This window comes from Moschus berezovskii, chromosome 15 (genome assembly GCF_049115385.1).
Source record: "Moschus berezovskii isolate FMDL1 chromosome 15, NW_MosBer_1.0, whole genome shotgun sequence".
NCBI lineage: Eukaryota > Metazoa > Chordata > Mammalia > Artiodactyla > Moschidae > Moschus > Moschus berezovskii.
The window spans coordinates 16,757,619-17,045,976 of NC_142474.1; the positions used below are offsets into that span (position 1 = coordinate 16,757,619).

The 288,358-nt window shown below is 45.9% G+C and overlaps 2 protein-coding genes and 1 pseudogene across 2 annotated transcripts; 1 reads left to right on the plus strand and 2 right to left on the minus strand.

Annotated features, from left to right (window-relative positions):
* Positions 1-4,931: 4,931 nt before the first annotated feature.
* On the minus strand, positions 4,932-43,491 carry VSTM2L (V-set and transmembrane domain containing 2 like). The gene is made up of 4 exons (XM_055425647.2): positions 43,130-43,491; positions 17,456-17,625; positions 15,557-15,607; positions 4,932-6,317 (listed from the first exon to the last, which is right to left on the minus strand). Exons 1-4 carry the CDS (start codon positions 43,248-43,250, stop codon positions 6,045-6,047), a joined length of 615 nt encoding a protein of 204 aa, XP_055281622.1. The 5' UTR covers positions 43,251-43,491; the 3' UTR covers positions 4,932-6,044.
* A 31,385-nt stretch (positions 43,492-74,876) lies between these two features.
* On the minus strand, positions 74,877-238,354 carry CTNNBL1 (catenin beta like 1). Its single transcript, XM_088843796.1, has 16 exons — positions 238,174-238,354; positions 205,695-205,883; positions 201,533-201,639; positions 190,202-190,343; positions 179,331-179,426; positions 172,705-172,798; positions 169,415-169,506; positions 161,562-161,634; positions 161,266-161,324; positions 159,716-159,864; positions 142,661-142,842; positions 103,753-103,850; positions 102,185-102,265; positions 85,656-85,793; positions 85,347-85,419; positions 74,877-75,057 (listed from the first exon to the last, which is right to left on the minus strand). Exons 1-16 carry the CDS (start codon positions 238,201-238,203, stop codon positions 74,969-74,971), a joined length of 1,692 nt encoding a protein of 563 aa, XP_088699922.1. The 5' UTR covers positions 238,204-238,354; the 3' UTR covers positions 74,877-74,968.
* Positions 86,476-87,496, plus strand: LOC129549569 (large ribosomal subunit protein uL18 pseudogene; annotated as a pseudogene).
* Positions 238,355-288,358: the final 50,004 nt, after the last annotated feature.

Here is a 288,358-nt window from a genome sequence, read left to right on the forward strand (position 1 = left end):
GGGACCACCAGTTTGATCCTTTGATCCCTGGTCCAGGAGGATCCCACATACTGCAGGACAGCTAAGCCCCTGCTCCACAGCTACTGAGCCTGTGCTCTGGAGCCTGTGAACTGCAACTACGGAAGCTTGTGCACCTACAACTTGTGCTCCATAAGAGAAGCCACGGCAGTGAGAAGCCCCTGCACCAGCCCTGGAGAAAGCCTGCACCCACCAATGAAGACCCAGCACAGCCAACAATAAATAACCCCTCCAAAATTCCTGTCGGACATACAGATTCCTGGACTCCACTCTAGAATTACTCACCCCCAATCCTGGATGGTTCACAAGCTCCCGTGACTCAGATGGCCCTGGGTTTAGGTGATGTGTGGGCCCGAAGAGGGCAGGACACCTCGCCCATTCTCCGGGTCCCAACAGGGCTCCTGAGTTCCTTCCTCCTCCCCCTGGACCAGGCCGCCAGCATCCCTGCCCCACGCTGGTTCTTCACTGAACTGCTCAGATGATTCTGCGAGGTCCCTGCCTGTCTGGTTAGCTGATTTCATAGCTAGCACTTACTAGGGACTCAGAGGGCAGTCAGTCCTGCCCTGTGCTGGGAGGGTCCAATCCCTGGCTGAAACTCACTGTGAACACTCTCTAACCTTCTGAAATGGGGCATCCGTGCCTCCCACTCTGAATCCTGGTGTGAAGGACCAAGAACGGGGGTGGGGCGGCAGAGACCTGATACTTTGCTGTCAGTTTCTCCCATTCCCACCCAGCAGGGAACCGAAAGGGAAGTTCTGCAGTAGAGTTGACAAGGGAGCCCTAAGAGTGTTGGCACCTGAGGGCAGCTGGGCAGGCAGGACATGTAGGGATTGGGCCAGAATTCAGGGCCTTGAAGACCAAGGAAGCTGAGCTGGGGCTGGAGTCACCCAGGAACACTGACCATAGAGGTGGGTGCCTGTGGATCAGAAGGCCAAGAGGGGTCTGGAGTTCTGAGTTTACAACAAGCACCTCCCCCGGGTTACTCTTATACGAGGGAGCAACTAACTTTGGGATGCGAGGGGAAGTTTCTGAGCGTTTAGGACAGGGCCTGGGGACTCCCTTTAAGAGCTTCTCTCTCCAGACTTCCCTAGTGGCCCAGTGGTTAAGAATCCGCCTGCCAAAGCAGTCCCTGATGCGGGAAGATTCCACAGGCCACCTCAACTACTGAGTCCGTGTGCCCTGGACTTAGTGTTTTACAAGAGGAGCCACTGCAATGAGCGGCTTCTGCACTGCAACTAGAGAGCAGTCCCCGCTTGCTGCAACTCGTGAGCAGCAACAAAGACCCAGCACAGCCGGGGAAAGAAAACAAAGAAAGAAGGGACTTCCCTCTCTCAGGTCTGCTGTTTCTCTGCTACCTCCCCCCAACTCCCCACCGAATCCCAACCCTGGGCTGCCACTTTCAGCTCTGCTCTGAGGTCAGCACAATTTGGCCATGGCTTCTACATAAAAAATCACAGCAATATTAACAGAAGCCAGAATTTTCCAAGTGCCTCCCAAGTGTCTGTTGTGGGCACGTGGGTGCTTTGCTATTGTTAAGAGGATCCCATTTCCCTCAACAGCTTTATTGAGATATTCACATGCCATACAATTCATCTATGTAAAGTGAAAAGTCACTCAGTCGTATCCGACTCTTTGTGACCCCATAGACTATACAGTCCATGAAATTCTCCAGGCCAGAACACTGGAGTGGGTAGCCGTTCCTTTCTCCAGGGGATCTTCCCAACCCAGGGATCAAACCCAGACCTCCTGAATTACAGGCGGATTCTTTACCAGCTGAGCCACGAAGGGTGATATTAAAATTTCATTGTTTTTTTTTGTTTGTTTGTTTATTTACAGAGTTGTGTGTCCATCACCCCCAAATAATTTTAGAACCTTTCCATCCCCCCAGAAAAGAATCACATACCCAATCAACCCCCACTTTCCTTTCCCCCAGCCCGGGTGACCCCCAGTCTACTTTCTGTTTCTATAGATTTTTCTATTCTAGACATTACATAGAAATGGAATCCTACAATATGTAGTTTTTGTGTCTGACTTCTTTCACTTAGAGTAACGATTTGATTATGACTTAGAATAATCCGTGGTGTAACAGGTTTCAGTACTTTGTTCTTATTGCCAAATCTCAGTAATATTCCACTGTCTGGACATACCACATTCTATTCATCCATTCATCTGGTGATGGGTATTAAGGTTATTTCCACTTTGGGGCTATTATTTATGAATGAATAAATTATATGAGTGAGTATTCATGCACAAGTTTTTGTGTGGATATATGTTTTCAGTTCTCTTGGGTACATACCTGGCGTAGAATCGCTGGGTCATATGGTAACTCTAAGTTCAACATCCTGAGAAACTTCCAGACTGTTTTCCCAAGGAGCTGCATCATTTTATCATCCCACCAGCAGTGTATGAGGGTTCCAATTTCTCCACAGCTTTCCCAACGCTTGTTATTCTGTCTTTTTTTATTAGGTATTTTTATTTTAGCTAATTAATTTTTTGGCTGTGCTGATCTTTTTTGAGGTGTACGGGCCCTTTGTTGCACCATGTGGGCTTTCTCAAACTGCAGCATACAGGCTTCTCTGACTGTGGCTCAGGCTTAGTTGCCTTGCACCATGTGGGATCTTAGTTCCCCCATCAGGGATCAAGCCTGTGTGCCCTGCATTACAAAGCAGATTATCAACCACTAGACCACCAGGGAAGTCCTCCTCTGTGTTTTTGATCCTTGCCATCTTAGCATGTATCAAGTGTTACTTCATTATGATTTTGATATACATTTCCCTGGGAGTGTTCCCATTTTACAGAAAAAGAAACTGAGACTCAGAGAGGTGAAGAACGTTCCCTGGGGTCCTGAAACAATCATGGGCAGAGGCAGGATTCTATCCCAGGCACTATCTCTCCCCTGAGCTGTAATCCCACCGGAGCAAGATAAAGCCCTCCAAGGAGGTGGGGACTCCCCTAAAGAGTGAGAAGACTGTAGATAGGACACAGGCTCTTGGGAAGGTAAAATGAGGTCCCGTGAAGCCTCAGGATTTCCTGAGGAAAAGACCTCCCCTGGTGCAGTATAGGCGCTCAGGGCCTGTAAGAATTGTTACCATGCTAGCACGATCCTGTACCCCCCAGACCTTCCCAGAGGAACCTGGGCTTTTCAGGCCTGCCTTGCACTTGGGAATTTCTGGAAGGGACCATGCTCTTTGAATAAAGGGACCATGTTCACTGACTGTTGGCCTGGCCTGAAAGGACCATCGGTCACAGACCATCCAGACCAGGGCTCCTGCAACCAGTCCGAGCCCTGCTGGCTTCACAGCCTTGTTGATACACGTCCTCATCCGGCCAGCCACCCTCCAGCCTGCTCTTCTCTGAACTTCAGCTTCCTCATCTCAAAACTGAGGATATGTGCCTCTCTTTGGGGCTGCTGTGGCGGTCAGCACAGTGCCTGGGGCCCACTTGGTGCTCAGCCAACGTCAGGCATCATTCCAGCAGCTCCCAGTCCCTGCCCTTGAGGAAGCTCACTCAGTCTGGCTGGCAGGGGAGCTCGGGGACAGGCAGATGCCCCAAGCTCCGTGTGGGTGATGCCAATGGTTTCGGTAGGGGCACAAAGGGGGTGCCATCTGGGCATGCTGGCTTTGAAGGCTTGACTGATACACCCCCAGGCAGAGTCTCAGCAGGACCGAAGTGGGCAGGACTCTTGGCTGGGATGAGCAAAGGGGAGTCCAGAGCCCAGGGCATGATGGCAGCAACAGTCAAGCTTCGCAAAACAGGTTTCAATAGCTTAGCCTCTCTGAGCCCATTTCCTCAACTGTAATATGGGGGTGTTGTTACCTGGGGAGAAAATGAGATCCCTAAAGGGGTGCCTAACCTCCCAACTGACCAGTCCACGTGTTCATATGCAGGGCCATTAATTACAGTGCACCCAGGTGGAACCACAGATTCTTGTCAACAGTATTAATGGATGCATAAATTGATAAGTTGTAGGATAGTCAACGGAGAAGGCAATGGCAAGCCACTCCAGTACTCTTGCCTAGAAAATCCCATGGACAGAGGAGCCTGGTAGGCTGCAATCCATGGGGTCGCTATTAGTCGGACACGACTGAGAGACTTCACTTTCAATTTTCACTTTCATGCATTGGAGAAGGAAATGGCAACCCACTCCAGTGTTCTTGCCTGGAGAATCCCAGGGATGGCGGAGCCTGGTGCGCTGCCGTCTATGGGGTCGCACAGAGTCGGACATGACTGAAGCGACTTAGCAGCAGCAGCAGCAGCAGGATAGTCAAACAGTAATAAAAATGGACACATTATAGACACACGAAACAATCTAGGTGAATCTCACAAACATAGCACTGTATGAAAGAACAGATAGGGTATAATTCCATGCATATAAAGTTCTATAAATGGAGACAAAACTCAACTATATTGTTTAAGATGACATACATATAGGTAGTAACACTGTAAAAAAAAGAACACTGAGAATGGGATTACCTTAAAAATTAGGGTGGTGGTTCCCTCTGGGAGGGAGGAGGGGCTAACCTGGGAGACACACCTGCCGGACAGGGGCTTCTTTTCTGGGGTTGCCTGGTGAGCTGGTAACTCACCCTTACTTCATTTATAAGTTATTTATTCACAAAACAGTGTAAACTTGTTTTTTGTTCGCTTCTGTATGGGTAATGATCTCAAAATCAGAATAATTCAAGCGCCTGGTAATTGGATTGGCGCTGGACGAGGGCTGGTTTTCTTTCTCCTTGAGCTCCCGCTGGAGTTCGTTCTGTGCTTGGGGGGCCGAGAGCAGGAGCGAGAAGGGACTGAGTGAGCCGTGGGTGTGGGCTGGCCTCCCCCTCCCCATCTCCCCCTCCCTGGCGGCACTGTTCCCAGATGTGAATGCCCCAGAAAGACGCTGCCCAGAGGATTTTTTTTTAAACCGCTTTATTCAGGTTGGCTGGTAGTCACGGACTGGATCATGTGTACAGGGTAACCCACACCCCTCCAGGCAAAGCCTAGGCCTCTCCCACACCCCCGGACTCCATCGCTGAGGGGTGGCCAGAGGTTCCAGCCAGTTCTGAGGGGGTGTGGGGCTCAATAGAAATATTTACAAATCACCAAGGGGGTGGGTGCCCACCTGCTCAGGAATCGTGAAGGGATTTGTTATGGGGGGGGGCCCTTGGCTCCCAACAGCCCCAGGCCCCTGGTGGGGGCGGTTCGGCATGGGTCCTGGGAGGGGGCTGGGACGGTAGGAGCTGGCAGAGGGGGCTCCTGCGGAGCCTCGAAGACCCTCCAACGGGTCCCGCTGGTGCAAGACTCTGCCTGGGGCCGAGGGGTCAGAGAGGAAAGGCTCTCCTTCTGACTTACCACGTGAAGGGGCAGATCCGGGGTCCCCCGCCTCCCCGGTGGGTGGGACAAGGGGCTGATTCTTAGTAGGAGGAGGCTGAACATGAAGGACCCACCTGGAGACGGTGGGAGGGTCTCCCTGTCCTCCCAGGGCCCCAGTGAGCCACTCGCCAAGGGGTCAGGGCTCTCCTGGGGGGCTCTGGGCCTCACTCCTTCACCAGAGGCCCTGGTTCTGCTCAGAAGATTCAAGTCCACATTTGGGAGGGGTCACCGTTTCCGCACCCCGGGGTCCAAGCAGGGGATGGGAGGAAGGAGGGAGAGTAAGGCTGGGAGGCCCCGGCTTGGGACGGGATGGGGGACAAGCAAGCAAAGCGAAACACTGGACTCGACTGAAGCTGGTGACGGACGGGGGCGGCTCGGTCCCGGCCTGGTGCCCCAGCCCAGCGTCCCGGGGCGGCTGTCCCCTGGGTGCCCCGGGCCACCTTCTCCGAGCCAGGTCGCGGCGAGGGTCTGAAGGGGGAGGGCGGGGCGGGGCTTACATGCTGAGCCGAGGGGTGGTGCGCGCAGGGCCGAGGAGGGGCCACGGGCCGTCTCGGGGATGCGGAGGAGCTGGACCCGGGCAGCCCCGTCCCCGGCGGTCCAGCGGCTCCTCGTGCACCCGATACAGCCGGAGGGGCGCGGGGCGGGCCGGCGGCGAGCTGGGCATCAGTCTAGAGGCCGCAGGCCTCCTCGTCCACCGAGCGCTTCCGCAGCTCCTTGCCGGGCTTGGGGGGCGGCGGGGCGGGCGCGGCGGGCGGGGCCTCGGGCAGGTGCAGGACGGAGTTCTCCCCCGGCTGCACCCGCAGGTAGGCCTTGACCTTGTGGTGCCGGGCCTTCCCGTCGCTGAAGTCGATGACACGGCACTCGTAGGTGCCTTCGTCCGTGGGCTTCACGCGCGACAGGCGCAGCTTGTGGGAGATGTTGCTGCCCACTACCTTGACCACCTGGGGGCGACACAGAGATGGTGACCTTGGCCACTGGAGTCCTGAGCCCGCTCCGCGGGTGGCGCCCCAGCGACACTCCCATCAGGGCATGCAGAATTCAACAGCAGAAAAGCCAAAGCAACTTAAGTGTCCATCAACAGATCACATAAACAGGCGCTGGTCAGTTCATTCAGTGGAATATTGCACAGCAGTGAAAAAGCAGGAGCTAGAACTAGCCGTATTAGAGCTCAGGGATACATGGGGTGAAAAGATCTCATTGCAAAACTCCTGCCCTGTGATGCCATTTCTGCAAAGAAAGGCATGAAAACACTCTATACTGGTTTTGGTGACTTGTGTGTGGGCAAGTTTGAAAATAGCAAGGAACACAGTGTGGCCTCAAAGCTATGGTTGTTTCTGGAGTGGAGCCCAGGGAAGGGCTGGGGTAGACTGCAAAGTGAATTCTTAGTTTTATTTGTCAAAATAAAATAAAGGCTGATCACAAATATATCAGGATGCTAATAATAGTTCACTCCAGTGGAGGTAGGGAGGGAGCAAGAGTGTGATTATTTGTCTTCATATTTTGGCTTTTTGCTCATTTATTTATTGGATGGGTTTTTACATTTTTACTTAAAATTGAAATATAGTTTATATACAATAAGGCACACACAGCTTAATGAAATTTTACATGTATGCTGGCTGTGACCACCATTCAGAGCAAGGCATGGAACCTTTACAACCCTCCGGAGCACACCCTAGTGGCCCCTCCTTGTCAATTCTCACCCCCTTAGGTTACCTACTACTCTGATTTTTATCACCCTAGACTAGTTTCACCTGTTCTTGAACTTATTTGTATGTGGCTTCTTTCACACGACATACTATCAGTGAGATTCCTTCAGGTTGCCTGGCTCAATTTGTTCCTTTTTATTGCAATGAAGTATTCCATCACATGGATATACCACAATCTGTTTATCCAGCCAGCGCTGATGGACATTTGGATAGTTTTCAGATTAGAGCTCTTCTGAATAAATCTGCCACAACTATAAAGCTGCTGTGAATTTTTTCAATTAAGAGGGAAAAGGCAGTTGGACAGTCATATGAAACACATCACTGGGGAAGCTAGAAGAGGAGAGGGGACTCTGTGATCTCTGTAACTTTCTCTGAGTCTGCAATTCAAAATAAAAAGCTGAAATAAAAGAGAAGTTTGGCCTATAAAGTGGGGGTGTTGCAAAAGGGGGCTTCCATCCTTGTCCCCTTCTTCCTTAGAGCCAAAGAAGCCCCTCCTACAGCCCCCACTCAATCTAGACAGAGCAGCGGAGAACAATCCCTAACAGCCAGCTGCTGACCCCCTGCTCAGTAATGTCATTACCAGCTGGCACTGCAGGCTTGCCAGGGCCAGGATGGAGCTGAGTGAGCTTCAGACTGGTGGCCCCAGTCCTCAGCTCAACTGGTTCTTCTCTCCTGGGGGCATGGTGATGGAGACAGATACCCAGCCGGCCTGTTCTTGCCACACCCCAAATTCTGTAGGAGGTCACCCTTGCTGATCACCTTGCAGTGTGGAGGCCAGGGTGAGAAAGAGGACAGTGTCTGAGGCGGTGTGTTCACCATGCAGCTGGGCCCTCACACAAATGACTTCTGATCATACCATTAATTGGCTCTGGCTTCCCTGGTTCCTTCCTGCTGGATGCCAGGCTCTTTCTGATCTCACAGTCTTTGCTGGTCTCTCTACCAGGATGCTGTCTCCTGTCACCTCCTTGACTCCCATTCATTCTCAAACATCACCTCCTCCAAGAAGCCCTCCATCACATCCTCCTGTCTATTTCTTTCCTAACACTCATCGCAACTGGAGAACCACATATTTGTCTGTTTACTTGATCTTTGTTTTTCTGACTAAACTATAAACTCCACAAGGGCAGGGATGATATCTATCTTTTTCATCTGAGTGACCACTGCAGAGCCTGGTACCCTGTAAATAATAATAATGAAAAAAGAAAACATTTAAGTGTTTAAATGGACTTACTCTAGTTCCTCCTTTCTCCAAATGAAGTGGTACCCAGATATCACGCTTGTTAATTTTGGGTCACATATATATGATCATACCCACTTTACAGATGGTGAAGCTAAGCTTCTGAAAGACATGGCTTTCCCATGAGCATCAAGTCAGTGAACCCAGGTTGCCTTTGCACACTCTAACCCTTCAAAGGTGTGATGGGCCCACAGAGGGTCACCCAGAGCTGGCAGGGCCAAGGGGCACTTCCCAGGCTCTGGAAGGGAAGAGAGCAGTGGGCAGCTGCTAGGAGCCTGGCTCACCTTCTCTTATTCTGACCTACCTGGCTGGTCATCATTCCCCACAAAGCAAGAATACATGGGCTTATGGTGCAGCAGGAGGCAGGAGGTGGGACAGAGGCAGAACTGCCCACCTTCCCTGTAGAGCAAGCAGTGGGAGACTTTTCCAGCCACCCCCCTGGGTGTGGGACACCCCCTCTTCCCTGGTATTGGGGCAGGGCCCAGCTGGAGGCCATCAGCCCTGCTGGTTCCATCACCTCTGACCAAGGGCACAGAGAGGTCCTGGGGCCCTGCCATGCTCTCAGGCGAGTTAGGAGATGCCGTTGCAAATGTGCAGCGGGGAGTGAATTACCTCAACATCTGTTTCCCTCACGGATATTAATTATCCTTCATTTGTCAACCCTACAAGGCGCTAATGGAGTAATAATGTGAAGCGCTGGGAGGAGCGCTAAGGAGGGAGCACCACGCATGGCCCACCCCTCCGCCCACCTTTCCCTTCCCTGGACCGGAAGCCCTGGTCACCGGCTCCCTCCTACCCTGCCACCCCTGCATGTGACCTCCCCCACTCAGGGAGGAGAAGGGAGACAAGGAGAACAGCAAGCAGTGCTGGGGGGCTGGATCTGACCCTGACCCGTCCCCAGCACCCTGGCCTCAGTTTTCTTGGGCTGGATTCATCCTTTCTTTCGACAAGACCGTGAGCGAGGTCCACTCCGAGCCGGGCGCTGGGGATACAGCTGCGAGCCAGCTAGACCCCTGCGACTCCCACATAGGCTCCAGGTCTAAGGGAGAACCCAGACCTCACATCCGTAACCAAGCACCCGGGGGAGCCAGCTTACGCCAGGACGACGGGAGAGAACACACATCAGTCCTGGGGATCTGCATCTGTAAGCACTGCCCAGAGAAGGCAAATAATAAAAACAGTAACAACAGTTAACAGCAGAGCTGGTAGCTAATATTTATGGAGCGCTTGATCCCTGGGAGATGATGTGCTAAAGAGTCTACACCTTATTTAAATCCCATAATAAATAACCCCAAGACGCAGGCATTACTGGGGTACTCATTGTATGGGTCAGGAAACGGAGGCTCAGAGAGGTAAGGTGACTTGCCCAAGGCCACCCAGCTGGTGACAAGAACCAGGTCCTAATCATATCCCTGGGGATTTTCCCAGGACCAGTAAACAAGTCTGTCTTTCCACCCCACCTCCCCCTTCTTTCCCTAGACCTCTAGCCTTCCACGTCTTCGGGGAGCCTGGCCCCTTCCTCAGAAGCATCTCTTACGGGAGGGAGCCATCATCTTACAGGCTCCGTGGGGTGGTAGAGCAGCCTGTTGGATTTCAACGTTCACAGACTGGGCAGAAAAATCCTGCAGCCCAGCCCCCCAGCACGGGGCTGTGAGGCAGAAAGACCCCTACGCGGAGGCCTGGCTGTAAATCATAATCGCCTCTGCACGGGTATCGACAGGCCTTAGCAGTGCAATTAAGCACCTAATTATGCTGAAAGAGACAAGGTGGCCAGTCCACGCCATGACCAAGCTCAGCCTCCTTCTCGCCTGCCCACGGCCCAGGCATCACTGGACACAGCAGGAGCCCACGGACCATCAGGTGGGTGGGCTGGGATCCTTCTCCCGAGCTGTACCAGCAAGAGTGGATGATGGCAAATTAATCTATGGTGCCAGACCTTTCCTCCATGTGTAACCAGCCTAAGAGTGACACGATAATCCTGAGAAGGTGCCGGGTGGGGAGTAGAGGGTCAGGAGGTCCCTGCCCCAGGCCGGGCTCTGACCTCTGCCACTCCCGAGCTTCCATCAGCAATACCCGGCCAATTCACCAGTGCCTAGCTGGTAAAGAATCCGCCTGCAATGCAGGAGACCTGAGTTCAATCCCTGGGTTGGGAAGATCCCCTGGAGAAGGGAATGGCTACTCACTCCAGTATTCTGGCCTGAAGAATTCCATGGACTGTACAGTCCATGGGGTCTCAAAGAGTCGGACATGACTGAGCGACTTTCACTTTCACTTTGGCAAGGCCAGTCGCCAACTCAGAGTCTCCCCATATCTGGGCCCCAGAAGGCCTCACCCATTGCAGCCAGACCCTCCCAAGTCATGACCCCCATTTGTCCCTTCACATGGGCACAATCCATCTCTGAATCCCACTGACCTTCCTGCTAAACATCACTGGCCCTCCCCTTCTCTCCAGAACCCAGATCCCCACGCATTGGCCAGGGCAATATCCCAGCACCCCCCCCAGGGCCTCTCCAAGGTGCTTTGGCCCCTTCCAATCCATCCTCCCAAGACAGTCAGACATATCTTTCCAAAATGGCTCCAACTTAGAACCTTTCCTGTGATGGCTCCCCACAGTGGCTGCTGGGGGAATCCTCTCCTTTCCCTCACCCACCAACCTCCGGCAGTTCCTCCAACACACACACACACACTCAGAGAAGTTCCCTCTACTCCAAGTCAACCCCCCTACACTCCAGTGCTCACTTCAAAGAACACCTCCTCCAGGAAGCCCTCCAGACCCCTCAGACTAGGTCAGGTCCTCTGTGACCGGCTGCACTCCTTATTTTGATAGTCACAATTGTAATTTTACTTTTTATCATGTGTGATGGTTATCATCCATTTGCCACACCGACTGGGAGTACCCTGAGAGTGGGGACTGGATATGTGTGACCATGGCCTTCACAGAGTAATCTTTGGGGCCTCAGCCAAAGGCCGGCTGCTCTGTGCCTATTTCGAGGGTTTCCCAAGATAGATGGAGTGATTTCGACTCCGCATGAATCTTGCCTCCCTTTCAGACTTCAGAATTCCATGCCCTTTGTATACCATGGATCACTGCAGGAATTTTCAGGGAAATATAGAAATGTCTACTACAGAAAATAAAGCCGTAGTACACCATGACCCACTGCTTGGCCTGTTAATCCTTCATGAAGAATGCAGAGCTCGTGCGCTGCTTTTGTTCCCAGCCCCCACTCCCTGCATCAGAAAACATGCAGTGCTCATGTGTGTATCACATGTATGGGGTGGGCAGGGAAGGCAGGCAGGGGCTTGATCTGACAAATACTGCTGCTGCCTTTTAACCATTTATGCAGATTTGGGGGCCCGGGGTTGGGAGGTGCTGTTTGCTTTCCACAGTTTTTAAAAAATCCAATTAGGTCCCAACAGTTAAAAATCAGGAGCTTCCTTTTGCATTACAGGGGACACTAGTTCGATCTCTGGTCCGGGAAGATCCTACATGACTTGGGGGCTGCAGTGGGCTTTCTGAGGCCTCTTTGGTTGCCCTTCGGCTTTTAGGGCTTGGCTGGAAAGGAGGCAGGGCTTAGGATAGCAGGGCTGGAGCACAAGGCCACATGTGTATTGGGACCCAGGCTGCCCATGGCTGTTCTGGACTGAAACAGGTTACATGAATCTACAGCATGAACAACTGCAGTTAGACCAGAGAAGGGACTAACAGCAACAAAGGCAGGCGAGCCTCCTGGGAAAGAGGGTGCGTGTGGAGAATTTCCCCTTATTGCAAGATTCAGCAGTTGGGGGCCATCTCTACTTACAAAATTGTTAGTTAAGGTGAAATTAATTCCAAAACACAGCACTTCAGTGAACTCAAAGCCTTCCAGAACTTGAAAATGGACACAGGCAGAATTTATCTGAGTCCCAGGAATGAGGTCCTGATGAGGGAATTCTCAGCATACACAAGCTCCCAAGGGAGATAATTTTTAAGGCCAGGGGATCCTTCCCCAGGCCCCAAGTTAAATGAGATAAATCACATTGTAAAGTACTCATCATGGTTCCTGACATATGGCAAGCACTCAATAAACGTTAGCTGCCTTGTTATTATTGTTATCAATGCTATTATTACAGGTGCCTGTAATTTAAACAATCTCCTTATGAGATTCTGAGCTCTTTTCATTCCCTCTCCCGTTTTCTGCAAAGCTGGGCCTCCCTTCCCTGCTCCACACCCCTCACCCCCAATTCTTGGAATAGGAATCATGTGATTTGAAAATTCATACTAAGTTTCCACTCTGGTAACCACTGTCATTTACACTGCCGAATCCAGAGGACTTTTCAGTTTCCATAGCGCTTTTCATATACTTGTTAGACAGCAGTTAGCGGGGGAAGAGAGGCCTAGGAAGGGGGCAAACCTGGACCAGGACTCGGGTGGCCCTGGGACATTCAGTGCTGGCCCCACCGTGTCCTCCCTGACCCACCTCTGCACTCAGCGCTGCTATATCTCAACCTCCCCAGGGCCACCATGGTGGACCCAAGGGGTTACAGCCCCTACGATGGACCCTGCCTCCACCAAACCCCCGGAGACTCATTTTACTTCCTACGCTGAACCTGGGGCCCCCAAGGTGCTGACACTGCCCAGCCAGAAGACTGAGCTGTTTGCCTTCCACAGTTTTTCAAAAATCAAATTAGGTCCCAACAGTTAAAAATCAGGGACTTCCCTGGTGGTTCAGCGGTTAAGAATCCACCTTGCAATGCAGGGGACTTGGGTTCAGTCCCTGATCCGAGAAGATCCCACATGTCTCAGAGCAAGTAAGCCCGTGTGCTCACCGCAACTAGAGAAAGCCCGCATGCAGCACCGAAGACCTAGCATGGCCAAAAGTAAGTTTTTTAAAAAACTGGGAGATATTTCCTGGAATTTTTAGGTGACATGGGACTCTGGGGCCAGCACTCCTACACGGCTCATCCGGCTCCTGCAGCCACAAGGCCTTCATTCCCAGGCCCCACCTTCCCACACGACCTCTGTACACATACATGCACAGGCACGATGCGCATGGTGTTGGCATGTCCATGTATCAAAACCTGTGTCTAGCTTTGTGCTGCCATTGGCCTGGGTGTGTGCTTGTGTGTATGGCAGTCACTTGATAAATATTTATTGGCACTGACTACCTGCCAGGCATGGTGCCAGGCTCTGGAAATCAGGCAGGCACAATCCCAGCCCCACTGTCTTCAGGGAAGACAGGCCTGAAACAGAGGCTTACAAGCACAGATCAGTACAGACAAAAATGCAGCCAGCAAGGAGGAGGAAGGGGCGCCGGCTGAGTCCCAGGGTCCAGGGAGGCTTGATGAGCTGAGTTCTGAAGGAAGAGAGAGGAACCATTTTCTAGGCCAAGGGACTGGCCTGTGTAAATGTCAGAAGGTAGGAAGGAATGCGAGGCTGGGAGGCAGCCAGGGTTGGGAGGGACAGGGGAACCAGGTCCAGCAGACGAGATGGCCCGGAGGGTGAGCAGAGCGAGTTGCACAGAATCTCAAAGGCCATGGAGAAATCTGAGCCTTCTCTCGGGCTGCAGGAACCTGGGGTGTGCTGCTGCTCACACATGTCCGCTAACTGAGCGTCCATGTACTTAAGAACTATCACAGGCAAGGTGCTCTCTGCACACGGAAATGGGTCTGTGTTTGTCTGGGAATCTCCTAACCAGAGCCCCAGCTGGTGCAGGAATCGCCAGGGATTGGGGTGGGGGTGGGCATTGCACGATCATGCTGAGTACATTTATTTTATTTAACTAATTAGCATCTTTGCATGCCCCTCACGTGGGGCCCAGCAGCCTTGAATTCTAATCCTCTAAGTCAATTAGATTATTTTCTCCTTTGCCTTAGATGCTTCTTAAACCCCAAACAAAATCATCAGTGAGAGTTGCCATGAACGGGGTATATTAATGTACACAGAGTTCTCCACCTGGCCAGGCTTAACTGATGGGTGTTTGAGCAAGAAACAAGATGTTATGCATGGGCATGCTGTTGGCAGAGGATGAGGGTAAGGGGCCAGGGCTTTAGGGGCGGTGGGCCAGCAGCCGCCCTGAGCCAGAAATGATTTACATTTTCCCAGCTCAGAAAGGCCCGGAGGGTAGATAGCACAAATTGATACTTTGAAGGCCTTTCTTCTGTCATCTGCCCATCTCCTGTCTGAGCCTCCGTGGGAGCCTCCCTCCCAACCTCCTGGCCTCTGTTCTGCCACCTCCAGGGCCTGACATGGCACCTCATGCCTCCTGTTGCCTACTCTTTACACTGTGACTTCTGCTTTGGGGATCCTCTGTGTCTAAGTGGCCTTGGGGCCCCGAGCTCCCCAACAAGTCCTTGATGGGCTTGGGAAGGAGCAGCAGAAAAGAGTGAATCTGGAGGTCACTCCCACTAACACGTGTCCATACCCCTGCGGCACCCGCATCTTCTGGGCATATGTCCAGTTGACTCCTAGCCTCCTGCCAGCTTGACTGCATGCCCCATGCACAAACCCAACCTGGTCCCATGGCCACACGTGTCACCCCTCTCCTCAGCCTCTTCCAGACTCTGCTTGGGGCGCCCTTCTCTATAAAAACTGGCACTCCCTGAGTCCCCTGGGTGCCCTACCTCATGGGGCTCCAGCATAGCCTGGAGACAAAAGCTCGATGCGGCTCAACCAAATCATGACCTCCAGCAAGGCTTTGACCCCTCTAAGCCTCAGTTGCCCCACCTGTAAAATGGGCAAAAGCTTGCCCTTCCCTCGAGAAATGGAGCAATGATAAAAATGAGTCAAATGCATTAGAAGGCCCGGCCAGCCCTGAAACCCTTCAGCCGTAGTTCCTCTGTCCCGCCTCACGGCCGGAGCCAGATGACCCAGGTGACCGTGAGATGCCGCCGCCGTCGTCATTTGCGATGGACCGAAAAAACCGACTCAGCCTCATCAGTTCCTCGTTGGCTCCCCAAATAAAAAATGCTGCCGAGACAGGCATGAAGCATCAGGGAGGCACAGAGCCTTGGCCCCGACAGGAGAGAATGCGTCTTCTCTCCCCCCGTCATTTGTTTGTGCCTGTCATTCAATGAACTTGAAAAATCTCTGGCTTTTAAAAAACAGAGCTGGGCCAATTTTTCCCCCTTCTTTTTTTTTTTTTCCTTCTCCTCCATCTTCTTGCCAAAGCTCCCTGCTGAACTAGACCAATTTTTTTTTTTTAAATTACAGCTGTGTCCTCCATTAGAGCCCTTGTATGAAGTCATTATCAAAACTCACACTTATTTTGGTGGCGTCCTTCCCTGCGTCTTCCTGCTGAGATGCTTTTAGCTGTTGGGAACGGGAGGGAGGGTAGAAAAAGCAGAGACAAGGCGTTAGCATCACAGGGTGGGGGTATGGGCCACAGCGAAGATTCTCGGGACAGCAGGTGATGCTCTGGGGACCATGGGTCTGGAGGCGGGGCTGTGGGGGGTAGTCCTTCAGCTCTGCGTCCACTCAGGGATGGAGGTGAGTCAGAGCAAAGAAAGATAAAGGAGGTGTCTAAAAACTGACGGCACACACGCTATGCATTCTGATGTGCAGGGTACTTGGAGATACAGGGAGGATAGGTGTGAACAAGCAAAAATGTAATTCGGGTTTGGTGTGTCTGTAGGATTGTCTGTCTGCACACTTGCATCTCTCTCCATCTGTGGATCCATCCTGTTTTCAGGTTTGTTTGCACAGATGCTGCCAGAACCCTGCCCACATACTATCCCCTGCAAACTGACCCCAGAGGCTTCCAACCGCAGAGCCTGCAACTCTGTGCCTGAGAGCTTTCTCTGACCACTGGAGTCCTCTAAGCCAGTGTTCTGGGGAGTGGACACATCCGGGAGCTAGATGATTTAATATGTATTTGTGAATATGTTAGAAGCCATTTCATGAAACATGCAAGAATGTGCGAGCATGCCTGTGTGTGCATATGAGGGTGTGTATATATGTGTTCATACGTGAACAGGTGAGCAGAAACATATGTGTTTGCATAATACTTATATACACACAAGCGTAAGTTGAGAGTGTCTTAGTTTGCTCCCCCAGAAGCAGACCTTGAGACAAAGATTCAAGTGCAAATGATTTATTTGGGAGGTGATGCCAGGAAACACCAGGAGACGAGTGAGTGAGCAAGTGATACCAAAGAGCGAAGGAAGTTAAGATTGGGGATGTCCTCAAGCCAGTTACCGCCGTGAGCAACTGAAACTTTCTCCCTCTGAGCACTTGGGGATGCTCTTCAGTTACCCCAACTGAAGGGCAAGGGAGCTGGGGTATTTACCCTCCAACTGCTGTCAGCCAATGGTGGAGCCCTTTTCCAGCCTGCCTTCCCTGCTGGCAGGCTCTGTGGTCCAGAGAAAACCTTCAGGCAGTGTTGCAGGGATTGGCAGTGGGGCTGGTGGTAGGTGATAGCGCTGGCCAGGCAGGTGGGCAGGGATACCAGTAGCATCTGCCTCCACAGTGTGTGTGTGCGTGAGTGTGCACGTGTGCCGTGACTGGGCTGCCTCATGTGTCTGCAGGTATGTGGAAGGGCATGCATGCACGTGTGTGTGTGTGTATGTGTGTGTGTGTGACCGAACTGGGCAGGCTGCCCTGTGTTTAGAGGGCCTGCAAGAATCCGCCTGCAATGCGGGAGACCTGGGTTTGATCCCTGGGTTGGGAAGAACCCCTGGAGAAGGGAAAGGCTACCCACTCTAGTATTCTGACCTGGAGAATTCCATGGACCCCATGGTCCATGGGGTTGCAAAGAGTTGGACACAACTGAGCGACTTTCACTTTCACTGCAAAGCAAGTGCCCCTAGGGCTTGGAGAAGGTGAGTCAGGAGACCCGCCTTGCCCAGTAACCTGGAGCCAGCTTCAGTCCCTCTGGCCTCAGTTCCCCCACCCGTACCTGAAGGGCGGGACTCTGCTCCCTGTAGGGCCCAACCAGCTGCGCGCATCCCAAGTACACAGCCTGGCTCCGCTCCCTACTCCGACCCCCAACAAGCTTCCATTCCAGGAAGAAGGGAGGGAGACCGCTGGGGGCTGCAGAGGACGAGCACAGCTGGAGCCCGTACCCCTCAGAGGCGATGAGGGGCAGAGATACACCCGCTCCCCGGGAGTGGAGGGGCCGGGATCCTCCCAGCCCCTCTCGGAAGTCTCTCCCGGCGGTACCTGGTTCGAGGCCCACGCCTGCTTGTCCGTCCAGTCCCTGTGGCTCCGCACGTACCACCACTGGATCTCCAGCGAGTAGGAGGGGGAGCCGCTGCCGCGGAAGGAGCAGGCCATCTCCACGTCCTCGCCCGTCCGCGCCGTCATGTCGTGGGGCGTCTCTGTGAACAGGGCTGTGCGGAGACACCGGGGGAAGGGTGGCCAAGGGCTCAGGAAACCTCGGGGCCGGCGGCGGGGGGGAGGGGGTGAGGGGAGGGGCGGGGGGAGGGGGTGAGGGGAAGGGCGGGGTGGGGCGGGGTGGTCTGGCTGCAGGGGGGCACTTGGACCAGCTCAGCGAGGCTGGGTGAGAGGGCTGGGCAGTGGCGGCAGCTGGCAAGACTTGGGGATGAAGGAGGAGGTCGGGGGGTGCGGGCCCGAATGCCCCACACGGGCCAGCCCTCGACCCCCGAGACCGCGGGCACCAGATTCTCTGGAGAGGGTAGTGACGGATCCGAGGAGGGCTTGGTTGGAAGGTGTGAGCAAGCAGGCCAGGAGGCCAGGGAGGAAGCGGCTGCTTTCATCAATTCTTCCCAATTTCTCTGCCCGCCCCGCCCTGGGGGGTTCTTCTCAATCCCAGGGCACAGCATTCAGCACTGTCTTTGAGAAACCAGACCAGACCTGAGCCTCCATTTCAATCAAGGAATCCTTGCCAGGGGTCCCCTCTGCCCAGGTTGGGGGGCAGGCCACTCCCACCTCCCCCTGGTCTCCATTCTGTCCTGTGAACAGGCCTCCCTTTTCCCGCCTCACTTGGTCTCCGCTGTTCCCTTGGTCCCTCTTTGGCCAGGCAGGTCACTCAAAGCTCAGCTGAAACCTGGCCCCTCAGAAAGTCCTGCCCTGACCCACTGGGTCGGTTCCCAACACCACGGTCATGGTCACGGTCACGCACACCCGCTGGCTGCGGGCACTGCCTGTTGCAGCTCACTACACATTTCCTGGCACCTACGAGATGCCCCGAACAGGTGGTACAGTCTCCATCCTCTCAAGGCCCCCAGGGGGCAGTGGGAGACCCAGGTGCCTCCCGTTACCCGGCACCCCCCCAGCCGGGTCCAGCTCCCCACCAAAGACAGAGCAGCGGTTCCCCAGACCCAGCAGGACCCCCACCCACGGCCACCCCCACCACACTGGCAGGTAAATGGGAAAACCCGTCCCCACTCGGTGCAGTTCAGCACTGCTCCGACCATATGTTCTGTCTCTCATCTTTCCAAACAAAGACTGTCCTGAGACATAATTAGAATTCTTTCCTCTTCTCAGGACAGATTATCTCTCCCTGGAAAGATGCCTGGCAGCGGGCAGGTCACCCAGGGAATGTTGCCTCCACCAGTCCCCACCACCCCATGTCTGTTTTGCTGCTGCCAGGTGCCCCCACCCAGCGGGCAGACAGGCCCACCTTGCAGCCCCCGTGGTCCCTCCTGGCACTGTTCGCCTCGGAGCTGGAGGAAGACAGAGCCTGACTGGAAGCAGGGGTCCTGCTCTGGGGTCACCTGTCGCCACCCCGTTCCCATGATCCCAAACACTTTGGGAGGGTCAGGATTGATAAAAATCCTGCTGTTTCTGCTGTACACACAGGGTTTCCAAACAGAGCTTGACTCCAGCAATGAGCCTGTGGGCTAAGAGAACGTCTGTGACATCCTTGACCTCCAAGGTCATGGGTTCAGGCTGCCCATGTTCTCTGAGGTTTGCGAGGGACTCACTGCCGTTGCGTAACAAAGCCAGTTTAATAAGAATGGATGTTGTTTGAGTTACTGAACACGTGTCAAGGGTGGTGTGTCAGCAACTGAGAGCTGGGACTGTCCCTGATTCCAATGGGCAGGAAACACAATGGGCTCCTGGAGGAAGGTACCTGCCCACCCACCTTTGACCTCCAAGTGCCCCGGGCCCCCAAAAACTGTAGGGTCTCCCTTGCCTCCTTTGTTCTTTCTCTTATGCCCCCATTTGGTCTCTGGGGCGTTCCATGGGTTCTGTCTCCAGAACATCTCCTGAATCAAGCCCCTTCTCCCTGCTTTCACTGCCCCAGGCTGGGCCAGCCATCACAACCTCTCATCCATGACAGCAGGGGAGCCACTGGCCTCCCTGATGCCACCCACCCTCCTCATTTATTTATTTTCAACACAGTAGCCAGAGGAAATTTGGCAAAACACCAATCAGTCCCTCTGTCTCTCAAATCTCCCATGACACCCTCATCCTAAGATGAAAAACCAAAGTCTTTACAGTGGCTGACAAGGCCCTCCATGTTCAGGCCAGTCCCCTGTGGAGGAAAAGCTACTTTTCTCCTTGCTCATTCCACTCCTGACACAATGGCCTCGGTGCTGTTCCTTGGATGTTCAGCTGAGATCCTACCTCTGGACCTTTGCACTTGCTGTTCCCACTACTTAGCACTCTCTTCACCCAGATGATCACCGGGTTCCTTCCTTCCCCTGCATCAGGGCTCTGTTCAAATGTCACCTCTTCAGTGAGGCCTGAGGGCTTCCCAGGTGGTGCAAGTGGTAAAGAACCTGCCTGCCAGTGCAGAAGACCTAAGAGATGAGGGTTCAATCCCTGGGTCAGGAAGATCCCCTGGAGAAGGCAATGGTAACCCACACCAGTATTCTTGCCTGGAGAATCCCATGGAGAGCGGAGCCTGGAGGGCTACAGTCCATGGGGTCGCGTGGAGTCGGACACGACTGAAGTGACTTAGCGTGGCATGCACGTGCAGCGAGGTCTACCCTGACCACTTCACTTAACGCTGCATCCCTGGGAATTCCCTGGTCCAGTGGTTAGGACTCAGTGCTTCCAGTGCCAGGGCCTGGGTTCGATCCCTGTTCAGGGAAATGATATTCCACAAGCTGTGCAGTCAAAACAATTAATTAAAAATTTAAAAAAAGAAGAGAAATTGCAATATACAATTTGCATTGAAAAAAAAAAAAAGAAAACTGCATCTCTTGCCCCAACCCAGAGCTTTGAAACCCTCTTCCCTTCCAACATACATTGAGTGCTGCCCACTAGAACTTCCTGTGATGAGGAAAATAGTCTGCATCTGAGCTAATACAGTGGCCACCAGCCACACGTGTCTGTTGAGCACCTGAGATACGACTAGTGTGAACAAGGAACTGAATTTTAAGTTTTACTTCATTTAAATTAATTTAACCTTAAATGTAACCTTAAATGTAAGGACTTCTGTGGTGGTCCAGGAGAATCGGCCTGCCAATACAGAGGACATGGGCTTGATCCTTGGCCAGGGAACTAAGATTTCACATGCCAAGGGGCAACTAAGCCCATGTGCCACAACCACTGAAGCCCATGTGCCCTTGCAACAAGAGAAGCCACTGCAATGAGAAGCCTGTGCACCACAATCAGATAATAGACCCCGCTTGACTAGAGAAAGTCCGTGCAAAGCACCAAAGACCCAGCACAGCCAAAAATAAATATTTTTAAAAAACTTAAATGCAGATGGCCACTTGTAGGGGGTTGTTGTCATCCAGTCACGAAGTCATGTCCGACTCTTTGCAACCCTATGGACTGCAGCACACCAGGCTTCCCCATCCTTCACCATCTCCTGTAGTTTGCTCAAACTCATGTCCATTAAATTGTAGATAACAGCTACTGTATTGGACAGCACAGCTAATACACTTATTTTATCTATGTTTATGGTCTGCTTTTTCTTCCAGGAGGCAGGGGTGGTGCCTGTCTTGTCTACTGATATATCCCCAGCTCCGAGAACAGTGCTTGGCACATAGTAGGGGCTCGCTAAATACTGATGCCAACTCGCCAACTCGCCAACTCGAGCAGGACTGAAGGGGGCCACCGAGGACCTGAGCCACCAGGAGGGCTGGGAGGTGATCTGGCCCTTGGCCCTGGGGACAGCCGGATTCTGCTTTGATCCACGCCCCTACCTGCCCAGCACCTTTGCAAATGGGGGAAGGAGGAGAGCGATGAGGCCCCCAGTTGGATCCAAGGTAACTAGCAGTGTGACCTTCCTGGCCAAGGGAGAGTGGGAGTGACACTGCTGTTGTAACCCCCTCCAGGTGTCCCTGCCTGAGCCATGGGAATCAGAAAGTAACCACCATCTTCCCTCCTGCCTGTGGAGAAAGGGGATCCAGAGTTACTGTGTGGAGAGGGGCTTGCTCCCCTGACCAGGGCCCCCACCCACCCCCAGGATCACAGAGCTAGGAAGGGCAGAGCCAGCCCTGGAACCAGGGCTGTGTGACTCAGCCATGGCACTTCTTCTCCCAGGGCTGGGTGAGTCCGTCCCACAGGAGGGTGGGAAATGGTACGTGAGGGTCTCATAGGTGGAAGGATCAGGGTGACCTGGGGAGGGGCTGACCTCCATCTGCCTTTACTCAGCCTCCCCCTGCCCACAGGCCCCACAACCGACTGAAAACCCTGACCGTGGTCCACCAGCTCTTCTTATTGATGCAGAAATCTGGCCCAGGGCTACTCAGCAGCCAGGGGTGGGCAAGGTCAGGCCCTCTCACCCCTAGCACAACAGCCCCTCTCCCCCAACGCGGATCCCAGTAATCTCCTCTAGAGGGTGCTGTCCAACAGACACAGAACGCAAGCCCCTCACCAAGACACAGGGAATTTTCAATTACCTGTCGCCATGTTTTCAAAGTAACCAAAAAAAAAAAGATTTTTTTTAAGAGGTGAAATTAATTTTAATCATTTATTTTATTTAACCCAAGATATCAAAAAATTATTTCAACATGTATAAAATTATTCATGAGAAATTTTACATTCTTTTTTGTGCTAAGTCTTGGAAATCCAGCATGTATTTTACATGATTACAGCACATCTCAATTTAGGCCAGGCACCTTCCCAGCGGTCAGTTGTCATGTACAGCGGGCGTCCTGGCAGGTGGTGACTCTGCCAGCCTTAGCTCCCCACTGCTCAGAGGCGGCCCAGGCCCAGTGTAGGGTAGTAACCCTTCCAAGGTCACACAGTGGAGCCTGGATTTGAACCCAGGCCAGGCTTCCCAGATGATGTGAGTGGTTAAGGAACCCACCTGCCAATGCAGGAGATGCAGGACATGGGTTCAATCCCTGGGTCAGGAAGATTCCCTGGAGGAGGGCGTGGCAACCCACTCGAGTATTCTTGCCTGAAGAATCCCATGGATAGAAGAGCCTGGTGGGCTACCATCCATGGGGTTGCATGGAGTCGGACAAGCCTGAAAAGACTTAGCACACATGCACACGCGCACTGTCTGACTCCCAAGGCCGTGCTCTTTACCACAGAACTCAAACTCTTTTGGGTGGTAGGACTCGTTCTTAAAAAGGAGCAGTCCCCAGTGGCCAACCTTGTTCTGGAAAGTCCTGAGGAAGAGCCTTCCTGTGGGGCCAGGTGGAGAGTCTGTTTTATTCTGAGTGTAAAGGCCTAGGCTGGCATCGAGGAGGCGTTTCACCCAGTCTGAGGCAATCAAGGGAGGCTTCCCAGAGGCGGTGCTGCTCCCCACCACCCCCACCAGCCCCAGGTGGGCCAGGCAGTCCTGAGCCAAAGTGGGGAGGGGCCCTGGCTGGGAGGTTGGAGGGAGAATCTGCTCTGAGAACTCCTGGGAGCCAGGAGAGTTGGCTGTAGGTGCGGATGCCAGCTCTTCCCCTCCACAGGGGGCTCTCTTTCTCTCTGATCCCCTCAGACCCTGCCAGGAGGCACATGGATGGGTGGGTTGAAGGAGGCCCCCCTAGGATCCCATTGGCTCCATCCTCCGTGATGAAGGGGGCAATGCGTTCTCAGGACAAGTGGGGAAGCCTAGGCTCTAGACATTTGAAGACATGTCTGAGTCTCCATATTCCAGAGGCAGCAACATGGGCGTTTGTTTGGGCCCCACCCCAGAGAACCCCCTCCCTGAAGGGAGAGCCCACATGCAGGTGAGTGCCAGGACCTGGAGCCGGGGAGGAGGGACTGAGCCTGCTTCTCCCGTCAGGCTTGCTGTGTGACCTTGGGAAAACTTCCCCCCTCTCTGAGCCTCGGTTTGCTCCGCTACACAATAGGGTTAGTCCTCACAGCCTGAGACCCCCCACCAGCTCAGACAAACCCAAGGGAGCCAGGCCCTGGGCACTGGGAAGGGGAGGGGTCCCTTCCACTTGGGGGAGGAGGGGACTCTGGGGGAAGAGGAGGTGACCTGGCCCTTCATCCGCACCCTGAAGGAGGGGTGAAAACGAATAAGCAGAGGTGGAGAAGGATAGTGTAAACCAAGGAGGGAGGGGAAACCCAGGGAGCTTTGTTTAAAAAATAATGGTAATCGTCACACCTTTTAAGGAGCCTCCACGAGCATGATGCTGACACAGTCTCGAACAGTTTCTAATCCACTCACTCCCATTTGACAGATGAGGAAAGTGAGGCTCAGAAAGGTGACATCATTTGTCCAAGATACACACAGAGCTGCATTGTGAGCTTTGGGTCTGGCCAGCAGGCAAGACCCTGGCGGTCCATCAGCTCCCATCAGAATTTGGTCAGAATTATCAGGTCAAGTTCAGCCACCAGATTCCACATTTCTGTGTCCCATTTACACACCTCCAGAGACAGGGACAGCTCCTCCTCCCTCCACTGAAGGTGGCCAGTTCTAGTTGTCAAGAGGTTCTTGCTCCCTCTGCTAATTCTGTGATGAGGACTCAGCATCAGCACCAGAGACCAGAAGGTGATCCAGCTTAATTCTGATGATGATGATGATCTCTGACAAATATGGAGTGCTTGTTAATATTCCATATTTGGTAGAGATCATCGTCTCTAACAAGGCCCTCTGCCAAGCTCTTTACACACCTTTTTTCATGCTCCCATCAGGACGCTATGGGGGAAGTGTGATCATTGTCATCCCCATTTTTCAGATGGGGAAACTGAGGCTCAGAAGGGTTAAGTGACTTGCCCAAGGCCCCAGAGTCAGTTATGTATGTAGTTATGTATGAACCCAGCTCTAGAGGACTCAGGAGTGGCAGCCCATAACTTCTAGACCATGCTCCTACAACCCTCTCCCCAGTCCCCTCACCCCACCACCTCCTTCCCTCTAGCCTCTCAGACCCCTCCCCCACCTCCACGTTAGCACCCTTGCTGAGTTTGGGGCATTCAAATGCTCTTTCCTCTTTGACTTCCTCTCACCCCTCCCTGTTCAGGTAACTCCTCCCAGCCAGGGAGGCTGGTATAATTATAGATGTTTGAGAAGGATATGATTGTCCTCTCCAGCCCCAGGGCCCTGAGCAGGGCTGGGCTCACTGGGAAGACAATTAAAACCGCTGTCCACAAATTAGGATTCTGCAGGAGAAGGAGAAAGGGGCTTGATTGAATGCAACATCTCCTTCCTTTCTGCTTTTAATTGGGGGAGCGATGTATTAATTAACCCCAGGCCTGGTTATCAGGCATCATCTGCAGGAAATAGCTTGTGGCTACAGCCGGAGTCACTGAGTTTGGCTTCTGGAAAAGGCAGGAGATGATTTGCAAGATCTCACCCGCCCTTGAAGAGTGGGACCCTGACCTCCTTCCTAACCTTTCATGCCCTGGTTCAGTACAGACATCTAGTGCTTGGCCTCTGGCATGGATCTGAATCCTGTTTCCTTGAGTCCCTAGCTGTGTGACCTGGACAAGCCCCTTTACCCCTCTGAGCTTCAGTTTCTTTAGCTGAAAAAAGGGAAGAATGAGAGGAAAAAGAGAGGGTTGCACAAGGGAACATACGCCTCATGCCTGGCACACAGTAGGTGCTCAAGAAAAAGCACTCCCTTCTCAGTTTCTGGCTCAGAATCCTACCATCTCCAGGAAGATATTTAAAGATGCTTCCTTGTAGCTTCATCAGATTATGCAGTGGAGGCAACATCTGTATTTCACTCACACCTGGACCATGACGTCCCTCATCCATCAGTACTCTCTTTCCAACATCTATCCCTGCCGAGCCAGGGGGATTCATGCAGGTCCCAAGGAGGCGTGTTGACCCAGGCAACCCTAGCCCAGTCCCCACGTCCCTCCATCTCTGAGCTCAGGTTCCTCATCCCAGATACTCTGGTCCAGCCCCAGGTCTCCCTCTGCACAACCCTCTCTGCCTTTCCAGTTTTCAGGTTTCTGGACTAAGACTGCCTCTTCCAGGAAGCCTGCAGGGACTGGCCCCCAGCCCACCCATCAATCTTTGCTGGAGCTAGTATTCCCCCGGCAGACTGGTGGTAGGGGCAGCTCCTCATCAGGGGAACCAAGGCAGAGCTGGAGCTAAAGAGAGATGAAGAGGGCAGAGCAGAGAAAACCAGTGCGGCCCCTGGGGTCTCGAGGTCATCTCTGTCCCAGATCCAATCTCTTGCTGGGAAATACCGAGTCACTGCTTGCTTAAAACCTCCAGTAATGAATGGATAAGCAGGATGTGGTCCCTCCATACAATGGAATATTATAATCTTAAAAAAGGAGATTCTGACATCTGCTCCAACATGGAAGAACCCTGAGGACATTAGGCTAAGTGAAATAAGTCAGTCACAAGAGGATAAATACTGTATGATTCCACTTGTATGAGATTTCCAGAGTAGTCAGACTCAGAGACAGAAAGCAGAATGTGGCTGTTGGAGCTGGGGGAGGCAGGCTGAGGCATCACTGTTTAATGGCTATAGAGTTTCCCTTTGGGATGATGAAACATTTACATAAGTGGATAGTGGTGATGGTCACAGTAATCTGAATATATTTGATGCCACTAAACTGTACACTTAGAAATAGTTGAAATGGTAAATTTTACATTATGACTATTTTACAATTGTTTAAAAAAAAGCCCTACCACCTCCTGTGGCTTCCCAGCTCTGCCACGATGGTTTTCATCAACAAAAATTTCCCTGCACTTGTGCCTAGAAGACTCCCCCTGCCCCCATATCCATGGAGGCCTCTCACTTCTTTCGTCTTTGCTCAAATGTCACCTCTTGTATCATCCCTGTCCTCTTCTCCCTCATATTTTTCCTTACTGCTTACTAATACATTATATTCTCACTTAAGGTCTCCTATGTACTGTCCCTCTTCCTCCCAGGGTGTAAGCCCCTCAAAGGCAGGAGATTTTGGTCTGTTTTGTTTACTGTTTCACCCTGCCAACTAGAACGATGCCAGACATATAGTAGGTGTTCAATGAACACTCTGCTGTCACACAAAACATACCAGCAGCTCTGGTGAAAGACGGAGAAAGGCTCCCATCCTCCCTGCTCTGGAGGATGAGCAGGGAGCTCCCAAAGGTACTCATGCTTGGGATGCCCCATTGAGAAACTGCCAGCTTTCAGAGTCAAAGTCAGACTCCCAGGTTGAGCATCCGAAGCCTCTAGCTCTGGCCCCGGCCAGAACCCAGTTCAGCCCCTCCTGCCTTGGGGCCACGTGTGTGTATCTCCCTCGGGGCCCAACCTTGCATGGTTCCTGGAATCCCTGCTCATAAGTGGCCCTCTGCCTGGAGACACCCTCTCTCCCTGGGCTAGGGCAGAAGCCCTCCGTGATGCTCCTGATGGTCTCTGAGTTCTCCATTTGCTGCCCCACTGGCCTGTGTTATATGGCAGGTATTAATCAGGGTGTCTGTGTCTCCCCAGAACTGGAAGCTCCCCCAGGGCAGGCGTCCGTATTGCCCAGGATAGAGGAGGCACACAGGCGGTACTGCTGGGCATGTGCTGAATGAAGTGAGAAAGGAAGGTTAGACAAAAGCTTAAGAGACTTAAGTCAGAAACTTGAAAGAAGAAACGAGACGTAGACATCATCCATGCATGCATTCATCCCGTCATTCCCCCACCCAACATTTACTGGACACCTACTATGTGCCAGATTAGTGTTTTGGGGGGACAGCACCCACGAGCGCAGATGTATGCACACAGGCGACCAGGGAGGTCCTGAGTCGGGCCCCACCCCAGACCCACCCTGCCTCCCACTGGCCCTCACGACCACCAGTGCCCAAGCCCAGACTGGCTCACTGGGTCCAGCCAAGGAGCTTCCCAGAAAATTGACAGGCAAGCTGGAGGGTCCCCGTGATGACGCATCAAGCTGTCATGTGAAATGGGACTAAGAGTGGACAGGGCAATAAAGAAAGGCCGAAGCTCTAAGAAGGGCCCTCAGCTCGCCTGCCCTTGAGGCCCAAGGACCAGCGCCATTGACCTTGTGGGGTGACCTTCTGACTGGAGGCCCACGAGGAGCCAGAAAGTTGAGATGCATGTTCCCAATAATCCTCACAGCAACCTGCTGGGCAGGGGTCACTGTCTCTTTATTACAAGTGGGGAAACTGAGGCTCAGATAACCTGGGGGCCACTGGGGACAGTCCCCTGTCCCGGTGTTGAAGGGAACCCCTCTATGTGGCAGACACTCTAAACAGGACCCCACTTCATCCTCCCAGTAGAAAAAGGAAAGAAAGATAGCACTAAGTCATGTCCGACTCTTGCAATCCCATGAACTATATAGCCTGTCAGGCTCCTCTGTCCATGGGATTCTCCAGGCAAGAATACTGGAGTGGGTTGCCACTTCTTTCTCCAGGGGAACTTCCCGACCCAGGAATTGAACCCAGGTCTCCCACATTGCAGGCAGATACTTTACCGACTGAGCACTTGATGCTATTTATTACCAGCCCCCGTTCACACAGGGAGCTACCCAGGCTCCACACCTAAGGATGCAAAGTCAGATTTCAGTCCCAAGGCTGACTGTGGAATTTTCCAACCCAAATCTGAGTCCTCTCTCACCCGTTCTCCTCTTGCAGCTCTAGAAAGTGAGAGTCACTGGGGGCCATTTCTAGAAAGCCTGCTCAGTGACCAGCTCAGCAGAGTTCTGGGGCCGAAAGGGTGTGTGACATGGGGTCAGAAAAGCCCAGAGCCCCCTGAACTCCCCACTGGGAGGCAGAACAGGGAAAAGGACTGCGGAGGGAGTGTTGTTTGGGAAGCTCCATCTCACATGAGACTCACAGAGCTCCTGAAATCAAGGGATGTAAAATGTCCATAAGAGGGAAACCTAAAGAAGTGGGATGAAAAAGCCTCCAGGGAATAAGAAGCCTGGCAGGGATGGGTGCGGGGTGTCTGCTCTGGGATGGGCCTGGGGTGGGGGGGCACCCAATGGTTCCCTGTTTCCTCCTGGGCAGCCAGCCCCCACCGCGGGCAGGTGACCCGAGCGAGAGGACTCAAGGTCACAGAGGCTGTTCCATCTTGGAGTGGACAGGTGTTCTTTTCTCAAGACGTGAAGAGGAGGGTCCTTCCCTGTGGTCCAGTGGCTAAGAGTTCATGCTCCCAATGCAGGGGGCCCGGGTTCAATTCTTGCTCAGGGACTAGATCTCACATGCATCAGCGAAAAGATCCTTACTGCTGCAACTAAGACCCAGCGCAACCAAAGGAATTAATAGTATTAATTAAAAGAGGTGACAAGGAGTGCATTTTGTACAAAAGTTTGAGGAACTGAATGTGCCTTCTTGGGATGATGGGGGCCTGGGCATGTGGTAGGGACTCAAGTCCTCCCTGCAGAAGAAATGAGAGATCAGCTTTCATGAATGCCTACCCCTGGCCAGTCCCTGTGCTGAGGTTCCTCAGATGCTCAGGCCAGGCCCTGATCCTCAAGAGGCACACATTCTGCAGGAGCTACGAACACACAGACCAGTAACTATTGTTTGGACTGGAGGACTAGGGCTGGGACTGAGCCTGGATCGGCCCATGCGCTTGTTCAGGGTGTGCACCATTCACAAAGCCAGGAATCCTAGTGCCCTGCGGAGATGCGTGCCACACAGGTGTATGCAGAAGCTCAGGATGGAGGTGCACGTCCTCGGAGAGGAAAGGCTTCTGGGAAGAGGGGACAGGATTGGACTTGAACACTGATGGGATTTGCACAGCCAGGGTGCTCAGGGGCCAGAAAGGGCATAGGAAACAGAGTTCTGCAAGTCCAACCTTTTAGGGTCCACTTTACCATTTCTGCAGGATCCCTGTACCACCTGCACTATTATTTACTTAATATTTATTTTCAAAGCATCTTTCTCTTTTTTACTTAAATAAATTCTACTTAAAAGGAGATTTTTATTACTGTCATAAATGGAAAATCAGCATCACTTGCCATAAAGAGAGGGTAACAGTAAAAATAAACACTATGAAAACCAAACAGCGTTCGTAAATTCTAGCCAGAGAAGGTTGCCTGCTGAAGGCTACGCGCCTCCGTCCCCATTTCCTCTCATTAACAGGGGAGACGGGTGAGAGATGGGTGTTAAATTCAGAGCGGTATCGGGAAGAGACTTCCTTCTCGATCAGAAGGGCTTGGGATGTGGGTCCAGCTGACGTGTGCCCATCAGTGGGCAGCCACCTCCACCACTGTCACCGGCTCTGGCTGTCTTGGCCACTGGCCCGGTCCCACGATTCATCTTTAGTTGGCACCTCCAAGACCTTGCTCGCTCTGGCCCATAGACCTGAAAGCTTTCCCACTCACCTATACGGTGCAACATCCTGTCTGATTTGCCAGAAGGTTCCCTGTGTCTTGCATGTGGGGAGGACTAACATCAATTTCAGGAACGAGGAGGCCTGAATGCATGCTCGTAGAATGAATGACCAAAGAAATGAATGGAGGGCTCCCTTCTGGCTGTACTGAGGCTTTGGAAGTGACTTTCTGAGGCATCAGTTTCCTTCCCATCCCTCCGCTGCCCCCACAAATGGGAAAAGAACATTACTTTTGTATTAAAACAAACATGAATATATTATGGCATGGAATACAGAACTCATGCATTTTGGATGAAACGGGAGACATCAAAGAAATGTTGCCCTTGGTGGGGAGCTGTTTACTCTCCGGCACGAGGCAAACCCCTTGTCAAGGACCTCCATCCCATCCAATCGGAGGCTGCCTTCATCTCTGCAGCCTCAGGCTCTTCAGACCACGCTCTGCGCACTGGAGGGCTGATGTGTTGGCAAAAGGGGCAGAGGACCCAGATGAAAAAGAAGGACTGGGGGCAGGTGAAGTCCAGGATTTACACATGTCGATGCCTTTTCATCCGTACAACAGAGCCCTTTTCATGAGTTCAAGCCCAGTGCAGGGCATGATCCATAATCCTCACAACAATCTTATCACAGATAAAAAATCTAACACTTGGGGACAGAGGACTGTGTATCCCAGGGCACAGATCCAGTAAAGGATAGGGAGCGGATGTGAACCCAAGTTCCAGGAAACTCCAGAGCCTGTTATTGCCACACAAGCCCCCCTCCCTAAGATGTGGCTCCACTCTTTCTTGCTGTGTGACACTGTGTAGGTCGCTTCACTTCTCTGGGCTTCAGTTCCCACGTGTGTCATTGGTTAAAGGCTTATTTTGAGGATTACATGAACTGTGCAGGTGAAGAGCCTGTTTTGGTGTTCCGGACACAGTAGGGCCTCAACATCCACTCACTGCTGAGTTTTAGGGACACACAAGCACACTGACCTAGGTGGGGTCCCTGCCCAGCCCCAACTGATTGCCCACCCAATAACAATTCAAACCGCTAACACTTAATGTGCCTCGGTTTCCCCATCTGTAAAATGGGGATAATAACAACCACTTCAGAGGCTGATGTAAGGTTTTTTTTTTTTAATTAATTTTTCTTGTAGTTGCTAATGTGGTTAGTTTCTGCTAAACAGCAAAGGGAATCAGCTATTGTTTACATCTATGCCCTTGTTGTAAGGATTAAATCCATTAGCATTTTTATAAAGTGAGTGTCTGACTCCAAGTACGTGCTTATAAAAATGTTTCCTTTTTATTTATTTATTTAGTGGTAATTGAAGTGAAATTCACATAACATAAAATTAACCATTTTAAAGTCAAGGGCATTGAGTACAGTCACCAAGTTGTGCGACCACCATGTCTATTTAGTCCCACACATTTTCATCCTCCCACTAAGCAGTCACTCCCCCATCCCCCAGGCCCTGGCAACCACCAATCTGCCTTCTGTCTCTATGGATTTGCCTATTCTGGATATTTCACATAAATGGAATAATAGAATATGTGGTCTTTGGGGACATGCTTTTTTCACTCAGCATAATGTTTTTGAGGTTCGTCCATATTGTAGCATATTATCAGATTTCATTCCTTTTTATAGAGTTGTTTCTTTAATGAAACATCTCACAGAATCCCTAGCACAACCTGGGAAGCAGCCACTGTCACCCTCCTCTTCTTCAGATGAAGAAACTGAGGCACGGACCGGGTGGGACTTGCCCAGGCCCCCTGCCAGGCAACCCACCATGCAGCAGGGCTGGCAGGCTGGGGGCGGGGTGCCTCCCAAGGCCACCAGCGCATATTGAAGGAGACAGCCGTGGAATTACAAATCTGGGGAGATTTAAGGAGAGTGGAAATGTTCTGGCACTTGCAGGATTGTGGAAGTTGAGCAGGTTTCCCCAGTGGAATTCCCGCCTCCTCTTCCCACACATCTAGGCCACAGGGGATGAAAGGGCTTGGGAGTGAGAAGCCAAGTGTGGGGACGTGCAGGGAGCCAGGGATGGGATGAAGGCTGATGGCTGTGCAGGCACCATTTCTTTTCATGCTCACCTGCACATCCTGCAAAGCTGGTGGGGTGAGCCACCCACTGCACTGATGGCTAGTGAGGCTCAGAGAGGTTGGCGGGGGAGGAGGGGCCAGGATTTGAGCCCGAGTGTCTGAGCTCACAGTCCAGTCCCTTCATGCTTGTCACAGATTGCAGGGGGTGTGGATGGAGGAAGCACAGGAAAGTTGCATCAGCCACAGAAGGAGAGGTTACCCCCAGAGAGAAGCTTCCCCAGATCCACCAAGAAGGGGAAAAAAGTCTGGAAGTGCCCAGAGTGGAGAGAGGGAGGCTAGGACCAGGCAGGGCAGAGCAAGAGAGTGGCAGAGATGGGGGCACACGGAAGCCAGGTGCAGAGATCAACAGGAGGGAAACTGAGGCAGCACGCCCAGGGACGCCTCGGAGCAGAGCTGCTGGGGATGCCCAGAAGGCAGGGGCAGAGAGCAGAGTGGCTATGCTGCCCCCTCCTCCACCCTCTCTCCGCCAGGGCTGGCCCAGTCAAACCCAGCTCCCCTTGGGACCCAGTTCCTGCCCCCACCCCAGTCCCTGCTACTCCTGCCCAACTGTGTCTGAGAAATCCAAGACTGCAGCAGTAAACACATGGGCTCTGCAGTCAAGCTGATCTGGATTTGAAACCCAACTGTACTTCCCAGAGGTCAGCCAAACTCTGAACCCCAGTTTCCTCATCTGTAAAATGGATATTGTGGGGACTCGAGGGGAATCACACATACCTGTAAATGTCTGGCACACGGTAGGCTCCACAGAGCATTATCCTGGCGGCTGCTATTCATGCTGACTCTCTGGGGGGCGGGGGTCTTGCTGCAGCCCCTCCTCCCAAAGGCTCCCACCTCCTTTTCCCTCACCTAGAAGACTGGCCTTTAGGGAAGGCTTTTAAGCCCAATGACTATTCTAGAAGCAAATACGCCCTAGCTGAAAGGCTTCTGCCCTGCCCCAGGGCCTTTGCACTTACTGTTCTCACTGCCTGGGAGGGGATTTAATAGAAAGCAGCAGAGCTGGGATGGGGTTGGAAGCACCCAGTGCCTACGTGGAGTTCAGTGACCACTGCTGCGGTCTCTGGGGGACATGAAGAGAGCTGATGAGTCTCAGGGCCCCTGTCCCCAGAGCCCCGCCATCAGCCAGCCTGCCCACCGCCTCCCTCTCGTCTGCCTGCCTGAGACCATTAGCATGCCTTTGTTTTGAGCACTGTTTCCACGACCATGTGCTCTGGCCGCCAGGCCTCCATTAGGGACCCTTTCCTGGGGCCGATGACAGGCTGCAAACAGCTCCCCAGCGAGCCAGCTGTAATTGCTGCCGCCTCTAAGGTCGGAAATGGTTTTTTTAAAACCTCACAAAGCAAAACAGACACCCTGCCGCCTGCTTTCTCCCTCCCCACCCTCAGCCGGGAACCAAGCCTGAGGTTTCTGAGAAAGGGGGGAGCAGTTAAGATTCCCCTCAGCCCAAGAGACACCCTTAACATGCCAGGCTGGGGGAAAACAAAGTCTGGGGCTCCGATCCCTCACTCTGAACTCGGAGTGAGGCCCCGGACATCTCTCTAAGCTCCCCACCCCTGTTTCCTCCTGGGCAAGACGAGCGTGTTGATGGGATCTGGGGTGCCTGCTGGGGTGACCGTGATGGAGCTCTGACAGGAGGTCATGGGCCTCTCCATGAAGCAGAGAGAACCGCAAGGCAGGAGGGGAAGGAAGAGAGCCTGCCAAGGGGAGAAAATCACTCAGGAAAAGGTTCTGAGGAGGAAGGAGCGCGTGTGTTCAAGAAAGGAAGCCAGCATACTTCTACACACGCGCGTGCGCACGCGCACACACACACACACACACACACACACACCCCAGACACCCGTCTCTCGTCTCCCTTCGAGCCCATGTTCCCATCAATCCCTCGGCACTTAAAAACCAGCCCCCGCAGCCTGTGAGCCCAGAAACTCAGCCCCTCTCCCCACAAACAGCCTCTCCTCCTCCTTTAGGCCCTCCAGCCTCCAAGGCCTATTTAAGGCCCCTACTTCAACCCGCAGGGCCAGCCACGCCCTGCACCTTCACCACTCAGAGATCCTCCAGGCCTGCCCCTGCCCGGGGGATCAAAACCAACCCTCCCCAGCCTAGTCTCAGCCTGCTTTTCTGGGTATGCCCGCAGGCCCCTCCAAATGAAGCCCCTGCCAGACCCAGACAGTTGGGCAGGGCTCCCTGTCGACAACCAGAGCCTCCTCTCAGCCCCAGCGGTCCCTGGACGCAGGCAGAGAAGGCGCCCACCGCCCCCAGGAGGTCTTCCCTGACTGCACCAGGACACAGCAACCACTCTCTCTGGGAACCCCCTACACCGAGACCTCCCTCCTCTGTGGCTCACCTGCCCTGTTTCTGGGGCTCTCACCTCTGGTTGAATGTCCTCCATTGTATCTCCCTAAACTCACCCCCGCGGACACTCACCAAGGACCTGCCAGGGAAAGGGAATGAAGCTTCTTCCGAGGCCACCTCAGGTCACAACACAGAACAGTCCCCGGGGGTAGGGGAAGGACTCCAGAGCCTGGCTCTGCTTCACGCCAGCCCTGTGTGCTGGGGCCAGCCTGGAACCTCAGTTACCCCCCACCCCCTCCCGGTGGCAGGAAGGCTGCTTCCCCCAAGGACCACAAGTGGGCTTTGGGGGCCCTCAACAAGACCCCAAACACTGGACCAAATCATGTGGTATTTTTCTGAGGAAACAACCCAGTTTTCATCAAGCAGTCCAAGTCTCAAGAGGATCGTGACCTCCAAAAAATTAGGAACCATTAGTCCAGACCAGGTCCACTCCCCTCACAGCTTCTCCGTGTGCTCATTCACTCGTTCATTCAACCGGCATTTCCTGGGTGCCTGCTCTGTGTGGGTGTCACTGTGATACACAGAATCCGTGCACGCGTAAGCCTGAAGAGAGGTGTGTGTGTGTGTGTGTGTGTGTGTGTGTGCAGAGAGACTGAGGGAAAGGGCAGACCGGTGGGAGAAATGAGAAGAGGGAGGAAGGAGATGGAGCGGACACAGGGAAAGGGACAAAGAAAGATGGAGAGAGATCAAAAGACGGAGACAGAGATGGACAGAGACAAACCCATAGAAAGAGATTCAGAGGAAGAGAAGCAGGGGAGCATGTGGCACCGATGGGCACTGCCAGCCCCTAATTGATAGCTCTGAGCAAGGCCCCCCTCCTGGCTCCAGCTCTAACCTTCCAGATGCTCCCAGAGCCTCCACACCTCACGTCCCAAGGGCACCTGCCTCGAGGGGGCTGGGGAGGCCGGACCTGATGCAAAGGCAGAGGGCACCTGCCTGGCCCCCTTAGGCCAGTCTGATAAAGGACCACCCAGGCCCCTTCCTCCCCACTGCCGCAGCTCCTCCAGTCACACGTGAGCAAATACCCGAGCATTCACTCCAGACTCAGGCTCAGACAAAAACAGCAGCCCCCCGTAGAATCCAGGCAGGTATGACCCTACTCCCACCGCTCCCCACTGATGATGCCAGACTTGGATCCAGGACCCTAGACTCTCAGCCCTGGGTTCTTTCAGCCAGACTGGGCCTTCTCAGCCTTTTGGCATCACAGACCTTCAGAGAATCCCATGAATCCAGGGCGTGCTGCGGAACCAAACACCGGCCCACAAGCCCAGCTGGTTTGGCAACCAGCAGAGGACGGATGAGCGGGTTAAGAGCTGCAAGCTGGGCTCGGGCCTGGCTCAGCCACCCAACATCTGCGTGTCCTCAGGCAAGTCGCATCGCCGCCCACCCCCGCAAGCCTCAGTGTCCTCGTCTGTAAAATGGGAGTGCCCTCCGCACAGAACAGGCGAGGATGGGATGAGAGGGGGTGGGGAAGCGGCAGGCACAGAGAAAATCCCCTGTGAGCCCTGGCTGGTGTTTCGGTTCAGAGGTAGAAGGCCGCTGAGAGCTAAGCGCCAGGTGCCAGATGGAATAGCAGGCCACCATCGGCTCCATCCTCACCTGTTGACTGGAGGACAAAGGACAGCACTTAGGAGGATACAGATGGAGGTGTTCCAGATGCTTAGAGCTTAGGCGAACTCGGCGCTGTTCAGGTGGGAAAATGAGGCCCAGAGAGGGGCCAGGACCTGCCAAGCCACCCAGAAGCTGGAGGCAGGGGGAGGGTGGATGAAAACCCAGGTTTGACTCTCTACCCCAATTCTGGCATTTTAAGTGGGAGCGGAAATGATAAAGGAATCTCTACCCCAACCCCTTAACACTGGGAGCAGCGAAGGCCCCCACCCCCACTGTGTCCGTAGCATGGGACCAGGCCTCCTCAGTGTTGGGAGCCCTGCCCAACTCAGCCCTTGTCCCAGCCCCAACACTAAACTGCTGGGTGACACATCTCATTAACACCCACTGTCTTCTGGCTTCTGCCCACCTCACCGGTCTTTGCTCATTTGGGAAAGAAGGCAGGCTTCTCCTCTGTGATACCCCCAGCTAATAACTAGTCCAGCTTGCATACCTCCTGTGATGGGGAGCTCACTCTTGGTACCTTCACTGCTCCAGGAGGGAGTGCCCTTCTCCAGGCTGAACGTCATTCCTGCTCCTTAACTCATCACAATTTACACTCACATATATTTTACAAGTTTAGTTGTCTGAGCAAGAGCCCTATCTATCTTCCTCACTGGTATGTAAAAGAGCCTGCTCCACAGTAGGTTCTCAACTATTGAGATATTTGTTGAATGAAGGAAGGAATGAATAAATTATCTTGCAGCCCCTGTTAGGCCAGCAGTTCCCAGTGTGAGGAATAGGAGTATGAGGTGGGAGGGGGTGGGCTGCAGGCCAGCACCCCCCAAGTATGGTGATCCACACACACGAATGTGTCTGTGTACCACCCGTACTATTACGTCCATCTCGCTTTTCTATAAACGAACTCACTATGTTTTAATATCCCTGTTAGGCTCATTCTAAGCAATCATATCTGTGAAATCGCAGTTTTGATGTGCTGGTTATATTTTTCCAATCCACATTAAAATAAATGCATAACTATTAAAATGTAAGAGGTCTGTCTGTGTTCTGCCTAAAACCATCTCTCAGGTAGGACCCAATCTTGCTGAGAGGGGTCTTCTTGAAGAAGGGGATGGTGGAGCTGAGTCCTCTGCTGGCTTCAAGGAAGGGGAGGGGACACAGCAGTGAACAGGGGGACCTGGAGCAGCAGCAGCCCCTCTGCCCACCCCCCGCCCCACCTCCCTTCTCCACAGCAGCAGGTACCAGAGCGATCCTGGGGTCACCAGCTGGTAAAGGAGTGGATTTATCCCCCTAGCGAGACTATGGCCCTTTTTTCCACTGGAAGAATCCCACTGGGGGCTGGGAGAAGAGGTTACATCCTGGGACCCTGTTACCCTCAGGGCTGAAGCAACTCATATGCACCCCAAGGGGCTGGGCCTAGGGGTCTACCCACTGCAAGAGGGGATCAGCCTTACTCACCCCAGATGCCCATGTCGTGATCAGTAAGGATGAGGAGGGGGTTCAGGTTTTGTGATTTTTCTACTAATAACATGGATTTCTTATGAATTTAAAATTATGTGAATGTTTAAAATGACACTGACTTGGCATGAACAGAAGTTTAAATTCAGACCTTAGACTTCTACCGTGCCACCCACTCCGTCACTCCTTGCCGTCTCCCTGGGCTGGGCATTGTGGTGGGTACCAGGACACGAGGGACTCTGACCCGCTCCCACCGTGGTGCCCCGGTCATTACAGTGGGGGTGGTGAGAGTGCCCAGATGCCAGTCCCCATGTGCCCAGCTGGCCCCAAACTCCCTTGGGGCTGAGACACCCTTCCCATAATGCCCTCAACAGCTGGTTCAGTCCCTGAAGTCCAAGGTCAGGGCCGAGCACCAGGAGGTGGGCTTGCTTCACGTCCCCTTTCCCTTCTTTCTGACACCCACCTCTTCCAAGGGCACCGATGTCACTGTTCACACCACGTATCCAGTCTCCTTACCCATCTGATTTTCTCAACCTATGACAGAAGCTAGGAAGTCACCACGGCAGGTTCTGGTCTGGGGGTGGCCAGGTCCACTGCTCGGGTGTGGAATGTAGAGGTCGTCTTCACAGGGCCAAGGGCCTCTCCCTCCTCTCTGGGACATAACAGCATTGGGAATGTGGGCCCCATCTGGGCTCCTATACTTGCTAGGTGCATGACCTTGGGCAAGCCCTTTTAACCTCCTGGAATCTCAGGTTCCTCATGAATACGGTCGGGCCAGGGGAAGTCCCCTCCCCTTAGGATTCTTATGAGGATCAAATGAGACAATGCCATTTAAAACCCTGACATGACAATATACATTTGCTTCCAAATAATTCTCACTCTCTCTTTTTTAAAAATATTTATTTATTTGGCTATGCCAGGTCTGAGTTGTGGCACGCGAACCCTTGGTTGCAGCATGTGGGATCTAGTTCCCTGACTGAGGACTGAACTCAGGCCCTCTGCATTGGGAGCTCAGAATCTTAACCACTGGACCACCAAGGAAGTCCCCCTACTCTCTTTTCGTGCAGAGGTGGGTCTGGTGATCCTGAAAGCCAAGCACTAACCTCCCAGGCCACCTGGGCGCATGATCTCTTGCCCGAGGCCTTGGTTTTCCCCTTTGTGAAATGGGTAGGAGATGGTTCCAAAGGCCCTGCTGGCTTGGCCTGAGCCCCAAGTGATTCATTTATTCCACACGCTCCATCTCCTGCCCTGGTGGGTGGCGAGGACCACTCTCCCCGCACCCCAGACCCTGCCCACGTACTTGTCACCAAGAGACTTCCCCCAACACACCTGCTGTCATGGTGGCAGCTACTTGAATTCCCAGTCCTGCTGGCCGCCTGCGGCTCCCCTTGCTTGGGGAAAAGGCTGAGGGAACCGCTGATAGGCAAGGTGTCAAAAGCAATTGGTGTGAAGGACTTGGGGAAAACTGCTTGCGAGGGCCAATTCCCCACAGGAGGCTGGGAAACCCTCAGCCCAGGGCGGAGTGTTTACGGGCGTAATTGATAGAATAATCACCAACACCCGAGACAACGGGTGAACACATTTTTAACATCATAACCTTCGGAAGACAGCACTCAATTTTCTCCATCTCCCAACCACCAAACTAGCCAGCTTATTGATGGGGAGATACCAATAGTTCAGGAAGGAACGCAAGAAAGCCAGGGTCATTTTTCAGTGCACGGGCTGTTTGCCAAATGGCCTGGTGGCCCCCACCCCCTCCCCCAGCATCCCGCTGCACTCTCCTGGCAACAGAGAAAACCTCAGGACAGGGAATCACTCAATGGATAAAGGCCCGGCCAAGCCAGGATCCTTGTCTGCATTGGGGTGTATTAATAATTGAAGGTGCTGGCCTAGGGGTGTGTGTGTATGTGTGTGTGTGCGTGTGTGTGTGTGTGTGGCAGGGCAAGGGCGGGAGGATGGATGTTTGCTGCAGTGAAGGGCTTCCTGGGGCTCCTCTGAGGGTCCATATACCCTTTCCAGTCGGGACCTCTTCCTTGCTGGCAATCCAGCAGTCCTCAGCACCAGGCAATTTCCCATCCATACATGTCTCTTCAGGTTGGGTGAATACTTAATACAGTGACTCCGAGACTCTGGGCCTGGGGAGCGTATTAAAATGCAGATTCCAGGGTCCTCTCAACAATCATTTTGGCCAATGGATCTGCATTTTAACAAACTCCCTGGGTGCCGGCAACGCAGGAGATCCACAAAGATCCTCGTTAAAGATCCTGCCTCCTGGGGACTTCTCTGGTGGTCCAGTGGTTAGGACTCTGTGCTTTCCCTGTAGGGGACATGGGTTCGATCTCTGGTCAGAGAACTAAGACCCTGTGTGTGGTGCGGCCAAAAAAAAAAAAAAAAATCCTGCCTTCCAGACCCCTACTGTGAAAAGATCTAGGAAGAGTCCTGGAGAAGAAGTCTAATCCAGCTTCCTGCTTCTAACTTGCACATGGCCTCAGCAAGATCTCATCACCTTTCACCTTTCTGAGCTGCTGGTTCCTCTTTGTGGAACCCACTGCTTTCCCAGTTGTCCGGGGAGCTGGAAGGGAGTCCCTGGGGTAGGGACGGGCAGGGGAAGGAGTTCCATCACAAGACTGGCCAAGCCTGCCTCACAGCTGTACTGGAGGAGGCAGGTCTGGAACTGCCAGACACACTTTCATTGTAGGCTTGCCTTCCCAGCTCTCTGCACAGACTCAGTGACCTTGAGCAAGTCACTGGCCCTCTCTAACCTTTGTTTCCTCCTACGTTGGATGTCAGCCTTAGTGAGTAAACACTGGTCAGGGGTTTGGAAGCACCTATCACACAGTAGGAAATTCATAAATGTAAGCTCCCTGTTCTCCCACCTGAGCTGTGCTCAGGGCAATGATCTAACCCTATCTGATCAGAAAAAATTAAATTAGCTGCCATTCATTGAATACCTACCGACTATCACCATCCTTACCTCCTGCTTCCGGATGTCTCCCTAAGAGACAGGTACCACTCCCTCCCCATCACTCCTCATGCTTTTAAGAACCCCTCTGCGAAGTGGACTGAGTGGAGGCAGCCGGGAGGTGGGAAGTGCAACCGATGTCCTTGTGGACCCATCCGACCATGGGCTTTCCCTGGGACAAACCCCGGGGCGAGCAGGTGGAAGGCGTTAGCCTGGTGGATGGGCTGGGCTGGGCTGGACTGAAACTGAGCTGGGGAGCAGCCACCAATCGGCTGGGGTCAGTGGACTCCTCCCCGGGAGCGGCCCCCTTCCAGTCTCCCACCCCCACCCAAGGCACAGAGACACCTCCCTAAGCCAGCCACATTTCCTGAATCAGCTGAGGACACGCAGAGCCCAGGAATAATGGAACGATCGGGCTCCAATCTGCTAAACAGCAATTTCTGGGCTTTTTCAGCACACACAGCTTTTATCAAATTGGTATTCTCCTCCTGAACACAAACGGCTTATTAGACATGACCCACTTATCCGCCGCGTCTCACTATCATTAATAACAGTTTCTTTTTGTGATTAAGTGAGTGGCTCCGAGCCCTTCCTGTGGTGTTAGGCGTCTGGCCCGGCAGAGGGGCAGCGGTGGGGGCTCCTTGGCATCAACTACTTGGTGACTTTGAACCTGGTAGTATTGGGAGCCGGCAGTCTGGACCCTGCAGAGCGGTCCAGCCTCCTCGCTTCTTGAGGGACAGAAAGAGCCCTAGAGGGGTGACTCACTTGCCCAGAACTGCACGGTGGGTCAGCAAGAGAAGCCAGGCTCCCCTGCAGCCAGTGCTGTGTCCTTCCCATGCAACCCCTCCTCTGGGCCCTTGCTGGACCTCCCCAGGGTGCAGTGGGGGCAATACAGCCAGCGGGGCAGAGCTGTGCCCTAAGCACGCCTGGCACCAGGGGGCAGGCAGAGACTGCCACACAGGGGCAAACCCTGTTTCCTGATGAGGGGGCCACCTCGGGGCCTCAGGAATGACAGAGTGGCACCCACAGCCTGGGGGTCTGTGTCTGCACCCACAGCTCCAGGAATGGGATGATGGTAAACCTCAGAGCCCCACTCCTTGTATCTCTTGGGACCGAAAATTCAGGAAAGCCCTTCCTTGGAACACACTCCTAGTGTGAGTTCCAACTGTGCCAAGGATCTGAGCGGAGCCAGGAGGGGAGCGGGAGGAGGAATCCCTAGTTTCCCTTGAATGGGAGGGAACCTGACAGGGAGATGAATGTCCTGGAAAAAGTGCTGTCTTTCAGACTCTGGGGCCAGTGTCGGTTCAACCACTCACTCACTGTGTGACCCTGGGCGAGTCCCTTTACCTCTGAGCCTTGGTTTTCCCATCTGTATACCAAAGATCAAAATAGCTCTTCCCCTCTTTTAGCACTGCTCCAGCCAGGTCGGTAGAAATTAGATAAGGGATAAGAAAGGTGTGCAAATGGTGCACAGAGTGGTTACTATTTAACCTGGTCAGGAAGAAGGGTGTAGGGAGTCATCGTTCCTCAAAGGCAGAGACCCCGAGAAGGGCTAACTCTCCCAAGCAATTCCAACTCGCCCCAGTAAAGCCTTCTCTGATCTCCTACCAACAAACCCTTACTCTTTTCCATCAGAATAAATTACCCAGTTCTCTGCCCTTTGTGCAAACCTGTCCCCAGTCCTGGGCATACACTGCCCAGCATGGGTGCTGCAGCCTCCCCTACCAGCTTGGAAACCCTTGTAGGGAAGAGATGGATGGATGAAGCGTTTCCATTTTCATCTATGCCCTGGTCCTCATACAGGAAGGAGTCCACCTCATGGAGGCAGGGGGAGCCCCTGCAGCTGCCGGCCTCAGACAATCCAACTCTACCGCCAACTTGGGCTCCTCTGGGGCTGGAAGGAGCTTTTGACACTCTGGCAGCCAGTGCTGGGAATGCTCACTTGCTCCCCAGCTCCCACGGTGGCTGAGTTGAGAGGTCCCACCTTTCAGTCCTCCGGGGTCAAAGATGAGGATGAGAGGCGACCCTACAGAAGGATTCCAGTGGGCTTCCTGCCCACCCCTAGAAGCAGACAAAAGCTCCAGACTTCCCTCTTCCCCTTTCACGCCTCCGACTGGAAGCAGCAATGCCAACTATTCCAGCGTCTTCGAGGGGCTCCCACCAAGCCAAGATGCCACCCACCTGATGGGGTGGCTGCAGCCCAGGCTACCAGTTCTCAAGAAGCGGGCTCGTCTGTCCCCCAGGACCTTTCCCAGTGGGGCAGGTGTGGAGAGGGAAGGGACAAGGACAGCTACAGGGTTAAACCCACAAAGGGGAAAGGCAGATGGGCAGAGAGGGGTGGGTGAGCAAAGTGTGTTCACAAGTGTGTGTATTTTGCCAGTGTGTCTGCAGGAAGGCAGGCAGGCAGGCAAGAGTTGTGCTCTGGGGTGCCAGCTGGCAGGGTGTGAATCCTCCGGCCGCGCCTGCTGTGTGTGTAGCGGGCACAGAAGTGAGGGCGATCCGAGAAGGTGTCTGGAGATGTGTGAGGGTAGGAGTTGTGTGAGAAAGCAGCGAGTGTGGTTGTGTGTCTGTGACTGGTCGTGGAGGTGTATGTATCCGCGCGAGTGTAGAGGGTGGGAAAGGAGCCCTCCGCGAGAGTGGCATGGGGGTGGCACCCGGGGTGCACCCTCGTCCGCAGGAGTGGCCAGGGAGCCAGGGCCGGTCCGCAGACCCGGCAGGGGGCGCCCCCACCTCGGACTCCCGCCACCGGCGCCGCGGGTTCGAATCCGGGGACAGCCAAGTCGGAGCCGCGCTGCCCAGGGTGGGGTTTGGTGGGGAAGTCCGCGGGGGCGGCGACCCAACTCACCGTGGCCGGAGATGTGATTGTCCCAGGGCGCGTGGCCGGCGGGCCGCGTGGCGCCGCCGAGTTGCAGGAAAAGTGCCAGGTAGTGGAGGGCGCCCAGCGCCACGGCGAGCGGGGCCCCCATGGTGCGCGCTCGGGCCGGAGGGGGCGCCGCCGCCTCACATCGGGGCTCAGAAGACCGCAGACCTCGCGCCCTCCGGCCCCTGCCCGGTGCGGCCTGGCTGCCCGGCTGCGGCTGCTGCCCCTTCGCCCGCGGAACCCGCTCGGGCCCCGGTTCCGGCCCCCACCCGGCTCCGGCCCAGCCCCGGCTGCGGGAAGAGAGCGCACGCCCAGCCGGCCGCCTCCGACTGCGGGACTCTTCCCTTCCGCGGAAGGCCACTCCGCTCGGTGCCGCTGCGCCGCACCCCCTCCCTCCCGCTTCCCCCGCCCGCCCAGAGGCGGCGGCGGCGGCGGCGGAGGGATCTGCCGCTTGATTTATCATCAAAGTTTTGCCCAGGCTGGGATTTTTAAAGCGGTACCCTCAACTTCTCCCCGCCCGAGAGCTCAAGTCCTGGCGAGATGGGGCTGAGGAAGCCACCCCAGGGACCCGGTTCCTGCCAAGCGTAACACTACTGGTTTCAGGAACTGAAATGCTCTCCAGTGGGATAAAGAGGAAAACCAATTGACCAGACCCAGCGCGCTCAAGAGAGACTCCTCAACTTTGCTAGCTGGGCGGTGCCGAGGTCAGAGAGGCAGGTGGGGGTGGGTGGGTGGATGGAGGTGAGAGGGAGGTGGGAAGAAAACCTGGGCTGAGGCACTGGAGACCTGGTTAGACCTGCCTGCTGCAGGATCGTGTCCGAGTGTCTACCCCAGGCTGAGTTTCAAGGTCTTCATCTGAGAAGTGGGAATAAATAGCTGCCTTCAGGGATCCTGGTGAGGATTACAAAATCGTGTGTGTAAAGCGCTAAGCATAAATGCCGCCCTCGTGGTAGAAGCTCAGTAGTTATTACTGATGTTGCCCCCCTCTCTGGGACTCAATTTTCATGTCCGTGTAGTGGGTGTAAGTTAAGCAGGCCAGTTGCTGGGTTTCCTTCTAGCTTAGAGAGGCTGGGCCTTGTGCAGTGGATTGGATCGCCCCCTTCTGGATTGTAGGGCTCCCTCCCTTGGACAGAGGGGCCTAGAGGTTGTGGTGAACGAAGCCACTTTCGTTTCCAGGAGCAGGAATCCTAGGAGATCCTCCGATTCCTCCTCTGACTGTTTTACTGGGGCTGTTGAGACAGACCTCCAGAACAGACATAAGGCGGACCTGTGGCTTCATTTAAAAGAAGACTAAGCACGTTAAATCAGAGACGGAGCTTCTCCGAGGACCTCAGCGAGTCTGGGGCCACGTTCCTGCCTCCCGGGCAGGATCTCTCCTACTCTGATCCCTTGTGATTCATCAGGCATCGTTCCGGGCACAGCCCTACCCGCCGCGGTTTCAGCACCTCGGAGGAGGACAGCGTCCACCCCGGCACCCATCTTTTCAACCTCACCCACCGCACCTCTTCGGACTCTTAGATGGGAGGGTTCAGCACCATGGACAGACCTTCTGATCGCCTCCCTCGCCCCCGCCGAATGGGAATCAGAGCTAGAGAAGGCCCACAGCCCTCTCCAGACCACACACAGGTGGATCCAGCATTGTGGACATCACCCCAACTTTGAGAATAAGGTTAGAGCCCGAGGGACAGCTTTCCTCCTCGCCCCCGTCTTTAATTTGTTCTCTCATACCCCTTTCCAATAATATGGCGGACAACACACCCGTTGGGGCCTGTGTTCTCCAGCAACAATACAGTTTATTCGAAACCATGGACAGCACCCTGAAGGGTCGCTCACTTACGAATCCTGCTTCTACACAACTGACAGCACTAACAGGACCGGTGGCGCGGCGCTGCCTTCAGCACCGCGGACAAACCCCGTCCTCATCCAGCTCCTTCCCGTCCATATTCTCTGGAGTAAGGGCCTTTTTTTTTTTTTTTGGCCTGATTAACTTACTTATCATCTCCCTCCCACGCAGAGGTAGTATTTATTTAGGCTATCCTGGAATGGCCCGGCGTTTTGGACCCTATGAAAGCGTTTCCTAGTTCATTAATTCACTTCACCCTCCCTCCCAGTGAAATGATTTCCATTACCCCCGTTATAAAGATGGAGAATCTTTTATTGTTTGGCTGCACTGGGTCTTAGCTGTGGCAGACGGGACTTTTGATCTTCATTGCAGTTGTGGCATGTGGAATCTTTAGTTGCTGGCATGTAGGTCTAGTTCACTGACCAGAGATCAAACCGTTGCCCCCCTGCATTTGGAGTGTGAAGTCTTAGCCACTGGACCACCAGGGAAGTCCTGAAGCTGAGAATCTTCAAGATCACATAGCAGCTGGTGCTATGACTGAAACCCAGGACTCTTTCAATCCCAGCCTGAAGCCTCTCCAGAGAATAGAATGCCAGAAATGGGGCCCAAACCTAGGGGTTTCTCCTCTTAAATCTCAAATTGGAAGGTAGCAGGCAGAGGCAAGGGCACAGGGAGAGAGAGGAGAGAAGAAAGGAGAGAAAGCAAGAGACTCTACTTTCAGACTGCAGAGGAACGAGGTCAGAGTGGGACAGCAGCCCTGCCCTCACCCACTGACTGACCTGCAGGCACCCTTTCTTCTCATAGTCTGTGCTTAGTCACTTAGTCATGTCCGACTCTTCACAACTCCATGGACAGGCCCCTCTGTCTATGGAGAGTCTCTGGGACGGGGTTAGATCTCGTAACCCTGGAAGTTCCTTCAAGGATAGATTTCCAGGGATTAAATGAGTTTGAAGAGGCTGTTGCTGTAATGGTCCTGCTCAAAAGCCTCCAATAGCCTTGTCTGTTAGAGAAATCTGACATCTCTGGTTTGCATTCGAGGTCCCAGCCTACCTCCTGATCCAGGCACCATCCCCCCTCCATGTTCTCTCCCTGAACCCACACTAGCTTCATCGGGTCCTTACCATTCCCTGTGTTTTCCCTCTACATGCATGCCTTCCCCTCTCTCTAGCTGAGTCTTCCATTGGCCAAGGTCCCATCTGAATCCCTCACAGGAAGACATGCCTGCTGCCTTCTCCCAGTCGCTGAGCCTCTGTTGGTCCATTACTATTTACCCAGTGTTGTGCCACAAGTTTACTTATCCGACTTAATTCTCTGAACTACCAAGACATATAGGGTAGAATAGTGTGATTTTAAGTGTGGAATCTAGTTTTGAATCCTGCCACCCACCCACTAGCTGTGTGACCTTAGATAAGTTACTTAGCCTTTCTGTGCCTGAGCTTCCTTATCTGTAAAATAAAGATAAGAATGCCTCCATCACCAGGTTATCATAAGGATTAAATGACTTGCTCCATGGAAAGCACTTAGAACGCTGCCTGAAGAAAGTGGACGTGGAAGTAAAAGTGTGAGTTGCTCAGTCACGCCAGACTCTATTCAACCCATGGACTGTAGCCCTCCAGGTTCTTCATGGGGTTTTCCAGGTAAGAATACTGGAATGGATTGCCACTCCTTTCTGCAGGGGATCTTCCTGACCCAGGAATCAAACTTGAGTATCCTACATTGCAGACAGATTACAGTCTGAGCCACCAGGGAAGCCCAGAACACTGCCTGTTATTGTTCAGTTGCTCAGTCGTGTCCAACTCTTTGTCACTCCATGGACTGTAGCCCACCAGGCTTCTCCATCCATGGGACTCTCCAGGCAAGAACACCGGAGTGGGTTGCCATTTCCTTCTCCAATGTATGAAAGTGAAAAGCGAAAGGGAAGTCGCTCAGTCGTGTCTGACTCTTTGCGACCCCATGGACTACAGCCTACCAGGCTCCTCTGTTCATGAGATTTTTCCAGGCAAGAGTACTGGAGTGGGTTGCCATTGCCTTCTCTGACATAGCCATATACATGCTGGCTATTATTATTATTTATACGTAAGTAAACAGGTGTTCAGAGAGGTTAAATATCTTCTCCAATGTCTCACAAGACAATTGCAGAGTGTGGTGTTTTGATTCCAGAACTGATGCTCCTGGCATAATACCTAAGCACATCTAGCTCAATCCATCCAGCTTAAGAAACTAAGACCCAGAGATGATGAATGAATTCCTCAGAGTCACACAGCCAACCATGGCAGAACTAGATCCAGGACTTCTGTCTGTCAGCTCAGGGCTCTCCCACAATGCCATACTGTCCTGTCTGCATTTTCTGCAGCACCTAAACTGTACTTTCAGTTTATAAATCATGTTTACACCCATGCTCTCATATAATTTATGCCACAACCCCTGAGGCCACTATTATTACCTTCCTTCTCATTAAAAAATATTTATCTATTCATTTGGCTGTGTTAGGTCTTCGTTGCAGCACATGGAATCTTTGTCGCATCATGTAGGATTTTTTTTTTTTTTTCAGCGCATGCACTCTCTAGTTGTGGCACTCAGGCTCGAGAGTACAGGCTCAATAGTTGTGGTGTGTGGGCTTAGTTGCACCATGTAGGATCTTAGTTCCCCCACCAGAGATTGAACCCAAATTCCCTGCACTCCTAGGTGGATTCTTAACCACTGGACCACCAGGGAAATCCCTTCCTTCTTTTACAGATAAGGAAACTGAAGCTCAGAGAGATGAAGTAAACCTGTTCAACGTTGCACAGGGAGGTGGGCCAAAGGCTGAACGTGAAAGGACGAATCTTCAGCCCCTTATTCCTCCTCTGAGAAATTGAGCCTCTTTTTGCTTTGTGATCCAAGTGCAGACTGCAGACAGTGTGGAAGCTAAAAGCCTACAGGAGGCACAAGGTAAACGAAACCGTTCCAGGAAACAGTCTCTAGGAATTCACTAGGGCAGGTGGCTGTTGTCACTCATCTCACTCTGGGAATGCTCCAGGAGACAGTAAGCTTCCCATCCCTGGAGACAATTAAACAAGCATCTAATGGTCACGTGGATGCCAGGAGGCAAATATCACAGCTATTTTCACCACCCAAATGAGGCTCAGAAGGTGAATATCATGTTAGGTATTTCAGCCAGGAAAGGCAATCTTTTTAAAGTTCGCCCCAAGCAGTGGAACTTGCATGGTCCCCTACCTCTGATGCAAGCCCGCTAGAGAGTCCCCAGCCTCCCCTTAACTCAAGGAGGCCACCCTCCCCTTCCTCCTTGAGAGGTGTCACTTGAGCACCACGGCTCTGTCAGTGGTAACAGCCGTAAGATTTGTCCTTTTAATCCAGAATCAATAACAAATTTCATTTAAAAATAAATTAAACCAGGCATTGGAAATCATTCACTGTGTGGGCCAGGGCCCTCTATAGTGCTGTCTAAATGGCTTCCTTCTGCTCATCTATCAATGCCAAGAGGGGGGAAATACCTAAGCTGCCTGATTCATGGAGAAACTACTTGAATGTATCAGCTCCTAACAATGAGCAATTGAGCCCTGAGTTGCACCTTTTAACACACCAATAACATGTGGATCACGCCTTCATGAGAGCTTATCAGAGACCCCACGGTCGCTGGTTTGGAGGGAGCCCATTTATAAGGGGGAACAATGGCTTCAGTATGTAGCCGCCTAATTTCCAGAATGCATTACTGAGCTCAGAGGAGCAATGGAATTCTATTAAACTCTTATCTGCCATGGGAGGGTATGAAACCGGCGGGGAAATCCAGACTCGGCAGAGACATGGCCAGAAAGGACTGGGACTGACCCTAGGAGGTGGGTGAGCAAACCCAGAGGGGAAGCGGGGCAGGCAGGGCCCCGGATGGGTAAAAATATGTGCATTAATAGAGCTCTGGTTTCCAGCGATTACGTTTACATCAGCGAATAAAACTTGGCAATAAAACATCGGAGCTGCGTCTCAGACAGCATTTCCTTTTACAGTCTGGTGTATTTCATTCATTATAACAGGAGGCAAGGAGCTTGAGGTGTCCCCATTTCTCCCCCTTTAATTAAAATTTTAAATTACTGCCCAAGATTTGGATAAAGGAAAAGACTTACAGCTTTGCGAATCACCATCCCATCAGATCGCAGCTCCCATCCCATCAGAATGGTGGCCCCAACTGTACCAGGATCCAATATTATTAAATGAAATACTGTGGGCACTGCCTGCCTGGGCTCTGGTCTGTAAAAGGAGATGCAAATTTGGGAGAGAAATTGGCTCAGGCTCAGAAAAGAGACCTTGGTTCTGAGACTGCTTTTGCCATCACCTCGCTGTGTGACCTTGGGCAAGTTAATTCCCCTCTCTGAGCTTGACAAGTTCCCTTTTCCCTGACACATCCATCTGGAGGCTTTTAGAATTGATTAGGGGCTGGGGGTATTCCCCCCCCCCCCCAGTGCACACTGGGATGTCTTAGGGAGCTTTAAAAAAATAATAATATTCAGTGCATACGTGCTAAGTCTCTTCAGTCATGTCCAACTCTTTGCGACCCTATGGAGCCCTGCCAGGCTCCTCTGTCCATGGGATTCTCCAGGCAATACTCGAGTGGGTTGTCATTTCCTTCTCCAGGGGATCTTCCCAACCTAGGGATCAAACCCATGTCTTTTAAGTCTCCTGCATTGGTAGGTGCGTTCTTTACCACTGGCACCACCTGGGAAGCCATAATAATGTTTACATCACACCCCAGAAATTCTGACCCAACTGGTTTGGATGAGGCTAGTCCTGGGTATCCGGTTTTTTAGAAATTCCCCAAGTGATCTCAGTGCACAGCTGGGGTTGAGCACCACTGGCCTAGACACAAAATGATGTAATTTTAATGGACTTTAGACTCTCTGGGGAGACTGGTTGTGCCTGCACTGGCCCAGGCCCCACTCCTGGGGCAACCCTCCTAGTCTGGCTGGGGGAGATTTCTAGGGATCTGCCGGCTCACCAAGCCCCAAATGTACCTTGTGCAGGGATCCAGTGAGCCACAGAAAGGACCCCAACAGGATGGGAGGATCAGGGCTCCTCCTCCTTCGGTCTTTGAATTGGGCCCAGTCAGCCTCTTGGGGTGAGAGGGCTCCCTGCCCCAGCTCTTATCCGCAGGGTAGTGCTGGGCGCTGAGTTTTGACCTCCTCCCCCCACATCTGGGACACTCCTCTCCTCTGATGACCGATTTCTTTATCTGTTCCCCAACAAGCTGGCCTCTCCAGTCAGGCCATGTCCCACTCACATGAGCCTCCAGGTTCTGAAACTTCTCAAAGATGCTAGCCATCTTTGAGGCAGACCCAGGTCCTCCTATCAGCATAACTTCTGAGGCTTCATCTTCGTTCTGCCTCCTTCAGAACTCGTGGGCCACGTAGGAAGCCCCTAGCTAGGGATGAGACCAGGGGCAAGGGGAGGTCAGCTGGCCTGGCCCCTGTCCTTTCTAGGCTGAGTAAGCTCATGGAGACCCTTGGGAGCACTCTGAGGTTTTCCTTCTAGATGGTAGCCTGGGTGGACCATATAGAGGGAAGATATGATCTGACACTCAGAATTTAAAATAGCTCCATTTTTTAACAGAAAAGGGTCATTAAGGGTCAGGAGGGAGGTTCAAGAGGGAGGGGACATATGCATTCCTATGGCTGATTCATGTTGATGTATGGCAGAAACCAGCACAGCACTGTAAAGCAATTATTCTCCAATTAAAAGGAAATAACATTTTCAAAAAGAATCAACCACCATTGCTGCATTGTATAGATGGGGAAGCTGAGACCCAGAGAGGGGTGAAGATAAGCCTAAGACCTCACAGGGAGGAAATGGCAGAGCCAGACCAAGGACTCAAGGCTCCAGGCTCCAACCAGGGTCTTTCCTCCCCGTGTTGTGAGGGGAGGAACCTCTGCAACCAGGCAGCTCCTCCAGAGGTGTTGTCCTCTGTGGGGGTTCCCAAAGGGGGCACCTCTCTGAGGCCCAGAGAACCCTCTGCTTAGGCCTTGGCCCTCTGATCTGAACCCAAGCCTATAAACTGTGCTCTACCAAGGCCGGTAGATGCGTATCTGTGTTGTCCCAGCAAGGAGCCTGATGATAATCCCCATCAAAGGCAATTAATTGCATCAGAAAGACGGGGTTCCTAGGGCCCTTCACCCTGTGAACCGGGTGCTTATTAAACACGACAGGACAGCAGGGTCTCTGCCAATTTTGAGACTCTGCTTGTGGGAGTGTTTTAAAAATCCTGAAATGACTTTAATGGTGTGGTTAATGCCAGTCTAAATATGCCATGGCTGTGAGTAATTAGCTAGACCAACGTTGTCCAATAGAAATCAAATACAAGCTGCATATGAAATTTCAATTTGGGGGGACTCCCTTGGTGGTCTAGTGGCTAAGACTCCGCACTTTCAGTGCTGAGAACTCAGGTTCAATCCATTGTTGGGGAACTAAGATCCCACAAGCTTCATGGTGTGACCAAAAAAAAAAAAAGCTGGTAAAGAAGCTGTCTGCAAAGCAAGAGACACAGGAGATGCAGGTTTGATCCTTGGGTTGGGAAGATCCCCTGGAGAATGAAATGGCAATCCACTCCAGTATCCTTGCCTGGGAAATCCCATGGACAGAGGAGCCTGGTGGGCTATAGTCCAGTGGATTGAAAAGAGTGGAACACGACTGAGCACACACACATATATACATGCATGTGTGTGTGCCTGCATGCTCAGTCGTGTTTGACTCTTTGCAACCCCATGGACTCTAACCTGCCAGACTCCTCTGTCCATGAAATTTTCCCAGCAGGAATAGTAGAATGGTTGCCGTTTCCTACTCCAAGGGATCTTCCCAACCCAGGGATCGAACCTGTGTCTCCTGCCCTGGCAGGCAGATTCTTCACCACTGCATCACCTGGGAAGCCACATACATATATGACAATAAATAAATAAATAAAAACTTCTAGTATCCACAATACAGCAAAGTAAAAACAAACATTGCTCAGCGGTAAGGAATCCACCTGCAATGCAGGAGACTTGCAAGAAATGCGGGTTCAGTCCCTGGGTCAGGACGATCCCCTGGAGAAGGAAATGGCAAACCACTCTAGTATTCTTGCCTGGGAAATCCCATGCGCAGAGGAGCTTGGTGGCTGCAGTCCATGGCATTGCAAAAAGTCGGACACGACTGAGCGACTAAACAACAAAAAGAAACAGGTGAAATTAATTTAATAATATATTTCATGTAATACCCAAGTATTATTTCAATGGGTAATCAATATAAAGCATTATTCATGAGCTGATTTACATTCCCTTTACGTGTAAGCCATTAGGATCTGGTGTGTCTCTCACACTGACGGCACACGTCTGTTTGGACTGTCCCCGTTTCCAGTGTTCAATAGCCACTTGCAGTTCTAGACTCTCCTAGCGGACAATGGAGAGCTGGACCCCTCCAAGGGGAGGCCTAGGACTTACATCTCCACAGATCCCACACAGGGGAAGGGAACAGGCCTCTACTGAGCACTTACTGTATGCCAGGCACCAGGAGCGATGTCACTAAACCCTCACAATGTATCTGGAAGGCAGGTGGTATTCACCCTATCTTATGACAGGGACAGCTGAGGCTCAGAGAGGTAAAATGACTGGGCTGAAGTCAGACAGCAGCTGGGGCCAAGGTCCACTGCCCCACGCTTCTGCTGAGGCTCTGTGCGGTGGCCTCACATGAGCCCCGAACCCTCAGGAGTTATTTCCCTCTCGTCTCCCCTCTGGGTCACAGTGTCTTTTTAAGATCTCTGGCTGCAGAGCAAAGGGAGCCTGTGGAAGGGGTTTGCCCAGCCGTGTCCTGAGCTTTGGACAGATGCAGGTACTAGGCCTCCCCTCGGAGGGGTCCAGCTCTCCGTTGTCTGCTAGGGGAGTCTAGAACTGCACGTGGCTACCGCACACTGGAAATGGGGACAGTCCAAAGAGACGTCTGCCGTCAGTGCCAGGGTGGCAGCAACAGAAGAACCCTTATCACAATTTTAATTAAATAGTTGTGCAATGAGCTGCCTAGTGTCTGTCTCCCCTCCTAGACTGTGAGCTCTTATAAGGGAAAACAATGTCCATCTTATTTTCCGCTGTATCCTCAAGACCAAACAGCGCTTGCCCCAGCCAACTGCATCTGCGGGTCTGGGTTCGCTTCTTCTGGAACTTCCTCCACCCCACAGAGCCTGATAGCTCCAGGGGAGGCCCCTTCCATCTCTGACAGGCGCGATTTGATTGAAAAGGCAGCCCCACGCCTGGACTCGAGTTCCTGCTTTCCCATTTATTTACATGTAGTTTGGAACAAGTCACTTAAGCCTGCTAACACTCAATTTCCTCAACTCTAAAATGAGAATAAAAGAGTCCATCTCGGGAGTTTCCTGATGGCCCAGTGGTTAAGAGTCCTCCTGCCATACAGGGGACACGGGTTCAATCCCGGGTCTGGGAACTAAGATCTCACATGCTACAGGGCAACTAAGCCCCTGTGCCACAACTACTGAGCCCACAAGCTGCAGCTCCTGAAGCCCTCACACCTAGAGCCCATGCCCTGCAATGACAGACGCCACTGCAATGAGAAGCCCTTTCACTGCAACTAGAGAGTAGCCCTTGCAAGGAAGACCCAGCGCAGCCAAAAAATAAATAAATAAGTGAACAAATAAAATATTGGAAAAAAAAAGAGTGGTCCATTAAAAAAAGAAAAAAAAAGCCCATCTCCTGGGGTTGTTTGAGGACCAGAGGGAAAGACCCATGGGGAGCCCTTTGTTCTCTGCTGTATCTGTGTTAATTACTGCCGATGACTTTATTGATACAGGCAGGGCCTCAGCGGACCCTCTGGGCCAGAGCAGGGGACTCCGTGCCTCTCGGAGATTTGAAGACAGGGACCAGGCCCCCATGTCCTCTTCTTTGTGCCCCAGGTGTCCCCAGCCCCCTCCACCGCCTGACTGTCTTTGTTTGCTTTCTTTCCTTCCAAGTGTGTCTGGAGTGCCTGCACCAGAGCAAGTCCCGAGGCCAGGGACAAGTTGGTGACTCTTCACAGCGCTCGTCTCCTCACTCAGGCTGAGACCAGGCTGCTCACCAGTCCTCACAGGACACATCAAGGCCTGGGCTGGTCACACATCACCTCTCTGCCCGTATCCTCCTTGCCGTTCCCTTACCTCCCCGGCTCCAGCCACACTGACCTCCTCGCTGTTCCTCAAACATTCTGGGAACACTCCTGCCTCAGGGCCTTTGCATTTGATGTTTGTGCCCTCCCAGAACACAGTTATTTCAGACCTTCCAGTCTTGATCAAATGTCTCCTCAATCATTTAATATAAAACTGCAGCCCCCACCCCTCTGAGTTCAGCTCAGTTCAGTTCAGTCACTCAGTCGTGTCCGACTCTTTGCAACCCCATGAATTGCAGCATGCCAGGCCTCCCTGTCCATCACCAACTCCCGGAGTTCACTCAAACTCATGTCCATCGAGTCAGTGATGCCATCCAGCCATCTCATTCTCTGTCGTTCCCTTCTCCTCCCACCCCCAATCCCTCCCAGCATCAGAGTCTTTTCCAATGAGTCAGCTCTTCGCATGAGGTGGCCAAAGTATTGCAGTTTCAGCTTTAGCATCAGTCCTTCCAATGAACACCCAGGACTGATCTCCTTTAGGATGGACTAGTTGGATCTCCTTGCAGTCCAAGACTCTCAAGAGTCTTCTCCAGCACCACAGATCAAAAGCATCAATTCTTCAGCGATCAGCTTTCTTCACAGTCCAACTCTCACATCCATACATGACCATGGGAAAAACCATAGCCTTGACTAGACGAACCTTTGTTGGCAAAATAATGTCTCTGCTTTTTAATATGCGATCTAGGTTGGTCATAACTTTCCTTCAAAGGAGTAAGCGTCTTTTAATTTCATGACTGCAATCTCCATCTGCAGTTATTTTGGAGCCCCCCCAAAATAAAGTCAGCCACTGCTTCCACTGTTTTTCCATCTATTTCCCATGAAGTGATGGGACCAGATGCCATGATCTTAGTTTTCTGAATGTTGAGCTTTAAGCCAACTTTTTCACTCTCTTCCTTCACTTTCATCAAGAGGCTCTTTAGTTCTTCTTCATTTTCTGCCATAAGGGTGTGTCATCTGCATATCTGAAGTTATTGATATTTCTCCCAGCAATCTTGATTCCCGCTTGTGCTTCCTCCAGCCCAGCATTTCTCATGATGTACTCTGCATGTAAGTTAAATAAGCAGGGTGACAATATACAGCCTTGACATACTCCTTTTCCTATTTGGAACCAGTCTGTTGTTCCACGTCCAGTTCTAACTGTTGCTTCTTGACCTGCATATAGGTTTCTCAAGAGGTAGGTCAGGTGGTCTGGAATTCCCATCTCTTTCAGAATTTTCCACAGTTTATTGTGATCCACACAGTCAAAGGCTTTGGCATAGTCAAAGCAGAAATAGATGTTTTTCTGGAACTCTCTTGCTTTTTCGATGATCCAGCGGATGTTAGCAATTTGATCTCTGGTTCCTCTGCCTTTTCAAAAACCTGCTTGAACATCTGGAAGTTCACGGTTCACGTACTGCTGAAGCCTGGCTTGGAGAATTTTGAGCATTACTTTACTAGCGTGTGAGCTGAGTGCAATTGTGCGGTAGTTTGAGCATTCTTTGGCACTGCCTTTCTTTGGAATTGGAATGCAAACTGACCTTTTCCAGTCCCGTGGCCACTGCTGAGTTTTCCAAATTTGCTGGCATACTGACTGTAGCACTTTCACAGCATCATCTTTCAGGATTTGAAATAGCTCACCTGTAATTCCATCACCTCCACTAGCTTTGTTCGTAGTGATGCTTTCTAAGGCCCACTTGACTTCATATTCCAGGTTGTCTGGCTCTAGATAATCACCATCGTGATTATGTGGGTCGTGAAGATCTTTTTTGTACAGTTCTTCTGTGTATTCTTGCCACCTTTTCTTAATATCTTCTGCTTCTGTTAGGTCCATACCATTTCTGTCCTTTATTGAGCCCATCTTTGCATTAAATGTTCCCTTAATATCTCTAGTTTTGTTGAAGAGATCTCTAGTCTTTCCATTCTGTTGTTTTCCTCTATTTCTTTGCATTGATCGCTGAGGAAGGTTTTCTTATCTCTCCTTGCTATTCTTTGGAACTTTGCATTCAGATGCTTATATCTTTCCTTTTCTCCTTTGCTTTTCGCTTCTCTTCTTTTCACAGCTATTTGTAAGGTGTCCTCAGACAGCCATTTTGCTTTTTTGCATTTCTTTTCCATGGGAAGCCCCTGACTTTTCTGTCTCTCTGAACATGCCCATTGTCTGTCACGTTACATGTCTGTTTCTTGACTCTTTGCGGCCCTCACTACAATGAAAACCCTGTGAGAACAAGGGCAGTGGATGTCTTGCTCTCCAGCCTGGGTCCAGTGCAGAGTGGGTGCTCAAGAACTAACTGCTGAATGAATACACAAATGTGCTTTTTGAAACTTGTTCATGCTGGTCTCCCCCACGGACTGGGATGTTCCTGAGGGAGGGGTCAAGCTGCTTTTGCTCATGACTTTGCTCCTGCAGGGCCAAGCACACAGTGGGCCCTCAGCCGCTATTGGCTGAATGGACCTGTACACACCACACCCCGGGAAGGGGTATAACCTCTGTGCTATCATGACCCGCAGCTGTTGTTTGCCGAGGGTCTAGAAGGTGCCAGTTCATAGGTCAAGTGCTTACCTTCCATTAAATCCTTCTAATGCTGAAAGATACATATTTCATACCCATTTTGCAGATGAGGAAACTCAGTGCTTGAGAGGTGCCCTGGGCCTTCTAGCTGACAAGTGCAGATCTGGGATCCCTCTCAGCTCTTCCTGACCTCCAATTAGGACCGGGGCGCAGGTCCTGATGGGCATGGAGCTGCGTGCCACGGTCACTGTCTTTCTCGCAGTCACAGAGACCCTGGGAGGTCCCACCACAGACATCTCTGCTTTTATTTATTTATTTTTCGCTGTGCTAGGTCTTCGTTGCTGCTCGGGCTTTTCTCTAGTTGCAGTGAGCGGGGTCCACTCTTCATTGCGGTCCAGGGGCTTCTCATTGTGGTGGCTTCTCTTGTTGCGGAGTACAGGCTGTAGATGCGCGCCAGCTTCAGTAGTTGTGGCACACTGGCTGAGGTGCTCCGCGGCCTGTGCAGTCTTCCTGGACCAAGAATCGAACCTGTGTCCTTTGCACTGGCAGATGGAGTTTTATCTACGGGACCACCAGGAAGTCCTGACATCCCTGCTTAAAGATGAGCAGCCTGAGACTTACAGCGATCAGACTGTACTGAGATGTCATGGCTGGTGGCCACCGAGTGACCTGTCTGTAGGGCCTGAGCTCTTAATAGCCAAAGTTCCTTCAGTTTCAAGAGTATCATTTGGGGCCAAAATCTCTGTTAACTGGAGGGGAGGGGATCAGCCTGGCCCATACCTGCTGATCTTCGGATTGGGTCCCTTCCGTCAGGTGGACCTGGGAGTTGGGCACGCCTGGCCCTAGCCAGGCCCTCTTCCCCTGCATTCTAAGTCACCCCTGGCAGCCATCCTCCTCTCTGCACCACTGTCCTTCCCATCTCGAGAGCAGGAGGATATAATTCGATCTTTACTACACAGCCCATCCAGATCAACACTCTAGAAGGAAATGAGGACTTGTGACTTGACCAAAGCGTACATTTCCAGTGTAGATTACTTTGGATACCTGGGCTGTTTTTCTCCACACTGAAGAAAATGCCCTTTAAAGCCAGAACTCTTGTGTTAAACCAAAGGAGTGGCATTCTAATGGTGAAATTTCAGGCAAGGATGGAGGTAGGGACAAGTTTTGGCGAACCTGACCCAGGCTCCTGGGTCTGGGATGGGGCAGAGGGGCTTACTCAGGGGTCCCTGCCAAAGTGGAAGCATCACCAGGCATCCTGCGTCTCTCATATCAATGATCTATTGGGAGAACCCAGTGGAGGTGCCGGGTAATTCTATTTAAACGGCTGCAACCTGCTCCAGGGTTTCACGGCACTCGCCAAGGCCTGTAAATCATGCCACAGCAGCTCAGGGAGGGGATAAATTCCCTTCTAATTCAGGAATATCTTTAGCTGTGATCTTGAATGCAGCATAGCATTTGGGGGAGGGGGTGCTTTCAGTGCCTGGTAGATGCCGGCTCAGGCTTAGGCAAGGTGGCAGCAAGGCCCGACTTCCCTCGTGGCTGGTCTGGTTTGGTGGACGTTCTCCAGGTGGGCTCAGCTCAGGTGTGGAGGAGCTGAGCGGTGAAGGAAGCTGACGGTCAGGCCTCAAGGCCCTCAGGAGGCTTCCAGCTCCATTGACACCAGAGGTCAGTGGACTAGGCCACGTGGCCACTAGTAGGGCTGTCAGGAAGGTACAGCCTAGACCAAGGAAGGGGCCGGGCTGCCCTGGTCTGTCCAGCCCCGGTCTCCCCAGCCCTGCCCTGACTCTCTGCGCCTTTAAGGAGGGACACTGACTCACTGGTAGGGAAGAGAATGTCAAGGGCGGGGCCTGCAGACCACACGTCTTCTCCTGGGTGAGTTTGTCAACCTCTGGGGGACACAAGTCTGGCTCTGTCAGCCCTGTCCCAAGCATTTCCCTGCCTAGAGCCTGCATCCTCCTGAATGGCTCCCAAACCTAGCACGTCCCACCTTCACCAGAATCCCTATCTTCCCCTCAAGTCTGGCTCTCCTCTAAACTTCCCGTCTCAGGAGCAGTCCCCAGCCATCCCACTATCCTGCCTCTGAGATGGGATTGCTCTCCCCGGGAGATGGGATCCATCCTAGCCCTCCCAGATGGGATCCATCCCCCCAGAGATGGGATCCTTCTCCCCAAGGTGGGATCCATCCCCTTAGAGGGGGAATCCTTCCCCAAGCCCTGCACCCCGAGTGAACATCTTCTGAACCCCTTCCCCTACTTAAAACTCTAAATGCTTCCCACGCTTAGAATAAAACCCAAACAGCTTTCTTCTGTGACCTCACCACCCGTGGGCTCCCCTCCCTCCTAGCCGCTTGGCCTTCTGGAGGTTTCTGTAATGCACCTACTCCCTCCTACCACACTTCCCTCTGCCAGGGACACTGCCACACCTCTCCCAGAGTCTGGCATGAGTGCTGCTTCCTGGAGGGGCCCATGGGTTCTCTTGAGGCCTCTCCTTAGCCCCTCACCCCTCTCCTTTGCAGCCCTGCCACCCCAAACTGGGCTTGAGCACCCAAGGCTGTGGACTGATTCTCCTCACTCGTATTCTCTGAGCCTAGCACTTGGTGAATCTAATTGACCGAATAAGTTAGGGAGATAATGGTTACCTAAATGAAGAGCTGACTCTTCAGCTTGGGGAGCCAAACATGAGGCGGGGGGCGGGCCTGATCGCTGCAGGGGAGCCTGGACTTTGCACTGACACCAGCTCACTGTGTCTCTGGGGGTATTGGTTCCTCTCTGTGCCTCAGTTTCCCCAGAAGAATGAGGGAGTTGGGTGAGGTGACCTCTAAGGTTCCTCCTCACCCTGAGTTGGGGAGGGGGGTCTGTGTTCTACAATATAGAAGGAAGTAGACAAGTGACCAAACCAGGGCCTAGAGGTGGGGCTGGAGGGAGTTAGATCAGGTCCACTTAAGGACAAATGTTCCCACAGTCAGAGCTGTCCTACTGCCAGATGAGTGGCCTCAGGAGGAAGTGAGCTCGCCATTGCTGGAGGTGTGTAAGCATGGGGTGCTGTGGGGAAGACCCCCATACCGCCTGGGCAGTTGGACACATGACCAGGCGCACAGCCTGGAACTGGGAGAGACGCAGACTCTAGAGGTCAGTCTCAGCTCCATTCTTATTAGCTGTGTGACCTTGGGTGAGTTGGTTAGGTCTCTGAATCTCCCAGAGCACTTAATCTATAAACAGATATAGCCTTGACCTTGCACGGTTTTGAGAAGCTACATAGAGCCTGGAGCTGTGTAAGTGTTTGGTAAGTGTCAGCATCTTCTCCAGCCCAGCCCACACATTGAGGATTTAACTTCTGTCTGAACACAGGACAAGCTAGCTGCTTCTTCCTGAGTCCAGCAAGGCCTGGCCCCCAGTTCCAGGGTCTCATGGAGTGCTCATTTGGGCCCTCATGCCGGGGGGCCTTGGTCTTGACCCTGGAGCCTAGGAGAAGGGCAGCTTAGACTGGGCCGCTCACCACTCTGGGTGCCCCCTCCAGATTCACCAGCCAGTGGATTTTTCCCTCTGCCCCCCTCCTCCGTCCCCTCCCTGCAGGGAGCCCCATCCTTTCCACGCCTCCCAATCACGGCAAACTGCCTCATCAATCATGTTCTCTCTAATTAACTTCTAATTTACCTCTTTAGTCAAATCTATTTACAATCAGAGACAAGAAAACACGCAGCAGCTCAAGGTGCGGACATGGGACCAGCTCTGGGGACCATGGAGTATCCATCAGCCCTAGACCAGTATGAAAGCCCAGTGAGGGCTGAGGGCTCTGAGGGGCAGGGGTGGGGGTACCACTCGGCCCAGTGTCCGGCCCGCAACAGCCTGGCATCCAGCCCCTGGCATCACCTTGCATCTCCCAGAGGCCTTTCCTGCTGGGTGCTCCCAGCCACAAATCACCAGCCGCGCCTGCCCTCCCCACTCTTGTGTTCCCCTCTCTTTGGTTTCTCTGCCCCACTGGATGGGAGCTTCCCGTGACAGGCATCCGGCCCCTCACTGGCTGCGTGGTCTCAGCAAACAACTGGACAACTCTGAGCTTCTGTCTCCAGGTTTGCACAGTGAGGGGCAAAACCACATCACCCACCTTGCTGGTGGCAGCCTGGCCAGCCATGCCTGGGCCCTGAGCCCAGGGTGATGGACCACAGACCTTGGTTGCTTGGTTTTTGTCTCTGTATTTTGGATGTTTTCAATTTTTAAAATTTTTAACAAATCTCCAACTTCCAGAAAGTGGAAGTGTTACTTGCTCAGTTGTGTCTGACTCTTTGCAACCCCGTGGATTGTAGCCCACCATGGCTCGTCTGTCCATGGGATTTCCCAGGCAAGAACCCTGGAATGGGTTGCTATTTCCTTCTCCAGGGGTCCTTCCCCACCCAGGTCAAACCCCGGTCTCCTTCCTGCATGGCAGGCAGATTATTTACCATCGGAACCATCAGAGAAGCCCTTGCAGAAAAGTTGCGGGCATGGCATACTCCATTACCTCCAAATTTCAGTGTGTGTTTTCTAAAGACATATTCTTACATAACCACAATATAACCAGAGGAATTGAGAGATTTGTGTGGAAATATCACTGTTATCTAAGCTCAGCCAGGGCCTGAATTTTAAGCCCACTGTGTCACTCACTGGCTGTGTGACTCTGGCCAAGTCACAGGGCCCCTCTGAGGCCCATTTCTGCATCTGTAAGCGGGTGGTCATGGTAACAATCTCATCTCTATCTTGCAGGGCTGCTGTGGGTGTGAACTCAATGAGCCGCTGGGTGCTGGGTGGAAAATAGCACGGTAGAGAAGGTGGGGGTACTGCCCCATCTCTGTGTTCCAGGCAGAAAGGAAAGCTAGGGGGGACCAGTTGCATCGCAGGTCACAAAGCATGAAAACTGAAGTCACAGCCCAGGAAGATCCTGGCCTGGAAGAATCAGAACCCTGGGATGGAGAACCCGAGACTCAGAAAGCCCAGTGACTTAGGCCCTATGCTAAGGTGGAAAATGGTGCATTCCCTGATGGTCCAGTGGTTAGGCGGGCTTCCCAGGTGGTGCTGGTGGTAAAGAATTCCCTTGCCAGTGCAGGAGAAGCAGCTTTGATCCTTGGATCAGAAAGATCCCTATGGAGTAGGAAATGGCAACCCACTCCGGTATTCTTGCCTGCAAAATTGCATGGACAGAGGAACCTGGCGGGCTACAGTCCATGGGGTCGCAAAGAGTCAGACACAACTGAGCGCGCCAGTGGTTAGGATTCAGCACTATCACTGCCTGGGCTTGCCTTCAGTCTCTGGTTAGGGCACTAAGATGCCGCCAGCCGAGCAGCCTGGCCAAAAACAAATAATCAAAGGTGGAAAGTGGAGAGCGGAGGGGCAGGTGAGGGGTAATGATTATTAATGGTGCACCAATAATACTAACAGTAACCAATGAGCAAGTCACCTTGGAGAGGCCTCTCCTGGGGCCTGCAGGAGATGGGGATGGAGGGAGGCTGCCCCTACAGGGGGCACCAGGCTGGTTCCTGGGACTCTTGGAGGGGCCTGTGAATCATATGGGGGGGACACCTACGTGACCCTGGCTCCCTGCCTGTTTTCTCACAGAAGACCCCGTCCTCCTCATTCACGTGTACATCATTCTGTTCATGCTCCATGTTGCCTCCGCCTGGAACATTCTTCCAGCTCCACACTTGGCTGCCCCTGCCCACCTCTGAGGTCTCTGCTGGAGTATCACCTCCTCGGAGGGGCCCTCCGGAACCATCTTATTTCCAGTATAACCCCATCCCCCTACCAAAACACTGTCTAATTGGTTCTTTATCTCATTACTGTATTTTGTTCATCTCACCTATTTCTATCTGAAATTGTATCATTTCATTGTCTTCTTTTGGTTACTTTGCGCCTGTCTCTTTCCACTCAGGAGTTCCTTAAAAGCAAAGACATTTGGAATTCCCCGGTGGTCCAGTGGTTAAGAACCCATGCTCCCACTGCAGGAGGCACTGGTTCCATCCCTGGTCGGGGAACTAAGATCCCACAAGCTCCAGGTGTGGCCAAAAAAAACAAAAGAGCAGAGATCTTTGTTTTGTTCCTTCCCATCACTCAGCGCCCAGCCGGGACACAAGGAGGTGCTGGCTAAATACGGCAGAATGAACTTAGAATTCACCCGTTCATTAGTGCCTGCCCTGGTGCCTGTCGGGGGGCATGCAGAAATGGAATCAGACTGGGGTTCCGCCCTCACCTGCTCATAACCTGCCCAATGTGTGGTTGGGCAGCAAAGCCCAGCCTCCTGCACCTGACACTGCTGATGGGGACAAAATCTCCCGGAACAGCCCTCCTGGGGGACTGGTCAAAGGCCGAGCAGGGCTCGATCCTATCCAGCATGGAGCTTTAGGGCCAGGCGAGTGTGGTGTCCAGCCCAAGCTCTGCCCCGATGACCCCAGCTGGGGAACCGAAATGACACCAGTTTTCTACGGGGCTCTGAAGGAGGCTCAGAGAGGGGACAGTGCTCCAGCCCAGTGTGCCCAGGCTCCAGTTTGTCTCTTTGAGGGGTGGTGGTGTATAAACCCCAGCCGGGGAGCCCCTTCCTGGGGAGCAGGGATCTTATTCAAGGACTGGGAGAGGCCTGGGGTCTGGAGACCTCAGGGGGATGGGGTGGTGGGGAGGTGGCCCTGCTGTCTCCCTGCCCTGTCGTTCGCCTCTCTGTTTCCCTGCCCATGCTCCTCATTCCGGCCTGTGTAATTAGGTGTCCAGGGGTGTCTCCGACTCTGTTTCAGTAGAATTTGCCTTGTTTAATCGGCAGGAGGATGGCTGCCTCTGACAGCTGTTTTTCCTAGGGGAAAAAAAAAGGCTACTGGGGATGAGGTGAGTCAGGAAGCAGCGGAAATCGGGCTTCTTGGCTTAAATTCACCTTTGTCACAGACTTGCGGGTGACCCCAGTGCCTGTCCCTTCTTCTCCCTGGACCTCAGTTTGCCCGTCTGTAAAACAAGGGGAGTCAGACACTGTGAGCCCCTCAGCTGGGACCCTGAGATATGGGGGCTGGAGGAGGAGCCATAGGCGGGGGAGGGTGGGCCGAGCTCGCATCACTCGCGGGGAAGCCAGCAGAGAAGAGGCATTTAAATCCAAGGTGGCGTTTTTATCTCTGTGTTCTTAATTGTAATTGCCATTTAATTAGATTAATGATAATTAATAACACGAATAATGTACTGTCCTTTGTCTGGGACAATGACAGTGCCGATCCACCGTCCCGAAGCAGAGCTGGACTGCACTGAGCCCTCCCTTCTCCTCTCCCTACCGTCTCCCGGACCCCTCCTCCCAACTTTGTCTCCCTTTTCACACGTGCTTGGCACACTGGCTTGTGACCACCTCTGGGCACATTGGTCTCTCCGTTAAGACTGTGAAGTGCTCCAGGGGGCTAGGGAGTGCTCCAGGGCACAGCACGGAGGGACCCGTCCAGAGAGGGGACTGACACCTGCTGGATGGAAGGGAGGGTAAGCGAGGGGTTGGGTGGATGGTGGATGGATGGAGAGGGATAAATGCATTAATGGATGGTTTCAGCCCCCAGCCAGGGAGGGGATGGAACTACCCGACCCCCTAGGGGACCCACCTCTGCTCTCAGTCCTCCTTCTCTCTGACCAAGCCCAGCCCACTCTCACTCCACCACACCTTTCAGATATGTCTCCTCTTCTTCATCCTCAAGGTCGCCACCCCCGCCTGAAGCCACCAGCACACTGGCCTAGACAACAGTACCAGCAGGTCCCCTGCCCTCACAGTCTCCTGACTTACCCCTTCTCCACCCATCGTGCCCAAAACCAGAAAGTCTTTCAGACTCACGGATGTATATGACCTGCCTGTCTCTGGTTGAGAACCTTTCCAGAGCCCCTCTCAGACTTGCAAAAAGAGGACAAGTGCTTGACCTTGGCACTGGAGCATTCCTTGTTTTTCTTTTTTAACGTATTTATTTATTCTCCGGGCTGCACTGGACCTTAGTGGCGGTATGTGGGATCTTCGATCCTCATTGCCATGTGGGATCTAGTTCCCTGACCAGTGGGCCAGAGGACGGGAGGGGGCCCTGGGCTGGGCACTGCAGAGCAGAAATGGGTGAAATGCAGCTTCCACCCTCAAGCAGCTCACAGGGCAGGTGGGGAGATGGGGGCTCGAGGGAGGTTCCCTGGGGGAAGGCAGAGAGGGGGTGGAAGAGGAGCCAGGGGGCCCTCAGGGGTGAGGGCAGAGTATGGTTCTCAATCCCACTGCTTACCAGGCTCTGGCTGATGGGGGTTGCATCTGCCTCTGTCTCTCCCGTGAGTCCAGGAGCCCCTGAGGGCGGGGCTTGTACTCTTGCCTGCAGAGAGGGAGCTAGTCTGGAGGCTCCACAGGGATTTGGGGACGTGGGAACCGGGGCAGGTCGTAGAGAAGGAAGGCTGTGGATTAGGGCCTGGGATAGGTGAGCATCAGTGCGGGCTGTAGGCAGTGGCTGGACAGCGGCTCAGGCCCATTGACAGCACTTCAGTCCACTTCGCCAACCCTTCAAAGAGCTCTTGTTGTATACCGCATACTATTCCACCTTTGCTCCTAAAGGATCTCAGCTGAAGGCTTCCCTGGTGGTCCAGAGGTTAAGAGGCCACCTTGCAATGCAGGAGACACAGGTTTGATCCCTGGCCTGGGAAGATCCCTCATGCCTCGCAGCAGCTAAGCCATGCACCGCAACTACTGAAGCCTGTGTGCGGTAGGGTCCTTGCTCTGCAACGAGAGAAGCCACCACAATGCAAAGCCCCCACTCACCACAACTAGAGAAAGCCCACACGCACCAACAAACCAGCACAGCCAAAACTAACTAACTAAAATTATTAAAAAAAACAAAGAATCTTGCCTTGGATGTTTGGTGATGATGGATTGATGCCCTCATGGGTTTGCTCCTTCATTCTAGAAGGTAGAAGCAAAGATGACTCAGCTGCCAGTCCAGTGGGGAAGGTGAGCAAGAATGCCCAATAAGATACGGATATAGGGAAGAATGATATGACCACTGACCAGCACATTACAGCACTTCCTGTGTATCAGTTTGTTGCCGGTCTAGACAGTGAGTTGTATTGTATAGCACAATCACCCCATTTTACAGGGGAGGATACTGAGGCTCTGGGAGGTGAAGTGACCCATCCAGGGTCACAAAGCTGGGGAGAAGCAGGGCTAGATTTGAATTCAGTTAGCCTGTCTCCACTAAATAGCTAAGCAATGCAGTAGGCATTAATCGGGCTTCCCTGGTGGCTCAGTGGTAAAGAATCTGCCTGCCAATGCAGGAGGTGCAGGTTCGATCCCTGGGTCAGGAAGATCCCCTAGAGAAGGGAATGGCTACCCACTCCAGTATTCTTGCCTGGAGAATCCCATGGACAGAGGAACCTGGTGGGCTATAGTTCAAAGGGTCACAAGAGTTGGACATGACTTAGCAACTAAACAGCAAAAGCCTGTCTCTAGCATCCTTGCCCAGTGTGGGTTCAAAGGGCCAGCCTGGTGAAATTTATTTGTACATCTTTACATTTACCCCAGTTATAGAGAGACTTTTGCTTGTAGCTGCTAAAAGCAAGAACCTGTCCTCAGGCCTTGCTCCCAAGAGGGCCAGAGTAATGTGGGGATCAGGGGAGAGAAGACAGCCAGCCCAGGTCATGTCCTGCCATGGCTACTTAATGAGCTTAACTGATAACCATGGGTCCAGGCAGGCTGCCAGCTGGGTCTGTGCATTTGGCCAGGCTTCCTGGCCTTACAGCCACTGGCTGGGGGAGGGTGGCGGGGGGCCAAGGGAGGGGCCTGAGGAGCTCCAGTTGTGTGAACGCTGGCAGCCAAGGCCAGCATCAGTGACCTTGGGCAAATTCCTTGAGCTCTCTGAACTTCCTTCCCTTATTTGTAAGATGGAGGTGAGCATGGCCCCTTGGAGGATGCTACGGGGATGAAGCAAGTTGCAGCCTCCCAGTCCTACCACATTTGAATAAAGCAGAAAAAGGTTGCAGTGAGAGACTGGAGACCTGGACTCTCCTCTGACGGTCACTAACTGAGGGGGTGAGCCGGATCCTAGCTCTCTCTGGGCCTCAGTGTTTCATCTGCAAAATGGTACAGTCTATTTCACACGGATGTGGGGAGGCATTTACTCAGTTCCATCATGCTGACACCAGGGTAGTTTTGGAGGGCTGGGACTGCAGATCCCATTAGATCCTAGGATATTCACCTACTTTCTGGGGGCCTCTGTTTTCTCATTTGTGAAATATCTGACCCCAAAGTCTGCTCTCCCCCAGCTCCGTTGTTCCAGGAGTTCAGCAGTGGATTTTTTGTTTGTTTAATATTTATTTATTTGTCTGTACCAAGTCTTCCTAAGTGGCTCACTGGTAAAGAATCCACCTGCAATGTAGAAGACAGGTTCAATCCCTGGGTCGGGAAGATCCCATGGAGAATGAAATGGCAACACGCTCTAGTATTCTTGCCTGGAGAATTCCATGGACAGAGGAGTCTGACGGGCTACAGTCCATAGGAGTCGCAAAAGAGTCGGACGTGACTTGGTGACTAAACAACAACAACCAGGTCTTGGTAGGTGGGATGTGGTTCCCTGACCAGGGATGGAACCCAGGCCCCCTGCATTGGGAGGGCAGAGTCTTAGCTGCTGGACCACCAGGGAAGTCCCAGCAGTGTTGGCTTCTGCTTCCTCTGAAACCCATCTCATCTGCATCAGATGTGGATGGAGTAAAATCCTTGGGTCCAGGGGCGAGAGCTTAAAGATGGGGGCAGGAATTTTGTGCCCATTTTCCAGGTAAGGAGAGTGAGGCCCCTGGATTTTAATGGCAGGCCACATGTGCCTGTCCACTGCTGTCTCATGCCTGTTCAAGTCATGGGGCTGGGCGGGGAAGGACCAGACTCCCCTGGGCCCCAGGAAGGCCTGAGGAGGAGGACCTGGGTCTGGACTCTCCAGGGAGTGGGGCTGTATCTGCTCGGAGTGGAGGCAGGGCCTGGGGGTTGTGGGGGGCAGATTTATTGCAGCCATTCCTCTCCCCCTGCAGTGCCTGCTTCTAATGAAATTTTACGGCAGGTGGAAATGATACGACTCTGCCAGCCCTAAAAGCACTTCTATTTATTCATTAAAGATATTTATATACTGAGAAGCTCTCGGCCGGCCCCACCTGACTCCTGCTGGGCCGGTGAACTTTCTCCCAATCCTCAGTTCTGGGGGAAGGTTCTACCGGGTGGGGCCCCTCCCTGCAGAGTGACCGGCTGGCTCTGCTTCAGCCACACCCCCAGCCCTTGTCTCTAATCTGCTCCCTCCTCTTGGTCCAAAGCACCAGAATCTCCTCTTCTTGGATCTCCTGCCTCCACGCTGGGCTCCACAGTGTGTGCTCCATCAAACCTTCAAAGGGATCTTTTCGAAACCAGATCATGTCCCTTGCAAGCTCAAAGTCCCTTCATGGCCCTCCAAGAGCAACTGTCCCCTCTTTGGCCTTTTCCCCCACCAGCCTCTGCCTCACACATGGTCCACTGTGACTTCTTTTGGCTGTTTTCTGAAGCACGATGGTGTTCTCTCTGCCCCAGGACCTTTGCACCTATGCTTTTGCTTAGACCCCTCTTCCCTCAGCTCTTGGACTCCCCCACTCCTTGGCTTCATTCAGAGCTCAGCTCAAAGGCACCTCATCAAAGAGAACTTCCCAGGACACCCGTCCTCAGGATAGCCCGTTATCTAGTCTCCATCACCTTACACCGAGTTTGCCTCTTGATAATGCTCGGTAATCACTCTGCGTCTTTGTTTACTTGTTTATGGTCTGTCCCATGAGTACGTGAGCTCCTGGTGGGCAGGGACAATGTCTGTTTTGTTTCCAGCTATGGTGAGTGTCCAGTAAGTGATGGGGGGATGGTGGTAGCTGATGAACACCCAGGTACTGAGAGCTGGTCACAGATGGGGACTTCCCCAGGCTGGCACCTCAGTCCCCAAACGAGGGAGAGCCAAGATCCTGAGAGGGAAAGGGACATTCTCAGGTCTCACAGAGGCTGGGCTGGGGGTCCTGGTCCCTGTCCCCTGTCTTCTGGGTGTTTCCTGGATGGCCGGGATTCCTGAGGCCCCTGGAGCTGGAGCCTGGCTGGCTGGAACCTTCCTCAGCTGTGACCAGACCATGGCACTGGTTTCTGTGGACCCACATCTGGTGGCTCTTCCCCAGCTGCTCCCTAGGGCTTCAAGAGCAAAACCTCTTCCCAGGGGCTGTGGGCCTCCCACAGCCTTCCCACTGCCCTAGGGGTGGTGGCCTCTTACCTGGGTCCTGGGCGCTTTCTGGATGACCCTGTGAAGTCAGATCTTGCTTGAGGGGTCAGAATGGAGGCTTCATCCCCACCCAGCGGAATCTGTTTCCCCATCACTCGGGAACTGCAGAGACTTGAACTGGAACAAGCTGTGACTCTGGACAAACGTGACCTCTGATCTCCCAGCAAGTCACCCTGCACATGGTTCTGCCACAGTGAGGAGCTCATTCACCTGCTGGGGCAGCCAATGAGGTAACCGTGAAACCCCCACGTCCCCAAGGGCCCCATCCCATGCAGTTCCCTTGGCTTTGAGTGATGTCCTGCCTCTCGGGCATTGAGACTCACGGCCCTTCTAGGCTCCCGTGAAAGTCACTCAAGACACAGTGATGGTGCCGGTCCCATCTCTCCCCATCTGTCCTGCCAGGTTTGGGGGGCCCCTCACCTCTGCTGAAGCCCATCACTGCTCTCTTATGACACCCTGATTGGCCACCATGGGGGTGTTCAAACTGCCTTTCAAACTGGAGTGCATGGTCCCAGAGCCCAGCATGGGGCCTGGCACAGAGCAGGTGCTCAGCAAATCGTCTCCCAGGAGATGACTGGAAGGAGCCAACGTGGGATGAGGAGCGCGGAGCGGGGAGGTGCTGGGTGAGGGGTGGGAGCTGGTGGGCGGGCAGAGGCAAGATGGTGGGGAAGGCGGGCTAGAAGCCTCACCCAAGGGTGCCTGAAAGTGGCTCCTCCTCCCTGCTGTGGTGGGAAAGCCTGACCTTCCAGATGTTCCTCGATGTCCCTCTTTCTGGGAAGGGCAGCCAGGGAGCCTGGCCCTGGGGCTCCGCATGCAGGTGGGTGTTGCAGCCACCGCTCAGACGGCGTGTGAGAGACGCAGGGAGAGAGCAGGGACCCTGCAGGGCTGCTGAGGGCTTCAGTCATGGGGCTGTTTCTCTGGTGCTTCTGCTTCCAGTGGTGCGATAAGGCGGGGCCCCGTCTCTGCCACGCGGTTGGGGGACAGTGTGGCTCTGGGGTTGAAGAGTGTAGGCTTTGGAAGCACTTTGCTTATGTTCCCCTCCCAGCTCTGTCTCTTTGTAAGCCACTGATCCTCTCAATCTGCTTTCCGCATCTGTGAAATGGGTTGATTGATAAAAAGTACCTACGCCGCAGGAATGAGGGTTCCATGTGCTCATCTGAGTAAAGCACTTAGCTCATACATAGCAAGGGCTCCATGAGCACGGCTCACACAGCACTCAGTACATCCATCCTTGTGAAACACTGAATGGCTGACTTCACTCCTAAGAGAAACGCAAATTAAGACAACAAACTCCGTTCCCTGTTCAGACAGGCAGAGATGAAAACGGCTAACAGGGGCACGGAGACTGCGGGGTTGGGGGTGGGGTGGCCCTCATGTACACCACTGATGGAAGGGGGGCAACGTGACAACCTATATCACAGTGAAAAACGCACATCCTCTCTGACTTAGCAGTTCTGCTTGGGACTTTAAACTCACACATGTGTGAAATGATGTTCTATACAAGGATGTTCACTGCAGCATTGTAATAGCCAAAGATCGAAGACAACCTAAATGTCCATTAACAGGATTAACTAAATTATCGTACAGCTCTGTCATGGAGCTTGGCTATTAAAGGAGTGGGTGGGTGGGGGGGCTACTCTGTGCATCGGGTGAATGAAGAGCGAAAAGCGAGGTGCAGAACAGAGAACAGGAGATGCCACCCTTTGTGTGAGCTATATTGTTATTCACCTGCAAACACCTAAGACGGCCTCTGAAGGGCTACTCCAGCTCATTAGCGCTGGCTGCTTGTGGGGAGAGGCTGGGGTGGCCCGGAGACGCAGCTGGTAGGGAGATTTATGTTCTGAATCCCCTTCTGTACCTTCTGAAGTTTATGCCAAGGGCGTGTGTTAGCTAATCAAGGGAAAGGTGACTGGAGGAGAGCTTGCCATTTTCCTGGTGCAGATAACGAAGGCCCACCGCTGCGATACCAGCCACTTTCCATGTGTACCAGGGAGCAGGACAGATTGAAAAATGTGGCTCCGCTTTTACCTCTACTGTGGAGTAAGAAAATCTAATCAAGAAGTTTTTGCCTTCAGGAAAGCAAGTCTCGTTTCCCTGTTGACACTCAATCGACACTCTCGGTAATGGCAAGAGATGCCACCTGGGCACTGGTGCTGCTGTGGGGGTGACTGAGGATGCCTACCAGCCTCCCTGACAATGCCTTTCCCCCCAGATAAAGGAGGAACGCAGACTGCATGCAAATCTCTCTAAATTAGACACAGCCCATCTTGCCGCCGCTGAATTCAGGCAGACCACCACAAACAGAGCAGCAAGCTGCGAAGGAAGAGGAAAATGAAATCGTCATTCCCTTCATGAAGATATTCTGGCTAATAGTGAATAAAGAAAGTGAAAAAAAAAGTGTTAGTCATGCAGTCGTGTCCAACTCTTTGCGATCCCGTGGACTGTAGCCCACCAGGCTCCTCTGTCCATGGGATTCTCCAGGCAAGAATACTGGAGAGGTTTGCTATTTCCTACTCCAGGGGATCTTCCCCACCCAGGCAAGGATCAAACCCGGGCCTCATGCTTTGCAGGCAGATTCTTTACCATCTGAGTCACTATTTTATTGCCAAGTTTAGATGGGAAAAGGAATACTGCCCACTAGGGTGCAATGTCCTGCACGCAGCTATGAACACAAGATGGACATGAAGGGGCGTTGTTTGAAGCGGGGAGCTTGGGAAGCCCAAGAGTGGTGGAAACAAGAATCAAGTTCAGAACCACAGGGCAAATGGGGCCTTTATTTGAGCCCAAGAAGTCCTCCTGGAGGGGCGAGGCTGCTCGGTGAGGCAGAGTCTCAGCCGTGAGCAGGCTCAAGAAGTAGAAGCAGGCCCCGGGAGCCTAAGGGTGAGTAAAATCAGTAATGAGGGGCTTTCCCTTGCTTCTAAATCTTAGCCTGAAGTGGCAGGTTGCTAAAAATAGCCAAGTTTAAAGGTTTCTCCTCATCCCGTCTCCTTGTTCCCTCAGCTTCTAGAACTGTACACTCTTTCTGATCTTTTTTATTTTTTCACTCTTTCTGATCTTAAGGGATGATAAATCACATTTCCCCCCACCACACACACAACTGCTGGAGAAGGGGATGTCTTCCTCATTTGAAAGTGACGGTGTGGGTTCAAACTTGCTTTTCGTACATGGACTTGTTGGACAAACGAAATCCCGGGAGGCAGGCCAACACAGGAAGCAGGAGGACTGCAGAGGAGGGAGTGCCCGGAGCCCTACCCATCTTCTCTTCTCTTAAAATGTTTATTTGGCTGCACCATGTGGGGCTTGTTCACGGCACATGAGATCTTCGATCTTTGCGGTGGCATGCACAATCTTTAGTAGTGGCATGCACGATCTTTTAGTTACAGCATGCAGGATCTAGTTGCCTGACCAGGGACCAAACCTGGGCCCCTGGCATTAGGAGCATGGAGTCTTAGCCACGGGACCACCAGGGAAGTCCCCGCCTTCTGTTCTATGTTGGCTTCTGATGCACTTGTGGCAAGCCTGTGACTCAGGGTAGAATGCAGCAGAAAGCGGCTAGACAGAACCTCTCTGGAAGCATAATCAGGTGACCCCGCTTGCGTCCAGGGATAGGGAGGCCCAGGGCGGGGGGATGGGAGGGGAGACTTCTCATGGCGAACGTATTGTTAAAATCTGAACTTCTGTACCGTGTACAAGCATTTGCTTGTGCTTGTACATACTCTGTCATGTCTGACTCTTTGTGACCCCACAGGCTGTAGCCTGCTAGGCTCCTCTGTCCAAGGGATTTTTCAAGCAAGAATACTGGGAGTGGGTTGCCATTTTCTCCTCCAGGGGATCTTCCCAGGATCAAACCCGCATCTCCTGTGTCTCCTACATTGCAGGTGTATCCTATACCAATGAGCCATCGGGAAGTGCCTTGCACAAGCATTACCTGGGTAAAAAGAAAATTTCAAAAGAAAAGCCAAAGGACTAATGATATAAATGAAAATCTTAGTTCAAAAAGTTTAAGATTCTGAACTTATTTACAAAACAGAAACAGACTCGATACAGAGAACAGACTGACTGCCGGCGGGGAGGAGGAGGGAAGGATGGACTGGGAGCTGCGGATTAGCAGATGCAAACTACTACAGAAAGGATGGGTAAACAACCAGGTCTGCCGGTATAGTACAGGGGGCTACATTCAGCATCCTGGACCATAACGGAGGGGCTTCCCCGTGGTCCAGGGGTTAAGACCTCCCCTTCCAATGCAGTGAGTGTGGGTTCAGTTCCTGGTTGGGGAGCTAAGATTCCCCATGCCTTTCACCCAAAAAACAAAAACACAGAACAAAAGCAAAATTGTTACAAATTCAATAAAGACTTTAAAAATGGTCCAATCAAAAAAAGGAGAAAAGAATATGAAAAAGAATACACACACACACACACACACACACACACACCCTGGTGACTCGGATGGTAAAGAACCTGCCTGCAATGTAGGAGACCTGGGTTTGATCCTTGGGTTGGGAAGATCCCCTGGAGAAGGGAATGGCCACCCACTCCAGTATTCTTGCCTGGAGAATCCTATGGACAGAGGAGCCTGGCGGGCAACAGTCCATGGGGTCACGAGTCAGACACGACTGAGCGATAAACACTTCACTTGCATAACTGAATCACTTTGCTGTACACCAGAAACGAACATAACATTGTAAACTTATTTCAGTAAAAATAAATTGTAAAAAGTGTACGATTCCACAGGTTACATTCTGTGTGAATTCATTAAATCCCTTGGACAGTAGAACCGATTGAAGTGGACTGCTTCAGCCAGTGACCTGTGACGATCTCTCGATGGAGGCTGCTCGGGGGAGAGCAGAGCCTGGGCTGTGCAGTTGGACAGACTTCACTTTGAAGGTGGGCTCTGTGTGTACTGGCCCCAGGGCCTCGCACAAGTTATTTACCCTCTGGGACCTCAGTCTCGGCTTCAGTAAACCCGGAATGATGCTGCCAGCAGTGCTGCCGCACAGGTTAGAAAGCACGGAGGTAGAGGGCATGTCAGCTCTGGCCAGAGGCAGCGGCCACCAGGAGCCCCGTCCCTGGGGCCTCACTGGGCAGCCAGAGCGGCTCTGACTGAATGGTGGCCTCGCGCACTGCGCGGAGCGGGCGGCGTCCCCTGCAGTCTACCAGCTGACCCTGGGCTAACACTTCATTCTAGGTCGGCTGTCCTACTCCTCACAGTGAGGAGTCCTCATAGTGAGGACTCTATGCTCTGGGACAGACTGAAACCATGCTAAAGGGCTGCTGACTTCCCTAAAGGAGGAGACCAACCTTCTCATAGCCTCTGAGAAAGGGGTGAGAATGCAGTTCTGAAGCCACAGACATGGGAGGGAAGGACAAAAGAAATCCCCACGCGGGGATTATTACCCCCACTTCGCAGATGAAGGAAGTGAGATGCAAGAGGGTAAAGTCACTTATCCAGACAGCCCGAGCTGGTGAACAATGAAGCTGGGCTCTAACGCAGTGGCTCTCGGAACCGCCTGGGGGCTTAGAACAGCGCCAGCGCCTGGGCCAAACCACAGATTCTGACTTCGTCCTTCTGGGGTGGGGCCAACATGGATGCATACTTCTAGGTCCCCTCTCCAACCAGAGTGACTCTAATGTGTGGTTGAGTTCAGACTGCTGCTCTGAGGACAGCATGCTCTGTGGCCAGCCTTCGCAGAGACATGGAAGCCCTTCTACACGAGCCATGTGCCCCCTGTTACAGGCTCAGCTCCAGAGAGATCTCCAGTCCACGCCTTCACCTTTCCAGCTGCAGACGGGCAGTCTCCCCGCGACCCCCAGGGCAGCAGAGTGGCCGCCTCATCACTGATCTGCTCTCAGAGCCTCTGGTTTCTCACTGGAAGAGTGAGGCCCACCACCAAGCTTCCTTGGACGTGTCCTATGAGCGCTGTGGGGAGAGGTGTCGGCTAAAGGTCAGACGGTACAAAGAACACCAGCCCGGGGATACCAAAACTAGCTTTAATTTGTCCAAAAGTCACATCGAGCTCCCCAAGAGTTTCCGGGGGAGCCCCAGGGAGGCCCCGCTGCTGAACCAGCCTAGAAGTTCTCCAGCAAGGCCAGGATGCGTTTCTGTTCGCTCTCCCTGAACTCCGGGCTCCGGCCGTCTCCGATGTTCTCTGCGTACTCTGGGGAGACAAAGGCAGCGTCAGGGGGAGGCTGGGGAGTGGGCCCATCGTGGCTGGGTTACGTCACACCTCTCCCTGAACCCCAGCGCCCGGGGACGCGTGCCTCCAGCGGCACCCACCGTGGTGGCTGTGCCCAAACTCCTTCCTTGGGTCCTGCCCTCGAGGTCCGTGGTGGACCAACTCCCAGGCCCTGCTCGCATTCCTCTCCTGGCCGAGCCTTCTTCCACTTAACACACACAGTGGATGCTACTACGGGCAGGCACTGCCCTGGAGCCGGTGGTTCTCAGAGTGTGACCCCAACCACCGGCAGCAACATCAGGTAGGAACTTGTTAGAAATGCAGATGTCGGGAGTTCCCCGGTGGTCCAGTGGTGAGGACTCGGCACTTTCATTGCTGAAGCAGATGTGCAGGGGAGTATCTGGGAGTGGGTGGCAGGGGGCAAGCAGAGCTGGGGCTTGAAGGGGAGCAGACCTGGTCCCGCTGAGAGGGGAGCAGGGGGAGTGGGCATGGGGCAGGCGGGCCCCTGTCGGCACTTCCCTGGAGATGAGAAGTTATGAGAGAGCTGTAAGCAGAGGAATGACATGATCTGTCTGTTCTCCAGTGCTCACTCTAGCTGCCACAAGGAAGATACTGTGAAGGGGCCAAGGGCAGAACGAAGATGTGATTTGATGGTGGTCTGGCCCAAGGTCATGGTAGAGATGTCTTCAGATTTTAGATGTATCCTGACAGTGGCTCCAGCAGGATGGAGTGGGAGAGGAATAGACGTGGATACTAAAGTCACCAAGAAATACGACAGGAGAGGTGGTGACAGTGGAGAGGGTGACAGTGAGCTTGAACTCCTCCAAGGATGAGGGGAACAGATGTCCACGCCACAAGGACAGGGCTGGGGTACAGTCCACTGATGGTGAGATTCAAACCAATGGATGTTTCTGGGAAAAAGGGAGGAGGAATGGTCTAGAGGCGCCCAGGAACATGGAAGACCCCTCTCCCGTCTTCACTGGCAGACAGCCTGTGAGAGAAAGCAGGTACCACTTGAGTGGGCCCATCCCGGGGAGACACAGTTTTAGTCAGAGCAGGAAGATACAGGAAATAATGTCCAGAGAGAACGGGAATGAGGGACATGATGCTGATGACATGACATCATCAGAGTTGTAAGGTGGGTAAACGTATCCAGTTTACCTGTTACCCCAGCACAACACGTAATACTCCTCCATTTTATTCTCAAAAGTGTCCCAGCCCCCAGGTTATGTAGGCAGCTGGTTTTAGGGGGTGGGAGGCGGGTGGGATATAGCGCAGACATGATGTGCGGAGCTCCGGGATGAGAGGGCAGGGCTGGGTGGTGAGTGGGGCCCTGGGCTTCCTGGGGTGACTCCCACGAGCAGGGGCACAGAGCCCAGTGGACGGCGGTCCTGTTCCTCTGAGCGCTGACTGTGCCCTGCCCCTGCCCTCGGGAGACACTGTGACATCGTGTTTGAGTCCTGACCCTGACTCAAAGTCCCAGGGGGCCTTGCATGGTCTCCCCTCTGAAAATGCATGTAAAGAGCTTAGTGATAACACATGTTCCAGAAACACCGGCTCCCTCCTCCAGCCTGCTTTGCTTGGGCCAGTAACGTCTCTCACTGCAATCCCACCCAAGTCCCACCAAGTCACCTCTGACTCCCGCTCCCCTCCTCGGGCCTCTGTCTCCGTTGCAGGCCTGACTTCTGGATGATCCTCTACTTGTCCCTCTCTCCGTCCAGACTGGCAAGCTTCATGAAGGCAGGGGCTTTTGCCTCACTTTCAGCTAAATTCCCAGCAGAGCCGGGCTGACAGCCAACTCCTGGCTGTTTTGTGAATAAACTCCCAGAGCAGTGAATCAGTACCTGCCTGTCTGCCCCCAGCCCCCTGCCAGGGTGGCCAGAGATGGAACAATAGACAACTCTCTGGCAAGAGGCGTCTGCATAATAAAACATCTGCAGATCCAAATCAGACAAAGACTTGAGGAAAGGAGGAAAGCCTGCAAACCTCCCCCACCTCCCTTCCCCCACCGTGCTGGGGCAATCCTCCTGCTCCTGCCACTTCTGCACGTCTCCGTCCTCTTTATGACTTTGGACATGTGCCGGAAGAGGCGATATGGGATTCAAACATGTGCCAGCTGTGTGTCTCCCCCCTGGAAATCATCCTCTCCTGTGAGGCCCATCCATCACCTCCAACAGCAAATGGCTGTGATCCCTTCCATGAAGGCTCCTTAAAGGGAGGGCTGGGTAATGGAGAATAGGAAGTGGGTGGTGGGAGAAGGCTCTGGGCTGGTATGTAAGTGGTATCTTTTTACTCACATGTGAATGGTCTAGTCGCTGCCCCAGGAGAGAGAGAAATGACCATTCTAGCATTTAATACCCTCAGAGGCCTGGCCTGAAAGCAAGAATCTTAATGGACTGAACTAACACTTTGTTCTCCTAATGGATTCTCAGACCCAGGAGAGAAGGAAGTGAGACACAGTCTGATCCTTTGGGGCAGTGTTTTTCCAAGTAAAGCCAGCTTCCCTGGAGGGGCCTTGTCACTTTCCAGGGATGCGCAGAGCAGAGCACCAATGTCTGTATTAGTCCCCTTGCTGAATCGCCGCTACCAAGGCTGTAAAAAAAACGCCCGCCACCACGGTATACAGAGCACCCATCGACGGACAAGGCTCCTCGAACGCGCCACATGAGGAGAAGGAGGAAACAGTCAGATCACCTGCTCTCTGGAAACAGGCTGTGAAGGAAGGGGGTAAAATGAGGAAGAGGGCTGTCCTGCACAGAGTGGAATGGGGCCTCACACGTGGGACACTGTTTATGTGCCAGCCATTCATATATGTTGTATCACTGAATCTTTGCAGCAATCCTACAAGGCGAAGAGCACCTTCTCTGTTTACAGATGTGGAAACTGAGGCTTATTAGAGAGCTGAAGCAACCTGCCCAGGTGCAGCGTGGCAGAGGGGCTGAGATTCAAACCAAGAACATTTGTGAGAAGTGAAGAGGGCACTCCCAAAGCCACTGGGAGGTGGGGGAGCTGGTCCCGAAAGTGGCATCCTTTTCTCTAGGCAGTACCCTACCCTGCCTGTTCCCCATCCTTTGCGGAAAAAGTCTCCACGGCAGTCCAGCTCTGGCAGGGCATCTGGCGTCAATATCCTCGTAACAGGTAAGGCTCTGGAGGGGATGTCCCGGGGTCAAGGGGCCTCAGCAATCAGAACAGACGTGGAGTGCTGGCTGGGGCCATGCTCCCTCATGCCTGGTCACGGAATGTCAGGGCTGGCAGGGCTCTCAGAAATGTACGGCAACCCGGAGGGACAGGTGAGCGGCCAGAGGCCCACAGCGAGCCGGCCCCAGAAGCAGACCTGACGAGCCCTGAGTGCTCTCCCATTGGCCCTGGCAGCTGGTACCAGCTGTGCACCTCATGTCTCACCCTCCACCCTGACCCCGACTCATTCTTTGTTTCCAGAGTGGAATCCTATTTGGAGCAAACCGTGGTGGTGCCGGCTACCTCCAGTTATTATAGCTGCTGCAGCAGTTTATAAATATTGAACAGATCCCTCCCAGAGGTCTTGGGAAAGAGTTCTCTTTGCTGTGTGTGTGTAAGAAAGGGAGAGAATGGAGGGGAAAAAAGAGATGCTAGATGAAGGGAGAACTCCGGGGTTGGGGAGAGGGAGGGGGAGAGAGTGAGAAAGATGGGGCGGATACATCCACTCCCTTCTCTCCTTCCCCAGCATTTTCAAATGCTCTTATAATAAAGGCTTTGATGGAGCTCAGAAACAGGCAGCAGCGTTGAACACATAAATATTAAAGCAAACTTTGGACAGCAGGTTTACTCTTCAGACATGGCATATGAGCTGTTCTGTTTATGTTGAGAGGGAGAGGGAGGGGCACTGGGACTGGCAGGTGGGGAAGACTGTTGTCCAGGACACAGATTGGGACCGGCACTCACAAGCCCAGTTCAGATCCCTGGACCTTTAGCCTTAAATGCTCACCCCTGAAAAAGTGTAGGAGGAAGGGTGAGTGGGGAGAAGAGGAATGTCAGCATTTTTACACTGAAAACCCTTGAAGCCATAGAAATAATAACAAAATAGAAACTAGGAGAGTAAGGCCCTTGAGGTCTAACAGATTCCTCAGCAACAAGGATGGATGCGGGACTAATGTGACTTCTCTGGAGGAGAATGTTGTGCTGGGGCTGCAAGTGGGGTGTAAGTTTCATCAGGGACATCATGACAATGAAACTCACTTAAGGAGAAACAGAAGGAAGCTTATTCTCTGTTTACAATGCTAACAGGGTCACATCCCCATGGACTGTTTTCTAACAGACATTTCAGCTGCCTGGAAAAGCACCACCACCCCGCCTGCCCCACCAGGCCTTGAAGAGTGAGGTCTGGGTTGGGCTTTCCTGACTGCCTCTGAGTCCAGGCTGCTGCCAGCACCAGTGAAAGAATGAGGCCAGGGAAGGGAAGGAAGGAACCTGCTTTTATGGAGCAAGTATTCTGTCCTGGGTCCCCAGCTGCATCTCTATCTTAGCCATTCTTGGGGGCAATCCTCACTTTCGGTTTGCTTTTTCCAGAGGAGGAAACTCACACATGTTATCTACTAACTTACCCAAAGTTACAGAGAGCCAGAATCCTGCTGGACTGTGCATCTCAGTTCTGCCTCTTCCCACGTGAGCTGGGACTCAAGTCACACCGGTAAAGGTAGCTAATGTCATCAGGCACTTATCATGTGCCAACATGGAAGCACTTTACTGCAGAACCTCATCTAATTCTCACAGCAAACTTTTGAGGCAGGTTATCCATCTCCATCTTACAGATGCAGGAACTGCTTAGGGGGAGGGCACATAGCTGCCCGAGGTTAAAGAAGCCCCTTTTCAGGATCCTTTCCTGCCTCCCTAAATCCTAGAGGCTACAGCAGCCAAGGCCTGGTTGAAGTCACACACACACGAACATGTCATCAAAGAGAAATCCCAGCAGCTTTTGTAGCTTGCAAATCATAGAGGCCAAGCTCAGGTTACCAAGTGCTCCAAATCAATATGGGAACACATGTTTAGGAGCTTCTGAGAGAGGACTTCAAGCCATAAGGAACACAAGCAAATCAAAGGGCCAGGAGCCAATCTCTGAAAGCATTCTGAAGTCTTTGGCTCAGTCTTTTCGCCACCAGTGAGAGTTTTTTGAGTCAGTAATCCTCTAAGGTTTCCTCTGCCAAACAGCCTACCACCACATGGTCTTCTAACAAACTTTCACCAGTGACTGGAGATTCACTGGAGGCTTCCACGATAAGCCCTGGCACAAGTATTTATACTGAGAAGTATTCCCAGGTCACAGGTCCTACTCCACATCCAACCTGCATCTGCCTGTGGAGGTGTAACATGTTTCGAGAAGCCACGTTCTTATTTAGTCATCAACTTCATGGGGACAGAACGTGCAAGGGTGTTGGCCAGAGGCTAGGGGAGGAGGGAATGGGGAGTGAAGGGTTTAATGGGTACAGCCTTTCAATTCTGCTGAAATGAAAGTAAGTTCTATGGACAGGTGGTGTGATGGCTGCAATGGTTAAGACGGTAACTCCTGTGCATGTTTTACCACAATTAAAAAACAGAAACAAGCACCTCTTCTTGCAGCCTCTCTGGATCTTCAGGCTCTGTCCACCTACAGCAGAATTAACTATGCTTTCTTGATTCCCACTCCATCTCTTAGCACCGACTTTAATCTGCTTTGTGTAGCAGTTATTTACTCCCCATGCGATGGGACTGAATCCCCCTGAGGACAGGGACTCCTCAGTGTGTCTAGGGAGCCCATCGAGTGCCCTGTGATGCTGCTGGGTGCTCTGAAAAGATGGTTGCCCTGAATTTTCTTTCTTGAAATGCTTGAGGAGTTTATCAGCCAACTGGCCCAGTTAGAGCTTTCCTTTCCGCCAGATGGAAAGATCGACTGAGTCTGGATCCAGTTTTCCTGCATTAAGAGCGACTCCTGGCTTCCTTGTGGGCACAATGGAGATTATAATCCTGCTTTTAGGGCTCTTGTGAGAACTGGAGAACATACGTTAAAAGTCTGGCACAGAGGATGTGCTTGGGAGTGACCACTCTACCTACTGTGACCCTAATTTCAGGAGCAACACAAAGAAGCCTGAAGTGCATCCCCAGTAAGCATTAGCTGAGCCCCTTCTCTGTGGCATGCGCGGCCTAGGCACCAGAAGATAAAAAGCAGGACGACCGTCACTGCCTGTGTGGAGCATGCGGTCCTTCTCTAGTATGGAGACCGCTGCCCACCAGGTGGGTGCCTCAGGCCTCGGGCCGGAGCAGCTACTGGTTCAGGGAAGGCTGGACTTCAGGAATACTGAGTACGCAGCCTGCACACCGAGGGACTTTAATGAGCCATCAATTATTTCTAGCTCTCTTGGCACCCCCAGTACAAAAGGAGGGAGGGAAACTGTGAGAAAGGGGACAGAAATAAAATGGGAAGAGTCCCCTGCTGGGCCTGCCTCATCAGCGTTTTCCTGAGACCCCAAGGGATCCATCAGCTGTCATCCTGCCAGCAAAACTTGGGAAATATGTAGGCCATAAAATCAAAGAAAAAAGCTTGCATCTAATTAGTATGATAAAAAAAAAAAAAGGGAAGCAACCCAAACTGAAAAACAAAATTAAAATCAAAGAGGACAGACTGATGAGCTGGTTTTCTTTATGAGGCTTTGTTTTTTCGTGCATTTTGATGGAATGAAGGCTGGGGGAGGGAGTGAAGGCTTTTAAGAGGTGGGCCTGAAGCAGAAGCCCAGCCGTCGCCCCCCACCCAGTCCCGTGGTAGCCTCACCATTTTCAACCTCAGCACTGTCTGGTGGGTGCTTGCTGGACCGCATTCACGGGCTGAGGAAAGGTGGACCGTGGTACCGCTCTGCCACCCAACACCACAGACAGACGGGCTTCCTGGGGCCAGTGCGAGCCCTTTATTATAACCTTAGCCTTCCATCTGGAGAGAATGCTTTTTTGTTTGTCTGTTTTTTGTGGTCAGCATCGTGTGAGGACATCTTTGACCTGGGCAGTGGCATCTGATTCCCTGGCTTTAAATGTCACCTCCCTCATAAAGACTTCCAGCTGTCCAAGCTAGCACCTCTCCCGCCCAAATGAGAATGTCTGCTCTCCGCTGGCCAACAAAGGGGTGCAGGCACTGCCTGTCCCCCCAAACTCACCGTGTACCCAACAGAACTCTCCAGAAACACTCCCAACCTCACCTGACGCTCCAGCCTCCCGCATCCCTGCGAGACCTCCCGTGATGGGGGAGACTCTGTATGAAGGCCACTGACACCCTGTTCTGCCTCAGGCCTCTGCTCCCTCTGCCTGGGATGTGCTTCCCCCACTGGACACCCTTCCCAGCCCTGAGAGCATCCTCTCTCTCTTCCCTGGGATTCCCGAGTGTAGCCTGTGCCTCCATTACTGCCTCCTTATCACTCCTTTAACACTCTGTTCACAACTTCAACCCAGCACTTATCACGTTATAATTAGTTTCCAGTCTCTCTCCCCCTAGACCATGAACCCTTAGGACAGGGATCTTGCTGATTCTTCCCTGTCTCTCTAGTCCTGGATACAGAGCCTGGCACCCAGCAACTCTGGCTGAATAGTTGTTGAAATGTGTATTTTGTTTGGCTCAGTGGTAAAGAATCTGCCTACCAAACAGGAGACGTGGGTTCTATCCCTGGGTCGGGAAGACCCCCTAGAGAAGGAAACAGCAACCCACTCCAGCATTCTTGCCCAGATAATCTCATGGACAGAGAAACCTGGCGGGCTAGGCTGCCAGAGAGAGTCAGATAGGACTTAGCGACTAAACCATGTCCCCCCAAAAGACTAAAAGCTCTATGAGGGCAGGAGCTGTGTGACACCTTAGTAGTACAGTATTAGCACTGTGCTGAGCCCTGAGGAGTCTCAGTAAATAGTTGCCAATTAAGATTCACACAAGGGTAGGGTTTAATTCAACAACTTTTAAAATATTCCCTGGGTGTCTACTATGAGCCTGGCATTGCTCTAAGTGCTGAGGAGACACGGGGATCAAGCCAATGTCCCTGCATCACGGAGCTTACATTTTCATGCAAGAGACACACAGAACAAGTAAACAGAGACATAAATAAAAATAATTACAGACTGTGATAAGGGCTAGGAAAGAAATAAACAGGGTGCTATGATGGGAAATAACAGATGGAGAGAAGTGAATTGATTCAGGATTGAGGCTGGAGGCAGGAGTGGCAGATTTACTAAGGGACTGGCTGTGAAGGGGGCTGGAGAGAGATCTGAAGGGCTGGACCTGGGTCTGGAAGGAGCGACCTGAGAGTCTGGACAGTGGGGGAAGAAAGCGACTCGGGGGAGGAACAAGAGTGGTGGGAATAAACGCAGCATTTCTGCAGGCTGCTCACCTGCTCACCCGGCCAGACAATCAACAAATGTGTACTCAGCACCTAGTACGCGCCCAGCAATTTAACAGGCACTTGGGGAATAAACTGGGCTCTGAGGGGTACTGAGGCTGGCTCGCAACAACTGAAAATCCTGAATAAAGTAGGTACACATGTTAAGATGTCAGGAAGAAAAGCATCCCCGTACTAGGTGTTAAAAACACTCTTCCTTTCTCAGAAGATCACTGTTTCGATCATGGGGATGGAGGTGCAGGGAGAAGCTCAAATGCAAGATAGCGGAGCTGAGAGTCACAGAAAGTTCTAACTGAACGTGTGGGCATTGGAAATGAATGTCTTTTAGGGGCTGGGCTTGCACATCACCGCAGCTGCACCTGAGGGAGGAGGCAGCGTGACACCTGGAGCAGTAACTACGTGACTGTGACACTGAGGGGGAGAAGGGAGCACCCAGGATGCCACCACGGGAGACGCTAGGTGGGGCTCGTGGACGGGTTCCCCCTTTCCTTTTTCTCAGGGGGAAGACAATATATTCCAGTGCCTCATAGGCTCCATCTGCAAAACGGGCACAAGATTTACCATCCCCACCCGCCGGGGAGGGCAGTGATGATCATGTGGCTTCTAGTCCTAGGTTTTCAGCCACACGGTTCCTTTGTTTTGGAATGTCTAAGACCCAGCTCAATGTTCCTGCTCCCACACAGCTTCCCATCGGATATTAGCCGTGCCTCGCTTGTTATCATCACATTTCATAACACTCACAATAGTATTTACCAAGCAAATAGCAAATACTCAGCTAGCATTTACCAAGAACTTGTGAACTGGAGATACTTTCCATATATCATCTCATTTAATCCTTTTACCTATTCTAGGAGCTCTCTGAGCAATTGGATATCTTGCCCGAGGTAGCACTGCAAACAACAGGGTCAGGATTCACTTCCAGGAGCCAGATCCCAGAACCCAGGGCTCTTAACGTCTCCTCATTCTATTATATATGTCATTTATCTCCACCTTTCATCTCCCACCTGTAATGGGAGTTATAAGCCACTTACCCGCACACCCTTGAAATAAATCTAGCCTAATTCCTCACCTAAGAAGTGGGCAGAACGAGGGTCAGAGAGAGATACAATGTGCCTGCAGTACCGTCCACCATGACTCTGAACTCTGGTGTTGTCAGTAAAGTCCAGCGCGGGCCTCCCGCTGCCACATGTGCTGGTCTGTGCTGAGTGGTCCGAGGGTGAGCGCTGCCTCACAAAGCTGACTGACAGCGCGCTCACCGACCGAAGGCTCCTGGGAGCCACTCCAGCCGAGCCAGGTCCAGCCAAAGAGGCAACAGAGTTTGAGGGATCTGCTGGGGAAGGTGAAGGAAATTCACCCGAGCACTTTCTGTGTGCTGGCCACTAGGCTGGATGCTGTCATGAACTTTTCCAAATTTCATCTAGATCTTGCTCACACAGCTGGGGGGAGACAGAGCTAGCACTGGAAAGCAGGCATGTTTTTTCTCCTACACTACCCTGCCTCAAACTCACTTCTTTCTGCCCTAATTCCAGGTAGTTCTTATTAGTTCCTTTGGTTTTTTTTTTTCCCCTAAGAAAGCAATTTCCTTTTACTACATGCAGTTTGGACCTGGATTTTTTTGTTTGTTTCTTGTGTGTGTGTTTTTAAATTCCCAATCCCTAGTGCTTCTTGTGTTTTTAAAATTCTGGAAGTGAAGAATCAGAGGCAGAGATTAACTAGGTTAGTCTTTGGTATTCTGACAGGGTGATCTGGACACAGAGCGACCTGGACAACACACTTAAGCCTGCAGTGCAGAGAATGCTACGCACCAAATTCCAGGCATATAGACAGAGATGGAAAGAAAGCATCATCTAATTAATTCCCTGGAGCCCCAGACACAAGCAACAACCAACTCACCCTTGATGATGTGCCTGACGATTTTGATGGAGCTTCCACGCATATTCAGGATCTGGTGAACCCTCTGGCGAATCTAATAAGGAAAAGAAAGAGTGGACAAAGAAAGAGCATCATTTGTCCTGGTAGACATCAGAATACACCACGTTGGAAGCATTCACTTCACCCCCGTCCCTGAGAAAGAGGGCCCACGCAGAGTGAAGAAATTCAAGGAGTGTGTGATTCACTTCCTTCTTTGACAGACTCTCCCCTAAGCCGGTGGCAGGCAAGGAGGCAGGGATGGATGGGCCCACCCAGGGCAGCCCCTCCTACCTGGGGCACGTTGGCATTGCAGATCTCCGCCATGATGTAGCAGATGTGCTGGAGGACAAACAGCCCGGCGTCCAAGCGCCGGAGGTAGAACTCATCCTCAATGTCATTGTCGATGATCTCTCCACGCCGGACCATGTCCTAGAAAGGAATAAACGTTGGGGAACAAAAGTCAGACGGTGAGGGGAGGAGGAAAGAATGGGTTTCTAGTCCTCTCATGAGTCACAAAAGAATAGTAACGACAACTGCAACAGCAACAAAAAACCACTCTGCCTTCATTTGCCTCCTGCTTGTCTCATTATTCTAAAGTATCTTATGTTCTCATTGTTAACCGACTAGAGGCTCACGGAGTCAAGACCAAAGTCCATTATTTTCTCTATACAATGACTCAAGGCCAAAATGATCTCATGCACACATTCAACCTGAAAAAATAAGCTGCTGCTGCTGCTCTACCCATTCTTTACTCTTCGGTTCCCGCCTCCGTCAGTAACCTCTCTACAAGATATACTTAACTCTCTTTTTCTTCCAAATTAAATTAACCTAGGGAGGAGAGGTCCACTTTCTCTACAATTCTGCTTTGGTGCCCTCGTGATGGCGCAGGTACTATGTGTCCCTTTTAGCTTATATTTTGTTAGATACAAAACACCAACCTTTCCGTTTCATCCCACGAGTTCAATACTTCCTCAAGGTCAAAGAGCTAATCTCTTTCCTCTTTAGGGAGTCTCTTTCCTAAAGTTTTGTAACCCCAGACCTATCAGACTTGTTCTCCCCACATATGTTCCTGTATAGTGGATTCTTTAAAAAACAAACCTAGCTTTTTTTCCCCCCCGGAGCCGTGCTGGTTCTGCAGCTCTGTGGCAAGCCGCGGAGTCGGGGTTTTGTTCCGCAGGATGGGGTTTGTTAAAGTTGTCAAGAACAAGGCCTACTTCAAGAGATACCAAGTGAAATTCAGAAGACGGCGAGAGGGCAAAACTGACTACTATGCTTGGAAACGATTGGTAATCCAAGATAAAAATAAGTACAACACACCTAAATACAGAATGATTGTTCGTGTAACGAACAGAGATATCATTTGTCAGATTGCTTATGCCCGTATAGAAGGAGATATGATAGTTTGTGCAGCTTATGCTCATGAACTCCCAAAATATGGTGTGAAGGTTGGCCTGACAAATTATGCTGCAGCGTATTGTACTGGCCTGCTGCTGGCCCGCAGGCTTCTTAATAGGTTTGGTATGGACAAAATTTATGAAGGCCAAGTTGAGGTGACTGGAGATGAATACAATGTGGAAAGCATTGATGGTCAACCTGGTACCTTCACCTGTTACTTGGATGCAGGACTTGCCAGAACTACCACCGGGAATAAAGTTTTTGGGGCCCTAAAGGGAGCTGTCGATGGAGGCTTGTCTATCCCTCACAGTACCAAACGGTTCCCTGCTTATGATTCAGAAAGCAAAGAATTCAGTGCTGAGGTACACCGAAAGCACATCATGGGGCAAAACGTTGCAGATTACATGCGCTACCTGATTGAAGAAGATGAAGATGCGTACAAGACACAGTTCTCTCAGTACATAAAGAACAACGTAACTCCAGACATGATGGAGGAGATGTATAAGAAAGCTCATGCTGCAATACGAGAGAATCCAGTGTATGAGAAGAAGCCTAAGAAAGAAGTTAAAAAGAAGAGGTGGAACCGTCCCAAAATGTCACTTGCCCAGAAGAAAGATTGGGTAGCTCAGAAGAAGGCAAGCTTCCTTAGAGCTCAGGAACGAACTGCCGAGAGTTAAACCAAACCACAATTTTCTATCAAGATTTTTCAGATAAGACAATAATAAACTTATTGAACAAGCAAAAAAAATAAATAAAAAAAATAAAAAATAAAAAACAAACCTAGCTTTATCCAGATACAATTGATGTACCATAGTATTCAATCATTTAAAGTAACAGTTTTGTGTGTAGTCAGAGTTATGCAACCACCATCACAGTCATTGCAGCATATTTTCATTCCACTCCACCCCAAAACCCCTCACCCAGAGGATTATCACCACCTCCGCCAAGACAGCTCTTCTTCCCGTCTCAGGGCCTTTACTGCCTTGCTTCCTAAGGGTTCTGGGATATCTCTCATGCCAACACTATAAAGCAACCTCTCCTACAGAGCCTTCCTTGATCATTTAAGGATAACAAAACTCCTTTCCAAAATTCCTGACAGTACCCTCACAGGCCACTCCATGGCACACCGTCTTCTGGCCCATCATATCCACGCTGATTTCAGTTACTATCAGCTCCCTGTTTCTATAACTCCCTCTATTTCATGAGGGTGGGCTGTGAGCTCTGTGAAAGTGGGGACTGAATTCTATCTTTACATCCCTGGCTCAGTAAACATCCACGCGGTGAATGAGAGGAAAGAGACATAACTGCTTCAGGCTGTCAGAGTAGGAACTGGGTGAGGGACTCGTTCTGCAAGACTAGCAGATTGGTCTAAGAAGACAGGTGCTTGAATACATGCTTCTGATGACAACAATCCATTTCTTAATTCTGTCAGTGGTTTTATGGCCATGGTTCCCTCTGACAATTCAGGCTCCTGTCACTGATGGAAGCCCTGGGGACCCTGCTTTCCACTCTCCCAAACTCGAAGGACTTACCACCGTGGTCATCAATCTCCAACCAGCATCCTTCAGAGACTATTTAGACGCAGATAACGCGCTTCTTTATTTGCCCAGGGGGCCTGCCTGTAGCTACTTTTCATCTTGTTCCTAAAGGCCTCTGTCTGTGAGGCAAAAGAAGGCTCTAGGTTTGTTAGGCCTGGCGCTGCCTGGTAAAGCACCACCACTAATTCAGAGCTTTGTGTAGTAGCAAATTCCTTGGTAATCTGGTGGTAGTGTTAATGGTCACGAGGTAGTCACGGAGCACCGGACTGATGTCCAAGGAGTTTAAAAATAGAAGGGCCTCTTTAGTTTCTCATTTGTTCATAATCATAACTTCCTGCTCCAGAACTCCTAAGTGTTCAACAGCTGGGGGCACAGGAAGGAAAATTACTCTTTCACTTCCACTCATGCAAAAAGCATTTGCGGCTAATACTTCACATTTTTATAATGTGGTGGAGTTTAAAGTGTTATTATATATATGGTCCTTATTACCAAATTTAAAGCGAGCAAGGAAAGGATATTAATCCCACTGTACAAATTAGAATCGGAGGCACACAGAGGTTAAGTAAGTTGTTCATAATTACATAATTACCAGTTACTCGAATATGGACTCCCCAGGGACAGGAATCCTGTCGGATTCATCTCTGAGGTGGAAATGAATAACATGAAGCAAAATGCTCAGATCCGGACCCTGCTTAACTGCCATGTGGCAAGAACACCGTCCCAAGCACTGAGTTACGGCAGAAAAGGAGTAAGAAGGAAGCTAAGGGGATGCGCTGGTCTTAGTCACCAAGGAGCTGCCGGTCTGACTGGGAAGATCACAGCAACACGGAAAATGAGCAAAAAGTAAAGGGATGCAGTGCGTCCACAAGTTTAAAATAATTACAAGTGGTGGGTGCTAATCAGGGTTGGTTATAAGACACTGGGAAGAAGTGACTTTTGGATAAGGCTTCAAGGCTTCTGATCGGCAGACGCAGAGGATGAATGACTTAAGAATGAAGGCAGGGACTCCCCTGGTGGTCCAGTGGCTACGACTCTGTACTCCCAAGAGACGGGGCCCAGATTTGATCCCTGGTCAGGGAACTAGATCCACACATGGCAACTAAGAGTTTGCATGCCGCAACTAAGACCCGGTGCAGCCAGAGAAATAAATATTAAAAAAAAAAGTGAAGGAACTTCTGTGGCCTGAAGCCTTATGCAAAATGCATTATGCTGTTCATACTTACTGCTCGTTGGTCTTCCCCCCCACAACACACACAGCATAAACGGGCCTGACCTCCCTTTTCTGGCCCCCTCATGTTTGCTTGTAATGTTAGTTCTCTCCCCACATCCCAACCTCTATCATAATATATTTAAAGTCTAAAATGTGATATTCCTTATAAAATTTTTCCTGAGATATTTAAAAACTTGTACCTTACAAAGCACCTTGCATATTACTTTCTGCAAAGCAGACTCTTGAAAAGCATTTGTGAATCTGTCGGCCAGAGAAGTGAGACAGGATGAGCTGCAGACTATGCTGTGCAGGAGAGTGAATGAGGATGTGTGAACACCTGTCTGACGGACACGTCGGCTTCAAGTGTTGAGAGGCAGGCAAAGTGTACAGCTTGGAGGTTGTACAGTGTCAGCCTATATGAGAAGTAGATTAGATGGAGAAGAGAAGAGGGGTGAGAAGAGAGACCAATCCCTCAGTGCAAACCTGGGAACTTGGAGAGAAATATATTCATTCATCCACTGGTAAAGAACACTAGTTCAGTGTTCCTGAACACTAACTATGAACTAGCTATTATATGATGTGCTGGGGGCAGCAAAGATAAATAAGACAGTCTACAAAATCAAGGAGATTAAAGTCTAATGAGGTTAACAGATATGAACAAACTTCTTTTTTACTGATGCTGAAGCCGAAGCTCCAATACTTTGGCTACCTCACGCGATGAGTTGACTCACTGGAAAAGACTCTGATGCTGGGAAGGATTGGGGGTGAGAGGAAAAGGGGACAGAGAATGAGATGGCTGGATGGCATCAGCAACTCGATGGACATGAGTTTGAGTGAACTCCGGGAGTTGGTGATGGACAGGGAGGCCTGGCGTGCTGTGATTCATGGGGTCGCAAAGAGTCGGACACGACTGAGCGACTGAACTGAACTGAACTGAACTGAACTGAATGGCCATTATGAAGGTAAACTGCACTGAGTGCCAGAAGGAGAGGCTACGTTTGTTTTGTTTGGGTTATCAGGAGAGTTCTGGGGCAATATAACATTTGAGCTGGATTCTGAAGAAGTATGACAAGCTGGAAAGCACATTCTAAGCAGAGGGAACACAATAGCATGGGTCAGCTTGGCTAGGGTGGAACAGAACAGTGGGATGCCACTGTCACTAACACAGAAAGACAGGAGTGTTTCTTTGCTTATTAGATCCTAGCTACCGGCACATCATAGTTTCCGATTGATTACTAAACACCAGGCATTGTGTGAGGCAGTCTGAATAGTAACCGTTGCCATCACCATCTACCCGCCTTGCAGGAGCAGCTTGTGTTTGCTAAGGGCTTAGTATAGTGCCAAGTGCTTTACCTACACTGACTCCATTACTTCCCACAAATACTGTGAATGAGATGCTTAGATAGCATCACTAACTCAATGGACATGACTCTGAGCAAACTCTGGGAGATAGAGGAGCCTGGCACGCTGCAGTCCATCAGGACGCAAAGAGTCAAAAATGACTTAGTGGCTGAACAATGATAACAATAGGGATCATCGCCCCCATTTCCAATGAGGAAACTGACTCAGGCTGAACAACCTCCCTAAGGATAGTGGGAAGGAGAATGGGGGACTCAAATCCAAGTCTGTGCTCTCTCTTCACGCTACCATGTCTGTGGAGGCTTGACAGATTTTAGAGCTGTTTGGAGAACAAAGGAAGGTACTAAATTAGAGTGGTAGGATGGCTTAAGAACAGAGTTTAGCAAAATTAGCAAAATTAAATTTCTCCAATTACGTCAGAAGTGCCCCTGGTAGTTTTTCCTTTTTCACACTCTTCCCCACAAGCTGATCCTCTTTTAACCAGACGTACTGTACCTTCCAGTTTCTCCAAATGCTGTCATGTGGAAAGGATGGACCCAAGAGAGCACTGCCAAACCCTATTTTTTCCTCCTTCCCCAGAACTTCAAGACTCTGACAACGTTCACTTCGACATTCTACTTTTAGACAGGAGGCTGCGTGATTTGAAAGTGAAATTTTCAAACGCAGATCTGAGACAGGATTGCAGCTCATCTCCAGGAGAGGCAGCTCCATAACTGCAATGAACACACACAAAGGTGAAACAGAGATTGGCTTCGAAGATGGAGTTTCTGCCCCGACAGTTTTAGAAGCACCAGAGAAACCAGCATGGAGAGGTGACTGCTGTCAGGACAGCACCTAATCTGGCCTGTTACAACTCTGTGGCATGGAGTATTTACTGCTGAGTGGATTCAGAGAAGGGGAGCACAAGTGTGTACTCCACGTTTAAAGGGAAATTAAAGAAAAAGCAAGGTGATTATGTATTATTCTGATGGAAAATAAGGAAGTTTGGGTAACAGTTGTTTAAGGCACATTTTCTTAAGTTCTGGTCTTTTTAAAAAAGAAGTAGGATGGTATGTCACCTTTATTATCCACGCCCGTCTTACTATGTGTGAACAGAGCCAACTTTTTATTAATGGATTAATGAATTTCTGGCTCCTTTTCTTGGTTTCTAAGATACTAGATAACAATTTGATCTTGTGATTAAGGAAGAAGCACAAGCTGGAATCAAGATTGCTGGGAGAAATATCAATAACCTCAGATATGCAGATGACACCATCCTTATGGCAGAAAGTGAAGAGGAACTAAAAAGCCTCTTGATGAAAGTGAAAGAGGAGAATGAAAAGGCTGGCTTGAAGCTCAACATTCAGAAAACAAAGATCATGGCATCTGGTCCCATCACTTCATGGGAAATAGATGGAAAAACAGTGAAACAGTGTCAGACTTTATTTTTTTGGGCTCCAAAATCACTGCAGATGCTGATTGCAGCCATGAAATTAAAAGACGCTTACTCCTTGGAAGGAAAGTTATGACCAACCTAGATAGCATATTAAAAAGCAGAGACATTACTTTGCCAACCAAGGTCCGTCTAGTCAAGGCTATGGTTTTTCCAGTGGTCATGTATGGATGTGAGAGTTGGACTGTGAAGAAAGTTGATCGCCAAAGAATTGATGCTTTTGAACTGTGGTGTTGGAGAAGACTCTTGAGAGTCCCTTGGACTGCAAGGAGATCCAACCAGTCCATTCTAAAGGAGATCAATACTGGGTGTTCATTGGAAGGACTGATGCTAAAGCTGAATCTGCAATATTCTGGCTACCTCATGCGACGAGTTGACTCACTGGAAAAGACTCTGATGCTGGGAAAGGTTGGGGGCGGGAGGAGAAGGGGACGACAGAGAATGAGATGGCTGGATGGCATCACTGACTCTGTGGACATGAGTTTGAGTGAACTCCGGGAGTTGGTGATGGACAGGGAGGCCTGGTGTGCTGTGATTCATAGGGTCGCAAAGAGTTGGACACGACTGAGCGACTGAACTGACTGACAGTTCTTTGGATTTCTGAGTGTGAGGAAAAAGAGCTAGACATCTGAAAGAACTAAGCAAATGGGATCAGATCTCAACTCAAACTTACTAGGGTCTGTAGGCAAGTTATTTAAATTTTTTTTGGCTTTAGCTTCTTTGCTTGGAAACTAGAAGCCTGAACTGGATCTGGGAAGGGAAATAGGGTTCCTGAGCGCCAACTCTAATCCACTAGAATAGCTACAGAGAACCATTTTGGCAAAGTGAAGACAAGTTGGAGCTTAGTGAGGGAAGAACACTGAAATCTATTAGCACTGTAAACACCAGTCTCAGGTTGGGGAGTGTACAGGGCTGACTTTTGTCTTCCCTGATTTGATCTTCTTGAAGGTGCCTTTTAGCTTTGATAACCTGTGGCAAATCTAGGACTGAAGCACCTTAATAGCCAGAAACAATGGGTTTTTGCCCACATATTGGTAAATTGATAGACTAGAGCTGTTGACAGATAGTGCTCCGAGATAGTCAGAAGAGCCACTGGGAGACATGCCTCCAGTAGTCGTCACCTCAACAGCAAGTGGTGAGCACTGCCAATTGGCTCATCCTGTCATCAATAAGGTAACTTCCCTGTAAGAAAGAGACAACTCTTGGATTTGCTGGTACATTAGAGGGACTATTTTAAAACAATATGAGTGTATAAATTGAATGCTTTTAAAATGGGAACATGATTAATAGAGATTAAAGAGGAATTCCCTCAAAGCAGTAGCCTCCTTAAGTATGGTAAAGATACTGTACTTTACAAAATTTCCAAGTGAAAATCTATATACATGTTGAACTATATTTGAAATAGGGCAGGAAAGTTAAGATTTAAAGGATGTCTTCCACAAGCTAATGCATTCAACTCTCACCTTTGAGAAGGGGGGAGGTGACCGTCTTCTCTGTGAAGCAATGACAACATCCATGTATGGCATTTTTTACTTTTCAGAGCAGAGGACCTGCATTAACCTCACTTGCTGTATATGCCCAGTGTTGAGTGTGCACAGGAAATGCCATTTTCAGATTTCACAGAGGGAAAACCTGAGATAGACATCAAACGACTGTCACCGAGATTTGCTTAGAGACTTCAGTGGGACATGGCTTCCGAGCCTAAGACCTTTTCCTGTTAGTCTTTTCACTCTGAAAAAGGATGGGCGGGGGACTTTTCCGATGGTCCAGTGGTGAAGAATCCGTCTTGCAATGCAAGGGACGTGAGCTCAATCCCCGGTCAGGGAACTAAGATCCTACATTTTACAGAGGAAATAAGCCCACGTCACAGCTAGAGAGTCTGTGCACCACAGCCAAAGATTCTGAACGATGCAACAAAGATCCCACATACTGCAACTAAGACCTGACACAAACAAATAAATAAATATGGGGGGTGGGGAGGATGGGTGGGAAAAATGGAATAATAAACAGCAAAATTTCCTGGGTCCTCACTGTGTATCAGGCACTGTGCTAAGCAAATTTCTCACTTTTCCTTAAACCCCAAGAGGTAACAAGAATTATAACTATTTCCACTTTCAAATAAGAAATTGAGGTTTAAAGAGGGGAGAATTATTCAAAGGTCACAAAGCTCAGAGCTGAGTAAGTGTCGGAGACAGAATAAAAACCCACGAGTCTGGCTCCAAGCCTGTGATCGCTTCCCTAGTTCAAAATGTCTTTGTTTTATAGACTTTTTCCCGTATTAGCCTATGAGCAAATAGATGGGGTTTTTCTTCATGCTGTATCTGGGAACCACTGCAAATGACCAGCATTAAATGTAAGGTCATCTAGCTCTTTTGCCTTTTTCTTATAAATTGAAGAAATTAAAAAAAAAAAAACAAAACGAGGAAGAATCTCCAGCTAGATTAGCAAATTCCATGTGTAATTCAGGAGAGTTAAAAAAACAAAAAAAAGACAATCTGCAAGGTTTTATTTTGTTCATTCCATAAGAGAGGGCTGAATAAAAACTTAGATGGTTATTCAGTGAATAGCGCATTAAGTAGAACAGACTGCAATTCAGGGCAGCATAAGCCTGTTTGGGGGCTGCTAAAATAAACAGATTCATCTCCAAAGACACACACAAGGAGGTGGTACGTGTGGCATCAAGGTGCCATTTCTGCAGGGCTGTGTGTGCGTTCCCCCTCTCCCGGCCGCACCCTCGCTTTAAATGTTAATCTGTCTTCAGAGTGCTACCAAATCCCTACCTTGCCAGGTGCCTCTATCTCTCTCCCCAGGCAAGTCGCAAGCCTCCAAATGAGTCTGTGGATGCCACTTCTAATCTGCCCTGACAGGCAGCCGGCCAGCTGCCCCTCGCTGATGGAAGGAGACAGTCATAAAAGAAGCTGCTATGAAGCCAACAGGAATCCCTCTTTCCTTAATAAACGGGGACATGGCTCGGAACCCCAGCGGGGGTCACTGCTACTATCTGTAGTCATGGGCAGGAACTGCCCCACCACTGAGAAAAGGCCAATTTCCCTTTTTCTTCCAGAGTAAAGGGAGAGACAGGTAAGTGGAGAAGGAGGAGACACAAACAACAGGCAAACAAAATCTTCTTCCAAGAGCTTCTGAAACAGGGCAGACTGTGAGAGAAGGAGACGAGGGACAGAAAGTCATTTTCAGCAGGGGAAACAGGCTGGAGAATTAGTGAAAGGGATTTTTTTTTCTCTGAGAATTTACAGCTAACTGATAGCAGCTCTGATAAGAATCCAAGGATATCAGGCCAGAGTTTGCAAAGAGAAAAGAGACTATGTGTTAGGCCAGCCTTAACACATGGGCATGTGCCACTCTAATAAAGCTACCATGAAAACTAAAACACACACATATACATAAGGCATTTCCCAGAAGAATGGAATTTGTGTGTGGCAGAGCTGGGATTTAAACCTGGGCTATATGAGGCCAGGGTTCATCCTTCTATGGCAGCGTGACGCCCCATCACAGGTGGCGTCACATCAACCATCTAAATGTACTAAAAACAAAAAAGCAGACTGCTAGACTACTCATTCACTGGATTTTGACAACATATAAGACAGCCTTGTGGCTCCATGGTGAAAAATCTGCCTGCCAATGCAGGAGATAAAGAGGTGCAGCTTTGATCCCTGAGTTGGGAAGATCCCCTGGAATAGGAAGTGGCAACCTGCTCCAGTATTCTTGCCTGGAAAATCCCATGGACAGAGGAGCCTGTGGGCTACAGTCCACATGGTTGCAAAGAGCTGGACACGACTGAGCACACACACACTCTCCCAAGCCAGCCTCGAGAAAAAAAGGGCTTCTGTGAAGTGCTGTGGGAGAGACTGTGAGCCCACTGAGAGAGGAAGACAGAGAGGATGAGAAAAGCAAAACAGAGTGCTCAGGGCCAGGGACTTCCCTGGCGGTCCTGTGGTTAAGACTTTACTTTCCAATGCAGGGGGTACGGGTTCGATCCCTGGTTAGGGAGCTAGGATCCCACAGGCCTCGTGGCCAAAAAAACCCAATACATAAAACAGAAACAAAACTGTAACAAATTCAATAAAGACTTCAAAAATGGTCCACATTAAAAAAAAAATCTTAAAAGAGTGCTCAAGGCCACACTGCAAGGGAAGAGGCAGAGGAGTTGGGCCAGGACTCAAGTCCCCCAGCTTCTCCTCTAACGGTAGAAAGGATGATTGTGATTGGGAAGGGGTCAAACAGGGAGGGAGGAGAGAGCGGGGAGTGGGCATTTGGCGAAATCTGCCTCTAGGAAAGAGGGAAGCAGGAGGGAGGGGAAAGTACTACCCCATCCCCTCCCCCACCAGCTCTGGCTTCTACTGCATGCTGTCAGCTGTGGTCTGCTAAATTCATAGACTGAGAAGTTTGGGAACCACTGTTCAAGGAACAGCTGAGAGGAGCTCTCAGCAGGATTCCCTTTTTTTTCTGGCTTGCCCAGGAGCTTCCAGCACAGTTAGCAGAAGGCCTGACTGCAGTCTCATACTACCACTGTCTACACAGCTTGGTAGGTGTGCTTTATGATCACGGACCCACTCATCTGCTCCTGCGCTTTACCTCCTTTGCACAAATCTACAAATGAGCGTCAAATGCTAAGGAAATCATCAAAGTCTGTCTCGGCCATCAAGTCCTGTGGATACTGTTTCATTACAAGAAGTCTGTCTTTCTCTTTCCAGGATAAAGCCTGGGATGATTTAACTGTGGCAAAATTAGCATGCAATTTGTAAGTCATTACGGTGCAAAGTATGTGGCGAGAAGGCTTTATTGAATAAACCTGCTGAGAATAATTTTCCCAGGAACTAAAAAAAGGAACACCTCTCCCCAAGGCTCTTTCCTCCCTCTTTTAAAATCCCTGCCAGTACCTAAATAATTATCTCTTATTTCTGACGTGCAGAAGCCTGGCATCCCTGTACATTGAACCAGCAGAAGCCAGAAGGAACCTACCAGAAGTCAGGACATCTGCCCAACAACAGGGACCTTGATATTTTCTGGGCTTCTTGTTGCTTGGGGAGTCAGGTGAAATCTGCTGAGACAAGCACCCTGGGTATTTACAGACCACAGAGAACTGCTGCTCACTCCAAGAGTCTCAAGAATTACATGCCCTTTAAAATTTCAGGTCAGATCTTGTTAACCAGGAAGCCCCAGGGTATGTTCAGACACTTTGTGGCCCTGGAGTCTCACGGACACTGAATATAACATGAGAAAGCAGTGGACAACTGCCCAAGACGTGCAAGTCTTTGCCAGTTAACAGATTCTTGCAGTAATGCGACTAGAAGCGAGTCTGTATATAACACAATTATCAGTCTGTCCTGCAGACGCTTCTAAATAAGAGGTTTTTAATATAGCTACAGGTATGCCACCGAATGTACACAGTTGTAGAAAATATTTTTTCGATGATGGGGTTATTCAGAGAAAATACAAATCAGGGTTAACAATGAGAGCTTAGATATTATGCAGGAAACTCGGGACTCTCTATCTTTCTGATACCCACGGACAAATATTAACTCATGAGCAGTTGTTCTTCATTTACCCCATGTTAATCACTAAGTAGGTCCTAAGAACATGATGAACAAGAGGGATGAGAGTCGCAGAGAGAGTAAACAAAGGTATAAAGTAATCACAGGTCAGGAAGAAGCACTGGCAGTTTGGGGGCGCTGCTTCACACGTGGGGGGTCACTGAAGTGCTCGCTGAGGGGCTGACATTTAGGCTGAGACCTGAAGGTGGAAGGAGGCACCAGCTTGAGAAGAGGCAGGACAGAGGGAGAAGCAAAGACTATGAGACAGGAAGCTAAGGCACAGCAGAGGAGAGGAGGAGGAGAAGGGGAGTGGGGGGTGCGGTCTGAGACCCTGCAAAACCACGCAGCACAAGGGAAGGAAGAAAATATGTGCATGCAGAGGGCCGGTGGTAGAAACAGTCCTCACAGAGAAAAAAGGAAAGGTTCTCTCGCAACTCTCCAGGCCAGGACCTATGAAAGCAGCTTTCACGTGTGTGATATCTATGTCACCGAATTCTGAAATGTGTAATTCCTCATATACCCACAGGTTGAGATGTGCACCTCAAAAAACAGAACATCAGAAAGGAAGAAAAGAAAGCTGGAGAAGTGAGGCTGTTTGTCCGCAGTCGGAAAACCTGAAGCAGCCTGGCTCTAAAGTCCACGCTCCCCCATCACGCCTTCTGTTCCTGGAATATAATTTAACAGTTGCCCCCAAACTTAACTTGGCCTCCCACTGCCCCTGCTTTGCTCCTATTCCTGGAAATGCCCTGTATGTCCCCTTTTAAGGTTCAGCTTGGCTTCTGCCTCATCCGCAAAACTGTTCAGGGTGACTCGAGGTGCACACGGCTCCCCCCGTGCCCTGGACTCGTCCAGCCCTCGGCAGCAGTAAGTGCTCCCTGGGCCCCTTCCTCTCTCAACACTTGAACCTGTGCTCACCCCAAGCCGGTGTCGAGCTTACAGTGCCTGCACAGGGCAGGTGCCTGAGAAACACGTGCCACAGGACGGGATTCTTTTCGGTGAATCTTGGTCAACTGTAAACCCGTGGACGTCTGCACGGTGCCCATGGCAGTCTGAAGTCTGCAGGGACAGTGGTGGCTCCGAGACACTCAGACTGTCAATACCTGATCCCCCTTCTCTTGGTCAATTTATTTACGGTGTTTTTGTTGCAGGCCTGGCACAATATATGAGATATTTATTCCTTACAGATCTGATAGTCAACGTTATCAAGAGAAACAAGGATTCAATTCAGGTCAACAAATATTTGCTGAATTCCCAGTAGGTGTAGAACATTCAAGTTTAAAGGGAGTAGGGTGGAGTGAGGCAACAGACAGTTTGTATATTACGGGAGAAGACTGCATGAAGGAGAGACAGGAGACAGGTTGTTCGTTCCAAGTCCCTTTGTACCTGGGAGGCAGCTTCATCTGGCAGGAGGAGCCTGAGTGCTGGCAGAGCGCGCTGCTCACAAACGCACCCCTCACCCCCAGCCCGCTCTGACTCTCTGAGCAATACCAAGGCTGCTGAGCACTAATAGCCTTGGAATGTTTGCCAGTGCCCGGCTGCACGGCCTTGGCATCAAGGAGACAGATGTTTGTCAGGGAATGGCAGGGCCCCGCGCCTATGGCACACAGAAGCACTGGGAATGCTGGGGAGAATGGCTGCAGCCATTACTCTCCGTCAGTGCTAGTCAATTTCATACCCTCTTCAACGCTGATAATAGATAATCTTGTGGGAAGCAGGCCAAGTTTCCTAACAGCTCCATGCAAACTGCTCCCTGATGCCCAACAGCTTACTCTGGTCTCTCGCAGAAAACAAAACAATACCCCCTCAAAAAGAAAAGAAAAGAAAAAACAACAAGCAAAAACCAAAGCTTATTCCAGCTTCGCCTCAGACAAAGCACCTGGTGGTGCCAATGCTCTGATCTTCTAGGACAGCTCCTTCTGGGTTATTTGGGAAGGAGGATGCTCTTAGGAACAGGGCGGCCTGGCTTACTTAACAGTTACACAGGAATTTCAAAGGGAGCTAGGAAAATCTAGTAACAGCAGCAGCTAAGTACTGAGTAAGGTACTGACATACTTTATGCTTGGGCTTCATAATAGCACTGAAAGGGAGGTGTTACGTCCATTTTACAGATGAGAACATGAAAGCTCAGAGAGGGGACTTCTCTGTAAGTCCAGTGGTTAAGAAGCTGCCTGCCAACACAGGGGACATGGGTTTGAACCCTGGTTCAGGGAGATCACACATGCCACAGAGCAACAAAGCCTCTTGAGTCCTCGCTCTGCAACAAGAGAAGCCACTATGATGAGAAGCCCTCACACTGCAACGGAAAGTAACCCCAGCTCACTTCAACTGGCCTGTGTGCAGCAATAAAGATGCAGAGCAGCCAAAAAAAAAAAAAAAAGGTTGGGGGAGGTCAACTCATTTGTCCAAAGTCTCAGAGCTAGGAAGCAGCAGAGCTCAAGTTCAAATCCTGGCTTATCTGGCTCCCTACGCTTCATGTTTACCTTACCACTAGACTGCTGCTCTTCTATACAGAAGACAGCAGCCAATCAACCTCTTACTGTGCTTTTCATTTATTCCATTTTCAAAAAATGGCAGAGTTACCAGAGTATGTTCACCTGAACCTGAGGGAAAACATTAAGTTGGAGGGGACTTGAGAGACCCCTTTGCTGAAGCCACGTTATAGCTAAGAACCCGGGCTACATGAGGCGTGGTGACAAGGCAAGGCAAGTGGTGATTCTGAGGTAGGTGCCTGCACTCAAATCCTAGTCCTCGGGCTCCCAGGCGTTCCTGCTACCAGCCCTGAAAACCTCCTACAGCAGATAACTTGGGCGACGCCATCACAGCTGGAGTTCTAGTTGTCCTGGGGCTGTCTCCCTACAAAAGTCTAAGGAAAGTTCAATCTGTTTCTAATTACCGTCAGTCTAAGAAAAAGAATACACCACTTTGGCATTTTAACAATCACTAAGTATCGACCATGTACACACTGCTGTAAAGGGAAGAAAACATGGAAAAGGAAAGTTTAAGCAAAGAATAAAATAGGGGGGGTGATGTGTGTGGAATGAAAGGACTGTGTGTAGAATATGCTGGTATCTGAAGTCCAGACTCAGAACTTAAGAGTCTCTGCCACTTGTCTTGTAGTAGTCTCATCATATAAAAGAAGACAGTCCCAGTCAATCAATCCAATCAATCAACAAACATCTGAGGACTCACCAGGTTTAGATAGCACAAGGAAACCACAAGAATGACACAGTTACTATCTCCTGCTGTTTATAAGTGAAGGTATATTTTGTGAAAGGGAATGGGTAGCTAAGAAGGACACAGACAGCAAGGTCACTGTCTTCCCTGAGCTCTAGTCTCTCACCTTGGCCTGAGGCACAGCTTGAGGGAAGATGCTTGTGTGATTCCCAATGCACACAGCTCTGCCTCACGGCTGGCTTGCCCCGACAACACAGAAGTGGGGGCTGCGGAGGCACGCGCTCCCACCAGTGAGGCTCCAAAGCCTCAAGTGTGTCTTTAAGGCAGAGTGAAAAAAGAGAGTGACACAGCAAACCAAGATCACAAAGAAAACGACTCTGAAAAAAGCAAGAAAAGGATCATTTGTAACCTGACCGAAGACTGAGGAGTGTCTTGTAGGGAAGACAATACAAATCGGACATTAACCAACAGATATGAAAACCTGTCCTGATTACAGAGACAGATGAGAAAGCTACCGAGGCCAGAGATGGCAGAGAACAAAATAGAAGGAGGTGAAAATACAGGAGGTAGGGTAACGTCCGTGTTAAGTCCGGCCCTTCAAGAAAGACAGCAAGCAGGTTTCACCTCTCCCAGCGACCATCGCATCAGACAGTGTGGCTCAGTCACTGCGACCCGGTGTGCGGGCCAGGCCGCGGAGCTCTGAGCTCCCTTCTCTAGGTCTCCAGGTTCCATCTGCAAATGCAGGAACTGGATTCAGTGACCTCCCAGTTTCCTTCCAGTGCCTCCCTATGACTACTGAAGCCAGCAAGTGTGTGTGCCAAGACACACTCTGCCAGTGTGGTACCAAGTCACAGCACTGTGCCATGGTCAGGTTTTCAAGGAGGAGCTCTTGTCAGGGGTACCTGTGCTACCACCCAGACTCCCAGGTCAGCCCTGGATCAACCGTACACATCCGCCCTCTTTAGGGACTTCAATCCTGTTAGAAGAGCAGTTATAATCGCTGGCAGACCATCCCCTGCTCAGGATGACATGATAACTAGCACATGAGGGCAGATGGCATCTTTGTCCTGGCCTGTCCAGTGGGGAGATACGAGGTGCGCAGGGACCCAAATGGAGTGCAAGTCAAGAAGAGCTGGCAAGAGACAGGCACGGATACATACGTGCTTTTCCCCTTCAATCTTCTTGTCGGCCACCTGCACTGCATCCAGATACTTAAAATGCAACTCCATCAGCCTGTCAACCTGAAAGAGAGGTGTTTCACAGGCATGAGTGAGAAGGGAAGAGAATACCAGGGCAAGAGAACAGCAGAGCTCCTATTCATCTCACTGTCGCTCCACACAAAGGGAGAGCCCCTCTACCACTTCTCACTGCGGATCTGAGCTTTGCCTTGGAACACATCAGGAACGGATCAAACAGCTGGGGCAGAACAAAGCAAATGCTTAGCATAGATACTGAACACAGGTCCATTCCCAAAGGACACCATGTGTTCCCAGCCCTCCTTGGACTCCCCTGAAATTCAAGCTGTTAAAAACAAATAAATCAATAAAAATTCAAGTCCTTTCTTGCAAAGAAGAGGAGCTTGAAGTTACATACTTGACATTCACTCAGAACTTTACCGAAACTTCTTTTTTTCAAACTGAAACCTTTCATGTTCGGATTCTGCCCCAGAGCTGATCTTTTTTTAAAAAGGTCTGAGTAAAATCTCTTTAGTTGCTTTTGAGTGAGAACAGAGTGCAAGAAAAACTCCTTCAGCAACTTAAAAAAAGCCCTGACTTTTGCTTAGCAGTAACCTAAAAACCAGTTTCAAACTTAGCAAAAGTCGCTTCAAATATGGCCCATGGAACACTCACTAGGTTTGAAAAAGTTTGTTATTTTCCCCCCTTAGACTTCACCCCATAGACTGTAGCCCACCGGGCTCCTCTGTTCATGGGATTCTCCCAGCAAGAGTACTGGAGTGGGTTGCCATTTCCTCCTCCAGGGGATCTTCCTGCCCAGGGACTGAAACAGCATCTCTTGTGTCTCCTGTATTGGCAGGAGGATTCTTTTATCACTGAGCCACCTGGGAAGCCTGTTTACCCATGGGCTGGTATTAATAATAGTTGTTGCTTCAACATGGCATCAGACAGGAAGACTGTGCCCACACCTTCCCTGGTTAACAAGGAAGACCCTGAAATCATACAGGTTTCAGTTTACAAAGTATTCTCATATCCACTATTTCCTTAAACATTAGAAAAACCTGATAAGGTAGGCAGGGAAGACAGAGAGCAATCCTCATTTTAAAGATGAGGAAACTAACACATAGACATTAGATGACGTCACCAGGGTGACATGACTGCTAAGATGTTCTCTATCCTAACCTGATGGCCTTTTTTTTTTTTCAGACAACAGTTGCATTTATTTCTATTACTTATATGGGAGCAAATGGTTTCACTGCATGTTAAGAATTTTTAAAGCACTGACTTCATCTTTTCCTCCTCATCTTAATGACCCATAATGGTACATTAGTGTGAATGGTTTCAAAATATTTGGGGTTGGGGAAATTGCATTTGGAAATGAGAGGCAGGACAACCAGAAAACCCTCTGAGACCCAGAGCCATGGGGCCCAGACGTTGCAGAAGACATCCTAGGGCAGGATCACTCTCCCCAGCACGCCTCAGATCGCACTGGGGAGATGGCCCTTTTCTACCCTTGGGTCCTGGCCCCATCTTACAGTCCACCGAGCGCCTACCTTCTCACTGTCATTTTCAGTGAATTTATTTAGAAGCCGGGTCCGCTGCTGCCCTCTCAGGTTCCGCAGGAGGGAGGCGAGGATCGAACAGACATGCTCTGGGTTGGGAAGGAGAAAAGAGAACACGCTGTGATCAGAGCAGTAATTATTACCTCTCTTCAAGCCTGATCTGGTTCTATTGAAGGAGGAATAAGCAGGCCTTCCCTGACTGCGGCTATTGATTAATAAGACAAGAACCTAAACTGTGTCAATGGAAAACTAAACTGATTTTCACAGACAGCGCAAGAAATATATTCAAAGGGGATTACATCCCCAAGGACAACTTGAGCAACTGAATCAAAACTAAGTTAGAATTTCTGTTCTGCCTGGAATTAATTGAGTTCTATTGTCCACAACAGAACCTCAAACTAATCCCCCCATTTACAGAAAAAACCTGTGAACAGTGTATGAATACTAACCGTGAGGGGAGCATGCGATGAACAAATAAGACATGTTCCATAATATTCTCAAATTATCTTAAAACTTTCCCAAGCAAATATCCCAGAATTAAATAAAAAATATGATGGGGTCCCAGAGCGATCACTTACATTCTGGTGCAGCTATAATCCTTACCTTTTTAAAGACAGCTGGATAGTAAGTACTTCAAAATGATAACTGTTTTTTCTCAGTTCACATAACCTATGGGCTTCTATTATGAGATACTATTATTCTAGCCAGGGCAGAAGAGGGTAATTGAAAGGTATATTATATAGGCTTCAGCTGTTAAGAGGTTCTTTTCTTTAAAAAGAATTTTTAAAATCAAGAATAATGAACTTGAAAAGGAGATGGCAGAGAAACGTTTATTTTGAAATAAAATGCCCACAGTGTGGGCAACAAATATTTTGTTTAGAAAACTGAGCAAAGAACACCTTCATATGCCAAAGTTACCGTGAGCTCTCAAAAAGTCATCTGATTATTAAAGTCACAAGGAAGAATTCTTACGGTAGCACAGATACAATTTGGTATTTGTTTTTTTCCTCACTTATATCAGAAGTATTCCTCACTACTTCATTTCCCCAGTCTCCTAATGTGAGAGTTATTCACCTTATTCCAGCTACCTTCACCTCCCTGGGGATCTCATCTAGTCCCACAGCTTTAAAGACCAGTTGCACGCGTGTGTGCGCAGTTGTGTTCGACTTTTTGCGACCCCACGAACTGTAGCCTGCCAGGCTCCTCTATCCATGGAATTTTCCTAGGCAATAATACTGGAGTGGGTTGCCACTTCCTACTCCAGGGGATCTTCCTGACTCCGGGATTGAACCTGTCTCTCTTGTGTCTCCTGCGTTGGCAGGTGGATTCTTTACCACTGCACCACTTACATGCTGACTACTCCCAAACTCTACAGGTCAGTTCTGTTCTCTGAACACAGGTTCATGCATTCATCCGTCTACCTGCTCTCTCCACTTGGTTGTCTAACAGGTCCTTTAAACTGAACATGTCCAAAAACAAGTTCCTGACCTTTCTCCTTAGACCTGTGACCACAGTCTTATCCACTGAGTTATTGGCAACCATGCTCTCCAGATTCTCAAGTCAAACGCAGTGGCGATACCCTTGATTCTCCTCTTTCTCACACATCCCACAGAAACCTTGTCAGCTGTACCTTAAATTACATCCAGAATTCCTTCTCTTCTTACTGCTGCACCACCACCCCCAATGCCATTCATAATTCTGGTGCACAGCACCATCATCTCTTGCTGGGAATACTCAACAACAGCCTGCTTGTGGGACTCCGCGTCCACCCTTGCCCCCTTCGCCTTGGTCTCCATAGCGTGGTCAGTTAAAACCTAAGTCACACCCTGTCCTTGTTCTGTGTAAAACCCAACTCACTCAGACTAAATGCTGTTTTCTAATGTCAGACACGCTCCTGTCCTGGGGCCTCTGTGCTTACTGTTTTCCCTGCCTGAGATACTCCTCACCAGAGTATCTGCGCGGCTCAATCCTCAGATCCAGTCTTACTCAACTGTCCTCTTCTCAGTGAGGCTTTTCTTTGACCACCCCATCTGAAAACAAAAAGCCCCAATGCTGCCTATTTCCAAGTCTCATCTGCTTTATTTTTCCCTTCAGCATGCATTATCTTCTAATGCGCTGTGTAAGTTATTTGTTTTGTTTACTGCTGCCCTTCAATTAGAATATAAGCTCCTTGAAGGAAGGGATTTTAGTCTGCTTTGCTCATTGATATATCCCTGGCCTCACAACAATGTCTGGCACATAGTAGGTGTTTCAGAAACACTTGCTGAATGTATGGGAAGAAAGCAGGTTTTCAGTGCAAGTTTCTGGTGGTAGTGGTGGGAGGTGGGGAGAACCAGACAAACAAACCACTCTTGAATTCTGGGTATTTTTCAAATGCCTCTGGATAATAGCTTTCACCTTTTGTACACCGTGCCTATCCCAAGTTCAGAGTAAGAGCACCTCTGCATTGGTAATATACTCACCAGTTACAAAATGGTCCTTAAAGATATTTTGCATTTGGGAATGAGTGGATGACTTTTTCCTAGGGAGCCATGATTTGAATAAAAGAACTCTAATCAGTAGATTCACTTTTTTAAGTATAAAGTTTTTAATAAAATACACTGTTCAGTTCAGTTCAGTTCAGTCGCTCAGTCGTGTCCGACTCTCCATGACCCCATGAATCACAGCATGCCAGGCCTCCCTGTCCATCACCAACTCCCGGAGTTCACTCAAACTGAGAGAGGTATTAAACAGCTTCTCAAGGTGACTCCAGGGTCACCCCAATATCTTTCTGCTAACTTTTGTTGTGAAGCTGGGATTGAGGTGCTTTAATCTCTATCCTGAACACAAAGGAAGGGGAAGGGAACAGGAGTGGGGCGAGATGAGAAAAAACATCCTGAACCTGAGGTAAGGACAGTGAACCAAGACGGCTCAGCTCAGGGTAACAAAATAGAACAAGAAACGATGTCTTTGGAGGCTCATGGCAGGCAAAAAAAAAAAAAACACACACAAACAACTTCTGTGTATGTCAAGGGGAAAAGATTACAGGAAGGAAGACAGGGGGATATAATCAGTTCTGTAATCTTGGGCCAAACAACTGGATGTGACTCTGATCTCTTCAGCTGGTGAACAGATGTGGGACAGGTCATAATAAAAGCTGTGAATTTTAACAAGCTTAGTTCTGAAACTTTGAAACTACTCAGCGTGACAACTGGTAACAACCTCCATGTATGTGTATATATATATGTATGACAATCTGACAACCATAGAGGAAGGAAAAAAAAAAGATCAGCCCGGAGATCTCACAGATTATCTGGGCCAAATCTCTTATTGTACAGATAGAAAAATCGAGGTCCGGAGAGAAGCGACTTGTCCACACAGCTAACTGGTGAAAGAGGCAGAACTCAAACTTCAGACGACTCCCTCATTCACTGACCACTTATCTCTGTTCTTGACAAGCACTTGGTGATCAGAGCTTCCAAACAACACATATCCCTAACCTTAAGGAGGTGCTTATTTCATGGGGAAAACAAAACAAGAACTACAGTGCAGGGTGCCAAGTTTCATCATTAAGGTAGGCAGAGGGGATGTGAGGAGCACAGATGAAGCATAGTGGACCTAGAGGGATTCCCACTGGAGGTAAGGAACAACTGAAAATCATAAAAGCAAACAAAACAAAAAAATCATGGCTGACAACTAAGTAGAGAAGATAGAGCACTCCAGGAAGAAGGAGCAATATATGCAAAGGCCAGTTTGGATGGAGTGTTACATACACATGAGGGAGGCGAGGCCAGTCAGGTGGGGAAGAGTCTAGGCGAGGCCAGTCAGGTGGGGAAGAGTCTGGAGAGCAAAGTCACAAAAATCCACAAATGAATTTTAAGCTGGAGACAGACAATACTAGATAAGAGTTTAGCCCAATCCTTGGCTGCTAGATTCCTTTCAGAGATCAACATCAGGAAAATATTTCTCTTTCCTGATGAATTTTTTGTTTACCTGAGTTCCTGCTTTGCCTTGGCTACCAGGAAGCTCAAAGATGAGTCTATGTTCAACCACAGGAATCAATTTTTTTAAATTGCTTTACTACTGATTCGTTCTGTCCTCCACTAATGAATTTTTAAAATCAAAGTGATGGGTGCATAATTAATGGCTATATAGTTACGGTTAAAAACCAAACTATACAAAAAGGTATAAATGGCCCTACACACACACACACAGGTTTTCTCTTCTATATCTTTCTGTATCAACACATTTTTTATTTTAAATGGTTATGCAGAATTTCACTTATTTATCATAATTTAACTAATGTCCCTAATCATGGTTATTTTACATGGTTTCCAGTTTTGGGTTGTTTTGTTTTTGCTGTTATAAATAATGCCACAATGAACATCCATGAACACATATTCTGGTACTTATACCTTTATTTCTGGCATGGATACACTTTTGCATGCACCTAGCACTGGGAGTGGGTGAGTCTAAAGGCACTGACATACCTAATGTTGAAAAACTAAAAGAAAGCACAGATGACTGACCTAGGGCCCATGCTATTACTGCAGGAAGAAATATCACTTCCACATGCACAGGGCTGCGGTGAGGGGTGGGTGGAGGAAGGGGATACTGAAGACAGAAACACACCAGTCTGTTTCTACTGCATATATTGTTTCCTAGGAGCTGGAGATAACTTGGTCTACAAAATAGTTCAAAAAGAAGCCCAAACTTACCAGGCCAATTCAACTGAGGTCTATGGATTTGCCTATAGTTAATAAAGGACAGAGAAACCCAGAAAAGAAAAATATTTTTTTGAAAGACACTGACGGATGGTCTTCCAAGAAGGCTGTACCAACTGACTTTCACTCTCAGTATGTGTATGTATGCATTGTATACGTATAAAAAGCTTTGATGATTACCTTTATTGTGGGGGAAGCATGTAACTTAGTAGGAAAAGCTTACGTTTTGGAGTTGGACAACATGGTTTAAATAGAAGCTCCTACCACTTGCTCAAGAACGTGACCTTAAGTAAGTTAACTAACCAGTGTGTGCATGTAGGTGTGTGCTGTGCAACATGAACATACACATACATCACACAGACACACTGAGAGTGGAAGCATATTGTAAAAGAGTAGCTGTTCTCTCATATCCTCACTCAGATTGGATATTATCCAACTTAGAAATTATGATAACCTGGTAGGTGAAAAATGGAATCTTCTTTTGATTAGCACGTTTTTGTTCTTGTTATGAATGAGGTCAAACTCCTTTGCTGATGTTTACTGACCATTTGTATTGCTCCCTGTGTGAAGTGCCTGGCCTTACATCCTTTGCCAATTTTTATTTCTAGGAGCTCTTTATGAATTAAGAATATTACCCTTTTGTCTTTTATACTGCAAATATTTCCTCCAGTTTGACATCTGTCTTGACAAATTCTTACTCAAAGCCAAGATTTAGCATCGCCACATTGTTTTGCTGTAAATTGCTTCAAAATCCTATCTGAAAATAAAAGTAAAAAGGGTACAATAATAACTGTCACCAGTTGACTGTGTATTATAGCAGTAGGATTGACTCTGTATACAATATTTTCAATGAATCTTCACTAGTAAGCTATGAGAAAGGTACTACTCTTATTTCTGTATTATAATACAGAATCCAAGTATCAGTGTGATTAATCAACTTACTTAAGGTCATGTCCTTCAGAGAGTGTTGTCTGACTCCAAAATGTAAACTTTTCTAATAGGTTACATGCTTCCCACATGTAAAAGGTAATCCAAAGCTGTTAAAAAGGAAAACAAAATATCAGAAACTAAACTGTGCAAAGCCCAAAAATGTGCTTCATGAGGGGCTCACTGAGTCCAAAAGATAGGTACTATGCAAATGTGAATGAAGAAAAAACTCAGCAGTTCCAATGAGAGGAAAATGAAGTGAAAGGCCATCTGGAGGTAAGACATGACTAACAAACCCTCTTTTCTCTTCACTCTTTCCAGAAGTAATTTCTAGTAGAGTCCAAATAAAGAATGGAGCAGTTCTACAAAATACTGAACCAGAACTTCTCAGTAATTCCCTTGTTTCATCTTCCTGATTAAGATGGATGAGGAACTTAAGAAAATGTTCCTCTTTGTGGCTCGGCCAAGTGGCCTGCAGGATCTTAGTTCTCTGACCAGGGATCAAACTCGGGGCCCTGTTAGCAGAATCCTAAGTTCCAAAGAATATCAAGGAGAGATAAGAAAGCCTTCCTCAGCGATCAGCGTAAAGAAATAGAGGAAAATGATAGAATGGGAAAGACTAGAGATCTCTTCAACAAAATTAGAGATACCAAGGAAACATTTCATGCAAAAATGGGCTCGATAAAGGACAGAAATGGTATGGATCTAACAGAAGCAGAAGATATTAAGAAGAGGTGGCAAGAATACACAGAAGAACTGTACAAAAAAGATCTTCAAGACCCAGATAATCACGATGGTGTGATCACTTACCTAGAGCCAGACATCCTGGAATGTGAAGTCAAGTGGGCCTTAGAAAGCATCACTATGAACAAAGCTAGTGGAGGTGATGGAATTCCAGTTGAGCTATTTCAAATCCTAGAAGATGATGCTGTGAAAGTGCTGCATTCAATATGCCAGCAAATTTGGAAAACTCAGCAGTGGCCACAGGACTGGAAAAGGCCAGTTTTCATTCCAATCCCAAAGAAAGGCGATGCCAAAGAATGCTCAAACTACCGCACAATTGCACTCATCTCACACGCTAGCAAAATAATGCTCAAAATTCTCCAAGCTAGGCTTCAACAGTACCGTGAACCGTGAACTTCCATATGTTCAAGCTGGATTTAGAAAAGGCAGAGGAACCAGAGATCAAATTGCCAACATCTGTCAGATCACTGAAAAAGCAAGAGAGTTCCAGAAAAACATTATTTCTGCTTTATTGACTATGCCAAAGCCTTTGACTATGGATCACAACAAAATGTGGAAAATTCTGAAAGAGATGGGAATACCAGACCACCTGACCTGCCTCTTGAGAAACCTGTATGCAGGTCAGGAAGCAACAGTTAGAACTGGACATGGAACAACAGACTAGGTCCAAATAGGAAAAGGAGTATGTCAAGGCCGTATATTGTCACCTCGCTTATTTAACTTATATGCAGAATACATCATGAGAAATGCTGGGTTGGATGAAGCACAAGCTGGAATCAAAATTGTTGGGAGAAATATCAATAACCTCAGATATGCAGATGACACCACCCTTATGGCAAAAAGTGAAGAACTGAAGAACCTCTTGATGAAAGTCAAAGAGGAGAGTGAAAAACATGGGTTAAAGTTCAACATTCAGAAAACTAAGATTATGGCATCTGGTTCCATCACTTCATGGGAAATAGATGGGGAAACAGTGGAAACAGTGTCAGACTTTATTTTTGGGGGCTCCAAAATCACTGCAGATGGTGACTGCAGCCATGAAATTAAAAGACGCTTACTTCTTGGAAGGGAAGTTATGACCAACCTAGACAGAATAGTAAAGAGCAGAGACATTACTTTGCCAACAAAGGTCCGTCTAGTCAAGGCTATGGTTTTTCCCGTGGTCATGTATGGATGTGAGAGTTGGACTGTGAAGAAAGCTGATCACCGAAGAATTGATGCTTTTGAACTGTGGTGCTGGAGAAGACTCTTGAGAGTCCCTTGGACTACAAGGAGATCTAACCAGTCCACCCTAAAGGAGATCAGTCCTGAGTGTTCATTGGAAGGACTGATGTTGAAGCTGAAACTCCAATATTTTGGCCACCTCATGCAAAGAACTGACTCACTGGAAAAGACCCTGATGCTGGGAAAGACTGAAGGCGAGAGGAGAAGGGGACGACAGAGGATGAGGTGGTTGGATGGCATCACCGAACATGAGTTTGGGTGGACTCCAGGAGCTGGTGATGGACAGGGAGGCCTGGCGTGCTGCAGTCCATTGGGTCGCAAAGAGTCGGACACGACTAAGTGACTGAACTGAATTGAACCACTGGATGGTCAAGGAATTCCCATGAGAATGTTCTTTGTATGTCTCAACAAGATGAGGTGTGGGGTGCTGGTGGCACAGGGAAGGTATCAGGAGCTGTAATTTTCACAAAAGAAAATGTAATAAACAAAAGAATCATTTCTTCTGGAACTAGATAATATTAACATGCATTTCCATAACTCATCACAGCCTGGAGCAGGAGATACTTTGACCAATCACAGTGGTGTGCTAAGAACAAATGACATATACCTGGTTGCTTGGGATTTTTAAGTAAAGGACAGGTTGCCCATTTCAGGAGACCTGAATCTGCCTATATTCTTTCCGTCTCTCTCTTTCTCTGAGTGCTGTGGCTGGCTGTAGGTCACCGGTGCCTGCCAGAGAGGAAAATACTTCATCCACCCCAAGTTTTGTGCCTGTACGTGAGCACAAACACACACACACGGTTTCATTAGCCACTAATAAATGTAGCTTCCCTTGGAACAGATCTCGGCCCAAGGTGGTGTCAGTTTTTCATGGACTGAGGAGATGGGGAGGGCTGCTGGCAAAGAAGGCAGGGGAGATAACAGGTTTATCTGCAGGCCAGCACCGCTCAGCGGCTCTGTCATTTCCACAGGATAACATGGGGGTGAAGGATGGCTACGGGGCTGTCAACACAGACAGGGTAGATGTGGTGGCTCCCACTGCAGAGAACAATCTCTCCAGTAGGGCCCAGGAAGAAAAGTGTACACACACACACACACTAAAGGAATCCACAAGGCTCCAGAGGGGGGGAAGCCCAAGCAAACCTACACTTTGAAGTCACTAGGTAAGCAGGCGGGGATCCTGGTGGAGTATTAGAGAGCCAGCACTGAAACTGTGCGCCCGTGTGAGTCCCTGCCTGCTGCGTGTCTTGCTTAACAGTCAGACAACTGGCTGCCTCGCACACTAATTAGTGAAACTGCTTTAGAGGGGTGGCTCTGGCCCATGCTTCCCCCAGATCAACTCTTCAGGGTCTCTCAAGAGTGATTAACAATGAGTTAGATGCTCCCCGGGTATATTAAAAAAAAAGTCGCTCAGTTGTGTCCGACTCTTTGCATGGACTGTAGACTGCCAGGCTCCTCTGTCCATGGAATTCTCCAGGTAAGAATAATGGAGTGGGTTGCCATTCCCTTCTCCAGGGGACCTTCCCGACACAGGGATCAAACCCAGGTTTCCTGCAAAGCAGGCGGATTCTTCACCAGCTGAGCCACCAGGGAAGCTCTGGTGCATATGCAAGGTATAAGCCTTGGTATATGCAAGGGGGCTAAAAGTTTGATTCTCTAGGGTCAGTTAGAATTCTGTAATTTTCAGAGCTGAAAGGAGAATCAGAATTCTTCAGTTCAATTTGTCTCGGATTTCTAGTATAGAAACAATAGCCCTGATAAAGTATGTGATTTGCTTCCAGTCAAAAGTCACTTTCCAGGCCACTGAAATCTAGATCTGCAATTTGTGGCACCCCCCTCCCCACCCCCACCACATTTTTTTCTTCTTAAAATCATGATAAACACTTCTGAGAATCTGATGAACCCTTATGTATATACTATTGTCTCTCTCACACACACACAAACACACACATCAGAGTGTTCTCATCTCTTAGGGATGACTCTTTGGGTTAAGAACCCAGATAAGAAGTCTTTCCATAATGGCACAACCAGACTGTGGCCGTCACTCGAACCAGAGTCTTACATACAGTGTGTACCAATTTTGTAGAGAGTAAGATGGAACTGCATTTCCCGTCCTTATTCCTAAAGAAGAATGGTCCAAATCCCAACAGGCTAACATCAGCTTTCTCTGTGAGGAGAGCTACTCAACCACACAGGCCTGTAAACAACTAGGTCTATCAGTGTCTACTGCTGAGAGGGGCGCTGAGAGGACTAACTTCTGGGACCTCCTCCAGAAACAGCAAGTGAATGAATGAATGATTGATGTGGGGCTTTCGGACTTGGATTCAAATCTTGCTTCTGGCATTCACTAGTTGGTTAAACTAATTTGGTTGGTTTAATTTCTGAGCCTCAGTTCTCTTATTTGTAAAGTGGGGCTGTACCTTCTATCTATTAAGTCCATTGTATCAAATGAGCCATGTGCACAGTAGGCACTCAACAGACATCGGTTTGAGGCCCGCTGCGCTAAAAAAGAGCATCACAAGAGATTCTCTCACTTAGGCACCTGCCAAAATTGTCAACTTGATCCTTCCATGTTGCATCCTGATCACATGTTGGCCTCTGAACATGTTTCAGTCAGCCTAGGTTATTCTAACTAGCTCCTGCTGAGAAAAACAGGAACTTGAATCACTTGACTTTCTCAGCTGATAGGGTTATTTTCTACAACTCGAGATTTGTTCTAACCCTAAATGGAACAAGGCCAACTTCACTCAGACTCTTTAATCCCACAATAAATTAAAATAAAGAGCTTTATGTGTGGTTGCCTTTATAGCAGCCAAATAATACAAGATTCTGGGAGACCTGTGGACAGCCCTGAGGTGGGTAGTTGGCTATTTAACAGTAGGCTGAAGGACAGGGACATCTAAGCAGAGGTGGTCCTTTCTTTTAACAAAACTAAATGACCGCCGAAGAATTGATGCTTTTGAATTGTGTTGTTGGAGAAGACTCTAGAGTCCCTTGTACTGCAAGGAGATCCAACCAGTCCATTCTAAAGGAGATCAATCCTGGGTGTTCATTGGAAGGACTGATGCTAAAGCTGAAACTCCAATACTTTGGCCACCTCATGCGACGAGTTGACTCACTGGAAAAGACTCTGATGCTGGGAAAGGTTGGGGGCGTGAGGAGAAGGGGACGACAGAGAATGAGATGGCTGGATGGCATCACCGACTCTGTGGACATGAGTTTGAGTGAACTCCGGGAGTTGGTGATAGACAGGGAGGCCTGGTGTGCTGTGATTCATGGGGTCGCAAGAGTCATACATGACTGAGCGAATGAACTGAACTGAAACATACTTTGCCATGGTAATCATTTGCCTTTTGATCTTGCTGCAAGAGCTGAAAACACAACACACAATCTGCAGAGGAAATGAAAAAGATGTTCTCCTTTATGAGTTTCATAATCACAGACAACTAATCGCAAGGCACAAAGTAGTACATACACCAACCATTCCTTTACTCAAACTTCTAAGTGCCCACTACGTGCCAGACAATGTACTAAACACTGGGATTGCAGAGATGAAGGAAGATGGTCCCCTCTAGAGAAGCTATTCTGCATTGTCTTATGAGCAAGGCTGGGTGTATTACATGGCAAGGAAACGTCTGTGAGCTCACAGCTCCAAGTTTTCTGTGGTAAAGTTGGTACATGAAGCTAGGATTTTGGGTTCTAGGAGCACATTTAATTCCTGAAGCACAGATCTGGACCACATTCTCAAACCCTGGGACAAATGGACTACTATTTGCATTAACGAGTCTCCTAAGGTGAGGACTGGGGTGGAAGTGGAAAACAGGGAAGAACAGCAACAATCTCCAAAGGTGACTTCCTCCTCTTTCCATGACTCTGGATTTCAGGGGGTCCTGCTTGCATCTTTGTTGGAGTTTTGGTCCCATGAGGCAGGGGAAGATCATATTCACCAGAAAGGAAGAGGAGGCACTAACCAGCTGAGCTGGGCCACAGGACGGTCTTTGGCATAGGAACGGACACTAGTTCATTTATTCATAAGACAGACTCCTACAACATACAAGATGCAGAGTTTGGGGACGGAGACAATCAGACAAGAATTCTGCCCTCTAGGTCACTCAGGTATATTATGTCTACAATTACGTGACAGAAAGTGACAGTGAATGGGAAACGGGCAGAAACTACTAGGGAGGCAAATACTCTTCCAGCGAGGATACCTGGGGGAACTGGTAGGCAAGACGGCACTTGGACTGAGCCTTGAAGAGAAGTAGGCAAGAGAAGAGCAATGGGAACAACGGTGTTCCGAGCAGACGGACAAACATGATGCAAAGGCATGAAGCTGGAGTGCACCAGGTACAGACAAAGAACTGGGAAGAGATCAGTGTGGTGGGAGGGAAGGGGGATAAAAGGTAATTAGTGTGGCAGCCTGGATGGGAGGGGGGGTGGGGATAGGATGGATACATGTATATATTTGGCTGAGTCCCTTTGCTGCTCACCTGAAACTATCACGACATTGTTAACTGGCTACACACCAATAAAAAAACTAAACGTTGAAAAAACAAAGAGGTACTTAGGTTGGCAAGGTCAGGGAAGGGTGTAGATCAAGGATAAATAGACATACGAACTATGGAAAGCAGACCTTAACCAATATTCTGATGGCCTGGCATTTAAATGTTGGCCCAGCATGGCTCATGGGGGAATAAATTCAGGGCTGCTCTGCCTACCCAGCTTCAGACCCTGCATCTCCTTCCAGCAGCCCAAATGGTTAAGAATGATATGGGTCAGCCAGAGTTCTATTCTTAGCATGGAAATCGTCCCTGGACTTCAACCATCAGGCCCATGTCAAGGCAAGATTCTGCAGGGCCAGTTTAAAATTCCAGGCCATGCTGCAGAGCTGCCTTTGTTTCCATGGAACATTTGAGGCTATTAACTCTTTTGTTTTAAGGAAATCACACAGAAGTGGTCTTCCCTCATTTCTAAAATTAAAACCATCTCTGTTTTATTGCTGAACCTTGTGTCCCACCTCCCGTCTGAGCTCCCCCAGATGGAGAGACATCCTGCTTTCTGGTAAGACTCTAGATGCAAACAGGATGTTTAAAATACCCTAATTAGATCGATCTTGATTTCAGTAGGGGTGTGCTGGAATACAGATTAATCTGTTCCATGCCTGGCACTGGCAGCTGAAGTAGCAGGAGGCCCTGTCAAATCAAGCCATAACATCACACTCCTCTGTCTCTGTTATTATTTTTTTCCCTTTTTACATTTCATTATAATGGACATCTGCCTAGCAGGGGATGTGGTAACCCTAGAAGAGTCACATGTGTGTGCTCAGCCACTCCAGTTGAATACTGATGCAAGTCAAATCGAACACTTTTCTCAAGACAGATGGATCTGTGTTAGCATCTATATATAGTCCCTTTTAACACATACACAAAGTACAATACATTTCTATTCTTCACAAACATTTGCTGAATTCTGGCAGGCACTGGGCTAGAGACTGGGGACTTAAACAGGCAACATTTACTGTAAACCTACTACGTGCCTATGTGTGCTCTGCATGTATTACTTTATTTAATTCTCACAACAATCCTTTGAAACATGTTTATTATTCTCCCCATTTTATAGGTATGAATCTAGAGACTCAGGGAAAAAAAATTTGTCTCCCAGAGTTTCTCAGCTATTAATAACTAGGAAATGACCTCATTAGTTCCACTATAATACAACTTGATTATTTTCCTCAAGAGTTAAAAAAAATACCCAGTAAGAATATGAAAAAAGCATTCAGCTTCCTTCAGTTCAGTTCAGTTCAGTCGCTCAGTTGTGTCCGACTCTTTGCGACCCCATGAATCACAGCACGCCAGGCCTCCCTGTCCAGCACCAACTCCCGGAGTTCACTCAAACTCATGTCCATCGAGTCGGTGATGCCATCCAGCCATCTCATTCTCTGTCGTCCCCTTCTCCTCCCGCCCCCAATCCCTTCCAGCATCAGAGTCTTTTCCAGTGAGTCAACTCGTTGCATGAGGTGGCCAAAGTATTGGAGTTTCAGCTTTAGCATCAGTCCTTCCAATGAACACCCAGGATTGATCTCCTTTAGAATGGACTGGTTGGATCTCCTTGCCTTAGCACTACCAATAAAATCATGAGACAGTTTCATTTGATAAAGTTTTCAAAATACCTGACGCCTGGAAGGCTGTGGGGAGGGGAGCTCCCCTGCACTGCTGGCCCTATGAATACTGTGGACGCAGTACTGAAACCACTCTTGCTGTGTGCATCTCCCCAACAGATGGTACGCTCCTCCAAGGCAGGGACACATCTTATTCACTGCCTTCAGTGTCTAGCCTCGCGCCAGGCATTCAACTAATACTGAATTTGACATCCTAACTAAACAGCATGGTAAGAGTTAGCTATCAGAGATATATCTGTATAAAAAAGAAATAATAACTGACTCCCTGACAGGGTCTGGATGAGCCAAACTCTGAAGGATGAGAAGGATGAGAAGACAAAGGTGGGAACGGGCATTCCAGACAAAATACAAGAGACGTAAAGGCATGGAGACAGAAATGAACATGACACAGGACAGGCTGCAGGGGGTGGGCGAGGAAATGGCAGGTGAGGGAAGAGAGGTGAGCAAGACCGTCGCAGACTCAACTAGAGTCTGGACTTTATCCTGCAGGACCTACAGAATTGACAGAAAAAAGGCAGCATGACCAGATTTCTGTCCCAGAAAGATCATCCTAGAAGATGTGTAGGAATGTACACTGGAGGAGAAGCAGGATCAGATCCAGATTATCACAGAAAAATATGTAATAAACAAACACAACATACTGCATTTGGGTATATCTAACAGGCAATTCTCCCTAAGCAAAACCTGAAATAGTTAATGATCTTTCAGAAAGAAGCCAGAAAAATAAACGACCCAATCAAAAAATGGGCCAAAGAACTAAACAGACATTGCTCCAAAGAAGACATAAAGATGGCTAACAAACACATGAAAAGATGTTCAACATCACTCATAATCAGAGAAATGCAAATCAAAACCACAATGAGGTACCATTTCACGCCAGTCAGAATGGCTGCTATCCAAAAGTCTACAAGCAATAAACACTGGAGAGAGTGTGGAGGAAAGGGAACCCTCTTACACTGTTGGTGGGAATGCAAACTAGTACAACCACTATGGAGAACAGTGTGGAGATTCCTTAAAAAACTGGAAATAGAACTGCCATATGATCCAGCAATCGCACTCCTGGGCATACACACTGAGGAAACCAGAATTGAAAGAGACACATGTACTCCAATGTTCATTGCAGCACTATTTATAATAGCCAGGACATGGAGCAACCTAGATGTCCATCTGCAGACGAATGGATAAGAAAGCTGTGGTACATATACACAATGGAGTATTACTCAGCCATTAAAAAGAATACATCTGAGTCAGTTCTAATGAGGTGGATGAAACTGGAGCCTATTATACAGAGTGAAGTAAGCCAGAAAGAAAAACACCAATACAGTATACTAACGCATATATATGGAATTTAGAAAGATGGTAATGATAACCCTGTATGCGAGACAGCAAAAGAGACACAGATGTATAGAACAGTCTTTTGGACTCTGTGGGAGAGGGCGAGGGTGGGATGATTTGGGAGAATGGCATTGAAACATGTGTATTATCATATGTGAAACGAATCGCCAGTCCAGGTTCGATGCATGATACAGGATGCTCAGGGCTGGTGCACTGGGATGAATCAGAGGGATGGGATGCGGAGGGAGGTGGGAGGTGGGAGGGGGGTTCAAGATGGGGAACACATGTACACCCGGGGCAGATTCATGTCAATGTATTGCAAAACCAATACAATAATGTAAAGTAATTAGCCTCCAATTAAAATAAATAAATTTAAAAAAAAAGAAAGAAGCCCAATTTCCCTGCCCCCTTTCTGGGGGAAGAAAGGAGGTGCAACATAAAGATCACCAGAGTAAAGAGGTATAGGTTTCCAGTCCATATTCAGAGGAAAATCTTCTAGGTGCCTCTAACGAGGTCTCTTCTCCACCTACTCTCTGGGCCTCAATATCCGTGACTGTGAAAGGAAAGAAGTAGCTCGGAAGATATACAAGGTTCTCCCTCAATTCAATGACAAGATTCTAGTTATCAAAAAAAACATGAACAATTAATGACCCAGCAATTCCACTCCTTGTTAACTACTCAAGACAGAATGAAAATATATGACTAGAAAAAAACTTGCACAAGAATGTTCACAGCAGCTCTCTTCATAATCGCCCCAATCTTGAAACAGTTTGTCAACAGGAAGAATGGAAAAAGACATCCACACGATGGACTACTACCACACGGGTGGCTCTCGGAACACAGAGTGTGAGGGACAGCTTTGCTCTAAAGAGAATCCATTGCCTGAGGCCATGGATACGAGGTTCCAGATGAGGTTACTTGATGGTGAAAAACTCAGAACAACAGATACCTTTGTGAAGTGGGGAAAGGGTTCTGACTGGAAAAGGGCAGGAGGGAGCTTTCTGGTGTGGTGGTAGAGTCCTGTACCTTGACAAGAGTATAAGGAAGGATGGAAGCGTCAGTCGCTCAGTGGTGTCCAACCCTTTGCGACCCCATGCACTGTAGCTCACCAGGCTCCTCTGTCCATGGGATTTCCCAGGCAAGAATACTGGAGTGGGTTGCTATTTCCTTCTCCAGGGGAACTTCCCGACCCAGGGATTGAAGCTGGGTCTCCTGCATCACAGGCAGGTTCTTTACCATTTGAATCACCAGGGAAGCCCTGACAGAGTATTTGCTTAAATCCATCAAACGCTGCATTCAAGATTGGGGCATTTCACTCTGCAATTTTATTAAAAAACAAACAAAATGCCTGAACTCTAGGTTACTGATACTCATACTGAAGAGCTAAGCATGAACTGTACGGATGTCTACAATCTACTTCATGCATCAAGAAGTCAAACGATGGATGACAGAGAGATGGACAGACACATGGCAAAGTGAATACAGTAGAATGTAAGCTGTACAATCGAGGTGGTGGGGACATGAGCATTTGCTGTACCGTTCTTTCAACTTTTTTGTATACTTGAAAATTTTCTTTAGGAAATGTTGGGAGAAAGGAGGCAAGAAAAAGAGATGTGAACTTGGAATATATTATAAATGATGAGATCCCTAAAGGCCATTTTTCCAAAAAGTGGCCTTTTAATATGTCTGTTGTTTGAGATTTTGAATGCATTTTCCATTGACACAGGCCCACTGAAACCCATTTAACCTGAAATATGGCCAAAATTAATTCAGTATTCTCATTTTCCAGTTGCAGTGAGATTCTACAAAGTGTCTAAGCATCTACTAAGTGCAAAGCAATATGACAGGTGTTGCTTTTTAAAAATTTACTTCCACTTTCCCATGGGATTTCTTTCCTGCCTTTCAGGGTTTCAGTAGCACTATAGATTTAAGAAAGTGTTTAGGTGCTAGCTTAACTAATTTACAGACTTGCATCTGTGGGAAAATGGGCCTTACAGAAAGAAAGGGATATATGTATGCCCAAGAAATGCTTCTTTCTACCATACATTCTCACTACATATTCTCCAAGGACTCAGAGTGGGGAAAAAAAAACCAAAAAAACCCCCAAGGATGTGGCATCTAACACTCCCACTCAGGGCTTAAGCTGAAAGCATGAAGCTCCCGAAGTCTGAGGTTCATCTATCAGGGAAGGTCTGTATCTCAGACGGGTTGATGGAGAGGGTCGTGAAGCTCTAAGTGCCTGCCACGTGCATAAGCAACTGTCTCCTGTGGAAATGACTCGGTCTGTTGTTTTCTATGGCTCCTACAAGGTGCTCTGTCAGTGAACCACCCCTATCACTCCAGCAGTGGCAGTGTGGTCTGAGGAAGGCAGCTGGTTCTGGGGGGCACCATGAAGGATGAGCTGGGCATCTGTGGCCTCAGACCTCTGCAGTGGCCTGGACAAGCTTTGCCCAAGACAGATGCTCTGCACCAAGAGGCAGCAACCCGACTGGTTTAGACTGACAGCTGCCTACCCGATTTCTCCTCTTATGTCATACTAATAGCACCTATATTTATTTGGTAATATGCCCAGCTTAAAGAAACAAACCACCTCTTCCCTTATAGCTAGGTATGACTGTGTGAATAACTTTGGGTTAAGATTTAAGGTGAACTAGTATTTGGGACTTCCAGGAGGGGACATGTCCCCTTCTGCCTGTTCCCTCCTCTTTTTGCTCTCCTGTGGTATGGAATACACAGTAACCAGAACTCTAGGAACCATCTGAGACCAGGAGGCAATCTTGGAAACAGAAGCCAGGCATTTTATAAAAAAAAGGAGTTTGGGGTACATGAACAAGCAAACAACCCTGGCCCTGTGATAAGGGAATAGAAAGACAGAAAGCAGCTGGGCTCCAGATGGCACTGTGAGGGTACAGCCCAGTCCTGCTGATCTCTGGGCTGACTTTACGTGAGAGAAATAAAGCTTCATGTGTTCTGCAACTGCAGTTCCTAACTGATATACTAGTTCTTTTCCAGGAAGCCCCAAGAGGGACTGCATTCTGGATTTATCCCAAGAAAGCTGAGTGGACAGTCTCATTTTTGGAACCAGCCATACAAGCCAGTGGGGAAAGTCCTAGAACAAGGAATAACTGCTGGTAAAAAGGTACATTTCCTTCTTTTCACTTCACTGTCTTGAAGAACCTTCTTAAGACACTTTCCTATTACGTTCTGAAGAACCTGGCTGGCAGGACTGACAACTTACACAATTTTTTTTTTAATTAAAAAAATTAACCCTCATCCATATAATGGCAAAAATAAATGCCTGGAGTTTCAGCACCTGTTTTCTCTGCATTCCCCACAATGCTCACAGAAGCAGAATTCGCACCTGATGGTATTCTGAAGAACTGGTATGAGATGGCTCAGATGCGTGGTTTCTGACTCACAAGCCTGAATCCTTTGCTGATCCCGCTTGATGAAGCCATCTGAATGTCAGGGGTGGCTGGTTACAGTTTCCTTTCCTTTAGCACATCACTTAGAAGTATTTCATCTAAATTAAACAGGCTCTGGCCAAGAAGCTCTTCCAGGGTTAAAAGGGTAAATTATAGAGTTACCACTCCTCTCTCTACCCACGCCCTACCAGAAAACCTTTAGATCCAAAAATGAGACCATCTCTGTGAATATTTGTGCTGCGACTTTTTTTTTTAAGAGTCCTTTTCAATGGTTGGCTTACTGTATTCTCAGATAAGCCTAGAAGGTTAGGTGAGCCCAGCAGAACCCTGTCACAGCATGGACACACGAGGGTGAGCACAAGTGCCAGAATTCTCCCCCACTCTCCCCTTCCTTTATCAGTGGTTTCTTCCCTATTCCAGTTTCCCGCTTTCCAAGTATCAACCTGCCCTGGCGCAGGAGAGCTGATCATCACAGCCCCAAAGCAAGGGAGGTGTTTTCACACTCCTCTCAGAGCCATCCCTGGATGCCTGCTTTAGATCAGAAATTCAGCTTTGGAAAAAAAAAAAGAAAGACCTGTTTTCAGGGCCTTTAGGGAATGATCTAAACCTACGTCTGTACTACTTTCATCTTATTCACTAGTCCTGTCTTTGCACCCTTCAAACAGCACTGGCTCCTCCTCCCATTCTACCCACATTTTAGTAGCAGAATCTTCCTTTAAGCTGCTGCAGCCTCACCTACTGTTGGGCTCCACACACACTACCTTCAGACTCCAGGGCTTCAGCGGATTGCCACAGAAACCAGAAAAAACCTGCTCACAGACCCAAGGTGGCCTTATGTTCATTTTCTTCAAATCTGACTTCTTAACCCTTCTTCCATCAGCCAGTAATACAGCAGTGCAAGTACTGAAGGAATTTCAGAGCTGCACTAACACAGCTCTTTCATTTCCAGTGTGAGACTAACGAACTGAACCATTCTGCAATCTTGCACAGACCAAAAACCACTGGGAAAACATTCAGTCATCTCTGCGAAAATGCTTCAGAACCATATTCTAACAGGTATTAGACTCAGAATAGGGAGGTGATAAAGGAACCTGACTAATCCTAAAAAACAGTGCCATTTGTGAAGACTGATTGCATGTTGATTTACTAATAAGATATAATCAGCAACTGGCAGACATATGGAGCACTTTGTTGTCATCATTTTCTCAAAAGTTAATTTTTCCAGATACTCAGTGCAACCATTTTTGTGGTGGTGTTTTAGTCGCTAAGTCGTGTCCAACTCATGAAACCCCACGGACTGTAGTCCGCCAGGCTTCTCTGCCCATGGGATTCTCCAGGCAAGCATACTGGAATGGGTTGCCATTGTTGGACAAGTAAAGAACCCAGGGCCTGAAAGATTTACGTCCCAAAGAACTAAGGGCCTGACAGATTTACGTCGCTTTCCTAATGGATCATTTTTATTTTGGCCATGCGGTTTGTAGGTTCTCCGTTCTCCAACCAGGGACTGAACCTGGGCCACGGCTGTGACGGCCTGGAGCCCTAGCCACTGTGGCACCAGGGAACTCCCCAATGAGTCTTTCTTACAAGGAAAAACCACATTTACTAGTATCACATGCCTCGTTACTGCGCTAGTGCTTCACACACTCTTTCCTACTTCATGTTCATAACCACACTTGGAATGAATTATTCTCCTCATTTTACAGATGAGGAAAAAAAAAAAAAAGGCCCAGAGAGGTTATATGTCCTATTCAAGTTCTCAGAGATAGTAACAGCCAGAGACCGATCAGACCAGTTTTTTTTTTTCCCCCACTACTCCTAATCTGCCTTTGTAGTGGTGAACTGAATTTCCTAGCACCCAAATTTCTGAGGTACTTCTTAGCAAACTGAGTTGTGAGAAATAAGCAGGGAGCCCATTTTGAACAAAGCTACTAACTGAATGCCAGTGTCCCTTTGCTTTATACAAAGCAGAAGGCTTCTGGGAAAAACAAACAAAAAAAACTTGACTTCAAAGTAATTTCTGTGAAGCAAATCCTACTTGTTTACCACTACAGAACCCAAGATGCATTCCCAAGGAAAGAATCCCCCAGGCTGCTTCGTCATAAATATTTGGTAAAGGGGAACGATGGGCCACCTTGGCAGATGTTGGGCACGGCTGCAGATTAGCAGCAGTGTATCCTTGCCAGATCTCCTGGCAGCCCGGCTTTGTGCTCCTCCTGCTCAGTGAGACACCCCCACCAGGACCACAGGGAGTCTTCCTGAGCTTGGGGAGCCTCTGACCTCACTCTGGTGGCTTCTAGAAACTGTGTGTAAGACAGTAGGACACATGCTGGCACGGGGATTTGAAAACAGATTTTCTTCTCCAGCTTGGTGTGAATAAGCACAGTAATAATCAGAAAGCCATGCTTCTTTTCTGGGACTCAGTTTCCCAACTGTCCACTGAACAGCCCTCTGAGCTCTCAACATCTCTAAAATTCTTCCCTCTTTGTCGGTGGTTCTCAATAGAGGGGTGGAGTGGGAGGAAGATTCTATGGTCTGAAGTATTTTGCAGGTTTTCTGTGGGTGTTTCCCCTGGAAGAAGAAATGGCAACCCATTTCAGTATTCTTGCCCGGAAAATCCCAAGGACAGAGGAGCCTGGTGGGCTATAGTTCATGGGGTTGCAATGAGTCGGAAACAACTGAGAGACTAAATAACAACGAAAGACTGGGGCGGGGGGAAGGTCCTACTGGAATTTAATGGGAAGAAGTCAGGGATGCTGCTGAACAACGTACAGTGCTGGAAGGACACCTCCCCTCCACCCCTGGGCAACAGAGTTATCTGGTCCAAAGTGGTAAGAGTGCCAAGGTTGAAAAACCCTGATATTAGCTACTTCTGCCTTCTAATGGTTATGAGGCTGAACTATCAACAAATATTTATATACATATATATATAAAATAGCTTGAAAAATGCCTAAATCCAAGGCACTCATTCATATAAATTAACAATTTTGTAAATTATAAATTCCACATCCGAGGTAAAATTACATGATATCTAGGGTTGCCTTAAAATATTTCAGGAAAAAAAAAAAAGGGATCTGCTCCCCCCACCACCTGCCAACACACACACAAAGCATAAGACACGGTCCTTGACCTGGCAGAGCTCACAGCTGAGGGGAAACAAGCCAGCCAACAACCTCCACACACAAGGGATGCTATTTGGGAGCATAAGAAAGAAGTGAAAAGTGAAGTGAAAGTGAAAGTCGCTCAGTCGAGTCCGACTCTTTGCCTTGTACTATACATCCATGGAATTCTCCAGCCCAGAATACTGGAGTGGGTAGCCGTTCCCTTCTCCAGGGGATCTTCCCAACCCAGGGATCAAACCAGTCTCCAGCATTGAAGGCAGATTCTTTACTGTCTGAGCTACCAGAGAAGCCTGAAGAAGCATAAGAAAGGGACCACTCTAAAAACAGAAGTGGAAAAGCCAGGAAGGGATTCAAGAAGGAAGCAAGATGGGAGGAAAGTCCAGAGAAAAACTAGTCGGTCTCACAGAGACGGCAGTAAAGCAGTGTCTCAGTTAAGGAAGGCAAGAGGTGTGCATGCCAGGTTGCTTCAGTCGTGTCCAGCTCTCTGCGACTCTATGGACTGTAGCCTGCCAGCCGCCTCTGTCCGTGGGATTCTCCAGGCGAGAATACTGGAGTGGGTTGCCATGCCCTCCTCCAGGGGATCTTCTGATCCAGGGTTCAAACACATATCTCCTATGTCTCCTGCCCTGGCAGACAGTTTCTTTACCACTAGCGCCACCTGGGACACAGAGGAACTGCACTGCTGCTGCTGCTGCTAAGTCGCTTCAGTCGTGTCCAACTCTGTGTGACCCCATAGACGTTAGCCCAACAGGCTCCCCCGTCCCTGGGATTTTCCAGGCAAGAACACAGGAGTGGGTTGCCATTTCCTTCTCCAATGAACGAAAGTGAAAAGTGAAAGTGAAGTCGCTCAGTCGTGTCCGACTCTTAGCGACCCCATGGACTGCAGCCCACCAGGCTCCTCCGTCCATGGGATTTTCCAGGCAAGAGTACTGGAGTGGGGTGCCATTGCCTTCTCCGAGGAACTGCACTAGCTCAGGCTAAAGGCAGGTAATTTCAAGAGGGGGACAGCAAGAGAAGGCCAAACGGCCGGGTCTTCTGTATCATACTAAGGAATCTAGATGCCTCCCTTGACCTGTATTAAGAAGCTCTTAGAAGACTGAGCAGCAGAGTCACATGATCATACTTTAAGGGAACTGGAGGCAGTTTATCTGTGTGTTTCAAGACTCTGGAAGAAAAGGGACTGGAGAGAGAGAGAATTCCAGTAGTGAGTCAGGGAAGAAAAATGGTGCAGCCATCTGAGAAAGGAACTAAAAGGAATGAGGCTTAGTAGGGATGACAGGAATGATAAGATTAAATTCAAGAGATAATTTATGATTATAACTGATGTCATCAAAAGAACTCCAAAGTAGAGATCAGAGAAGTTTGCCTATGGAGACCAAAATTGGGATTATCAGAGAATGTACGAAAGGACTTTAAAAAAATCAAATGAATTTAGTAGATTTATAGATGATGGCCAAGGAAGAGGCTGAAGCTCCTTCCATTCTCAGATTGTGAAGATTTTCAGTTCAGTTCAGTTCAGTCGCTCAGTCGTGACCAACTCTCTGCGACCCCATGAATCACAGCATGCCAGGCCTCACTGTCCATCACCAACTCCCAGAGTTCACTTAAACTCATGTCCATCGAGTCGGTGATGCCGTACAATAGATATGATACTGTAGCTGGGAGTGTCTGCTGGGCTGGTGTAGGAAACGGCTGCCCTGGTCCAGCTGTCTTGGTCACCCCTACTGGCCTTGACAAATAGAGTCAGCAGTCTGGCTCACTAAGCTTAGTCTCTAACCACAACGCTGTAATTCTTGCCTTTTCCATCAAATTCTTGGTCGCCATTCTATATGCCATTCTCCCTGGCTAAGAGTTCTTCTCTTTCTTGTTCATTCTGGACATCCCTACTCACTTCAATCTTTCTAGTCCCCTCAAGGAAGATTTCCAAGTGGACTGGAAGCCTGTTTCTTCCTTCAGTGCTCCATCTGCAACCTCTACCCACCTCCTTTATAACCTTCACAGTATTACACTGTAATCATCATTTGCATGTTGTCTGGAAGGTGAGCTGCCGCCAGGGCACATGTGTTCCCAGGATGTAACACCCTGTCTGGTACTACCAGGTATTCAACAAATAATGGCTGAAGAACTGTAGAGTGAATGAACTCATGGAAGAGGTCAGTGGAGGATTCCTTTGGGCCACCTTACAAAGGTTTTCATAGAATTCCTAAGTGACTCCTAGCTCTGGGCAAACACCTCAAGATGACCTTCTAAGTCACCAAGCTATATTCACATGTGATTAAGCTCATTTTAAAGCTTAATCCTGAGCTTATTACTTGTGATATGTCTTCCGTAGCCTGGAACTTTTGACAGAGATAAGACAGGCTGGGAACATATGTTTCCAGAAGTACATCTTAAACAAAGGCCATGTTGGAAGGAAATGGCAAGAGGGCTAACGTTTGTTAAGCACCTACTATAAGCCATAATGAATCCGAGAGGCAGATAACTTAGCGAGCTCACTGGGCAGGATGTCGGTCTCATGTCACCATTGTTCTAGTGATTTGGAGCATGTCTCGTGTTTCTGCTGTGTGGTCTTGTTGTGAGGCAAGTCTGCTTCATTTTGTGGTTAAGCAAACCTGCTTTCTTGAGTGATCATTACAGGGGTCTTCCATACTTCCTTCTCTACTTCTGGTGTGATTAATCAATCACTTACTTCGTCCCTTTACTCTGTCCCTATCGGTGTTATAGGGCTTCCCTCATGGCTCAGATGGTAAAGAATCCTCCCGCAATGTTGGAGACCTGTGTTTGATCCCTGGGTTGGGAAGACCCCCTGGAGAAGGGAACGGCTACCCACTCCAGTATTCTGGCCTGGAGAATTTCATGGACTGTATAGTCAACGGGGTTGCAAAGAGTCACACGTGACTGAGTGACTTTCGCTTTCACTTTTGGAACTGTGAGAGAATACATTTCTGATATTAGGGTTTCCCTGGTGGCTCAGATGGTAGAGTCTGTCTGCAATGTGGGAGACCCAGGTTCGATCCCTGGGTCAGGAAGATCCCCTGGAGAAGGAAATGGCAACCCACTCCAGTGGTCTTGCCTGGAAAATCAAAGAGTCGGACACAACTGAGCGACATCACTTTTCACTTTCATCAGTGTTATAGACCCCTGCTCCTCAAAGTGTGGTCAGAGGACCACCAGCAGCAGCACCACCACCTGGGAGCTGGTTATAAATACCCAATGTCAGGCCTCACCCACACCTACTGAAGCAGACTGTGTTTTTAAAAGATCCCCAAGTAATCTGTCTGCAATATAAATACTGAGAAGCACTGTTGTAGATGCAGTATATCTGGGATCAGTGAAGTTAATTAATGTGCCTAAGGTTACTGTGATATTGTGATTTATAATAAGAATTATTATATTTGGTCTTTGTCCCAGTTTCTGGCAAAGAACTCCTAAAACCCTTGGAATTTCCTAAGTGATGAAAGTCATAACGGTGTCTCTTGTTATGTTAATGTTATGTTGCTAAGAGAACCAACCAAGATATTAGAGTGATTAGAGGATTTCAACTTTCAGTCCCAACACCAGACCTGGGAGGGCAGTGGGGCTATAGATTTATCAATCACAAACAGCCAAAGATTTAATCAATCACACATTGGTAATAATGGCTCCATAAAACCCCAAAGGAAGGGGTTTGGCGAGCTTTCCAAGTGCTGAGAGAGTGGCGTGCCCGGAGAGGGCATGGACGCTATGTGCCCTTTCCCCACATTTTTCCTTTACATCTTATGTTTGGCTGTTCCTGAGTTACATCTTTTTATAATATACTGGTGTGCATGGGTGCTAAGTCACCTCAGTCATGTCTGACTCTGTGGACCCTATGGACTGTAGCCTGCTAGGCTCCTCTGTCCATGGGATTCCCCTAAGAATACTGGAGTGGGTTGCCATGCCCTCCTTTAGGGGATCTTCCTGACCTAGGGATCAGACCTGTGTGGCAGACAGGTTCTTTACCACTGGCACCACCTGGGAAGCCCAATATACAGGTAAATAAAAGGTTTCACTCAGTTCTGTGAGCTGCTTGAGCAAATTAATTGAACCCAAGGAACAGGTCTTGGAAACTTCTGATTTATAACCAATCGGTCAGAAGTACGGGTAACAAGCTAGGCTTTAGAGTAGTGTCAGAGGGGAATGGGGTGGTCTTGTGAGCCAAAGCCCTCAACCTGTAGAAATCTGCTGTTGTCTCCAGGTCTACGGAGTCAGAACTGTAGTGAATTCTAAGACAGCCTTCTGGTGTTCCAGAACTACTTGTTGGTTTGAGGAAACCACCCCCACCTCTGCCTTGGAAACTGAGCCTCAAAGTACCTAGTTTAGTTACACAACTGGTATAAGCTGGGATTTGAACTCATGCCTGCATGTTCTATAAGCTTTCCCCCATACACTGCTATTAAGATCTATGCCAAGCTTACGACTTAGAAATTCTAACACATCTAACTTACTAGAAAATATATAGAAAAAACCTTAGTATAACAAGATTCGTTAGGTTGACATTATAAAAAAATGTTCACATCCCACATTATAGAAATGCTCCCCCTCCTACCACTCACCTCCTACCTAATACAAAAAAACTTAGTAATAGAGCTTTTCTGCCTTGCCCTGCCATGACAATATTATAAATTTTCCTCTTTATTTCTAGAAATAACTAAAGGTTGCTTTGATGATTAAAAGTCATTTAACTCTAGCTTTCAGACGTCTCCTTGAGAGACTTAAAGCACAGGATCACGAACATGGGCTTTGGGTTCTAGCAGCAGCTGCTGCTGCTAAGTCGCTTCAGTCGTGTCTGACTCTGTGCGACCCCATAGACGGCAGCCCACCAGGCTCCCCCGTCCCTGGGATTCTCCAGGCAAGAATACTGGAGTGGGTTGCCATTTCCTTCTCCAATGCATGAAAGTGAAAAGTGAAAGTGAAGTCGCTCAGTTGTGTCCCACTCCTAAGGACCCCATGGACTGCAGCCTACCAGGCTCCTCCATCCACGGAATTTTCCAGGCAAGAGTACTGGAGTGGGTTGCCATTGCCTTCTCCGCAGACGTTCATTTAAACTGTGCACGATTTGAGAAAGTACTTTACTTCTTGGGGGCTGTTTCCTCAGCAATAAACCAGACTAATGATACACCACACGGAGCTGATGGCAGGGATAATGACATCATGGATAAACTGGAACACAGCAAACACTTAATAAATGTGAGGCACCATCGCAGCCATCATTGTCCATGGTAACCTCAGACTGGCTGGTACATCATCAGGAGAATCAGCCTGCTAACGAGGCAAGCAAACATTGTTATTCCACAAGTTCGCCAGCCAGCAGGCATGCTTAACAGAGACATGATTTATTAGTAATCAATACATTTAAGAAAGTTGTAGGCATATTTTTAGTGATTATCAAAATGATACGCTTAATTTATTTTATGGTAACCCTGCAGCAAATATGGAATAAATTAACCATCATTTTCTTTCTACTTTGGAGCCAGAGACAAGGGAAAAAAATGTTACAAGGGGGGAAAAATGTAAGGGATGTAGAAGAGACAAGGGAGAAACACTGAATGCGATGTATATCAGTACCACGGCCACACTGTACAGGGGCAAAATCTTACAGGATACGAAGCACTTCCCCACGCCTTATCTTATCCAGTTCTCACACACTGTGAAATAGTATAATCTCCCTCTTTAAAGGTGGGGAAACTGAGGTTCAGAGAGCAAATGACTTGCCAAAGTCACAGAGCTGTGGTACAAACACAAATCTAGACCTTGTGAACCCAGCCCAGGGCTCCTTTGTAATAGGCTACGCAAACAGAGGTGCTTAGCCTCAGAAAATTACCCCATGATGGTCCACTGCAAGGTTGTCCAGCCCCAACCCAAGGCTGACCTCCCCAACTTAACACAGAGATCCTTTAATAAACCCGCATCTTAAAGAGAAAAGGTCTGCTTCTCTTTCACCTGATACCTGAGAATAATTTGTGTTTGGGGATCCTTTGTTTGGCTACCAGAAAAGAATATTCAACATCTTTTCAACCTCCTTCTTATGCTAATTACAGTTCATCAGCATCTGGACACCCACAAGCAAAATCAATCTGACTATAAAAGCAAGCCAAAGACATTTTCCTACCATAAAGAAAACAAACAAGTAAGGCTGCAACATGATTAAATACACAGAGCCATTTCCCCAGCAACCTGCAAGCTGCTGTGTATAAAAATCACATCCATACCACAAGAATCCAGGAAGGTGGACACTAACAAACACTTCACACGTGTATTCTTTATGAGCAGTGAAATGTATCCGGGTCTATTTTCAGTTTATCTCCTTCTACACTATATCCGCTGTTAGATGCCAACATCTATGACACCCTAAAATACTCATACATTTAAAAAAACATTTGAAAGGCATCTTCACTTCTCTTAGAACCAAGTGAACTGAGATGCATTGGCCTTTAGTCCTCACCGCCTTTCCTTGCTGTACTGAAGTCCCAGCACATTCACAACTTGGAAGAGCCAGCCTCACCACCCAAGCCCAGCTTACCCTTTCCAAAATGCTATCACCTCTACAGCCGAATCATCTCACCTGAAATCTATCCTGCCTTCTAAAAATATACAGTCCAGTTTCCTAACTGTACTGAATGACTCAACCCTGTCAAGTATGCCCAAGACACACTGAGTAAAAACAGGTTACAAAATAGCATATACACCATGCCTCCAATTATACAAAATTATATTCAAGCCTCATCCCTAACACAGATGTTTGAATGGAAAGTGTCCGTGACATTTCTAGTGATTAACTCTGGGTGGTGAGATTGGGAGTGATTTTTACTTTCCCTCCTTTCTTTTCCACAATGCTTGACTTTTTCTACACTAGGTTAATTATTCACACTCAGAAAAAGTAATAATGACATATTTAATAAGCCTTCCCCTAAGATCCACCATGTCAAGAATCTTCTCTTGGCCCAGAGAGAAAGTGAAAAGTATGCTCACCAAGGCTTATGCTCTGAGCATTTTAGCCAGTGGTTCTCAGCACGAACTGAGCAACAGGCTCTGGAGCTTCTAAAAATTACAGAGGTTTGGAGTTCTCATCCTGAGAGTTCCCGGGGTGGGGCCCAGGCACGTGTATCCTGTTAAAGCTCTTCAAGTCTTACTCACCATCAGTAAGGGCTGAAAACCAGGGAGCCAAAGAGGGAGAAAACAGGCCCGAGCGCCGAGTGAAGGGTTCAAGGGCAGACAGCTGTAAAGGAAGCAGATGGCAACGCGTAGGAGCAGAGACTGAAGGCTGAAGCAGTGCCGAGCTTCAGGCCTCAGAGGCCTGAAGAGAAGAGACCATCGGGGGACAGATACCCCCGAACACTGGAAGCCAAGAAGAGGTGAACAAAGCATGGCAGGGCGAAACGTCCGGAATTGAGAGTTTATGCAGTACTGGGTGCAGGACTGCTGATGACTGAAAAGAAATCAAATAGGCAAAGATACCACGCAGCAGTTTAAATCAGGCCCACTGCTTCTGGGCAAGTTCTGATTTATGATTAAAAGAAGAATTACAAGAGCACTGCATAGGATTCAATTTTCAGAAACCACGGAAAAATCTTAGCTTAAAATCCTAGTAAGGCCAAAGCTGTGACTTTGGAAAATGACAACTTCTTTATGCCTCAGTGTTCTCACTTGTAAAATGTAGGTAATAATATATGGCTCACAGGGCTCTTGTGAGGATTAGGTGAAACGATATAATGAACTGTGTTCACCTGATAGGCTTTTGCCTATCAGAGTACTGAACAGAAAAAGCCCCCAAATAGTAACATTAAGAAGCATATCATGGTAAAGATGTGAAGAGCCGACTCACTGGCAGAGACCCCCTCTTCTGAAGGCACAAGAAGAGGGCAGCAGAGGATGAGATGGTCAGACAGAGTCACCGTTCAATGGACATGTTGCTGTTGCTCAGTCGCTCAGTCGTGTCCGAGTCTTTGTGACCGCATGGACTGCAGCACTCCAGGCGTCCCTGTCCTTCACTATGTCCCGGAGCTTGCTCAAACTCATGCCCATGGAGTCAGTGATGCCACCCAACCACCTCATCCTCTGTTGCCCCCTTCTCCTCCTACCCTCAATCTTTCCCAGCATCAGGGTCTTTTCCAATGAGTCGGCTCTTTGCATCAGGTGGCCAAAGTATTGAAACTTTAACTTCAGCCTCCTTCCACTGAATATTCAGGGTTGATTTCCTTCAGGATTGACTGATTTGATCTCCTTGCTGTCCAAGGGACTCTCAAGAGTCTTCTCTAATACCGCAGCTGGAAAGCATCAATTTAATCTCACATCTGTAGATGACTACTAGAAAACTTAGAGCTATGACTATACAGACCTTTGTTGTCAAAGTGATGTCTCTGCTTTTTAATACGCTATCTAGGTTTGTCATATCTTTTCTTCCAATGGATATGAATTTGAGCAATCTCCGGGAAATAGTGGAGGACAGAGCAGCCCGGTGTGCTACAGTCCATGGGGTTGCAGAGAGTCGTACATGACTTTGCAACTGAACAACAACACAGTAGAGATTATGTGTTGAATTTTAATAAACCAGGTTATTATAAGCCAGGTTTAACTACTTAATTACTGTCTAGCTGGTAAGTTATTCCTCATTTTGGCACCACCTAACGCTAAAGACGGAGAAGGCAATGGCAAGCCACTTCAGTACTCTTGCCTGGAAAATCCCATGGACGGAGGAGCCTGGTAGGCTGCAGTCCATGGGGTCGCTACGAGTCAGACATGACTGAGCGACTTCACTTTCACTTTTCACTTTCACACATTGGAGAAGGAAATGGCAACCCACTCCAGTGTTCTTGCCTGGAGAATCCCAGGGACGGGGGAGCCTGGTGGGCTGCCGTCAATGGGGTCACACAGAGTCGGACATGACTGAAGTTACTTAGCAGCAGTAGCAGCAACGCTAAAGAAATAACCTATAAAGGTTTGACTATTTCTTGACTGCTGTTTCCACATTCCTGGTATTGGTTTTACTTCTGTAAAGGAGATATGCTGCATACTAAACTATTTCTATAAAATTTAATCAAGATAATAAATGAAAACTAACAGAGTCATATTGACAAAATAATAGATGTACCAGTGAAAAATTCTATATCCAAAATAAGAATTCAGCTAATGCTGCCACTGAAGAACTAAGTTTCTCCCTGGCAAAATGAAAAACGCAGAGGAAAAACAGTGATAAATGTTTCTCCTTCATTCTTTCCACCCAGGCCCTCAATATCAAAATTGAGTTTATGCTAAATTAGCTGAAATAGTCAAAATAATTAAAATTAGTACTATACCTATGACATATAAAAATTTGGAGGAGGCTTTTTTTATCATAATATAAAAACAGCAATAACGATCAATATTAATGAATGCTTACTATGTGCCAAGTATTGTCTTAAGCACTGTACATGTATTAACTCAGTCAATCATCACAACAGCTCTGCAGAGTCCTCCAAGGTCTGGCTTCTGCTTAACTTGTCTAATCTTCTGCTCCATGCTCTTCTTACCAAGGGCTGGTGCCAGACTGATCTCAGAGGGTACTCCTGGCAAGCTTAACAAAGTACAGATCCACCAATATAATGCAGACTGGTGGAATCAGAAACTTTGAAACATGTCCCAGAAGGCTACATTTTAAACAAGTTTCCATATGATTGTGAGGGGCAGCGAGGTTTAAGGCTCACTGTAGCCTGTGTCTCCCATCTTTTATTTTATACATGGTGCTTTTTTTCATTTAACATTCCTTCACTGGCTAACTCAGATCTAAGGTTTGGCTCAAGAGCCACACTGCTAAGGTGGAGCTGTTTCTAACCTCTATCTGTTCTTCCACCGCCTAGGAGCCCCTGATATGTGCTCTCTTCTACCATTTTCCCTTGTACTATAAACACAGGTCTCCACGTCTCCCTAACTGGACTGTGAGCTTGTTCACCTTCCATCTACAGCACCAAGCCTGGTGCAAAGAAGAGCTAGTGGTTTATTTGATAAAAGAATGAATGAAGCCTCACTCATCTACCTTTAGGGCTCTTATCCACAGAGCATCAAATGGAAATAGAAAGGCCTGGTACTTCATTCAGGATGTGATGAATTCTGACAGGACCAGCACAACCAGGACTATACCTGAGGGTCCTGATGGGCAGGCCATCATGATAAACTGGCTGTCTTGTCTCTTGGTAGCTATTGTTATGACCCAGCCTCCCTACATATGGAGTCCTGGTCCACAACTGGGCTTCAAACCCACAAAAGGCAAGGAGTCTGCACCTGACACGTAAATGTAAATGTGAAAACCGAGAGAGGTATGGATGACTAGTTTTGAAAGGAAGCTGATGCACAGTAACTATTTGACCATTTAATAAATGTCTGCTTTCTAGAGACTATATAGGATGCTCATGATAATTATTCTTCCCACAATTTGAGGAAGGTTTTTATCTGGCTTGTTGACTGAAGAGGAATGGAAGATCTAGAAAGAATAACTTCCCTAAGGCTACCAGCTCGTCTGGGGGCAGAGCTGGGATTTGAAGCCAGGTTGCTTCCTACAAAGACAATCTTCCTTTTCCCTATACTCTGTTGCCTCTGGGTACCAACCAGAAGACCACCAGAGCCACCCTGGTGTTAGAAGAAGCTTTAGACACGGACTAGGCTCAAATTCTGCTTTGTCACTCACTTGTTGAAAGGTATTTGGTAATTAACAAACTCTCTGAGACTCATCTATAAAAAGATGACAGAAATGCCTAATTCATAAAGTATATACACCTATAACACCCTTGGTATATCAGTACAGGGGCTTCCTAGGTGACTCAGAGGTAAAGAATCCACCCGCCAATGTAGGAGACCTGGGTTCAATCCCTGGGTCAGGAAGATCAGATGCCCAATAAAATGAGAGCTGGCCATGACCTTCTTCCCACAAAAGGGCAGGAGCAGTTTCCAGGATACTAAATATATCCACTGCTTTACTGTCTTCCTCAGTGGCAAACTACTATGCTGTGTTCTACTTGAGAAAGGCCTGTGGGTTGCTACTCCTTCATATGACTGGACCCAGTTAGCAAACCAGCTGTGCAACACTCAGAATCATTCCCTGAAGCCTGATGAAGAAGCCTTAAGAGGAACCCCTTAAGTCCAAACACACTGCTTATTTCAGCATCCTTATGTTTTGTCATCTGAGGTCAGCAATGAGACAAGTAGCTGGAGAGAGAGAAAAGAAATGAATCCAGGAACTATTCAGTTAGAAGGTTTTCGGATGGCAACAAAAAACAGCAGCCAGACAGTTCTATCCTTGTTTAACATAAAAGTGCCTGTTAGTAGATGGCTTAATGCTACTCTTAAAATTAAATACCATTTATTCTTCACTTGCTCATTGTTCTGATCACTATAATCAACTCTGGGATTGTCAAGCTTGAGGAACACACAAAAAAGTGGGGGGGATCTTTGAATTCTCTGTTTACATGATATGGAGAAGCGGGGGTCTGGGGCTCCCCAGTAATATCCTCTATGGGGGAGGTCTTGTCTCATCAAGACTGTTTACATCTCCTTCTCTAAATGGCAGACTCAGGGAGGAAAAGGATTTTATCTGGAGGGTACTTTTAATTAAAACTACCAATGGAGGGAGTTCCCTGGTGGTCCAGTGGCTAAGATTCCAAGCTCCCAATGCAGGAGGCCTGGGTTTGATTCCTGGTCAGGGAACTAGATCTCACTTACCACAACTAAGATTTCACAGGCTGCAACTAAAGATGTCATGTGCTGCAATTGGATCTGGCGCAGTCAAAATAAACAAAACAAAACAAAAAAAACTACCAACAGTGTAGAAAGAAGAGGAACACAAATAGGAAACCTACCTGCATCCCAGCCACTCGTATTAGTGAAGCAGGCACAATGTTAAGCAGTTGATCAGTATTATTTCATTTAATCCTCACATAGCAACCTTATAAAAAGATAGATTTCAATATTACTCCAGTTTTACGGTTGAGGAAATACAGGCTCAGGGAGGTCAAGCAACATTCCCAAAGTCATAAAGCTAGTAAAATGCCAGGACCAAGACCCCAAACCAAGTCTTGTTGTGTACATGTGGGGAATATTAAGAATTAAGCATGGTGTGTTGATTTCTGCCTTGGGTGGCAGAGTAGAACTGGTGCCATTTACCAGTACGAAAAGCAAAAGAGACCTGGAAGGAATGAGTAGGGTTTTGAATGAGCTGAGTCTGAGTACCTGGTGCAGCTGTCTTCTGGTTAACTAGCTGTGTTGATTACAGCCTGGGAAAGAGACAAGGCTGAAGACTCAGGTTAAAGCTGCAAGTAGTAGATGAGATCGAGGAGAGTATGAGGAACTAAAAAAAAATGCATGTGAATGCTTGAGGGGCAGGCTGAAGCAAAGGATCTGGAGATGGAACCCTGGGAAACCCTATTATCCTGTCACATAACAGGCCTGTTAAATTCTGGATATAGTATGAGGCCCTATAAAATTAAAAGTTGGCCCTAAACAATGCCATACCATTACCACAGCCCACCATGGATACGATACAAATATATTTTTGCCTGTGCTGGCTAAACTCCCTTCTTTTCTGACTGCAGGAAAGCATTTGCTATTTCCCTCCTCTAACCCTGGTAGGTGGTGAGAACTCTGGTTTGCAGTTCCTCACTGTCAGGAGCCCGTAAGTACAAGGCAACTGCACACCTCCTGACTTGAGGAGTCCCCCAGAATCACTTACAATTCTTTGCAGATGACAGAAAAGTATTCTTTAAAGCAGTGACCTATTCTCAACTGCTGTCATTGTTGATGAGCTCAAATGTGTGCATATGCCTACCATGCATACGGCACACCTACACACTGCTTGGTAGCTCAACCCCTTAAAGCTTCTAATAGCCTCCAGGGGAACCATGTTAAAACAGCGCAATTAACTAGAACTGCTATAAACTCAATAACTCACCTACCTAATGAAGCAATACATGGAAAATTGGACCTATTTTAATAAGAATTTTTAAAAGAGACAAGAAGTAAAGGTCAAATGCCATTTCTGGATCCCAGCTCTTTTCTTCTTCCCTCATATTCTGAAGCAGTTAATTCCAAGGAGACAATAGATACTGTGCTATTCTCTATAAAACCAAGGCGGCAGCCAATCCTGCTATTGTACCCAAGGGCAAATTTTTTCTTCCCAACCCATCCCCCAAGCTAAGTGCCTCCCCTGATCTATTTCAGAAGGTTTTATTATGTGAACCTGAATGGATTTCAATTACAATAATTCTTTTCCCTCTTCATCCCAACTCACAAAAGAAGAACTACATTCCCAGCAATTCTAGGTTATAAGGGTGGTCTCTGCTTCTTCCCTTCTCTCTCTTGAGTCAGCTTAATCTAGAGGCTGTCCTCTCTCAAGCCCTTCTGTTGGCATGGGGAACATAAAACATGGTTGTTTTTATGTCATCTCTATTTAGAATATCATGACTCATGACAGTCCTGTCAAGAATGAGTCTGCCTATTCTCTAGAAGTTATCACATGACAATTAGACTGCAGGCCAATAAAACCCACACTCTCCCAACCTGGGGTGTGGGGCAGTCTCTGTCTGGCTTCCCAGTGACCTTCTAGAAGAATGAGTACGTGTGACTAAGGCCAGGGTGGGCAGAACTGAAGACAGATTTAGTGGAGAACTGATACTTCCTGAACTGCCTGCCATATTCCAGAGTCTATGCTAAGTTTGTATTTGTCACTTCACCTGACCCTCACAACCACCCTCGGTGGTAGACCTAGCATTTTACATAAGGGGCAAGAATTCACTGGAAAAGACCCTGATGCTGGGAAAGACTGAAGGCAAAAGGAGAAGAGGGCAGCAGAGGATGAGATGATTAGATAGCATCACTGACTCAATGGACTTGAATTTGAGCAAACTTGGGGAAACAGTGAAGGACAGGGAATCCTGGAGTGCTGAAGTCCATGGATTCGCAAAGAGTTGAACACAGCTTAACAATAACAAGGCTCGGAAAGTTTAAAAACTAACCCCATGGATAAGCAGTGGATCCTTCTGTACCATACCAGGCTATATTGCTATATCATATGAGTTTGGGAAACGTCTGAGAAGTGACAGGGGCTGAAACTGGACCAGGATGAACTTAATCCTGAATTTGACAAGAAAGGGAAGCTTACAGGGCAGCCATCCAGAGGTTCTGGACAGGCAAGCTGACTCCCAGCCCATAGTGCTTTATTAGGAGTTGCTAGATTACCAAAAGGAGTTGGTCATAGGGTGGCCTCGCCTCTAAGGAAGTTCTATCCATGACAGGGCTGTGAAAGGCAGAGCTCTAAAGGAGAAGAGAGGAGTTCTGCCATAATTTCTAAGCACATGAGACAAAGAAAAACTTAAGGCTAGGAACCCACTTGGTTTTGCTTCTAAACAAGCTGGGAGAAAAACCACTCGCCCCAGGGGCATGACCAACAACTATCAACTGTACTGACTCAACCCTGCAAGGTTTTGGAGAGCACCAAATCCCTGTTTGTCTTTAATGGGCAGTCTTCTATGGAAGCAGTTACCCATTCACGCAGTCCATAAACATACCCTGTGCATCCACCACATGCCAAGCACAGGGCTAGGCCCTGGGGTCCAGAGGTGACAACGTTATTAGTTCCCTAATCTTCAGAGCTATGAAGTCAAAGTCCTGGGTCCAAGAGTTCACTTCAGAAGAGGTTCTAGTTTAGCCCCGGGGCTCATGTTATGTTTCCCTGAGCAAGTGACATCAAAACTGAGGACCTGAAGAATGACTCAAGGGCCACCAGGTGCACAGGTCAGAGAAAATTGTGAGACAGAGGCAAGAGCATGGTAGAAACCTGGGGCTGGGCGTGTTCGCAAACACTCCTGATTCTGGAGGCTGCTGTGTTCCAGCTTACCACGCACACCTGGTCCACTTGCTTCAGAAGGGTGAGCACGTGCAGAGTGACCCAGAAGACAGGACAAAGAAATCTTGCACAAGGCGCCCCTGCTTCGCCCTGCCTGCATTCTCACCCTACCGCTCACAGCCAGGAGCAGAGGCAGCTAGGCAGGGTGGGAGAAGGGCCGGGGCTGTGTTTCCTCCTCGGGGTTCACTGCTCTTTGGGTGCCGGTGTATTTAGGATGCAGAGCTTATCCTCCCCAGCCCATTATAGTCCAAACATGCCTTCCAGGAGCTGTCTTCCCAAGCCATTGCCCTCACTAATACAATGTTATCAAATTCCTAATGCGGGAACTCTAAAGCAAATGTACTGTTACCAGCACGCCACCGGGCACATTTTTCAGAAGGAAAACAGCTGCTCACTGAATCTGTCAGTTGTCTTCTCAGCGCCACACACACGATGCAAGAGCCTGCGAAGGGCTTGTTTTCCTTCATTTTCTTCAAGCATGCTCAAGGTGCAGCAAGCACCAAGCCTCTCTGTACAACCCAGCAGGTCAGCTACACACAGTCCTTGAGGAGTTTCCTGGATTACAGGACAGAGCTCTGACAACCAGGGCCTGTGCCTCAGGATCTTAAGGTACCGATATCAGAGCTTCTATTTCACTAGTCTAGTTTCCACATCTCACACAGCAGGAAGGAGAATGCAGTCCAGAGAAGTTAGGTGAAGTGTCTAAAGTCACACAGCTACTCAGCTGTGGAATCACAGCTTGGTTCCTTCCTCAGTTGATCTCCTCATCTAAAGAACAAGGACACCACCATCTATTTCATGGGTTGTGAGGTCCAAATGGGGCTTCCCAGGTGGAACTAGTGGTAAAGAACCCGCCGGCCAATGCAGGAGATGTAAGAGACATGGGTTTGACCCCTGGGTTGGGAAGATCCCCTGGAGGAGGGGATAACAACTCATTCCAGTATTTCTTGCCTGGAGAATCCCATAGACAGAGAAGCCTGCTGGGCTATAGTCAGTAGGGTCACAAAGAGCCAGACACAAATGAAGTGACTGAGCACGCACTCACAAGGCCCAAATAAGGTAGCACATAATGCAGCCGTGCTAGGAATGTGGCAAGATTGCAATGAATGGTGACAGTCTCCAAGATCTTCAAGACTATCCATTCTCTCTCCCATGCATAAATTTCCATGGAGGAAAGAAAAAAGACCAGCAATAGGGTTAACATGCTCACAGCTGGTGTTTCAACAGCTGGGGTTTCAGTCAGTACCTGGTTTGAGGTGACCTGAACTTTCTATGTGCTGTCAGACCTCCAGTCTGTAGTTCTTCCCTGCTAGACTTTTTGCTGTGTCTGGAGAGGGGATTTCATCAAAGAAGGCATCCCTGGTGGTGATCACTGAAGACAGGCCACACCACCTTCCTTTTAGTCATTTCAAGTTGGTAAAGACTAAGTCAAGTCAAGATGAAAAGAGACAGACAGGAACTCTCAAACTTCTATCTAAGAGGGTAAGGAATAAAAAAGATTCTGCAGACATCTATGCTGTTCTACTAATCACTGATGAAAAAAAAAAATCAAATCATGGGACAGATGTTAACTTCTGATAAGACGACCAAATTAGCAAGTCAGTCAGGCCAGGTCCTCCTCTTTCACACACACCACCACCTCATCCCCCCTGTAGCCCTTTCCCCATACTTTTAAATAACCACCCAACCATGTAAATTCCCTCTGCAAGTGTCTGCTGGCCTCCAGCAGGACCGTCAATGCTCATAAATCTGGGGCGTTCCAGATTGCGCCGCCGTCATTTATTGGGAGAGGGAAGCAGCAGGCCACTAGACAATAGCAGGGCGGGACTGGTCTAGCAGTAACTACTCTGCTTACAGCACCACGATTCATGGCATTTTGCTGGGAGTGCGCACCATCAGGAAGGAGAAACATAAAAAGGGGCACCTGGGCTGTAAATAGTTTATTTCGGCAATTCCTGATGTTGGCTGAATCATACTTTAATACAGAAACACACGAAAGCGCTACTCCGGAGGTGACATGTGTTGCCACCTCATTACTCTTTTCAAAAGGGTCTTCCATCAGAGAGACACCTCGCTACAAATTATAGTGAAGAAAACAAAACCTTCACGCACAGGCTTATTAACAGGCCAGCAGGGAATGAAACCACCAGAAGCAGTGTGACAAAGGCCATCCGTGACCAGGGGTCACTGGGCTGCTTTTCCACGCACAGAAAACAAGCAGTTAAAAAAGAAAAAGGCAGCACACTTCCACCTCAGAGTCGGCTCCTCAGCTGCACAGCAGTTTGTCAAAGCAGCTCTTATCTTCCCCATTTCTCCTAACACCTTGAAATGAGGCTGACTTCCCCAGCGAACCCTACCTTCATGCTCCTTCTCAGTAGTTCCCACTTTCTTGATCTTCCTGGGAGACTTCATAAACAGGGGAAAGATGGTCCGTAAGCCAAGAATGTCAACAAACTTGTGGCAGTTGTCTGTGCCCTCAGGTCCAATCATGGCATGGTCCAGCACTTTCAGGGCACTGCTCCGGGAGATCTTCTTTTCTCTGGAAACAAAAGAGGTTTTACATAAGGCATTTCATGAGCATTGTCTAGTCTTAAAAAAAAAAAGTGTATTTACTGCAAGATTCATTACAATGGGAAAAAGAAAAATAAAAGCAAAAACAATTTAAAGGTCCACCAGTCAAAACATTATTACATTATAGCATATCTACATGGAATATTACACACTTATTAACAATCAGGAGAGTAGGCGTTAGAATGAACAAGTTCTTATGATCAGAATAGTAAGCATGAAAAATAATATTCAAAATTCCATATGAAGCATTAACTCATGTAAAAATATGCAAAAAATATGCATTAGAAGACACTAAAAAAGAAACAGATCAAAATACTAACAGGTTATTTCAAGGTGGTAGGATTAAGGATCACCTATTCTTCCTTTTTCTTTCTCTTAAACAGCTTTATCAAGATATAGTTGACACACCATCCAATTTACCCATTTAAAATGTACGAGTCAATGGGTCTTAGAATATTCAGAAACGTGCCACCATCACCTTAGGCAATTATAGAACAATGTCATCATCGCCAAAGCCAATGTCATGAAGATTTAAACCTATGTTTTCTTCTAAGAGTGTACTAGTTTTAGTTCTTACATTTAGATCTTTATTTTTTAATTAATCTGTGTATGTGGTATTAGTTAAGGATCCAACTGCATCCATTTGCACATGGGTATCCAATTGTGACATCTGAACTGAGTCTGAAGTATGATTATTTGCCAGGCAGAGAAGAGAAAGCCTTGATACTGGTGGCGGTAAGCAGCATATGCAAAGGTACAGTAGGTCTATAACAGCGTGTCACTTGGAGGGACTGGAAGTAGCTCTGAATGATCAGGGGGGCAGGGGCGGGGAGTGGGGGAGACGACTGAGGGGAAGTGGGCAGCAACAGGTCACGACAGGCCCTGGCTGTGCTGCCCAAGGAACCTGGGCTCCGTGCCACTGATGCTGAGAAGCCACGAAATGTTTAAGACAAGGAGGGCGCTACATAAATAGATTTTTGAAAGCTTAATCTGGCAGTATTGTGATGAAGGGCCTGGAAGGACAGAGCTTGGGGTCAGGAGGCACCTTTAAGAGAATATGACAAGAGTGCAAGTGAAAAAAAAAAGAGCTCTGATTATGGCAGTGGTATCAAAAAGGCATATTTGTGAGACATGAAATCTTAAATATCAGGAGTAGGGTAAATAAATTTCTAAATTCAGCAGGGAGGGGTTCTTCTGCATCAGAATAAAATTCTGAAAGGAAACTAGACAAATAATGTATTTGTTTTCACTGCAGCTGACTTCAGCATCCCACTCTACAAACTTAAATTTACAAAGGTTATGACTAGGGCATGTAACCATGTGAGGAGAAACTAGGAAACTGAAATACAATATCCTTACTGTTCAACCACTCAGAAAACATCCTCTTGAAATGAATGACGGCCATGTAACAGGGCACCTTCCAGTTACCCTTCTGCATACATTCAAACCATTTCACATAGAACAGAATTGTTCGAAATGCTAAAGGTAAAGGACGCTGGTTTAGCCAAGTGTCTCTCTCTTTTTTCCCTGCCTAAGCAAATTCAACAAACAAAAGATTTTAAAAGTAAAACCCTTCTTCAGGTAGGCAGTGTAAGACGCCTTTAAAGGGGGCAGTAATTGCATATTGATCACCATTTAGGCAAGCTGCATGGAGGTGAACTTTGGAATATTCATTGGGCTCAAGTTCAGGCGTTTAGCAATCAATAGCTGTTTGGCCTGACTTTCTTGGGTTGGCTTTATTTGAAATATTTATTCGACTTGAGGACAAGTAGTTTATCTTAGTCTTGGCTGGGTTCATCAGGTTGTCGATCATGCCAGGACCAATGTGGATGCTGGCTGCTATAAAATGGGTGCTGGTGGGAAAGGACTGAGTCATCTACTCTTCTACCAAGGTGAAACTTCTGAGGAGGCAGAAAGGGGAGGAGAGGGAAGTTTCCACTGTTGCTTTAATCCACTTATTCTTCATTAGACAGAAACACTTTCGTAATAAACATGCATTCTGAGTATGTTTGTCCTTTCATCAAATATTTATGAAGTACCTAACAAGTGCCAGATATTAAGCTGAGATGTAAAGAGAGGCACAGCTCATGCTTCTGAGGAGCACGGTTCACAGGGGAGACAGATGTGCGACCATGGTATACTGAGAAGAGCCATGTACTACAGTGGAGGTGTATACAGAGAAGGATATGAATGCAGCGAGGAGGGCTGACTATGAGTCAGGGAGGCCTTACAAAGGGGATGATGCCTGAACCAAGGTGAACTGGATGGCTTTCTCAGATCGGCAAAAAAGATAAGGGTATTTCAAGCAGAAGGAAACAACAGCATTTGCCAAGGCATGAGTAAGCAGGTTACATTCAGGGAAGTGGTGCATGGTCCTGTGAGAACATTAAGAGCCAGAGGGGCGGCAGGAAAAAAATGAAGCCAGTCGATTCTGTGTATTAGAAAGATCACACTTGCCACAGTGGGTTGGACTGTATCAAGGGAGGGGAAGAGGAAGAAGTAGAAGAAAGAGCGGAACTACACGGAAGGCAGAGACACTGGTAAAAAAGGCAAGTAACAGGAGACTATGCGCGAAAAGAGGTGAGTTCAGATTGATCCTGGGTGCTGGTGAGTTCAGATTGATCCTGGGTGCTGGTGAGACACCAGCTTAGACTTACCGGTCTGCAGTCCAGGAATGAGATTAAAAATAGAGGGAAATGGGCTTCCCTGGTGGTACAGTGGATGACAGACCGCCTGCAAATGCATGGGACACAGGTTCAATCCCTGGTCTGGGAGGATTCCACATGCTGCAGAGCAACTGGGCCCATGCGCCACAACCACTGAGCCCTGCAAGCTGCAACTGCTGAAGCCAGAGCATCCAGAGCCCGAGCATCACAAGAGAAGCCACCACAGTGAGAAGCCTGAGCACCGCAACTAGAGAGCAGTCCTGGCTCTCGGCAACTAGAGAAAGCCCATGTGCAGCAGCGAAGACCAGGTGCAACCAAACACAAATAAACAAATAAATAAAAACAATTATTTTTTTAAAATGGAGGGAAATGTGTGTGCTCAGTCACTTCCAACTCTTTGTGATCCCATGTGTAAGAATGATTAAATCTATGGCTAGTAATTGAATCAATGATGTGAAGACTCCCCTAAGAGGGTGAACAAAATATGCAGAAAAGAGGGATTAAACCCTGGAGGAAATTTATTCGAAAGACAAGTAAAAGAGTTAAAGTCCACTCCCTTCTCAACCAGAAGACGGTGAGGAATCAAGAAAAAAAAGTGATATGCAGTGATGGTCTTCTTTAAAAGTCACTGTGAACCATAAACTTATTTCTGCAAAAAAACTTGGATAATGCCATATGAGATCATTTTTGTTTGCTTTAAAATGTACATGATTAAGTTCATTTCCTTTTAGCTCCCCAAATATATCTCTTACCAGGATCCAGGATTCCTATGAATTAGACATAAGATCAATATGACTAAGTTCACAGGTGCTCTCAAAGTACAGTGCCAAAGAACCTAGTGCTATGGCAGATGCTGAGATATTCCACCTCTAAAATAGAATAGTGGCAGTCTTCTATATTGCTAGATTCATTTTTTTCAATTTCTATTCCCATTCATTTTTTATAAACTACTAGTACCAACCATTTCTTGACTGCCTGTGCCAGAAAATGAAACAAATATGTAGAAAACAAAGGTAAGATTTTTGTTTCTGGCACTATAGTAGACATAAAAACATAGTAAAAATCAAAAACAGAAAGACATGTGGGAGACTTCTCTGGCAGCCCAGTGATTAAGACTCCACACGTCCCCTGCACAGCAATGAAGACCCAGCACAGCCAAAAAAAAAAACAAATAAAATTACATATATATATATAAAAAGACTCTACCCTTCCAACACAAGGGATGACGGTTTTATCCTTGCTCAGGGAACTAAGATCTCCCCCATGCTATGAGGTATGGCCAAAAGAAAAAAGAAAATGGGGGGAAATTCCCAAATATTTTAAAACTAAATAATACACTTCTAAATATATCATGGGTCAAAGATGAAATCAAAAGAGAATTAGAAGGTGTTTTGAACTGAAAATACAACACATCAAAATGTTTGTAACATGGTTTAAAGCAGCAGTTAGAGGGAAATTTATACCACTAAATATATATTAGAAAATTCAAGAAAGATCTCAGGTCAGCGATTTCAAATTCCCTTCTTGAGGAATCAGAATAGCATATTAAACCCCAAGCAATCAGAAGAAAAGAAATAATGAAGATCAGAGTAGAAATCACTGAAGCAGAAAACAAACAAAAAAACAGTAGAAATCAATGAAAACAAAAACTGATTCTTTGAAAAGATGTCACAAATGACTAACATTAGAAATAGCAGAAGGCATATCTCCCTACAGATTATACAGGAGTTAAAAGTATAATAAGGGGATATTCAAGAACAACTTTATGCCAAAAAATTCTACCACTTAGATAAAATGAATTCCTTAAACGACACAAACTACCCAAGTTTACTCAAAGAGAAAAAAAGAAAAAGAAAAAAGATCACTGGAACAAGTGAAAAAATTTTACTTTATCACAATTTAAAACTTCTCTGGGAATTCCCTGGCAGGGATTTCACTGGGGTGGCCTGGGTTCAATTCCTGGTTGGGGAACTAAAATCCTGTAAGATGCATGGTACAGCAACTGCCACCCCCACAATCCCCAATTAAAACTTTTCAAAGAGTATGTTATGAAAATGAAAAGGTAGCTATGGACTGGAAGAAAATATCTGTAAAACATATATCTGACAAGAGTGTATCTATGACACAGAAAGAAATGTTAATAATGAGACAAACACTCATATCCCTGCTCAAAATGGGCAAAAGATCTGACCATACACTACCAGAGAAGATATGGAGATGGCAAATAAGCACATGAAAAGACAGTCAATATCATTAGCCATGAGGGAAATCAAATTAAAACCACAAGACACCTATATACACCCACTAGAATGACTAAAATACAAAACACTATATACACCTATCATATGATCCAGATATGATAGGATCAACTATCATACTGATCCTAGATATGATTCAACTCATAGATATCTATCCAAAAGAAATGAAAAATATTGTTCACCCAAAGATTTTATACATGAGTATTAACAGTAGCTTTGTTCTTAAAAGCAAAAAACTGAAAATCTAAATGTCCATCAACAAATGAATAAACAAACTGTGATGTACTCTTAAATGGAATACTATCCAGTAAAGAAAAAGGGACAAACAATTGTTACATGTGGCAGAATCTCAAAATAATTATAGTGAGTTCAACAGTTAAACTGAAAGAAAAAGCAAAACACAAGAGTGAAAAAAAATCGATGGTTCCTAAAACGGACGTATGAATGAATGTACCCTTCTCTTTCCTTTTTTTCCCCTTTTGGCCTATACAGTTAATAATCAGCATGGGTTCACTGTATTTCTGTTACGCAAGCCCAAGCTGCAATTGTACACATCCCTTGGGATCACGGTGGTCTCTTCTTTTTCTAACTGGAACAGGGTTTTACAACAGAAGTAATAAGCTTCATGTCAACGTTTTCAAGGAAACTGACAATGTAATTCTTCTGTCTCCCACTGGCTTTTTTGTTTCTCAGAGAACACTGAACCATTTGATAAAAGGACATACTGTTAAAAAGTGCTCTGTGGAGGCAAGAAGCAAACGCTTCGGAGCACAGTCTGTAATTAAACCCTGTATATTGAAATCTTATATTTGCAGCAACATCTTACCAAAGACAGACTTCTGTAACCAAGCACAAAGAAATGGCAAACCAGTCTCCATCCAGGGGCAATGAGGCCATTTTTACAGCTCTACCCTCATTTTCTGATAAATTCTAAGATGGCCATGGCCCCATCGGTATAATTTAGTCTTATTTCTGTGAATTGGACCCTATAAATCTCATCACTTTGTTAAACTGCACGATAAACTGTAACTCTCCCAAATTTTATTTTTCTCTCAACTATTCCTGACTACCAAAATACCACTTGGTTCATGTTCATATCTTAACTCTCTGGCTGCCAGCCAAGGGCCATCCAAATATCCTCTTTGTACCCTAAGTCTTCCCAGGTGGCTCAGATGTAAAGAATCTGCCTGCCAATGCAGGAGATGAGAGTTTGATCCCAGGCTCAGGAAGATCCCCTGGAAAAGGGAAATGGCAACCCACTCTAGTATTCTTACCTGGAAAATCTCATGGTCAGAGGAGCCTGGCAGGCTACAGTCCAGGGGGTCACAAAAGAGTCAGACACAACTTAGTGACCAGACAACAACAACCCTAACTCTTGACTACCAAGCCAAAAGAATGAGGGCAAGATACCTTAAATGCAGGGCCTCTGGTTTTCTCTTCCTTTCAGGAGAAGAGTTCACCACTGCCCAAGAGGCTCTGTGGGTCCCACCCTCACCTCTTATTTCCGCTTTCCTTATCAAAATACAATGGCCAAATGAGAAATCCTTTTTTTTTTTTTTGAGTTCTTATACTCTAGGATGGCTACCTGCTGTTTCTTTCACAGCATGAGTTCCACTTTTAAATATCACCTCAGCAATCTTTTTTCTTCTTTTTCAAAATGTCTTCATCTATCCTTTGGCAGAGAAAGAAAAAAACAAACAAAAAAATAGCTCTTTTTCCCTTATTGATTCTGTCAAGCACTGTGAAATCCAGACACTCTTAACACAGGAATGAAAAAAAGTCACCTGACAATGAAACTGACACTGGGATGGAAGGGGATAGAAGCGGGGAAAGGCCTGTGAGGTAAGGGCTAAGAGGTCCTCGACCTCCAAACAGTGCTCAGAAACAGAAGCTGAAACATAGCTACAAATCTACATGAAGAGCTTCTGTGAACCTTGAGTAGAAAGGTTGTAAGAAATAAATACCTAAACCCTAACCCTAAAATACCTAGGAGGAGGATGGAAGAAGAGAGTTGAGAGGGTCAAGTGTTCCAAGGGGGGATAAACTGAAGTGTAGACACTTGCATTGGCTTTGCTCTGAAGCCCAGCATGGGCACAAGCCAAACAGGGCAGTGAGCCCAGGACTACAGCTGATGCCTGGCTTTCCTGGAGCCTTGAAGATCAGGTTCACCACCACCCTATTTTATATTCCTCACACACTAAAAAATTTCGCATGGGCAAACAGGACTAAACATCTCTTGACAGGAGATTACATTCTCAGCTACATGGCTTTTAATAAATCATTCCTCATTCTTCAGGTCTATCTACAGGATCTGCCAGCAATTCTATGACCCAATGATTCTAAAAAGCAAAAATATTTTGCAAGACTTTCCTTATTCGTTTAGAAAATATTTACTGAGCACTTAATATGTATTATTGCTAGATTCTGGGGATACAGAGAGGAAAACCTGGTTCCTGCTCTCATGAGTCTTATAGTACAGCCAGGGACAAAGAGATGCTTGCCATACAGGATGGTAAGTGCTCCCACAGGGGTAAGCAAGGGATGCCTGAACCTAATCTCTAAAATCAAGAGGGGGTGTGTGGGTGTAAGGACAGGGAGAGGGGAAGTGATACAGGGACAGAGGCTTCTTAAAAGAACTTTAGCCTAAGTATCAAGGGTGAGGTACCCAAAGAAAATAAAGAAATGTGTTAAGGAATCTAAAATAGTTTGGTTTAGAGAACAGAAAGTACATGTGTGGGAAAAGGAGAATGAGCAGAGATGGCCACAGGAGAATGAGGCAGAGGACAGATCCTGAAGGGACTTGGTACCACTTCAAATGTTCATCAACAAATAAATCAAGCTTCATTTTTCAAGAAGTAAATTACACTAACAGAAAAGAAATGGAATAAATCGCATAATTTCCACAGAAGGAAAATGAAAGAACTAAAAGATAAAATCTTCAAGAAAACCACCAGAACAAAATAAAGGGAAGAAAAGGGTCAAGCACAACAGTCATTGTAATAGAAACAAGTACATTAAATTCATCTGCTTAAAAACAAACTCTCACATTGGACTAAAAGTCCAAAAAAACAGCTACATGCTCTTAATGCTGCTGCTGCTGCTGCTAAGTCGCTTCAGTCGTGTCCGACTCTGTGCGACCCCATGGATGGAAGCCCACCAGGCTTCCCTGTCCCTGGGATTCTCCAGGCAAGAACACTGGAGTGGGTTGCCATTTCCTTCTCCAATGCATGAAAGTGAAAAGTGAAAGTAAGTCGCTCAGTCGTGTCCGACTCTTAGCGACCCCATGGATTGCAGCCTACCAGGCCACTCCATCCATGGGATTTTCTAGGCAAGAGTACTGGAGCGGGGTGCCATGCTTTTAATAAGAGTCACATATAATATAAAATGACATAAAAAGTTAAAACAAAACCATAGGAAGGGATACAATAGATAAATACAAAATTATAAAAGAATTCAAAACCAATTCATTACATGCAACAAAGAAGACTACTTAACACTAACAAAGATATACAATTCAAGATTAAAATAAAAGAATTAGCATTTACTTGCTGAATAAACAATGTAGAATATAATGAGCAAAACAGTCAAGAATAAAAGGAAAAAAAAAGCCAGTTATATTAAGATACCAATATTACTCTCAAAGTTTGACAGATTAGTTTTCTTAAAAAATGGATATGGAAGAGTTAAAATATATTTAAAAAATTGATTTAGGAGCTATGTACAGCACTTTATACTCTAGGAACACAAACTCTAAGTGTCCATGAAATATACACAAAAACTAGCCATCTACAAGGTCACAAATAAAGTCTCAAATTAGAAAAGCAGATACTATTCAGCTAATACTATTAAGGTAATAAGAAAACAAGACTTAACCACTTGAAACTCTGTGATGAAGCTAAGCCATTTTAAGAGGAAAATTTTAACCTTAAAGTTACTTTGTTGTTGCTGTTTTCCCCTTTGTCTGTGCCACAAGGCTTGTGGGATCTTAATTCCCTGACCAGGGACTGAATCCAGGCCCTTGGCAGTGAGAGCACAGAGTCCTAACCACTGGACTTCCAGGAAATCCCTGAATGTTTTTATTTTCAAATAAGAGGATTATTTTTAAAAGCATTAATCATTCAACTCAGATATTTAGAAAAGGGCAACACAATAAATGGAAAGAAAGAAGAAAACAGGAATTAAAGACATAAAAAAAATTGTGAGAAGGAAAAAAGTATACAAATTTAAAAAATGTTAATTAAAAAAATTAACAAAGTTGATTGAGTAAGAAAGCAGGGAAATTTAAATAGATAACATTAAGAGTTATTAAGAAGACATAATGAGCAAAAAATGAAAAAGATGAAATGGAAGATACACAACAGAATTATACAAATACAAGGACAACTTATATCAATAAACGTGGAAGTCTATGAAATTGAAAATTTCTAGGAAAATACAAAATATCAAGTTGTCTTTAAAAGTCAGAACACCGATGAAAGAATCAAAGACCTAAATAAATGGATAAATATACCATGTTCATGGATTGGGAGTCTCACTGTTGCAAAAATATGCATCCTCCCCAAAAGAATCTACAGAATCATTAGAATGCCAATCAAAACCCCAGCAGTTTTTCTGGAAATTTATATACAAAGAAACTATAGAACTAGAATAGTTAAAAGTCTTTAAAAAGACATTAAGTAAGAAAATTTACATCACATAATTTCAAGACTCAACCATATAGTCAGAACAGGGTTGTGTTGGCAAAAAGACAAACACATAGATCAATGAAGCAGAATAGAAAGCACAAAAAATAGCCCCACACATGTAAGATAATTAATTTCTGACAAAAGTGTAAAGGCAATTAACTGGAAAGTGCACAATCTTTGCAATAAATGGTGCCAGAATTGGATATATGGGTTTGGGTGGACTCCGGGAGCTGGTAATGAACAGGGAGGCCTGGCGTGCTGTGGTTCATGGGATCACAAAGAATCGGACACGACTGAGCGACTGAACTGAACTGAACTAAGCATAAAAAAGAAACACACTACTGATACATGCAAAGTAAATGAGCCTCAAAAACAAAACACATACTGTATGATTCTATTTATGTGAAATTCTAGAAAGACAATGGTTGACTGGGGCCAAAGCTGGATCAATGGGAATTGACTGTAAAAGGGATCAAGTAAATTTCAGAGGGTGATAAAAATGATCTATACGTGCATTATCCAATATGGCAGCCACTAGCCACATATAGCCATGGAGTATTTGAAATACAGCTAAATTTCAGATTTAAGTTGAGGAAACTTAAAATTTAAGTTTAAAAATTGATACTTGATTTGGTTATTGGCAAATATTTAAGTATGTTTGGAATAAATATATTTAAGTATGGGAATCTACTTTTTCAACTGTAAATTGTATGAAATCTAAATAAAAACCAAGTACTTTAATGAAAACTTAGCATTGAATTCAGATGTAAATGTAAAATGCACACTGGATTTTAATGAGTTAGTACGAAAAATGAACGTAAAATAGATTATAATATTTTTTATTGATAAATAATATTGGTTACTTTTCCCTTTTGGTAACCATATGCTCATTTTCTATGTCTGTGAGTCTATTTCTATGTTGTAAATAAGTTCATTTGTATCATTTTTTTAAGATTCTACATATAAGTGACTTCATGTATTTGTCTTTCTTTGACTGACTTCACGTAGAATGATAATCTCTAGGTTCACCCATGTTGCTGCAAATGACAATATTTTATTCTCTTTTATGAGACAGAATATGGCTCTTTCATTATTTTTATGGTTGAGTAACAGACTGGTTCCAAATAGGAAAAGGTGTACGTCAAGGTTGTATATTGTTACCTTGCTTATTTAACTTATATGCAGAGTACATCATGAGGAACGCTGGGCTGGAAGAAGCACAAGCTGGAATCAAGATTGCTGGGAGAAATAGCAATAACCTCAGATATGCAGATGACACTACCCTTATGGCAGAAAGTGAAGAGGAACTCAAAAGCCTCTTGGTGAAAGTGAAAGAGGAGAGTGGAAAAGTTGGCTTGAAGCTCAACATTCAGAAAACAAAGATCATGGCACCTGGTCCCATCACTTCATGGGAAATTGATGGAAAAACAGTGGAAACAGTGTCAGACTTTATTTTTTTGGGCTCCAAAATCACTGCAGATGCTGATTGCAGCCATGAAATTAAAAGACGCTTGCTCCTTGGAAGGAAAGTTATGACCAACCTTGATAGTATATTAAAAAGCAGAGACATTACTTTGCCAACCAAGGTCCGTCTAGTCAAGGCAATGGTTTTTCCCGTGGTCATGTATGGATGTGAGAGTTGGACTGTGAAGAAGGCTGAGCGCCGAAGAATCGATGCTTTTGAACTGTGGTGTTGGAGAAGACTCTTGAGAGTCCCTTATACTGCAAGGAGATCCAACCAGTCCATTCTAAAGGAGATCAACCCTGGATGTTCATTGGAGGGACTGATGCTAAAGCTGAAACTGCAATACTTTGGCCACCTCATGCGACGAGTTGACTCACTGGAAAAGACTCTGATGCTGGGAAAGGTTGGGGGCGGGAGGAGAAGGGGACGACGGAGAATGAGATGGCTGGATGGCATCACCGACTCTGTGGACATGAGTTTGAGTGTACTCCGGGGGTTGGTGATGGACAGGGAGGCCTGGCGTGCTGTGATTCATGGGGTCGCGGAGAGTCGGACACGACTGAGCGACTGAACCGAACTGAACTGAATATTCCATTGTATGTATATATAACCACATCTTCTTTATCCATTCATCTATTGATGGACACAAGTGGCTTCCATGTCTTGGTTATTGTTTAAGTAATGTGGCTAAGAAACACTGTGCTGCGTGCATCTTTTCAGATTACAGTTTTCGTGTTTTCCAGATATATGCCCAAAAGTGGGATTGCTGGATCATATGGTAACTCTATTTTTAGTTTTTTAAGCAACCTCTATCTTGTTGGGCCTGCACCAATTTATATTCCCACTAGCTTCCCACTGTGCTTCCCAGGTGGCATTAGTGGTAAAGAACCTGACTGCCAATGCAGGAGACATAAGAGCTGCAGTTTTGATCCCTGTGTCAGGAAGATACCCTGGAGAAGGAAACGGCAACCCACTCCAGTATTCTTACCTGGAGAATCCCATGGACAGAGAAGGCTGGCAGACTACAGTTCACAGGGTCACAAAGAGTTGGACACGACTGAAGTGACTGAGCACACACATACTAGCATTATAGGAGGGTTCCCTTTTTTCCACACCTCCTCAGCATTTATTACTTGTAGACTTTTTGACAATGGCCATTCTGACTGGTGTGAGGTGATACCTCACCTCAGTTTTGACTTGTATTTCTATAATAATTAGCAACGTTGAAGATCTTTTCATGCACCTGTTGACTATTTTGGCTATCTGTACTGCATGTCTTCTTTGAAAAAGTGCCTATATAGGTCTTCTGCCCAGTTTCTGACTGTTTTTTGTTTTTTTTTTTTGACATTGAGCAGTAAGAGCTGTTTGAATATTTCGGAAATTAAGCCCTTATCTGCCACATCATTTGCAAATATTTTCTCCCATTCTGGATGCTGTCCCTTCGTTTTATTTCCTTTGCTGTGCAAAAGCTTTTTTGCTTGATTAGGTCCCATTTGTTTATTTTTGCTTTTATTTCTTTTGCATTGGGAGACTGACCTAAAAAAACACTGCTATGATTTATGTCACAATGCTTTGCCTGTGTTCTCTCCTAGGAGTTTTATGGTGTCATGTCTTTATTAAAGTCTTTAAGCCATGCTGATTTTATTTTTGTGTATGGTGTGAGGACAGGAGAAGATTTTCTGAGCCTAATTTATTGCATCCTCTCCTATCTAGGAAAGCAATAAAATCATTAATGCAGACATCTGCTCCTCGTGATTAGCAGCAACACTCTGCCAAAATGGTACACATATCTCCCTTCACCAAAATTACACATAAACTGACTTCCCCACTTCCTCTTCAGAGCAGTTCCTCGGAGCTATTTGAGAGGCTGTCTCCCAGGCTATAGTCCTCATTTTGCCCCAAATAAAACTGAACTCACAGCTCTCATGTTGTGCATGTTTTTCAGCCAACAGTATCTTATATCTTCCTTGTGGTGAAAATAAAGGGATACACATTTGTCAAAATTAAAACGATATACTTAAAATGAGTGTCTGATTATATATCATTCATGCCTTGATAAAGATGATAAAAATATTAAAATTGAATCATAAATATGTATGTATGATGTGTGTTCATAAATGTATAAATGACTATCTTGTTGGTGATTGCTCCTTATCAATAATCAGAAACATAAAAAAAACTCATAGGCTGTGGACATGCAAAATTCACTGTTACTCTTAACAGTTAATACATTAAATTATATTAGAGTTATTTAATGTCGGCCTCCATCATGACCTACTGAGTTTCTTGAAGGCAAGAATCCTGTCTTGTTCATGTCTGTGATAAGCCTAGCACTTAACACAGTAAGTGAACATAGCACTTTATCAATGTTTTAATAACTGCAGAGCTCTCCCAGACAATTTATATAGTCTAATTCCCACAGAATCCCTGGAAATTTGTCATTGTTACTCCCATTTTTCAGATGAAAAAAGGGAGAATCAGAGGACAGAAAGGTTAAAATATCTTTTAATATTTTAACCAAACATCCAGAACTAGTCATTGAAAGAGCTGTGTTCCAAATCCACATCTCCCTTAACTCTAAACCACATTCTTTAACACTACACCATACTGCTACCTCTCCAGGTGGGCATTTCATTAACTGTTTGATGAATGCTTGAATTCAAATAAAAATCAGTATTTAGGGGCAATGGAACCAGAGGAATTTTCCTGAACTTCTAGAGTTATAGCTGCATAGTTTTTAAATGGGTTCCCTTGAGACAGAGAGCAACTTGGCAGCTCTTGCTAGAAGATCAGGAAGGATGGATCTACTAGGGAGAAACAACTCCCTCCCAATTAAACTTCTCATTTGGGAGTCTGAAGAAAAAAAATTACACAGAATAAAGAACATGGGAAAGAAAAAAAAAGAAACACTGAATCTGCTGATATAGCTAATTAATGTAAAAGAATTAATCTAACAGTAACTTCAGCATTCAAAAATGAAAAGTTAGGAGATCCTGCTGCTGCTGCTGCTGCTAAGTCACTTCAGTCGTGTCCAACTCTGTGTGACCCGATAGACGGAAGCCCACCAGGCTCCCCCGTCCCTGGGATTGTCCAGGCAAGAACACTGGAGTGGGTTGCCATTTCCTTCTCCAATGTGTGAAAGGGAAAAGTGAAAGTAAAGTCGCTCAGTTGTGTCCGACCCCTAGCGACCCCACGGACTGCAGCCTACCAGGCTCCTCCATCCACGGGATTTTCTAGGCAAGAGTACTGGAGTGGCTTGCCATTGCCTTCTCCGTAGGAGATCCTAGCAAGGTGCTATTTCTACATCTTTTAGAGCTCCTTTTTAAATTAGGCTCCCAGAACCTCAGCATTCCTGCTTGAATAATCCATACTTCTGGTTATTTATTCAGCTCCCCACTGCTGCACATTTCCAAGCCATATGCTACAGGAATACATCACCTCATATTTGCACTCAAACATCCAAAGACACTGGCGGTTCAGACCGTTAAGAAGCTTAGAATAAAGTCCCTGTGGAATATAGTTTTAAGGTTAAAAGGCCCAGGAAGCCAAATGCATCTTCTTTATATGCTAGTGCTTGAGAGAAGGTGGGTCATTTCAACAAAAGGACAGGCAATTAGAAGGGTAAAGGACATAAACAAACAAAAGACTCGAGAGTAAAGCCGGCAAAAATCAGTGGAACACCAAAGGCCTCTGAATAATTACAATGCCCCTCTCTGTACTTTATTAAAATAAATTTTTAAAAACAATTCCACCAAGGAGGGTTTTTCAATCAATCCAAGGTCTGGTACCAACCAAGAGGTCTACTGTGCCCCTGGGCCTACACAAGCCTTTAAAAAGAAGATATTTTCGAAACACATACCCTGATGATCTTAAGTACAAAAATAGCTTTAAGCACAAAAATTTGTAGAATCTGTCACTGGAGAATTTTTTATAACAACAAAACATTGGAAATAACTACAATATCAATAACAAAGAAAGACCAAGTAAGTTATATTCCCTTAGAGTCACCGTTATTCAATTATTGAAAACTGTCATGAAGATTATGTCACATGGGAAACAGCATGTTAAGTTAAAAAAATAAACAGTATAGAAAATTACAAGTGTGGTAGGCCTAAAAAGCTGTTAAAAGTAAGAAAATAATTACAGGGAAAAAGACTCCAAGGAATCTGCATCCAAAGTTGGGTTATGTTTTTAGCTTCTAAAACTAAAAGTACAGGAGACAGGAATCGTACCATTCATTTCTGTACAAGCCAAGCACTTAATACATTACCTTATCAGTGCTTTAACAGTTTTGTATGTCTATATTCTAAGTTATATTTAATAGATATGTATCAAATTTATTAAACATTTTTTTTACTGAAATTTTCAATCTATCCAGATATGTTTCAAAACAGCAGATTTGGGCTCAGTTTCATAAAGAATAATTGCATAATGCTCAGTTCTCCAACCAATCAAACACGCTCTTACATCTCTCAATTTAAAAAACTGACCATTGTCAACTAAACACCCTACTCTGGTTACCCCTTCACCCTATATCTCTAATCCGCTTCCAAGCCAGATTTCTCAAGAGTTATCAATTAAAAGCTATCTCCCATTTACTTCCAGATTCTGTGAATTACACTAATATGAAACCTACATTAAGTATTTTAAGAAATGAAAGCACAAACATTAAGATATGAAAGTGAAGTGAAAGTGACAGTCACTCAGTCATGTCCGACTCTTTGCAACCCCATGGACTGGAGCCTGCCAGGCTCCTCTTCCATGGAATTCTCCAGGCAAGAATACTGGAGTGGGTTGCCATTCCCTTCTCCAGGGGATCTTACTGACCCAGGGATCAAACCCAGGTCTCCTGCACTGTAGGCAGATTGTTTATTGTTTGAGCTTTAAATTAGACCTAGATATACAAGGAAGGAATTATGAAGAAAAGTCCTAGAACTGTCTTGCAAATTTCCTATCTCCTATGCTAACCACATAGCAAGGCATAACTCATTATTGAAAATAATATATAATGAAAAATATGTATAAATGAAAAACAGGAATTACATTCTGCTGTCAACAGTAGAGTTTGTTAGTCGCTCAGTCATGTCTGACTCTGCTATCCTATGGACTGTAGCCTGCCAGGCTCTTTTGTCCATGAAACACTCAAGGCAAGAATACTGGAGTGGGTTGTCATTTCCTTCTCCAGGGGATCTTCCCGACCCACGGATCGAACCTGGTCCTCCCGCATTGTGGGCAGATTCTTTACCATCTGAGCCACCAGATTTTTGTCAATAGTAAAAATATGGATAAGCATATGGCATCAGTTCAGTTCAGTTTAGTCGCTCAGTCGTGTCCGACTCTCCGCGACCCCATGAATCACAGCACGCCAGGCCTCCCTGTCCTAGATAGATCTATATAAGATAAAAAGAAAATTGGGCTAAGTTTAGAAATTAACATAGGGTATGTTTAGAAATTAATGACTAGATTTCCCCAAACCAACACACTATGAGAAGGAATAACAACAAAAAAATTTCCCTTCAATGGAGTGGTCCTATTACCAAATGACATAACAATAGGGTACAAACAGACCAAAACATACTCTGTATTCATCCAAACTAACTTCAGAAAAGACCATACACTCACCTGAAGACTACTGTTTTATATAACTAGGAAACTCAATGGAATAAAAGACCATAGCTAGCTACATGTTCTTGAATCCAGGCTAACAGTGAGGAGTTGGACAAAAAAAGATGGACAGCTAGGACATGATAGGAGATGAGAAGCATACCTTAGCATGAGATTCATCAGCTGAAGACCCTCGCCTTTCAGGAAGCGCTCACGATTGGAACTCAGCATTAGGCAGGAACAGAGGGAATCAAACAGATTTTCCATCATCTCCTGCTCCTCGGCCGTGCTAGGATTGTGTCTTTTAAACACCTGTCAAGCAAAAATATCAGAAGGCACAGAATCATAAGAGAAGGTCTTTTAATCAACCAGCATTCAACAATTTCCGAAGCCTGTCTACTCCAATAACCCTACAACTGAAGAAGCAGAGCCTTATCAAACAAAATTCTCATCTGTTTCCATTTTAGAGAAACTGGGCTTCCTGACTCACAGGTGTTAAATAGATGGCTATCATGCAAAAACAAAAAACAAACCAAAAAACCCCACAACAACAATAACAACAGAAAACCACTCAACTGACCACTAGGTTCAGGAGTGATTCATAGTTCCAAGGAGTCAGATTTAACAAAAACCAACAAAACCTTTTTATTATGAAACATATTCACCTACAGAAAACTCTATAAAAGACATGTACAGCTAAATGAGTATGGTGAACACCCCTGAAGAAACAACTTTGCCAGCTACCCCCACCCCAAAGCTCTCCACTTGGTCCACCCGACCACAACACATTTCTTCCCCCTCTAAAACAAACCACAGTTCTGAAGGACAAATCCTGGCCCCAAATGAGGAACAGTTTCCTAATCACCAGGGCTAATGAACTGCCTTACAGACCATTTGTGGCTCTAAGTTGTGGAAATGGTTTCAAGCAGTTCTTATCTTTGCCAGAAATACATGGCATGTTAAGAGGAAAGCCTCTTAACAGTGTATGCATACCCATACAGTCTACTACAAAATGATCAATCTTATAGGAACAGGACTAAGCACTTTCCCAGAACTGGGAACAGATTCACATTTCAAAGCTCTATTTTTTGGGGTGAAGGCCAAACCACTCAGGCTGCTGGCATCAGGATGGAAGCTGTATGCAAACTGACATCTCAGACACTCCCAACACTCTAAAGATTTTATCCAAATGATCTATTTTCAGTCCTGGTTTTGGGATAGCACAGATGAGACTGGTTAGGAAAAAAAAAATCTTAACAGTATTTTCAGAACGCCAGTAGAACATTTCAACAGGATTTACATTTCTTACACTGAGCAAATGGCAATTTCTAATTTCTTTTTCCAGCCTCCAGTGTCACATCCTCCCCTTATCCTCCTCTATCCTGACCTCTATCCTGTTGCACTGGAACTTGTACATGTGAAGCTTACCTGGATCCTAAATGAAAAGACTCCAATTTACTGGCTGGCTGACAGAAAGGAAAGAAGACTGAGAAAGTCCACACCAGATACATGGTGATATCTGGTCATAAAGAGCAAACGAACTAAGAAAGGAGGCAAACCATGTGCCTCCAGTGTGACCTCAAGCCTGCCAACACAACCCATATGGTTTGCATCACATGGCTGATTCCTTCCCACAATCTCCAGCTCCACCTCCCGTTTAAAGATACAAGCCATGTATCTTCATGGCAGACAGGAAGCATAAGAATTACTCACGGATAACTGCTGAAGAAGCACATCGATTCCATCCAGCTCCCCAAGCAATTCCCTGTTTTCTAAAAGGGGGAAAAAAATAGAAGAAGAAAAAAAAATGAAGCTAAATGTCAGATTTTACAGCCGTCTAACACTGATACATCAGCAAACAACATCAATACAGCTTGACAGAGCACAAAAGCTGCACAGGGAGCAAGAGGGAGAGCAGGGGTGCCCAAGGCAAGAGAGTTCGCCGTCGCGACCTGGAACAAGCCTGGCTCCTACCCCAACAGAAGGTCAATACCGAGAGGGAGCCTCACCATCATTGTCCTGGAGCAGTATGGCCAGCACTTCACTACAATACAGTTTGTTGGCATCGAAAGGCATCTTTGCCTGTGGGGAAACAGGAGAAAGGAGAAATATGTTAAGGGCCCTTGTTTCCTTCCCCAGGACAATTTTTTCCACAAGCAGTAGGATCTGAGTTGGAGAGATGGAGAAGTGAGAACAGGAAAAGGTAGGTTATGGGTAAAAAAAGTCTGCCTCTGCTCTCAAGAGACCAGACTCAAGTATGACGTAGGAAAACCATAAACAGCATTATGTACACAGTGGTCCTCATACTTCTAATGGCCAGATACAAATATCACCTCCTCTGTGAAGCCATCCTGGATTCCCCATTGTGAGTCTAGGGACTGTGATCGAGCACATAATATGTACTCAAATGCAAAGTAGATGAATGAAAGTTTTTAAGACTAAAATCTATCATGAAGCTTCAGTCACGACTGATGGTCATAAAATTAGGCTGTAAATTAGCCTGTGGACAGATGATCAGAGAAGCTGAAAAGAAAGCCAGTTCTTATTTAGATTAGCTGAATGTCTTTGTAACAAAGTAGTTCCTTTTTGGATTTTTAATTTTTTTTTTTATGCTTAAAATTTAATTTGAAATCATAAACCTATCTGCTCATGGGCCATAATCTGCCTACTATTTAAAAAGGAAACCATATTAAATATGCAGAAATGCGTTAATATTTTAACACCCAAATTACTACCCACAATTCTTTCCCTGATGCATGCTCTGCTACTTGGAGTCGCAGAGGGGACACAAGCACTGCAGAGCCCATTTTTCATGGTCACCCACACTGTTGCTCCTGCAGCGAGACTCAAGCGCCTCACCATTAATGATACCCCGTGGATAAAGAGACACAGAGAAGAGCGTGTGCCTCATCGATGTGTTTTTATTTACTGGACCCTCGATCCTTAAAATGCAGGCACAATAACAGCTGTTAATCAGCAGCAACCCTGCTACCTATCCAGGTTTTTGAACTGAGAGATAATTACTGTACCTGGAAAGGACAGGGGAGGTGTTTATCTTGAAGCTAATATCGCCATCCCCTTAGCACCATTCACAGTTCTGTTTGGACATTGATTTTGCACTTAAGAAGGAAGGCTAGCCCCTAATGAAGCAACACCCAGCATCTTTTCAGTTCTCTCTGCATGTCTTCCTCATCAAGCCTAAGTGCACCCCACAGGGCTTCAGGAGGCTGACCAGGTATGACCCATCTAAGGTTAAAAGATCTGTAAATACAAGGTCTTACGTGTGCTGACTGCAAGGTATGCTCCCTGAGCAAGCTTAAGGTCTTGTTTCAGGAAATTCAGTACAACAGCCAGTGTTTAAATGCAAACTGTGGTAATTTTCACTTTAAGAAAAACAGTTTTATAAAAATCAAAACACAAAAGTGAAAAGCCAATGGGTGAGTATCTCTATCAGAATGAAGAATCTGCTAATAAAATCACTCAAATTATTTAAGTTATGAGTACTGCTAGTTTGCTGACAAAAGTCCATTGAGTCAAAGCTATGGTTTTTCCAGTAGTCATGTGTGGAAGTGAGAGTTGGACAGTAAAGAAAGCTGAGCGTGGAAGAATTGATGCTTTTGAACTGCGGTGTTGGAGAAGACTCTTGAGAGTCCCTTGGACTGCAAGGAGATCCAACCAGTCCATCCTCAAGGAAATCAGTCCTGAATATTCATTGGAAGAACTGAGGCTGAAGCTGAAGTTCCAGTACTCTGGCCACCTGATGCAAAGAACTGACTCATTGGAAAAGACCCTGATGCTGGGAAAGATTGAAGGCAGGAATAGAAGGGGAAGACAGAGGATGAGATGGTTGGAGGGCATCAATGACTCAATGGACACGAGTTTGAGCAAGCTCTGGGAGTTCACGGTGGACAGGGAAGCCTGGTGCACTGCAGTCCATGGGGTTACAAAGAATCAGACATGACTGAGCAATCGATTTATATATTTATTGCTAGTTGAAGTGATTTAAGCCATACCAACTTATATGCAGCTTTTTAAGGGTCAAGGCTCTGGGTTCAAACAAGATATACTCAACTGAAAGAAGCCAAAAGATATCAGACCCCTGGAGCAACAGTCTTTCTGTGGTTCCAATAATTCTTGACTTCTATTTGATCGTATAAAATTCTGTCTCCAAGGTAGGGGGGAAGGTTTCCCTCTTTTCTCAACAAGTTATTTATTAGGCACTTGCTAAATGTAAGATAAAAAATTAAACATGACAGCAAACAGAGGTGAATTTGCATGAATCTGATCCACTTATATCACTTAAAAGATTACACTGAATTAAAATTAATTTTATCAATTTTTTAATACATGTATATTTTAAAAAAAAGGACATAAATCTAGGATCAGACACACCTAGATTTCACTCATAAGCATGCACTATGTATGTAACCCAAAGTCTGCAGTTCCCAAACCATGTGCCATGGGACACCATATTGGATTCATAGGGGATTCCAAGGATTCACAGTATTTCCAAGAAAAGCACAGTGACGTCTGACATCTGTGGAATAGTGAATGCATTACCCATTAGCTCCAGGTACTGTTTTCTTTTGATGACATCCTTTCTTTGACAGGCTGGCTTTGGGTAATTACTATGATAAAAGAGCTGTGTGAAAATCAACGTGGAGAAGAAACAAAGATAGTAGTGTTCAATCTGATTCCAAGGTTTTAAAAGTTGTGTAGTACTCAAAAGGAACACACATCTATCGGTAAGTAGTTGTGGTATTTAAGAATGAAGTAAAAAATAAAAATAAAAAATATATTTTAATCCAAGCATTTCATTTTTTCAAATTCTTAGGACATAAATACGTATGAAATTGCTTGTACCTAACTACCTTACGTGGGACTATTAGGTCCTTTTTGGCATAGGACCTTATAAAAAAATTACTGAGATACTGATGGCACCATAAATTAAGAAGGGTCATCTATGACTGGAGTAATATTCCTGGTCTCAAGTTTCTTTATCTGTAAAATGGAGACAATAAAATAACATCTTCTTTGGGGGGTTACTATGAGAATTAAATAATATGGAAGTTGTCGTTGTTTAGTCAGAGTTGTGTCTGACTCTTGTGCAACCCCATTGATTATAGCCTGCCAGGCTCCTCTGTCCATGGGATTTCCCAGGCAAGAATACCAGAGTGGGTTGCCATTTCCTAATCCAGGGGATCTTCCCAACCCAGGGATTGAACCCAGGTCCCCTGCATTGGCAAGCAGATTCTTTATCACTGAGCCATCAGGGAAGCCCAGTATGGAAGCACCTAACACAATATGGAAGTATCAATAACCTCAGATATGCAGATGACACCACTCTTATGGCAGAAAGTGAAGAAGAACTAAAGAGCCTCTTGATGAAAGTGAAAAGTTGCCTTAAAACTCAACATTCAGAAAACTAAGATCATGGCATCTGGTCCCATTACTTCATGGCAAATAGATGGCGAAACAGTGTCAGACTTCATTTTTTTGGGCTCCAAAATCACTGCAGATGGTGACTGCAGCCATGAAATTAAAAGATGCTTTCTCCTTGGAAGAAAAGCTATGACCAACCTAGACAGCATATTAAAAAGCAGAGACATTACTTTGTCAACAAAGGTCTGTCTAGTTAAGGCTATGGTTTTTCCAGTAGTTATGTATGGATATGAGAGTTGGACTATAAAGAAAGCTGAGCACCGAAGAATTGATGCTTTTAAACTGTGATGTTGGAGAAGAATCTTTGGACTGCAAGGAGATCCAACCAGTCCATCCTAAAGGAAACCAGTCCTGAATATTCATTGGAAGGACTGATGCTGAAGCTGAAACTCCAATACTTTGGCCACCTGATGCAAAGAACTGATTCACTGGAAAAGACCCTGACACTGGGAAAGATTGAAGGTGGGTGGAGAAGGGGACGACAGAGGATAAGATGGTTGGATGGTATCACCGACTCAATGGACATGAGTAGGACTAAACTCGAGGAGTTGGTTATGGACAGGGAGGCCTGGAGTCCTGCAGTCCATGCGGTTGCAAAGAGTCGGACACGACTGAACGACTGAACTGAACTGAACACATAGTAGGTGCTACATGTTTTTCAGATGACCGGGATCAGAAATATCCAGGTTAGAATCTCAGTTCTACACATCAGTTACTAGCTACGTGATCCTGGCAAAATTACTCTGCCTCTCTAACCTGCCTGATATCTCCTATGTTGAGTGAAACAGCGCGCTTGATGGGAAAAAAGGAGACTAATCTTTCACGTCTAGCCAAAGACAAAAGTCACCAAGGAAGTTTTATTTCTGTTTAAATCTCACTCAGAGATGACAGTCTCCAAGCCTGCAAAATACCAAACTGCCAAATTACAAGGACATTTAATCAAAATCTGAAGGAGGGAGAATTCATTTACCAGGTATCTTCTCTTGGATTTTGCAAAGCTACCCAATGGGAGTTGGAGCTTCTGGGGCTCTCCTCTATCCAGGAGCCTGGTGATCCTAAATCTTTCAGCTGTCAGAGTAATTACAGAGTCGAGCATAGGTTTGTACAGCACACGCCAGCCCTGAATAAAATTAAACTTCACCTTTTGGGGAGCTGCTGCTTTTTTGGAAAGTACAAGACAATTATGCTACCACCCGCAGCCAGAAGCTACAAATAATTTCTGCAGCTCACCTCTGGTACCTGGGGCAGGTTCAGACATGGCTCCAGCCCTGTACAATCATCAAAGCAATCTGCCCTAAAAAAATCCCAGCTCCTGGTCATAAGAGGCCAAGGAATTAGCATCAACCAGTTGTACATGTAGTATACTGTAGCCAATTCTCAACTCATGAGCTCAATGCTGAATATTGCAACTATTTTTGAAGCAATGATTTCATTGGGAAACAAAAAGGAATCTTAATTTTGTTTCTTTAAAAAAGAAAAAAGTTTTGGTATTATTTTTCCATAGTACACAATATCCTAATTAGTTTGTATTCCCCATTAAAAAGTGAACTATGGTGCAGTGTCTCTCACACTACAGTTATCTGCTTACTGGTTAAACCTTTTAATGCACTCCTGTGAAATGGGTTTTATCTTCATTCGCAGCACAAATTAGTAAGGTTTCATTTAGTGAATGAAAAAATCCGTAAGTATCTCTACACACTGCTAGCTAGGCTACTAGTATGAAAAGGAGACTCACTAATGTGCCATTCACTTAGGAGTTACTCAAGGACTACTGAATAAACAATGGGATGATCAGTTAGGGAGCAAGGTTTTATAAAGCAATGTAAACGTAGAAGGGGTTCTCAGACTTCAGCATGCATCAGAATCTCCTGGAGGGCTTGTTAAAATACAGATTGCTGGCTTCACCCCAAGCTGGGCAGATTTAGTAAGTTTGGGGTGGGTTCAAGAATGTACATTTCCAACAGGCGGCCAGGTAATTTTGATGCTCCTCGTTGGGAATCACACCCAGAGAACAACAGGGAAGAGATGCACATATGACGGAGTCCTAGTCCTTGCTGTTAAGGAGTTTAAGGATATTTGGAGAAAGACCAGGACCACACATAATAATATGAAAGTCTCCCAGGTGATGAAGAAAAGATACTCCATGAGGGTATGCTTCACACAGATATAGGCATATGTTAGAACCCAGATATGCTAACTCCCAGAAGAGAACCAACAAGAAAAAAGAAAGATTGATACTCAGAAAAGAAAGAGGGCAGTATGGGCAAAGTAGAGCTATGGAAAGAGTATATGAAGAAAGTCTGGAAGCTTCGGTTTTAATTCTAGCTCTATCTCTAACTAGCTACATGAATTTGGGCAATCTTAATCGTCTTAATCTCTATAGGTCTTGACTTTTTACAGAACTTATAAGATTCCTTCCAGTTCAAAAAATGGTGGTGGCAATATGGAAGAGTAGGGGTTTAAGTTGGTTTAAGAAGGTTATGTACAATTTAGAAATACATTAGAATGCTGACCTTCGCAAAGCGGGCAGGTAAAGAGAGGCATGTTGGAAAACTAAAAGGTCAATGTTTCAAAACTGAGAAATGGAAGGGTCAGATCAGGCCTGGTTCAGAGGCCTCAAAAAGTAGGCAGAGATGGTGGGATCCGATGCAGAGGGCATTAGCATCATTGTAGGAAGCTTCTTGAACAGGGAATGGTATAATGAAAATGAAATTTTAAATTAGTTTTGTAGTAGTATTGAACAAAAACAGGTAACAAAAATGCTCACATTTCTAGAGGCCAGTGGATCTTATAACTCACTGTACATTTATAACCACACGTGGAATGTGTCTAAAATATGCTGAAGACAGAGACTGAGAAAGTACGTCTGGGAATTTGTATTTTTTAAAGTTCTACCTGTGAAAGTAAGGATCTAGGTCCATCATTCAATCTCATTCACCAAGATGATTATGATGGTGAAGATTACAGTAAACACTTCTCCAGATTATGAGAAATAAGAGCAAGGCATTGCTTTTAAAGACATGCCTTCTTGCTGGCCTCACCCTGAAGCAGAACTTTCATTAATGTTCTGGTCAACACAGAATTTTCCAAGAATTTTCGTTTACTAGTAGAATAACCAAATAGCATTTTAATGGTTAGATACTCCCAAATTTTGAGAAACTGTTTTAGAGATAACAACATGGCTATTTGTGCCCCAAGGATCACATAAACACTACGCCTGAAAGGCAAGAGTCAAAAGCTTGCAAGACGGTCAAATGGGCCTCTTTATTACTCTCATAGGAGTAATGGAATCCAACCAAACACCCAAAGGTCTCAATTTCCCCTCCTGTTACCAATTCATAAAAAGACCAGCCAGCTTCAACACCTTTCAAAAGGCAGAAGAGGCCAGATATTCTAGTTTAACAAAGATCCCTGATTCAGTACCAAGCCTCAAACAACTGGGAAAAATTAGTTCTGACCTCAGAAAGACAAAAATTATTGGATTATTTTGTATAAAGTTGAGGCCCCAACCTGTGGTCATCCCATTAAGACTCAGGTCCCTGCCATCTATCCCATCACCTTAATTCTGTGTTTTACTTTCCTCTCCCCTACTCCTTTCCCCCAAAATATCTCAAGGTGAAAGCTAACACTTATACTTGATTTTAAAATTCCAAATTAAAATAAAATACCAGTTTTCACTTATCAATTTAACAAAATTTTAAGTTGGACAGTGCACAATATTTCTAGGGGAAACAGACATCTCAACTCAGTGGAGCAACTGATACAGGACAATTCTGCAAAATTTACCAAAAATGTTAATGTGTATACCCTTTAAAGTGACAATTCTATTTCTAGGAATTTATCCTACAGATAAACTGACACAAGTGTGCAAAAAAAAAGAAAACAAAACAGTGTGTGTGTACATGGGGATACTCACTATTGTGCTGTTTTAACAGCAAAAAACTGTTACGAACAGGGGAATGGTTACATTAATTTCGCACAACCATAAAATGGAATACTAGGCAGCCACTAGTTCAGTGAAAAAAATCAACTTGCAAAAGAAAATAATGTATAATTATATTTGTGAAACACATATAAACACACACATACACTCCTATTTCCACAGACAATTTCTGGAAGGATAGATAAAATATTGTTAACAGTGGCTATCTCTGAGAAGTGGAACTAGAAGGAATCAGCAGAGGAGAACTTCTAGAACTTCTATTTCCAGTATAAACCTTCTGTACTGTGTGAATTTGTGTTGACACCATGTTTATATTATTTTCGGGGCTATTAAAGGCTATTTTTAAAACAAATGGAAGAAGAAAAGCAAAGAAAGAGGCAACATTTGCCAAAAGATTCCCAAACTAGATCACACAGCACAGGAATAACAACCTGTGCCAATGACCCAGCATGAGCCATGCACACAGCAAAGATTTACCTTCAGCCTCTTCAACAGCCACTGCAGAAGACCCTGCTGGGCGGCCTCTGTGCACATCTCCGGCCGGAACTCGGCCATGTTTTCCACAATAGCTGCAGAGAGACAGACACCAGTCATTTGGGAGGGCAACTTTGTTTCCACCTGCAGCCTGCTTCGCTTGCCAGACATGATATTCCTCTTCCCACTTGCCTATATTCCTCCCAGCCAGATGCTGTGCTGTCATTCTTAGATTAACTCGGGACATGCTATGTTTGTTTTTTTTCCCTTTAAGTTATGTTACAAGTAGAACTTGTCAGAATTCACTAAAGGAATAGTGAAAGGTTTTCTGCCATGTAGAACACTACAGCAGAATACACAAAGTGTGAGTATCTGCCTAAGAAGGCCCTCTTACTGTCACATACTACAGTGCCCGAGACCTGCGACAGAAGAGACGGGGGGCTAGGCAGAAGCCTTATAGGGAAAAATCAGTGGACGAATTTAGAGCCTCTTCCTCTCCTGATTCACCCACTTTCAGATCTCTTTCTTCAGATACTACAGGGAAGCAAGCACGATCTTCTTAATTGAACAAAACAAGGTGCATAGACAGCAAAGGCCATGCTGGCAGAGGTAACTGTCTGGTACTCAGAAGCAAATATAATTGGTCCTGCTACCTCCTACAACAAGCACATTGCTGTTTAATAGAAAAAATTTAAATGAGGAGGCCAAAAAAAAAAAAAGTGATTGTATGATTATGAGACTAAAAAAAAAGGCCACTAAAAAAACCACAAAACCTACAGACTTCCCTGGTGGTCCAGTGGTTAGGAGTTGACCTTTCAATGCAAGGAATACGGGTTCAATCCCTGGCTGGGGAACTAAGACCCCGACATGCCACAGAGCAACTAAGCCTGCTTGCTGCAACTAGTGAGCCCATGCACCCCAACTCGAGTCTGTGCTGCAGCTAGGGAAACACCTTTGCACTGTCAAGAAGAGCCCACATGCCACTACGAAGACCTAGCGCAGCCAAAAACAAACCCAAACCTACACAAACCAAACCCTCATTCTAATACATTCAGTGCTTTCCTTTCCTTCAGGCCCCTGCTGCTCCCCATGCCAGGATATGTTACTACCAGAGAGCAGATGGGGCTCTGTGCTCTCGAAGCACAACGCCCAGAAGGCCTGAGTCTTCAGGAGAAAGAGCTGAAGGAAGCAATGCACCTCTTTCCTCCTCACTCTTCAGCCCATGTCGGCCTCGCCAATGACTACTTAAAGGATGTCCAGGCAGCCCCCCAGGGAGTAGACACAAAGCAGTGAGAGCCGAGTAGCAATGAGACCACTGAGAGATGGAGATCATTTGAATACCTTAAATTACTTTTGACGTTTTCTAAGAAACTGGCTCACTCTTTTTAATCTCCGATGCCTTCACCTTATTCTGCTTACACTTTAGGTGGCTTTCTATTGAACACTAGAATAAAATCCAAACATCTTGCCAAGGTTTAGAAGGTCTTTCACAGTCTGGACGAACTTACTCCTCTGGTCCCATCTCCTACCATCTTTACCTCTCACTGCCACAGCACATTTCTAGTCTTTCCCCAAAGCCCTTAGCCATTCATGACTTGACAAATGATACTGCCCTGCCTGAGGGTCTGGCTCACATTTCTCCACCAAAATGCACCTCTCTTCACATTCAGCCTCAATCGGCTACCTGCTCCTACCCAGCCATTTGGAGACCCTTCCTCTTCTCTTCTTGTAGGGCTCCCCACTGATTCCTAATATACTCCTATTACAATACCCTGTATTCTCTCTCCTTTCTGTTCAAGACTTTCCCATCAGTCTGATTCTTAAGCGGAACTGTGCCTAATTCATCTTTAATGTACCCAGTGGCCTAGAATAGTGCCTGACAAACATCACATGCTTAGTAGGGAAGAGAGGGATGAATCTGCTGGTAAGGGACCAAGTTGAAACTACACAGATCTTCACAGATTGACAGGCTGGTGCTTTTCCCATTACGTCAGGCTCTTTTTAAAAACAGTCCGTTAAGGCTCCTGATAAGCTTTCTATTCAGCGAAATTCAGCATTAGGCTAACAGATGGCAATGCCAAATTCTGGCTCTACACTACAGCCAACCCCCAGATCACAGCCTGTTGTGTTCTCTCTTCTCTTACTCCATAGTTGCTATGTCTTCCTCCTTCTTTATGATAATTTCCCAGTAGAGAGGAACTGGGAGAAAATCTAACCTCATCAAAATGTCTACTTCTGCTGGGCCTTGTTCATTTCTTAAGCTCTGCTTACAGATACGTCACCTTTGGTTTTATAAGACAGCAAATGGTGATAAACGGCACTACCCCAAACCATAATTTTAAACAGACTATTGGTTCATCAACTTTGCAAAGGGAAAGACTGGGGAGAATTGAGGAGGATGAGGGGAAACATTGCAGAGGAATCTACTTAAATGAACATATGATAAAGGGACAGCCAAGTTAACAGCAATATTTCAACGCACAGTTTACATGGCAAAGTACACATAAGAAGGGAAGGAAGTACTAACTCTTTTGCAAAGAAAATGTCCTATAAAGGCACAGGTGTGCCTTGGAGATATCGTGAGTTTGGTTCCAGACCATTGCAATAAAGTGAATATCACAATAAAGTGAGAATTACATGAATTTTTTGGTTTCCAAGTGCATATAAAAGTTATACTTACATTACACTGTCGTCTACTAAGTGTGCAATAATAGCACTACATCTAAAAAACAATGTGCATACCTTAATTTAAAAATATCGTATTAGTAAACAATGCTATCTATCATCTGACAATGCAGAGTGGCCACAAATTTGTAAAAATGTAACGCCTGCAAAACACAATAAAGCACACACACAAAAAATGAGGTATGCCTATGCACAGTGGTTCAAAAGTGTGTAGTTCAACTGCAGAGAAATGGGAGGAAAAACCAATAGAAGGGGATTCAAAAATCCTAAAATATATACTTTCCAAAGGAAAAAAAAAAGAATCCATTTTGCATAGATGCCATCCTGACTTTTAGAGGCAGAGGCAAAGGCCTATTCAGAGAAGCCAGCCGTTTTTGTCCAGGAAGGTCACCTACTTAGTGGATTTCTGCTTTTATTACCTTCAAGCCCAAACAAAGCAGCAGTTATATGAAATTTACACAAGGGTCTTCATTCCTGAACATGTAGATTGGGAGCAGAAAAAAGGAAAAACCTCTGGCTGTTGACTCTATTACAAAGGAAGAAGGAAATGAGTGACAACCTCCAAAACAAACAAAAACTCAGGAAGTTCTGGCCACTCTCTCCCTTACCCAGAGTATTGTGGACACCGTCCGCCTCTTCCTTCACAGACTCATCCAGACGCTCCAGATTCTGCACGAGCAATGCGACCACCTGCCCGTCCACCTGTGCATCAGGGAAGCAAGAGAAAGGGGTACATGTCAGGATGGTCCCCAAAATGTTCGCACTCCTGTACCCTCTTCTCTACAGAGCAAAGTAAACAACCTCCACTCATGGTCTGCAGGGTGCTTTCCCATCCCAAGATCTCTTTTGTGTCCAGCAATGACCCTGAGGCAAAGAAACAGCAGGCCTCATTATTCCTAACTTTAGATTGAAGCTTAAGGGGACAGGTAAAATCCAAGGTAACAGTAAGTGAGTTACATGCTAGCACTTGAACCTAGGCCTTCTGAAATCAAGTCGTGTGCTCCTACTTCTATAGGGTATTGAAACACCTTATGAAAACGCCTTCTCAAGTCACAAGTTCGTTCAAGTGAGAAGCACATTTCTTGACTACAGCACCAAGAGATATTCATTTGGGAAGTTCTAAGTTTCCATAACCAAGCTTTTATGAAACTATTACCTTCTGACCCCTTCTCAAAAAAAATCTTGACATAATAAAATACCTTATGTTTTATTACATATAATGCCTAAAAAGCAATTTTATTTCTCTCATTTGATTCATAGAACCACATACCACTTACTTTCAGTAGCCATGTCATATAGATGGTATTCAAGAGATTAGTGACCTGGCCGAGACCACGCATTTACTAAGCAGTGGCAGTAGAAGCAAAAACCAAGCTTCCTTCTTAGATGAAACAATGTTTACACCACTTCATGCTGCCTTCTGACACAATGTGTGCCCTTACACAGAGAACACCCGGAGGAAAATAACTAAGGAAACAGAAACACCTAATAATCCAGAAGTGATTATCTACCTGGTAATAAATTTCCAAGTCACAGCCAGTAAGTAAACCTATACCGGTTGACAAGATCTGCTGCATATCCATGGTGCATCCTTTCTCTCATTGCCCCAGCTTCTTCACTTAGGAAATGGGAATGAGTTGTAAAGATTAAATGAAACTATACGGCATGCCTTACCCTGGGTCTGGTTCAAAAATTAAGCAGATGGCCCCTTCCTTCTTCTGATACCTGGTTATTCACTGTTCCATCTCTCGCATGGGATAAGAAAAACTCAAATTCTGTGAAGGCAGATGCTGCACCCTCATTTATCTTGGTACACTCTTCAAAGCCAAGTGCAACACTACACATACCAGACATTCGGTAATTGTGCTAAATTTAAATAAACTGACAGAACATTTACTTTGTGTACTGTAACTGTATTTCTACATACACTGCTTCATTCACTCTCAAGTATCCCTCACAGCTTTTACATGTGAGACTACAAAGGTCCAGAAGGGTTAATTAGCTTGGTCAAAGTCACAGAGCTTGTGGCAGAAGTGACCAACTCCAAGACTATTTTTTCCCCCATCACATCCTGTCACTTCTAGTGAGGGGGAAAGGAGAGGAGAGAAAGGACAGGGAAGAAATGATCTCACCAACTGATGCTTCCTGAACACTTCTGCACAAGGCACTCTACAGACAATTCAAACTGAGCCTGAGGATGGAACAATGGCAAGAGAGACACATCTTGAAATAAGGCCTCTGTTACTCTTTCAGAGTGAGACTTGAGGGAAGCATCCAGATGGGGGAGAAGTTGACACTGTTGACTAACTGGGGATACCTGCATCACCAAGGAAGCAGATTTGCTAGGCTCTCCTTTCTGCCCCACTGTGAGGACCCTAGCTGCAGACTGGAGGAGATACTGATGCCAGAATTGAGAGCTCCTATAAATAGGAGAAAGAGCTGTTTCCCCCTCTTATATATCAAGGAGATATACAATCTTGCTCTCAAATCTCACAGCCAGCAAAAGCTTCAGAGAAATCCACTGCAGTGTTTTCCTTAATTAATTGGACAATTTGGCTATGTGAGAGAAAACAGAAAAACATCTGGGGGTAAAAACATGAACCATGTCACAGTTTGTTTTTCCCTAAATCACCCTGATTGACTTGTAATCTCCCTGAATCCTACAGCAGCAGACACTGCAACTCCACCGGGTATCACACTGCTTGTCAGTTCTGTGAACTGCCTCGCACTTTCAATTGCTTACCGCTGCCTTATCTGCATTATTTTCCTTCCCTTTCCTCAATTCTTAGTTCTGTTACCAGAGTCAGCTGTCTGGAAGGTGGCGGAGACAATGCGTGCATGCTCAGTTGCTCAGTCGTATCCAACTCTTTGCTACACCATGGACTGCAGCCCGCCAGGCTCTTCTGTCCATGGGATTTTTCAGGCAAGAATACTGGAGTGGGTTGCCATTTCCTCCTCCGGGGGATCTTCCCGACCCAGGGGTCGAACCCGTGTCTCCTGCATTTCCTGAATTGGCAGGTGGATTCTTTACCACTGAGGCAGGTAGTAAGCAACACACTCAAACTCCAGAACTAGATGGTTATTTGTAATGGGTCTGGCTGGAGAAAATCTTTTTTCCTTGCTACAAAAATCTAACTTCTAACAAACAGCCTTATTAAGCTTGCAAAGTGTGAAACTTTATGTTTTGCTGGGTTAAATGCAATTTTATCTGATTTCAGGAGGGTCAAAGCAGTCAAAATACATTTAGCTGAGAAAACCCTCAGAAAAATATTTATATTATGCATAGCTCCGGATATCATCTAGTAAGAAGCACAAATTAGCATTCTGTCCCTCTACACTCTTGGGTCTACCGCCTTCATGCCTATTTTTTTGGACCTGTGACTAACTCTGAAACTAAAAACAAATTCTTCTTAGGGATTAAAGCATCAGCAACAGCAACACTGGCCTTGGAAATCGTGACTGTCTTAAGTTTGATGTTTTCTGACAAGTCATTGGCTATTTCCGCTTGTTAGCATATCTGCCAAACAATATTCCACCAGATTCTACCGAGACAAAGTTCAGGGGCAAAATCAGTCGTGTTTTTCCACTTGTGCAGAGAGGGTAGATACAAGAGAAAAGGAGGAAATAAGAAAGGAACAGATGAGCGAAGATGAGAGGGTTTGAAGGATTCTTGTTCTATCTTCCACAATCTGCCAACAAGGTTTCTTGAGTTTGACTGGGGTTTTTCTACCTACTATGAGTTCTGGAAATTTCATATTTAAAAAACAGTAATAAACCCTCTCCCCCACCCCTACATACACACCCACTGAATCTTGACCAAGCAATAAGTTTTGAAAATACACATGGTAATATGGTTATAATGCAAAACTTAGACCTGCTGCAACCTATCTCATATACAGACTTACTGCTGTTATTCCCACTTTACAGAAGAAGGAACTGAGGACAGAGAGGTTAGGTAACTTTTCCAAGGTTACACAGCTGGTAAGTGACAAAGCCATCACTTTGGCCCCTCCCTTGATGGGGAGCACATCTCAGGAAAGACAAGCTTATAAAAAGATGTCTATAAGCCAATGTGACAAGTGCCAGGATGTATGAAGTAGTAGAGGAACACAAATTCTGCTGAGGTGATGAGTCTGAAAAAAGACTCGGGAGAGATGAGGTTTAAGTGAGGCTTTAAAGGATGAATAGGAGTACTCCAAATAGCCCAGGGGAAGCCAGGCTTGCCAGGCTGAAGGCAGATGTGAGCAAAGACATGGGATTGACAAGTGCATGGCAAATTTTGGGGACTAGTAAGTGGGGAAATGACTAATTTAATCACGACTCTCAAGGAGTCTTCTTTAGAGAGGCATGCCAGAGGAACTGCCATCACAGCAAATAGTCTTGTGTTTCCACTCTTCAGAAAAGAGTCTATTTTCCAGGCTACCAAGTCAACTTGTTACAAAGCACAAATATTCGCCTCTGTGTAAGTAACAGCAGTGGATGTAAACCAAATTTTAAACCCCAAAGATCCCTGAGAATGCCAAGACAGCACTCTCTCCCCACAAGTGTGCTGTTCTATTGCCTAGGACCTCCAGCTGGGAAAAAGACCAAGGCAATAACTGCAAACTGCACATCACAATAAATTCTGCTATATGCCCTCTAGCCTCTGCTCGTGCAATTCCAGGCCTCCAATATTGGCCCCAAATTAAAACTACAAGGACAATTCAACCCTTATAATATGAGAATACTTATCAAACTTCTTCCTGAATGCAGCACAGGGTAGGAAAACACAGATGAAGACCACCTACCAGTTCTGCTGTCTGATATTTACTGATGGCTTCTGACTGGCTGCAGATCAGCAAATAATATATGGGAGTCTAGAAATGTTCACTTGTTTGTGATTCATGCCAGTCCCACCAGTATAAAGCTGTAAGAGTCAAAACCTTAAAATAATATATAATAAGACAGAAACTAAACAAAACAAACAGAAAACCCCATACAGCAGCTACTTAATGGTTCCCCAGACTGAGGATGAACTGTTTCTTCCGAAACAAACAATAAAATCTGCAAGATCCAGCTTTTGTTGGTGGGCCTGGCAACACAGAAGACACAAAGGGGGCTTTTGTGTGAACTGCTGTTTCCAGGTACGTTTTACAGGCAGCAGACCAGCTAGCTGATCCTCTTCCGTCTCCTCTATTCACACAGGCAAAGGATGATAATTAAAATCGGCCCAGGGACCAGGCAGGAAGGCTCATTCAGGGCCACTGTAATTAACCTCTGGAAGGTACGACTACACAAATGACACTGTGGGGACATGGAGAAGGAGCAAGTGCCACAGCCTTCCTTCAGATGCTCCTCCAAACAAAAGACACCCCGACGCCGTCCTTTTCTTTCTGCACGGCGGTTCAAAGGAAAAATAAAGGTCCTGGATTCAACAAAAGTGGCAGTTCGCTCCAGGAAGGAGCTTGAAAGAAAAATGGCCATAGAAATTTTCATCATACTCAGTCACAAATGGCCCTGCTGGACTCCAGCCTCTCTCTCTGTAAGAGACAGTCCTTCATATCCAGTGGGTTCACAACCCCTTCATTCACACCAAATGCCAGCTGCGAGCATGGCACATGGGAAATTTCTCGTGTCAAGAAGCTTGAGAAAGAAGGGTGAGGAGGGGCTGGGCAGTGTAGCAATGGGGTCTCAGAATCATTTGGGGTCCCAGTCCCAGCCATTCTAATTCAGCTGGTCTTGGATGGGCCCAGAAAGTAGCCTAACCAAGCACCCCAGGTGCTTCTAATCCAAGAAGCCATACCGATCTTTGATGAACTCTGCACACTGCAACAAAACCAGTGCTTAGGGCTTCCCTGGTGGCTCAGTGGTAAAGAATACGTCTGCCAATGCAGGAGACGTGGGTTTCGATCCCTGATCTGAGAGGATCCCACGTGACACAGAGCAACTAAGCCTGTGTGCCAGAACTGCTGAGCCTGAGCTCTAGAGCCCAGGAACTGCAACTGCTGAGCCCACAGGCTAGGGAACCCATGCCCCAAAACAAGAGAAGTCACTGCAATGAGAAGCCTGAGCACCGCAACTAGAGAATGGACCCCACTCTCCACAACTAGAGAAAAGCCTGTGCAGCAAAGAAGAACCCAGCACAGTAGAAAATAAGTAAATAAATAAACTTATTATTAAAAAAAAAACACCCAAAAAACAAAACCAAAACCCAGTACTTACTAACATTCTTAACCAGAGAGAACAGACCAGACAGTAGAAGACAAGAGAAACTTGAGGAGAGAGAGAGCTTGATGGGTTAGATAAGAGGTCCATAGGTGGTATCAGGGTAAGAGTCTGCACTGGCCCTGCCACTGGCCCTCTGGTGAGAAAGGGAAGCTGGTGCCATGGACCTGGATGGCAGAGGGGACCGCAACATGCAGGAGCTCATCTCTGCTATTACAGGGGCTGGCTCAGTGATGTGGGGGAAGGCTTCACTTCTGCAGCTGGGTTTCCTCATGGGTAGAGTGGGCTGATGAGACTACATCAGTTCACCTCACATATAAACTCTTGCAAGTGGTTGCTGCCTGGAGTAATAGCTAAGGAAGGCTCTGAAGCCTAGCCTAGGCTCCAAAAAATGAGACACAGAAATCAGCTGACCCTGACTTCTGCAGTCAAGGGCTGCTACTCAGGCCAGGGTAAGCTAGAAAGTTTCTTCTTGCTTTTAACATTCTCTGAGTCCCTATGTGTAAAACAAGTAATAATGATGCCTGTCCTCACCAGCACTTGGGAGTACAAAGCCTAGAGCCCAGAGTAGAAAAGAAACTCTTTCCCACAAAAACTCTGTAAAAAGGTCAGAAGCAACACGGTGAGGGCGGGTGAGCCGGAATTGGCGTCAGAGAGAACAGAGGTTCAAATCCCAGCCATGTGACCACAGGCAGGTTTGTTTTGTCTCTCAGAGCCTCAGCTCCATGGCTGTAAGTGGGAATAGTAGCAATAATACCCTTCTGAGGGGATACGATGAAGATTAAATAAAATGTAAAGGCCTGCCTACAGCAGATAGTCAATAAATGCTAGGAATCTATAACCTCTGCCCTAATACAGTTCCAAAGAATAAGGTACCCCAAGATTGCATTCTACTTTCATATTCTCCTTATTCAGTCCAGCCTTGCCACAGAGCTCTCTCTCTCCCTGATACCACTCACAGAGACAATGGTGGGGATGGTGCAGACACCATATACACACCTGCAAAACCCCAGAGGGCCGCGCAACTTACCAGAGCATCAGTGAGCACTTCCGCTCCTTCTTCACTCTCATGGAGGGTGTCTATGTCTGTTAATTCCTGAAGCAAATCAACCACCGCTATGGACACATGTGAAGAATGTTAAGGGTAACACACACATATGAAAACCTAGTGACATTTTATTAAAATATTTGGCTCCCGGCCACTTCCTGGTCAATTGCTTCACCACTGTTTACCTTTAATACACTCTAGTTTTATAAACATCACTTCAACAAGGTTCTAATCACAGTGGCCGTTCAATAAATGTTGGTAACTGCTTCATTTAGGCTCTTTCCCTTATGCTGCCTTCCTGGCAACTTATTCCATATGTTCACTACATCTTCATAAATTTCACAGCTTCAAGTACATCACTTGGGTGGTCACTTTTCCAGTGAGAAATAGGCCAATACCCTTAACCTTACCTCATAATTTAAATTCTTGGAACTGAGTAAGTATAATCTTAACTACCTTGTATACTTTACCTTCAAAGACAGTAATGATTTTTCCTGAGATTAGATGGCTGGTGTTCACCAAGGAGTCTTCAGAAATCAGGGCATGACAAACAGATTTAGATTGTAGAGGGAAGGATTTATGTTGGACTGTGCTAGACTCCACCAACCTCCCTTCCCCTTAAATACGCTCTGCTTTGGACACAAAAAGAAAGTAAACAATGATGAGTACAGACTAGGCAAAAAGAGAGAGGGGGACATGTAAGAGAAAGGACACACAAAGAAGAGAAAAAAGGAGTTATGTTTGGTAACTGGTAAACTGGTTGCCTGACCTAAGGGCTTCCCTAGTAGCTCAGTGGTAAAGAATCCACCTGAAAAGAGACATGAGTTTGACCCCTAGGTCAGGAAGATCCCCTGGAGGAGGAAATGGCAACACGTTCCAATATTCTTGCCTGGGAAATCCCATGGACAGAGAAGCCTGGCAGCTACAGTCCATGGGGTCTCAAAGAGTTGGAAATGACTTAGTGACTAAACAACAACAAGAAGTCCAAACTAAACTAAGTTTCCCATACATACAGACATACAGACATACACACACACCCACCGCATGCTGTCAGTCAACATCTACCGAATGCTTACAAAGCATTGTGATAGAGACAAAGGCAAATCCATTCACTCTGGGCCTCAGTTTCCTCATCAATAAAATGAGGAAGTTAAGGTAATTAAAGACATTTAAACAATTATACAGGCTTCTCTAGTGGCTGAGATGGTAAAGAATCTGCCTGCAATATGGGAGCCCTGGATTGGGAAGATCCCCTGGAGAAAGGGATGGCTACCCACTCCAGTATCCCTGCCTGGAGAATTTCATGGACAGAGGAGCCTGGCAAGCTACAGTCCATGGGATCACAAAGAGTCGGGCACAACTGAGTGACTAACACTTTTCACTTTCAAACAATTATATACCACAGGCAATTATCAATGTGTAACAAATGAGGAATACAGACAACTTGAACTGCAGACATCCTATAAAATGGAGCAATCAAATTGAACTGGGAAATCAGGAAAGATTTGCTAGAAGAAGACTGGTCAGAAAAGAGGCAACTAAAAAGATGAGGGCAGGTAAACTGGAAAGCAAAACATCAGGAACACAGGCAGAGAGATTAGAATGTAAGAGGGTATATGAAGAGAAGAAGAAAGAGGATTAGGGAAGCAGGGAGGGGAGAAAATTAGAATCATATGAAGAAAATAATGTCTTAGAAGAATAACCTAATAGCTATGTGCAGGAAGCACAAAATAGCACTGTGAGGGTTGGGAGTAGGCAGATGTGGGGTGCGGGGAAACGTCAAGCCTGAAGGAGCAAAACCTGTTCTGAAGCTACCACACACAAAAGAGTACGACGATAAAGGTCTAATCAGGGCAGGGCAATTTCAATACAAACTCGAAAAGAAAAAGAGAATAAGAAAGATAGAGGACCTATTAAGAAGAATGACAAGACTTGCTCACTGCCAACTGATGTTACAGATATTTTATGAACATCTTTTGCTAAAAGAAAAATTATTCAAAGCTTTGTTTTTATTTATCTATAACTAACCAGTTGGCCATCATGAATAAGCTTTCTGTGTTTTATTCTCTTGCACTTTAAAGTAATATTTGTGCAAAACATGAGTATGCTATGAAACTCAATGTGTATGAAAAGAGAAAAGGTCTCTGGACAAAATTCCTTTATGCTTATACAGTCTTTACTAACAAAGTAACTAGAAAGCTTTTGACATAAAAGACCAGGTAACATAATTGACATATAGTAAACCAAAATACATAAACTGAATCAATTTTTTTAAAAAAGGGCTAATCAAACTAACCTTTAGAAATGCTGAGTGGTAGGAATTAGTAGTTCTCCCTTTCTAAATACTGCAGTAGATACCATCATAATCACTAGCATTTTTAAAAAGTCATCATTATGCCAAGCACTGTACTGCTGAAGTCTCACAATGGCATGATCCCTATTTTACAGATAGGAAAGTGAAAGCTCAGAGTGGTTGAGTAACTTACCCAGAGGTCACTGCAACAGTAAGGGAGAATGTTAGGTTCACATGATTCCAAAAACAGTATCTCTGCACTACTCTTCATATTAATGCAGAGGGGAATATACCCAGGTTTAACTACAACTAAATTCTAGCTAATGACCCTACTACAATAACAGAGAAAAGGACTGTCATTTATTTCCATCATAAATTATTAAAGTTCCAGGAAAAAGGACAAAATGCTGACAACTCCCCCGTCATTCTCATCTAAAAAGCTCCCATACTGATTCTCTTGAACAGTTTTTACATGTGAGATGTAAAAATATTATTATTTATCCACCTGTTTATTTAATAAACATGACGACATTTCATCTATCCGTCCATCCAACCACGGTGGAGTCAAATGTCTATAGGACAAGGATGTGAATCAGTCATGCAATAGGTACTATCCTTACATTCCCAATATCATGCCCCACTAAGTACTTACTAACCTGATAGGTGATGATTATTAATTAAACATTAACCTTAAGAAACATGTGGGATATATGTGAAAAAACAGATGGAGAGTCATAGCAAACTCAAGGATAGGGCCATATCATATTTATCTTTGCTTCCTATCTTTCATGAACCAAACTATCACCAAAGTATTAATACTATGGAATCTTGCTCAAGCTTCTTCATTTCCATACAGCTTAGTTGCCTCATCTGAATAAGGCAGTAATGATCTCTGCCCAGCCTATCTCACCCAGTAACTATAAGGAATAAACAACATCATGAAGGTCAAAGGGCAATTAAATCAAAGTACCAAGAGAACAAGAAAGCACTATAATAAACGCTGTTAGTCAATTCTTCCCACAAAATGGTCACACCTTCACTATTGCCTTCATTTTTTCTAAAACTTCTAAAATCTAAAATTTAAGCTAACAACAACACGATTCTCCCTTTTTGGGTTACATTGGGTTGAAAATCTAATTTTATATTTCAGCTATGCCACAGAAATTCAGACTGATCAAGTCCTTTTTCGGCCTCTAAGGTTTTATGGGACAGGCAGGTATCGTATTTTTGATTATTCTTATACCATGCTCACAAGTGGGTCACAGTAAACCTGGAGAAAAAAGGAAAGGAAAATTTGATAATGGTGGTGGTTTTATATAGGAACAGAATAAATGTCTAACTCTTATCAAGAACAGCTGTTTCTTGTAATGGTCCAGTGGATATCTCCTTGCCTACATTCCTGCCTCAGTTGAGAAATCAAACAAGTTACCAGTTACCAGGTCTGGCAAACAACTCAGCAATTCTAGCACTAACTGACTTTATGTAAATTCTCAACTTTCACCAAACAGCTTTTCAGCAAGGCAGTAAATGAGTCCATAATTGTAATCGACTCCTGAGTAATATAATATGACCCATAAGATGGAGGTCATTTGAGGACCAGAAAGAAGAATAAGAAGCGAAACTAAAGACAGACAGATGAACTCTCAATCTTGATGAGAAAATTCAGCATGGTCTGCCACCCATCCAGCATTTTTTCACAAGCAGACTCTGGGCATGGGTGATAGGTTTTTCCACTGTAGTTACAATTTCATTTCACGAGGTAAAAGGCTCTCCCATCCAAGTGTAATAGGAAAACAGAGAAGCTGTCTCTCTTCGAATTACTAAAACACAGTTTGTGACAGCCTATTCTGCCAAGTCAGGTAGAAAGGCCACCCCATTCACTCCCTCAGCACCTGCCCACTAGGGGGGCAATAAACTAGGATAATAAGAAGTGAAGTAGAAAAGACCAGCTGGCCACAAAATGGTCCACAACCCAATGGCTTTTTACAAAAAGAGGGGTGTTGGCTTTTATTTTTTGGTTTTAGATACTTGTTTTGGGCCTGATCTCATGGAGAGCCTTAGGACAGAAACAGAACATTAATTTCATTAATCTCCAATGAAATATGGTCATAGGAAATTATTTTTAAAAAATATAAAGAGGAATACAATATATTAAACAGACAGCTTTTTTAAAAAAGTCATTTCAAAAATGTGTCTTAAGAAAAATGACCAGTCTAGAGTCACAGTATATAACTGATTTAATGGAACAAATCTGGGTAGGTTTTTTTTAAGTCTTTTTAAAATTTTATTCCTAGATAAGGACAATGTTTAGATATAGCTCAACTAATGCAGATGAATTTCTAAACAGACAAAATGGTCTTTTCCTCCTTTTCTAGCAATTGAAAAAGAACTACCTAGAATGAATCTAGACTCTTAATTTTATCCCAATCCTTAATCAAAATAACATGAGTGGGGGAAATGCTCTCATTCTACATTTATTAGGTACCCAGTAAATGTTAGTGGGCACTACTACAGCACAGGGTAAATGTCCCAAGCAGGCCACAACCACCCTAACCTTCCAAAGACATGGAATTCACCTAAAACTCATAAGCAAGAACAAAAGTTACATTAAGAGATGCTTTTCCTAGACCACCATTTTGGTACTTTTCATCTAATCTATTTCAGAGCATATTGAAACAGCTCCAAAAAATGAGTGTTTGGTTTATCAGTACAGATTATCAGGGAAGTTGGACTATCAGTGAGGAAAAGAAATAAATTCTTTTCCGTGTAATTCTGATTCTAGAAATATCAAGATGAGAATAGCTCCCAGCAAAACAACAGCTTGAGATACAGAAGTCTTGTTAGACAGTGCTTGCAGGAAAGTACTGGAACAATAGCCAACTCCCTTCCAGTCCAACTAGAAGAAAGTCCTGAGGAGGCGCAAACCCTTCCCAGCCCTATTCCTGCTCATCAGCATGGGGGCTCAAACATGAGGCATTCCTTGTACACACCCTCTGGGATAACATGGTATGTCACAGTCACAGACTCAGATTGCTCAAGTTCAACAATCCCTGCTGGTCGTCATTAAAAAAAAAACAAAAAACAAAACCTGTCTGCTCTTTATTTTCCAGTTCCCACAGCAATTTTTCACAAAATCCAAAAGGACAATTTCGCACAAGTTTTCCTGGCTTACTAGGGTCTGAGAAAACTAAGCAGTAATTTAGAAAAGAAAATGGCAAGCCACTCCAGTACTCTTGCCTAGAAAATCCCATGGATGGAGGGGCCTGGTAGGCTGCAGTCCGTGGGGTCGCTAAGGGTCGGACACGACTGAGCGACTTCACTTTCACTTTTCACTTTCACACATTGGAGAAGGACATGGCAACCCACTCCAGTGTTCTTGCCTGGATAATCCCAGGGACGGGGGACCCTGGTGAGCTTCTGTCTATGGGGTCACACAGAGTCAGACACGACTGAAGTGACGCAGCAGCAGCAGCGTTAACGACCACTCCCTGTTTCAGACAAAGTAGCACTGCCCCATCAGCACCGATAATCCACTCTGCAACTAACAAAACGAACCCCCCTTTCTGCACAGGAGCATGCGACTCACTGTACTGACGCCCTGAGTCAACAGTACGATGTGTGCTGAGTGTTAAGTGGCCGCAGTTGTGTCTGACTCTGCGACCCCGTGTGCTGAAGCCCGCCAGTCTCCTCTGTCCATGGGATTCTCCAGGCAAGAATACTGGAGTGGGTTTCCATGCCCTCCTCCAGGGGATCTTCCTGATCAGGATGGAACCCACATCTCTATGTCTTCTCCACTGGCAAGTGGGTTCTTAAACACTATTGCCACCTGAGAAGCTCGCTTAGCAGTACAATGAGACCTCATTTTTCTGAATCACAAATGGGTGGAGAGAAAGCAGATTTGAAAAAAAAAAAATTTGGTTTAGAGTACTCAATAGTTTTTAAATTAGAGAAGAGGGTATTTAGATGGGGGCAGTTGTCATGACTCTGAAAATAAATAAAGCCATGGACCTAATACCATGTAAGTCTGAGGTGACTACATGGGTACATCAGCTCCCAGCAGGTGAGGAATGGCAATTTCCATTGCCAAAGTAGACACTGTAAAAATACACTTGAAATGCACACTAATCCCTAATCTATCAAAAGCTTACCCATCTCCAATGCCCAATTCTCTAATCACTGCCAAGCCAGAGATGATGTGTGTTTTCTCAGAACTCCAGTGGTATTTTCTGCGCAAAACACTCCAAGGGTACTTACCACACAGCAAGGTGAGTGTTTTTGCTATCAACTGGAGTTATTATTTCTTGCCACCCTAATAGCACCCAACAGGGCTTATCATATAAAGGAGGAACCCAGTAAATGCCATGATCTGCCATAGGACTTTAGAAAGGATTCCACTGACTCATCCCTCAAGTTGAGAACACAGCAGATGACATGCAAAAATCAGATATTTATGGATTTCACGCCTATATATATTTTTTTTTTCTCCTGGTGATAGCAGCAGAGTAGCCATCATCGGGAGTTCTATCTTCCTCTTGTTTTAGTCCTCCTTAGTCCTCCAGGCAAACTGAGTAAACCTGGGCCACAGAACTGATTGTTTAGCACTACCTTAAGAAAAATTGATATCTTTAAATGTACCTTTGATTTCATTTTTCTGTAGAAACACTCCAAAAGGTTCACCAAAAAGGGCTCTAAACATGTTTAAATGATTTACTTTAAAGGAAAAATTGTTTTTAAAAGTCCGATTTCTGAAAGGCAACAGCTGTTGGATCCCACCTCGTGTTCCCTCCTAATGCATTCAGAGTGACTCTTCAATACTGCGTGAGGGGTATGCCCCTCCCTCTCTCTCCCGCACCCCCAGAGGTGCTCTTCACAGACCAGAATTCCTCTCCGCAGCCAACCGACGGCTGAGCTCCAGCCTCTGGAGGCGGGGAGATGAGGCCCAGAAGCGCTGACAAGCCCTCCCCAGCAGCAGTGATGCAGAGCGTCAGAATAAACTCTGAAGCGGCTTCTCACGGTTGAAAGGACAAGGCACAAGCTGTTTTCTCACATCCTCTGCCTCTTAAGGTTACAACAGACCAGCCTCTGATCCAATTAAAATCCCTATAGTTTATGTTTTCGCAGAGAAGGACAAAGCAAAAATGACCTGTGCTTGCTGGGAACATAACCAGCCATGTATGGCTGTGGTTGATAAATGAAGAGTTAAAAAAGATTACAAATTTAAGTCATGACTGCCACAAAATTGTTTATTCGTGGTAAGGTGTTTTGGGCAGTTACAGCTATACAACAGTAAATTGTTAACAACCGTTTCCTGAAGAAAAATTTCCATTACAGATCACAGATAAGACAAGAAACAGTGCAATGCCACTGGGAGATCAACGCGCCAACAGACCGAGAATGTGTTAGATGCAAGTCAAGAGGGCTGACCCTTCCCTGAAACCACGCTCAAGAAAAACGGTACTATGAGGAGGATGACATTTACCCTAGTTGCCGCAACTAATTAAAATTAGGTAATTTAAAAAATTTCAAGTGCACTTTAAATTTGATGTAGGGTGTAATTAAAAAATCAGATTTTAAAAAATATCATTAGGGCAGCAGGGTGAAGGTTAGCAGACAAGAGAGGAAAAAACAGTTTCGCTTTGAGAAAACAGGAGGGAAATGGCAGTCTGTCAAAGTTATTACAGGGGGACTTGGTTTTTTTTCCTTTTTAAAGACCAGAACTTAACAACTTGGAACATCTGTGCCCTTGCCTTTCCCAAGTATGCCATGTCGAGCACACCTCTTGCGTCAGTCTTCTCCCCAGCAGGAACCAGGCTGGTGAATCAGCAAAACGTCAGTATCTTCAGAAAGCTGCCACTATTATTTTGAGTTGGCAGGAATAGAAAAAAGAAATCATAGTTGTGTTTCCAGAAACAAAACAGGTGATGGCTATATCAATACACAAGGTAACGGGTGACACTGCAACCCTGTCAGGGATGTAGTGAGTCCTTGAGGGAAAGACTCCGGGTGCACTAGAAAAGGCCGCGGGACTGGAAACCAGGGGCCTGGAGTGCCAGCCTCCACTGCAACAGCCAGTGGTTCAACATCTGGACCTCAGACATATTACTAACTAAACAAATCAGGCTCCGGATGAAGCTATCTCTAAAGTCCGTTTGGATTCTGAAAATCTACCCTTCTGTAGTTAAGTCACAATTAGAACTCTTGGTTGCTAACTCTGGGAGGGCCAGTTACCCTAAATAGGTATCCTAAAGTCCAGTATCCTAAATAGGACCTATGCTAGATAGCCACTATGTTTACTGACAGATGCAACTTGAGCATCACTGCAGCCTGCAGTTCCTGGGGGTTTAGCACAGTGCCTGATAAGCACTCAGAGCCATGTTTCTCAAATGAATTCACGAGACCCATATCGAGCTCACCCAAAATAAGCTAACTGACTGGGGTTCTCGTATCACCCAGAACTGCCCAGTGAACCCTGGGGAATATTCTCATCTATCTGGAGACTGACAGAGAGATTCTCCAGACTGTCTAACATTACATGAAGTATCAGAAACGGCTTAAGATCACCCTTCAAGAAGCCTGAGTTAAAATTATTCACTGATTTATTTCTATGAGAATTATCAGGCAGGAAAAAACCTAGTCAGACATGCTCTCAGGAGAGAGATTACCAGAAAGATGAAAATAACATGAAGCAGCAGCAGATCTCCCATGAATATCACTCAAGCAGACTAACTACATTTGTCTCTTACCTTCGGAAATCTGGATTCAAACAGAACACTCCTGGAAGAGAATTTGCTTTAATGACCATAACCACGACCACAGGCACATCAAAAACCTTTTCCACTAAAGCGGTTTCATATCTGATAGCAAAGACAAAGTATAGAAAGGTTTTGGAAGTATTGATTCAGCTTCAGTTAAAAGCAACATTTACTAAATTCCTACTAAGTATCAGAAATTGCTAAGCACTCATATGAACTTCTTTAATCCTCTCAACAACACTGAAAGGCAAATGTTTATACACATACACACAAACACACACACACAGAGGATAGGACATGAGTTTGAGCAAACTCAGAGAAACAATGAAGGATAGGGAAGCCTGGAGCGCCTCAGTTCATGGGGCCTCAAAAAGTCAGACAGACTGAGCAACAGAACGACGAGCCTGGTGGGCTACAGCCCAGGGGGTCACAAAGATTCAGACACGACTGAGTGAGCGCACACACACACACACACACACGGGGTCACAAAGATACAGACACGACTGAGTGAGCACACACACACACACATACGGGATCACAAAGATTCAGACACGACTGAGTGAGCACATACACACACACACATGGGGTCACAAAGATACAGACACGACTGAGTGAGCGCACACACACACATACGGGGTCACAAAGATTCAGACATGACTGAGTGAGCACACACACACACATACGGGGTCACAAAGATTCAGACACGACTGAGTGAGCACACACACACACACACGGGGTCACAAAGATTCAGACACGACTGAGTGAGCGCACACACACACACACGGGGTCACAAAGATTCAGACATGACTAAGTGAGCACGCGTGCACGCGTGCGCACACACACACATATTTTTAACTGCCATCCATGAATATACACAGTATCATACCCACAGAACAGTCTATAGCATTTAAGTCTTGAAAACAAGGCGAGAAACGAAATTCACAATTTTTAGATCCTTCAGTGATTTAATGTTCTGGAGGAAATGGCAACCCACTCCAGTGTTCTTGCCTGGAGAATCCCAGGGAGGGGGGAGCCTGGTGGGCTTCCGTCTATGGGGTCACACTGAGTCGGACACGACTGAAGTGACTTAGCAGCAGCAGCAGCCCTTAAGACTGTTAGACCTTAAGGCACCCAAGTCTGGTTATGTCCCAGTGACATAACTCATCTACTTTTGCAGATGAGAATACTAAGGGCTGGGGGTGTGGGGAGGGCACCAAATTTCATACTAGAAATAAAGCTGGGAGTCAAACCTAGATTGTCTATTTATGTCAAATGCTCAGTTAACAAACATTAACTGTCATGTGCACTCAGTCCTTTTTAAAGGAATTGGGAATATAGCAGTAGACAAAGCAGATAAAAATCCCTGTCTTCCTGGACAACAAATGTGAAACTAAAGGAAGGTTCATGGTCTCCTCTAGGCGTGGCTCCACTGGGCCATCTGTTAACAAAATGATGTCTAGATCAACAGATGCAAATCCCGCCTGGTCTTGCCTATATAATGGGCCCCCAAATCAAGATCCTGAACAATTAATGCTGTTAATATAAGAACAGATACATCACGATGAAGTCTAATACTAATAAGAGCAAATAGGACAATTAAGGGTTGCCAAAGATTTATTAATAGATTAAAAACCAGACTTCCAAATTAGTAAAAAGCAGCGTGTGTTTCAAGAAGGAAGATAATTAGAATGGAAATAGAACACCAGACGTGACAGCGGACATCAGCAGAGACAAACAGGAGAAGAGAGTAAACAGCACTCCCCCACCACGTCCGTCCGCCTTCCTACTGAGGACAGATCTGAAAGGATATCTGTATTATCATGTCCAAGCAGCCCGAGAAGAGACTGAACAGCATTCAGCTCTACCAGAAGGTGGTATAGGTCTGGCATGGTGGCCACCACGTGCATCTCCTGAATGATGTCATTGAGGTCCAGCTCGGATTCCATAAACCTAGGAAGGGAAAACAAGACAGCGTCATTGCAGGGGAAGGGGTACAATCAGTAGTGAGGATCAGACAGCAACATAATCCAGACAGAGAGACAATCTGTCAAAGCATCTTCAACAGACCAACCAAGAAGAATGCTCATCCAAACATCATACTGTCACACAATTTCCCTGGGAAATCGATTTCCTCATTACAAAAATCAATCTCGGATTCAGATCTCGTTACAGGGTTCCCCTTACCCTGGCAGTCACAAGTTCCCTCTCAGAGGCTCTGAAAGCATTCTGCCACATTCCGTGATCTATCTGCCCACCAGTTCTGTGGATGAGTTACCAATACTTGGAATGGTAATTCACTTTGTTGCTCTGAAGGTAGTCATCCTGCCAATCCAAAAAGGACTTCTCTTTCCTGTCACTTCAGATCAAAGGCCAATTATCCCCCTTATCCAAAGGAAAATACAGATTCTGCTACTGTCCAGAAATACCTTCCCCTCTCCAGCCCCTTTCCAATGAGCTGACGAAGAGGAACATCCCAAAGTAAAGCAGATAAAGTCTGGCATTCCGTAACCCCATACCTTAAGTAGCATGATACTTCACACGCATTTCCACACCTGAACCTTTTGGCCAACCTACACCCCAGCACAAAGAAAGAGCTGCTTTGCATTCACCCCTGCGTGCCCTTCCCAAGTGTCTGACATTGAAGAAACGCCCACTAAGCCTTTGATGAGCAAGACAGGAAAATTTGTTCTGAGAAGACAATGAGCGAATCCATGTAGAGCAACTGAACAATACCTGACTGAAAGGAATCAGTGGTTAAACAGACTCTGGAGCCAGACAGCCCGGCTCTGAACCTCACTTACCCACTTACTTAGCCTCTCTATGCCTCAGTTTCTTCATCTGTATAATAAATAGAATAATAAAGTTACCTATCTCACAGGCTACTGTAAAAAGTTAATGAACAAATACACATAATGCACTTTAAAAATGTCTGGCATGCAAAAAGCACAATACATTTGCTCTCATTTCCATTACTACAATTATTTATAATATGTCTATCTTCCCTTCTAAGATGTAAGCTTCTTAAAAACAGGAATTAGAAGAATGGATACATGTATATGTATGGCTGAGTCCCTTTGCTGTTCACGTGAAACCATCACAACACTGTTAATCAGCTATACTCCAATACAAAACAGAGTTTAATAAAAAAATAAAACACACCATAAAAAACAGAAATTAGATCTTTTGTCTCTACATATCCACAGATGCCTGCTAAAGAAAAAGAACACAAGCAGGGATTCTTGAAGTCATAAAGGACTCATCAACTAACATACCAAGGAGCTAGACAAACATCGTCTCTCCAGAACTCAGGAGATTCTGCAAGAACAAAATCTAGAGACTACCATTTTTAAAAACATGTCCATATTTTATACAATATCTTACCACTGTTTCTCTCCATTACTATTTTTAATCATAACATTTATATATATATTTTTTATTATGATAAAACATTACTTTTTGCAAAAAACTGGGGAAAGATAAGCCCTCAAAAAGTAAATAGAGATCTTAAAAATGACAAAAATAAAGAAAAGTAAACAGAAATCATCTATAACCTTATTAACCAGAAATAACCCCTGATAATACTCTGGTAAGTTTAAGTCATTGTTCTCAACTCATAGTCCTCCCCGTACCCAAAAGCAGCCTGCATAGTATACAGTTCTAAATACGATTTTTGCTTATTGTTGTCAGCATAGGCTGAACAATTCCTCTTATCATTAAACATTCTACAGTAGGAAAAGTCAGTGTCCAGCACACCTGCCAGTCCTTCCTCTCCCAGGGCAAAATCCCACACTAAGCACAGCATCGACCCTGCTGAGCCCAGACAAGACTCCAGAATCCTTCTTAACACAGTGTTTCAATGACAACAAATGATACTAAGATACTTGTATTCATAGTTTTGTGTTAAGACAACTCCCAGGAAGGAAAAGTACCAAGTCAAAGAGTATGCATAACTTAACAGGCTTGATATATCCTGCCAGAAAGGTACCAACAGTGTACAAGTTTGTTTCCCCTCACCCTCTTCAAAAAAAGTATTATCTATTTAAAATCTCCAATTTGAGATGTGAAATGCAGCTTCTTAAAATTTTGCATTTCTGATACCACAATGGTTAAAATTCAATTACTGTTTACTAGCTATCTGTATTTCTTCTTTGCCCATTTTTCTATCAGGGTGCTCATCTTATTTATTGATTTCACTCTATATATTAAAGAAATTAATCTCTGTCATACATTGCAAAAAAAAAGAGAGAGAGAAAAATATTTGCCCTTTAATTTGCACATTGTGCTTTTTGACATAAAGGTTTTTAATTAGGGAAATTTCTGCCTCACGAATTCTATTTTACATGTATTCTGAGCAAGGTTTTCTCTATGCTAAGATCATATATATTTTATGGTGTACTTTTATGTTTATACATTTTTAAATGTTTAGGAGTAATAAAACTAAGATTTATTTCAGAGTATAATATAGGGCAAAGATCTAACTTTATTTCAGCAAATGTCTGGCCCATTGCCCCAGTACCATAATCTATCTTTTATCCACAGATTTGAAGAAATGCCACCTCTATCATACACTAAATTTTAATGTATACTCTAATCTGTTTATGGGCTTTTCACTCCATTTCATCGATTTGACTGCAAATTCCTGAGCCAGGACCACACTTCTATAGTGTTACAGTATATTTTATGTCTGTTACTGCAAAACACTCCCATACTAGTCTTCTTTTTAAATGCTCCCTGTCTGTTCTCAACTGTTTATTATTCCAAGTAAATTTTAAAATTATTTTTGTCAAGGGCCCCTGATACCACTTTTTCTAAAAAAGTCTCCTTCCACAGTGCTTACAAACAGATTACCTTTTAAATCACTAGTTCCCCATCACTTCAAGTGTGGAAGCCAAATCAGAATCATGACCTGGAAGAGCTGGTGCAGAATTCAAATATTCTATGGGGCAGTAGATCTATATAATCTTTGAATCTAATGGGCTCAGCAAACCTCTAAGGCTTCTTTGCCTTACGTGGATAATTAAAAAAAAAAAAATCTGATTTCTTGAGAGCAACTTGACAAAAGATTTTTAGAGCTCACCAGGAAGAATTAGCAAGGGAGACTGGGTAGCAACTAGTAATAAACAAATCATGCTGAATACAAGGAAGCGATCGGGGGACTTGAGTGATAATCAATGAATGAATGTCAGCCTGGAGAGAGGCTTCCGGTGCTAGCCTTCAGGGCTCCATCCTGAAGTCTATTTAGATCAACTATAGTATTTTACTGTTATTTTTTGACCCACAACTGGGGTGAAGATACAGAAAAGGCAAACTTAACAAATGTCATATAACGCAAAGCTTAAAGTGAACACAGCAGCTGACAGAATCAATTCAGAAAGTTCCTGACAGGCAATGATGACAGGCCAAATCTAACAGGAGGAAAATTACCTAGGATCCACATGGAGAATGCACTGAACCAAAAAGGCAAGAATACATGGATCAGGAAAGACAGTATAATAAATGGAAAAAAGGGAAAGTCACTCAGTCATGTCCGACTCTTTGCAATCCCGTGGATTGTAGTCCGCCAGGCTCCTCTGTCGATAGTAAGTAGACACATGTGAAAAGGACTTGATGACTTTAAGTCAACAGTAATCACAATATAAATCAGACCATGAGACAGCTCTGCCAGGACACAGACTACTTCTCAGTCCTCTCTGGACACCTGGCACTGGGCACACTCCCTGTCCACTGCAGAAATTCCAAAGGTGCCTGCCAAAGGGAGAAGTGGAAAATTGCTGCCTCAAATGCTACCATGGTTTTAGGCTGCTTAAAAGAAGACAACAAGATAGAGTTATGCTGACTAGATGGCCTAAAAGTTTGTGACATCTGTTAGGGAATCTACTTTGTGAGGGATGAAAGTGAAAGTTGCTCAGTTATGTCCAACTCTTTGCGACCCCAAGGACTGCATAGGCCATGCAATTCTCCAGGCAAGAATACTGGAGTAGAGTTATGGAAACTAGATAACTTGGGGAAGCAACTGAAATCATAAGGAGTCTAACTACCCTCTCCCATGAGGATCTGTTGAAATTCTTTTTCATTCTGAGTTGAAATCTTAAGAGTCACAGTTGCCAAATGATGAAACAGGTTTCTTTGGAAAGTTATACCCTTGTCACTGGGGTAATTAATAAAGGGTGATATTTTTAAAAATCAATAATTAGAAGGGAGAAATAGACTTGTACTTTCTAGTCCCTTCCAACTTTGAAATTCCTCTTATTTTTTTTGGCTCCAAAATCACTGCAGATGCTGATTGCAGCCACGAAATTAAAAGACGCTTACTCCTTGGAAGGAAAGTTATGACCAACCTTGATAGTATATTAAAAAGCAGAGACATTACTTTGCCAACCAAGGTCCGTCTAGTCAAGGCAATGGTTTTTCCCGTGGTCATGTATGGATGTGAGAGTTGGACTGTGAAGAAAGCTGATCGCCGAAGAATCGATGCTTTTGAACTGTGGTGTTGGAGAAGACTCTTGAGAGTCCCTTGGACTGCAAGGAGATCCAACCAGTCCATTCTAGAGGAGATCAATCCTGGATGTTCATTGGAGGGACTGATGCTAAAGCTGAAGCTGCAATACTTTGGCCACCTCATGCGACGAGTTGACTCACTGGAAAAGACTCTGATGCTGGGAAAGGTTGGGGGCGGGAGGAGAAGGGGACGACGGAGAATGAGATGGCTGGATGGCATCACCGACTCTGTGGACATGAGTTTGAGTGAACTCCGGGAGTTGGTGATGGACAGGGAGGCCTGGCGTGCTGTGATTCATGGGGTCGCGGAGAGTCGGACACGACTGAGCGACTGAACTGAACTGAACTGAACCAAGTATCTTTAGGAACTCTGAAAATTATCAAAACAAAATAAAACCAGCAGAAAGTCAACTGTGAGCAGGGATATAGCATAAAAATATCACTGGGGTCCCGTGTTACAAGAGTAGCTTGATACAGTGAGAAATGCCTGGACTTGGGAATGAGATTGACCTAGGTCACATCCAGCCTGTGTAACCATTAGCAGTGTGTTACTAAGTATTTATGGGCACATACTAGGTGTCCATATAACAGATAACAATCCCAGTTGCTGTCCTAACTGTACTCCTACCCTAGCACAACTATAAATAATCTATTGCATCCAATTAGCAGCAAGAATATCCAGCACTGCCCAAGAAAACTGCCCCTGAAACACAGAGCACCGGACTCCAACCTTGTCAAGGGAGACAGAGAATATTAACTAACCTACTTCTAAAACTCAACTTCCTTCATCTTTCTCTCTGAATTAAAGTGAGGATTAAAAGAGATAAAAAAGTTCCTAACAATTGTTGGTAGATAGTAGGCAATCAATGAATCTAGATTCCATCAAGTTTGCTAAGCTATAACAACGAAAATTCTCTTTTCGCTGACAGAAGTACAAGCTGACTCATTTTAAGCACATGCTACAGTATTTGCAGACGGCTATCTAGGGATTAGGCATACCTTCAGCAACAGATGACTCACAGCTGGGGGAGAGGATCAAGTTAGAGGTCAATGGGAAAGCAATAGAGCAACATATTAAAACAGTACCCCAGGCTGAGATGGGGTCACTGATTCCATCTGGTATGACGGAGAATATTCTGCTAGCCTGCTCATGTACATTTGCTTCAGATCAGCAGGATGTCCTCCTTCAACCACAAAAGTGAATTTTAGCAAGTGACCAGCACTGTTCAAAAATACCATAAAAGCACCAGAAACCAGTGCATGCTCCTGCAATCACAAAACCAGCTATAAGTGCACAGAGAACACGGTGCTTTCTTCACTTGGTTAAAAGCGTGGTCCTGGGACTGCAGGGTCAGCATAGGCAGTGGCTGGGGATCCTTTCAGGGGTCTATAACATCAAAACTATTTTTTGAATAACTCCAAAACATTATTTGCTTCTTTTACTCTCTCTCTCGGGAGTGTACAGAGGAGTTTTTAAATCATGCTCAAAATTCTCCAAGCTAGGCTTCAGCAATATGTGAATCGTGAACTTCCAGATGTTCAAGCAGGTTTTAGAAAAGGCAGAGGCACCAGAGATCAAATTGCCAACATCCGCTGGATCATGGAGAAAGCAAGAGAGTTCCAGAAAAACATCTATTTCTGCTTCATTGACTATGCCAAGGCCTTTGACTGTGTGGATCACAATAAATTGTGGAACATTCTGAAAGAGATGGGAATACCAGACCACCTGACCTGCCTCTTGAGAAACCTGTATGCAGGTCAGGAAGCAACAGTTAGAACTGGACATGGAACAACAGACTGGTTCCAAATAGGAAAGGGAGTACGTCAAGGTTGTATATTGTCACCCTGCTTATTTAACTTCTATGCAGAATACATCATGAGGAACTCTGGGCTGGAAGAAGCACAAGCTGGAATCAAGATTGCCGGGAGAAATATCAATAACCTCAGATATGCAGATGACACCACCCTTATGGCAGAAAGTGAAGAGGAACTCAAAGGCCTCTTGATGAAAGTGAAAGAGGAGAGTGAAAAGGTTGGCTTAAAGCTCAACATTCAGAAAACGAAGATTGTGGCATCTGGTCCCATCACTTCATGGGAAATAGATGGGGAAACAGTGGAAACCATGTCAGACTTTATTTTTTTGTGTTCCAAAATTACTGCGGATGCTGACTGCAGCCATGAAATTAAAAGACGCTTGCTCCTTGGAAGGAAAGTTATGACCAGCCTAGATAGCATATTAAAGAGCAGGGACATTACTTTGCCAACCAAGGTCCGTCTAGTCAAGGCTATGGTTTTTCCCATGGTCATGTATGGATGTGAGAGTTGGACTGTGAAGAAGCTGATCGCCGAAGAATTGATGCTTTTGAACTGTGGTGCTGGAGAAGACTCTTGAGAGTCCCTTGGACTGCAAGGAGATCCAACCAGTCCGTTCTGGAGGAGATCAATCCTGGGTGTTCATTGGAAGGACTTATGCTAAAGCTGAAATTGCAATACTTTGGCCACCTCATGCGACGAGTTGACTCACTGGAAAAGACTCTGATGCTGGGAGCAATTGGGGGTAGGAGGGGACAGGGAAGACAGAGAATGAGGTGGCTGGATGGCATCACCGACTCGATGGACATGAGTTTGAGTGAACTCCGGGAGTTGGTGATGGACAGGGAGGCCTGGAGTGCTGTGGTTCATGGGGTCGCTAAGAGTCGGACACGACTGAGCAACTGAACTGAACTGAACTGAACTGATACAACATGTGATGCTACCACTGCCCTAATGGCTAATGATATGTGTGCTCGAATATTCCAGAATCTTCTAAAATAAGCACTTTGGGGTACTCAATAATTTATGCATGCAAAAGATGCCTGAGACTGAAAAATTTGAGGGCCACTAAACTAAATAATTCTGCCCCTGCAAAAATGAAGAGAAAAACTACTAAAGAACTTACTGGGGAAATAGCACACTCCACTCTATGTGATGTTTGGGAGAAAGATCACACAGTGCAGAGCAGAGGCTGCATAAGGAGAATTGTCAATTGAATCTGAAACGCAGCCAAATGAAGAGAGGCATCTTTTGGTATGCAATCAAAATGACAATTGCATATATGGGAAAATAAATTTGAATGTTTCTGATCTCAACCGGAAAGTTTCATTCAAATATGCTCTAGCAATTTTCATCTTAATTGCACCTCGCTGGTCTAGAGAATTATAAAAGACACTGCACCAGTAAGACTTCAAGAACTCAAGGTTAAAACACAATGTAGTTTCCTGACTGCTTTTGGACATAAAAAAAATGTTCTTTATGCATGATTTCAATTTGCAAATGTTCAGATTTAAAAACTAAAATAGTATATATATTGTCTGAATGGCAAACACTGTTGATATTTTAAAATAAAATAACATTTCCTTAAAACCAGTTCATGAATTGTAACAATGAATTCATGTGGTACCTAAGACAGAGACGGTGAACAAAAGCTGCAGAAACCCATTGCTTTAAAGTATACCCACTAAATGGGCAAAGGCAATACTGGCATTTCAATAAGTAAACTGAGTTTCTTAAATTTCCAGTGTCATCAATCTATGGCATAGCTGCCTCATAATGTAGCCTTAAGTTCCAAGAGATGGGGACAGAGTAACATGACATCAACCACATAAGACCCCTCATGTTTACTGAGTACCTACAGTACGGTAGGCACCGTGCTAGGTACTACAGAGACACGCAATATACAGTCCACCTAAAAGGAGCACAGAGTTGAATGCAGAAAGACCACTGAGTAAAGAAATAACAATAAAACAAATGGCAAAGATGTTAAGGCAGATCAAATTCATTATGGGCAAGAATGCAGGTAAGGAGAACTGCTGATGAAAGAACTAAAGGAGACAGTGGAGAATTTGGCAGTAGCTATCACCCAGGTGGCTCAGTGGAAACGAATTCACCTGCAGTGCTGGAAATGCAGGAGATGCGGATTTGATCCCTGGGTTGGGAAGATCCCCTGGAGGAGGAAATGGCAACCCACTCTTGTCTTCTTGCCTGGAGAATCCCATGGATAGAGCCTGGTGGGCTACAGTCCATGGCGTCACAAAGAGTTAGACACGATTGAGCACACATGCACACAACAAAGTTTAAAATCCTCATGCCTTCAATCTGGGAATTCAATATTTAGATACGTATCCTAGAGAAACACATGTATACCAAAGACAAATGTACATAGAGGTTCGCTACAGTATTACTCATAAAAGTCAGTATTACAAATAACATTGTAAATCAACGCTTCAATAAAAAAGGGAGACTAAAAAAAATAAATAACCAAATGTCCATCTATAGAAACATAACAAATAAATCACGGTTATCTCCAAACTACAAAATACTATGCAAACAGTCACAAAACATAAAGGTAAATATGCTTATAGTAACATTGAAAGATATTCTGTTTCATGATCAAAAAGTAAAAGTGCAAGATAAGTACAGTATGACTTAGGTGGGAAAAAAATTTTTGCATACTTTTATATATATATATATATATGTGTGTGTGTGTGTGTGTAAATCAGTGTAAAGAAAGTAATGAAAAAGGATACTCACAGAAGTGTTCACAGGTGTTATCTCTAAGTAGGGGAATGGAAAGGGGGTCAGTGCAGTGAAAGAAAGCTTTCATTTTTCATTCTACTTATGCACTGTTGGTATTTTTGATGATGACAGTGTGTATTACTTATAAAATCAAACACGCACACATGGCACTACGACAAGTATAATTACTGCTGTATGGTGGTGGTGGTGGTGCTTAGTTGCTCAGTCATATCTGACTCTCTTCGACCTCAGGGACTGTAGCCTGCTGTCCATGGATTTTCCCAGGCATGAATACTGGAGAGGGTTGACATTTCCTCCTCCAGGGGATCTTCCCAATCCAGGGATCGAATCTGCATCCCTTGCATCTTCTGCATTGGCAGGTGGATTCTTTACCATGGAGCCATCAGGGAAGCCCATGTTGTATGGTGGAGGTCAGCACAAAACCTGACAGGACTCTGGCGCTGGGAAAGCTGAGCTCTGATCTAGCTACTCCTACCATCAAAGGGGGCTGTGGCCTGAGGTCGGGTAACCAGATTCTCCTCTCTCCACCTCCTCATCTACCGTACAGAGACAACGCAGTGGACACCAGCCTTCCCAGGTTGACGTGAGAATAGAATGCCCTCTGATACCCCTGTGCCTCTGTTCCTGCTGGTCACACTGCCTGGCATGCCTTTCCCTGTTCTTTTCGACCTAACTAAAATCAAAATCAGCTCAAATACCACTTCTTCTGTGAAGGTATCAATAAGCCCCAACTTGTTATTCACTGCTTCTTCCTCTTGTAGTTCTTTTAAAGTATACTTTGTTCTACCATCTATTTACAGTCAGTCTCCCTAGTAATTTTTGTTTGTCCATTTGTTTTTAAACCTTTTATTTTATATTGGAGTATAGCCAATTAACAATGTTGTGACAGATTCAAGGGGACAGCAAAGGGACTCAGCCATACATATACATGTATCCATTCTCCCCAATCTCTCCTCCCATTTAGGCTGCCACATAACACTGAGCAGAGCTCTTTGTCCCCTAGTAATCTTTAAACTTGAGTTCAAAGACTATACTTCTCAACTCCTCATTGCCTAGGGATAATATTAAGATTCATTAAAAGTATACGTCCTGGAAGGGAGGAAGGGAGAAAAAGAGATTTAGGACATTAAAATCTGAATAAATACGAAAATCTACTTCCTGGGGATTCAACACTGACTGAAAGTTATCAGAGTCTTCATTACAGCGCTTCACGGTGCACTGAGGAACAATCAGATTAACTATCGTTTCATGAGCACTTACTATGCACCGGATATGGAGCTGAAACCTTGTCATTATTCTCATTTGTTTCTCACAGCAACCCTGGGAAGGAGGTACTACTTCTTTACACAGATGCCACACCTGCGGCTAAGAACGGAGACCTGACTTACTGAAGGTCATGTGGGAGTCACACCCATATCTGTCTAACCCCAAAGCCTTTGACATTTTCTCGGAAGTAAAGCTATAGCTACTGGCAGCCATGGTCAGTTTTCTAGGGGCCTTGAAGAGAAATGCAAAAAGAGTAAACAGGTCCTAGGCTGGCATCTGGGAACCTGGCTTTTGAAACAGTTCCTAAGTGATAAGGTTGCTTTGCCCATCTGGGGCACTGAACATCTGCTTTCCGTCTGTGAGTCTGGAGTTTTAGTAGTTGTTGCTGGCAGAGAATGCCAGGGTCTGTCTTCAATAAATACCCTGGTCTCAGTCTCAAATGGGCTTCCCTAACAGAAACAGAGCACATGCGATGATGTATTGCATTGCTGGAAGAAGAAGCCTGGCTGCTGACCCCTCCCGGGGGGGCGGAAGAAAACACAGGAAGCCTGTATATGAATGTCTCCAAACAGCCTGATGTGTCTTTCCCCCTTGCTGATCCTACTGTGTATCTGACAGTACCACTGATTCCAAGTCCCGAGAGAACTTCTAGTGATTTCCCAAACACGTGAGTCATCCTGGGACTCCCGACCCAAAGCACAGAAACTGAAGCTGACAAAACACACAAAGAGCAAAACAAAAAATAGCAAACAAAACACCTCAGAGGAGAAGGGGCAAAGAACAGCAAAACGGAGCCTTACTTCTCTGGATTGTCTGGAAACTTGATCCTCAACTCCTGGTTTTTGTATGATCTTTTCTCAAATGTCAGGATCATTTTCTTCACTGAGCTTTCATCCAATGGTTCCTCCTGGTGTCAAGAGACAAATGCAATAATTTCAGACCAAAGGGGTTGTTCCTTATTCACTAATCACTACTTCCTTCCAGTGGCTCTTCCTGTGCCACTCTGCCACTCACCTTTCTGGATTAAGTGTACAATACACACATACTCCCCCGTACCCCCATTAGAATGAGGGCTAAGGGTCTACACTACGTGCTGCTTAGTATCATTACTCTGTGTGTCTCACATTTAGCCCAGGAAGTTCAGCTTAAGGTGTTAAAGATTCACTCATTCAACAAATACTTCTTGAGCATACTGTATGGCATTGGAGTAAGCGATAATAGTAAATTAATGTTATATAATATTTATCTCGTCTTTCTCTTCTTTCATACAGGTAAGATAACCTTCAGAGGTTTAAAAGAACTTGTTCAAGGTCAAACCCTGAGTCAGTGACAGTGGCCCTCAATCTTTTCCCCACACCAGGGGTCAGCAAACTGTGGAGACTATTTTTGTATACCCACCTGCAATGCGGGAGACCTGGGTTCAATCCCTGGGTTGGGAAGATCCCCTGGAGGAGGAAATGGCAACCCCCTCCAGTATTCTTGCCTGGAGAATCCCCATGGACAGAGGAGCCTGATGGGCCACAGTCCATGGTGTCACAAAGAGTCGGTCATGACTGAGTGACTAAGCACACACACACAAGATAAGAATGGTTGTTAAGCAGCAACAGTCACTGCTTTGTGTTTCTTATACATTACATTTCTTATACATTACTGTATCTAGCCCATCCTAGCTGCTGAGAAGGGAAACAAACAGGGACCTAGAATCCTGATACAGCAACAAGAATTTAGTAACCTCGCTCAGAGTAAGCATAAGAAAAAAACCCCAGCAGGCCACATAGTTTTCTCACTTCTCATATAATGGAATAATACCTACAAAGATAAATAAAATGAATTTTTGAAAACAGAATCATTTCCTCAAAAAAAAAAAAATCTACACTAAAATTTCAGAAATGCTTTTTCTTCAGTTTATTTCCCAGTTTAATGTGCTGCAGTTCACTCTGCCTCTCTAACACTCTCCCAACTCCTAGCTTCACAGCTTTGTAGTCACTGACCATAACTCACACCGAAAGAAACTGCCATTAAGAGAACCAGAAATAGATCCTTTTGGAAAGCACTGAATCATCTCATAATTCTTTTAAGTTCCCCAAAATGTTAGCTATCATTTTATTAAATTTAGATTCTAACATATTGAGTTTTAAATGGGAGATACCTGTAACATTCATTTGGGCATGTCACATTTCTTAGATTTTTAATCAGTGACTCCTGGACCCTGAAGTACTCTGTTGGAACCGCCCTCCTAAACCCACAGCCTGCTTCCCAGTGTCTATGGCTTTAAAGAGAAGTTCCCTGACTTGGTAGAAACTGAAGTCAGTGCTCTGGCCCAGCCAGGACTCGGAGCTTTAGCTTCACTGCTTACCCCCCACGTAGCAATGTTGCTGTGCTGAATATCTTCAAACCCTCACCAAGTCTCACTGATTCTACCTCACACGTGAGTTCATCCACTCGCATTTCGAATAAAATTCCAAATTGTTCCCATGACCTGTATAAGGATGGTCTGGCAGGATTTGGCCAGTAACCTCACCAACCCCAAAGCCCCGTTGGTGGCCCGTGTCTACTGTTCACTGCTGACTCTCCAGGGCCCAGGATAGGGCCTGGCATACAGGAGGCATCCGGTGAAGATCTGCTGAAGGAAGGAAGGAAGGCAAGCACAGAGGGGAAAACTATCACCTCTACCTTTCAAGGTCACAGAGATGACCTAAAGACATGAAGCACATAGGTCTGTTTTATAAACTACATGACACTATATTAATGTAAGCTATTATTGTAACTCATTGTAGCTTGGTTAGTCGCTAAGTCATGTCTGACTCTTGTGACCCCATGGACTGTAGCCCGCCAGGTTCCTCTATCCCTGGGATTTCCCAGGCAAGAATACTGGAGTGGGTTGCCATTTCCTTCTCCAGGGGATCTTCCTGACCCAGGGATCAAACCTGTGTCACCTGCTTTGCAGGTGAATTCTTTATCATTGAGCGACCTGGGAGGCCCTTATTGTAACTCTTAGCGTGACTGTTAATGTACCCAACTTATCACTGGGATTTAACTAAAAAATAAATTTCTAGGAAAGGGTTAAATCACTTTTAAGCAACTTCAATACCCATGGCTCTTCTTTCCCTTAGCTAACATCCTGCCCACCCTGTAGAAGAAAACTTTATTAGTGTTAATAATACAGCTCTCATAGGATTCCCAAAGTCTTAGCCTCTCCAGGGTTTGGCCTTCCCTCCTTTAATCTGTCTCCAACCTGGGGAAAAACTGAATTATCAGTCTTAGTCATCGGCCACAGCAGTATCTCCAATAGCTCAACGTCAGAAACCAGAGGGAGATTTCAGAAAGATGAATGCTGGTGATGTAGCACAAAAAGGACAATCATATTTTACAAGTTCACGTGACTTTACAGGGGCAAACATCACTTGTTTTTCATCAAATGGGACTTCGGTGGCAAAGAGAAAATAACTCCTGGACTTGTAGCCTTCCATGTGTCATTTTTACAAAGCGATCTCTCTTTCCCTGTCCCTTCACAGAAGGGCTGGTCCCACACTGCATTTCTGTCTCCCAGGCTAGAAACCATTTACCCATGACAGCTACTAGCCTAATCCCCCAGAACCAGCAGTGCCCGACACGGGAATTATACCTGCCAATTAACTGCTGCTGCAGGGATAACAGATTGAGCAGAAGCTAGTGCGGAGGGAGGGCGAGAGGGAGAATGTGCTACACACAGTTTGTCTAAGGCTGGCAGGACTGCTGTCCTCAGAGAGGAAATTCAGGACTGTCTCCCACCACAGATTTCCAAAGTGTCACCACCTTTTAGGGGCAGACCCCCAAATTAGCAGTGGTACAAATCCTAATGAGGAGAGGGCTACTGTCATAACACAGTAAAGACCTTTTTCAGAATATGAATCAATTTCTTTTTTCTTCTCAGATTCACACTCCAGCTTCATTTTTTTAAATCCAAACTTAGCATCATGTCTTTGAGGGAACCAAAAAACAGCTGGCTCTTAAGAATCTATTTCCATAATTCATATTGAACAAAATGCCAGGGTGAAATAATATACAAGTTAACCACTTCAGGATTTCAAAAAACACAAAGGCAAGGTCATTTGATTTTTAATCGCGGATATTTTACCTCTGTTCTTTTCAGCTTCATTCATTTATTCATTCAATAAGTATTAGTTAAGGGCCTACACCAAGAGCTAGGCATTGCTCGAATGCTAGAGATACAGCTGTGAACAAAACCCAGCCAGTCCCCGTTTTCAGAGGAGGCTGGGGAGAGGATAACAAATGAGGAAAATAACAAATAGGAATTTCAGATCATGGCAAGTGCTGTGAAGACCGTATGCAGAATACAGTGGTGAGAGAGCTAAGAGAATGGCTTAAAGGTTCAGAGGCAGAAGTGAGTGCAAAGGCCCTGAGGCAACTTGAGGAACAGCGAATAGAAAGGGCTTGGGCAGCTCTTTCCCTAAACACCACTTTTTCAATCACATCTAAATACCTAATCCCTTACCTCCTCCTGTAATTTCAACTTTGCTGCTCTGGTAAAACCATTTTAACTGCCTGAAAGGCCCTTCTTCCACTCGTTTGATAAAATTCTATTCCTCTTTCAAAGACTATTGACTGTGCTTAAAAATGAGTGTCTTCTATGTGTCCTCAGTATGGGCTAGGAAACCACCGTGATCCTCCTCAGTCCACACCAACAGCCCCACAGTTCAGTGCTTGGGTCTCAATTATAATATATAATCCAGAATAATTTAAAACCTCTATCTGTAATGCTCTTCACACTTTGCAAAACGCCTTCCAAACACCACTTAACCTTCATATCAACACAGTGAAACAAATATTCTTAACCCCATTTTACAGATTAAGCTGGGAAGCTCAGAGAAACTAAGCATTTAATCCCAAATTAAATGTATCTCTACAGATACTGCATCGAGGCTGAGCATCTCAGCCCCCAGCCCATTTCTGCCACCTTACCTCTTCTTCTTCCTCCTCACCCTCTCTGTCGATAATCTGAAGCAGCCGTTTTTTGTCATCATCTGCTTCTTCCACCACAGTCATCTCCTCCTCCCGATAGCGGCCACGCTCTCGAGTACCAGCTTGTCTCCGACGCATCTTCAGCTCTTCCTCTTCGTCATCCCGGGGACGTTTTGTGCCCCTGTTGGGCTAAGAAAGACAAAAAAGAAACACAGAGTTTCAGAGCTGGAAATATGTAGAAAGGCATACACACCAAATATTCCAAAAGTGTTCAAAAATTCCCTGACAGAAAAGCACCAGAGCACAAAATGTCTACCACAAAATGCAGTAACGCTCTAAGTCGTTATTTTTCAGGCCCATAGCGATTCTATACATACAGGGTTACAGTCACCTACAAGATAGTGGGCTTTGTTACAGAATTTTTTCAAGACACAAAGGTTAGCCCTTCACAAAAGTTCTCGTTTATACAGAAACCACAGGGAACAAAGTCACTTTGAGCTAATTAAGCTCAATTTAATAGTTAGGATTCAGTCTCCAACACCAATCCCTTAGCACATGGTTTTATTTTTTTTTATTTTTTTTTTGTAGTTAATTTATTTTTTATTGGAGGCAAATTATTTTACAATATTATATTGGTTGGTTTTGCCATACATTGATATGAATTTGCCCCGGGTTTACATAAGTTCCCCCTCCTGAACCCCCCTCCCACCTCCCTCCTCCCTTTATCCTCCCTCTGGGTCATCCCCGCATGCCAGCCCCGAGCATCCTATAACATGCATTGACCCTGAACTAGTGATTTGTTTCACATATGACAACATACGTGTTTCAATGCCATTCTCCCAAATCATCCCACCCTCACCCTCTCCCATAGAGTCCCAAAGACTGTTCTATACATCTGTGTCTCTTTTGCTGTCTCGTATACAGGGTTATCATTTGCATCTTTCTAAATTCCATATATATGTGTTAGTATACTGTATTGGTGTTTTTCTTTCTGGCTTACTTCACTCTGTATAATAGGCTCCAGTTTCATCCACCTCATTAGAACTGATTCAAATGTATTCTTTTTAATGGCTGAATAATACTCCATTGTGTATATGTACCAAAGCTTTCTTATCCATTCGTCTGCAGATGGACATCTAGGTTGCTTCCATGTCCTGGCTATTATATACAGTGCTGCAATGAACATTGGAGTACACGTGTCTCTTTCAATTCTGGTTTCCTCGGTGTGTATGCCCAGGAGTGCGATTGCTGGATCATATGGCAGTTCTATTTCCAATTTTTTGAGGAATCTCCACACTGTTCTCCATAGTGGCTATACTAGTTTGCATTCCCACCAACAGTGTAAGAGGGTTCCTTTCTCTCCACATCCTCTCCAGCATTTATTGCATGTAGACTTTTGGATAGCAGCCATTCTGACTGGTGTGAAATGGTATCTCATTGTGGTTTTGATTTGCATCTCTCTGATTATGAGGGATGTTGAGCATTTTTTCATGTGTTTGTTAGCCATCTTTATGTCTTCTTTGGAGAAATTTCTGTTTAGTTCTTTGGCCCATTTTTTGATTGTGTCATTTATTTTTCTGGAATTGAGCTGCAGGAGCTGCTTGTATAATTTGGAGATTAATCCTTTATCAGTTGCTTCATTTGCTATTATTTTCTCCTATTCTGAAGGCTGTCTTTTCACCTTACTTATAGTTTCCTTTGCTGTGCAGAAGCTTTTGATTTTAATTAGGTCCCATTTGTTTATTTTTGCTTTTATTTCCAATATTCTGGGAGGTGGGTCATGGAGGATCCTGCTGTGATTTATGTCGGAGAGTGTTTTGCCTACGTTCTCCTCTAAGAGTTTTATAGTTTCTGGTCTTACATTTAGCTCTCTAATCCATTTTGAGTTTATTTTGGTGTATGGTGTTAGGAAGTGTTCTAGTTTCATTCTTTTACAGGTGGCTGACCAGTTTTCCCAGCACCACTTGTTAAAGAGACTGTCTTTTCTCCATTTTATATTCTTGCCTCCTTTGTCAAAGATGAGGTGACCATAGATGCGTGGATTTATCTCTGGGCTTTCTATTTTGTTCCATTGATCTATATTTCTGTCTTTATGCCAGTACCATACTGTCTTGATGACTGTGGCTTTGTAGTAGAGCCTGAAGTCCGGCAGGTTAATTCCCCCAGTTCCATTTTTATTCCTCAAGATTGCTTTGGCTATTCAAGGTTTTTTGTATTTCCATACAAATTGTGAGATTATTTGTTCTAGTTCTGTGAAAAATATCTTTGGTAGCAGCACATGGTTTTAATTCAGGTCTGAGACAGATTACAGTCACTCACAAGCAGCTCAAACAGAGAATACTACATATATAACTTCCAAGGGTCTACAGAACTTTAAACTCCTACTTTACAGGCGAATACAGTAAGGTCAAAGGTCAATGATTACCCATGGTCACAAACAGCAGTTTTTACAACTGCTTACCATTCAACTGGAATAAAACAGGGCACTTCTGAAATGGGCTTCAGAACTGAGGAGAAAGAGCACTGCCCTAGACACCCAACAGCCCAATACCTCCATTCAGCTCGAAGTACTACTGTGCAACTTCGGGCACCTCATTTAATGTCTCTAAGCTTTCGTTTTCTCATCTGAAAATGGAGATTACAACCTTTTTCTTCCTGTGCAGTTAAAAACAAATGTTTCTTTGTGTATCTGAACCATTTTTTTTCAGCTTTATTGAGATATAGCTGACATTATATTAATGTCAGTTAATATAAACTGACATTAAAAACTTAATCACTGTGCAAGTTTAAAGTGTACATATGACAACATGATGTGATTCACACACATATTGCGAACACCACAATAAGGTGAGTTAACAACTCTAACACCTCACGTAATTATATTTTCCCCCACCCCCGATGGCAAGGACATTTAAGATCTTAGTAACTTTCAAGTACATAATACAGTATTATTAACTATAGTCATTCTGTTATACATTAGATTCCCAGAACTTATTTATCTCATAACTGGAAGTTTGTACCAAATGGCTGCAAACATTAGTGAAAGAACTCTAAATTATTCATATAACAGTACTAGACAAATTGAAATTATTTTTGTTGTTTAGTTTCTAAGTCATGTAAGACTCTTTTGAGACCCCATAGACTGCAGTCTGCCAGGCTCCTCTGTCCATGGGACTTCCCAGGCAAGAATACTGGAGTGGGTTGCCGTTTCTTTCTCCAGGGGATCTTCCCAACATAGGGATCGAACCCACGTCTCCTGCTTGGCAGGTGGATTCTTTACCACTGAGCCACCTGGGAGGCATATAAAATTATTTCTATAAGTTAATTCATCAAATGATTGTGTCTTCCCCAACACAATACACTTGTGTTAGACTCTTCAATGAGCTTTTCTTTATCTGTTATATTAACTGCACAAACCAACAGTGTGCTGGGTGCAATGTGGTATGTTATTAGCAAAGTGAAGAAAATGCCGCATTCACTGCCATCCTGCTAAGTTGTTTGGTGATAACAGACAAATTTCTCTTCCACATGTTACACATCTCATGTTGTGACTTATAAGCCACACTGTTACTGAACTCCGCCACCCCAGTGGTTCAAAGTCATTCCCCTCTATATTCAAGTACCCTGCTGGGTCCACATACCAGGTGCTTCAGTAAGTCTCAGCTTAGAAAACTCACATTAGACAATTTGGTTTGTGGGGTACCACCTGCTATTTTTCGCTCTGATTCTGAGTCTCCCTGGGATAGATTATACTTTCATATGATCACACTCTATTTCCATAAATATAAAAATTACCAAAATTGCTGCCATTATTACCCGTCTACATTTTAAAAAGGAGAAGAAGAAAAAGGAAATCAACATGGCAGTAACCACAGAGTACAAGGAAAAGGAGGTGGTGGTTTTCATGTGAGAATGAGAAGGAGGTAGTTAGCTCCGAAAGGAGGGCAGGCTCTAAACTGGAAATCTGTAGCTCCCCAGCAGGTAAGGAACTTCAGCCCTCCTGGGAGCACTAATTCTTTCGGGCTCATAAAATAAGCCCTGCTGTGGTTCTGATTAGTGTGAGTCTATTGCAGCAGCCAAGTCAAAGCATGAACTCCATAGTTCTCCACGGAGAGGAGATTTCTGGATTGTTTATCTCAGAGTAGAGAGAAAAGGCAGCGGACCACAGTTAAAGGGGAAAGCTAAATTCAGCCACAGCTAAAAAATGCAAAAAAGAAAAAAGGAACACTGGCAATGGCTCTTTCGAACACATCTTCTAATCCACTACTGTAAAACAAACGTTTTAGAGGTCAGGGAGGTGTTTCATTTTTACCACTGATAATAATAATTTCCAATGAAATAGCACTTTACTTCTACAGAACTTAAAGTGCTCCTTTTCATCTTCACCCCATCTCTGGGGACAAGAAGTAGTTAACAGTTCTATTTTATAAGCAGGGAGACAGGATGCCTGAGATCCTTTAATAAACGCTTGTAAAGACAACCTGGTGCCTTCTAAAAGTTGAAACTGATCTCTGGGAAGTTTGCCAATTTCCATGATTCCAGAACCCTAACTGAGACAGATTTGAGGGACTTTCAGGCGAGAACAAATACCCATGAACCTAAGTCATAAAAGACCTCAGCCAAGTTAAAATAGCATTTGCTAGGCCACTCATTGGAGAAGGCAATGGCAAGCCACTCCAGTACTCTTGCCCAGAAAATCCCATGGATGGAGGAGCCTGGTAGGCTGCAGTCTGTGGGGTCGCTAAGGGTCAGACACGACTGAGCAACTTCACTTTCACTTTTCACTTTCACACATTGGAGAAGAAAATGGCAACCCACTCCAGTGTTCTTGCCTGGAGAATCCCAGGGACGGGGGAGCCTGGTGGGCTTCCGTCTAAGGGGTCACACAGAGTCGGACATGACTGAAGTGACTTAGCAGCAGCAGCAGGCCACTCATTCAACAAATAACTTATTACAGAACTCCAAAGCCTGAAGGATCCTCGAGTAATCAGCCTGGCCTAGTACCGGTCCCAGGCTTCCAATAGGGTAATGTCTAAATGGAGACCTGGGATGGACTGCTAGAATGGATTCTGGAGACAAGAATAGCTTTGCTAATCTTCATGAAGAATTTTAAGCACATTCCTAAGAGGGCAACCTTTAGGTTTACCCACTGTATCTCCAATTTCCTTCTTCTTCACACAGGGTATTCAGCTGTCCTCTCATGGAGGACAACTCTATGACAGAACAAACACAGGAAAACCCACTGGGATAGTTCAACATGGCTCCTTCACCAACATACCAGCTTCCCATCCCACTCTCCAACAGATGGATAATTGCTCAAAGACCTGGATATATGTTTTATTTCAGCATTTTTCTCTCCCAAGGCAAAATTTTAATAACTTCTGTTCACTTCTCTTCTCAACTCTCAATTCTCTCTTTTTCAGATACTAAAGACCCTCAAAATAGAGAAATTTCTATTCATTTCTGAAATCTGACCACTCTAAGTATTAAAGGTTAAAAATTAATTTCTTTAACAAATATATAGTAAATGCCAACTATATGTAAGGCACTGTGCTGGGGACTAGAGACACATGTGAAAATAAGACAAACACTGCTTTGCTATCAAGGGGCTTAAAAGTCTAGGACACAGCAGTCAGTCAAAATATTCTGCAAGCCAAAGATGTAATTTAAAATTTTTTAGCTGCCAAATTTTATAAAGTAAAAAGAAATATGCAAAATTAATTGTAATATATTTAATCCAATGTACCTAAAATATTATCATTTCAACATGCAATGAATATAAAAAATTACTTATGATGTATTTCACTATTTTTTTTTTAATACTAAGCCTTTGGAATTTGGTGGATGTATTTTACACTCGTGATGCATCTCATCACAGACCTAGCCCCATTTTAGTGCCCAACAGACATATACAGCTAGTGGCTACCTTACTGATATCCCAGATCTAAGGAATTTTCATCTGAGGGGTTCCTGTTCCCTGATAATGTCAAAATAAAACTGGGTTTCTGGCAATACTGAATGAAATAGGCACTCATACAAAGCTGAAGTCCTATTTATGGAAGATCACCCATTAAAACCCATGAAGCTAACAACACCCTGACCCAGAAATAAACTTCTAGATTATATTTACCCATATTCACCACTGAGGGAGTGCTCAGTTGCATAAAACAAAGCAAGAATATGCAGGCAGGGAAGAACCGAGGAGCTGTCAAACTGATTTCACTACGGAAGAGCCAAAGGGCTCTGGCTCCAGAAAAGAAACAGAACACTCACAGACTGTCAGAGAGAGGTCAGCAGCTCAGGCCTGAGGTCTCCTGTGTCTCACACAACCAATCCCAAGAGGATTAAGCCATTCTTACCAGTCACCTTTGGAGATTAATTTGTTTGGGTATCTGAAAGGTGTTTGGATCCCTCAAGATGAAGGAATAACAAAAGAAACTGTTCTTAATAAAGTCATTTCTCGGCTGCTGCAGCCCACAGCAGAAAAATGATTAACTCCTAACTTCTGATGTACTAGAACATCAGCCTTTAAGGATTTTTACAGTCTTCTCCAATTCCCTGCCTTACTCCCAATAGGTGGTGAGTACAATAAATGCTCACCAAGCGTTTGCCACCAGGCAACTACAGGATACAGCTGGTATCCTTTCTAGGCTACACAAAGGGTTCCCACATGCTCAAAGCCAATAGGAAGCTCCAAGAATACATATTACATATATATTATATGTGTATATATATATATATATGCATATATAAATATATAGTTTTAACTTTTCAAAAATCTTGACATCTGTGTGTTTGTGTATGATGGATGAGATATATATATATATATACCCATTTGACTAGAAATAAAAATCAAGACATCTCAGTGAAAGCTTTGAAAGCATTAAAAAATTAAATAAGCAATCTGCCTAGAATACTCCCTGCACACGCAGACAATATCCAACCTAAAGCTTTAGGTTTCATTTTTTCCCTCTCTCTCTTTCTCTCTCTCTCTTTTTAATTAAAAAGCAATGAGAAGCTGTAGCTATAATGAGGGGCTGTGGGAAAATGCAGTTATATTGGGCTCAAAGTAATGTACCATAGGAAGAGGCTACCTCACCAGAACGAATCCTAAATTAAAACTCCACTATGAAACCAACTCCATTTCCTCTGAGCATGCAATCTATATTATCGCATTTATGGTCTGTCTCGACCTCAATTAGACTTGGGGATCGGGGGGAAGAAAGGGGACTTCTATAATAAGCAATAATGGTATCATTATGATAAATTATGAAAACACACAGTGCAATTATTAATGTGAAGAGCACATTTGTACCAGGATATAATGTAGATGTGCATTTGTGGGGGGAACATCTAAATGTAGCTCAATATTCTGAGTTACCTGGCTAAGAAATGGAGTAATTTTCACAAAATGTACTCTGATGTTAATGGCAGAAAAAATATGTTCAATTTTATTAAGGAAATGGAAAAACTCAAAGGAAATCTGTTAACTTTATAATAAACCAGGAATTCTTTGCCTAGCACCAAGCAGGTCACATATCTTCAGAATATGGGCTTTCCAAGTGGGGGCACAAAGTGCCATTTCCTAAATATCAAACAATAGGAGAGACTCAGAAAGATGAAAGAGATAATCTAGTTTGTCCCTCTTTTTTTAGAAATAGGGAAATCTGAGCTCAGTGTGTTTAAGCACCTTGTCTGTGGTAGGTAATAATATAAGGCTTCTAATTCCCAATATAGTTCATTTCCTCCTTTGCCATACTAATCAGTCAGTCCTAACATGTGTGCAGTGTGATATCCTGTTTGGAGAAGGAATTCTGGAGTCAGATTTTCCTAAATTCAGATCCTGGTCCCTTTACTTAGCAGCCCTGGAAAGTAACTTACTCATTCCAGGTTTGAGTTTTTTCAATCTACAAACTAGGAACAACAACCGCTTTCACACAGACGTTTGTGTATATATGTATGTATACACATAAAGGCCAGTGTTTCTAAAGTGCTGATCACAGTTCAGCCCATAGAAGACAATACATGTATCTCTCTTGGACACACCTGACTCAAAAATCAAAGAAATTCAAGGTTGGAAAGGGTGTTGACCATGATCAGTTTTTAAAATAAGGATCCCATTTTTAATGTCAACATATTTGACAGACCCCATACCCAGCTGCATTTTTTAGTATCCAATGAGTGAGAAAATACACAATGACAACAAATAGTTTCTATGTATTTGGTAATACTTTTCCATTGAATTTGTTAACTACCATATTTCTGAGAGAGAGAAGAGCAGAGCTGATAGAAACAGAGAAAGAGACTGATCAATTTTGAAAGACTGAGATTCATTCTACAGAAAATGCTTGTGTACATCTGGATTCGAAACCTTGTGCGATAATTCTGAGGCGCTAGAGACAATCCAGACTTCAGGAACCCTTCATCTAACTGGATTATCTTTCCAAGGTGTGAAGACCCTTTAAAACATTGTGGTATAGGTTGGGGCTTTCTGAACACTTTGGTGACCAAACTTAACCTTCTCCCTAAAAACTGCACCCCCTCCATCTCCGGATCACTCAGAGTTCATTCAATTAAGGAGAAACCTTTCAACTTACAATTTTCTTCCCCAGTCCATAATCTTTCTCCTTAAAGCAATATAAAATTGGTTTAGTCTCACTCTCACATTAAAAAAATAATCTTTAGATTTTAAGCCAGTAATCCTATTTCATTCTGCCTCTCCCATTGCCTTTTCTTTTTCAGAATAAACACTTTCAATATGAGAGGGGAAGAGTATATGCAACACAGCTAAGGGAGGTATATACATAATTAAATTCCTTCCTACCTTTATTTTGGGATTTTATAATTTTAAAGTTTTCCGATACCTCTTCAGATGATTAGACATATGGAATTCCACAAACCCAAGATTGTGGACGGATTGCTCTAACCAATTCGAAGTGCTCAGAAATCATCTGCTGTTAACCTCGCCTGATTACATTTTGTCAGAATAAAAAGGAGTTTTCAAACATTCATTTTGACCAGATGGTAGTGAGTGGCCTGACCCAGAAGTTACAGATGAGCTGCAGTAATGAGTTTTCCCTTGCCTTTGCTGGCTGCACATTCACTGGTGACATTTTACAACTAGGGCTTCTGGCTCAATCAATATTTGCAGGCATGAAACCTGCCAAAGTTAACATCAGGGCTCCCTTGCAAATTTGCTTGAGGCACCAGAACTGAAAAAGCTCACAATCTCTAATGCTGCAAGTATCATCAGCCAGAGTTCATAATTAGGGATCAAAGTCATCAAAGACAGAAAATTCTATCCACTCGAAGGGTTGTTGTGATGATTAAAACATCTTACAAAGGGGCTTTGTGTAAACTATAAAGCACTATTATCAACATGAGGGATTATCATAATCACATTTTTAAGAAATATCTCAGTGGCAATTCCAGATATTCACATATAATTATATATATTATGCCTTAGAAAGAATCATGGCAATATGCCACCTTTTCTTCTGAAAGGAAAATCAGGTACCAAAAACTCCTCAAAATCTCAAAGCAAAGTCAATGTAAATATTAAACAGAACCCTCATTTATTTAACTCCCAATTTAAATGATTACAGACACTAAGAGCACAGTAATTACTCGAGAATGTGGGTTTTAACAATGTCCACAAGAGGTGGGGGGGGGGGAATAAATGTATCAAAAAGAAACATCACCAAAGATCTCATGTACGATCTGGAATCTGATTGGCTGACAAGCAACATGGATCTGATTTATGATTTAAATCACCAGTCATGAAGACCCTACTTAACAATTTTTCCTACCAAAAGAATTTTTACTCCTTATTCAAGCCTGAATATATATTCGTCTCGCTTCCAAAAAGTGTGCATAATTTCTTTTTTGGAAGTACAAACTATTCTTTAGCGTTTGTGATTTACTTTGACATCTTCTCTGATTAATTCTGCAGTTGCATCAGAAAGCCGAATGTTGATTTGGTTTCTTTATTTATCAAACCTAACAGAGGCAGATACTTGTAAAATCATTGTAAGGTAAACCACCTCCATTTTAACAGACAATATGAATGTTTTGTGAGCTACACCAGAACCATGATCATTCATTCATTCACTTAGGAAGTATTTACTGAGCTAATAGAACCTGAATATCACTCTATTAGGTGCTGGAGGGAATATCAGACATCAAACCAAGAACAACCACCACAATAGAACTGCACTGATCTAAAAGAAGCAACAGAGTACAGTTCAAAGAGAGGAGACCAATAATCTGAAAAATCTGGGTGCTAGCGAATCACTTAAAAGTCACATGACTTTAGATTAGTCATTGAACCTACCAGTCCTGCATTTATAAAAATGCTCTGCCCTTGCTCTGTTACCTCACAGGATTGTCTTTAATCAGGCAAGGGAGAGTAAGAGTAAGTAAAATAAAGATACAGCACTTTGAAAAGAAAACAGAGCCTAGGATTCAATTTCTTTTAATGACGGCTAACTGCAAAGTCCTACATATATAACAGATTTTTACAATTATTTTTGATGCAGAATATAATCACAATTATATTTCTCTGTCTGCCCACTTGAGTGACTTTGTGAAAGGTTTTGTTGAGATAAAGATACTCTGCAGGTATTGTAAACCCTTAGCCTTAGTCAGGAGTAACAATATCAAGGGACTACAACCAGTTGGGCATGACTTGTTCTGCATGATTCCCTACTAGCTTCTCCTTCCTCCCTCACCCAATTGTGTGAATAACGGTACCATTTTGCCAAATTTATTTCAGATTTTTTTTTAATAAAATAGTATACAGTTAAAGTGTTCTATGTACCCTTCTCTAATCCCATGTCACTGTGTACCCCTCCTTAATCTGGTTTCATCACCCTTCTTAGAAGTGATCACTATCCTAAACTGGGTGAATGGCAGTACAGATAGGTAGAATCCTAACTGGTTGAACCAAAAGAGTATGAGCAGGGTAAAGTCCTCTGTTTAAATTCAAAATAGTAAATACATAAAGTCCCTGCCAGGGGAGATATGACTTCAGAGTGGACAGTTTTAGCAAACGTCTTTTTCAATAGGATGGCCAACTTTAATTTTTTAAAAACTGAATGGACATTAAGGGTGCACTGCTAGAAGCAAAATATTCAATTTGGCTACAGTCCCATAGAACAGAGTTAGCCACCACATTTTAAAAGAGGCACTGTAATCTCAATATTGCATGAGCAGGGTAACACAGGGTCTGAACCCTTGCTACAGAAAAACAACCAATAAGGGAATGAGAGAAGAATCTGGAAGAGACCCAGGAGTCACCTTCAGTTATTCAAATGATGCCTTGGAATGGAGTGAATACATAGTGCTACTATGAAGAACAGATCACCCTCCTTTCTCCTTTTATTCCAGCGAGAGAAATCCTACTCAGCCTTAAACCCCAACTCAAAGGTCACCTTCTCTAAGGAGTCATCCAAATGCTGCCCAGGAAGACCTCTGAGCTTCCTCAGCACTGTGTCATATCATACCTCTATCAGTACACAACATGTGCATTAATAAATCTCCAACGCCACCACTAAATCATAGGCTAGGTCCTCAAGGGTAGGTGTCCTGAGATCTAACCTTGCTGCTAACACACGGAGCGTCCAACAGCGTCCGGCTCATAGCAGGTACTTAACCCATGTTGCTAAATCAATGAGAGATGACAAGGGAAGAGGAGAGCTAAACCAATGTACTACTCAAGAATCGTAATTCACTACCAGCAGTCCTACAGAAATCAATCCTGAATATTCATTGGAAGGACTGATGCTGAAATTGAAGCTCTAGTATCTCGGCCACCTGATGCGAAGAGCTGACTCATTAGAAAACACCCTGATGCAGGAAAGATTGAAGGCAGAAGGGGATGACAGAGGATGAGACGGTTGGTTGGCATCACTGACTCGATCCGCGTGAGTTTGAGCAAGCTCCGGGAGATGGTGAAGGACAGGGAAGCCTGGCATGTTGCATGCAGTCCATGAGGTCACAAAGAATCAGACACGACTGAGCAACTGAACAACAATAATTAGCAAATGTATACAAGGTATGCATATTCTCAGAATTACCTGGATCTTTAGATAACAGCAACCAGACAGAATTCATCTGTTCTGTATTTACATCTTTAATCATTTTATGCCCCCCTGGGCCACAGCTTAGCAAATTTTCTCATGGTAGCACCAAGTGGTATTCAGAGGGTAAGAACAGTAAAGTGTCTGTGTAACCTCATAATTTACAGATGAAGAAACGACGACTCAAGGAAGTGACAAGACTTGAGCCTGAAGCCAGAGAGCTGGGTCTGGACTCTAACTCCCACTTTGACAGCAGCAGTATACACAATCCCCCAATCCACTTTGCTTAGTCACAACTTCAGAAACTATTACCTCAAAGGCAGTAATTTGCATCATCTTTCCCTGCTGCCATCATCATTCCGCTAACACTAAGATCTCTTCTGTCACTTTTCTGCCATGCTGTTAGCCAGGAAAATTCTTTTCTATAGTTGCTCCTGGCCTGTTTGGAAGCTCACTGACCAGAAGAGCTTACTGTCATCTGTCTATACGGAGATTTCTGTAAAACTCCTTCCCCTAGATTATCTGGGCAACCCACACTGAGCCCAGTGGGTACCTACCATGAACACCAGTCCACTCTTAATCTTAAACATTAAATAACAAATTAATATAGCAATGTTCAAATTATTCATAGTTTTAGACCCAAGACTCAAAACTGCATTCCTCTTTCAAACAGAAGGAGTGGTTGCAATGTGGGGGGAGAGGATATACTAGCAGAAAGACAGATAGGAATGAAAAAGTGACGATATTTTTAGAAAATGGGGCGGGGGGAATATTCAGAGAATACTGAATGGCCTAGGACTGACTGAGAACCAGATCATAAATGAGAAATGTCATGTTATTCATTTACAAAGTCTAGCTCTTTCACAACTGCTTATTATTTCTTTAAGGGTTTTGACATGATTTTGATCTCTGGAGTCCAGGACATCAGATATTACCATTATTTCTTTTAAAGCTTAAAACTTATCCACACAAATCTGTTACACAATGGCTGCCACATTTATTTCGAGGAAGACAGAACTCACGTGAAACTCTACCCTGAGCATCTTGTGAAAGATATTGGCTTAAAACTCAACATTCAAAAAACTAAGCTCATGGCATCTGGTCCCCATCACTTCATGACAAATAGATGGGGAAACAATGGAAAAAGTGACATTTTATTTTCTTGGGCTCCAAAATCACTGCAGATTGTGACTGCAGCCATGAAATTAAAAGACACTTGCTCCTTAGAAGAAAAGCTATGACCAACCTAGACAGCATATTAAAAAGCAGAGACATTACTTTGCCAACAAAGGTCCATCTAGTAAAAGCTATAGTTTTTTCAGTAGTCATGTATGGATGTGAGAATTGGAGTATGAAGAAAGCTGAGCACCAAAGAATTGATGCTTTTGAACTGTGGTGTTGGGGAAGACTTTTGAGAGTCCCTTGGACTGCAAGGAGATCAAACCACTCAATCCTCAAGGAAACCAGTCCTGAATATTCATTGGAAGGACTGATGCTGAAGTTGAAGCTCCAATACTTTGGCTACCTGATGAGAAGAACTCACTGCAAAAGATCCTGATGCTGGGAAAGACTGAGGGCAGGAGGAGAAAGGGACGACAGACGATAAGATGGTTGGATGGCATGACCAACTCAATGGACATGAGTTTGAGCAAGCTCTGGGAGTTGGTGATGGACAGGGAGGCCTGGCGTGATGCAATCCACAGGGTCACAAAGAGTTGGACATGACTGAGCGACTGAACTACCTTGTCAAAGAGTATTTTTCAACATTATGGATAACATTTTAAAGTCTGCAAATGTAGCACGATTTTACAATATACTTTCCAGCACTGGAGTGCCGGTTTACCTCTCATTCTTGGCTTGAATGAAGTATCTGGTGTTATGGCCTCCACACATGCCTGTTGATGAGTCCATCAAAAACAACGAAAAGAGATGTCTTCATGTCTGCTTTTGTCTAGGATGCACTTTATTTTCCTCAACTCAAAGGTTTTACTATTTCTAGAAGCTTTACAAACCACTAAAGTTAGCAAAATACCTCCATTCCCAATAAAGACAAGGATGGTAAGTGAGTTTGAGTCAGAAACATTTCTTCTACCTGGAAAACAGAGGGAACCAATGACCATGTGGAATACGATCAAAAGGAATTCTTTGGTAGCCTGGGTGAATGCCTCCTGGGAACCTACAAATTCCCCCTACAAGCTCTATCCCCACCAGCACAATGCTCTCAGGAAGAATATAAAAGTGGCTTCAAGGTGATTCTAAACTAGTAACTGCTCACCTCAAAAACATTTTAGGATACTTAAGTTTCCTAGCAGTACTGTCTAGTAGACTAGATAAGGCAAAATGCATATCTTATTGGGCAGGAAGAAACTTCACCAAGGGTCAAGATAATTAAATAATGTCTTATACAGAAAAAAAAAATAAATACATAGAATAAAATAACTGTTTTGAACCATCTCTCTCCTTTTTAAAGTTTTCTTGGAAGCTTGGTAGGCTTTTAGCATTTAAAAAAAAACAGAAAACTCAATTGATCTCCTTTAAAAAAAGTGAAAGTCACTCAGTCGTATCCAACTCTTTGCAACCCCATGGACTTTTCAGTCCATGGAATTCTCCAGGCGAGAATACTGGAGTGGGTAGCCTTTCCCTTCTCCACAGAATCTTCCCAACCCAGGGATCGAACCCAGGTCTCCTGCATTACAGAAGGATTCTTTACCAGCTAAGGCACAAGGGAAGCCCAAGAATATTGGAGTGGGTAGCCTATCCCTTCTACAATGGATCTTCCTGACCCAGGAATCAAACCGGGGTCTCCAGCATTGCAGGCGGATTCTTTACCAACTGAGCTATCAGGGAAGTCTTTAAAGAAAACTTTAGCTTAAAACAGTGCAAACACACTGTTTTTGTTTTTTCGTGGGTTTTTTTTTTTTTTTTTGCATCATGCAAAGACATCATTACAAGTTATAATAGCTTTATTTTTTTATAAAGGAAAGTAAAGTGCACTTTCATAAGAAGGTTTTCTCTGTGGGGGAATCTCTAGCTGGTTACAACCAACTCAGAGAGAGCTATCAAGGCAAACTACCCATTAGCTGTCAATTTAGAATGACTCCAGGAAGCTAGCCCCGGAGCTCCACTGATATCTTTTCAACAACCTCTTAATCTTGTTTATAACACCTGTGTTAAAGCAGCCTGACATCAATCCTACTCTCTTGTCTCAGACTGAAATTACTTAGAAACTTGAGAATTCCAGTAAACACATCAAAAAAACAGACACTGGCTGAGAAACCCTATACACAAGGGAATTCGGCTGCCTCTTTTAAACAAAGCTGCCTAAGTAAGCCGACGGGCCTCAACAGGCCAAGCTGGATATAAATCTTACCAAGAGCTTCTCAGGAGGTACTGAGGTCAGAGAATCGCAGGGTTTAAAGAAACCATAAAGAATTCCGCCTCCAGATTCCTCACCAAGTGATTATCCAAGCTACAGAACAGTGACCATTAACTGTGTGCTTATTATATACCTGGAAATTGACGTTTTATTATTTTTTCAGTCCTCACACAACCCTGCCAGGTACCCGTTTCTTCAAGTGAGGAAACTAAAGCTTGGGGGGTGGCTTGCTTAACAAGCTGCCTAAGGTCAAGGAGCCGGAAAATAGTGGAGACAGGATTCAAGCAGTCAATCTAAGCCCAAGCTCTCACTCCCAGGATACCACACTACTACCATGTGATGGGGAAATCATCCCACCTTAACTGACTTCTGGGCTTTCTGTGTCCCAAGGCTACTTAAACTTAAGTGAACTTTTAGCAGCCCTACCACTTCCTGTTTCAAAAACCCATGTGTGTCCTTGGCCTGTTTAAAATATACAGTACATTCAAAATGATGCTAAAGCAGTCCAATTTACAGAGGGGGAATAGTGCAGGGAGAAGAGAATGGATTCTAGTGGTCAGACACCTAACTTTGTTGTTACTAGTATGTGACCTTGCTTGGGCAAATCGCCACGTCTCATCCTTGGAAAAAGCTCCCATATCAAGGAAGTGCCTAACCCAGAAAAATAATAAATGTTTAAGAAAAAAAAAATCAAATGGAAATGGATGTGTCAGATATAACCAACACAAGATAGAAATTAACCTTGCTGTATTGTTTCTTATCTTTTGCCTCTAAGGCTGGGTAAAGACAAAACAGCAATTACAACAACCCAAAGTAGCATTGGTATAAATCTTTGGCAAACAAATGATTAGTGAATCTCCTGTTTTGGAGTCAGAGACAGCTCTGACCTTTGAAAAAAAAGAATTCCAGTCAACTCTCAGGTTATTACAGTATTGAAATCAAACTTTTATAAAGATCATCAACTGTTAAGACAAGTTTCACCCAACCCAGTGAGTCCTATGACCAGGGCCACTAACAATCACAAACTCAGCTTAATCTTCTGTCAAGAAATAAGGGACAAGAAAAAGAAGGCAACTGAGAGGGTGCCAAGTCTTCACATAAAAAGATACCTGGAAGAAACCCAAATTCAGCCACCTGATCACTGATTCACTGCTTCCTTCATTCACCTTCACTCTTTTTTTTCTTCAGTCAAGACATATTCAATATTCACTGAGTATTTACTATACAGTAGGTACAGTATCGGAGAAGGCAATGGCAAGCCACTCCAGTACTCTTGCCTAGAAAATCCCATGGATGGAGGAGCCTGGTAGGCTGCAGTCCGTGGGGTCGCTAAGGGTTGGACATGACTGAGCGACTTCACTTTCACTTTTCACTTTCACACACTGGAGAAGGAAATGGAAACCCACTCCAGTGTTCTTGCCTGGAGAATCCCAGGGAAGAGGGAGCCTGGTGGGTTTCTGTCTATGGGGTCACACAGAGTCGGACACGACTGAAGTGACTTAGCAGCAGCAGCAGGCACAGTATAGTCACCGCCCTAGAGGAAATCAAAGTTCAGTGGGAAGAAAGAGAGGTAATCAAGTAATTTCAATAAAGAATTGTTGGGAAAGGCAGCTTCATGCATGCAGTATTTCAAATCCCACTCAGTCACATAAAAATGGGCCTTGGGCCTGGAATACTTCTTTACAAGAGATAAGGAACCCATATGGCCTATGCCTGGTTTATCACTTTGTACGGGAATATCTTTCCCTGTCTGAGGCTCAGCAAGTGTTCCTTTGTTCTGCTTAAGTATGTCTGTCAACAGCCCTGAATCATACCACAGCTTTCAGGTCTGGGTCCTTCTGCTGCTATAAGAAAGAAGGGTGCACACAGGCCAGCTGTCCATCACTGGAAGGGGGAGGGTCCTACTAGCCTCAAGGGACTGACACATACCACTGGAGCTGTTCTTGCTCTGTCTCTTCTCTTTGTCAGCAAAGCATTGTTCCATCCAGTGCTTGACTGTGTTGTGCTTTCCTTGGCAACTCCAACACCAAGATGCCACGGCAGCATCTGAAGTCTCCCATGGGATTGGTAACTGACACATGGTGTTCTGCTGCCCTGGATTTGATAACTAGTGTGTGGTGCTCTATTGGACAAGAATGATACACGTGGCAGACCACAGGTAAGGTAGGGTGATGGCTGCATTCTGCTGCACTCTGCTCTTTCTTTTTTTAAGCTACCTCCATCCACTGAAGCCCTCAATTAGGAAAAAGATTCTACCACCTACTTCTTGGGTATCTTTGAGCAAGTCACTAAACCTCTGTGAACTTTCTTTCCTCACCTATATAACAGAAATAAGAATACTGACTTTCTGGACTTGCCTTTAGGATGCGACAGAATGACAAATCAAACAGCTCAATGCCTGGCTCTCCAATACCTCGTAGTTCCCAACCTTCTATTTTGTTCTTTTGCCTTGGTGACACAGGAAGGAGAAAACACAAATTCTTTTATTTCATTGAAAGTATGACAATTTCTATAAGCTCCTCTATGAGCTGTTTTTCATTCACTTCAAATCAGGAACATACTAACCCTTTAAGTGACCCCCTTCTCCAACAGACACAAAAATAATCTGTCAATTGAAGGCAAATCTGCCTCTAATGTAGAGGCAATACTTCCAGACCAGCTGCACATTACCTCCTGATATTATCCTGTTAGATTTGGTATCAAGCTCCTAAAAAAGGTATACTCCCCATACTCAGCGATCAAAGTGCTTCCACCTCACACAAGACGAACCACGGCTAAAAACTGCTTTTTTTTTTCAATTAAAATAAGAATTCATCAACATCTTGCCAACAGCACAACTAGAATATGGAGCCCAATATCAGACTGTTAACCAGTCTCCATCTTGCTCTAATGGTGGTTTTAAGCACACCGAAAAGGGGGGGAAATTACTCATTTAAACAAAATGTTTAAACCTCTAATTACAGGGCAGGCATCAAGAAGATGGAAAGTGATTTGCAATCTTCATTATGGAATCCGACCACTCGTACAAGTCCCTTCAGTCAGAAGGCAGACACCATCTCTTTCCCCCCAACTGAGCCTTCTGTATCCTTTTAAGTTCTGTGGGGATGGAAGAAGAAATCTTCGGAAGAAGAAAAAAATGAGGGACAAGAATCAGAATTTCTGTCTCCTTAAGTTCATTATGCTGAACGAGGTATAAGGATCCCCAGTGAGAAGCCAGGGAGATAATATTCAGGGACTACACTGGCAGGCTAAGCAGCCTGAGGGCTTTGAAACTCTCAATCTTGTAAAAACTGCCCAGCTCGGGTGGTGCTTAAGCAATTCTTTTTATTGGCAGAAAAGTCCTGTCATCAGTGGTAAGAGATGCACAGAAAATTAGATGGTGCCCACCAACAGCACCCCTGGTCAGAAAGAAATCTGTTCCTCTGCAGATACGCCTGTACCATTGCTAATTTGTGTTATCTCTGCCCGTTCAGATCTCTACGTGCTAACTCAGGAAAAAAAAGTCCCTGCCAACTAACTGTGACAAGTCTGATGGCAGAACTCCCACTGGAAGAATCAGCAGAGACGGCAAAGGCAGGCAATTATTCCCCCTCGTTAGAGAGAGTTCTTTTCAAGTTGTTGTGTTTTCAGTTTGTTTGTTTTTTTTTAATTTTGAAAACAAAGAGTAGCCATTCACAACCACTGCTCACAGCAGTCACTCATAAAACTGGCAGAAACTGAAATTCCCCTCAAGCCAACTGAAAAAGATGTCCTGGAAGTAACCAGAAAGGCGGTGCCCCTTTAATTACTCACTGTAATGTAAAACCAGACATGGAGAGGATGGCCACAGCAGAGCAGATCTGGGCAAAACAGTGGTGATATTTAATCATCAGTCCAGACCATCTGCAACTGTTTTGCAGAGGCACATAAAGTTTATGGATTCCAAAGCTTCCTACAAGTTACCAGGTGCTGAGGGTCACTTGCATTGTCCTCAGGTCCACCAGAGGCTGCTTTCTTCATTCTCTCCAGGCCAGGGTGCTCAACACAAGGCACCATGCCCACATTTTCCGTGCCAAGCCTGGCACTAGGAAAAGTGCTGCTTCTTGATTAAGCCAGAACACAGATTAAATGTTTAGAATTGGGAGATTCTGAAAACAACCTAGGCGGGAAAGCAATTATTCTAGGGAGAGCACGGCTTTAGCTGCGGCCCTCTGCAGCACAAAGGTGAATTCCACCCTCTTTGAACAATGAAGCCAGCCAGATTGCTCCCCAACAATTCAGCCTCCATTCCACAGATGTAGTGGTCTTTTAAAACATAATCATATTGTGTCACTCCATAGCTTCAATCCCCCAATTGCTTCCCGATGTACTGACAATAACATCTGAACATTTTAGAGTTTCCCATCCTCCCCAGGGAACTGCTTTTCAACTGTGGTGTTGGAGAAGACTCTTGGACTGCAAGGAGATCAAACCAGTCAATCCTGAAGGAAATTAGTTCTGAATATTCATTGGAAGGACTGACGCTGAAAGTCCAATATTTTGGCCACCTGATGCGAAGAGCTGACTCATTGGAAAAGACCCTGATACTGGGAAAGATTGAAGGCAGGAGGAGAAGGGGATGACAGAGGGTGAGATGGTTGGATGGTGTCACTGACAAGATGGATGTGAGTTTGAGCAAGCTCCGGGAGTTGGTGATGGACAGGAAGGCCTGGTGTGCTGCAGTCCATGGAGTCACAAAGAATCTGACAGACTGAGCGACTGAACTGAAATGATCCTCCCCAGAGCAGACTGCTCCATCCTTACCCTCCTCACTCACCATGCTCTACCTATACTGCCTCAAACATGACAAGCTTGTTCCCACCTTAGGGCTTTTGTAGTGGTTTTTCCCCTGGGCTTACATTGCTGTTCCCACAGCTCTTCATGTGGTTGGATTCTGCTTGTTATTCATCATCCGTCTCAATGTTATCTCCTCAGAGAGCCCTTCTGGAACTTATAATGGTTGCCCATCACTCCATTACATCAGCCTTTTTCCCCTTCATATCTCTATTTAGTTATCTTGTTTTTGTTTCTCTAGCATTATTTGTCTGCATGTCTGGTGCTCTTATTTACATTTGTTTTCCTTTATTTTCTGTCTTGGTTCCCTGGGTATAAGTTCTCTGAAGACTAGGAACTGCAACTGTCTCATGTATCACTCTATTCCTGGTGTCTACAAAAACATCCTGCATTTAGTAGGCATTTCATAAATGTGCTGAATAATTCAAAGATGAAAGGCTCAATACGGATTACCAATCCGAATGAAATTTAGGTATTAAATCACTTCAGTCGTGTCTGACTCTTTGTGACCCTATGGACTGTAGCCTGCCAGGCTCCTCTGTCTATGGGATTCTCTAGGCAAGAATACTGGAGTGGGTTGCCATTTCCTCCTCCAGAGGATCTTCCTGACCCAGGGATCGAACCTGAGTCTCTTGCATCTCTTGCGTTGGCAGGCAAGTTCTTTACCACTAGCACCACCTGGGAAGCCCCAATGAAATTTAAGTTCAGTTCAGTCAAATCTGACTCACCGCCTGACTGTGAGCATGTGTCATAATGCCCTAGAAACATACCATACACTAGCAGAGGGCTGATGGACTGTTAATGGTTAAGTCTACTGAAGATTCCAAAAGTGATTCTAAACTTAGTTGCTCTTAACTGGAGCAGGGGTGTCAAATAAAAATGTAATCAATCCTCAATATTACGTACTAACAGAATGAGCCCATGCATAATGCCAAAGTGTTCAATAATTGATCATACCTGCCTTTGGAATACAGTCAGACACAGTCACAGAGAAACATCATAATACTCTGTGCTCTATTTCAAATCCTTCTCAGTTCAGTCCCTGACTTTGGACGCTGATGGGTGCTTGAAGGAAAGTCTGAGGACCCAAAGTAGACAATCTGCTTACAGGTAACTGATCATCTAAAATGAGTTAAAAGAAGAAATTGCGCTGGGGCAGTCTTACTAGACCTTTCACTGAACTCACAAGGATGGTAATCCAGTTTCTATTTACCAACCCACAATGGAGCTGGGATTCCAAAGTTTAGGCCAACAGGCTCCGGGAACTCCGTGGAAAAGAAAATGTTCTTTAGCTATTCAGCTGAAATACTAGAATCAAATGACTGGTCTTGGAGAAGGTAAGAGAATTCCTGCTGTATCTCCTCCTGATTCCATTTTCCCTACAGCTGTACAAGACTCAGACCAAAACCAATTACTTCCTTCAGGAACATTAAGGGGAAAATGGGAGTAATTTGTAAATGAGATTCCTGGCACTAGAAAAGAGGAAAGCTGAGATATCTTAGTAATATTAAAGAGACATGGGGAAAAGAATTACTGTGTTGATGATATAATTCTTGATATCAGTGGCTGCTAACTGTGGTAGAATAGGGTTATACTTTAATCTATTGAGAACAGTTCTACACGTTGGCATGTGTGGGTGACAAACTGTTCTCATTTCCTTTTATAGCATTCTAAGCCTTAATCTCCAAGGGACTGGTGACCTTGGGAATACTAAGGCAGCTTTGCAGAATTCGAGAAAAACATTTTTTCCTTCTGCTATACCATTGGTGTTGCTTATAATTATATCAATAATAAAATTAACAGCTAGCACGTACTGGGCACTTACCATATGTCAGGCACTATACTACTTAGCACTTCCCACACTGTCTCATTTGATCCTGTATCTTCAAAAAAGATGGTAAAGTGGAGCTTTTTTAAAAGATGGTAGGGCAGAGACAGACTCTATTATATAATCTGTTTTAAAGATGGAAGACCTGAGGCTTAACGAGATTAATTAATTGATCCAAAGTCACATAGCTACCAAGTAGCAGAGGTAGAATTCAAACACAGGCAGTCTGTCTAACCCAGAGTGAAGGTTCACCCACTACACTAAACATTAAAAGATGTCTAAAATGAGCACATTCAGAAGGGCATGTGTTTGAACTATTTTCTCCAACAGAGCTATTTTGAACCATCCACATTCTCCAAAGCAGTCATTTTTACATGTGAAAACTTCTCTATCAGGGTCTTATAAATGCAATCCCCCAATTTAAACAGTGACATCTAGTGAAAGACTGCAGAAAGTTATGGCTTCCTTAAGTTCATCTCCAAACTTAGGCATCTCAATAAGACCTATTTCCAAGGAAGCTCAAATAGGTAGGGCTGGTGGCTATGATCAGAGTAGGTTCATGGAGGAAATAAACCAACATGTATCATGCCAGTATAAGATCTACTAGAAAACTACTTATTTGACAAAGTCCCAAGAGTCTAAACTAAGATGGTGGTGACTGAAATAGAAAGGATAGAGAGAAGGCTCCTAAAGAAGCTACAACTCCCTTGCAAAGCCTTCCCAACTTTCCAAAGGCAGGACTGCTTCTGCCTCTTTGCCCCGACTTCCTGTTCACTCAATGGTACTGTGTACTGTTTGCTGTTGCTAAGTCACTCGGTCACGTCCAATTCTCTGTGACCCCATGGACTGCAGCCCAGCAGACGCCTCTGTTATCAATTCTCAAATCTCTGAGGTGCTTCCCTTTAGACTGTAAGCGCCATGACAGCCAGAATGGTGACTTAAGCATTTTCAGATCCTAGCACCCTCCTGCGGAGAAGGCAATGGCACCCCACTCCAGTACTCTTGCCTGGAAAATCCCATGGACGGAGGAGCCTGGTAGGCTGCAGTCCATGGGGTCGCGAAGAGTCGGACACGACTGAGCAACTTCACTTTCACTTTTCTCTTTCATGCATTGGAGAAGGAAATGGCAACCCACTCCAGTGTTCTTGCCTGGAGATTCCCAGGGACGGGGGAGCCTGGTGGGCTTCCGTCTATGGGGTCACACAGAGTCGCACACGACTGAAGCGGCTTAGCAGCAGCAGCAACAACAGCAGCACCCTCCTGACTCCTAAGACAGGAGCTAGCCCTCCACTTGAAAGTTCGTATGTTCCATACAGAAAAGAACCTTGTCTTTCATCTTTGAGAAATAGCTCCAGGGCTTTTCTCCCTCAAGTCAGACGGAGGCAGCTACACCCTTGACTGAAACGCAGAACCAGGGGTAGGTGATAAGGGGGCTGGTGGAGAGACGCAGGGGATTATGTGAAACCAGAGCATCTGGTTAGATGGTTCAGTAGACACATGAAACCTAAAATCAGGGCTAGTGCGCCAAGAGTTTACATAAAGCTGCTAAAGGACAAAAGGATGGATGAGTTCCTCTAAGCTGAGGAACCGGGTTATAGAATCAAATTCTAGTGAAGAGTCAAGAATAATGAGGCTCTAGAGGTTATCATCGGAGAAGGCAATGGCAAGCCACTCCAGTACTCTTGCCTAAAAAATCCCATGGATGGAGGAGCCTGGTAGGCTGCAGTCCGTGGGGTCGCTAAGGGTCGGATACGACTGAGCGACTTCACTTTCACTTTTCACTTTCACACATTGGAGAAGGAAATGGCAACCCACTCCAGTGTTCTTGCCTGGAGAATCCCAGGGACAGGGGGAACCTGGTGAGCTTCCGTCTATGGGGTCACACAGAGTCGGACACGACTGAAGTGACTTAGCAGCAGCAGCAGCAGCAGCAAAGGTTATCATACTAAGTGAAGTAAGTCAGGAGAAAGACAAATACCACATGACAGCACTTATATGTGGAATCTCAAATATGATACAAATGAACTTACTTACAAAACAGACTCACAGACATAGAAAACAAATTTAAGGTTACCAAAGGGGAAAGAGGGTAGGAAGGGATAAATTAGAAGTTTGGGATTAGCAGATAAAATAGATAAACAACAAGGTTCTACTGTATAGCACAGGGAACTATATTCAGGGTCCTATAATAAACCATGATGGAAAATATATACATGTACATATACACATGTTTTAACTGAATCACTTTGCTGTAAACCAGAAACTAAAACAATATTGTAAATCAACAATACTTCAATAAAAAATTAATTTAAAAAGAGAGCATTTACAATATGTGTTAGAAAACAAAACAAACAAAATTGGTGACATTTAAGACTATACGTTTATTATAAGTATATGAATGTTAATTTCCTGATTTTGACCACTGTACTCTGGTTGTATAACTTTAAGGGAAGCTATTTGAGGAACATATGGGAACTCTCCATACTATTTTTGCAAAACTTCTGTAGTTAGATCAAAATTAAAAGTTTTTTTTTTTTTTAAAGAATATAGGTTTTGTAGCAAGAGGAGCGAGACAAGATAAGGAAGCAGAGGACAATTTAGTAACTGAAGTAATGGATTTGAAACAAACTTTCTTGAAGTCTAACATGAAAGCAAAGAGATGCAAGCCAGCAAGCAGACAAGATATTAGAACAAAAGCTTTCCAAAAGGCATATTTAAAGGCACCTACTAGTTCATTCACTCAATCATTAGACAGTCATTTTTTTTTTCAGTCGCTCAGTCGTGTCCGACTGAAAAAAAAAAAAGATTGTCTAATGATTGAGTGAATGAACTAGTTCAGTTCAGTTCAGTCGCTCAGTCGTGTCCGACTCTCCGCGACCCCATGAATCACAGCACGCCAGGTCTCGCTGTCCATCACCAACTCCCGGAGTTCACTCAAACTCATGTCCACAGAGTCGGTGATGCCATCCAGCCATCTCATTCTCCGTCGTCCCCTTCTCCTCCCGCCCCCAACCTTTCCTAGCATCAGAGTCTTTTCCAGTGAGTCAACTCGTCGCATGAGGTGGCTAGTAGGTGCCTTTAAATATGCCTTTCGGAAAGCTTTTGTTGTAATATCTTGTCTGCTTGCTGGCTTGCATCTCTTTGCTTTCATGTTAGACTTCAAGAAAGTTTGTTTCAAATCCATTACTTCAGTTACTAAATTGTCCTCTGCTTCCTTATCATGACAATCATTTATTAGGTATCAATTATGAGTGAGATACTCCAGTGCTGGTCCCTGCCTCTGAGTTCACTGCCTAACGTGCAAGGAGGCACATAAAAGCAATGTATTTTACGAGTATAAAAGGAACTCACCAGGGGAAAGAGAGAAGGTAAGATCACAAAGGGAGGGAGGGAACATTAACAGAAAAGTGACCCAGAAAATGAAACAGAAAACACCCTGAAATGGGAATATCAATATGAATAGCAATTTGTTATTTACAGCCCCACTAACAATGAGTAACCTCGAAAAGCACTAGTCTAAACTGTCATGCATAAAGAGCCTATTTCATGATGCTGTAAGAGACATCATGACTAGGATAATATTCTCAGAGTTCTTGGTAAAATGGGGCTACCAAAGAAAAGATATATTTGAGCACAGTGTCCAGTCTTCCGAAAAATTTTCATCAACAAAAAACACAACAGAAAAGCACAGTTATAAACTACAACTCTAGGAAAAAGCAGATGATAAGAAGTACAAATGATAAACAAAGGAAAAAAATGCTTATTAAAGCAAGTGAACTAACACTTTATATAACTTACTAGATTAATGAGAAAAAATAAATTATGACAACTAGTAGTATCAAGATTGCAGTAAAACTGGAACTCACACCACTGTTAGCACTGTCAACTGATAAGGGATTAACCCCACAGGAGCACTGTGTACTGCTGACCCTTCTGCAGCTGAGGCAAACCCGTCATTTCCCGCCACGCCCCTTCACTTGCTCAATGCTCTGTACATTTCACTCAGTGCTTTTGCATAGAAGCTCAACATTCAGAAAACAAAGATCATGGCAACTGCTCCCATCACTTCATGGGAAACAGATGGGGAAACAGTGGAAACGGTGTCAGACTTTATTTTTGGGGGCTCCAAAATCACTGCGGATGCTGACTGCAGCCATGAAATTAAAAGACGCTTACTCCTTGGAAGGAAAGTTATGACCAACCTAGATAGCATATTAAAAAGCAGAGACGTTACTTTGCCAACAAAGGTCTGTCTAGTCAAGGCTATGGTTTTTCACCCTGGTCATGTATGGATGTGAGAGTTGGACTATAAAGAAAGCTGAGCGCCGAAGAATTGATGCTTTTGAACTGTGGTGTTGGAGAAGACTCTTGAGAGTCCCTTGGACTGCAAGGAGATCCAACCAGTCCATTCTGGAGGAGATCAATCCTGGGTGTTCATTGGAAGGACTGATGCTAAAGCTGAAACTCCAATACTTTGGCCACCTCATGTGATGAGTTGACTCACTGGAAAAGACTCTGATGCTGGGAGTGATTGGGGGCGGGGGGAGATGGGGACAACAGAGAATGAGATGGCTGGATGGCATCACCGACTCGATGGACATGAGTTTGAGTGAACTCTGGGAGCTGGTGATGGACAGGGAGGCCTGGCGTGCTGTGATTCATGGGGTCGCAAAGAGTCAGACACGACTGAGCGACTGAACTGAACTGAATCATAGTCAAGAATGACTCCTTAGCCCCCTTCATTACCCACAGAATTTCTATTCTATTCAATGAATAGAAATGTCTTCTCCTTTTCCTCAACAACCAAACCAAATCCATTTCCAGCAATACATATCCTCTCCAGGCATATCCAGTCATCTGATAATTATGAACAGCAGATGTGAGGGGGAAACGCTACCTGAATAAAGAAGTTCACAGCAATATTATCTCCAAGAACAAAACCTGGAAACCACCTAAGTACTCAATTACAGAAGAACAATTTAGGAGAAAATGGTTGGCCTATGACTTGAGCAAAAAAAAAAAGTTTGCAAACATTAAAAATAACAAGACTATGCAAAAACACAAAATATTTCTGGCAATGCTAAAACATACAACACAAGACAGTATACATACAATGGCTATAGTCATGAAAAACACAAAAGTACTGTGGGAATATGAAAATATTTATAGGATTAGGGGTAATAGTTCCCTTTTTCTTGAACACTTTCTTTTAATACTACTCCTGTCAAATTACTGTCATTAAAATTTTTTTATTTCAAAAGAAAGAAATAAGAAGGGTAAAGGAGAAAGATGCTAGATTCCAACGAGCCATTGCAATCTCAGGAACTGTTATATTACTGACTGATAGGTAACGAGAGGAGTGGGTGTCAGCAATATTGCCCAAACCAAGGGTCTACGACCCCAATCTGCCTCAAAGAGAATACTCTCCTGTCACAAAGCGAGTCATTCCCACTGAGCCAAACTGCACTAAATGAGAATTCTTTACTGGAAAACTTCAGAGGTAAGAACTTTTTCCAGACATCTGTGGAATTAGTATTAATGAGAATGCCCTGGAGTTCATACACGCGTCTATGCAGCAGAAACTTCTCAGCCAAGGAACTGCTGGGCACACTTCTTGATGAGATGTCTAAGCCTGAAGGCATCAAAAAAGTACATTTCCATATTGGGAACATAACTAGTTTCCTCTTTGAGACTTTTTCCACCACCTCCTGTCCACATTGTAATTCTCCTGTCTTCTCAAATGAATAGTTAGCATATGTCAAGGATATAAGGCATACATTGAGGCGCTTGTTGCCTAACTCTATTATTAGAAGAACGAATCTCAGTAGAAAATTGGAATCTTCCCACCAAGCTGCCCCAAAAGTGAGACTTTGTAAGCACTCAAAAAATGTCAAATTACTTTTAAAAAACATCCTTGACATTACATATTTCTTTTATTTACCTTAGTCTTTGAATTTTAGGAAAGGAAAGAACAAGAAGTCACAGAGCTCAATCTCACTGTATATTAATCGTGATTAAAAAAAAGCTGATGTACAGAGAAGGGAAGCGACTTATCCTGAGTCACCCAGATAAATTATGATAAAGGTAGGATTAAAATTCAAGTCTCCCAGATTTTCAGCCCAATTCATCCTTCTACATCTTTTTTTATCCCTTGAAATCTCTGAAGCTCTTGGCCTAAATAATTAGTTATCACAGAATTTTAAAGCTAGAAGGGAGCTCAGAGGAACTTACTTAATCTTCCCTCATTAGTCATATGAGGAAACTGAGGCCCAGAAAGATTAACTGATTTGTTCTCAATATCTTAGATGGCAGGGGAAAAAGAAGAGCTTACATTCAAAATACTGCAAACTAATGGCCATGAAAAGGGAGGTGAAACGTGACAGTTGGAGAAAATTTGAAGAGGAATGTAGATCATTCTAGACCAGGGGGTCTCAAAGTGGGGTCCCTGGACCCGCAGCTTAAGCATCACCTGGCATCTTGTTAGAAACGCAAATTCTAAGGTCTTGTGGGAGACTTACTGAATCAAACTCTGGGGGTGGGGATGTTCAAATTAGACTGCCTTGTCCCTGAGAAATGAACACTAGTCATCTTACTATTTTGTAAATGACAACTATAATCAAAAGATTTGTGCATTCATCTATACATGTACCATAGTTCAAATTTTCAAGTTTTTTAAAACTGGAAAACTAGATCTGGGTATTCAGTTGGTTCCAGTTCTAGCTCTGCTCCTTATTGACTTTCATCTTGGGCAGGTAACTGACCCCTCCAGCTTGAGTTTCCTTTTCTATAAAACGGGCATGCCACCTACCTCAAAAAGCATGTTGAGAATTAATGTAAGGATGTATCTAAAAGCATGTTAGTTCAGCCCAGCACAGTGGGTAGGAGCTCCAGCTTTGGGGCAGGCACTTTTTTGTACCTCAGTTCTCTCATTTGTATAACAGGGATTTAAAACAGCCCTCCACATAGGGTTGTTATATTTAGAGATAGGATGCAAGTGTGCAATACATCTTTCATGTCTATTAAAAACTTCCTGTTTTCAAAGAGCTTTTGCAGCCATTAACTTGGGTGATCCTCATGACTTTCCATAAGAGGATGGGTGCATCTGATTTATTATGGGCTGGATTCTAGACCATACCATCTTTTAGGAACAGGAGGAGTGGACACTGATCTTACAGAAAGAAAACTGCATGAACAGTGCCATGCACAGAATGAACAGAGTTGGAAATAAGACCAGGATTCTGGTTTTGACTCTTGCCACTACCTTGGCCCACAACCTTTGGGAAGTCCCTTTACCAAAACGGGGTTCACTTTTCACTAGTAAACATGTGGGCTGAATGAGGGTGTCTGTAACCTCTCAAAATAGAATTCAAACTCCTTATTATGGCCCACAGCAAGGCCTCCACAGCCGGTCATCTGCCTACATCTCCAACTTCATCGCTTTTCATTCCCCTGCTCATTTACGAAGTTCCAGCTACACCAATCCTCTTCCTGATCCTCTAACAGGCTGCACCGCCTTCTATTTCAGAGTCTATGTACTTGCTATTCCCTCTGCTTTGATTTTTCTGTGCTTTTCACATGATTGGTTCCTTATCAACCATCTTGTCATGTCCATTCCTCAAAGTCTTTCCCAGACCATATTATCTAAAAATAATAGGTCCTGTCTCCCACCTCTGTGGGTTATTTTCTTTAACGGTGCTGTCCGGGGCTTCCCTGGTGGTCCAATGGTTAAGACTCTGCACTTCCACTCCAGAGGGTGCAGGTTCGATCTCTGGTTGGGCAGCTCTAAGATTACACATGCTGTGCAGTGCAGCCCCAACAATTTTTAAAAAAAATAAAGACAAAAAAAAACAGCGCGGTCCAACAAAAATATATTGAAAGCCACAAGATGCATATATAACTTTATGCATAAATAACTTTAAATTTTCTAGTAGCCACATTTTAAATTTAAAAACATTTAAAATGTTTTTAAGATGATAATACTAGTTTTAAAATTTTTCTTTAAACCCTAAGCATCATTTCAGCATGGAATCAATATAAAAATTAATATACTTTAGTCACTTTCTTCATCACTTCCTTCACACTAAATCTTGAAAATCCAGAGTATATTTTACATGGTACCAAACCTCAACTCAAACTAGCTACATTTCAAGAGTTCACTAGTAACGTGTGACCAGTGGCTACATCAAACAGCCCAGTTCCGTAGTATATCCTGTGTATCCTTCAAAGCACTTATCATGACCTGAATTTCTCATTCATTTACTCTTATCTTGTTACTTCCCCACCAGATTATAAGCTCCACAAAGAACCTTGTCTGTTTTGTTCAATGCTGTATATCAGTGGATACAGTGCCTTGCAAAGTACATACTCAATAAATATTTGTTGAGCAAATAAATGAACCTTTTCAAGCTTTAATGTTCTATGAGTGCTGTCACCTTAGTTGTGCCCAACTCTTTGGAACCCATGGACTGCGTCCTACCAATGGGATTATCCCAGCAAGAATACTGGAATGAGTTGTCATTTCCTCTTCCAGGGGATCTTCCAGCCCCAGGGATTGAACCTGAATCTCCTGTGTCTTCTGCATTGGCAGGCACATTCTTTACCACTTGAGCCACCTGGGAAGCCCGTTTTATGAGTAGTGTGCTCATGTGTAGGCCAAACAGGCATCAAAGTGAAAGTGTTAGTTGCTCAGTCATGTCCAACTCTCTGGGACTCAATGGACTGCCTTACTTGTGTCCAGCTCTTTGGAACCCGTGGACTGAAGCCCACCAGGCTTCTCTGTCCATGGGATTCTCCAGGCAAGAATACTGTAATGGGTTGCCATTCCTTTCTCTTGGGGATCTTCCCAAACTAGGGATTGAACCCAGGTCTCCAGCATTGCAGGCAGATTCTTTACCATCTGAGTCACCAGGGATATAACCACTCATTCAACTAACCTATCTCCTTTCACATCCAATTACTGTCTTAAAAAGGAAATCACTTGGTTATAAACTTCCCATTGCTTATAAGTTCTTTCCCATGATGTCCAGAGTCTCCAAGGTCAGTTCTATGTACAATATATTGGCTGAGGGAATTGCATGAACATAATTGCTAACATTGTTCAAACGTTTATTCTTTGACAAGCATTGCTCCAAACACTTCACATTTCACAACAGCTTCACAAAAGACTTATATGATAGGTACTTTCATTGCCCTCACAAGATGAGGGAACCAAGGCAGAGAGAAGTTAAATACTTTGTTCCAGGTCACAGCAGCCAGGTAGCAGCAAAACAGAGACGTCAAACAACAGAGATCTAGACACATGGCTCTTAGTTCCCTATTCTCTACTGCAGAGCTGTCCAAGGAAAATGAAAGGCCAGCTATACATGTAATTTTAGTAGCCACACTAAAAGGCCAGTAGCAACATTAAAAGTCAACAGAAATAGGTAAAATTTATTTTGAATATATTTTATTTTGCCCATTACCCATATATGATTATTTAATCAGTATGATCAATAATCAAAGTAATTGATATGATCATGCAATCAGTATTAAAATTTTACTTTTTATACTGATTATTCTAAGCGCAATTTAACACAATTCAGACTAGTTCCATTTCAAGTGTTCAACAGCTGTATGAGGCTAGTGGCTACCATACTGGACATTTAAGAAGACCAAAGAAAGGTAAAATGGTTGAGCTGGGAGCCAAAAGACCTCAACTCTAATCAAAGCTCTTATTGAGTGACTTTGGAAAAGTCTTTTCTACCCTCTGGGCCAGTTTCCCCTCATGTATTCTTAGCAAATAGGACAAGAAGACTCCTTGGGATCCATCACATGTGAGAAAGTCAAACATCTGCCAACAACTACAATTAACATGTGTCCAACTTTCTGCACTTTAAAATCAGCTTTCACGTTAATCGATTGACACAGTCCTCAAACTACCCTAACAGATAGCTATTATTGTCTCTGTTTTATACATACAGAATTTGAGGCTTCAAGAAGACAGCAGAACTTGTCCCAAAGCCACAGAGCCGATCAGTAGAGAAGCTGATACTCATGCAAGAAAGGCCAATGCTCTTCCACCACGATCATCAACTCAGTGACTTGAAGAGAATTAAAGGGGAATGGTTGTGAAGATAGTCTGGGGCCTTCAGAAAAGTGAAAGGGAGTCAAGTCCCAGGGTAGGGTGAGAAGAGGCTCAGACTTAAGAAGAGTTCCGGGCCTTGAGGATCGGAATGAATGAATTGAAAGAACCCAGGTGAAATTCGAGGGGACCCGGCTGACACGAGAAGTGAGAGGACCCAGGCCCAGGGCAGAGATGGGAGAAAGTGATATGAAGGAACTCTGGTCCTGCGATTCCTGCCTGGGTGAGAGGATGGTCCCCCCAGCCCTCCTCGACCCTCATACCTGGTAGCTCAGAAGTTCCCCAACGTCCATAGTTCCAGTCTCAGTCAACACCGGCTATTCGGATTCCCTCCACTCACGACCAAACCGCGGCCCCCAAAGCGGCAGCTCCAGCCACACTGCCGTAAAGCGCATGGAGCAGGGGCCGCAGAGCCAATGAAGCAGAAGTGCGTGCGACACGCGAGCCGGCCACACTGCAGTAAAATGCAGCGATACTGCAAAGCGCCCTGCTTTTAACAGCACTACTTCCGCCCGGAACCTGAAGGGGGCGGGGAAAGGGGCGGAGACTTGAAGGGGGCGGTGCGTTGAAAGAAAAGACTAAAGGAACCAAGATTTATTGCGCGCCCCCTACGTGCCGGGCGGAGAGCAGGGCGAGGCGCACGGGTTTTCTCTTGTCCTGTCTTGATCCGTTCGTTCAGTGAGTGACCTAGGCAGTTTTATCCCTCATTTTATTCTCAGTTCAAAGAGGAAACTGAGGCCTTGAACTGCGCTGTCCAGTACTATACCTGCTAACCAATGTGATTACTGAGGGCTTGAAGTATGGCTGCTGCTGCTACTGCTAAGTCACATCAGTCGTGTCCGACTCTGTGCGACCCCATAGACGGCAGCCCACCAGGTTCCCCCGTCCCTGGGATTCTCCAGGCAAGAACACTGGAGTGGGTTGCCATTGCCTTCTCCGAAGTATGGCTAGTCTGAATTAAAATGTGCTTTAAGTGTAAAGAAAATACCCACCCGATTTCTAAGACTTGTGTTGATTACATGCTGAAGTTATACTTAGGATCAAATAAAATATAAAATTTAATTTCACTTTACTATTTACTTCACCATTTCTATATACTTTTTAAAATGTGGTTAGTAGAAAATGTAAAGTACTCGTGTGGCTCTCTGTAGCTTCCATTCCATTTCTGTTGGACAGCGCTGGCTCAGAAAGGGTAGTGTCCAAGACCATACAATTGTTGTTGCTAAGTCACTTCAGTCGTGTCCGACTCTGTGTGACCCCATAGACGGCAGCCCACCAGGCTCCCGTCCCTGGGATTCTCCAGGCAAGAATACTGGAGTGGGTTGCCATTTCCTGCGAAACAGTTGGTGATGACATTTCCTTCTCTGGGCTTCTGTTTATTCATCTATGCAAAAGCCAGTGGAAACTGGATAATCCTGTTTTGACTCAAGTGGTGTAAATAGGTTTTCTGTAGGTGAAAGTAGCCCATCATTGAAAAAGAACTATTCAAAGAGTGCATCTGAGCTCCTGGGATTTAAATAAGTTTCTGTCTTCAAAGAGAGCTAAGCCTCTCAACTAGTTCCCTTGGCTATTAGTCTGGTGCTTTTCATGTTCATGCTGTCTGTTTTAGTCCTTTCAGCCTGCTATGAAAAAAAATACACTGGCTGGCTTATAAACAACAGAAATTTATTTCTCACAACTCTGGGGGCTGAGAAGTCCTAGATCAAGGCACTGGCAGTTTCCTTGTCTGATGAGGACCTTCCTTTGTGGTTCACAGAAGTGCCTTCTTACTGTATCTTCACATGGCAGAAGCAGGTGAGGGATTTTTCTCCCACCTTTTATAAAACTAATCAGGAGGGCTCCACTCTTTTGATCTAATCAGTTCTTTTGATCTAATCAGTTCATCAAAGCCTTACTTCCTAATACCATCATCTCGGGAGTTAAACTTTCAGATTATGGGTTTCGGGGAGACACAAACATTCTGACCATCACAATATTGATAACCTTCCTCCTCATCTTACCTCCACTGTCTCCAATTGTACAGAAATTATTTTTATTCCTCAGATTACCAAATCCTTTCCTCTTCTGCCTAGCCACTAGCCCCACACCTCAACCAACTGTTTCTCATCTTTCAGACCTCCAATGTCACTATCGTAACATAATCTTCCACTACTCACCTTGAGTCCAAGTAAGCAAACTCTCTTCATGATTCTCTTTCCTAGCTCCTTCTCTACTTCACAGCGTATCTCAATCTGTCCTTAATGGCTGATTACTTGTTTATTGACAGCCTCATTTACTGGACACAGGCTGCATGGGAGCAGGAATTGTGGATGTCATGTTAACCAATATATCCTATGACAAAAACCCTAATACAGTGTTCGGTACAGGAGGAGGAGTTTCCACAAATGGGCCCTGTGGGTCATGATAAGGAGATTGGATTTTCTGCTAAGAGCATTAGGAAGATATTGAAAAGTTTTTAAGCAGCGGGTGGGGCAGGGGCGGGGATTGGGGGGGGTTGTGATTGGGTTTATAGTTTTTAAGAATCACCTATGCAGTCTGCTTTGAACTGAGTTATTTAAGTGTCTTTTCCTCTCCGACTTAGCTGTGAGTGTAGACTGTGCCTCATTCAGGGATGCAGGATAGAGTAATGGTGGGAGTGTGTACTTTGGAATTGTGTACTCTTTAGAACTATGTCCCAGTTCTTGGTATCCGGAACCAGCTTATATAGACAGGCTTGCAAGACCCTGGGGTTAAACTTTCAGGAAATTTGCCAGCCAGTTGATGTCAGGTTGGTTCCTTCAAATCAGCCTCAGTGGGCGTATTTACAACATGGAAATCAACATATGCTACAAATCATGACTCTTGGTTTTTCAGTGAGCTGACTGCTAAACCTTTAACAACACATCACTAATTTTGGTTCTAGCCAAAGTTCCACCACAATCACCTCTGTGCTCTTAGACAAGTTACTTTCTCTCTCTCAAAGTTGCAGTCTCCTCATGTGTAAGGTGCTGCTGCTGCTAAGTCACTTCAGTCGTGTCCGACTCTGTGCAACCCCATAGATGGCAGCCCACCAGGCTCCTCTGTCCCTGGGATTCTCCAAGCAAGAATACTGGAGTGGGTTGCCATTTCCTTCTCCAACGCATGAAAGTGAAGTCACTCAGTCATGTCCGACTCTTAGCAACCCCATGGACTGCAGCCCACCAGGCTCCTCCGTCCATGGGATTTTCCAGGTAAGAGGACTGGAGTGGCTGCCACTGCCTTCTCCACATATGTAAGGTGACTCGTTCATTTATTCAGGAATTCACTGAGTGTCCAGTCAATGCCAGACACAATTTTAGGCTCTGAGGATATCAAAGTTTGTAAGGAGAAAAGTTCCTGCCCTTTTGGGACCTACATCCTTGTTGGGAAGAAAACCTAACGAGGAAGATGAGGATGTAAAATCATCCTCATTTTACAGGTGTGAAGACAGAGGCAAGTGGCTATGTATCTGATTGCCTTCTCCAAAAAGTGGAGCTCCAACTGAATTTACATCATAAGATTATGGGGAATTTACAAGAGATGCTGCATGCAAAGCACTTAGCTTGGTACCTGGCACAAAAAAGTACTCAATCAATATTTGACCTTAATGTAAGAGTTGAGTGGGAGTTGGGGGAGAGGGAGTAGGGCGGGGAAAATGAGTTCATTTCTTATATCCTTTCCTTTGAAGGTATTCAGTCAAGTCTGTGTGTTTTTAGAAACCAGGCCTTAAAATATAGAATCATGTTTGGGGAACACCCTGAAATTAGGATAATATACTTTCCAGGGAAGGTTTCCCAGAGGAGGTGCCATTTGGACTAGGGTTTAAAGGATGAGAAGAGCTTGCCAAGAGGACATGGGAAAGATGGGTGATCTGGACAGAAGAAAGAGCATGGACATAGACAAGGAACTGGGCCGGGAATATTGTGTGTGGAGGGAATGGTAGGAAGTAAGAGAGGAGAGGGCAGCTGAGCTGAGGAAGAGCGCAGAGAGAATTAAGAGATTTAGCACATAAAAACATGACACCCAATCATGTCTGAATTTCAGTTAAATGATTTTTAAAAATTTTAGTATAAATATGTTCCAGAAACTTCCCTGGTGGTCCAGTGGCTAAGACTCTGCATTCCCAATGCAAGGGGCCTGGATTAGATCCTTGGTCAGCGAACTAGATCCCACATGCCGCAATTAAGCATTTGCATACTGCAACTAAAGATCCTGCATGCCACAACTAAGCCCAAGTACAGACAAATAAATAAATATTTTAATAAATAACTAAGTAAATATATAAATATGTTCTATGGAATATGTAGTAACATACCTAAAGCTTTTTGCTGCTTATCTGAAATCCAAGTTTAGCTGGGCATCCTGTATTTTATCTAGCAATCCTCATCATGGAGGATCTTGAATATCGCATTGAGATATTTCAATTTTATCTTGATGGGAAGGTCCATTAATAATTCCTTAGGAACCTCCCCAGGGATGAAGCTTGGGGCCCCCATTCTTCAGGTCTCAGCTTAATGTCACCACATCACAGGCATCTTCCTTGACTGTGATATCTATAATCGTCCCTCCCTCCCCTCAAGATTCTCCATCAGGAACTTCTCTGGTGGTCCTGTGGTTAAGGATTTGCCTTGCAATGCAGGGAACACAAGTTTGATCCCTGATTGGGAACTAAGATCCCATATGCTGTGGAGTAACCAGGTCCTATGCACTGCAACTTCTGAGACTGCACATTACAACTAGAGAGTCTGTGTGCCCCAACAAAAGATCCTGTTTGACGCAGCCAAACAAAGACACAAGTAAATTTTTTAGAAAACATTCTCCATCAGCATTCTTGACCATTATCTTCAGAACACTTGTGATTTGTGTCTCTATATTTCTCTTCTTTTCACTCATTGGGGGGGGTCTGTTTTCTCTTTGATGTGCTATGCTCCACAAGGCCAGGGATTGCTGCATTGCTCACCACAGCAACCTCAGAACCTAATGCAACACCTAGCACTAAACTGGCACTCCCTAAAGTTGTTGATTTAATAGATGAACCAATCAATCTACTGAAAAAATGATGCAATCCTGGCAATAATACTATCAAATACTCCCTACCCCAAATCCTAACAAAATGCTATTCCAATGTTAAAGATGAGGAAAGTTCAGAAAAGCTGTGTATATGCTAAGTGAACTAAGAAAAAAGTTAAATACCTTATAATTTCACTTAGATGTAAAATCTAAAACAAAAGAATAAAATGGGGTCGTGAATATAGAGAACACATTGATGACTGCCTGATGTGGAGGGGTGGGGAGTGGGCAAAATGGGTAAAGGGGGTCAGTTCAGTTCAGTTCAGTTCAGTTGCTCAGTTGTGTCCGACTCTTTGCGACCCCATGAATCACAGCACGCCAGGCCTCCCTGTCCATCACCAACTCCCGGAGTTCACTCAAACTCATGTCCATCGAGTCAGTGATGCCATCCAGCCATCTCATTCTCTGTCGTCCCCGTCTCCTCCTGCCCGCAATCCCTCCCAGCATCAGAGTCTTTTCCTGTGAGTCAACTCTTCGCTTGAGGTAGCCAAAATATTGGAGTTTCAGCTTTAGCATCAGTCCTTCCAATGAACACCCAGGATTGATCTCCTTTAGAATGGACTGGCTGGATCTCCTTGCAGTCCAAGGGACTCGCAAGAGTCTTCTCCAACAGCACAGTTCAAAAGCATCAATTCTTCGGCGATCAGCTTTCCTCACAGTCCAACTCTCACATCCATACATGACCACTGGAAAAACCATAGCCTTGACTAGATGGACCTTTGTTGGCAAAGTAATGTCTCTACTTTTTAATATGCTATCTAGGTTGGTCATAACTTTCCTTCCAAGGAGTAAGCATCTTTTAATTTCATGGCTGCAATCATCTGCAGTGATTTTGGAGCCCCCAAAAATAAAGTCTGACACCGTTTCCACTGTTTCCCCATCTATTTCCCATGAAGTGATGGGACCAGATGCCATGATCTTAGTTTTCTGAATGTTGAGCTTCAAGCCAACTTTTTCACTCTCCTCTTTCACTTTCACCAAGAGGCTTTTTAGTTCCTCTTCACTTTCTGCCATAAGGGTGGTGTCATCTGCATATCTGAGGTTATTGATATTTCTCCCGGCAAAAGTCAACAAATTTCCAGTTTTACAATGAATTACTCATGGGGTTGTAATATATAACTTGGTGGGTATAATTAATAATACTGTGTGCATATTTGAAAGTAGCTAGACAAATGTATCCTGAAAGTTCTCATTACTAGAATAAATAATTTTTGTAATGATGTAGGATGGACTTCCCAAGTGGTTCAGTGGTAAAAAATCAGTCTGCCAATGCAGTAGACATGGCTTCGATCCCTGTGTTGGAAAGATCCCCTGGAGAAGGAAATGGCAACCCACTCCAGTATTCTTGCCTAGAGAATCCCATGGACAGAGAAGCCTGGCGGGCTACAGTCCATGGGGTCACCAAAGAGGCAGACGGGCTTAGTGACTAAACAACAACAAAGATGTTACCTGGACTTATGTGGTGATTGTTTTGCAATATATACAGATGTAGAACATTACATGGTACACTAATATAATTTATGTAAAGTATACCTAGAAAAACTAACAAAGAAAAAAAAAAAAGAAGAAGAGCTATGTGTTATGCACCAAACCATCCAAAAACATGTGATAATGATGATGATTTGAGCGTGGCATCCACAAGAGAGATGGGAGAAGGGCACCACCCTAAAGACCAGCTGCTGGGCTGTAACCTTTTAAAAAATCTAATGTGGAAGAATGATTCCTTCTGGAAATTTTCAAGTAGCTGTGGGCCTCCTAGTTTTCCTTAAACTTCAAGCTTTAGGTGCTCCAAGATGTAATCAGAGTCTCCTCCTCCATCTTTTATTGCCACAATAAATTATTTGTTGGAACAGCCTTTAAGAAAATATCCTCCAAAAAACACTCATAAAGTGTATTTATCACCAATATTGAGCTCCTACCCTGCCATCATGGACTGATTGGAAACATATGACAGTGCCGAAGAAATGCAGACGCCTCCGTTCAGGCGCTGAATGAGTGGGGAAGAGTCGCAGGGTAGGCAGTGGAAAGGGGATATATATTTCCTGGGGAGTAGAATGCAGTTTCTGGGGTTCAAGAGAAGTCCTTGTTCCCTCTGCCTCTCACTCCTCAAGACCAAGTTCTCAGATCCTCTCTAGTATTTTAATTTTGTATTTTGGATTTTCTGTTTGCTATCTTTTTTAAAAGATTTGTTTGTTAACTTATTTATTTACTTTTGGCTGTACTGGGTCTTCGTTGCCGAGCTCAGGCTACTCTCTATCTGGGATGCGTGGGGCTCTCACTGCAATGGTTTCTCCTGTTGCAGAGCGCAGGCTCTAGGCACAGGGGCTACAGTAGGTGTTGTGCAGGGGCTTAGTTGCCCAACGGCATGTGGAATCTTCCCGGACCAGGGATCGAACTCATGTCCCCTGCATTGGCAGGCAGATTGTTAACCACTGGACCACCAGGGAAATCATACTCTAATATTTTTAAATAGTGAAAGCTGAAATGTAGAAGGTTTAGTCACTTGCCCACAGTCATAGTATTAGTCACTGGCAGCACTCCAACCCAAGCCTGTCTGACTATGCACTGCACAGTAGGGATTTGAGCTCGGTGAACCTCCCAAACAGTGCTGACACTTATGATCCAAGCACAGATGATTACTGAATGCTGAAGAGTAATTATCTCTCCCAGTAGGCACAGGTCTTAATTAGACACAAGGAGAGTTTGCTTTCTTAGATACTCTGGGAGATATGTAAGAACTCTAATAGTCAGGGAGGTGCAATGCAAAGGAATTATTTGGGGGCTTTATTATTGTTGAAGTATGATAATAGAATTGAATTATGTTGTCCTAATCTTTGAAAGATACATACTGAAATCTCTGTATGAAATAATGTGATGACAGGAATTTGCTTCAGAATAATCCAAGGTGGGGGGTAGGTGTGAGGGTAAGTGTGCGGGATGGATGCGGGTGTGGGCGGAAGCCTGGGTGAGAAGTTTATTGGTGAGCTGTTAATTGCTGAAGCTGGGTGATGGATGCATGGGAGCTCATTTTCTTACTCTCCTGGCAACCGAATGGCAGCGGCAGTTCCAGCCACAATAATATCAAAAAGAATAAAAAGGATCATCTTTTCTTGAGGCTTTCTCTTAGGAGGGAGGGAGAAAGAAGAAAGGACGTGGGTAGGGACCAACTTTGTCTACTGCACAAGAAAGGATTCCCTGGTCAAGTATGTAGGGCTGGGAAAGCCATGAATGCCAGTACACACAACAGCTCCTAACAGTGTAACAAGTCTCATAAACCCCTAATTCTGAGGGGTTCCCCATCAATGCCTCATACCAATGGTCTCAATGAGTCAGACCTTGCTGAGAGGCTCTCATAAAAAGGAATGGAGGGACTTCCCTGGTGGTCCAGTGGCTAAGACTTCATGCTCCCAATGCAGGAGGCCCAGGTTCAATCTCTGTTTAGGGAACTAAAGATCTCTCATGCCGCAACCAAAGACCTGATTCAGCCAAATAAATAAATAAACATTTTTTAAAAATCAACTTTATAAAAAAGAAGGAATAGAGAGAATTCTTAATGCAATCACTATTTGGGGTCACTGGTGGGCTATGGTCCACAGGGCCGCATAGAATCGGACACAACTGAAGCGACTTAGCACACATGCGTGCATGTATGTAAGATTCAGAGAAGGGGGTCCCAGCTGATCTAATAGGACTTTAGATTCTAATAGATCCACTTCTAACTTAGGAAGCAAGCAAGTTCCTTAGCCAGTGAGCTGAAGCAGCTTAGCACTAAGGGGGCTTCCCAGATGTCACTAGTGGTAAAGAACCTGCCTGTCAATACAGGAGATGTAAGTGTCACGGGTTCGATCCCTGCATCAGGAAGAACCCCTGGAGGAACACATGGCAATCCATTCCAGAATTCTTCCCTGGAGAATCCCATGGACAGAGCCGCCTGGTGGGCTAAGGTCCTTAGGGTTGCACAGAGTCGGACACAACTGAATTGACTTAGCATGCATGCATAGCACTAAGGAGATGGATTAGCTAAAAACACAGTGGCTTAAAACAACAATCAACCTTTATTATCTCACACAGTTTCTGTGGATCAGAAATTTGGAAGCTGTTTTAGCAGGATCAAGGTCTTTCTTGAGATTAAAGTCAAGATGTCAGTCATTTCCAGGATAGGTCAGTCACATGCCCAGCAGGTTGATGGTGCCTGATGGCCAGAGACCTCCATTCCTTATCCCATGGATCCATCTGACAACCCTTGTGTTCTCATAACATGACAGCTGGCATCCCCCAGAGCGAGTGATTCAAGAGAGATCAAGGTGGAAGCTACAACGTTTTTTGTGACTTAGTCCTAGAAGTTATAGTCCATCACTTCTGCAACATCCTATGGGCCACACAGGTCAGACCTGTTCTTTGTGGAAGAGGATTACACAGGGTTTGAATGTCAGGAAGCTAGAGTCATCGGGTTCATCTTGGAAGCAGAGCCTCCAATGCAGTCAAGTTTTCAGGTGATGCAACCCTGGCTGACATCTTCACTGCAACCTCTTGAGACACAGGGCACCAGAATCATCCATCTCTGCCAGTCCTGACTTCCTCATCCACAGAAATACCGAGATAATAAATGCTTTGGTATTTTAACCTCCTGAGTTTTTCAGTAATTTCCTATGCACCAATGGATATAAAAAATCGAAGAAGCAGGTGAGGTGCCAAAGAGTGACATTCCCATCATTGGCTGCTGCTGTGACCTATTGATAAACTGAGCATCTGATTAATACCCCCTTAGACTCCCTAAACCATTCCTGGTAGACATCAATGAGGGGAGAGAATGGACCTGCTCACCAGGTCGACGTGGAGGGGCAGCTGTTAAGTGTACATCTTCTCTTAGAGGATCACAATGCATGTCAGTATATTAAAAAGCTCCAAGCAGTCTTGTAGGGGAAAACCTGTTTAACTGTTTACTCAATGCTTTCTAGTCTATTTGACTACAGAAGCCATTTTTCATGCAACATCTGTGGAAGCAGTATTCTGAGAAACACACCTTAAGAAAAACTGCTCTACGTCAACCTCCACAGAAGTTTCAGCAAATCCTCTACTAAGAGTGAGATCTCAAATTTTGCTCAGAAAAAAAATCTGTGCATATCCATGTATACAGTTAAAAGACCTAAATTTTTCCAAGCCTGACCTCCTGAGCACATAAATGATGTCCCACTGACATTATTTAATATCCTCTGACACAGAGCTTTTTCCTACACCAGTCAAAGAAACTGGCACGCTCCTCAGGGTGTTGCTCCCTGGCACTCCAGAAACTGCAGGACCTGGAGGTGTCTTGGGCTCCTGGTTCGGTCCCCAGAGCAGCAGAGCTGGAGTGTGTCCTGCAGAGGTGTAGGGAGTGGGCATCTCTCCTCAGACTAGGTGGCACTTGCCCTTTGGACAGCAAAGCAGTTCTGCTTGTACCTCGAATCTCACTTCCTCTGTCCATAGCATCTCTCTATAAGAGGGTTGGGCTCCATCCCTGAGTCAGACCAAGCAGTAGACAATACCCTGTTCTTCCAACTCCCCATCTACCCTCAGATGCCCACAAAACCTCAAAAGATTCTTTTCCTTCCCGTTTCTCTTTCCCTACCTCTCTTCCTCTTCTTCTTTTCTTGTTCCTCTTCTTCATCATCCTCATCACCTGGTTGGGGGCGTTAATTAGTCCATCAGATTCTATTAGAATCTAAAGTCCTATTAGATCAGCTGGGACCCCCTTCTCTGAATCTTACATACATGCACGCATGTGTGCTAAGTCGCTTCAGTTGTGTCCGATTCTGTGCGGCCCTGTGGACCATAGCCCACCAGGATCCTCTGTCCATGGGATTCTCCAGGCAAGAATCCTGACATGGGTTGCCATCCTCTCCTCCAGGGGATCTTTCCAACCCAGGGATCAAACCCACGTCTCTTACATCTCCTTCACTGGCAAGTGGGTTCTTTACCACTAGCGTCACCTGGGAAACCCGGATCTTACATGCTGCTGCTGCTGCTGCTAAGAAGCTTCAGTCGTGTCCGACTCTGTGTGACCCCATAGACGGCAGCCCACCAGGCTCCATCGTCCCTGGGATTCTCCAGGCAAGAACACTGGAGTGGGTTGCCATTTCCTTCTCCAGTGCATGAAAGTGAAAAGTGAAAGTGAAGTCACTTAGTCGTGTCCGACTCTTACCAACCCACCGACTGGAGCGCACCAGGCTCCTCTGTCCATGGGATTTTCCAGGCAAGAATACTGGAGGGGGCTGCCATGGCCTTCTCTGGATCTTACATGAAGAAGATGCAAAGGCTGTGTGATGTTAATGGTGATGCTCTCTGAGGAGCAGGCTATGAATGGCTTTAATTTTCTTCTTTTTGTTGTTGTTGTTTATTTGCATTTTCTCAATTTCTACCCTTAACAGGTATTATAGAAGTAAATAATAAATATATAAAATATATAAGTATCTACAAAGGCAATAAAATAAAACCGTCTTTTATGTCCATGCTATGTGTTAGTTATTTGTAATGCCACATCTTAAGCTTTGTAAAATGACATAGTTTCTCTTCTCTTTGGATACACGTGCTCCCCTCTCCCAATGCACCTCTAATCATCCTATTTCTCTCTGTGATAAATAACCACTGTTGGTATTTTTGGAATAGGTTTTTATGGAGCTTATTACATTTTCTATTTATGTGTTTTTGCTTATACCATCACCTTAATCCTGGTGATTTAGGAAGAAAGGATTTAAAGTGACTTAAGAAGATACATAGCTTCCCTGGTAGCTCAGCTGGTAAAGAATCCACCTGCAATGCAGGAGACCTGGGTTTGATCCCTCGGTGGGGAAGATCCCCGGAGAAGGGCATGGCAACCCACTGCAGTATTCTTTCCTGGAGAATCCCATGGACAGAGGAGCCTGGCGGGCTACAGCCCATGGGGTTGCAAAGAGTCGGATATGACTGAGCAACTAAGCACAAGAAGATACATTAAACACAACAAGGTAGCCTAAATTAAAAGAAGGTATAAGAAAAAGGGAAAAACATGGAGACGAGCATACAACAGAGATAAACAGTTAAGCTAATACAAAAACACAGTCCTATTGGCTTGCTCCAGGGAGACCACTAGTTGGTTTTAAGTAACCAGCAAATATAGAAAGAGAAACTTGCCCATTAATTGGTCCCTCCTACTCCAGCCAGCTCACCTAGTGGTTTTCAAATTATGGTCCTGTGGAACACTTTCATGAACTGCACCCAGCTATTCCAAAATCCAGTTGTGGAGAACTGGTGGTTGTAGGATGACTCATGGAGGGAAGGGTTAATAGGTAGAATTACCTTTATTGGTCATTTTCCCTCAGTGCAAGTCCCCTGACTTTATCACCTGCTTTTACTTTTTATGGCAGAGCCCTATACAAGATAGTGTTTGATTTTAGCATAAAATTATATATATACTCATTTAAAAAATTAATTTGTCACCATTTCACGCTATTTTGCAAGAAGAACAATGATTTCAAGGTGTTTCTCTACCACCTAAAAAAGCTGGGGAAACCCAGATAGGGGACGGTGCTATCTACGAGAGCTTCCCAGGTGACTCAGTGGTAAAGAATCTGCCTGCCAATGCAGGAGACGCAGGAGACATGGGTTCTATCCCTGGGTCAGGAAAATCCCCTGGAGGAGGAAGTGGCAACCCATTCCAGTATTCTTGCCTGGAGAATCCCATGCACAGGGGAGCTGAGCAGGCTACATACTGTCCGTGGAGTCAAAAGGAGTTGGACACAATTGAATGGTTGAGCACACAGGCACACTATCTGCAAGAATTCAGTTGAGCAGCCTTGCTCTGGCCACTGGAACATGCTTTGCCTGACTGTGGAGCAGGTCAGAGATGTCAGAGAATTAACAATCCACCCCACCCTCCCACTCCAGAGCAGCTCTCAGCCTGGTAGAACTTAGTACACAAATGCCCAGCTCCCTCACTCCTCAGGTGGGGTAACTCTGAGCTATGGTGCTATCCACTGGCTCCCAGAGGTCCGGCCAGTGTTTCCTGGGGTCACATTCCAAATAAACTCTGTATATCTGAATTCTTATCTCAGGCTTTAGGGAGATCCCAAATAAGACAGTCTATCATAAGGACGACAGGTATTGCAGGGGAGAATGGGTAGACCAGTTGTCCAGGTAGAAGGTGCTTGGGGCTTGAACTGGGTCTGTTGGGTATGGGCAAAAGTTGGAGAAAAATCAGCAGAGCCGAGATACACACTGGATGTGCTGGAAAAGGAAGAAGGCGATGTGAAGACTGCCTCCTGGGCTTTCTCCTCCCTGGAAGGGAGGGCAGGGGAAAGGTCAAGAATACATATGTTAATAATTTTGTGCATGTCACAGAACAGCTTGTAACCACCATATTTTCTGGAACCCTCTGCTGTCTTCTCGCCTTGCCCCGACTCATCAGACTCTAGAACAACCTAGCTGCCATTGTCAGGGGAAGTCTGCATTTTCTCCTGCAGGGCAGGATCCAATAACAGTGTTCTCATCCAATAAAGGTGGCTGGTGCACAGGGACAAAATATTGAATTAAAAACAATACCAGTGCTGCTGAGCCCGCGCCACCCCTGAACTGCCTGTGCGTGCCTTTGCTCGGCAAATTGGTAATGGGAGCCCCAGGGAAATACTGTCCAGGAGAGCGAGGAGGAGGGGAGGTGGGGGAGACAGGGAAGCAGAGTCAACCCGTAGCCTCAGTCGGTAGAGCCAGCACGCAGGAGCAAGGAGTCGGCTGCCAGAAACCCAGCCCTGAGCTGGTGCCCTGGCCTCAGTCCTGTCTCCGTAAAGCCACCTTCAGTAAGAAACCTGGATCCTCTGGGATCGGGTATTCTTGGCTTTGCAGCCTGCCTCCACCTGATTGCATCTCCACTAACTCTGGTGATTCAGACAGTAAAGAATCTGCCTGCAATGTAGGAGACCCGGGTTCGATCCCTGGATCGAGAAGTTTCCCTAGAGGAGGAAATGGCAACCCACTCCAGTACTCTTGTCTGGAGAATTTCAAGAACAGAGGAGTCTGGTGGTCTACAGTCCATGGGTTTGCAGAGTCTCAGACATGACTGAGGGACTAACAGTTTCTTTTCACCCTATTGCTTGACTCTGTGATCTTGGGTTAAATCCTTAGATAACTCTGAACTTCAGTTTGCTGGTGGCATTATTTCAAGGCCCAGCACATGCCAGCACTGTGCTTAACATTTATTTAATCCTAACAAGGACTCTATTTCCATTTTACAGTTGATGGAACTAAAGCTCAGAGGAATCAGGTAACTTACCCAGGGTCACACAGCCAGGTATAGCCAGATTTCAGATAAAGCGATGTGAACACTGCACAGGGCCTGTTAACCATTACAGACTACTCCCTTTCAGGTAAGAAATTTCCTATTTTCACGGTCTTGGGGGCATCTCCATGCCATTGGAGGGAGGGCCTCTCTCTGTCTTTAATACAGAATCTAGTCTTGCACCTTGCTGTGTTCTCTCTTTCCCCCTTCCCCTCTCCCCACTCCCGACTCTTCTTTTTATTTTTTTCCTCCAACCTTTTCCTAGCCCAGATTACAAATTCCTCCCCTTGGTTCTTGGCCAGCAGTTTCCCACAACCATATCATCACCTTTTAGCCACCTCACTTGGAATCTTAGCGCCTTCGCACATCCTTGCCCAAAGGGGCCTCACCTGTCTCCAAGGAAGCTTATCAAAGTATTCCCCAACCCAAACAGCTGTTTTCAGGAAGAATCCTGATGTCCACTGCTACAGTGATCAATGTGTCCCCACCATGCTTCAAAGCCTGAAGCTCAGATGGGGTCCTTGGGGTCCTAGCTCTGTCCTCAGAACAGACCCAGGGGTTTGGACATGGTAAGCACACTGGGGGTGTCAAGGCTGAGCTGCGGAAGTGAACAGGGCTGCCCAGGGAGAGTGAGTGGGGTAAGAAGGGCGACCTTGTCCCTTTCCTTCTCCTCCTCCAGATTCAGGAACGCAATTCCGGGACCTTGAAATCTACATAACCACCAGCGTTAAGGGAACTGGATATGGCAAGTAAAGATCAGATGAGTCTAGTCGTACGGTAAGTTTGGGCTGAGTGTAAAATTCAGTGATGACCATAGCAACAACCAGAACTGGTATGAAATCGTGAGTACTTATTATATGCCCTGCACAGTCCCAAGCAGCCCTTTCCGTGTATTAGTTTATTTTATTGTCAAAGTCCCATGGTATGAGTTTTCTCCTCCCAGGAACTGAATCTCACAGGCATTAACTGAGACATTAACATTACAACTTGTCCAAGGTCAGAGAGTTAGGAAGCAGTTAGCTGGGACTTGAATTGGCTCTGTCTGACTGCAAAGCCTGCACCTTAAGCCCTCCCAGGCCTGAGCAGTGAAGAGAACCACTTGGCTTGGCATCCTTTTATCCTCTTGTATCAGTCAGAATGCTTTGGGCTGCAAAAATGGAACCACCAACTTAGTTGATTAACAGTGGGAAAATGTCTCCACTCAAAGATTAAGTTTCAAGGTTTAATGGCTGCAAGAGTCATTAATTCAGGTGCTCAATGATGTCCCTTCCAACTTCCCATGATGTCATCATTAATACATTGGTTCACCTTCCTGGTCACAAGATAGCTGCAACATCCCCAGATATCACATACAAAACACGACCACATCCTGTAAAAGAAGAGGGATTTTTTTTTGAGCAAGAAAACCTTTCCCAGAAGTACTTGAGAAAATATTCCTTTTACTTTATTGGCTGTAATTGTTCCCATTCCCGTTTCCAAACCAATCAGCCACAGGGAAAATGGAAAGTTCATGAATGGCTGAACTTTTGTTCATGCCCATTTGTAGGAGGATGGATTACTCCCCAAATCTAGTTTCTATTAGAAAGGAGAAAGAGGGCAATGACTGCTTTTGAGTAAACAAACAAAAATGTATACTACTCCTCTCTTCTCTCTTCCCAACCCCCAATATCCTCTTTCTCTATCAGTTAACATTTTATTCACCCTTCAAGAATCAACTCAAATATTTCTGCTGGGCAGAAAATTCCCTGATTTTTCCCCATCAGATTAATTACTCTCTTTACTGTGCTTCCAAGGAGCTTGGCACATGCTACTTACGTGGTCTTCACTACATCCTTATGGAGAGAGCTCAGGCTTTGGAGTAACTAGACCCAACTTTGAACCCCAGGTCTGCCACTTCCTTCACAGAGGACTTTAGGCATACCACTTTCTTCCTTTAAGCCTCAGCTTCCTTATCTGTATAGTCTGCATTCTTTTCAGGTAGTTTTAAGGACTAAGGCAGCTAATATGCCAGGGATTATTCAATAATCTTATAACGAAGAAAGGGAGGAAGGAAGTACACTATCAGTCTGGACTAGGCAAAACGGAACTCTCAGCAAGAAAAGCAAAAGTCATTCCAAGGTGCCGACCACATGGCCCCCTTCCCCTGAAGTCCCCCTCCCCCTGGTTCTCCCAAGAAAGTCATTTTTCATCCCCAAAGCCATTTGGTTTAGAGAGAAGGGGGAGATGCAGTGGCAGGGTCTGTATTGTGCCCGCCCTGGCACCATCCATCACCCAGCCGACAGGAACTCACCTCCCACAAATAAAGTTATGACAAGCGTCCCCAGCCCATTCTTTCAGCCGTTGCCTCCCTGTTTCCATCATCTCTGACATTATAAGCCATCAGCCAAGCTGTTTGTCACGCCTCTGACAGGGCCCTGGCGTCACGGGCAGGAGAGGCTGTGCTAAGGTACAGCTGGATTCAAGGGTGGGTGTCCCACCCCCACCCCCACTCCCACCCCCACCTGCCATTGGTGATCTTGAGTTATTCCACATGGGCTCTCAGAAAGAATTTCTCCCCCGAGGGGCAGGGGTCCAGAAGTGGAGCAGAACTGGAGGGGAATATGCATCCATTTATCCGTTTGGCAAACAGGAGTGAATACTCCTACTGTCCTGACCCTGTGTTAGGCACAGCTGCAGCCACAGAGAGAAATTTAAACACAGGCTTTGCCCTCGAGGAGAGCCCAGTATCAGGGGGAGAGTGGAAAACAAGTCATTTCAACAGACAGTGCCAGCACAACTGTGGCAGAGTCAGTCTAAGGGTTATGGGAGCACAGAGAAGGGTAGGAACATAGGGAAGGCTTCCTAGAAGAGGTGACATTTGAGTTGAGATCTGCAGGAGAAAGAAAAAGAAGACATGTGATGGGGCAAAGTGAGTGATTTCCTTGAAAGCTTCCCTTTCTCCTCTGCAGATTTATCTACTTATAAGCCCTAAAGGGCAGAGAGGAGAGGGGATATGGGAGAGAGAATCATATTCCATGGAGGCTGATGACATCAGCAAGGTCCCTTCCCTTTCACTTCCAGTAGGGTTTGGCCAATGGGAAGCAAGAGCAAGCAATCAAAAGGAGGGAGTAGAGAGAGGTAGATTGTTTCTCTTTCCCGGGTCCCTCCTTATAAGCTCCCTCCACCAAAGGCCCCAGTTCCTGCCGGGCAGAAGCCTCTTGGAGCCGCAGCTAGTCTCCCTGGATTCCAGTAACCATATCTGGCTCTTGCCCTTCAGACTAGGGGTGCCAATGGCTCCCCATTGTCTAGCCCAGAGGAGCTGCACCATCCTTTGTTGGATTCCCGAGGCTATTGTAATTCCCTAAGCACAATAGCTCCTTTATTATAGTCTCCTGAAGTTGCAGCTCTGGTGCCTCTCTCTCTTTCAAGGATCCTTCCTGTTACACCCTGGCAGCTCAAGGCTCTGCTTGACCCTCTTCTGGTGGCAAGTCCCATGTGGTGGCCCTCAGTGAACCACATCTGCCATTATTTGTGCCCTTGGGTGTCCCCTCCTACAGCGAACACTGAACTTGGCCATGTGACTGACTTTGAGCAACGCAATGTTAGCATAGATGAGGCAAGAAGAGGCTTCAGAAGCACTTGAGCATTTGTGCTTGACATTTTGGAATGCTCCCTCTTGGAATCCCGCTGCCACACTGAAAGGAATACTGGGGTATCTTGATGTAGAGCAGAAACCTCGTGGAAAGATCCAGGAAGATGACCTGCCATATGAGAAAAAAGGCGACACGGGGCAGAACTGAAGTTCCCCAACTAATAGTCATCACAGAGGTTCCAGACCCTAAGCGAGAGACTTTGTCAAAGTGGGGATGGCAGTCTGCCCTAGAAGTGTGGGTATTTAACTCAAACATTGTTTAGAATTGTCAGCATTGGGTGGTTAAAAAGCAGACTGACTTTTAACCAATGTTAACTATCATTTTGGGACTTCCCAGGTGGTTGAAAGGTAAAGGACCTGCCTGCCAGTGCAGGAGACTTGAATTCAATCCCTGGTCCAGAATGATCCCACTAGAGAAGGGAATGACTATCCATTCCAGTATTCTTGCCTGGAAAACCCCATAGACAGAGGAGCCTGGTGGGCTACAGTCCATGGGGTCGCAAAAGACTCAGATACAACTTAGAGACTAAAATAGCAACAACAACAATGATTATTGTTAAACTTCTTGCAGAAATGCTTTTCCTTACTGTCAGCACCTAGGGTGGACCACCTCCCACTCCCAACCCGTCTCCCCACTCCAACTCTTTGGTCCTGGGCCTTTCTAGTCCAGTCAAAACTGAATGCAGCCACATGAGTGACCCCAGCCAATATCATGTGCAGCAGAAGCACCACTGTCAACTGACAGAATCTTGGGAAATAATAAATCATTGTTGCTTCGCTCCCAAGTTTTGGGTTGGTTTGTTACACACCAATGAATAACTGAAACATACCGGCAGCTCCAGTTCTATTGCAAGTTCAAGGGCAACAAGAACTTTTCTGGTAGCTCCCCTAAGAGTCAGAGTCCTGGAATCACTTTGATTGGTTTCCCCTGGGTCATATGCCAGCTATGAACTAATGGCCTGGCCTGCGCGGCTGCTAAGTCGCTTCAGTCGTGTCCGACTCTGTGCGATCCCATAGACGGCAGCCCACCAGGCTGCCCCACCCCTGGGATTCTCTGGGCAAGAACACTGGAGTGGGTTGCCATTTCTTTCTCCAATGCATGAAAGTAAAAAGTGAAAGTGAAGTCACTCAGTCGTGTCTGACTCTTAGCGACCCCATGGACTGCAGCCCACCAGGCTCCTCTGTCCATGGGACTTTCCAGGCAAGAGTACTGGAGTACATTGCCATTGCCTTCTCCAATGGCCTGGCCAGGGGAACATAATACACTAATCGGCTCAGTCTGACTAACCTGCTTTATTCTGGTGCAGGAGGTGGAGCCAAACTTGGACCTCTGGACTGACAGTGGGGAGCAGACTCTTAAAGGAAGATGGAGGAAAAGAAGGCTGGCTGCTAAGGACACTTGATGGAGGTAAAATTCGGGGAAGATTATCCTTGGTGTTGCCCACCAGTTACTGTTTGTGCCTATGAGAAATGGATAGGGAAATTCCCTGGCGGTCCAGTGGTTAACACCCTGTGCTATTTCTACTGTGGGTCCAGGTTTCATCCCTGGTTGGGGAACTGAGGTCATACAAGCTGCACTGCATGGCACAAAAAAAAAACAAGAACGTGTATATATATGGCTGAGTCCCTTCACTATTCACCTGAAACTACCACACCATTGTTAATCACTATACCCCAAGACAAAATGAAAAGTTTAAAGTTAAAAAAAGAAAAGGGTAAAAATGGATCCCCAATATAAAAATGTAAAAGACCCCTATGATGTGAGAAGCAAAAGTGTTAGTCACTAAGTCATGTCAGACTCTTTGCGATCCTACGGACTATAGTCCACCAGTCTCCACTGTCCACAGAGTTATCCATGCAAGAATACTGGAGCGGGTTGCCACACCCTTCTCCAGGGGATCTTCCCAACCCAGGGATCGAACCCAGGTCTCCTGCATTACAGGTAGATTCTTTACCATCTGAGCCACCAGGGAAGCCCATGATGTGAGAAGGAGACCATAAAACTCTGGCCATGGACAAACCTGGCTTCTAACTCTCACTTTCTTTTTGGAAGTTGCTTGGGGCAAGCTGCTCAACTTCTGTGAACTCATCTATAAAATAAGCTAGTTAATTCCTGCACTAGTATAGAGCAGGGGGCGAGGGTAGGGGAGGTTTCAATTAGATTATGGCAGTGAAGTGAAAGTTGCTCAGTTGTGTCTGACTCTTTGCGACCCCATGGACTATACAGTCCATGGAATTCTCCAGGCCAGCATACTGGAGTGGATAGCCTTTTCCTTCTCCAGGGATCTTCCCAACCCGGGAATCAAAACCAGGTCTCCCGCATTGCAGGCAGATTCTTTACCAGCTGAGCCACCAGGGAAGCCCAAGAATACTGGAGTGGGCTGCCACACCCTTCTCCAGGGGATCTTCCCAACCCGGGAATCAAACCAGGGTCCCCTACATTGCAAGCGGATTCTTTACCAACTGAGCTATCAGGGAAGCCCTATTATGGCAGTAGTGGTGGACAAAGAGAGAGGCTTCCCAGATACCCCTTTAAGAAAGGGCTTGCTGCCCAGTGTGGGGAGTATAGCAGCAAACAGCTGTCAGCCCTTCCAGGTCTGCCTCAGCCGCAGCAAGCCACCTGGCCTGAGGTCACACTTCCCGGGACAGCCTGCATCTGGTCACTGGGTGAGCCAGGGTTTTAAGGCCTGACGCAGAGCCACACTGCCAGGCAATGATCATTCTAGTGCTCCCTGCTGGGCTGCCTGAGGCTTTGTAGAACCTGCATCAGTTAACTTCTCTCCCCATCCAACCCTGCTGTCTCCTCTTCCTTTCACAGGTGTTAATCCCTAATTTGGAGAAGGCAATGGCAAGCCACTCCAGTACAATTGCCTAGAAAATCCCATGGATGGAGGAGCCTGGTAGGCTGCAGTCCGTGGGGTCGCTGGGGGTCGGACACGACTGAACGACTTCACTTTCACTTTTCACTTTCACACATTGGAGAAGGAGATGGCAACCCACTCCAGTGTTCCTGCCTGGAGAGTCCCAGGGACGGGGGAGCCTGGTGGGCTTTCGTCTAAGGGGTCACACAGAGTCGGACACGACTGAAGTGACTTAGCAGCAATCCCTAACAAATACCTTGCATCCCAAACTCTGCTTCTGGAAATCCCAATCTGTGAAGCAACACTTAGCACTTAGTATCTTCTTTTTTTAATTAGTGAATATATTTTTAAATTATTTATTTATTTGGTTGTGCCCAGTCTTCAGAGAAGGCAATGGCACCCCACTCCAGTACTCTTGCCTGGAAAATGCCATGGACGGCGGAGCCTGGTAGGCTGCAGTCCATGGGGTCGCTAAGAGTCAGACATGACTGAGTGACTTCGCTTTCACTTTTCACTTTCAGACATTGGAGAAGGAAATGGCAACCCACTCCAGTATTCTTGCCTGGAGAATTCCAGGGATGGGGAGCCTGGTGGGCTGCTGTCTATGGGGTCTCACACAGTCAGACACGACTGAAGTGACTTATTAGCAGCAGCAGCAGCAGCCCAGTCTTCGTTGCAGCACGTGGGATCTAGTTCCCTGACCAGTGATCAAAGAAGCGTCCCCTGCATTGGGAGCCTGGAGTCTTAGCCTCTGGCCTGCCACACAAGTCCCGGGAGCCTGTTGATAAAGTTTTGCTGAGTAAAAACTGGCTCCTTGCTCAGGAGAATGAGAAATGGGAAACAGTTGGTGCGGGCGACAGAGGCTGGCACGGGGACTGCCAGGCGTTGAGCAGCTGTTGTGGAAGAAGGGGCTGGGGGGCTTGCAGAGGCACCTGCTTCCTCAGAGGGGAGAGGAGGGTCTCTCCAGGCGCCCCCTCCCTGCTCCACCCCTACGCATCTGCAGCCCCCTGCTCACCAAGCCACTGGATCAATTATGAACGAGACCGCACACGTGCTGGTAGACCTGAAGACAAGGCAAGTCAGGGCTCTCCTCCAGGCTGGGCCTGGCCTCAAGTGGTCTGTCTGGGGACCCTTGGCAAAGTAGCAGAGACTGCTCAAATCCTAAAGCAAAAGCTTCCTCCTCTTTTTGTAGACTCTTAAGTGTAGAGCCAGACATCTTGGAATGTGAAGTCAAGTGGGCCTTAGAAAGCATCACTATGAACAAAGCTAGTGGAGGTGATGGAATTCCAGTTAAGTTATTTCAAATCTTGAAAGATGATGCTGTGAAAGTGCTGCACTCGATATGCCAGTAAATTTGGAAAACTCAGCAGTGGCCACAGGACTGGAAAAGGTCAGTCTTCATTCCAATCCCAAAGAAAGGCAATGCCAAAGAACGCTCAAACTACCGCACAATTGCACTTATCTCACACGCTAGTAAAGTCATGCTGCTCAAAATTCTCCAAGCCAGGCTTCAGCAATATGGGAACCGTGAACTCCCAGATGTTCAAGCAGGTTTTAGAAAAGGCAGAGGCACCAGAGATCAAATTGCCAACATCCGCTGGATCATGGAGAAAGCAAGAGAGTTCCAGAAAAACATCTATTTCTGCTTCATTGACTATGCCAAAGCCTTTGACTGTGTGGATCACAAGAAAATGTGGAAAATTCTGAAAGAGATGGGAATAACAGACCACCTGACCTGCCTCTTGAGGAACCTGTATGCAGGTCAGGAAGCAATAATCAGCACTGTACATGGAACAACAGACTGGTTTCAAATAGGAAAAGGAGTACGTCAAGGTTGTAAATTGTCACCCTGCTTATTTAACTTATGTGCAGGGTACCTCATGAAGAACTCTGGGCTGGAAGAAGCACAAGCTGGAATCAAGATTGCTGGGAGAAATATCAATAACCTCAGATATGCAGATGACACCACCTTTATGGCAGAAAGTGAAGAGGAGAGTGAAAAGGCTGGCTTGAAGCTCAACATTCAGAAAACAAAGATCATGACATCTGGTTCCATCACTTCATGGGAAATAGATGGGGAAACAGTGGAAACAGTGTCAGACTTTATTTTTCTGGACTCCAAAATCACTGCAGATGCTGATTGCAGCCATGAAATTAAAAGATGCTTACTCCTTGGAAGGAAAGTTATGATCAACCTAGACAGCATATTAAAAAGCATAGACATTACTTTGCCAACAAAGGTCCGTCTAGTCAAGGCTATGGTTTTTCCCGTGGTCATGTATGGATGTGAGAGTTGGACTGTGAAGAAGGCTGATCGCCGAAGAACTGATGCTTTTGAACTGTGGAGCTGGAGAAGACTCTTGAGAGTCCCTTGGACTGCAAGGAGATCCAACCAGTTCATTCTAGAGGAGATCAATCCTGGGTGTTCATTGGAAGGACTGATACTAAGGCTGAAACTCCAATACTTTGGCCACCTCATGCAAAGAGCTGACTCACTGGAAAAGACTCTGATGCTGGGAAGGATTGGGGGCAGGAGGAGAAGGGGATGACAGAGAATGAGATGGCTGGATGGCATCACCGACTCGATGGACATGAGTTTGAATGTACTCTGGGAGTTGGTGATGGACAGGGAGGCCTGGCGTGCTGTGATTCATGGGGTCGCAGAGAGTTGGACACGACTGAGCAACTGAACTGAACTGAACTGAACTGAAGTGTTCCAGAATCTTAGAAGGGTAGATTCAATATTCCAGGACCATCATCATCATCCAGCCGGAAATGGCTCTAGACAGTCTTGGGACACTCAGTCGTACCCGACTCTTTGCAACTCCATGGACTGTAGCTCTCCAGGGTCCTCAGGCCATAGGATTCTCCAGGCAAGAATATTGGAGTGGGTAGCCATTCTCTTCTCCAAGGGATCTTCCTGACCCAGGGATCTAACCTAGGTCTCCTGCATTGCAGGTAGATTCTTTACCATCTGAGCCACCAGGGAAGTTCTTGGAACAAAAGAGTCCCTGGTTTAAAGGATCCCAGTATTTGCAGGCTAGAAGGGGCCAGGCAGCCTCTTCATTTGAGCATTTCTCCACCCCAATCGCATGGTGTGGTCTGGAAGCACTTAACCACATTCCTCTAAGTGCACAGGAGGGGGACTTCCCTGGTGGTCCAGTGGTTGACTCCACACTTCCACAGCAGGGGATGCGTGTTTGATCCCTAGTTGGGGAACTAAGATCCCACATGCTGCTTGGCATGGCCAAAACATTAAAAAATAATAATAGTAAAATGCATTTAAGTGCACAGGAGAAGAAAACAGACCCTACAGGAGCGGGGTGGGGATGGGAACTAAGACCAGAAGGAGGGTGTCATAGACAGAAAAAAATGGATGGAGGAGCCTGGTGGGCTGCATGTCCATGGGAACATGACTGAGCGACTTCACTTTCACTTTTCACTTTCATGCATTGGAGAAGGAAATGGCAACCCACTCCAGTATTCTTGCCTGGAGAATCCCAGGGACGGGGGAGTCTGTTGGGCTGCCATCTATGGGGTCGCACAAAGTCAGACACGACTGACACGACTTAGCAGCAGCAGCAGCAGCAGCAAGGATGGGATGAGGAGCAGCAGTTGTGTGGGAGGGACTGTCTTTATGAAAGTGGTTTCAGATAAAACAGTACATGTAAAGCATCTGAACGGTACATAATAAATGTTACCTCACTTGCCTTTTTCTTCTGCTCACAATTCTCTGTTCCCTATATTTCCAAATTATCCACATTCACAGTGAGGAGTTTGGGGAAAATGCAAGGTTATTTGAAAGGAAAACTGAACTGACTCCCCCCACCCAGAAAGAATCATCCATCACGACATGTATGGGGACATATGTTCAGTACAGGAAAGGACTTTCTGCAATGGGAACAGGAGGATGGATGACTTATCAGAGAGAGTAACCCAGGAAGGGGATATTTGAACAGGGTTTTGAGAGTAAAAGAGGAGTTCACTGTGCAGAGAAGATGGTGGGGGTGGGGGTGGGGGTGGGGTGGATTCCACATACTTTCTGTGTTTTTAAAATGAATTGCTAAGGCTTCCCCCTTCTAATCCATACCTTAGGTACAAATTCAAGCAGCTACCCACTCTGACTTTACAGATGGAAAAACTGTTGACTACAGACAGATCAAAGCAATCCTCACATTTCTTTCCTGTTTCTAAAATCCCTGAGGCAGAAATACAAACAGTGTGTCCTGAAACCCAAGTTAGACCTTGAGATGGAGAGATGTTTTCAAGAGTAAGGGCCAAAATGAGGGCATTTTTGATACAACTAAGTTTATTTCACTTAAAAGCCAGTCTTTATTCCAAGATCATGGCCTTCCTACTTTGCTGCTGCTACTGCTAAGTCACTTCAGTCGTGTCCGACTCTGTGCGACTCCAGAGACGGCAGCCCACCAGGCTCCCCCGTCCCTGGGATTCTCCAGGCAAGAACACTGGAGTGGGTTGCCATTTCCCTCTTCCTACTTTAAGGGTGTTTAAAATGGCTTTGTATTTATGAAATTAGGGTGATAGGAAATGATCTTTGTAAGTCAGATTTTGTGTGTGTGTTTTTACTTGGCAAAATAAGAAGTTAATAACCCTACATTAGTTCTCACAACAAAAAAATTTTATACCATGCCACTTTCTGAAATCTCAGAGTTTCAGAACCGCAGAGTCAGAAGCCATTGGTGGTAGGAGGTCCCATCTCGTTGTTTGGGCTCTGCTTTGTATCACCTCCCCAGAGGGACCCTCCCTGGCAGTCCTGCCTGAGGTGGTTTCTCTCCCGCCCCCCAGGTTTTCTCTCTGCTCCATCTCCCGTTTCTTCCGTTCAGGACACTTGCTGTCTGAAAGCATCCTCTTGTTCATTTGCACATACCCTTATTCATAGCGTCTTCTCTATTTGAATACGTGCTGTCAGGTCAGGAGCCATGTCTATCTTTTTCACCCACTCTTCCCAGCACCTAGCACTGTTTTTAGTGTATAAAAACTGGGGGAGTGTTTGTGGAACGAATGAGGGGAAAAAGGAAGGGAGAAAGAGAGGATGAAAGGAAGGAAGGAGGAAGGAAGGGAGAAAAGGCCATGGAGCTCGGGCACTCAGGCTGGAGAACATCGGGGGCAGCAGAGGGTGGAAGATGCTGTGGGTATCCCATGTCAGAGCCCCTCAGCCCACCTTTCAGCCGTAGCCCTGGTGAACAGCACCCATGCACACTGGCAGTATCCTCCCACAAGTACCCACCCAGTCTCCTAATTTTTCCACCCAAGGCTTCCTTGGGAGCCCTGAGCCCTTGCTCAACCCACCCATGGGCACAGTCCAGAGGTACAAGGGGGTTTATGCCCCCTACGGAGATGCTTAACCCCTGGGGGAATGTAAGTTGGTGGCTAAGAGCCCTTGCTTCCCATCCTTGGGGTGAATGATTGTGCCTGGTACTCAGAGGGTCCTCCGGAGTCTGAGTCCAAGGTATCCACAGAAGCAACCAACTCCTTCCCCATCTCCCCGCTCTCTCACCCCTGCTTGCCTTGCTCACCTCTCAAGGAAATGACACGCCCTAAGTCCTTGTCTCAGGCTCTGCTTTGGGAGAGAATCTAGTCTTAAGACAGGCTGGGTCACTCCCCTGCACCTCAAAAATTCCCTTTCTCCTCTTTGAACCCCAAGTTCCACCTTCCCTGTGGCCCCAGGTGACTCCTAGAGAGCCACCCCCCGCTCCCTCCAGGCAGGTCAGCTGGCAAGTCTTGACCATCTTCCAACCCAGTCTTCGTTCTGAGAAATTTCACTGAAGGGACCTGGCACAGCACACGGGGGTCCAGGTGCTTTGGAGACACGCAGGGAGGAAAAGGCCTCTCTAAATGAGCCTGTGATGATTAAATCCTCAGCTGTTCCTGTGCTCCGCCCCACCTCTTGTGCTTTGGTTGAGACATTATCTCCAATCCGTTATCTTTTCTTTCTCCTCCCAGCCTCCCTAGTCTGCAGCCACCTCCGCGGGAAGGCTGAGCTGCTCTGAAACAGGACAGCCAGATGTGACAGCAGGAACTTTATAGTTTACAAAGAACTTTACAGGCTTAGAGCTGTTTATAAAGCCTTTTCTATTCACAAGACAATTCATTAGTATTATTGAGGTTGTTTTCCGCCCCCATAAAGAGAAGCCTTTTCCTTTTTAAAAAAAAATTTTTTTAATTGCTTTACAATGTTATGTTAGTTTCTGCTGTACAACAACATGAATCAGCTATAAGAATACATATATCCCCACCCTCTTAAGCCTCCCTCCTGTTCCACCCCGCCACATCCCACCCGGCTAGGTCATCACAGAGCACCAAGTTGAGCTCCCCCGCTAGCTGTCTGTTTTACACATGAAAAAAGTGAAAGCATTAGGGGCTCAGCCGTGTCTGACTCTTTGTGACCCCAGGAACTGTAGCCCATCAGGCTCCTCTGTCCATGGAATTCTCAAGGCAAAAGAACTGGAATGGATTGCCATTTCCTTCCCCAGGGGATCTTCCTGTCCCAGGGATTGATCCCAGGTTCTCCTACATTGCAGGCAGATTCTTTACCACCTGAGCCACCAGGGAAGCATATATGTCAATGCTACTCTCTCAACTTGTCCCACCTTCTCCTTTCCCCACTGTGTCCGCAAGTCCATTCTCTACACCTCTGTTGCAGGAAGGGGGACCCCTTCCAGGGCCCGAAACTGGGCTGCTGTCTAACACTCGGAGAAGAATTGTCCGAGGAGACACATGTGCTGACAAAGCAAGAGATTTTACTGGGAAAGGGCACCCGGGTGAAGAGCAGTAGGGTAAGGGAACCCAGGAGAACTGCTCTGCCACGTGGCTCGTGCTCTCGGGTTTTATGGTGATGGGATTAGTTTCCGGGTGGTCTTTGGCCAATCATTCTAATTCAAAATCTTTCCTGGTGGCCCACGGCATCACTCAGCCAAGATGGATGCTAGCGAGAGGGATTCTGGGAAGTGGACGGACACCCGGTGTCTCCTTTCGACCTTTCCCGAACTCTTCCGGTTGGTGGTGGCTTATTAGTTCTGTATTCCTTACCAGGATCTCCTGTCATAAAACAACTCATGCAAATAGTTACTATGGTGCCCGGTGAGGGTGGGCGGTTTCAATCAGCGTGCTTCCCCTAACACCTCTATCTCTATTCTTGCCCTGCAAATAGGTTCATCGAGGAAATTAACTCATTCATTCTCCTTTTGCCTGCTTCTCTGTGTCCAGGCCCTGGGGATACAAGATGGTGTCCTTCCCACCAGGAGCTTGCAGCCCTGGTAGGGGAGTATTTCAGTCTGCGTCTAAGCAGGAAACACTTGAATATTAACAAAATAGGAACTCTAATCCAGGAAATGGAAGGTGATGGAAGAGCTGAGAAGCCAACTGGACACAGTGAAGGAGCCCAAAGAAGAGTAACAGTCGGTGGCTGCCACCACCCACAGACCTGAGGGACAGAAGGCAGATGAGGTGCCAAAAAATGTTTGTAGAGCATTTCCTCTGTGCTGGCCATTCTAGATGCTGAGTATAAAGGATGACCAGGACAGCCATGGGACTTGCCGCCATGGAGCTGACAGTCTACTAGGAGAAACAGACCCTAAAAAACTTACTAGAAACGACTGGGTGAACACCCATAGTGGGCTAGGTACTATGACCAAGCCCATCCTGGTTGTAAAAGGATAACCTAACTTAGTCTGGTGGGGGTAGGGGGGAGTCAAGGAAGGATTCCTGGAGGAGGTGACAATTAAGCTGAGAGTGAATGATGAACAAGCATTATTTAGATCCCATGTCACAAACTTTCGCTTCTACAGGGGACTGTGATCAAGTGCTTGACCATGCTGCATGTCCAGCTTGGGCCAAACCCCCAGTAACCCTCAGAGGCCCCACCTCTGGCCAGACACGGTTGGACACCCTCTTGCCTGAGACGGTAGCCTAGCCCACTACTGGGCCTGGCATTACCTCCTAGACCACCGTTGATGAGAGATTCCTGCCAGGGCTAGAGCACCTGGAATGCATTCAAGCTCAGCACAAGCCAGTGCCTTCAGGAAGAGCCTGATCAGCACTGAGGCTTGTCCTCCAGGCCCTGCCGGCTGCCTGGAGCCTTGGCAGACAGTCAGGAGGAGGTGGCTGGGAGGGAAAGACAAAGAGAATTCGATTTCCATTTTGCTCCTGGTTCCCTGTTTTCAGTCCAGATGCCTCCAGATCTAATTCCAAATAAATAATTGTACTGAGTTACCCGGGTCCCTTGGTGATTAAGTAAACACGCCGAGGCGGTGGAAATTGAATTAGTGCAGTGTGCTCAGCCATTATTACCCGCCCCTTCTCATGAATATTAATGAGTGGTTATTAAGAAATGTAAATGCTGCCTCAGGGGGTGGGAAGATGGTGGGGGGAGGTCAGGGCGAGAGGACAGACGGTTCAGAAGGCGGCGTGATTGAAGGCATTTTAAAAATTATGTCGGGATCTTTCTCTTCCGCACCGTGGCAATGTTTCCGGACCCTTCATTTTTATTAAAACAAGGATAAAGGAACAAATTTTAATTTGAGGATAAAATTAGCATTTTCCAAGCAGTGTTGGCGGCAGCAAGAACATATTTTGCCAGGAAATGGACATTCGGGGCGGGAGGTGCGGGTTTAGGGGAGCCGTGGCTGATGGACGATTACTTCTCTCAGTTCATCTCCAGGCAAGGGAGTAAACAAATTAATCTCAGAACGAGGAGCAGCCTGGAAAATGATGGAAGCCCAGAGGATCCAGCAGTGTCTTTGCTGGGAAGCCAGAAAATGTCAAGGCCTCGGATCTTCGTTACTGCTGGTTCAGAGAGGTTAGGCACTTGTGTGAGGTCACACAGCGAGGGAGGGTGCTCCGGCTGGGTTCGATGGGCAAGCTGGGAATGGGGCTGCGTCTCTGAGACAAACTGCCTGCAAGGGCAGTCCCTCCTCCCACCCTTATCCCTTGATCTCCAGGACCCTCTCTGGTTGTCCCACCTCTATGGCTCCAGCTTCTACCTTCACCATTCCTTCCCAATCTGTACTGCCAGGTTCCTGGCCCCACTTTCACTATATTCTGTTTCTGCTCGACAACCTTCAATAGCTTACTGTTGCCCTCCGGCTGAAGATTACACTCCTTCCTTTCACAGTTAAGTCCCTCCAGGATCTGACCACAAATTCACTTTTCCAATTTAAGTATCCACTGCCCCTCACAGCTGCAATCAGATGCATCTAGGAAGGAAAGAAAGTGAAAAGAAAGGAGAAGAAAGGAAGGTAGGAAGACAGGAAAGAAGAGAGAAAGGCAGTGAGGGAAAGAGGAAGGAAGAAGAAACTAGTATCAAGGATCAAAATATTCCAGGTTTGCAGGCCTTCCCTGGTGGTCCAGGGGCTGGGACTCTAGGCTCCCAATGCAAGGGGCCCGGGTTCCATTCCTGGTCAGGGAACTAGATCCCACATGCCGCAGTGAATATTGAAGATCCCACATGCCACAACTAACACCCACCACAGCCAAATAAATTAAAAAGAAAAATAGTTGAAAAAAATATTCTGGGTTTGCTAAATATTTTACATAAGAATAAAGGTGATGATGAGGATAACTGTAGTAACTGCTATCACCTATTAAGTGCTCCCTCTAAGCCAACCCACTTAATCCTCCCATTGTCACTGTGAGGTGGGTATTGTTATCTCCATTCTACAGAGGAGGAAACAGACATCACACACTTTGTAAATGACAGAAACAGCCTGTTGGACACTGAAATCTGAATTCTCGACTATTGCACCTCCCACCTCACATGACAGACATTATCAGTCCCATTTTACAGATGGAGACAGGAGGCTCAGTGAAGTTAAGTGATTTGTCCTACAAATACCCAAAAGAAACAAACAGAAACGAGAGGATTCAAAAGTCTCTGAGCCAGCCTTGCTCCATCATCATGAGCATAGTTACTGGAGAAACCAGGTAAAATGCACTGAACAGCCTGGCCCCCGCTTCCCACAGTCAAAGGCACCAGGCACTCTGGAGGAAACTCAAAAGCTTGCAAAGACCTAGTTGAACTGTGTCCCCAACTATGTCCACCAGGTGAGGCCTGCAGGCTGGGTCTATTGGTTCCCAGAGGTGTCCTCACCCAGGTCTGCGAACCCCAGGCCAGTGGAATGAAGCCCAGATGCTGGTTCAAGCATTCAGCCCCCCATGCTCTGCTCTGCACAGGAAAGAGTGAATATGATCAAACTCATGCATTTTAACGACTTCTTCAGCATGCCTCACTCATGCGCTCACAGGAATAAAGGCTGACAGGTGCAGCTGAGTTAATCAGAGTGGATAATAGAGGAAAAGACAGGAATCACTGGCCAAATTGCAGTGAGAAAAATGGGGTGAAATCATAAGACACAAGTCAAAGGTATCCAATTAAAGTGTGATGATGTCTAAAGGGCAAGAACCCCATTCTCAGTCCCTTGGAAGTTCTTACTATGAAGATGCGTGGAACAGTGGCACGTGAGGTAATTTCTGGCAGTGCACAGATGAACAATTTCATAATTTGAATAGGGATGTTTGATGTGTGTTAGAAAAAATATAACTAGCACATAAAACTCATAACTAGCACATAAAATTTGATGTCTAGCATGAATCTAAACCTCGCCCAAAGAAGTCATTTAATTGCTAGCCAATTAAAAGAAAAAATATTTTTTAAAATAGTATAGATGGAAGAAGAATATAACAAAAAATATGAAGTTGGCACTTTTGTGACTGAAGTTTGGGAAGTAATGTTATAGTTCTTTATCACTCAGAGTGGAGTCCATGGATCAGCAGCAGCACAATCAAGTTTGTGAGAAATGTAGAATCTCAAGACCCTCCCTAGACCAATGGAAGTAGCACCTGCATTTTAACAAGATTCCCTGATGATTTATATACCTGTTCATGTATATACATGAACAGGTTTAAAAAGGGCTGATCTACCTTATTTATCACTGGGGACAATGAAGACCTTTTCAGATTTGGTCCCAGGGAAAGAGCACTGGCCTGGGATTCCATACCAGCCATGACACTCTTTGACTCTAAGAGTTTAAGATTTTGTAATTATAGAAGAGGAGACTGAGATCTAGAAAAGGCGTGTTGAAGACTGCTGCTGCTGCTGCTAAGTCGCTTCAGTCATGTCCGACTCTGTGTGACCCCATAGACGGCAGCCCACCAGGCTCCGCCATCCCTGGGAATCTCCAGGCAAGAACACTGGAGTGGGTTGCCATTTCCTTCTCCAATGGATGAAAGTGAAAAGTGAAAGTGAAGTTGCTCAGTCATGTCCAACTCATAGCGACCCCATGGACTGCAGCCCACCAGGCTCCTCCGTCCATGGGACTTTCCAGGCAAGAGTGCTGGAGTGGGTTGCCATTGCCTTCTCCAGTTAAAGACATCACAAGGAAAGAAAACTATAGAACAATGTATGAATGAATACTGATGTAAAAACCTCAATAAAATACTAGCAAAGCAAATGTAGCAACATATAAAAAAGATTATATGATATGACCAAGTGGAATTTATCCCAGGAGTACAAGGTTGTGTTAACATGAAAATCAATTAATATAATACACCATAGCAATAGCATAAAGGACAAAAACCACATGATCATCTCAATACATGCAGGAAAAACATTCAACAAAATCCAACACCCTTGCATTATAAAAAACACTCAACAAAACAGGAAAAGAAGAGAACTTCCTCAATCCAATAAAGGCCATCTAAAAAAAAATTATATATATATATATACACACCAAATATATTCAATGTGGCCAAATGCATTTTCTTCCTAAGATCAGTAACAAGCAAAGATACTTGCTCTCACCCAATCTATTCAAAATTATACTGGAGGTTCTAGCCATGGCACTTAGGCAAGGAGAAGAAACAAAACCTTCCAGACTGGAAAGGAAAAGTGAAACTGTTTCTAATTGTAGATGACATGATCTTATATAGAGAAAATGCTAGGAAATCCCTATTTAAAAAAAAACTATTAGAATTAATAAATGAATTCAGCAAAGTCATGGGATAAAAGATTTTCAAAAGTTAATTGTGTTTGTATACACTGGCAATGAACAATCTAAAAATGAAATTAATAAAACAATTCCACTTACAATAGCAGCAAAAAGAATAAAATTCTTGGGAATAACTTTAACAAAATAAGTGTAAAGCTTGTACTCTGAAAGCTACAAAATATTGTTGAAGTATATTAAAGAAGATTTAAATAAATGGAAAGACATCACATGCTCATGGATCAGAAGATTTAATATTGTTAAGATGGCAGTACTGCCTAAACTGAAGTACAGATTCAATGCAACTTCTACCAGAATTACAGCTGGATTTATTTACTAATTTTTTTTGTGTGCATAAAATGGAAAGGTGATTCTAAAAATCATATGGAGGGGAGGAGGGAGGTGGGAGGGGGGTTCGGGAGGGGGAACTCATGTACACCCAGGGCGGATTCATGTCAATGTATGGCAAAACCAACCAATATAATATTGTAAAATAATTAGCCTCCAATAAAAATAAAATACATAAAACAAACAAACAAATAAAAAATCATATGGGATCACAGGGAGTGTCAAATAGCCAAAACAACTTTGGAAAAGAATAAAATGAGAGGAGTCACATTTTCTGATTTCAAAACTTCTGATAAAGCTGCAATAATCAAGACAGCATGACAGTGGAAAGACATATAGATCAATGGAACAAAACTGAGAGTCCAGAAAGAAACCCTTACATTTATAGTAAATTGACGTCCAACAAGGTGCCAATAGGAAGGAGTAGTCTTTCTAACAAATGGTGCTATAACAACTGGATAACCACACCCCTAGCTCGCACCATATGCAAAAACTAACTCACAATGGATTATAACGCTAAGTATATGAGCTAAAACTATAAAACTTTTAGAATAAGTGAACAATAAGAGCAAATTTTCATCACTTTGAGTTGGTCTCTAAGAGCACCAAAAGCACAAGTGACTAAAGAAGAACTAGTTAAATTTTTTCAAAACTGAAAACATTTGTGCTGCACATGATACCATCAAGAAAGTAAAAAGACAGCTCAAAGAATGGGAGAAAATATTTGCAAATCTTGCGTCTGATAAGGGACTTGGAACCAGACTATATCAAGAACTCTTCTAACTCAGTAATAAAATGATAACTCAAGTTTTTTAAACGGACAAAAAAATCTGAATAGGCATTTCACTAAAGATATATAAATGGCTCAGAGCACATAAAAAGATGCCCAACATCATTAACCACTATGAAAACACAAATGAAAATCAGGAGATAACCACTTTATGCCTACTAGATAGCTGCTGAAAAAAAAAGAAAAGAAAACAAGAAGTGTTGGTGAGGATGTGGAGAAACTGGAACCCTCATTCACCACTAGTGGGACTGTAAGATGGAACAGCTGCTTAGGAAAACAGTCGGGTGATTCCTCAAACCTTAAGTACAAAGTTGTCATACGATGCATTAATTCCAACTCTATGTATATAACTAAGAGAAATATAAGCACGTTCACACAAAAATGTGCTCACAAATGTTTATAGCAGCATTATTTATAATAGTCAAAAAAGTGGAAACAACCCATACGTCCATTACATAATGGAATGATGAATGGATAAATAAAATGTGATATAATGCCTGCAATGGAATATCATTTGACAGTAAGAAGGAGTAAAATACTGACGCATGTACAATACTATGCTAAGTTAAAGAAGCCAGCCTCAAAGTACAGCGTATTATTTGATTCCATTTATATGAAATGTTCACAATCGGCAAATCTATCATGGCAGAAAATAGACTAATGGTTGCCTGGGGCCGGAGAAGGGGAGGATCTGTGTGCAACTAGGAGGAAATGGGGTGACTGTTATTAGGTTTAGTTTGTCTTTTCGGGGTTATGAAAAATGTTCAAAAATTGAAGTGGTGATGGTTTCCAATTACTCTATGAATATACTAAAAAACCATTGAGTTGTATACTTTAAATGGTGAATTGTATGGTACAGGGCCCCTAAAAGATGTCTGTGCCCTAATCCCTGGAACCTCTGAATATGGTAGGTTACGTGGCAAACGAGAATTAAGAACATAAGTGGGGGAATTCCTTGGCCATCCAGTTGTTGGGACATTGCCTTCCAATTCAGGGGGTGCAGGTTCCATCCCTGGTCAGGAAGCTAAGGTCCCACATGCCTTCCAGTCAAGGGACCAAAGCATAAAACAGAAGCAATATTGTAACAAATCCAATAAAGGATTTTAAAATGGTCCACATCAAAAAAACAAAAAACACAACAAGAAGAAGAATGTGAGTGGGATTAAAGTTGTTGATCACCTGACTTTAAAATAGAATAGAATAAAATAAAAATAAACCAGGGAGATTATCCTAGATTACCCAGTGGGCCCAATGTAACCTCAAGGGACTTCAAACAAAGGAAGAGGGACCCTGAGAAGAGAACCAGCGAGATGGCATTGTGAGAAGGAGTCATTCCAACATTGCTGGCTTTGAAGATGGAAGAAGGGAACCACAATCCAAGGAATGCAGGCAAGCTCCAGAAGGTAGAAAAGGTAAGAAAACGGATTCTCCCCTAGAGAGCTTAGGAAACACAGCCCTGCTGACACCTTAATCCTAGCCCAGTGAGATCTACATCAGATTTCTGATCTACAGAGGTATAAGATAATGCATTTTTGTTACTTAAATTTGTGACAATGTGTTGCAGCAACAGTACAAAACGAGTACATATGGTATATCAGTTATATCTCAATAAAACTGTTTTTAGAATGATTACTGTCTTAGACTATAGACTATGTAAATAGAAGCATGGTGTCTAGAGGGAGGAAGGTGATGGCCTGCTTGCAATCTAAGTGAGACTGACTGGAGCTCAGCATCAATATCACACTGGAAGAGGGATGTGGGAAAAGCAGGGTGGGTCCAGAGAAAGGTCAGTGTGTTAGTGAAAAGACTCAAGATGATGTTGGATGAGGAATTCACTAAGGTGGGATGAGGTTAGTGGGGATGAGAAGACAGATCTGGGAGCAATGCTGTATGTGACCTACAGGCAGGGTTCAGCTTGAGAAGCAGATGAGTTTTCTTCTTTGCTTTTATCCTCTGTCTGTTTGTTTGTTCTTTTGGCTACACCATGCGGTATTCAGGATCTTATTTCCCCGACCAGGGATGGAACCTGCACCCCTGGCATTAGAAGCATGGAGTCTTAACCACTGGACCACCAGGGAAGTTCCTTATTCTTTGTTTTAAAAAAATATTTTATTTAACCCCAATACATGTTTGGACTTCCCTGGCAGCTCAGGCCATAAAGAATCTGCCTGCAACCCAGGAGACCTGGGTTCAATCCCTGAGTTGGAAAGATCCCCTGGAGAAGGAAATGGCTACCCACTCCAGTATTCTTGCCTGGAGAATTCCATGGACAGAGGAGCCTGGCAGGCTATAGTTCATGGGGTCAAAAAGAGACAACACTGGGCAACTAACACTTTCAGTACATGTTTTACTTAGAAAAATTAGAAAATACAGTTAAGCTAGAAGGAAAAATGAATAACCAAATAGTCACATGCCATTTTGTTGCAAGTTATTAATGCTTCCAGCTGGCCTGAACTGGGAAGGTAAAACCATGTCTTTTATTGTTATGTTCCCAGAGTCTGGCTCAAGGCAGATGATCATGGAACACTTATTGAATGAATACATAATGCACACACATTTTTAACTTACAAAAATAAGACCCTACTGTATATATTGCTTTATAACCTTCTTTTCCTCCATTACCGATATATATTATGGGCTTCTTTCCAGTTCAATAAATATACATTTACATTAGGGATGTAATAGATACTGCAAGACTGCAAATAGAATTCAGGGGGTCTGTGAATTTGAATGGGGAAAAAATTATGTCCTTATTCTCACTAACCTCTAACTGAAATTTCTCAGTTCCTTCAACTTGAACGTAGGCAACAAGCCAGAGTAGTATTAGAAGTATTCTTGCCATCAGAAGTGATCATAGATGTTTTCATAGTAAATTACCATTGTTGCTTGAAATATTGTTTATACTCATCATTCTTTCGAAACGCCAATGGTTATTATATTGGCTGCTAGCACTTGTTAGTGAATATAATAAAGAAGCATGAGTCCTACTATATCAGAAATTTTAAAATATTTAAATAGCTGTATTTTAATATAATTAGTCTTCTTGGAAAGCTTCAACATCTTATTTTACATGTTTAAAGTCATTATTCTTGCAAAAGTGGCCATAGGACTCACCTTAAAGGTCTATAGCCCAGCAAAGGTTAAGTATCTCTGATCTACACTCACCTTTTTTTCTTAATTTTTATTCTGGAATAATTTTAAATTTACAGAAACATTGCAAAACTAGTACACACACTCCTCACCCAGCTTTCCCTAATGTTAGCACATTAGGGACTTCCCTGTTGGTCCAATGGTTAAGACTTCACCTTCCAAGGCAGGGGGTGCGGGTTTGAGTACTGGTCAGGGAGCTAAGATGTCACATGCCTTGCAGCCAAAAGACCAAAAGAGAAACAATACTGTAACAAATTCAACAAAGACTTTAAGAACTGTCCACATTTTAAAAAAATCTTAAAAGAAACAAGTTACATAATCATAAAATAATTGTTGAAAGCAGGAAATTAACAGTGATAACACTATTATAAAGTAATCTTCAAACTGAATTTGAATTTTGCCTATATTTCCACTAATGTCTTTTTTCTGTTCCAAGATCTTCCATTGTATATAGTTGTCAGGCCTCCTTGGTCTCCTCCAATCTGTCATAATTTCTCAGTCTTTCCTTGTCTTTATGATCTTAACACTTTCTAAAAACTGTTGGTCAGTTAATTTGCAGACTGTCCATCAATTTGGATTTGTCTGATAGCCTCTCACGATTAGATGGAGAGCATGCATTTTTTGTAAGAATTGCACAGGAGTGATGCTGTGACCTCTGCCGGCATCACATCAGAGGAGCATGATGTAGACATGTGTTATTTCTGTACATAGTGGCTGCAGCATATTCGTTATATATTTAATTGTATATAACATACAATTTACTTAATTGGTCCCCCTCCAACGGACTTTTAGCATATTTTCAATTTAGGGCAGTTACAAATAGCGCCATGATGAAAAAAGAAGTACAGGGCAGGGCAGCCTGAAGGAGCAACCAGCAGCCAAGAGTGGAGATGAGTATCCTGTCCCTGGAGGCATGCAACAGCAGAATGGCACCAGACACCATTTTCATTTCCCCAGAAAGAGCATCTGGTGGTCCAGAAGACTAGCAAAATGCACAGGGGCAATAAGAAAGGATGCTCTCCTCCCCTGGGTCTCTATTCATTAGCTAGGTGAGGCCTCAGCCCAGGTGGAAGGTAAGAGATGCTCCCCGCAATAGAGGACGACTAGTTAGTATTCTGAGCTCCCTGCTCCACTGACGGCTAATTGCCCCTAAGAGCTGAGATCATTGGAGGGGAAAATGCAAGGCGGCCTAAACTTTGCCGGGCTCGGAGAGCCAGCCAGCCTCCCAGCAGAAAGGTCTGCACTGCCACTCAGCTCAGTACCTCCTTTCTCTGCCATGACTGCTAATGGTGGAGGGTGGCTGCCGCAGGGTAGCTCTGGGGTCCAGCCCCCAGCTTTGTGACTTAACCAATCTCAGGAGGTTTAGAGGCGGCAGGGGAGACAGTGCTGAAACTTCCAGCTGCTGGGTTCCTAAAATGTATGAGTTACAACCATTTGGAATAGTGTCTGTCAGTATCTGGGAAAGCTAACTGCATACGTAGTCTGCTCCTAGGAATGTGCTGTGCTAAGTTGCTTTAGTCATGTCCCACTCTTTGTGACCCTATGGACTGCAGCCTGCCAGGCTCCTCTGTCCATGGGGATTTTCCAGGCAAGAATACTGGAGTGGGTTGTCATGCCTTCCTCTAGGGGATCTTCCCGATCCAAGGATCGAACCCTTGTCTCTTATGTCTCCTGCATTCGCAGGTAGGTTCTTTACCACTAGGGCCACCTGGGACACTCCTAGGTATACACCCAACAAAATAAACGCTTACACCTACCAAAGAATGTTCATATAAGCTTTATGCACAATCACCAAAACCTGGAGACAACTCAAATGCCTATCAGCAGTTCAGTTCAGTTCAGTCGCTCAGTTGTGTCCGACTCTTTGTTACCCCAAGGACTGCAGCATGCCAGGCTTCCCTGTCCATCACCAACTCCTGGAGCTTGCTCAAACTCTTGCCCATCGAGTCGGTGTTGCCATCCAACCACCTCATCCTCTGTCGTTCCCTTGTCCTCCCACCTTCAATCTTTCCCAGCAGAACAGATAAACAAATCATGATCTAGTCATATAATGGAATCGTACATGACAATAAAGTAAAAAAACAAGCTACTGCTAAATGCAATAGCATGGATGAATTGCCAGATATTGTGTTGAGTGAGACAAATGAGGTGTATGAGTGCAGTGTATGAGTCCTTTACATGAAGCTCAAAAACATGGAAACTATGGTGACAGAATTGAGACTAATGGTTCCCCTTGGAAGGGGGGTGGTGTTGACTAGGAAGGGGTCCACTGTGAGGGGGCTTCTAGTATGCTCTTCTACATCTCAGGAGGGGTAGGGGTTCTGTGAGTGTGAAAGAAACTGGAAGTTAAGTCGTTCAGTTGTGTCCGATTCTTTGCGACTTCATGTACTATAGCCTAGTAGGCTCCTCCGTCCATGGGATTTTCCAGGCGAGAATACTGGAGTGGGTTGCCATTTCCTTCTGCAGGGGATCTTCCCAACCCAGGGATCACACCTGGGTCTCCCACATTGCAGGCAGATGCTTTACTGTCTGAGCCACCAGGAAAGCCCTCTGTGAGTGTATACCTAAGTAAAAATTCAAGAGTACACTTCCACTTTTATGGCATGTATATTATGCTTTAATTTAACAACATCAACAAAGAAATGGGTGTGGGCCAGGGCAGGCTCTGCTGGCCCAGAGAGGTGGGAAAGAGGGCAAAGAGGAGGTGACAGATCCCAGCCCTCTTAGGACTTGCTTCGAGACCTGGGCCACCAGATTAAGTGCTTCAGGTTCTTCTACTGGGGAGATGCTGATACTGCCTGCTGCCCTTGCCATGTTATTGGGAAGAGAATTTGGGGAGGTGTATTAGAAACCAGCTTCTAAATCAAAAACTGATACACAAGGACTTCCCTGGTGGTCCAGGGGCTATGATTCCACGCTCCCAATGTAGGGGGCCCAGGTTCAATCCCTGTTCAGGGAAGTAGATCCCACGTGCCACAACTAAAGATCCTGAATGCCACAATTAAGACTTATTGGAAGGACTGATGTTGAAGCTGGAACTCTAATACTTTGGCCACCTGATTCAAAGATCTGACTCATTTGAAAAGACCCTGATGCTGGGAAAGATTGAGGGCAGGAGGAGAAGGGGACGACAGAGGATGAGATGGTTGGATGGCATCACCAACTCAATGGACATGAGTTTGGGTGGACTCCGGGGGTTGGTGATGGATAGAGAGGCCTGGCGTGCTGCGGTTCATGGAGTTGCAAAGAGTCGGACACGACTGAGCAACTGAACTGAACTGAACAGCCAAATAAAAACATAAACATATGTTTTGATGCCTGTATTGACTCCTCCAATATGCATTAAGCACCTCAGTCATGCAGGCAGATTAGACTCAGTCCTGGCCCTGGCAGGAAGTCTCAGACTAAGCAGGGATAAAGGCTACCAACCCCTAAACAAACAATTATAAGCCATAATGAGAGTTACAGAAAGGCCAGTGGGTTCAGAGATGGTAAATAACCGAGCAGTGGGATAAGGAATTCATTAGTGTGGGGAGATGGGGATGACCTCTCAGAAGAGATGACTCAGAAGCAGAAACTTAAAGGACAGGAAAGAGCCAGGCCTGCAGAAGGACATTTCAGGCAGAGGAATCTGAGAGGGCAGAGATCTCACAGCCGGAAAGTGTCATGTGTGGCCAGAGAGGGCGAGCCAGAGACGGGTTCCTGGTGGGGCAGACCATGCACAGCCTGGTGGGCAGGGTAAAGGTTTGAGGTTTTTATCGGAAGCTTATTAGAATGGGGCCAGGGGTCTTTGAATCAAGAAATGACGTGATCTGATTTGTGACTTTAAAAGATGACTTCAATCACTGATGATTCTTTGTGACCCCATGGACTGTAGCTCACCAAACTCCTCTGTCCATGGAATTCTCCAGGCAAGAATAGTGGAGTGGGTAGCCATTCCCTTCACCAGGGGACCTTCCTGACCCAGGGAGCAAACCTGAGTCTCCTGCAATGCAAACAAATTCTTTACCATCTGAGCCACCAGGGAAGCCCAACCAGAGAGGAGCCAAACACAAAAGATCATATACTTGATAATTCTATTTATGTGAAATTCAGATATCTCCCCAAACTAACCAGTAGTGATGGAAATCAAAATACTGGTCAGCTTTGAGAACTGTGGTCTTGGAGCTGAAGGGTTGAAAATGTCCCGTATCCTGATGTATCAATAGATGGGAGGTACAAAACTGTAAAAAGTTATCACAATATATACATAAGATTGGTATATTTCATGCAGTAACTAGACTATTTGTGCACCATACACCTCAACGAAAAAGCAAAATAAAATTTAAAGTCACGAACATTTTTATTGGTTAACATTATTTTTTAAAGTGAGGATTATCGAGATATAATTTTCACGCAATCACACCTCCCCCTTTAAAGTACGTAGTTGGATGAGTTTTGACAGATGTATATACCAGTTTAACCACCACAAACAAGATATAGGACATTTCCAGCCCCCTCCTAAAGGTGCTTTGTGTCCCTCTGCAATTGATTCCCACCTGTCCTCCCTGTCCCTGAGCTCTAGCTCCCGGCAACCACTAGTTTCATTTCTGTGCTTAGAGTCTGGCCTTTTCCAGACTGTCATTAAATGGAATCATTTAGCATTTAACCTTTTGAGTCATCTGCTTCTTTCACGAAGCAGAATGCTTTTGAGATTTAGCATGTTGTTGGGGACAAGTTATTTCTTTATTATTATTTATTTATTTTTGGCTGTATTGGGTCTTTGTTGCTGCACACGGGCTTTCCCTAGTTGGCAAGCAAGGGCTACCCTCTAATTGCAGTGCACAGGCTTCTCATTGCGGGACTTTTCTTGTTGGAGAGAATGGGCTCCAGGGGCGTGGACTTCAGTAGAAGTGACATGTGGGCTCTAGAGCTCGGGCTCAGTAGTTGTGGCCCATGGGCCTAGTTGCCCCATAGCATGTGAAATCTTCCCAGACCAGCGATTGCACCCGTGTTCTGTGTATTGGCAGGTGGATTCTTAACCACTGGATCATCAGGGAAGTTCAATAGTTTGTTTCTTTTTATGACTGAGGCATTTGCCTAGTATGGATGTACTGCAATTTATTTATCCATTTGCCAACTGATGAACCTTTGGGTTGTTTCCAGTTTGGGACAGTTTCCCAGTTTGGACAAACACTTGCAGATGGATCTTTGGTATACCAGGGTTTTCATTTCTCTCGAAGAAATACATTAGTATCGGGATGATCAGGATATATGATAAGCACACTTTAATGTTGTAAGACACTGCCACAGCGGTTTTCAAAGTCGTTTTCAGGCACTAAATACATTATTTCATTTTCTTCTCTGAATATGTGAGGAAAGTGAGGGTCAGAGAGGCTGAGCTATTTGCCCAGGGCTTCCCTGGTGACTCAGATGGTAAGGAATCTGCCTGCAGTGCAGGAGACCAGGGTTTGATCCCTGGGTCAAGAAGATCCCAGGGAGAAAGGAATGGCAGCCCACTCCCATATTCTCGCCTGGAGAATTCCATGGAAAAAAGAGTGCTACAGTCCAGACTGAGTGACTTACATTTCCTTTTTCATTTCCCAGGTAGCACTGATGGTAAAGAACCCAATGCAGGAGACTAAGAGATGCGGGGTTTGATCCCTGGGTCGGGAAGATCTCCTGGAGGAGAAAACAGCAACCCATTCCAGTATTCTTGCCTGGATAATCCCATGGACAGAGGAGCCTGGCGGGCTACAGTCCATAGGTCACAAAGAGTCAGACACGACTGAAGTGACTTGGCACACACATATGCAAGCTATTTGCCCAAGGCCCCACAGTAAGAAGGTGACAGTGCTGGATCCCCAGGTCCCCACAGGGAAACCCTGCTCTCAAGCGCCTCCAAAGGGGCCGCTCTCATGAGCAGGGCTGGTTCACCCAGAGCCAAACTCAGACAAGGTCCAGACTAAAACTTAGAAGCATGACAGAGGAGACGGCAGCAGACCATGTAACCCCTCCAAGTAAGAAAATAATGAAAGAAGGAGAAAGAAGAGCCAGGCGACATGAAAGCGGAGAAAATTGTCAGCTACAAGCCAAGCATTAATTCATTTGAAGTCAGCCGTTTGCTTCTGCTCCCGAGTCCCTTGGTCCTCTGGCAAGTTTTCAAATTAAAGCACTGAAGATTCCCTCCCTCCCCTGACCCCTCAGATGATGAGGGCTGGCAGGGCAGGGGGTTGGGGCCAGAATATTGTCTGGAACTAGCAAACCAGAACCCCCACCCTACCCCCAACTTCAGATAGAACCTGGACCCCCGCTGGCTGGGAGATGGCCTCCCCCAGCCCGAGACAGCTCTGACCCCCGAAGGGCCACAGGGGGAATGGAGGTTAATGAGATTTTGATGAACCTGCAGTTTCCATTTTGTGAGGGAAAAGGCTCAGACCCTCGCTAATTAAAGGGAACTGACCTGTAAAATGAGTCTGGGGATGAATGACAGGGCAGGAGGGCCATCTGAGGGAGGAAGGGAGGAGAAGCGAGACCCCAACAGCCTTCTCAACACAATCCAGTCTGATGGGGGGAGCAGGCCCAGAGACTGGAAGGGATTTGCCCAAAGACACACAGCAAATCAGACTAGAGTTGGATCCTGAAATAGGTAAGGAGAATGGAAGGGGTAAAAACTAAAAACATGGAGCTAGACAAAGAAACAGATTGAAAGAGACCAAAAGAGAACTACACTGGCTGTGTCTTCAATGATAGTAGTAACCTTCCCTGCAGCCCGTCATCTCATTTAACCCTTACGACTCCAGGTTGTGCTCAGTCGCTCAGCTGTGTCCAATTCTGCGGCCCCAAGGACTGTAGCCCGCCAGGCTCCTCTGTCCATGGGATTCTCCAGGCAAGCATGCTGGAGTGGGTTGCCATTTCCTTCTCGAGGGGATCTTCCCTACCTAGGGATCAAACAAACCCATGTCTCTTGTGTCTCCTGCATTGGTAGGTGGGTTCTTTACTACCAGTGCCACCTGGAACTCCAGGAGATAGATATTATTATGCTCATATGTGGAAACTGAGGTTCAGAGATGTGAAGTAACTTGCTCAAGAGCAAGCAACCAGCCAAATCTACCCAACCCCATACCCTTAGTCACATCCCCTGTGCTCGGGGTGGCCCTGGGTCCCAGTTTACACATGCTGTTCCAGTTTTAGAACACCCCTTTCACTGTCCAAAGTGACTCAGTTTAAGCCAAATATTATATAACCTCTCTACCTAGGCTACATCTTATAAGTTGCTTCCTATGTGACATGCATAGCCCAGGATCCAACACACAAACAGTCAAACCTAGACACCAAGTCTATTCTGTCATGTTTCAGAAATAAGGCAGAGAGCACAGTGGTAAGAAACTTTAGCTCTGGAGCTAGCCAAACTGAGGCTCAAACCCAGCAATATGACTTTGGGTTAGTCACCTGACCTCTCTGGGCCTCAGTTTGTTCTTCTGGAAAGTGGGGATAACCATGGTTACTCCCCCAGCTTATGGAGATGATATGAAGAAGAGTTATAAAGTGCCAGTGCACGTTTGCTATAATTTCACGGTACATCTACAATCTTAGCCGATCCCCTTTCTGCTGTGCCTTGCACATTTCCATAGCGTGTAATTGGTTTGTGTTTGCTGAGCTTGTTTATAGACCTTTCTCTCATGACTCACCAGGTAGTTCCCTGCCCCAGGACCTTTGCACATACTGGGGCTTTTCATTTTCCTGTTTAACTTAAAATTGTGTGCTTAGCCATCATGCTAAGCATACTGCATATGTTAACTTGCTTCATCCTCACAATAATCCTGTGTTTATAAATGAGGAATTTGAGGCATGGAAGGGTCAGTCACCTTGTCCATGATCACACAGCTGGTTAGCGGCAGAACTGGGATTCGAACCCAATCAGCCTGACTTAAGGATCAACCATGTATAGTACCTCCCCCTGTCCAGAAGGTGCTCCCCTCCTGCCACTGACCCCTCCACCGCCTGTGCCTGAATAACTCCTACCAACCCTGCCTTTGCTGGAATATCACTTCCTCCAGAAGACACGCTGGTTGCTCACATTTCCCACCCCTCCCCGTGGAACAGTCACTCATCCCACTCTTTCCCTTCTTTCAGAGCTGACTTCAGTTTGTTATTCTCTATTTATGTGCTCGTTTGTCTTCCTCACTAGACAGTTGCATTCCAGGAGGGCAAAGACCATTTTTGTGCCCCAAGCATCGAGCAACAGACATGTGGTAGGTCTTCAATAAATATCTGTTGAAGGGAGGAATAAAGGAAAGGAAGAAGCGAGGAGGAATTAGAAACCCCCTAAGGACAGGAACTGTTCCTGACAGTGTTTTATTGCCCCAGGAGCCCGGCCCAGGATCTCCAAGCACACAGGAGGGCTCTCAGTGGTTGCTGACCCCAACTATATCGGCCAACGTGGCTGAGCCCCCCCACCCCCCTGGGCCCCGGTGGGGCAGATGGAGCAGGGCTGGCACCCAGCCCTCTTCAGCCGCCAGCATTTCCCCTCCGACTACACCCGCCTCCCCCCACACCCAACCCCTCCCTTCTCCCTTCTCCCTTCTTCTTCGCCTTTCTGAGATGAAGCGGTGAAATGATTTTTCTACTTGAGCAGTTTTCAATTTAGATTAAGAAAAATGTGGTCTGCAGTCACTCGGCAAAAGGCCGTGGCAGCCCCGTCCCTTCCGGGACTAGGTGGTTTCTCAGCCATTGACAGCAGAGCTGGTTCTGGGGAGCGGGGGAATGTGGAGGGGACTTCCCAGCCCCTCTGTGTCCCCTCAACACTCATCCTTGTCACTTGGCCTCCTCCTGCCTTCTTGGGTAAGAGACCAGGGTCTGGAATCAAACAGACCTGGGTGGGTTCAGGCTCTAACCCATGCATACTGTGTGACCTTAGGCAGGTTCTGTACCTCTCTGAGTCTTCTTGTTTCATCCATAAAGTGGGTCGACGGTAAACCCTCTAATTAGACCCCTTCCTATTAGATCAAAAGGCTCCCTCTTAGCCTTCCAGACTGTGGAAGAATAAATAGCAAGGACAACATGAAGATGTTTAGCTGGGCTATGCCAAGGTGGACAGAGCCTCAGAAACCCCAGGGCCAGAGAAGACGACAGGAGAAACGTGCTGATGGCAAGGGAGGCTTGAGCAGCACAAGAACAGGTGGAAGTTTCTAAAGAGGCCCCCAAGGGGCCAAACATAAAGTAGGGCCAAAGACAAGGGTGGGTCAGCCGGCAGAGGAGGGAGGAGGCAGAATTCTGGGACCACTTAACTCCTTCCTAATTCTGAAATCTTCATGCCTGCGATAAATTTTGTACTGCTTGTTAATGTCGCCTTTTGAAATGGAAATGCTTTTGTTCATCTGGGTAAATAAAGGGCATATATTATCCCTAGTCAATGGCACCAGTTCTGGAGTCATGAATACCTGGGTGTCATTTCCCACTCCTCCCTTCAGTAGCTGTGTGATCTTAGGCAAGTTGCTAAACTCTGAACCTCTCCAAAATACAAAATTTTCACACTGCTCTGTTTCTTAGGTTTGATTTTTTGGTAAATCAACTTTACAAAAATGGTGCAACTTACAAATGCTACAATGTACGCATTTAAAGTGTACATTTCCATGAGTTTTGACAAATGAATACCCATGCATTACTGTGTCGATCACAATAAACTGTGGAACATTCTGAAAGAGATGGGAATCCCAGACCACCTGACCTGCCTCTTGAGAAACCTGTATGCAGGTCAGGAAGCAACTGTTAGAACTGGACATGGAACAACAGACTGGTTCCAAATAGGAAAAGGTGTACGTCAAGGTTGTATATTGTTACCTTGCTTATTTAACTTATATGCAGAGTACATCATGAGGAACGCTGGGCTGGAAGAAGCACAAGCTGGAATCAAGATTGCTGGGAGAAATATCAATAACCTCAGATATGCAGATGACACTACCCTTATGGCAGAAAGTGAAGAGGAACTAAAAAGCCTCTTGATGAAAGTGAAAGAGGAGAGTGAAGAGGTTGGCTTGAAGCTCAACATTCAGAAAACAAAGATCATGTCATCTGGTCCCATCACTTCATGGGAAATAGATGGAAAAACAGTGGAAACAGTGTCAGACTTTGTTTTTTTGGGCTCCAAAATCACTGCAGATGCTGATTGCAGCCATGAAATTAAAAGACGCTTGCTCCTTGGAAGGAAAGTTATGACCAACCTTGATAGTATATTAAAAAGCAGAGACATTACTTTGCCAACCAAGGTCCGTCTAGTCAAGGCAATGGTTTTTCCCGTGGTCATGTATGGATGTGAGAGTTGGACTGTGAAGAAGGCTGACCGCCGAAGAATCGATGCTTTTGAACTGTGGTGCTGGAGAAGACTCTTGAGAGTCCCTTATACTGCAAGGAGATCCAACCGGTCCATTCTAGAGGAGATCAATCCTGGATGTTCATTGGAGGGACTGATGCTAAAGCTGAAACTGCAATACTTTGGCCACCTCATGCGACGAGTTGACTCACTGGAAAAGACTCTGATGCTGGGAAAGGTTGGGGGCGGGAGGAGAAGGGGACGACAGAGAATGAGATGGCTGGATGGCATCACCAACTCTGTGGACATGAGTTTGAGTGTACTCCAGGAGTTGGTGATGGATAGGGAGGCCTGGTGTGCTGTGATTCATGGGGTTGCGGAGAGTCGGACACGACTGAGCGACCGAACTGAACTGAACTGAACACCCAGGTAACTGCCACTGTGATCAAGAAACTGAACATCTTGATTATACAAAAAAGTTCTCTTGTGCCTCCTTCTGAGTCCTGTTGTTTTTAATGTAAAAATAATAGGTTCTGCAGGCCCCATGATAACACATCTTAGCATCAGAATAAACATCCTAGGACATCCCTGGTGGTCCAGTGGTAAAGAATCCGCTTGCCAACTCAGGGGACACAGGTTCCATCCCTGGCCCAGGAAGATCCCACATGCCACAAGGCAACTAAAGCCTGTGTACCAACTACTGAAGCCTTCACACCTAGAGCTTGGGCTCTGCAACAAGAGAAGCCACTGCAATGAGAAGCCCATGCAGCGCAACTAGAGAGTAGCCCCTGCTTCACAGAACTAGAGAAAGCTCAAGCGCAGCCATAAAGAAATAAATCTTAAAGAAAATAAACATCCCAGGAAGGTGTGTGGTGTTTACACTGTGATTCTGCCTCTGCTCCCCAGCCCCGCCTTCACACACACACACACACACACACACACACACATACACGCACTGTCGGGGAGACCCAGAGGCACTCGATTCAAGCCCAGCATCACAGGACTCAAAGTGGACTCCCCCATGCCAACTGCCAGTGGTGAGCCACTAAGCCCAGCCCTCCCTCCACAGACGGCCAACTGACAACTGGCCTCCCCGGGGCCACTTGCCAGTGTCTTTGTATCTGACACCTCCAGGAGCTGGGAGCTGCTCCAGGGAGGGCACCTGGCTGTCGCCAGTCATTGACCACCATGTCTTCAATACCCCAAAGGGGCCTGGTGCACAGTAGGCGCTCCATAACTAGGAGTAGAATGAGTGAGTGAAGGGAGGGACGGCCAGCCTGAGGACCCCTGACAAACAGTGAGGATCTTCGTACACCTACCCGAGTGTTGCCCACACTTCTGCCCTTCAAATCCGACTTTCACAAGAACCAGGCACTATTATTTAATATTCTTTAAATTGGCTCAGTTAGTTTTTACTCTCTCTGTGTTTGCTTTGCCTTAAGCAACCGTGAAATCATGGTTTGATTTGATTTGTATATATAACTTTCCATTTTAATATAATTTTTTTTTTGACTGTGCCTTGGGACTCGTGGGATCTTAGTTACCCGACCAAGGATGGAACCCTGGGCCCTCAGCAGTGAAAGGGCAGTCTTAACCACTGGACTGCCAGGGCATTTCCTAATCCGATTTTAAACTTTACAGAAAAGTTTCAAAGAACATCCATACAGATGTTTCTTCACCAATATTCCCCAGTAATACACATTTTTCCCATCTGATTTTTCTCTTTCTCTCTCTCTCTAACTTACGTCTGCATCATGTGTATTAGTTGCCCAGTCGTGTCCGACTCTTTGTGACCCCTTGGACTGTAGCCCACCAGGCTCCTCTGTCCATAGAGTTCTCCAGGCAAGAATACTGGAGTGGGTTGCCATTTCCTTCTCCAGGGGATCTTCCCACCCAGGGATCAAACCTGGGTCTCCTGCATTGCACGCAGATTCTTTACTGTCTGAGCCACCAGGAAAGCTCCACATCTGCATAGTTCTATTTTTTTCTAGTACACCTTAACATAAACACTATACTATATTACTATTAAAAAAAATTAAATAAAACTTATGGGACTTCCCTGCTGGTCCAGTGGTTCAGAATTTTCCTTGCAATGCATGACACGTGGGTTCGATCCCTGGTCAGGGAACTAAGATGCCACATGCTGTGGGGCAGCTAAGCCTCTGAGCCACAACTAGGGAAGCCTCCATGCCACAGCAAAGACCCTGTGCAGCCAAAAAAATAAACAAAATAAAATTTTAAAAAACAATAAAATTTTTTTAGAAGAACAATACTTGTTGCCCTCCTTACCAGATCCCTCCCTGCAAAGGATTGTGGCTCCTACCTCACAGCCACCAGGTTTCGCCACGTGGCCTGCTTTGCCTCCTGAATTGTAAGCAGAACCGTGTGTGTCACCTCTGCGTGGAAGCTCTCATGCCATCACGTGGTTCTGCCATTGTTCCTCTCCTGCTGCCTCTCCTCTCCTGCTCCCAGCAGCAGGCTAGGCAGGGGCTGCCCCTTTAGCTTCATCCTCAGAACGATGTTACGGAGTAGAATCAGAGCAGACCCATGGCTAACATGCAGGGTGAACAAAAAATAAAACCTTGTTGTTGAAAGCTATTGAGATTTGGGGGAGGGTCATTTGTCACCACAGTATAACATTATTTAAGCTGACTGATATAAATGCATCACTATTAAAATGAAAAATGTTTACACCACCTGCAAATACACGGCAAATTTGAAAAACGTGGAGTTGGCCACAGTGGCCCCGAAAGGTATGGCTTAATAACCCACATAATGAAGAAGGAAACTGAGGCTCACCGTGACTGAGTTGTTTGCCCAAAACCTCTCAGTCAGGAAAGACGGCAGAGACGATTCTGGGTACTGCTGTCTGGCCTCGGTTGAAGGAGAGGCAATGGAATTGTCTGGGCAAATCAGTTCTGTCAGGGATCTTTCTCCTGCACAATCATCTCTCCTTTCAGAGCCCTTTTCTTCTGCTCATGGTTCCCCAAGACCAGCAGGAACCATTCCTGACCCCATCTTC

Excerpts from the sequence above, each read along its gene's own strand:
- VSTM2L (XM_055425647.2), bottom strand. The coding sequence starts at position 43,250 with ATGGGGGCCCCGCTCGCCGTGGCGCTGGGCGCCCTCCACTACCTGGCA. Across the intron at positions 17,626-43,129 it reads CAATCACATCTCCGGCCACG|CCCTGTTCACAGAGACGCCC; the intron begins GTGAGTTGGGTC and ends GTCTCCGCACAG. Across the intron at positions 15,608-17,455 it reads AGGCGTGGGCCTCGAACCAG|CTAAAAGCATCTCAGCAGGA; the intron begins GTACCGCCGGGA and ends CGTTCCCAACAG.
- CTNNBL1 (XM_088843796.1), bottom strand. The coding sequence starts at position 238,203 with ATGGACGTTGGGGAACTTCTGAGCTACCAG. Across the intron at positions 169,507-172,704 it reads CGGTGTCCACAATACTCTGG|CTATTGTGGAAAACATGGCC; the intron begins GTAAGGGAGAGA and ends GTCTCTCTGCAG. Across the intron at positions 159,865-161,265 it reads TGCTTCTTCAGCAGTTATCC|GTGTTTAAAAGACACAATCC; the intron begins GTGAGTAATTCT and ends TTTGCTTGACAG.